This window comes from Mya arenaria, chromosome 7 (assembly GCF_026914265.1).
Source record: "Mya arenaria isolate MELC-2E11 chromosome 7, ASM2691426v1".
Lineage (NCBI taxonomy): Eukaryota > Metazoa > Mollusca > Bivalvia > Myida > Myidae > Mya > Mya arenaria.
In genome coordinates this window covers 43,155,859-43,404,676 of record NC_069128.1, presented here as the reverse complement: position 1 = coordinate 43,404,676, position 248,818 = coordinate 43,155,859, and the positions used below count along the sequence as shown (strand labels likewise).

Sequence of the window (248,818 nt, the reverse complement as noted above, 5' to 3'; positions counted from 1 at the left end):
GTCATTTTTATCACAACTTCGGATGTATGCCGGTACGTCAGTTGAAGTAGTTCGTAAAATTTGGAACTAAATCATTACATAAATGAACTGTTTTAGAGTTGTATTTATTGATCTAAGTTTAAATTGATTGCAAATGAGTGTATTATTGCAAACATAATTAAGATTCCCAAGAGGTAAGTCATAAAGTTTAGCTGCTAAATGAAATTACTACGCGATCTACTTGCAGCGGACTTAAACGTACCACTTTTTGAGTATGTAAACCGTCCAAATACATCCGAGGTTGTTTTCTAAAAAAAATGGCCGAGGAGTTCCGAATGTATTGAAACATGTCAGCGAAACGTTACGTTTATTAAGGTTATCAAAAACATGTAAATCATAACTTACAAGAAGTCAGCCCATCATCTACACAATAGCCGACTTCAGTGGAATCAAATTCCAGCACGTTGTTCAGGACAATGGTCACTGATGCCGTTCCTGTTTTAGTGTTGTCACTATCTTCGGTTGCACTGAAATGAGGTATTGTTAACACTCATAAATTAACGTCTTGTCTGAGCGCCTTTTTACGGTGGCATATGGAGTTGACATAAATGTTATTGTTTTATCTCGTTAAAACGACTTACCTATCTCGTTAAAACGAACAAGCAGCTCGTTTAAACGACTAACGTATTATTGGCCAATCAGAATAGCCTAATACGTACGCATAAACATAATCTCTTGTCTCAGCCATGTTTACTATGACCCGAATTCAAGTACATGTAAAATTATTATAATTTTGACGAGATACGTAAGTCGTTGTAACGAGATAAAAAAAACACGTACTTCACGTCACCTCTTTGCCATCGTTAGTTTCTCTTTGACCCTAGATGGAGATTGCTTAGTCAGCTCAAATAAAGGATACATTAATGAAATGTTGCCGGATGGTAAGGTACAAAGCAAACTTCTAACATGGGAGATTCATCAATAGTTACGATTATATTTAAATGAAATCATATGTTAAATACAACCATGAAAAACTACATTGACAAGCCCAATACCTTAAAATTGGCACCAATATTATATGTAAAGACAGGCGTATCGTGACCAAAGAGACACTAAACGAGAATATACATGCATTTATCTCATACAAACAGGGAGGTATATTTCTATTCATGAATGGTATTATGGAAAATTGCTTGTTTTAGTGTTAGAGCGCAATGTATTGCACAGAGTGAGCACCAATGTTTTCAGTTCACGAGTGGCGTAACCGCGAGTGAAATATTTGTTTTTGGTGTACATTGTAACAGTGTGTCTATACCACGTGATAAATTGCGTCATAAATGCTACGTCGAAAGGCAATATTTTGATTTGAAGAAAGACTTTAAACAAAGATAACTTCACTATTTCTTTACCATTTTAATTGAAAGATAGCGCAATCTACGCCGCTTACAGAGCCCCGCCTTCGATCTTTCACCAGAGTTTGATTGGGATTTTAGTTTCTTTAAACACTTCGTCAGTGACGGAGCACTGTCAAAACATGATTTTGGAAACAGGTTTGTCGAAGTGTTTGATAAAACTAATGACTTATCAAATTTCGGTGATAAAACAAATGCGGGGCTCTTTAAGAGGCATAGACTGCCCTTTGTTTGATTTAGAAAGATGTTGTACAAGAAAAGTTATCTTTGATTTAAGTCTTCATTTTAAGTAAAATATTGCCTTCCGACGTAGCTTATATGACGTAATTTATCACGTGGTATACACACACTTATGATTCCGTGTGTCCAAATTTTGACTAACTTGAGTCTGATATGGTCCATATTAGTTAATATTGTATTTTTCTTTGATATTGACATACCGTTAAAAAGTTATAAGGACCTTTTTATTGGACAAAATTTTCTATCCGCTATTATGTTCCTTTAAAAATCGGCAAATACAGTATTTCCTCAAAAAACTGATTAACGTGGAAAACAACCCTTGTAAATTTCGAATTGGAAAACTGCGCAAAAACTGCGAAAGATGCATGTGTAGTAATCGATGTGATACATCAGTAATCAAGGTTCATTGCGTTGTACACATAGATGTCAATTTTATGTAACATTTGACAATTTTCATCAATTTTCTTGCAATGGTATCATCTGGTGTATAGCCCCGTTAAGAGCTCAAAGGAAGCAAATGTATTATCATACATTTATAGCTAACGTTAATTCACAATGTATTTACTTCAAGAAAAAGATAGATAAAGGAAATGAATATGCTCATCTTTTTATGAGTTTTTTCATATTAGAACTTTAGTAGTTTATTTATTTCTAGGTGGAATAAGTTAAAAACATTTTGGATGGGGTGATTCTTCCGAAGTAGAAACTGCATCCGAAATATGAATATAGCAGTTTCAGTTCGATTTTTACTGTTTATAGACAGCAATTAAATGTGCAACACCGCCAACGTCCCATAGTACGGACTTTAACGATACACTATTTCCAAGTGTCAACTATTTAATGAAATATAATTTTCTACGTTTTAAATAACGAATAAGAAAAAAAAAATTCCTTGAATTGATGTAATGTCCAGTTGGTGGCGTATTGTTTGTTCTGAAGGGGCGATTTTAGGTATTTTAGAGTCATTCATCTTCTCGGCGTTGGACTGAATGAACGGATTGAAACTTATAAAATATTTTTATAAACTATATTATTGTTGTAATTTGGATTAAGTTATTTGTTTGGATCAGCAAAAAATATTATTTAAGATTATCGATTTTGTCAATGTTGTTTTGTGTAAGCAAATATTATTGCTCCTTGAATTGATCATATCAAAGAATATGTTTCTGGACGAACATGTAGATGTTTATCACCTTTATTATTGATTTGATATGTTTTAATGTTTTATATGATATTCAGTATTGATAATCCGCATGTATGTTTTAAGTCAACGTCCGAGTTCTATAAAGTACTCAATTTAATTATTTTTGAAAGTGCTGTTGTGTTTGTTTTATTAAGAGAGATGGGTCCTTAGAGAAAAAAAAACGTTTATCTTACACAATGACCAGCACATGACTCGTGGCAGTCTCATAGTCAAGAGTGGCTCCGCTTGCTAGATCTACAAGACCAGTTGATATAGCAGCCGCATCCGCAATGTTATCCGGATTACCGTTCGTGTCAAAGACGTATGCCACTGTACCAGACGTTGGTGTTGCCACTAAGGTTGCCAGGGTACCCGTCGACAGCTCGTCCACTGTTACTGTACCAGAAACGTCTGCACCATCAGCAGAAGTCAAGGTCAACCCAGTCCAGCCCGTTATCTGGCCGTCTGAAATCAATGTTGATCCATTTATCCGACATATGTTTATTTCAATATCGTTAAATTGAGTTAATGTGTGTTTGATTTATAATTATAAATAATTCTACGAATAAACTTGTATATATTTATTTCAACAGCAATTCGCAGATCAGAGCATTAAATGTTTCAGATTCAAATACCGTAACTTGCACTATTCGGAAAAATGGAGCATTTGAATCAAATTGCGGAGGTAAACAAAGTGCTGTTTTTTATTTCTTATTTGAACTTTTAGTGACGACAAATCCTTGTTTCTAGCAATGTTTTCACAGTACAAAGAAGAATTTAGAAAGTTCGTTGATTTATGTAACATAAGAAAATCACTTTAATGGGATTTTTTTATCACTTTATTCAAGAATGGAGAAAAATATTTCGGACTTATATTGATTTACGATCAAATAAAACGTTAGACAAAATCCCCTAGTTCAATTTAAAAAACAAGAAAAAACGGCGTTATACCTACGGATTATGCATATTATACAAAAATGGTGAAAACGTTTAAGGAACTGAACGTTGGATGTAACTTGGTAAGGTGAGCAAAACATATATTACTCTGTATTTTATATGTTTAATACATGTGTTATAAATTAATATATCTAAATTTCAGATAATAATTTTAGGTAAATAAATACTTTAACAGAGAACACATATTTAGAAGGTACTTTTAACATGTCCCGTAAAGCATAAATCATACAATTAGGAAAACAAATAGACAAGACGGTAATATTAACATGTCCCGTAAAGCAGGAATCCTACGGTAAGGCTAACATATAGACAAGAAGGTAATATTAACATGTCCCGTAAAGCAGGAATCCTACGATAAGGCTAACATATAGACAAGAAGGTTATATTAACATGTCCCGTAAAGCAGGAATCCTACGATAAGGCAAACATATAGACAAGACGGTAATATTAACATGTCCCGTAAAGCAGGAATCCTACGATAAGGCTAACATATAGACAAGAAGGTTATATTAACATGTCCCGTAAAGCAGGAATCCTACGATAAGGCAAACATATAGACAAGAAGGTTATATTAACATGTCCCGTAAAGCAGGAATCCTACGGTAAGGCTAACATATAGACAAGAAGGTAATATTAACATGTCCCGTAAAGCAGGAATCCTACGATAAGGCTAACATATAGACAAGAAGGTAATATTAACATGTCCCGTAAAGGAGGAATCCTACGATAAGGCAAACATATAGACAAGAAGGTTATATTAACATGTCCCGTTAAAGGAGGAATCCTACGGTAAGGCTAACATATAGACAAGAAGGTAATATTAACATGTCCCGTAAAGGAGGAATCCTACGATAAGGCTAACATATAGACAAGACGGTTATATTAACATATTCCGTAAAGCAGGAATCCTACGGTAAGGCTAACATATAGACAAGAAGGTTAAATTAACATGTCCCATCCTGCTACGATAAGGCTAACATATAGACAAGAAGGTTATATTAACGTGTCCCGTAAAGCAGGAATCCTACGATAAGGCTAACATATAGACAAGAAGGTCATAGTAACATGTCCCGTTAAGGAGGAATCCTACGATAAGGCAAACATATAGACAAGACGGTTATATTTACATGTCCCGTAAAGCAGGAATCCTACGATAAGGCTAACATATAGACAAGAAGGTAATATTAACATGTCCCGTAAAGCAGGAATCCTACGATAAGGCAAACATATAGACAAGAAGGTTATATTAACATGTCCCGTAAAGGAGGAATCCTACGATAAGGCAAACATATAGACAAGACGGTTATATTTACATGTCCCGTAAAGCAGGAATCCTACGATAAGGCTAACATATAGACAAGAAGGTTATATTTACATGTCCCGTAAAGGAGGAATCCTACGATAAGGCAAACATATAGACAAGACGGTTATATTTACATGTCCCGTAAAGCAGGAATCCTACGATAAGGCTAACATATAGACAAGAAGGTTATATTTACATGTCCCGTAAAGGAGGAATCCTACGATAAGGCAAACATATAGACAAGACGGTTATATTTACATGTCCCGTAAAGCAGGAATCCTACGATAAGGCAAACATATAGACAAGACGGTTATATTTACATGTCCCGCAAAGCAGGAATCCTACGATAAGGCTAACATATAGACAAGAAGGTCATAGTAACATGTCCCGTTAAGGAGGAATCCTACGATAAGGCAAACATATAGACAAGAAGGTTATATTAACATGTCCCGTAAAAGGAGGAATCCTACGATAAGGCTAATATATAGACAAGAAGGTTATATTAACATGTCCCGTAAAAGGAGGAATCCTACGATAAGGCAAACATATAGACAAGAAGGTTATATTAACATGTCCCGTAAAAGGAGGAATCCTACGATAAGGCATACATATAGACAAGAAGGTTATATTAACATGTCCCGTAAAAGGAGGAATCCTACGATAAGGCTAATATATAGACAAGAAGGTTATATGAACATGTCCCATAAAGGAGGAATCCTACGATAAGGCAAACATATAGACAAGAAGGTTATATTAACATGTCCCGTAAAAGGAGGAATCCTACGATAAGGCAAACATATAGACAAGAAGGTTATATTAACATGTCCCGTAAAGCAGGAATCCTACGATAAGGCTAACATATAGACAAGAAGGTTATATTAACATGTCCCGTAAAGCAGGAATCCTACGATAAGGCTAACATAGACAAGACGGTAATATTAACATGTCCCGTAAAGCAGGAATCCTACGATAAGGCTAACATATAGACAAGAAGGTTATATTAACATGTCCCGTAAAGCAGGAATCCTACGATAAGGCTAACATATAGACAAGAAGGTTATATTAACATGTCCCGTAAAGCAGGAATCCTACGGTAAGGCTAACATATAGACAAGAAGGTTATATTAACATGTCCCGTAAAAGCAGGAATCCTACGATAAGGCTAACATATAGACAAGAGGGTTATATTAACATGTCCCGTAAAAGGAGGAATCCTACGGTAAGGCTAACATATAGACTAGAAGGTTATATTAACATGTCCCGTAAAAGCAGGAATCCTACGATAAGGCTAACATATAGACTAGAAGGTTATATTAACATGTCCCGTAAAAGCAGGAATCCTACGATAAGGCTAACATATAGACAAGATGGTAATATTAACATGTCCCGTAAAAGGAGGAATCCTACGGTAAGGCTAACATATAGACAAGAAGGTAATATTAACATGTCCCGTAAAGCAGGAATCCTACGATAAGGCTAACATATAGACAAGACGGTAATATTAACATGTCCCGTAAAGCAGGAATCCTACGATAAGGCTAACATATAGACAAGAAGGTTAAATTAACATGTCCCATCCTGCTACGATAAGGCTAACATATAGACAAGAAGGTTATATTAACATGTCCCGTAAAGCAGGAATCCTACGATAAGGCTAACATATAGACAAGACGGTAATATTAGCATGTCCCGTAAAGCAGGAATCCTACGATAAGGCTAACATATAGACAAGAAGGTTATATTAACATGTCCCGTAAAGCAGGAATCCTACGATAAGGCTAACATATAGACAAGAAGGTTATATTAACATGTCCCAAAAGGCAGGAATCCTACGATAAGGCTAATATATAGACAAGACGGTTATATTAACATGTCCCAAAAAGCAGGAATCCTACGGTAAGGCTAACATATAGACAAGAAGGTTATATTTACATGTCCCAAAAAGCAGGAATCCTACGATAAGGCAAACATATAGACAAGACGGTAATATTAACATGTCCCGTAAAGCAGGAATCCTACGATAAGGCTAACATATAGACTAGAAGGTTATATTAACATGTCCCATAAAGGAGGAATCCTACGATAAGGCAAACATATAGACAAGAAGTTAATATTAACATGTCCCGTAAAAGGAGGAATCCTACGGTAAGGCTAACATATAGACAAGAAGGTTATATTAACATGTCCCGTAAAGGAGGAATCCTACGATTAGTCAAACATATAGACTAGAAGGTTATATAAACATGTCCCGTAAATTCGGCACACTAGGCTAACAAATAAGCGAAAATGTAATATTTACATGTTCCGTGGAGCAGGCATCCTACGATAAGGCATAAATTTAATATTCCCGCACCCATTTTACAAAATTGACTTCTGACACCAGCAACGTCTTAATTATCGCCGTGGCCCTTAGAAGAGGAGTGCTCTTTATATACAAACTAGTTTCCATGGCTGTATGTAGTGACAACAAACAGACACGAAAACAAACAAATACGAACATTAGTATGAAATGGGTCCATGTACGAACATAATTAAATTTAATTTCTTGAATTTTGAAAATTGAGGCCACTTGAATAAATTGTTCTGCGCTCACTGGTAAAAATGTAATATCGAATTCTATGCATTGTGTTTTCCCAAAAAAATGTTTTCATGACTGTGATGTTATAGTTTTACAAATTGTTTTCGTATCTATTAAGTCAGATTGTAACATTGATCAAAATACATGTAAAACACATTATATACAATTTTAAAACATAGATTAAACTGTACTTTGAAATAATACACGAAACAGCAAGTCTAAAATGAATGTTATACCTAAAACTTTTTTTTACTATTGCAATACATATCGTAAGTTTTTGGACATCATGGTGATAAAGCATACATACACATAACTGTTAAATTGATTGGCCTTTCGATTATTATTATCAGTAAATGAAATGTCATATTCATCTTCTTTTCAACGAAAACAAAATTAAAGGTACATGTTGTAAATCAGTTTACTTACCACATAGTTTTATATCGCGCGGTATTTTGAAACTGACAGGCAATTACGGATGCAAGTGTTTTACCCCACTGGCGACCGGTAGACTATTCAAGGTAAATGTACAAGTATTCACGCCATTTACAAATGACATTCAAATTATGATAACAATATATTTCGTGGTTATTTTGATTGAACTTCATGGATAAATATTAGGAATCGTAAGATGCGTTGATTTGAGAGACTTTTTAAAAATTAATGTTTAGCCACTAATATAAACCCACGTATACTCCAAAAGTGGCATAACGAAATATTCTTGCATACCGGACGTGTGTTTCCGGTCATGTGACCAGTGCTGGAAAAAAACGTCTTACACCCCCACGTAAGATGAGTCACGTGCAACAACGCGCCACTACTCTTTTTTTATTGTATGGTTTATGAAAAGTATATTATGCCATTTCAATAAAGCGCAATCAGATATATAAGTATGAAAGACTTTTAGTTAAAATTAAAAATAAATAATCGTAAAAACGTGTTTTTTAAAGGAACTATTTGACGTCAATAGTTAATTAAATTTACTGCGCTTTATGACGTCACTGGTCAACAACGTCGCACGCGCTTTTTGGTGAATTGTACAAAAGTGCGTTTTCTATGTCAATTTTTCCACAAATTGATAATTGTAAATATGCAAGAAAAAAATATCAATCATGTTTTTCCGGTCCGGATCGAAATTTCCTACCCTCGGGCACGCTGCGTGGCCGGTAACATGGCAAGCCTCGTTACCGGCTTACGCGCGTGCCCTCGGGTCGGATTTTTGTATCCGTACCGGAAACACATGATAGATACTTATATTATATCACGGCAATTCCTTTATTAGAAAAATAAACAGGGTAAGATGCGTTTTCGTTGATCTGATATGCTCAATCATGAATATTGATGATATACCATACGATTGTTTTGGATCGAGCATCTGCAGCAGCAAATCTATTCAATTGTTGTTTGTGATTTGATTTTCCAGAAGTTGATCTTCCATGATCCTTCCTGTCTGAATTATTCAGCGATCAGTATGAGACCGGATGCAACCAGGCTTTACCAATACTTAAAGTGACCATTTTTTTGCCGGTATATGATTGGCCTGACACATTTGAAGTACGTGCCGGCACTTAGCAAAGATGGAGGGGGATTTCCCAAATAGTTGTACTTCCGTTTCAAGCTGGCTGATTTTAAAGATTTTTTAACTAATTGCTTTTTTTAAGTAAACCTTATGAATATAAATAGAGAATCAATAGTTTAATTGAAAGCGTTGTAATAAAAAAGTATCGACTTAATATTGATATACTTCATTTACGCAGCAATTTTGAATATAAAAAAAAATATGAAGCTTTCAGAATATTATGTACTAGACGCTATTTATACATCAATATATTATAAAATGTCGGTGAAGTTAAAAAGTCTATGCCGTTTTATTCGATAAAAATCAAGGTTTGCAAGAAAAATGATCACCCAAGTGTTTCCGGTCCTAATGGAAAAATTAGACCTCGGAACACTTTTGAGCCTAGTTTAATTTCTAAATCTTCCATTTGTTTTATTAGTTTGCCATCTTTTTTTCTACGCGATTTTTAACTGTGATAAAATAGTCCTATTTCCACTTGCTTAAATGAGCTGTCGTGTCCCTTTAACATTCACGAATTAAGTTTTATCAATAGCTTAAAAATCAAGGATAATACGAACATAATTAAAATAATATTTTTGAGTTAAGTTTTTACAAACTCAACCACATGAGACTTTGTAATGGTCATTTAGAAGTAAATAAATTTAAAATATTGCTAAATTAACGCGTTCACTCATCAGTCCGAAACGATAATGAAAGTTGAAGAAACGATAAAATAACAAACGACGTCTTTGAGATTTACTGAGGCTCGGCGCATAAACTTTTAATGGTACTTATAAAGGCGGTTTAGCTATATGCCATAAACGTTAATGATTTGTCTGTTTAACACTTGCATGGATATAACACAGTCATTATAAGTCAAGCCATATATGATTTTATTCTAAATAAACCCTTTGAGTTCCTCAAGCTTAATTTTGTATTTCTTTATTCCAAATATCGGGCCCCAATATCATATAAAGTTGATGTCATTTTCAATCTCATTCTAAAATTATTTTAACAATTAATAGCATGATTAAAAGTTCTTATTCATTCTTTTTTTAAAACGCAGTATCTCCGAGATATTGCGATAAGTGTTTGCAACGACTATAGTATTAAATAAGTGATAACACCATTTTATTAATTACTCTCATTGGCACGATGATTTATGAGAGTGTGGTCTTGTGCTGTGGGGAAAACAACACCCCGGGGGACATGGTCCATTTATATTCGTTAATTCTGACTATGGCCTTTAATAATTTTAGTGTTCTGCACCAGTCAGTTGTAACCACGGCCCCCCAGGTCCGAGGAATAGCGAGGACTTTGACTTTCGGTCCAGCCAACCCCGGCTAAAATCCCCGCCCTGCAGGGATGAACTGATGGTAAAATCACCGCCAAATGTCCCCGCACCCAATGCACCTTAGGTTAGGCCCATTCCCCGCTATATTTTTCGCGAAGACAAAACCACCGCATTCACCCAGCACTGCGCGGCTACCTGAAAGGTAAAAACACGGCCCATTCCCCTGCTATTCCCGGTATACCCCCGGACCTGGGGGGAGGGGGCGTGGTTACAATTGACTGGTGCATTAGCACTTTTACACACTTAAATTGTTGAAATCTCCAGTCACAGACCACGTGTCTTGATCCCCATTTGCACATGCGCATAAGTACCTTATTATATAACCGACTTACCAGTTTAAAAGCATATTGAACAATCAATTCCGAATAACCGAAAAAACATGTCACAATCATTTGAAAAATACTGCTCTCCAATTGGACAGAACAATATTTTGAACACTGATTTTGGTGAATACATTGTTAATAATCTATAACCTCAAACACACGCACGAATTAAAAACTTCCACATGAAACATTACCTATGCATATACGAATATAAGAAAAGCTTACATAGATAAATATAATTAAACAAGACCTTATATGGTTAAATTTATAGAATTATTCACCTCTCAAAATATTAATGTAAATAGAAAATTATCGACGTTTGTATCCAAAGCTTTCAAACTGAGAAATGCCTACTATGGTTATCACGGATAATATGTATTTATTCCTCTCGCTGTGTTCATGTTGTTCTATGGAACTGTGATTGTTAAACCAATTTGTAATTGTATGATTTAAAGATTGATTGACCATTGACTATCTTATATACATAAACGTATTTTGTTGATTGTGTACGCATGGACGTATTGCCTATTTTATTCTGCAAACACTTATAAAGAATCATCGTCGTAAAAAAATAAATAAGATCGTATCGATAATTTCGGTAACATTGGGGCATACACTTATGGAACAATACAATGATTCTACTTGTACCCTGGTTCAAACAATGGTCCAATGACACGTTCAAAAACACGACATGAACCATACATACAAAAACCAAATCATCTGTTTGGACATAAAGCATAACACTATTTGAAATGTTTTATTTTTCACAGACTTTTCAACTAAGTTAAAAGTTACTTATGTTTGTCACTGAAACACTCGACTATAATGGGGGGGGGGGTTATTATGTACATATATAGTAATTCAATAATTATCAAATGTGCGTCTGTCTTCAAAGAAAAAGTAACATTATGTTTGCTTTTATAAAATGTTAATTTATGATATACATGTACCGTAGTTTTTAAAAAGGGTTAATTCTTCGTTTGTTGTTAACTGGTTTAAATTTCAAAGACTAATGAAAAAAATCTTTGACGGTGATTTAAAAATCGCTCCGCAAAACTTTAGCCTAACCAGTACGTAAAAAACTAAAACGTCTTGAAGAGGAACATTTACTGCAGCAGAGCATTCAGTTGGAACAGACGACACAAGGTAACTCCCGTCCATGCACGTAAGGCGGACAAGCAAGCCCTCCATTACTGCAGTGTGCTTCGACAAAATACAGGCTGTTTTCACCCTGATATTTGCCGTCATCAAGAAGAACTTCGGGGCGTCTATCCAGACAAACGATTTCAGCGGAATCGCCATAGCCGGGGTATCCGCCAACAATGTAGCCTGAATACTCTTTCGTCCATCCGGGGTAGCAGTCTTTTCGGCCCGGTATCATGACGGATGCTCCTCTGACTACTTTGCATACAGCACACGGAGCTTCGCCTCCTGCAATGTTGTTACCGAAAAACTGGGACAGAGAAACCGTGTTTTGGTGAGGAGTAAAAACATATTCCACTCCAGACAAATAAATATCGTTGCCTTGGCCTTCTTGATAGTGGTCCCAGATCGGATCATCACTTAGGCACACGTAGTTTGAACCTTCACCAGTATGGGCGTCCAAAGACACTCCTGCCATGTACCCTGAAACGTTAAACAATGCATCGTGTAAAGAAGTAGGTTGCTGAAGTGAAACTGAAGAACAAGGTCTTGGATGTGTTCTTAAGGTGACCAATTATCTTCTTTTGGGCCACACGAAAATAAAGAAAGCATTTTATGCATGGATTTTATATAGTTATGAAACATGATTGCTTGAAAGAATTATTTTAAATAACTAAAGTAAGTCATGAGTCCATGGTCAGCGTTGATGTATGGCATACATATAATCAGTTTCAGTTACAGTTTCAGTTTATTGGCAATATCAGAAAATACATACCTTTGGCCAAAACCAAACAATATCATATATACCCAAATGGCCACACAGAAGGTCAGTAATAAAGCCACACGAAAGGGAAGCAAAGAATTATAAAGGTTAGGACAACCAGTATCAGTAAGTCTACACATAGACCAGTTTACTCTTCCGTTCGTCCATATTGGCTATCAACTCTATGCTACACAAACGTTCAACCATATTATAGATGTATGCACTATAGGTTTCGATGGTGTCTATATAACATCCGATAGATGGCGAAAATTGCACGCCTTCTAATATAAATATTAAAAGTAGGCGGCGGTTGCAGTGTGTGTAGACCACATTAGAAGCAAAATATTGCCTTCCGACGGAGCATTTATGACTCAATTTCACGTGGTATACACACACTGGGCTATGTGCTGCTATGTTTTTAAAACTTACCCTCAGCCTAACCCGCATGGCGTGTATAATAAGCCACACCTACGTCCTACCTCCGTTCAGTACTGGATGTTATTTAGACTTTACGAATAGCTGTATAGTAAACCTAACGCAGTGTTTATGTCAAACCTGTGTAGACCACCGATGATCCGTTTCCCGGACAGACCGTGCGTGAATAGCTGTTTAGTAAACCTAACGCTGTGTTTATGTCAAACCTGTGTATACCACCGATGATCCGTTTCCCGGACAGACCGTGCGTGAATAGCTGTTTAGTAAACCTAACGCTGTGTTTATGTCAAACCTGTGTATACCACCGATGATCCGTTTCCCGGACAGACCGTGCGTCCCCATCGTGTGTATGTTGAACTGCCTACTGCAATGAGAGAAAACGTTACACCGAACATGTATTTTTAAGTGTGGCGTGTTCTTTGTATATACTAAAAAGCAATATTATTTTGGGGTACGACCTGACGTCATAAGCACTTTTTGTTCAAGAAATACGAATTTAACAATACACGGTACGTTAAAAAAGGTAATAGTTATCGATTCAGCAGTGGACACGTATACTAGTTAGTTATATGTACATGTTACATGGTAAGCAGACATATGTTACCAAAACGCAGTGTCCGCGAGTACTTAAGAATCTTATCAGGGATAGTATCGAGGCACTAATGCTTATATCCTAGAGCTGAAGCGATCTTAACTATAAAACATATAGAGTCAAAACTACCCCTAAGCGTTATCCATCCTTGTGTTAAAATAACTTTATAATTATTCACGGTCAAACTTTAAACGTCTATGATAAAAACGTGTTGACATGTTTGTATTGTGTCTTATGTTCTTTATTGGAAATAGATACACCGATTTTTTGTTCGTGGGTTACCTTGGGCACTTAGCACAGATATTTCCTTGTCCTTGGCGTCAAGGCGTCGTGTCAGGTTCTCCACGCCGGATGTCAATGCCTCAATAACAGTATCTTTTTCTTTCAGACGTTGCGTGTTAGCAGCAGCTGTGTTTTGCAGCGTTTGGATTTCAGCTGTGATCCTGTTCAATTCGTTTATGATATCAACGTCATTGTGAAGAAGAACGCGTTTTTCAGCGTCCCTCTCTGACGCATAAATTCCTAAAAAAAGAACACCTAAAGCCAAAGAAATTATAATAGTATCCATTATTTCAGACCTGATTTAATAATGTTTTGCTCTAAATGAAGGACCACTTATTTCAGTGCATTTGCGTTTGCTTATCAAATGACCCTCTCTGTACTAGCTAGTACATCGTTGCTACATCAGGCGACGAATAGCAATATGAAACTTGTGTTCAATTTTACCTAACTACATCCTATAAATATTTCTCATGGCAAAACAAGGTTATGGGTTGGGTCAAAAAGTGCTTTCTGCTATATAATAAGTCTTTGAATCCCGACAAAGTTATAAGCCAACACCATTTAAGTTAGAATTCAATTTGGCGATTTACAGAAAATGCTGCGAGCTTTCTCGGCTTGCGGCCTCGCGGCACTCGCTCCATTTTCTGTAGATCTCCAAAATGAACTCTTACATATACGTACAACATACATCATTTTGAAGCATACTATGCCCTTGTGAAGTAAAATGAGTTGAGAGTGAGATTGGACTTGTCAGTACTTTTGTGATATTAAAGGCCTAGTTAAAGGAATGTTTGGCATGATAATTCCCTGCTGTGCATCTCCTGCTAATTGCACTAGTGTCACAGTAGGGGCTAATTTCCTGTGTATTCGTTTATTGGCTCATGGCAGTTTAGGGTCAATTTCTATAATAAGGATACGCAGATCGGAGATCTGATAAGACAATTAGGCAATGACATTAAGGTCAATTAACCGAGGTTGTTTAAAAATACACGTTTTTTTTTGTTTTTTTTGTGGGGGGGGGGGGGGGGTTGGAGGGGGGATCACTTATAGAAGGCTTAAACTAGGCCTTTAAGGCCTGGCGTTTAGTCCTATCTGCCCGTAAAGATTGCTACACCGGCTAGATAAAATAGTATTTCGGCTCTATACTCACCATAGCCGAATAGCCGAGGTATCCGCCAACGATATAGCATGAATAATCCTCGTCCATGCGGGATCGCATTCTTATATACCCGGTGTCATGACACATGATCCACTGATGCCCCTGCATGTGTCGACTTAACTAACGTCGGTACCGAACCAACTGAGACGTCGGTACCGAACAAAACTGAGAACACGAAATATAAAAATGGGGATTTTAGTCGTGTTCGACTTCAGCCAAGTTATTCCGGTTTCAGGGTCTACCTTGTGATAGTATACCACGTGATAAATTGCGTCATAAATGCTACGTCGGAAGGCAATATTTTGCTTCAAATGAAGACTTAAAACAAAAATAGCATCACTATTTCTTCACCATTTTAGATGAAACATAGCGCAGTCTACGCCTCTGACGGAGCCCCGCCTTCGGTCTTTTACCAGAGTTTGATTGAGAGTTTAATTTCTTCAAACACATTGACAAACCTATTCTCAATACGGCCGTCCGACGGAGCACTGTCAAAACATTATTTTGGAAACAGTTCTGTTGTGGAAGTGTTTGATGAAACTAATGACCTTATCAAACTTCGGTAATAAAACGAAGGCGGGGCTCTTTAAGCGGCATAGACTTGTCTTCGTTTTAATTAAAATGGTGTAGTGAAAGAAAAGATATCTTTGATTTAAGTGTTCATTTTAAGCAAAATATTGCCTTCCGATGTAGCATATATGACGCAATTTATCACGTGGTATACACACACACTGCATACGGGATCGTCACTAAGACAAGTTAGTTTGAATCTTCTCCACCATGGTAACGGTCGTCTAGTGGAACTCCTGCCATATGACATAAACTAATAGGACAATGCACATTACATGTTAATAGGTTATTAAGTATGAGAACACTTACATTACTGTAGATATAACTTAAAACGGAATTCCTCGGCCGTTTTCCATCGAAAACAACATCAAATGTGTATGGACGGTTTACAATGCCAGAATTCTTTTTGTTTTTTTCTTTCAATTTAACAGATAAATGTAAGGACTTATAATTAAAATGTAAGGAGTAATAATTATATATGCAATAAAACACTTAACTTGGGATCAGTTTTAACTTATGCACCAGTCAATTGTAACCACGCCCCACCCAGGTCTGGGGGTATACCGGGGATAGCCGGGGAAATGGGCCGTGTTTTTACCATTCAGGTGGCCCTGCAAGGCCGGGTGAATGCGGTGGTTTTGTCTTTGCGCAAAATATAGCGGGGAATTTGCCTTACTTAGGCTCCCTGGGGTGCGGGGGCATTTACGGGGATTTGACAATCAGTTGGTTCCCGCAGGGCGGTGATTTTACCCGGGGTTGGCTGGACCGAAAGTCAAAGTCCCCGCTATTCACCGGACCTGGAGGGGAGCGTGGTTACAATTGACTGGTGCATTAGTAAAACAAATTACACGTTAAAGCACTACAATTAATTAGTATTATATAAATGTTTTTGCAGACTACTTCTACTGATGTACCGGCAAACACCCGCGAGGCTGTTTTCGATGGAAAATGGCCGAAGAGTTTCGATTGAATTACTTTCCAGTCGACAGTATGGTCGACAGTGCTTGTAGAGGGACTGGACACGCTGTTTTCTTTCATTTGAATCTTATTTCAAGTGTCTCCACAGCGTTATAAAGACACGAATCGAATGGGTTTCGTTGACGTAATGATAATGGACTAAATCGCAGGCGGCATCAACACATTTTAGTTAATCTTGAATCCTATTTACGAGGTATATTCACGGATCACTTTAACATGTGATTAATTAAAAGGGACTGGATTAAGTGGTCGTATTACTGAATAACGGGGTGCCCGTTTTTTTCGGGGTTTACGACCATCAATTATAAAGGAAAAATCCGGTCTGAAAAAAATCGGTCTCATTAGCGGGTTGGTCGTGAAAACGGAGTGGTCGCATATAGGGATCTTTACTGTATATTCCATAGCTTGCCGGAGATAGCCGAGTTGAAACAATTGGTACCGAAATGCGCGCGTCTGAATTTAACCGAAACAACGGCGTGTGTGTGGTTATATTTTGAACAAAACTCTGAGGAAAAGAACCGCATGTACAATTACATCTTAGTTGATTACTTCACGTACATTCTTGTTCTACTGACTTTGAGATAATACAATGCGTTCAGTTCTGAAATTGATGAAAAATATTGAAAGCAAAGAAGCATATTTTACCCGCAAACGTTAGCATTAAAGCCCTATTTAAAGTTACAACATCTATTTTCACAGTCGTATTTTTTTTATATATCGCGCTGCCCTTCTGCGCATGTGCGATCTATGATTGACAGTTAAGACTGCGGTTGCCGTCTGGCGGTTGTTGAAGCTTACGTCATGAACCAAAATTTAAACTAGATTTCACGGTTAACACATTTAGAACTGTACTTTGCTGACATACCTAGTTGTTTTTTTAATATCTAAATATCAACAATATTAATTATAAACGTCTAACGGTTTAAATTATTTTTCTATTTTTGGTACAAACATCAATCCATTTTATCCGCTTTTATAACACATTCTCAAAGCCGCGACAATTTACCACCGTCCGACATTCATTGAATGAAACTAACGCCTGGGCGGGTTTACTTTCTCTCAAAAATACCACATGACCACACGAAGGGCTGAGAACGTGGGTCAAATAAATGTCAAAACCAAAATATGTAAGTTAAGAATATATTTATTGCGAAAAAAAAACTGCAATTATTCTCGGCCGGCGTTAAATGTACATGTATTTGTCTATCTGAATATCTTTTGAGTAAAGAAGTCAGTGTATCGTAAAGGTAAGTAACTCTGAAAAGGTACTTCTGTTAATTGACGCACTTCTCCTATTAGGAATGTTACCGCTAGTGGTATAAAATCGGATCATTCTTGTACACTAGCAAATCCGAGGGGTGGGGACGCACCAGGCGCCCCACTCCCAGGTCCGAAAATAGTTTACTTTAAGAATATTCAATATAGGAAGAAGAAACAAAGTACGCCTAACATGTCCAAAATGCATCATTTCGGACTAGAAATAATCCAAATAAATTTCGGTTTTCGAAGGGAGGTGCGCAAGTCTAAAGGTTACCCCCACCCCCTATTGTTGTGTTGTTGGTTTAGTTCTTACAACAACATGCGGAATGGGTTAGATTCATAAGATCTCAAATGGAGTCACATGTTTATTCATTCATACCCAAGCATCTAGTGAAATACAATACTACAGGCATAGCTATATACATGTATGAAACATAGTATTCAGTAGATACATTAAGATTAAGAATGCAACACCTATATCTACAATATAATGTGCGATCAGGGATACTTTTTTTATTATTTTGACATTTCTTATGTATCCCGCACGAGTCACGAGTCTGCCATAGTAAAACAAAATCGTCAAAAGACTCGTTGACGGCCATTTAGGTGGACTACCCCACCCCCACTAGTTACGCCCCCTCTAACGTCTTACCCTGGATCAGCCCATGTTATACATAACAGTCAATCATGTATATATGATAAACATATTAATGCATAAATAATGTATTTTTCTTTAAAGAATCTTAAAACTAATACTTATTGATATTAGGAATATGACTGAGGCATGGGAAGTGACAAAGTTTTCCTATAAAACATATCATTAACACTTTGTTATAAAGTCAATACGATATAGGAAGCCAAGTTAGTAAACAAATATACTGATCACTTCACATAGTAGTGTTTAACCAGTCGTGTAGGCGATCGTTCGATTCCGGACGTTATCGTTTACGATATGATTGGCTGACAGTGTTCGTAGACTTAGCCGATCATTGACGGATATTAACGAGGTTAAGGCCAGTGGGTTTGTGGAAAAAACCCGAGGCAATTAGATCTATTTTTAGATCTTCTATTAACCATGGAATAATCATATTGAGTAATGTGCACACTCTCATCAAACACATCACTGTGGTTTTTATAACCTTATAAATGTAAAAAAAACTCGATTGTTTCGGATACATTATTAAAAAGGTATGTTGTTAATCATTGTATATAAGCTAAAACAAACAGCAACTGAATTGTGTTACGTAGGTTTATTTACAAAATATCTACCTCTTTAAACTACAACAGGTACGTACATTCTACTTTTACTACGTACATATCATGATGCCTACAGTACGAGGAATGTTTATGAATCGTTTATGTTATTTACTCGCATTCCTAGACTCTATCCATATTATTGTCTTCTATTTTGTTTGTTTACGTTTATTTATTTACTTATTTATATTCATTCATCCATTCATTCACCCACCCATCCATCGTTCGTTCGTTCATGCGTACGTGCGTGCGTTCGTTCTTTCGTTCATTCAGTCAGTCAGTCAGTCATGCATACATTCGTTCGTTCGTTCGTTCGTTCGTTCGTTCGTTCATTCATTCATTCATTCATTCATTCATCAGATATAAGTTAAGTAGTATTAAACTGATTTTTATTAATGTTTATTAAAGCAAAACCCTTTCTCTGTTAAGCATTAATAACTCTGGAAACCTTCGTATCTAATATAAATGTGGGTTTAACTAAAAACCTACTTTTATCTGTTCGTATATAAAAGCTACTACTTTTTGTTCTCTATATAAGTAGTTACAATACTACTATTACAGCTACTACTGTAGTGTTTGAAATAGCTCAAGAGCTATGTAAGGGTACAGCACCCTGTCCTTTTTGGGTAACACCCTTCTGCCCCTATGGAGACAAGCATGAGCTCCATCCTGCCTATATAGAGTAAATTAAATGCTTCCGACTAAATATTAGTCTCGAAATTTACTTAAAACCTATAATAATATTATAATACGTACTCATTTTACATACTTGGTGATTTAAACCTAAAATGACTTCATCTAAACACATAGTCCATATAAACAGCCGCTTCAGAGTCTTTGACATTTTTTGTGTTGGCGTTATAGGGAACACAATAAATATCCAAATGTTAAAAAACGTTCCCTAAATGCGCATTATTGTGGCTTCTAAACACAGTTCTTATCATTTTTGATGGAATTCATAATATTCAAGTTCTTTATAGCCCGATACATTGCGCCCTTTTCTCCCTTAGCACCCTAGCTGCCCCTCTTCTCCCTAAGCACCCTAGCTGCCCCTCTTCTCCCTTAGCACCCTAGCTGCCCCTCTTCTCTCTTAGCACCCTAGCTGCCCCTCTTATCCCTTAGCACCCTAGCTGCCCCTCTTCTCCCATAGCACCCTATCTGCCTAGTCCAAATAATTGTACGTTGACGGATTTTTATTAGATTTTTGATATGGCAAATCCTTAGGGATTGGAAGAATCCCATATAACACGTCTATTATTTTAGACTACCTATCTGCCCCTCTTCTCCCTTAGCACCCTAGCTGCCCCTCTTCTCCCTTAGCACCCTAGCTGCCCCTCTTCTCCCTTAGCACCCTAGCTGCCCCTCTTCTGTAGCACCCTAGCTGCCCCTCTTCTCCCTTAGCACCCTAGCTGCCCCTCTTCTCCCTTAGCACCCTAGCTGCCCCTCTTCTCCCTTAGCACCCTAGCTGCCCCTCTTCTGTAGCACCCTAGCTGCCCCTCTTCTGTAGCACCCTGTCCTTTTTAAAACCTGGCTTAAACCCTTTACTTCTACTAAGGCTGCTGCTGCTTCTACTGCTGCTGCTTCTGCTGCTGCTATTACAAGAAATTCTACTATTGAAACTGCTGTTGCTGCTGCTACTACTATTACTACTACTACTTCTACTAATTCATTTACTATTACTACTACTGCTACTGCTGCTGCTATTGTAGTAGTAGCAGTAGCAGCAGCAGTAGCAGTAGTAGTAGCTGCAGTAGTGGCAGTTGCATTTGCAGCAGTAACAGTATCAGAAGCAGTAGCAGTAGTATTTGTAGTAGTAGTAGCAGCAGCAGTAGCAAAAGCAGTAGCAGTAGCAGCAGCGACATTTATTTTGGTATTGATTATATCAACAGTCAATTGTTATTGGTTCTAATCAATTCATTCTGAACTGTTTTTCTTAATTTGGATGAAAATGTAGAGACAAACTTATATCAATCAAATTACCAAGTTATGTTGACATTATCATCCCATCTTGCGCCTATATATGTGTAAGCGTTTCGTTTCAGTAATTATTTACTTCCGTAATAAAAAGAAAACCCATTCATAAAACCCTTAACACTAGCCTGCCGGTAAGTTTCCATTGATAGCTATCTATCTTGAGATCAGTTGAAATGAGTTAAATAATTGAAAGACATAAAAATAAAGCGTCTTTTTCTAAATGTTCTATCACAACGGTAACTGATTTGATGGGTGTGGATTTCGCTGATCTGATTGATTTAATACATTGATAAAGTTAACTACAGGTTCAAAAAGTCTTTTGGAAGATTAGTGGCATGTACCGTTATGTATACTAGTTATTATATACGAAGATAACTGGTTTAAGCAATTGCTTTACAAAACATGTATAAGTATTGCGGATGCATAATTATACTATAATTAATTTTGATCCTTTGTCGACAACTTATCTTCCATTTAGAAGGTCGATTAACTTCTTCAAGAAACGTATACGCTACAATTATAGACCGTACATAATTCTTTCTTTCTTATATTTTCAGAATTTCAATAAGAAGAGGGTCCATGCGTATAAAAATGCCGAAACCTGAGGCTAAATTTGAGAGATTCTTTTAAACTCGTCTTCCATGGGAATTGAAGACAAATTAACATTGATTCAAGTAAGGACATTAAAAGTGATACGCTGTGAAAATCCTTTTGTGTCTTCTATTTATTGACACTCGTTTAAAAGGACAGAATAGTTTTATATAACGTCAATATATTTGTTGACAAGCCCTGTCGTTTAAAATGGCGGCATTTGATTCGCTAAGCTTCGCACTTTTAATCCCATTTACAATATGTTTCGTTCTCCTCTTCATCGTGTGTTGCTTTGCCGATGAGATAAAAGATATTTGCCGACTACCTAGCCCGCTTCCAACTAGTTATATCGGCATGGATCGACCGCCGCGACGTCACTCAAGTAGGTCACGTGGTCGACATGGTCGTCATGGTAGCGCAAATGTTAGTGAGTCACAATCTACGTCACATGGAGACGACGCGCGCAACCTTATTCTGAATGAGGAGGGGAGGAGTCGAAACGTGTCAGAGAGTTCTACGGAATATTCTGGGCGTCAATTTGCGGTATCAAATTACGTCATAGTTGACGTCATCAACGAGCAGCCATCAACTTCGACAGAAAGTGACGCCATGCAGACGTCAGGTGAACAATTAAATTGTGACAAAACGAACAAAATGTCGTGTAATCCAACATTTTCTGCATCAATGAGTGATAACGCTATAAGTAGTTCGAGTAATTTTCATAACAATATTACCATGGTAAGCAGCTCGGCTTGCCAAGATAAACGTAATAAAGTGCCATGTGAAAGGTGTTTCTCAAAACAGACATGTGATGAATTAGCATCACAAAATTGTGCAATTTCTAGTTCCAGTAGAAATATGTCTGTTCCTACGGAGCTTAATTCAGTGTTATCGGCCACATTGCAACATTCGTTATCAAATGATGGCTTGTTAAACATGCCTTCGTCAGAAATAAGCAACAGACAAAATATCTCCGAAAGGGACAAATGTTCATAATGTACGAGTATATACATGTATATATATATCAATGGTGTTCATCATGCGCATTTATCAAATTAGTTATGATAAGAAATACGTCGAGTTATTGAGGCCGGATAGCAGCAGGATTTATCATAAGGCTGTAGATTTATTTGTGTTTTATCATTATATATATATCGTATGCACTAATTCACTTATAACTTACACATTGTGTGTATTTCAGGTGATAAATTACGTCATAAATGCTAATCACAGTCACTGTTAGGTCTATAGAGACCCCCAATGCATGTCCTGTATATGAACACATTTATTTGTCCCAAGTTATTTTTACATGTAGTAATTTTGATAGAGGAAAATCATACCCTTACCAAATACATATGAATATACATTATTATCATTGAGGGCCAATGTACTTATTCTAAAAAATGTTCAGTGTAGATATATACATGTATGTTTATGTGTTCTTTTATAGTTATAATACACACATTTTGTCTTTAAAGCTGCACTCTCACAGATTGACGGTTTTGTCTTTTCTTTTCGTCTCAGAATCAGCAGATTTTGTCATCAATGCCTTCTATTTATTCATATAAGATCTTTCACAATAAAACAGATCTCAAGTATTTGATCGTAAGTAACACTTTTAGCCATGAAACATCAATGTTTCAAACGTTAATATGAAAAAATGTGATCTGATCTTTTGTCAGCAGTGTTATATCTCTGGTTTTCAAACATTTACGCAAAAATTTGGCTCATTCCAAGTCAAAAAAATAAAAAAAGTTATCAAGTCAGTCAATCTGTGAGAGTGCAGCTTTAACTTTCGGATCTGAACATGGTACTATAAATATATTTATATATAATGCACCAGTGAATTGTTACCACGGCCCCCCGGGACAGAGGGTATTCCGGGGATAGCCGGGGAAATGAGCTGTGTTTTTACCTTTCAGGTAGCCCCGCACTGCCGGGTGAATGCGGTGGTTTTGTCTTCGCACCAAAAATAGAGGGGAATGGGCCTTACCTAGAGTCCCTGGGGTGCAGGGGCATTTGGTCAGGACTTTACCAGCATTTCTTACCCGTAGGGTGGGGATTTTACCCGGGCTTGGCTAAACCGAAAGTGAAAGTCCCCACTATTCCCTAGACCTGGGGGTGGGCGTGGTTACAATTGACAGATACATAAATGCACGTAGAATCAATGCAATAAAGTGTGCTTAACTTTTTAAAATTATGTATGTACTTACTTGCCTTGTGCATTGTTGTCTTTTTTCAGTCACAGTGTGTGCTATTTTTATGTTTTGTTTTGTATGGTATGTGTCTTGACCTTGACCTTGTGCCTTTAATCAAGGTCATTGTTAATTGGTTTTGCAACTGGGCTTGTCCCTGTAGTTTTCATCGTTTAGTTATGATTACACTTATCATTTCGGTCCAGTTCCAAAGATTTTTACGGGCTTTATATTATGCTTAAAAATCATAAATGCAGAGCCTTTAGATGTAGTTGTTTGTGTTGCGCTCTGAATAACTGAATTCCAGCTGTTCAAAATTGTAGAAGCTTGAGGATTTATTTATACACATTCAGAACATTTTGATATTGTACTTATATATTTTGCATTATGAACAAAGGAATTTCAGTTGAACAAAATTGCAGTAGATTTAAGTATTTATACACAGAACATTTTTATAGTACTTTGTATTGTGCTTTCAAGAAATGAATTCCAGTGGAACAAAATTGCAGGAGATTTAAGGATTTATACACCAAACATTTTGACAATTTTGTTTTGTGCTTTGAACAAATGTTTTCAGCCGAACAAAATTGTGGAAGCTTTAAGTATTTATACACAGAACATTTTGATTTTGTACTTAATTTTAAGAATGTTTTGCTCTCTCAATAACTGAATTCCAGCCAAACAAAATTGCAATAGCTTCAAGGATTTACACAGAATATTTCAATATTATACTTTGTGTTTTGATTTCTTAACAAATGAATTCCAACTGAACGAAATTGCATTAGCTCTATTTCAAAGTGTGAAAGTGAAAAGGTTCTATCTTTTTCTTCATTCAATGTCTCTTACAACCTTTTCGCTTTCACATCTCGATTTATAATGTCTCTAAGTATCAGTTACACTCGGTGAATATCTTTCATTTTATACTTGTATTTACATTCATAAATTATGCTCATATACATTCAACTGAAATTAATCTAACACCTTAAAGATATTTTATGAGATTATTGCTCTTGTAAACTGACCTTTTTTCGATCCATCTTAGGCCTAAAAAAAAAATTGTTTGGTTAGGGTTACATCCTTAAAAAAAATAGGTAGGGTAGGTAGGCTTTATATTTATTTATTTTATTTTTTTTTATTAGGTTTTATATAAGAATATAATTTTCATCATTGGAGAATGGTGTTAAAGCTATCTTCTGTACAAGCATTTAAGGTTTAAACTTAATATTAAAAAGCAATTAAAAAAAAAACGAATTTTTTTTTTTTTTTTTTTTTTTTTTTTTTTAGTTTTTCATTTTTTTTTCAAACTGACTATAAAAACGGTAGGGTCGGCGCCTATTCCGTAGGTAGGGTCGGGTAACCCGAACCAAATGTATTTTTTTTAGGCCTTATGTGTATAAGCCAAACTGCTTATAAATGTGTACTTGAGATTTTATTTAAAGAAGGTGCTGATATATTTACTTTGCATTTATTATTTATTTTAAAAGGACTTGTTTACATCTTTTCGAGTGATACAGACAACGAAAAAATTGTTTGCGTGAAATTTAAAGATGATGCTTCTTTCAATGATAAAACAGCTTGAAAAGTTCAAATTATTGTACCATTGTTATTAATTATTTAAAAATTGATAGAACATGCTCTTTTTGAATAATTTTGCTCAACGGCATTAGTTATGCTATTGAAAATTGAATCACTATAGGCTTGGACTAACAAAATTATGTTTAAACTATTATTAGTGCCATGCAGTTTGAGATGCTGTTTGATATTCATTTATATAAGTCAATAAAATAACTCAATTTCAAAAATGTTTAAAGAATATTGTTGCCAATATCAATCTGTGAGCCAGCCCCTTTAATGTTAGGTACACATTGATTGTTTTTAATAAATAGTACCCATGTTCTTATATTTTATACATACATGTAAGATGAAGAATTTGTATGCATTTAGGACATGTCTTTTTTATCTAAAACTAACTGTTCCTATATGTACATGTATATGTATACCAACAACATATTCTTGCAGTTACAAGAAAACATCATTTTATAATAACCTTTACAAATTTTAAACAATATTTATGTGATAATTAATAAGAAATGTTTGACAATGCCTTAAATGGCCCATCCACGGTTAGTGAATTTAAAGTGACACTCTTATTCAAAATCAATACATACACATGTAAAACAAACATCAATTTTGACTGATAAACCTTTAACTACTTACTTAATAATGCATTTATGGAAAGTATTAATTACTGATAACTAGATTGTAACCGTGAATTCAATACCAGAATTAGGGCAAAAATATTAAACGATTGGTGACTGCTAAAAGATTTATTGTGGTCTACTATAGTCTCATTACGTAGAAATACTGTGTGTTATGTTCATTTCTTTAAAATTAAACTCGGTATCCTTCGTAAGAACCATTGTTTTCGACATTAATTCATCGTTTTTGAAATATTAAACAATACTATTAATTGTGGTAAATCTTACTTGGGAGTAAGAGTGCATCTTTAAAAATACACAATAAAACTGATTCAATAAAATTGACCAATTTTCTTTTTCCACCAGCTGCACAATCAATTTACTAAAAAGTTTTATCCATTTTTACTTCAGCAGCCATTCTCCATCAGTTGGATACTAATAATATTGTAAAAAAAAAATCGCTCTCTGATTTGGTCAATAGATTGAAGTCTTTCATATTGCCAAGTTAAGTTCAAAATATTGGTCAATTTATTGAGCATAGATGGGCTCCTTAAGTCTCTTAAATAATAATTATGTAGTATATCTGTTTTCTGAAACATCAAATAGCAAAAAGATGTTGATAAGACGCTATACTATAATACATGTTCTAGGTACTATTCAATTCTTGTTTCTTTTAGTACACTGTATTCTTGTGATAATATTTGACCAAAGTTTGATATTTAATAAATACTGAAATGTTCATGTGTATTTTGTCATTACTGATATATTACATTATTTGATCTTTTTTTCATCAAAAGTTTAGTGTTTAAAGGTACTCTTTCATGTTTTTAGACCAAAAATTAGTTTTCCCAGGCTTTTTTTTTATAGTATAAAAAAAGTATGTTGGTTTTAGTAGGGTGCAGACCTAGTCCATATAAACAGCCGCTTCAGAGTCTTTGATGATTTTTGTGTTGGCGACTCTCCAAATGTTAAAAAACGTTCCCTATACGCGCATTATTGTGGCTAGGTGCAGACCCATGCCAGCAAAGAAAAACAGAAAAGAGCATGCTCAGCTTGACCCTTGTACAGGACTTTAAGACTGATCAAGAAATTATCCTGGTCGAGCCCGGTAGTCTTCACTCATTTCTATTTACAAAATAATGTCAACTCTGTCAAGAAAACCAGGTAAAAAGGAGGGACTGTACACGTCACGATACCTTGAAGCCATAGACATGCTGTAAAAGAAAAAGAGAAAAGAGTGTGCTCAGCTTAATCCTTGTATATAAGACATGCCTGTAAGATTAATCAAGAAATCATCCTTGATAAGCCTCCGTCAACCTCGGACATTTTTATTTAAAATGTCCGAGGTTGATGTCTTAGACATTCCATGTTTATCTTTATTCTTTAAAATACTCACTTAATAAAATAATTATCATTTCTTTCTTTAAATGATCCTTGTGTGGCATTATTAAAATACTTTTTTGCACACCGACAATGACATCAGGGCTATCCTAAAGGCCTAGTTTAAGGAATGTTTGGCATGACAATCCCCTGCTGTGCATATCATGCTAATTGCACTGGTGTCACAGTAGGGGCCAATTTCCTGTGTATTGGCTCAGAGCCATTAAGGGTCCATTTCCTTAATAAAACCTCGAAAAATGCACAGCAGGTTACTCAAATCAGAGATCTGATAAGACAATTATGCAATTAGATTAAGATCAATACACAGAATTTGTGTACTATACACGATAATTGGAGGGGGGGGGGGTCACTTATAAAAGGATTAAACTAGACTTTTTTTATTTCGAAATAAAAACAAGTTAATATTATGATCATATAATTTATTATCAGTCAAAGACTTACAACAAGCAAGGACAACTATAGTTTTGCATCTAGTACAATTTTCAAGTAAATACAGTTCTAAAAAGGAATGAAAATATAACTATGACATATAATTAAGGTTCCTTATATTAATCAATGACTGGATTTCTACGTAACTTGATTTCATAACTTAATGATTATAAACGTTACTTGCTCCTTGATACGACGCATTTTTACTGATAACGAATAAAATGGACGGCAGCAGTTTTGAACAATTCACACAAATACAAGTCTCTCAGCAATATGTATTCTAAATATAAAATGTAAACACTGATATATTCACAGTAACTGTTAACTGCAATAAATTGAATATACTGTAAAACATATCACAGACATAGTGTAAAATAAATACTTTTTTCTATGGAAATGCTCAGAAGCAAGTTTATACATGTAAGTATATTGATAAAACAAGTGAATGAAAATCAGTGAACAAAATTAATATTTTTTTTTCAATATTTCGTAGTAAAAAACAACAATAGATGTATAATGCAATGAGTAGATTCCAGTTTAGCGGTCCCCTTTTGTAACAAAATGATAGAAAACTATTTTGCATGAATAAACTTGGTTTTGTGGATGGCGGTGGGGCAGGGGTCCCAGGGGCAGTAGCCTCCAATACCGCCCCCACCCAAATTAATGTTTAAGCTATATATTCCATTTCAATATATATTTGATAAATTACTATTTTGGGTGTTTGAACTTGGTGGTTTTGAAGGACCCGCTAGACTGAAAGTGCACCGATTATAACAACTATCAACAGCAAATGATATTCAAAGACAAGCTAGAAATGTTGTATTTAAATGCATGAAGCAACATTTAGATAATAAATATGCAGGCAAATATACACCTGATATTTATTCCAATACTTTAGACCAACATTTTTAAAAGTTTTGATAACGCAATTTTACCCATGTCATTGAGTTTGCCCACATAACATGTATATATTGTTTTTTTCGTTCCAATTTTTGAAAAATATTGGGTAAATAATGATTGTTCTGTTTTATCATTGGTAACAAAAATAACTACTTTTTTTTACAATGTCATACATTTTTTGAAATTTAAATAAAAAATCTCGAAAAATACAAACATTTCCTATCAAAGTAGTGTTAAATACATTTAACATTGTTGTTTTTTTGTCAATATATTGACAATATTTACCATAATGATTGATATATTCTCACCCTAACTATTATGATCAGTTTTCACATATTCCACGACTCCTTCACAGGTCCACACTTTTATTCAACAAAAATAACAAAAGTCAACAAATTAAAAAAAAACATGAAATTCTCACAAAACCAGTAAACCAGTCTATTTTAGGTAACACAGTCAGCCTCACTTGCATGCCTTCCCAGAATTCCCTGCAAGCTTACTGGAGGAGGATCCATTTCGTTTTGGGAGGGCAATGAATCTAGGTCTGGATGTAATATTGAACTCTCCCTCTAAGGCTTCTGTTAGGACGTTCAGCAGTGTGTTTTCTATTACGCTTTCAACCGTGTTTCCGAATTCTGGTAGTCTGAAAATGAACAAGAAATATATAATCAATACAGTAAAATTTAAATTAGCTATTCCATGTAGCTTCTGCATATTAAAGCAAGGTTGTCTGGTTTGCGCATTGCTTCTAACCAAGGCGACCTGGGTTTGATTCCCGGCCTGGGCAAATGTGAGTTTGGTCAGTGGTTACCAAGCTGGACAAGTGGGTTTCCTCCAGGTAATCGAGATTCCCCCAAAAACCCAAGACCACACTCTCTCGGAACTCTGTGCCAACAAGAGTGTCTTAGCATAAGTTATCACTTTTTTTTCAATCGTATATGAAGACAGAGTATAATATTTAAATATATATATAGTGTTTAGACTAAACAAACAAAGGGACAGTGAAAAACCTTTGGGAACATGGTGTTTCAGTGAATCTGAAGCAAAATAACTCTACCATTAGCTAGAAAGTATTAAAAGCACAAATCATTTGTATCATCATTCTATTAATAGAAGGTCCTGATTTTCTTTTAGAACAAAAGTTATGGCTTCATTTTAAAAGACTGCTGTGTAGTTAGTTGTCTGCCCCTTAGTTTCTTGAAAATTCTCAAGTTCGTTCTCAACTACAGTATACTATTAAAGTCATGTGCATACCATTACCCGGTACAATTAAGAAATAAAAATCAATTCTCATTCTTTAATATTTTTTATTTCTTTGATTTCTTAATATTTAAAACAATTCTTTGTGTTTTATCTTTCTTTATTTAAGTCATAAAATATGCAAAAAAAAACTAAGTACATTTTTTTAGCAATTACTCGAGCACTAAAATAACTTTTGTATCAACACTTTTATGGAAAAATCAATATTAATATAATCTTTAACCAATTTACAGAGTAAACACCAACTTGAATTTGAATCATGCTGAGCTGTCAAGTGGTAAAATAAGTCGATTTAGTTAATGAGTTAATATAAGTATTTTCAAGAAACTGAGGACAGAGTAACTGGAGGTGTACATACTTTTTCATCTCCTGCTTCTGTTTCAGCTTCTGTTCCTCATCCTTCACACGCCGTATCTCCGACAGTGAGTGACGAGGGGTGCTCGTTTTTGACACTCTGGTCTCAGGGGTGCTAGCCTGCTATGGAAAAATAAACATGTGTTAAGCATGAATACTAGGTTTATTATATTTATTTTAAACATAATAATTAAGCTATTATAAGCCTTGCTCAACTATATTAGGAATAAGCTGCTACCTGTATAAGCCACTAACAGTAAATACTGCCTAGAACCACCCATATTCCTAAATCACTTCCATTAAAAATAGGTTTCTCAAACCAACAATATAGGGTCAGACGTCAAGATAGTCCATTTTGCTAGATGATCCTACAATTATTTTTGTTGGAAATTTTGTATGCATCTCTGGGGGACGGTTTCGATAAAGATGGTAATGATTAATTTACAATTGTAACTTACTAGGGGGAACCTTGTTTTTGGGGTAAGCTGTGGTTCAATAAAAATATCATTAGGACTAAATGTCATACATTCTGCCGATAACTTTATGGGTGTCCCCCAGCACTCTTAAACAGCACAAGGTTACAACTAAGACATCTTATTGAAATAGGGCCCTCTATAATATAATTTTTTTAGAGCCATATGGACTTCAGTTCACAACAGTGGCCGAAATTAGCACAAGCCTTGCACTGGTAAAATGCTTTTCGGGCTTGCTCAAATTCTGGGTTTTATACAGCAGGGCTTGTTCAAAAATGTAATGCCAAGCAGTAATATATGAATTCGGGCTTGTTCATCCAAAAGACTAATTTCGATGACTGTCACAAATGAACTATCTTGCTAGTAACTGAGTTTGACCAAGTTATATTTCCTGAACTTAAATGACAATGCGCAGGCTGTTGCCGAAGAAAGGCTTTGGCATTAATTCAACTTATTATTGAAAAAGGTCAAAAGCCATTGCTCCTAACCTTGCTCCTTTCTGAAGCAGCTGATGACTTGTTACTCCTTGGTTTACGCCGGGATGACGATGATGACGCTGATGACACAGGTGAGGGTGGTGTCGGGCGATGAATTTCTCCAAAGGTAGTCTCAACTGGGGACCCAGGGGATGAGGGGCTGGATTGACCCCCTTCTGGGGCCCTACGTTCACCGATCTGGGCAAAGTAGGGCACTGGATCCTTCATGACCTTGACAACACTCTCAAAGAAGGCAGAGTCATCCAGTAAACCTCTGAAATGGCAGAACAACACCATTAATAATGAAAAAAATGTACACAACACAAAAATACACAACTCAACCGCATGTCATAAGAGCATTTATTTATATGAATGGGTAAAACCCGCCTTTGACAGTTCACTTTGATTAAGTCAGCCATGGTAGACATAGGGTTCTCCATAAATTGTAGTTGAACCGTCTCAAAAAGTAAAGTAGCTGACCAACGACTACTTATTCTTCTTTAAATTAACTTGTTTTCCTAAATTTGAATCTGCCTATGGAATTGCCATTTGAACGGTTTTTATTGAAAACACTGAGAAAATTCTTTAAAATGGATAAGCATTTACATATGAGCTTTTTATTAAAGTTGAGGACTTCATTATATGATGACAGTTACTCACCTTAGAACGTTTGCCATGACCCCAGACACGACATCAGCTTCGGACTGTTTACACTCGACTGCATCTGTCTGTGCTGGTTTTGGCTTTTCTGCTTCATTCTTTTTTGCCTGCTCACTCAAGCACCTGTAGATTGTAACAAAAGTCTGATACAGCATGGACATAACACACAAATCAGAAAATCTACTTGTAAGCTGCAAATTTTGAGAGCTCCAAAAGAAGACATTAGAAAAATTCAACTGTTTGACACTAAAGTTATAATATTGGTCACACTTTTAGTAACGTGTAAGTACTGAATGCTTAAGATGTAGACGAAATTAAGACAAAACAAGGTCTATTGTACACACCTATCAACATAGAACTTCTTGTATTCATCAGGAAAGTTGATCTGGAATGCTCTGATGTCATGGGTGCGAGCTGTAAGCCCGAGATGAAGCAGGAATGGGGTCGGGGGCTCTGGTTTCTCCCAGAGAATATCCTCATTTCTTCGACGACGCTCACATTGTTGTTTTTCTTCATCAGGGGAGAGCTTGCTGATTGGTGGCAGTGTCTGTGGGAGGGAGTTTATATAATCATAATGAGTCAATGAAACATTGGACCAATTGTTCAGTACTTTGTTAAAGTAAATACGGTTGTTAACGTTATCATTGTTAACTTTCTAAACGTTAATACTCTGGAAGTTTAATGGATACTCGTGAGATCTACTGTATTTTAAACAAGACTTTAGACAAGTGGTTTAGCTGTACTTTTTATATTTAAATATCAAGCTCATCTTCAAATATTTCACGTTTAAAAGTTATCAATGATGTCGTTAATCATGTTGTTAACTTTAACAAAGGTTCTAAACATTTGGGCCATTGTGTATATAGTGGCATTTATTTTGTCTTGTTATTGAGCTAGCTTTCATAGTGACGTGATACTTTCCTACAGGGCGAGGGGTTGAAGGTTTGATTCCTGCCAGTTGCACAGAGCATAATCTGGCATTTCATTACACCAATTGAACCTAAGCTGGATGTGAAGTTCAAAACTTAACAATCTGTTCAGAGTGGATGACAAAGAACTGAATAAACTATATTACAATAAACAGCTGCAGTAATAGGAAATTCCTATTCAGTTAGACCACAATTTATAAATATACCCTTCAGCTAAAAATGTAGGTAAAGGATGGCCAAGCAAATTGTAAATGTTTTTATTGAGGGATTGTCATAAAAAACAAATCTAACTCACCCTATACTTGACAAAGTCGGATTCACTGGCCCTCAGATCCTCGTCCATTGTCTTAGGTCTAGATGGTGGACGCTCCTGTATGCAACATTAAAGAAGTTAAGCAAAGGACTATCACAAATAAAACCAAGTATATTAAGAACATTTTCTAAAAGCAGTTTTCTTGAGCTTTAAAGTAAATAATGTTTTAGCATAAATTAAAAAACAACAGTACCAGTAATGCAAGCTGATATCCATAAGTTTCTGTCGATTTTGGCCAATATTAATGTCACAAGACTATTACAGTACATTGACATTAGCTTAAGATTTAAGCTAAACTGATGTTAAATGATGATTTGCATAACTACAGAAGGCATCTAAGCATTCAATTTCCTAAGATTTTTAGACTCATGACATTTGTGAATATAACCCTCGAGTCTTGTGTTGTAATTAGACAAGAGAACTGCAAGAGATACCATCACTAGCCTGTTGTTCTTGTTTTTTTTAAATCAAAATTGACTACTTAAGGGACATAACTCAATAAGTATGAAAGCCAGAGTCAGTGGCCTTACTACACATGTGAGTAACATCTCTGCCAACATTTGTACCAAGATTCATGAGAATACATTGAATGTTTATTACAGTGTAACCTATTGGCTTGTTCTCCCAGGGACCTCGAGCCTCAGAAAATTTGTACCAAGCATGCATGCTTCCCTTCATTATCATCTTGTTTGAGTCAATGAGGAATTCGAGCCAAGCAAGTTTGAGCTAACTGGTTTGACTGCAGGTATGGCTAAGATTAAGTATTTGCAATGACGCCCCTAAAGGGCTATCACAATTCCCCAACATTTCTTCTTTTTGAAATACAGACAATCAAATAATGAATCACTTACAGTGACCTCAGGACTGCCGATGCGCTTATCAGCATCCAGATCTTCTTCCGTGATGGTGAACTCGTACTTCTGTCTCATCCTCTCAGCTTCCCACTCTGTGAGCCTGTCCTTGTATTGATTGAATTCTACCTGATCAGTCACCTGTTATAGATTAAATATTAAGTTAATGTAACATTGCCAACAGCAAAACAATAAACACACTATTTTTTTATCCGTCTCTTTGCATTCCGCTAGTCTGGGATAGCACTCATTTTATTTCATCCCAAGCCATATTCAATAAACAAGTTAGATTTAACTTTAATTTAAGAGTAAAATCCGAGTATTATTATTGGACTGTAGAGTTAAGTGACAAATAAACAAAATAGAATCATTTAGTCTTGTCTAATAAATGTAACCCATTGTACAAAGAAAGGAAATGCTAACTTTTGTCTACATTAATTTTTTCCAAAGTTATATAACAAAGTTTGTCCAGTGGCAATCAAATTAACCTAGCTCATCTTTGAAAATCGAAAGTTCAATTATTTGTGTATCTTCCTTTAATTACTAATAAGAAAGTAATCAAACTTCACACAAACATTCTTACCTCACACACAAGGTCAAGGTCATAGAACGAGGGTTGACCTGTGGCTATAAAGTTGACCCGACACATCTTAGACTCCCCAGGGTTCAGATAGCCACGCACTGGACCAATGGACAGGAACTGAAAAGAAATCATAAAGGTTACAAACACACCATCTGAATAAATTTGGGGAGGATTGCCAGAGTTTTATTATTTTTGCTTGCAGGCCACTACAAACAATGATTTCAAAACAAAACACATAATGGACTCATAACGGATTTGAGGGCCAAAATATGGAATTATTTAAGATCATATGCCCAAAAATATTGGGCACCAGTATGGATTTCATATTCGTTTCAAACTAAATCATTATTTTTTTCCACTAAACATGAATGTAATGAGTACCTGTATATTTAAACAAACACCACATTTTACATAGTGTAATATTAGGCTCCACCTACCTGGCTGTCTGATGGACAGGTGACATGCCATTCAAATGTGACAGGGCGGGTCTTGGACCTGTTCGAAACAAACACCATCCGGCGTCCCCGACAGAACAGCGGTAAGTTGCCGAATGAGATTCTCTCTTGGGATAGGAATGCAAGCTGTAATATACAGTCAAAACATACTTGAGACAATGGCGACATTCGAGCCCGTTGAAAGAGCCTATGACACAGACATAATGCTCTTTCATGCAATTGGAACACAGAATAACATGGAGTTGAACAATATGTGAAACCTATGCCACTTCTTCTCATCATAGTAAACCTTCATGACAAGTTTTTCTGGAATCCTACAATGCATGGTAATGATACAGCCAAGCTAAGGTTCAATCCAGATGGACACACAGTTGCATGCACACACTTACAAAAAACAACGTCGTTCACTCTTCCACTAAACATAGGAGAAATAAACAAAAGTTTAAAAAAAGAAAATAATCATTCTGAATTTAATTTGGAATTATTACATGGACCTTTAGTTTAATTAACGAAATAAATAAACTTAGTTGAATTGCCAAAAAAAAAAGGGGAAAGGGCTAATGATTTATAAATACAAGATGGTAATGCAAGTCAGGTTCTGTTGCTCGATTATCAGACGCTGTGTCCATAAACTGTTCACACTGGTTGTAAACTACCTTAAAGCTTTAACTATCTTATTAATTGAATATAAAACTGACCTGTCCTGGGACTGGGACACTCTGAACTCCCGGCACTCCTGTCAGATCCTGTTGGTCCGTCATCGGCATCGTATCTCCCATGATCCTCTTGTCATAGCCCACGCCGGTGAATGTGACGATTGCAGTGTCACCGTTGTGGACATGAATTGGAACATCAACCTGGGAAACAAAACAAACATGAGTTTTTTCAGTAATACTTTTAAATAGTTTTTTTTTTCATACATAGGCAGGTAAAAATGTACATGTAGTAAGGCTATATTTTTCATATATTTATTATTTTTGCTGGGCTAAAAAGAAAATTGACTTTATTCATCAAGGCCAGAATTGTTAATGGTCTTATAAATACCGCTAGTTGAGGCCCTGAGAGAGGGGCAAGAAAAAAATTCAATTTCATTATAACCCTCTGACCATATGTGTTTTTGCTTCAATCGGAGAAATATCCATTTAACGTTAAGGATTTTCCCCACTCCGAATGAGGCTGGTCAAAATTATCTGCCAAAAGACTACCGGTAATTCATATGACTTGCAAACAGAGAAAACCTCCATTCAATATTGAATGCCCTCTCTTGAGGGATTTCCTCACTGTGATTAAAGTTGGTCATACTTTCTGCCAAAGATTAATTCATATGACTTACCATGTACGTTTTTGCCTCAATCGGAGAAAACCTCCATTCAATATTTAGAGTCCTCCCTGGAGGGATTTCCCCGCTGGGATTGATGCACTCAAAGATGGGCTGGTCAAAGTTCTCCTGGCGTATCAGGTCAAGGGAAGTCAAGTCAAACTGGTACTGGACGGGCACTGCTCCTCCGTTATAAAGCTCATACACCTAGAAGGGAATAAATAAAAGTTATGATGATTGTATGCAATTGTTATTCATATAGTATTGGCATCAAGTATTGTTATAGCTATATATCAGCAACTCCATAAAACATCTCATGATAACAATACAATTTTTCAAATAATTGGTTGAATTAACTAGTTTAAAAGATAGATTTTTAACTCTCATTTTTTCAGACCTTCAATTAAAATGTATTTATATTCACCTATTTACCTCAGAAGTTAAATTTCTCACATGAAATTTGACATCAAAAGTGCAGACACACTACCACCTACATGTATTTAGGGCTATTATGTATAGCTTTTCCCAATAGACATGGAGTTTAGTATGAATAATTGAAAAGCTTGGGATAAGACAGATGTTCAAAGCCTACACTTAAGGTTTCAGCTAAAGAGTTATGGAAGGGTGCTGCACCCTGTCCTTTTTTGGTAGCACCAATCAAAATTGGTACAGGGGTAAACATGAGTTTTAATAAGAGTTCTCCCCCTTTGTAATAATTTGGTCATGGGTGATGGTTGAATGTCTTAAATAAAGTGTTTATCCAAAAGTGGTGTTTGCATCTAAAATCACCTGTTTAGGACATGTGTTTTCATGAGAGTTCTCCCCCTAAAACATGTGATTTCATGAGAGCTCTCCCCCTTTGTTATAATATGGACATTGATGAAGGTAACTGTTTTGAATAAAGTGCCTATCTCTCTTGTTGTGTTTGCATCTGACATCACCTGTTTAGGGCTGATCTTCTCTCCCACAGGCACAGGGGTAAACATGTGTTTACTGGACGGGAAGTGGATGTATCGCCTGTCTGCGTCCACTGTCACTCCAATGAAGTTTAGTAATATTTCCCTCCCTCTAGCCAGCTTCAGCAGCACCGGCAGTCTATCAGTGCCAGCTATTGAGTGTTTGTAGCTGAAGGTCACGTTCCCACACTCTCCGGGCTCCAAGCGACCCTTCTTTGGTTCGATTGTGAACAGGTTATTGTCCATCACCTTCATCTGTAGAAAATAAATTTATCATGAAAACTTCATTTTAAACTACCAGTATTATAATTTTGTATTTCTTAAAAGAACATAATCTATATGATCTGCTGTTGTCTTTTGATCCCTTTGAAACCTACATTGGTTATAGTTTTCATCAGAGAACATACCGGTATATCATATGTATTATATATCCATCAGAAATCCACACCAAATAATAATTGCATATTATTTATCGGTAATTCATTTCTAAATATTGCCTTGTAACAGTCTGTTGAAGTCACGTCATAACAAGTATTACTGCGAGATATGAAAAAAGACGTCATATAACAAAATAGTATGTAATCAAATTGACATTTATTATGAAATGATTTGTCTATTTCGTTATTCAAACCTGTTACAAATAAAATAATAGAGTTCTCATAACTGCGTTTTGATCAGGAGTGTTGTATTTCGATTTCACAAGGCAATCAATCTAAAATCGTCTTGAGATTTCACTTAAAAAAGCTTTACAACTGAAGAGTGCATAAAAAAGTTTGTTCTTGACTGTTGTTTTTTTTCCCCCGTAAAATGTATACACCCCAAAACACATCATTTCAACTAGGGTCATTAGGCAATTATGAAGCTAAGGGGTGCAGGCAGGCCTGTATAAAAGCTTTTAATATTAAACAAAGAATAACACAAAGGTACTCTAACGTTACCTCATGTAGTTCATCCTCATCAAACTCCCCGGTCTCAGCCCAGTATTCCAGCTCCATGTGAAGGTCTGATGGGAACAGGAATGACCTGAAATAGCACAATATACAAACTGATATAACACAACACCAAAAAAAATTGCATATCGCCTGGCCCTGATTTCTCAAAACTTCTTAATTCTGTTATAACAGGATTAAGCTATTAAAAGGTACTATTTTCGTTTTTCTATGATTTATGTACTATTTACTTCTATAGGAGTTTTTTTACTTAAATATTGAAATATCTTTATGATTATCACAATAAACTATTTTTCATTTATTAAAATCACAGTTATGTTGGTATCCTGGCTAATTTAATGTTGTTGTTGCTTTCAGCCATATTGTTAACTATAACAACTGAACACTTCCGAATATATAAACGAAATCAAAGACGAAAATTGGTGGCAATTAACCAAACACAAATAACAAGAGGATAGAAGAATAACAACTGGCCAGTGGAATTGATAATCAATTTTGACAAAGTACATGTGATTTACGCCAATTTCAGACCAAACCAATCAATTTTCAATTAAAATTGAACATCGGAACATCACTAATATAGAACTATACACTTCTGCATTCAATTTGGAAGGAAACCAAATCTCAACAGAGAGTTTTCTTTCAACAAATTCTTACCATTCAGTTGCCACAGTTCCAGTATTCTCAAACATGAGGTTGACGAAGCAAGCCTCACTACCTAGAGGTGCAGCGCTGAAGTTAAAGTCCATGATGGCTCGCGTGTAGACCGGTGGTCTACGTTTGTGGCTGTGTCGCGTCTGTACACTGTACATCAACTCACGGGCTGACGGGTCAGAGTCCAAGCAGACATTGAAGCTGAAATTGAACGTAAAATATATGTAGTTAAGCTGTTATTAAGTTTAAGTCCAAGATTGTTTGTGTAGTCTGAAGCCATGATACGAGGAGTCTTAAGTCTCAGTTCAGACTCAAGTTGCAAAACTGCAAATCTTCATTTCTTTGTAATTTTCTTTGTAGTTGAGTTATGAGGATAAAGTTTGCTGAATTTTATCCCAATTTGAAATTGCACAATTATTCACTTTTATTTTTGTAAAGCAAATGAAAAATAGATATGATTCATGAAATTTTGTGACACATACTTGTCCAGGGAAAAGAGGGCCCACAGCTGTTTCTTGCTGATACCAACAGAGCTTCCAAAACATCTGGCATCCGTGACAGACATAGTTGGGAAAACTCCAGTCGTCAAAACATGACATAGATGCTGGGGCTCTTGACGGGAGGCATTTGACTCATCTGAAGAATATGAGTTAATAGAAATACTTATTTAATATATTTAAACACCTTTATTTCAAACACCGTTTATCCGAATTTAAAACTTATTTATCCGAAATATCGTTAATCCAAAATTTATATCTGAGTCCCGCTGAAATTGAATTAACGATGTTAAAATGCACTCTGGATTCATTTTTCTTTTTTTCTCATCTGGAATTCATTGATGAAGTCAAATCATACATCATTTATGCAATATTAATGTTTACAAGAGTGAAATTGAGTAACATATATAAAATAAATAAATACATGTATTTTCATTTTACATTCATATTCACGTCATATCATAAAAATATTAAGACACTCACCTTCAGGAGTAATAAGCTGGTATGAAATAGCAAACTGGTAGGTAAGTCTACGTATGGGTCTGACCATGGCGGAGATGACTTGGCGTGACCTTGCTGGTATCACACCTTCCATCTGGTCCAGCTCAAGACCTGAAAGGGCGGAGGAACATTTTACAGATATTTATACTAATGTCTTTATGATAGATAGCAAATTGGTAGGTAAGTCTACATATAAGTTTGACCATGGCCAAAATTATCTGCGGAGATCTTAGTGGTATCACACATTCCTTTTAATCAAGCTTTAAACCTGGTAGGTAAAGAAGAGCACTTTTTCACCATACAAAATATGATAGTCTTGATTTACAAATTATCTTCATACCTTATTTTATTTAGACTGTGATATGACACAATTGTGTGTATGAACATATTGAACATACTTGCATGTATATGGTAACTGTGTTTACAAAATTAATTACAAATAAAGAAGAAAAAAAAGGATGCTCAAAAAATTTTGGGATGAAAGATACATTTATATTGGCATACACATGGCGCCAAACTGCGGTGTTGATTGTCTTGCAGCTGCAAGTGTTTAAAGCTTTCAAGATGTATTATTATTATTCCTGCTCTGAAATTGTTAAAATGAGACATGTACAGTTATGAAGTCACTATTATCTTGGTTCTGAGTTATATGTATCACCCTAACTTCTTTATAATTGACCAGTCGCTAAAGCAATTACTGAAACATGCCAAGATTATTTGGCAGGGGTTGTTCAATTAATCCCTTGGGCAATGCAACCATGTGCTTTTATTTATTTACAAAATATAATTCATTATTAGTGAACTGATTGTTTGATTGAAAACTGGCGACTGGTAAGTTACGTATGAAACATCTTTCAAAACAGGAACAAAATTTAAAACTATCAGTTGTCAGCTATTGAAATAAGCATTCGTAAAACTCGACATTAAAGCCCAAAATTATGTCAAGTCCCTCAAAACCGTACCTATGTCATCTGTTCTCGTCATCTCCTCTGGGTAGGGTCCATCCAGTGTTTGGTCAATAGACAGCCTGTAGTGAAGGCTACATGAGCTGTTGTTGAACAGTGTGATGTGCTTGGAGCCTGTGCTTCCAACAATAACGTCTCCAAAGTCTAGGTAACTCTCTTCAGCCTGTAGGGAGGAGATATACAAAGTTATTTCCCTTTGTATTGTACAGTTTTATTAATTGCCAAGGAGAAATCACTCATTAATATGAAGGAGAAATCACTAATTAATATGATTTCAATGTTAAGGTTTTAATTATTGAAATAAAGCCTTAACATTGAAATCATATTGAATGGTGTTTTCAGAAATACAGAGCTATTTCCCTTTGTATTGTACATATTGCCAAGGAGAAAACACACCATTCAATAATTGTGACCTCACTGTTAAGGCTTTATTTGGATTAATAAAGTTACAATGATTACAAAATGGTGTGATTCATATGTGATTTTTTCAACTACCGGTAAACTGCAATCTTGACCCGGATGACAAATACACCAGTCAAATAGATCTGACAATGTGGAAAACAGAAGCACTTGATAACTTGACTTATATGGAAAATTGTTAAGAAAGGACTTCGAGAAGTTTTTTTAATGTTATATTTCTTTGTGAAAGATGACCACAGTTTAATAAGAATGTCAACGAAGTATACCTTATCGCGTCGGAATATAGCTCATTGAGCTAATATTTTGTTGTAAACATATACTCTACTTTAAATAAAGATTCTTGTATCTTCTTGTATCTTGTACCTTGATATCACCAATAGATCCTTCCCCTATGGCCCGCACATCAAACTGTTTCTTCTTGCCCCCAGATGAAGTAGAGCTGAATCCCTGACCCCATACAACCAGAGCTGGCTTCATAAGATACTTCTGCTCTTGTTTGGGGATAAACGACCATATTTGGGACTGAAAAAAATACAGACAATATTACACTTTTTTTGTCATAGACTCGTTTCGTAAACCAAAAACGTATTTCTGTAGTTTGTTTTGATCTTTGAAACACAATATTTTCCCCATAAATATGTTTTAGATGAAGGGCATTTTAATGTTCATGTTTTGTAATAAATGGTTTTATATTTCAGCATGTATTGTTTTATCTTTAAATTCTCATATATTTTTTACTCTTCGGCAGCAGAGGACGGTGTAATGTTAATACAGTTAATCCATTAGTTCTAAATACCAGGCTTTCATTTGGTTGTATAATGCCAGATTCAGGGGTGACAGACAACAGGTTTTTGTCGGCAAACCGTAGTTTCCACTCAAACCTGAAAAATAAATGACAACTTAGTATACACAGATTTAAACAGCCGTAATTAAAGAATTTATTCCACAGTCAAGTTCAAACTTTCAGAGAGCAATCAGGCTTCAGTTTGTTCAGTAGATAACAGTACTTAGCATCAACTTACACAGTCAAGATGGCACACTGCCCAGCATTGAACCTGTGACCTTGTGAAGTGGGCAGTTGACACATATACCATCATACAAACTCAGAATCACACAGATTATTTTAAATATGCATGCTTACTCCCACAATTAATACAATTGTTTTAATTTAGCAAAAATGATGAATAAATATTGAAAACAATGGTTGTTATGAAGGATACCGTGTTTAATTTGAAAGAAAGGTGCAGAAAATATAGTTACTGTACTTCTACCTAATGTGATGATAGCTTACCACTGTAAATTTTAGGAGCCACTAGTCATTTAATATTTGTGTGTTTTCAGCTATTAAATACCTGGTTCCAATCAAGTAATCAGTAATAAATATTTTCCATAAATGCATTATTGAGTAAAGGGTTAGTAATTTAAGGTTTATCACTCAAAGTTTATGTTTGTTATACCTATGTACCTGGCCCCAATTCCTCGAAACTTCTTAAGTCCTTTATAACAGGATTAAGCTAATCTTACTATTTTTGTTGTTCTATGAAATGTGTTCTATTCACTTCTTAAAGAATTTTTAGAAATTATGTAGGAATAATCTGTATGATTATCAGAATAAATCAATTTTCATTTATCAAAATTCATTTTCAGTATGTATTTTGGCTAATTGAAATAAGCGACTTAAGCCTGTTAAGCTTAAGAAGTTTCGAGAAATTGGGGCCAGATATGTATTGATCTTAAAAACGAGTGTCCCTTTAAGGAGTCCAACTACATCCTACAGTTCTATTTCGTAACTGATGCATTACCTGGTAAGTACAAAAGGTTTTGCCATAATAAACAAAATAATTTACTTGCAAAATATTTATATGCCTATCAAGAATTCGCAAAATGCATACCTCAATGGAATTCTAGAGACATTCTTGATGGCATAAGTCCGTTTGGATGAGGTTCCAATGCAGGTTGGCTTAAAGAACATTTCACCCTGTGTGTCTAACAATACTTGCGGGGCCTCCGCCGAACCCACCAATTGCAACTCCTGTGAATGGTGTAAATAGTTGTCAAAATTTCAATTTTCAAAAGTTTGAGCAGAATTCATCTCCTATTTTAAATGTTAGATAAAACATATCCACACCACATACTATTGAACTACCATTTAACTTCCCTTTGTTTCTTTGCAACATTAAATGGGATCAAACTGTAATAAAACATGTCTGTTATTAAAGGGATGAGACACCAGATGATACCATTGCTGCTTTGCGAGAAAAAAAATTTTGACCAAAACTTACATAAACATTATATTGTTGTGCACACTGCATTCAATCCTACTTATGTATCACATTGCTTATTACACATGTATCTTTCCCTGATTTTGCATATTTTTGCAATTTGAAATTTACTGGGTTTGTCTACCACATAAATCCCAGGAAATTTAAAAATAGCATCTGTATGTATCTAAATATATACACAGTGACTATAATCTGGGAAAACATTATGCCCTATTCTTAAATGGGTAAACTCAGCTGAGACAGTGACGAAATATTCTTTCAATCATGTAAAATGATGTATTATCAGTCTCATTCTACTTTGTATTGATAATTCTAATCCTGTTTTAAGGAAATACTGTATTTGTCCATTTTGGAACAATTTGGTGTCCTGTCCCTTTAAACATATGCAGACTAAACTAACACCAAACATGTCTTATACCATGCGATAGATAGTTGTATTAAATTGTGGACTTTTCTAGTCAAAATGTCCCATATACCTTATCATATTTAGTGTTGTCGTTAAGCCTCATCTTGAGTTTGTGTTTGTAGGTCTTCACTTCCTTGGGCAGAAACTTGACCACAAAAATCTGCTGGCCGCCCTTCAACAATGCTTTGGCCGGCTTCACAGTATATGTGCTGAAATTAGAACAGAAATACATGAGTGTGTAAGATTGATTGATATTATATTTGAAGAAAGATCACACTGATCAATGATCAGGCTGCCCAATTACATTTCTACATATTTACTAGGAAGCCTTTCTGTGTTTATACCGTATAAACAGACAATATAATGCCGGACAAAATGATGCAATCATTCCTTTTATTGACATTTTAAATCATTATTCATCACGATTAAAACATTCTTCTTCAGCTGTGCATCTATTGTTCAAACAATTTAAATCTGCTTCTGCATGATAAGTGACATTTTATTTTTCCTAAGTGTATTTTATATTTTTTAGTAATTTCAATAATTACGTCAGAATGATAGAATATTTGATCATTTCATGTTTTAAGTACCTTGATGGGTCTTTCTGCAGATCAAAAAGTATGGGTGTGGTGCCGTTGTTGGTCATCAACAGTGTGCGATAGGTCGACTCCTTGGTGTTCACCGCGGGAAACACGAGCTGAGCGGAGTCCAGAGTGTATCGCGGCAGGAATGTCTCGTTGTTTGGCATGAATGTGTGACCTGGAAGAGATATGACGAAAATGAGACTATATTTAACAAGATTTGTCGAAAGGATTTTTAAGGCAAAGACATACCCATACTTATATTGTTACCTAGAGAATAACGAGAAACCCAAGTGTACATAAATGTTTGTACATTTTTCATAGATGATGATCATCATCATTCACAGTAGACAAAACTAGAACTAAGAAATTATTTCAGACACAGTTGTTTGACTAGCTTATTATGAAAATAGACATTGTTACTGGTACTGTGCATATATACATTTGTTGTTTCCTACAGAAACACTAGAAACCCAAGCGTAACCAATGCTATAGTTGTATTTTTTTCGTAGTTGATTTGGGCAAGGCTAAAGAATTGAAGAATTTAAAGAAGAGCGGACTTCGTTTGCTAATCATGGGAAGTAATAAATCGAGTACAAAGTTCATGTGAATTTTTTTTAAGTCATTACCAACAACAAAGCCATTAAAACACAGGATTCTGACAATCCCTTGATTTTTATCATTGATAAAACAGAGGAGCTACAGATGCCAAGGTCTTACCAGTACAGTTGAGTGTTAGACACCAGGGTGGGGAATGGGTGCTGTCTTCTACAAGTTTGTAGTCCCGCAGGCTCTTGTAATATGCATAACACTCGAGCTCAGCTCCAAAGAACTGGTTGGGGGCATTCTGAAATAGCAAATCAATGGTTTACTTGAGGTAAAATTCAATGGCAGTGACTTACACATTAACACTTATATTTTTTTTTTCTAATGATATTCTTTTTTACCATTTCTTCTGAAAACATTTAAGGTTAGGAATATAATATCTAGAGAATAAAAGAGCTTGCATAAAACTGTACAACTATAACAACTCCAGTTAACAAAATTTGGTCATTCGATGCGTTAGCTATGATAACTTTATAAGTTATACAATGACAGGTGCAGTGATTTTTTTTTTCATACACCGCCATTAAGAACGTGAATGAAAATAACCATATAACTTACTGGTCTAAATTTCACTTGGAAGGCACAGGATTTCAGTGGCGGGATGTCAATTACTTCCGGGGTCACTGAAAAGGTCTTCTCTGAACCTGAAAACACACAATACAATCATGTCTTGAACATTTATTGCACTTAATCTTGACTGTTGATAATATTAATAACTTGGATTATAATTTTCAGCGCAGTTTTGAAGTTATAAATTTCTGTTTTGACTCGATTCTGTACTTGTGTCACCTTGTATAAATGTATTGATGTGCACTAGTAGCTCATAACATTCAACGGCAAACCAACCACAGTGTAAGGTCATCATCAAATTTAATTTTTCTATGTAAAACATTGTGTAATCAGTGAATGTGAACGAAGTTGGAACTCTTTATAAACATGTTCATGAAAAACACTGTAATGTAACATAATCTCAGTGATCGAAATTAACACAAGCTCATAAGCCCTGCACTGGTAAAATGTCCATGGGGTTTGCTCAAATTCTGAATTTTATATAGCAGGGCTTGTTAAAAAATTTGATGCCAAGCAATAGTATTAGAATTCAGACTTGTTCATCCAAAAGTCTTAAGTTTGATGACTGTTATCTATATAATTACTATTTATATTATTATTATTTAAAATTTAATCCAATAGTACCTGCTCCCCACTGTATAGTGATCTTGCCCTTTGTGTGGTTTGTCACATTTATAACCCGGTCCTCAATCACTCTCAGGTTCTGACAGTTGCCAAAGTCCACAACATGGATGTCCGTGCTCACATGAGGCACAAAGTTCTGGAATGAGAGAATACTTTAATATCTGTTACATCTTATACTACACGTAGCTGGATTATGACCGTAAATTATAGCTCATAAAATCCTGCCCTATTTCTATTTCTAGGTAGACCCTGGAGTTTTGTATGAAAAGTGATGAGAATACATAATGTATTTCCACAGCAGGGCTCTACCCCGTGCCTAGGGCGTGAGACACCTGGCAGGCACTTATACAACCATGTTCACCACCTCAACGCCACGTGCAGAAATAATAATGCGAAGAGTTAGGTAAGAATTGTAATAAATCTAAGTCAATCTGAATGAGCTACGATATTTGTCCAATAGTTGCAATTTTGATCTACTAACATCATAAGTCAACCCATTATGTTATATGTGGGCTATTTATGAAACATCATCCATATGTCAGTAGTCAGTACTCACCACAACATCAGAGTGGTACCCATCATTGAAGTACTCGTCCATGGGCGGGTAGTGATGGAGGGCGTGCTCTGTAGGGTTCTCCACGGTGCCGATCTGAAATCATTCATTGGGAATGTTAGCTTTTTGATTTGTGCATGTGTCTGTGAACTGTTTGGTTAAACTACTCACTAGGCTAAAACACATATTGTCTGTAAAGATTGTTCTAAAGCATCTAGAAAGAAACATATAAATGGATATTGAATACCAGCAGAATATTATCTAAGAAATGTTAAATGAAGACTATATTTATCAAAGAGTGTGATGAAGCAAAATCATAAGTGTGACAATGGGATATGCTTCTCCAGCATGGAAATTAGAAGGTGTGAAAATGGGATATGCTTCTCCAGCATGCAAAACGGAAGGTGTGAAAATGGGAAATGCTTCTCCAGCATGCAAAATGAAAGGTGTGAAAATGTGAAATGCTTCTCCAGCATGCATAATGGAAGGTGTGAAAATGGGAAATGCTTCTCCAGCATGCAAAATGAAAGGTGTGAAAATGTGAAATGCTTCTCCAGCATGCATAATGGAAGGTGTAAAAATGGGAAATGCTTCTCCAGCATGCAAAACGGAAGGTGTGAAAATGGGAAATGCTTCTCCAGCATGCATAATGGAAGGTGTGAAAATGGGAAATGCTTCTCCAGCATGCAAAATGAAAGGTGTGAAAATGGGATATGTCACTCAGGAATGCAAAATGGAAGGTGTAAAATTTGGAAATGCTTCTCCAGCATGCAAAAATGGAAAGTGTGAAAGGGAGATATGCTATGTACTCCACAATGCAAGACCTAGGATGTGAAAGTGGATATACTTTTCCACCATATCTACTGTATGAGTGTCAATTTCCCAACAAAAAAAATCTTATTGCACATATCCAGCAACTAGTTACTATATTTACTTAGTATTTATCCAACCCCAAATAGTAGTTGGTGCTTTAAATAAAAATCAAAGGATGGTCTTGATCAATCAATCAGTGGCAATGTATTCTAGGTGTAATATCCACAACAAAGTGCACTTGACCCCACCATATCAAATGAAATTCATGGCTTCTAATAGCAATCAAAGTGTGACATCGCAAAACTGCCGGTGTGAAAATGGTTTGAAACCCAAGTCATGAACAGGAGGTGTTAAAATCATGTGCACCACCAACAACAGTTTGAACTCACCAATACCCCTGAGGGGGGTGGGGCCTTTTTATAGCAATCAAAGTGTGACATAGCAAAACTGCCGGTGTGATAATGGTGTCAAAATGGTTTGAAACCCAACTCATGAACAGGAGGTGTTAAAATCATGTGCACCACCAACAACAGTTTGAACTCACCAATACCCCTGAGGGGGGCGGGGCCCTTTTATAGCTGTTCTCAAAGCGAAGCATTTCTATTGGCTCTACCTCATAATCCTCTTTCTGTTTACCATAATTTTATATATTTATTTGTCCATTTCATTTGAAAACAAAGTGTTTTCTATGACAGTTTTTAGAATAGCATGCACATTTGACCTTTTATTCTACAGAAACATATATGAAAACAAATCCAAACTGTGAAACATGGATTAATTACTGAAACATACATCTACATAATCAAAGCAAATCTAGAAACAAAGCAAACCATTAGGTTACGTATATTTACAAATAAAATCCTGAGCAGTTCTACTGGTAAATATTTATCATTGACTCGATCATAATGCAGCAATACAAAGCACCATATTTAAAATGTAACATAATTTAGAACTGCTATAAACACATTCAACAGAAATTAGCCTACCACAGGGGCCATCAGTGCACCAGCATCATCAAGCTCCAGTCGACCCTGTTGTCGGAGTTCGTTGAGTTGTTCTGGTGGGAAAACGGAGAACCCTCGCTCTACATGTGTACGATAATTGTCTAGGTGGTGGCTCTGTATAACTGCTGGTTTTATAAGTTCTGAGTGGGCTGTGCCCAGTAGGTCAAGGAAAAGTGGGCCCTGGAAATAATAAAATGGATACATCAAATCGTTGTATTAAAATGGTGGAAAACAGAAACTATTCCTTTTCATGCGTTAATTACGATGCTTTTGTTTCACAATCTAAAATGAGCTGTGATTATGAGGTCAAAAAACTTTAAGCCTAAGAAATAACAGAGTTATTTTCTAATCTACTTACATTGTAACATCAAGTTGATTTACCTTGAAAAAGAGAGATACTGCCAAGTCTGTTTCATGTTAAAAAATGGCCATGCGTTCAATAAATGTGTTTGTAGCAAATGTTTGCTGTTTTTCTCCCTCACTTGCAGTGTATGTGCTGCATTGCAACAGGGATTTTTTGAGACTTTTGTAAATGCTTGCCCTACTGGATGCATTGCTGAGCACATATTCACACTAACATCTTGAGTCTGAGTTTGTTAGTTCAGGACTAAAGCTGTTAGTGAATATGGAACCCAGGTAACTTTTAATATCACCTTTAAGTAACTCTAACAATTGTAAATGATAAATGCATTCAAGCGACTGGACTGCAGGTAAACCCTTAAATGGTTGCTTATGTTTCTCTCTTAAACCAGAGATACATACCCTATTATGTATCATACATGTTACACGTCGGTGGTAGTTGATGGGGTGGGTGGGGGCAAAGTTGAGGATTATTGTTCGGGTTGAGTTGGCCTTCAGTGTGCCTGTCAAGTGCTGGAACTTGAATACGCTTTCCTCACAGTCAATCTCAAACTGAAAATGGAAGGATGTCTGGCGTTCTCAACATGAATAATAATGACAAAAAAAAACAGCTATAAAGGGATATTCCAGTAAAACATATAACCCATGGGGGGAATACAGTTATTTAAATAGAATATGTGGTGGTCTTTTTTTGCTAATTTGCAATCTGAAAGGGTAAATTTGCTTCTGTAGAGGGGTGGTATATATTTAAAGTGTCTTCCCCTATGGGGTTATATGTTTAAATGGAATAGCCCTAAACTAAATAATACTACCAGTTAGACAAATTTTACTGTAGCAAAATCATTCGGGTTTCACATGGTAAATAACAGAATAGTTTCAATTGGTATTTTTGTAATTCCTTTACCCAAAAACAATAATATTCTTAAATTTAAGAAGCTAAATGGATGAATCCAGATTGTTACCATTCTTCAAAATCATTTTCAGGAAATGAAAGCATAATGTTAAAAGATACACTATTTACTAAAAAAATCCTTTATGCTCAGCTATATATTACCTGAAAGACCGCATCAATATCTGAGTTGTTGACAATATCAATGGTCCTTGTAGCTTTCTCCCCGACGTTTATCTGCATGAAGTTTACCACTCTTGCGCCTAGCTGGACCTCAGGGCCTGAGAGAGATGAAATTTATTAATTAATTCGTAAGATATTGACATATTTGATGTTAACGCTGACGTCTAAAATAAACCAATTTCTTTGTATTCCTTGTAAAAATAACATCAACACTTTTGTTCTTGTTGTTTGTTGTGTTCTGATAAATTTTATCAACATTTTATTGACCATGATTTGGTGGTGCCCAAAATGGAAGTTCATTAAGTACAGAAAAAGTTCACATATCAAATTACAAATGACATGATGCTAGATCTTTAAATAAAAAAAATCACAAGTTGATGGCAAAGCTTTAAAAGCTTTAATTAACCCTCCATGGTAGCTGATTAAAGAGAAAATCTTTGAAGGTACCACCAACAAGTTACTTGTGACAGTAAAACGTTACACAAGCTTTAAGTTTAAACTTTAATGTATTTTACAATGATTGTAAAACAAATAATGATAATACAACATTATATTTATCACTCTTGTTAGCACGATGTTACGCAAGAGTGTAATTCAATGGTGTTTGGGAAACTGTAGAACTTGGAGGAAAACCCAGTTGTCCTGCTTCATGACAACCAACCAAACTCACATATGCCCAGGCCAGGAATCGAACCCGGGTAGTCTTGGTCAGAAGTGAGTGCGCTTACCACTGATCTTACCACTACGCTTATAAGACTATCTTACCCACCTTTAGAAGAGGCGACACATTTGATGACACTCTTGCTCACTTTGCCGATGGCCGTGATGTTGAAGTAATCCACACTTGTGACCTCTACCATGTTAGGGTTGTAAGTTATCTAAAAATATAAGAAATGAAACATAAAATATGAAAATAAAATGAAATCACCATTTGCATGGAATCGTATAGTGCACTGAACTTTGGTACACATGCAAATTAAACTCAATATTTATACCGTACTAAAATCTAAGTAAAACAATGTTGTTGTTTTTAAAAATCTTTCTCGTCTTAAAAATTTAAGAAGAAAAACGTTCCATAAGAAATATGAAGATTAAAAATCCTTGTTAAAGCACAATTTTTAAGGACTGATAATTGATAATAGAAGATGTACAACAAATAATATTTTGCTATAGTATAAACTGTACTTTGGCAACTGAAGACTAATTAAATGGTTATACTCACAGGTATTTTCACTGACGACATAGGTGGGACAATGCCGGACATTTTAGGACACTGAAATACTGTATCAATTCTGCTAAGAGCAGAGGGGTGTTCCACCTTGTACGGGGCTCGTACCTGCAATAGTAGAAATGACGATAATAAAAAATTGAAAAAAGTTTTTCAATCAATGCTTATACCTATTGCAAAACAACTACTTTCTCTTAAAACAGAACACAGTGGTCGAAATTTTCACATGCCCGCAAGCCCTGCACTGGTAAAATATCTTCCGGGCTTGCTCAAATTCTGAATTTTATATAGCAGGGCTTGTTAAAAAATTTGATGTCAAGCAATAGTATAGGAACTCGGGCTTGTTCATCCAAAAGTCCAGTCATTGAAATTAGACTTTCTGATGAACAAGCCCGAATTCTTATACTATTGCATGGAATCATATTTTTGAACAAGCCCTGCTATATAAAATTCAGAATTTGAACAAGCCCGGAAGACATTTTACCAGTGCAGGGCTTGCAGGCTTGTGCTAATTTCGACCACTGAAAGTCTAATTTCAATGATTGAGAATAGTCATTGAAAAGACTAGGTTCTATCTAAGCTACATGTGTATGTTCTTTTATAGCATGCCAGGTCATTTAAAAGAATAATGAAACCATTTGAACATCCACAACTTAATACACTAACCAACAATCATCCAATTTTCAGCTTATCAAAATGTATATTTAAAAAATAAATATATCCTCATCACCCAAAAAGGCCATAAATGTATATACAAATCATTTATATTTCTCCAAACTAACTTACGGGTGCAAGGTTATGCAGCTCCACCATCTTCTGTACCGTCGTACCAACAGCTGTCGGTCCAAACTCCACGACGGCTTCTAAGGTGTCTCTGTTCAATGTCGTGGCTGGCCGGCCCACGGCAGAGACAATAATGTGTGGGTACTTTCCTGCAAACAAAAACAACAATACCCTTGTTCTTATGACGTAGAATTAATCAATTATTAAAGAATATTGAAATCGAGAAGTCGATAATATAATGACATCACGATTCTGAATAATTATGGAATATTCATAACCCTTACAAGATTGAAGTCCCCAAAACGAAAGTGTACAGCTTTTATCAGGGAAATACTTGGTAAGCAGGCTGGTGATCTAAATATACTTTAAAATCATGTTTGGACAATACCAATACATAACATACATGTAGCATCCAGATGGTGAAGTATATGTATTAAGTGTATGCCTTTGTTTATAAAATATCGGTACACATACATGTGCATTTGAAATAAACATGTATCACATACTTTTTAAATTCTTAGGCTGAGCACAACTTCAAGGTGATATTAAAATAGAAGGACTTGCATTTGTCTTGCGCTAACCCTTCCAAGTTATTATTATCATCATCAGTTTAATTCAACCTACCAATGCCGACCAGTGTTGATATCTTGGATAATTCTCCCTCTTGTCCATACTTGCAGACTGCTGTGGCTTCATACACAGTTGCAGACTGTAATGTACAAATAAGTCAATTATCATCATTGCTTGTTATAAAGGGTCTATGAATAAATTATGCAGGGTTAGAGTGGTATAGTGGTTAAGGCGTTTGCCTCTCACCCAAGATTTTGTGAGTTTGAGTACTTTCTCAAGACTTCTCAATCTGATCACCAGTGCTGGTTTGTACCCAGCAAACAGACTGGACAGTGATGCTACAAGTATCAGCTTGCATCACAATCCAGTTAAAAGAAATGTTTATAAACTAATTTATATCTATGAACATTTACATACTAAGTTTTTTGCTAAACCTATAACACATCATCTTAGTACATTATAACTCAATAACTTCATATCAAAATAGAAGCAGAATTTGATTGATTGCATTACGGTGATGAAAATAAATAATCATTATTACTGCACAACTTTTACCATTAGTTGGTTTACAGCCAGCCAAATCTATAAAACAATCCTTTAATGAGATCAATTTATTGCTTAACAGAGTTTAATACGAAGTCAGAGCATTTCTTTATTACAGTCCAGTGATCACAGCTTAGTTCCATCAGGGTGAGAGTTTTTTATACAAAATATGCCCCCCAAAATAAATAATGAGCTAAATAGTTTGATCCTATTATATATACTCAATCTTGTTAAGAGAAATTGGGGCCACTTCTGGTTTCTCCCCAGGACCTCAGATTGTTTAATACCAACTTTCTTTACAAATTAGCTAGAATAAACCAAATTCCATCTCAGAATATTCAATGCTTTAAATTTATTAACAAAAGGAAACATACCCCAGGTTTAAATGTGGCCTTGAATGTTTTGACCTCTCCAGGTTGTAGTTTTGTGACCTCAGGTTGAATGGTAAACGGTTCTGTTATTTCCCATTCTAGCTCAGAATTCAGGTCTCTGAAACATAATCAAGGCACAATTAACCTTTGGAAAACCGTGAGCAAAACAAAAAATTTTAAAGCCAGCAAGACTGAATCAAATATACAGGTAGGCTTGTTAAAACATTTGGGTCGGTTATATCAAGTCTAAGTTGAAAAATTTGGGATTGCCTAAGAAAAAAAATGTATGTACACTGTTGTCGAAATTAACAAACGCCCGCAAGCCCTGCACTGGTAAAATGTCTTCGGGGCTTGCTCATATTCTAAATTTTATATCGCCAAGGTTTTTCAAACATTTCATGCCAAGCAATTGTATAAGAATTACAGCTAGTTCATTCAAAAGTCTAATTTCGATGACTGTTAGTATTCCGGCTGGTTCAAATAAAATATATATTTGATAATTCAAAAATTCTTAAATGGCTCCCACTCAGGAAGTACATACAGTATGAAAAACATCCAAATCACTTCAATCACAATGGCAGGGGGTGTAATAACTGTTGTGAACCATACTGTCAAGGAGACTGATATAGTTTACTGACTTTTAAAATTAAGTAAAAGAACTCAAGCCTATTATAATTAATTAGAAGCTTGAATTTTGAAGCTATGAAGGTTTGTTCATATGAACGCACCCTGAATTTTTCACTTCAAATGTTGCCTCCACATGGTCCTGGGCAGCACACATGTTAAAGTTAAGACGCTCCGGAACCTCAATGTCATATTCGGGCAGGACAGCTTTGATGATGATCTCAAACACACCCTCCTGCAAATTGAACAAAAATGCTGATAAAGTACATATGCATGTGTATTCTTTAAAGACGTAGAAAAATAATACCAGTATGTGATGCCCAAAATAATCTGAGTTCATCAGCAGGTTGAGGCATCATTGAAAATATATATGTTCTTATCTCCTTGGTTTTATAACTAACTAAAAATGCATCAATAAAACACCACATGTACAGGTTTACCTACTAACGAGGACCAAAGCACAGAAATCAGTCAAAAATATGGTTATTTGATATATAATTGTATTATTTGTTGTCAAATGACTTTTCATTTCCCACGTTAAATACAACCTTAACATGTTTCTTTATATTACACTCCTAGTGTAACATAACTTGACATTGAAGTTATTTCGCCATACTATTTTAAAGTCAACCTTTATTAACTGAAAAATGAATTTGTCACATGATAAACAGAATATATTACATTTGATGACATTTTATACTTTTATAAAACTCACTGAAGATTTTTTTGTTATAAGCTCAACAAAGACTTGTTTTCGATCATATAGTTTGGATTAAATGGTTACTCATTTAATGTCTTTGGCTAAGACATAGATAACAGCTCACCTTTGTATGGAAGATGATTTTGTCTTCGTACAAGGATTTTTCCAGTGGTCTAAAGGTGACAGGCAGAGAGAAACTTGTCCCGGCACTCAACACAACTGGCTTTGGGTACAAGGTTGTGAAGAATCGTGTGTTTGGAACACTGAAAACCAGCAAGCACATGGGTTAACAAAGACCAATTATTGATGATTTTTTCCGTAATTGTGTAAGATATTTTAATAAATCTGCTGAATTCTATTCTGATAATCCCTTTGTAATGTCAGGTTACCTTCCTTATTACTTAGAACTTATTTAAGGTGAACTTACGGTAAATTTCATATGATCTGCCATTTCCAATATTCAAATTTCTTCTGTGAATTTTTTTTACTCAAAATAATACATGCTATTGATAGTATGAAATCAAGTAAACATATAATACTTCAAGGCAATATATATTCTTACTTGTATTTGATTTTCTGTGTCTTCACTTTAACATTCTTCAGCACAATATTTTTAGTATACTCCCGGCCAGGCTGCCAGTTTTGCCACACAAGTTTATCAACAACTTCAATTCCAAGATCTCCAGGATTACACATAGACTTTTCCACGACTTCAATGCTGACTTGTTTGGATTTTTGCACAGATTTCATTGCAGGCATCTGTTTTATTGTCTGCCCACCGATTGGGTGGGAGACTGGCTGGCTTACTTGCATCATTGTTGTAGGCATTACTTAATCATATCTGTAAAAAGACAGCATACAAGTAAAACTGGACTGCAACTGCATGTATTATAAAAGTTTTGCTCCGAAATAAAATTATTATGACAACATTTTTTGACACTCGCACCTAATCATAATGGAAATTTTGATCGGATATTTTTGGCAATGTGTATTTTTTGGACAGGACTGTCACAGTACCGATTTCGGAATCGAATAACATGTTCCAAACAGTAAGATTTTTATTTGGAAGATTTGGAATTATTCTTTAAAACATTTCAATGTTCATTACAAAAGTTGATCAACATAATGTCACCACACACACGATAATATACATTATCTTATAATGTATTGTAAAGGGAGGCAAATGCTGCATGGTGTTGGACTAGTGCTATACCCATTCCGACATCTACATTACCGAATACGACATCGGATTCGTAAAAAATGTTTATTTTACACTATCACTGATAAAACGCAATTTTCTATTTAATTAAATATATAGTCCTTACTTTTAAGTGTTGTTTGATAATTGATAAAGATTAAATTTTCATTATTTTTTACATCTGGACGTGAAAACTGTCGGTCAGATGGACGGACACCTTTCAAATTGAGTCAGACCAAATCAATATTTACTGCTTTGGACAGTCGGACTGTCTGATTCGCGATGGCGGAGACAATAATCAAACGCAAATATATGCATCATGTGTCACAGGATATTGTTTACAATGTAGCTGTCACACGGTTTAAGTGCTAAGAATAACATGGATTTTGTAACGCCTTCAGTCTGTGTACCAAACAGCTAATTTTTTCCAAAACTGGAGTTTGTTTCGACTGATGACTCAATTCAAGTAATTTATTAATACAAACGCTTCAAAACGTATGATTTAAATACTTCATACTTTTGACACAAAGTAGTCCTGGGAAGAAAAGTTCTCCCAGTAAAGTGCTCAAACCCACACCGCTGGAACACTAGCATGGCACTCTAACCTAATAGGGCTGGTTCTTACCAAATCACACCACACAACATTTAGAAAAAAGATAATGTAGATTGAATATTTAATGCGATAGCCTGACGATAATCACAAAGCTCGTAAATGTATAAATCACAATAAAAACAAATAAAACAGCTCCTGCACTGGAACTTGGAAATGAAAGCAACTGAAATATTCTAAGTTTTCCAATATCAGGATGATTAAAAAGAAAGAGATTCGGAAAGACAAAACTATACCATTTCAACAGGAAAATATATCACTTCTTTCCTACATGAATTGTTAAAGAAAACGGGACAGAAATATCCGGAAGAAAATGTTGTCAATCCGCCATTGTAAACAAAATGGCGCCGTTGCTATGCAGTGGAAACAATTAGTGATGTTTAACCTCAATGTGCATACACTAGTAGCACTCGTTACAAAATAAACACTGACGCAGTTCAATTTAATTAACACTACACTATTGTTAACCATCACCAATCCGCGAATTCAAGTCAATAAACAAAACTGAATACTAACTTTTTTCTAAATCTTATCACTGTATACACGTTTACGGCTTTAACAAATATTCTGTCAGGCGCATAAGTACAGCTCTAGAAATACATGTATACGCAAAATACGTAGCTGGGTCATTATACAGAAAAGGTAAATTATCTGATTCTCCTTGGTATAAAACTTGGTAAAAATATATTAAATTATTAATATTTTAGCACATGGTTACGTTAAGGGTATATCATTGATTTATTTGTTAATTTTGACGGTTTAAACTAAGAAATATGTACTAATGATACGATATGATACGATGATACCATCGGGATCATTTCAGGCGCTCATAACAGCAGTAGAATGCAGTCAGTACCGTACGCTGAAACGATTTTCTGTAATTTTTTGATCTGTCAACTTGCGTATTGTTGTGAATGTGCTTAAACAAATAAATAAACAAACGTTTTTCATCTGAATCATACAAAAGCTTGAACTTGTTTGAATGACACTACCGTCAAGAGTCATAACCCTCACATGGTGAAAAGAGACTGTAGTGATCTGTATGTGGCGGTAACGTAACTGTTTACAGAACAGAACAAAGTTTATTTCGTATAAAACAGTTCACATAACAAAGACATTGATATAAGTCATACATTAATACATTGATTTTGTTAAAGTGATGTTATACAAAAAGAAACGAGTACATTAATATAAAATTTAATAATATTAATACAGATATGAATTAATTTCAAATAATAAATGGCAATGCCTATAAGACATATAGAAAACTATTCATAAGTTTTACACTTTAATTACTTTCGCAAAATAGAATTGTAGCCAATTCATTTTAACATACTTTTTTCATACAGAAAAAGTCAGGCTATTGCGATAGCGTTGGCGTCTCCAGTAACATCATGCAAAATGTAACCCTGCCTATAATCAAAACAGCATTCAATGTAGTCTTGCACTAATGTTGGTGTAGACAAAACACACAGACCAGCAAGTCACATAACTCCGTCATAAATATTTAGTGAGTTATGACTTTTTATCGATTTTGAAGTAACAGGCGAGGGGTAGCATTCACTCTCCGGCGCTCTTGATTATATCAAGAGCACATTAAAACGGGTTAGTGCTTAATTATTTGAATTGCGTGTTAAATTTTTGAAAACACGCCTTATTATTTCAGAAGAAAACGAAAAGCATTTTTCATATTGAAAAAAAATGTTAAGATAATCTTGCCTGTGTCAGATATCTACCCACCGAGACGAAATGCCCGAATTGTTAAAGAAGTATGTGAAGTAAGGGATACACTTACTTTTAAAATGGACAGTTTGAAGTTGATACAGACGAGCATTCATCAGAGAGTTATACAGAATGCCATTGGCTCTCACTCTAGCGGAATGTTTAAGTATCTACTGCTAGATCCTAAAACAAAACCCTGATTAGTATGCGTACTACATACATGAAGAACATGAGCGGTGTGAATGGCGAAAGGAAAGTGATAGTATAAAATTAGTTGGGAGTTTGTTTGATCCCGAGAAACGTCATGCAAAAAAAAACTGGTATCTAGATGTAACGCCACCTGGAACACCAGTAGGATGAAAGAGGTGAAGAGAATTAGAGAGAGAGGGAGGGAGGGAGGGAGAGAGAGAGAGAGGGTTTATTTTTTTTAGAAATCTATTCAATCTATTTTACTGTCACAGTGGTAATGTTTTGCCAAAAAATAATTGCATCTAATAAGTGAACGTTTTTGAGCGAAACTGTTTGTGCACCCGGCTTAAATACACAAACACTTAGCAAAACCATACAAATGCAGCCAAGTGCACACAGTAAGGACAAAACATGCAAAGTTTTTCAGGCACCGCCTATTTTGCGTAACAGTAGCTACGCGCTTGCACCTATTTTCAACATAAATTTGTTTGTGTTTTGTTATTTGTAGATAAAACTTTTCTTTAAAAGTATGTTTGAAAGTAACATGCGATTATTTAAATTTTCCTGCAGTCAATGATAAATTTAATTTTAAGACTGTCTTTTCTTATATGTTAACTTAGTTTTTAGTACCATATGCACCGTGTTTTCAGATTAGTAGGATGCAAACATAGGACTTCAACATATAGAAGGAATATCGTGGAATCAGTTGAATCAGTTGACCATTGTTTTCTTACGTCTCGCGACTATTAATAGCGTTTCAGCGCGAGCATATCTCCATATGGTGTGTGAAGTCGTGACAGAGTAACGATGAAACGGGTCCTACCGATGATACAGCTCATCATAGAACAATCTCATATGGCCGTTTATATATCAAATTTACTCAAAGAAATGTCGAAAAGGATCCGCCATAACTCCGCAAACTATTTCTAAGTCGTATGTCTTTATATATATACATATCACGCCTCTTACATGAACGACGCAATGCCTTTGGTCCAGGACTGGTCACGCGGTGGCCCTATATTTTTTCCATATTGGGTCACCAATTTTATATGGTACCGAAATGGCGTCTATTTTCCGAGTCCGATGAAGAAATGAAACATTTAAACATGTAAACAGGTTGTCGACGTTACGGGGTTAGTAGGTGGTTCAATATGGGATATACGGGGCGCAGGAAACCATATTCAAGTTCGAGCTTCGCTCTCACCTGCTATGGTTGCCTTTGTCCCGTATTTCTTATATCGGGTCACCTACTAACCCCGTAACTTATAATATATATATATATATTTATTAAGTAAACACGAGTTGTTGATATCTGGAGGTTTCTTTGTGTCCTATATCGTTTGTCATTATCTTCGCCTTTATGCATTTAGTTATCAAAATATATTGCGGTAGAGAAATCATTCGAAAGGCCAAAGCACACCCAAAGTAAAAAAATAAAAATTTGAGCTAAGCTTGACTGAAACTTATCAGAACATATCTGCCAAAGCGATAGAGAATCACGTAAGCAAACAATATCTCTGTTCAATCATAATAATTGATAACAATAAGTTATGTAAGGGCATATATACAATATCTAAAGACATGTGTTACGATGTTAATTTAGGGTCTTATCACCGAAACCGGTGGAATAATTTGATATGAGCTTGTTAAGTACACTTGAAAAGTATTTAGTGTAAACAAACGCTGTCAAACGCCCTAGCCTTACTTTGTGGTAAGACTCCTGCGTCCGCAAATGGGATCGCCGGACTAATTCACATTTAATCTTTAAGAAGAGCTGTGGTGTTCCAAAATCCATTTAGCAAATTGCAACCGCCAATGTTTCGATTAAGTAAAGTAAACAGCCGCTAAATCTACATTTAGTAATGAGCTGGGTTTATTTAATTAGGGAATAAGAAGCTCGTGCATGTGCATTGCAAGGCTTATATATATATAAAAAAAAACATTTCCGGGGCATTTTTGCTGGGCACTCAAAAAGTTAGCATATGTTTTTGGTCTTCTACACTTTAAGTCAGCGCTGATTTGCGCCCGTCTTGCCGACTTAATTGTTAAGAAGGCCAAACATAAATACTTACCATTACTTAGGCACACACACATACATAGGAATACATAGGTTCAATTATAATAAATCATGGGGATTGGATTTTAACCAATGTAAATGCATATATAGGAATTATTATGAATACGTGTGTATAATCAATATCTAACCCGTATTTTGTAAGTTTTATTAGAAATGAGGAAGACAAATACACATACTTTCCATTTTAACAAATAACTGCCTTGCTGCTATTTATATTTATTATGATTTAAAACTAAATAAAGTTTACTGCCTTTATACAATGTACTTTTCCAATCATACTGCATTCGTATATTGATCCACACAGTCATCTGGCGTTGAACTTGGAAATTTGCCAGGATCAAGTCGGTGTTCCTTTCAATAATTATAAAAGAACAACCTTTGTTTTTGTTTCATAATTGCTATGATATGTTATTCACTCTCCATTTATTCATTTATGTATGTGAGAAGAATTTAACCAAATTGATAACACTGGCAGTTAAATATTTATGAAATACACTGTCATACAATTGTAATCTAAGACATCAATCCTATATATGTATGCATTTCACTCGTTTGCCTTTGTGATATTTATCATGATATTACCTCATTTTTCCATGTTTGTATTAGAATGAGTGAAATATAGGAAACTTGACGTGTGCAACATCCTTGTTTAAAACTTGAATGTTGAACTTGCATGATCTTTGGCGCATACTTCTGTGTTACAAATAAAACCATATCAATAAAAAAAATGTCAGGTCTACGTCACTTTTACACAAACGAATATCAATCTATTTAATAGTTTATCATACCTGACATTAAGGTTTTATTTTTAATCACGAAACGATTGTGTGATTAAACAAATTAATTTAAACAATCACATACTCCACATGATGATTCAATATGTATCCGTTTTTATGGCATGGTGGATCTCCCGGGAGGACCCACGTGTCAACATTGGATTATTTTAATACAATGTTTATTGTTCTAATCTTATTGTTTATCTTTAAATTGATATTTGTATTTCAAACCTTACCGTAATGATTCATATGTTTTTAAAATGTTTTATATATAAAGTCTTCAAAACTGAAGATAATGAGCCTTTAAACCAATATATAACATTAATATCATGTCTCCTCTGTTTATTTAATTATTTACGTTGTTCATGTCCTGGGAGTGTTTTGATTGGGTTGTATTTATAAAGACAACTGAACTGCGTGTCATGCTTGATAACTTACCCATATAGTTATGATAATTATATCAAATGATCGGGTGTTACAAGTTGAAGCCAGAGCTATTTAACACCGAATAACAAACTTGAAGTGTCGACTAAAGTAATCGAGATAATATTAAGAAATCATTAGATTGGATTAAAACTGATATTTTCTGTAATTGTGAAAGCGATAAAGTAATTCTGAAAATCAATTGTGTGTGTGTGTGTTTAAAGATTAATTTAGAAATACAGACTTAAGTTATTTTATTTATCAAAATGGCGGTGAAGGACAACTCTACTATGCCTGATAGTAAAATCGACAATCTGGACCCGTTTCTGTTGCTGTTTCTTGGATATTATCTTGATCTCTCCCGTTTCAAGATCTCAAAGCTCGTGAAGGACACCGTCTGCTGGCTCCGACCAAGCATCGTTTCTAACATTTAGTAAAAAAGTGAAACAGATAAAGTAAAATTGAATATGATTTTAATGTAACTTGTTAAAACAACATACGTTATATTACTGTGTATTTATTACTTTTCAATAATGTTTACTTTATTCATTCAAGTCCTGCTTTGTTACAAACTGTGCAAACGTGTTTTTAAGCAATGTCATAATACTAGAGCAGCACGTGCACTTAATGGGAGTTGTCAAAGAAGACCAGGTGATATTGTCTCACAATTTGCTATCCTTAACGAGGTCAGCGTCGGACTTGCAGCAATGGTGGAAATAAACGAGGCCGATCATGCTTATACGAGTATACATGACGAGACGATGATGCGGATGAAAAAACTGTTTAAAGAAGGAATATTATTTCTAAAGGCACACGGGGATGTCTCTGATTTTGAGAATGAATGGATGGAGATTGTCCATGGGCCGGTAACAGCTGAAAGGTTGTTTGTTTATAATGAAGTGATATCCCACTGGTTCCAGTTGGAATGGAATGTTGTCAGATTGCGTGGCAGAACATTGCATACTGAGGCCGAAGGTATAATATCCTTAGAAGACTATACTTACAAAACTGCAAATTCATAATGCGCTTAACATGCTTGAAACGTTGTTTTTCTCTGCCATTTTGTCATTACCATCCGTAGCAATTTGTAGTTTTACTCATTACTTACAATGCTACAGCATAATATCTACATGCATCAAATTGGAAGTTTTTATTATGTTTGTAAAACGAGTATTTTATAGTTTAACCTAGTATATTTTCAATGTAAACTTCAACAATTTTTACCTTACTCATTTTTTGTTATAATGCATATCATTAACTAAATGTTTATTTATGGGTGTACATCATTGAGCCTTTTTTTAAATCTCAAGTAACTAATAAAGTGCCAAAAAGAGAAACAGCTCATAATATAACGCAATTGTTACGGGTAAATGCAATTATAGCTTTAATATATATTCTTTCAATTGTACCGAATTATCGGTATTCAACGCGAGACAGATTCATTGAAGAGCGTAAACCCTGTTGAATAATTGATACCAGAATGTTTTTGTTTAAATTGATGAAGAGACAAGATCAAGTTTCAATTTTCAAGTTTTATTTTCAAACAACTCAGTTCATATAACATGACAGCATGAGCATGTGAAAAAGAAATACATAATATCAACGAGGCTGTTGTAAAAAGAAAACATTCAATATACAAAGGTACAAAGCAAATAAAACGGGAGAGACATATGTTATACAATGCTTTATATGAATATGTCGAGAGTTATAGAGTATCGGATACATGTGTTGTTGTACAAATATATTAAACTTTTAAAACGGTTTTACTATTTCCTTCACAAATTGACACAACTTTTTATATTTCGACATTTGAGTGTTACACATACACATTAGAGATTTAATTTTGATGACATTCAGATTAACACAGTATTTTTTATCAATAAATCGCTTTCTACTATTGTTTAAAGCTTTACATTCAATTAGATAGTACATAGATCAAATTGTCATATTAAATTATTCAGTTTAATGACGACAGACAGAATAACGGACGTCTCCTTGTTAGGTGGCTAGTCCTTGGCAAACGTTTAGTTGTTGAATGTCATGTTATCGAAAAAAGAAAGTTATTAAAATTACATTTTTTCGAGTGGTGGTATTCAATATTGGTCTTTATTAGATCTAAAAATTATGTAGATTATGTAATTGCCTTATATAAATAATGGCCCTAAACAGTGGAATAAGAATGATGTAAGAGTTAGACCATATGAATTCAATTGCAAATTTGAAAACCAACCCAGAGCTTTGAATGGAAACGTTTAGTGAAATAATATTCACAATTTCTTTCAGGCAGTTTGGGTGCTTTTATAAGTTTACGAGAGAAGCGGAAAACGATCATTCAAATAAGGGAAGATTACGACAGCGGAAATACGGAAACGACAGCGGGTGCGGACGGCATCGCGGAGACGGGCGACGGTCTTTGGGATAACAGCGGAAGCGTCCGAAAGGAAAGGAAATAAGTAACATGAACAAGTTAGGTTATATCGGGTGATGAAAACTGTGAGTTTATGAACACACACATTTGCATTGTGTATTAGTCTGTTGGCTTTACGGAAACGACATATAGTGTTTGACATATCGTTGGAATTACTGGACAGTATAGGAGATTAGTTACTTAATTTCGAGTGAAAGCCTATGATCTTAAACGCATGTATTTTGAACAGCAGTGAACAGTTTTATTTTTTGACTGTGATAAATTGTACATACGTGTTGCTTTACTGGTTTTATTTATAATTGCAGAGTACATAACAAATTTATTTCAAATGCTAAAACTGCTATTAAAGGCCTTTAACCATACAAACAGGGGATAACCAAATATTTGCATGCATTCATCTTTTTCTAATTTTGAGGCGCAATTTTGTTGAAATTCCGTTTTATTTTTCGTTTTTTTGTTGTTAAGATAAGTATTTCGACAATATGAATATGTGTTTGCCTCAAAAGCTTGTTCAACATTTGTTGTGTGTGTTTTTTAATATTATATAGTATATATTATGCACGTTGTTGTTTGTGGAGTTTTGGGCTGTTGTTACATGTTTCTGGTTTGTGATTGTTTGTTTTTGTGCTCTATGTCTCTGGCGTTTACCCTGTGCTACTAAACGGGGTTTATTTTTTTAAACTTTAGAAATTCTTAATGTTATATTTTTAATATTTTGAGACATTGAATAAAACAGTGTCTGACATAAACTTACTTCCTGATTAATAAACAGCAAAAACATTTGTAACACAATGCCACAAGACAGTTTTGAGTGGATAAAGTCAAACATTTCGCTTAACTTGTTTAAATAAATTCCTTTTGAACCACACTTTGATTGAGGGACTGGGGGCTCATTATGTAACGAAGATACGAATGTCTTGGTTTGCATAATACCCAATATACTTCTAGTGTGCTTCTGTTTTTTTTTTTTTGTGTTCGGTATGCATTACATTGTTAGAATGTTCTTGAGTGAACTCCTTGTGTGTGACGCCTACCTTTTACATCGAATACACCATTCTAAGGGTGTCAATTTAGGGTATATATTTCAAAGATGACTGTTGTTTTTTTTGCTATATGGCCTTTTTCTAACGACATTCATAGTGCCATATACGTGTTAAGAAATACCGGGATCAGTAAATTGATAATTAAGGATGCACTCTTACTCACATATATGATATACCAAAAAGGATGGATACATTTCGGAAACAATAATTCTTATAAAGGATAACTAGTTAAATTTGAACGAAAGATGCAGAAACCTCGGCATTTCTACCTTATGAGACAATGTTAGATCACAGTTGACATTTTAGCACTCAGCATCAATCTTTTAATACTATTGCGTTTTTAGCTATATAAAATACACGGTTACAATCTTGTTACAAGTAATTGATATTTTCCATAAGTTCATTATTTAGGAAGTAGTTAAAGGTATTATCACTCAAGATTTATGTTTGTTATATATGTGTATGTATTGATTTTGAACAAGAGTGTCCCTTAAATAAGTTTGTTTTGTTTGTAAACCAAGTTTGTAATTTTTGTGAGTTGTTAGTTGATAGCGAGTGTGTTTTGTTAAATTCCTTATCATGCTAAAGGTGTGCAATGTCCGTCTTTTTATTTTATTTTTTTAGATTAACTTTGTTTGTTTATTGTAAACATTTCTAGATGTTTCCATTTTTTTTGCTTTTGTGAAAATTATAGGCCACATTTTTCATATAATAGTGCGGTCGGAAGCTTTCCATAAAAAATAAAAAAGTTAAGCATTGGGTTCAACAAATGATTTTTTAAGAATATCGACAGCTTTACGTTTACGTCAAACTATATTGTATTTTTTAGTTTAACAAATAAGATTGTGCTTTTATAAGCAGTTACTATTACCGTTTTAATAATAATAATAATAATAATAATAATAATAATAATAATAATAGTTATTATAATAATAATAATAATAATAATAATAATAATAATAATAATAATAATAATAAAATAATAATAATAATTAATTATATTATTATTATTATTATTATTATTATTATTTATTATTATTATTATTATTATTATTATTATTATTATTATTATTATTATTATTAATGATAATGATTAACGTACCTTATTGTGCATTTTATAATTTCCGTATCTGATTTTTTGTTGCCTGGAGACCTTATATTATTTTGAAACCATTTGACAGTGATTTACGCGTAGACAACGAATGTATAAACAATTTAAAGAACATATTACTGCAAGCTATTTTGGTGTTGAAAGATTTCCGATTTCAGTTGAATTCATGAAAAAACTAGTAACAGAAATGAATTTATCTATAGTATATTTCCCGTCTTTTATGTTACATTTAAGTAAACAGCAAACACAATCCTTCAACGCGCCTACGCACAGGGTACAGAAGGTAGAAAATTCAGCTCTCTATGAGCTTATCAAATAATGCTCACACTGAGCCAATTTGTGACAACTGTGCGCAAGAATGTCAAATGATACTAAATATGTGGTCACCAAGGATTTAATGTTACCGCAAATGGCACGATAAGATGACAAGCTTATTCTTTACCTTAGGTACTTGAAGTGTGTTTTCCCCATCATTGCTTAATGTTTGTTCCTATTAAAATTTACAAAATATATCTTTTGTGTTTCGGTTTTTGAATTTCAATAAATGGTAAAGGGTTTTGCTTTTGTTGTCGTAAATAGTTTTTTTTTATCAAGTACAATTCCTTGATAGTTGCCTTAAGTTGTAAACAGTGAAACCATGTGAAGGGTATTCGTCTGGAGATACAGGTTATTAAATATATTAAGCTCACACGTGAGTTTTAAAACCCACTTGAGTACTGAAAGGTTTGAGCAAACTAAATACATTCTGAGATTCTTCGGCAGCACACCTTGAAAATACTGGACAATTTGGCCATAAGATGGCTTCACAAGGGCTTAGACACCCTATGAACCATAACCTGAGTTAGAATTGAAATTCTTTGTCATATGCATGTTGAGCAGGAGCGGTATTAAGTTCTTAAGTCATTTCCTAACTTAAGTCATTTTCTCAACTTAATTATTTCACTAATTATATGAAACAATAACTTCTTGATATCTGATATATTTTATCATTATTCGTAAACATACATACTTCCATATCAAAAACACTTATACCTTTTTATTTGACTATGATAGGTCTACGAAATTGACTTAAGTTAAGAAATGACTTAAGATGTGTTATGAATACCGACCCTGACCTAACTGCATCATCGGTGAGTCGTTTGAAAGCAACGATATGACCGTTAGCAGTTAGCGAGGTTTGGAGCCAAAGGCAACAATTGAGAACATTTAAAGTGGTTGTGAAACAACAATAAATGTCTTTTAAATCATTAATTAGAATACAGGTACCGGCCTCGGATTTATACAATATAAACTATGAAACAATGTACAATCTAGACCCATTTTTGCCGAAATATGTTTGTTAAAGCTTAAAGTTATAGTGCTTATGCAAATAGTGTTTTAATTTAAAGAACCCCAATTAGAAAGATCATTTTATAATTGAATAACGCAAATCCAATGCATGAATACGTTAAATTATATTTACTGCACCAACTACCTTGTTATTGAATGTATACACGAGCTCGAAACTTGAGTTTGTCCTACTGACGACTAGCGAACCAAGTTTACATTATTTAAACGCAAAGGCAAAGGGGTAATATGATACCTCATTCATTCATAAATTTTATAGATACATGGGAAACATTTATTCGATGCACGACATAACCTTGATAAAGAATGAGATAATGACGATGACAATTTATCATACGATACCAAATAGTTTTACCAGATGTTTGAAATGAGTAATCAGTTTATTGTAATGCGTAGTTCATGAACTAAATGGGATAATGTTAGTATTATTACCAAGAATAGTTTTTCTCTAACATGGTTAGTTCTGTCTTGGTTTACTTTTGTGATATATGCTTTAGTTTATATAAAAAAACGCCAATAGTCATCTTTCACTACTGTGTCTTTGCCCCATAAAAAAACTATGTCAACTTTTCTAGTATTACCCTGCATGGCTCCTGATTTCAATTCATTTCCGATATATAATCTGATGACAATGTTGTTATGAAATGATAAAGGACAAGTATATAAAGACCATAGCAAATAACTGAGAAAGAGCAAAAGGAATAACATACGTTTGGATTAAAGCGTCTAAAGACATGTCAGCAGTGTAAATGTAATCTTTGAAAATATTGCTTGAGATGAGTTTCATAAAACATACGGTTGGATTGAAAGGTCCAAATAATAATTCATAAGTGTGAAAATGATATTTGAAAACTTTGTGCGACACAAGTTTCTTTAAACATACGTTTGGACTAAAGCGTATAAATACATGCCATCAGTTTAAAAGCAATTATTAAAAATATTGCGTAAGATGAGTTTCATAAAACATACGGTTGGATTGAAAGGTCCAAATAATAATTCATAAGCGTAAAAATGACTTTTGAAAGCGTTGTGTGACACAGGTTTCATAAAATATACGTTTGAATTAAAGCGTCTCAATACATGCCATCAGTGTAAAAATGATCTTTGAAAACATTACGTAACATTACTTTCATAAAACATAAGTGTATATTAAAGAGTCCCAAATGCATGCCATCAGTGTAAAAATGATCTTTGAAAACATTGCGTGTCAATATTTTCATGAAATTGAAACTTTTGTAATTCTGAAAATAATGACAAGTGCCTTGGGATCCCAATCTCAATTTATTCAGTTTGTACCAAATGACTGTATATAGTTTAACAACGAACAATCAAGAAACATGTTTGTTGCTGTGTCTGACCCCTTTCCTTTTGCTGGTCTTTTATGATGAAGTAATACTCCAATTGCATTAGTAAGACTGACATGTTTTCAGCTGGGTGCATGGAAGTAAACACTGCTGGTTTTTGTGTTCTCAATAAACCTTTATAAATTTAAATTGAGTGCATGTGAACTATTAAACAGATAAAAAAGTTTTATTATTAGAGAGGTAACTTTATTTTGTAATCGATATGATTTGTCAACAGGGCATATGGTTAAGGGGAACTTAAACGTAAGTGCCAGCATTTTTTATCTTTTAGTGCGAAGCCAATATTCTGAATATCTGAAACGCAAATATCAAATATGATTCATCATAATCAATAGGTCTGTTCAAAAATTGAAAAACGAAGTGCGCTCAGAAATATGATACATTGTAAGACCATTCCCAAAATATTATATGTTTAGCATCGGTTCCATTTTAATCTTCAAAAACCAAAGTACCTGGGACAATTGATCGTTGTAAGTTTCTTAGACACCAAGCAGCCAATTTCGTCATTAATTTTTATTAATAATGTTATAGAAATGTGCGCAAATAATTTACATTGAAGTTTGACCCTGTGTTCAAAGACTCATTTTATAATTATCAGATCATTTGATTTGATTAATTTTGCTTGATTTTGAGTATTATTAATATTCTGTTTTTACGATGCAAATACAAATAAAATCCCGATGACACTAGATATAGACTAAAATTGACAACGCCTAATTGTAAACACACCTTAGAGTTGTATATATATATATATTGATCTTAAATAGATTGTGAATAATGATAATGATACAGACTTTACCACTTTATTTACCGCGTGTGTGGAAGGATATGCACATTAATTTTACCAAAATATATTTAGACTCATTTAAGGAGGACAACATACCTGTCATAAATCGCCCACTTACAGCCGGCAACTTATAACCTACCCTCCCGGCTCCAGTCCCCGGTGTTGCAAAACATTAAAGTTTCATAATAATAAATACCACCATTCAATATTGGGTTCGCATTATCTATTTATTTAGACATGACTCCGGTATTCAGTTTGGCGAATGTAACCGAATTGGAAACAAGTCATTTTGTTGACGACACTGGCATAGAAAGGAACAACTTGAACATGAATCATAACGTCACTGAAATCACCTACAGTTCTAGTGCCTCTGTATTTGAAGAACGCGAGGCAATAGCGAGTGCCAATGATGTTTGATGTTCAGAGAACTCGCATAGTTCCCCAAGCAGTTTTAGCGATCCGGAATTTGTTCACGGATGCATCGGTCCCAAGCATAAGGGTACTATTCGGTCTACTACGAAGAAGTCTATTCAGATATGAGAAACAACTGAATTACAAATATATTGCAACATTTTCTGAAGATCCGAGCTTTTCCATTACCAATAAACAGTTAATTTCTAACTTGAAAAGCTGGCATGACCTGTCGCATGCAGTTCTTTAATTTTCTAATTCTACTATGGAATACCAAAGTTTCTCAGAATATCTTGATGCCTTTTCAAATGATGCTAAAAATAAACACCTGGTATCTACAGAACTGACCATCATGTTTTAAAATGGCACTGTCACTGAATCTCAATTGTCTGACGCTGCACCTGCGTTTAAATATTATTACGGGAGGAAATTCGGTCTGTCAAACAAAACTGTTCTACCTATAGGCACCGATAGGTAAACTATTGAAATCGGTTCCAGAACCCAACTAATGAATGGTTGGACAAATTGTTAGGAGTGTCGTATTGACATATTTCATTATGTGAGAACTTATGCTAAATCAAAACACACATCGGGTACTGATGAACTTGCTGGAAATGCAATGGATAATCACCAAAACGAATTGAAATCAGACAATAATGGACACCACTTGAAGTAGTACTGTGGTAGCAATCGATATTTTAGATGAGACAGAAGGTGTCAATTTTGATTCTAGATCAAGACAGAGATTGAAATTGAATCAAAGTTATGACAACCCGTGGCATACATTGTACTGTTGAATACAATCAAAATTAGAAATCAATTTAAAAGTGTAAATATGCTATACATAGTGATTGAAAATATTGCCTGGCGATGTATAGGCACTTTTTCCATATACAATTATGTGTTCTGTATTTGCTCTTTGTTTATTGATTTTCTTTTTATGATCCAGCTACGATATCCGAAATATAAAAACATACTCTAAGTATAAGGAGTTTTACTGACATAAAAATGGGTTTTTATAATGATGAATTTATTTTAACTATGTTATTAGAACTATTATATGGTTTTAAATAAATGTGTGATTATACAACATGTAACATCCTTTTGATTATACAACTTCATCGTTTAATCAATTAAATAAGGATTGGTTGATATGCCATAGTATTTGCAATAACTGTTGCAATACATTTTGTTAAATTTCTGTTGCGATGTTTGGGAGTCTTTTGATTATTTTAATTCATCACTTCACCTCATCGCATAAACGCTTTTATCATGTATCAAATTTAATTTGAATTCAGTTAACATCAGGTTTTATCACATTACAGTAGATCCCCAATACAAGATTTACCAGGGGACACAAATCCTGATATGTTTTAATAATTCTACGTAGTATTTATTATTCTTACTTAATGCACAAACATATTTCATGCATATTGTGTTTGCTACCTCTTAAAGTTTGCACTTCATTATCAGCCAATCACGGGTGCCTGCTCTTTAAAATGTGTAGTATCTTATTTGTGAAGAATCGTTACTAATTGCTAAAGGCTACTCATCATTATAAAGTAAATTGCTATAACCGCATATGCGCGAATAGCCACGCCTACTGTTTACATATGTAAAGGCGCAATTTAAGCGTGAGCGCTGATATAAAATATGTCACAGTATCTTGCTGTGATTGACAGCTCTTTTTGATAGACGCACGGCCATATTTTAATGCCATTTTGGAGTAGCTAGCACAAAGTCGGTTAGTATTTATTTAGTCATTTCTTCGTTAACAAGAAACCACAGTCGCTTCGCTGCGCTGCGCTGCGATTCTTTTGTTACTTTTACACGAATAAACTACTTAATAAACTCTTACATATACTTGGTTTTGATGATTTAAAATCGAAATAATATCGGTTTAAATAGGAGTTGAGTAGCGTTATGGGTTTGGGGGTAAGGTAATGGTTTAACTAATACAGCGCTTAATATGAGAGTTGGAGATCATTGGTTTCAAGAGTCATATAGGGTTGACGATTAGATTATGTTTTGATATAACTGATTCCGCGCTTGACAATAAATGTTGTAGAACATCTGTTTTAAGAGTCATATAGGGTAAACGAATAGGTTTGTGGGTGGAACTGATAACGCGATTGACAATGAATATTAGAATGCATTGGTTTTAAGAGTATTATAGGGTGAACGCGTAGGTTTGTGGGTGGAACTGATAACGTGATTGACAATGAATATTAGAATGCATTGGTTTTAAGAGTATTATAGGGTGAACGCGTAGGTTTGTGGGTGGAACTTATAACGCGATTGACAATGCCTATTTGGTTTATTCATTGGTTTTGAAGTGTGACAACCAAAACCGCGCTTGGCAATGAATATTGGAGATAATTTGTTTTAAAAGTCGTATAGGGTAAGCGATTAGGTTTTGGGGTGAGATAGCTGATACCGCGCATGACAATGAATCTGTCATTTTCTCGTCAAACAAATAATTAAACGGCATATGCTATCTTTGACAAATTTTAAATTACGCACATAGTTCAAAACAGTGTATTAAGGTAGTGGCATTTTTCAAGTATTTTATTTCTTAAGTTTCTTTGCATAATAAACTATTTGATGTTTAACATGAAACATGATTTTTTGACAATGTAAAGCGGATTGAGTTACTTCCTTTAAGCAAGCTATTCCTAAACTTAAGACAATTTATTATAATATAATCAAATACAAACCATCTCTGACAAAGAAGTTCCATCTGGAGCCTTATTCTTTTTTAAGACAAACTCATAACCATGTTTGCAAGTTCTGTGGTTGCTGCTTCATTATAATATTAAGCGGATCTATTATCACGCAAAAGTTCAGATATCAATGTTTTCCATAACTTTTACAAATGTTTCAATTATCGACATTCTCAATAACTTGAACTGCGTTTTACATAACATAAATCGGCATATCATTAAACATGATATTTTATTAGGTAGTTGCATTCAGAAATAGGTAGTTGCATACATAATTCTTCACGATGTCACTTCAGGAAACAAATTAAATGAATGCAGTAGGCGCTGCAAGCATACATTCTTGTAATAGGATCATGATACCCAACGAATCTATAATGTCATGTTGCATGATTTAAAGACACCAGAAAGGAGGCTCATATTACAAAAACGTTTTCGATGATACAAGCAAACGTCTTTTAAACCAGTTCGTTCGTATAAAGCAAACTGAATCCTTGCATATGTTCGTTGTCTCTGTTGATGACAAGTGTGTACGCGATTTTAAGTAAAATGCATTTCACGGATATCATAAAGATTTTACTGATTTGTCAACTGTTAAAACGTGTGTTGAAGCAATGTCTTGATATTCTGGCAAATAATCCAAGAGAATCAGATCAAATGATTGGAAAAGTGATTTCGTCAGGATTAACGATGACGAAGGATATTACCATTGGACTGAGAGACGTGTTTAGAGCCAATGGCAGCTTATGTGAAGGTCAATATCAAGAAATTAGAGCAACGATGGCTGGTTTATTCGAACGTTGCATAGTATTTTTAAAAGCTCACGGAGATGACTCCAGTTTTGAAAACGAATGGATTGAAATCGACCAAGGACCTATCGCTCCTGAAAGAAGAGCAGTTTACATTAACATAATTAGAGACTGGTTTATGGTTGAATACAGCTGCTCACACGAGACATACGGTACGTTGGAAGATAATGTCACACATTATAAAATGTATTGTGATTGTGTCGTGAAAAAGTTGAAAACCAAAAACTCAATGGGAAAATAATTTACTTTAATTAAAAAAAAAACTCGACACACATTTCAAAAATTCAAAAATGCGTACGAAAAAGGTACTAATACATTATTTATGTAAATTATTGGTGAACAATAATTACACAGAAAACAGTTATACATTTTTACTCAAATACTGGACGTTTCCTGTAATTGTTAAAATATTAATTTAAACTATCTTATTACTTACTTTTCAGATGTAGTAAGTTTGCGAGAGAATCCTAGACCGGAAATTAACATACGGAGTGACGGCGACAACCCGGTGGCGTCGGATGTCGTTGATGGTGCGGAGTGTTGTATAAGTTTGCAAGATCACAACCGACCAGAAATCGTATTGAGGATATAACTATAAAGTTGAAAAACACACAGACAGATTGGCTATCAATTGAAATTGATACCTTGTAAATAGTGATGAGTGAAATGTGACATTTTTTATAGAACTGAAGTGGTATAACATGTAAATAAACAAAAGCGGGAAATCGCCAATAATTTACCATATGCATGACTGCAATTTTGTATTTCGTATTTATTATTTGTTATGAATAGTAATAAAAACATTATTTGAATTGAATTAAAATAAAAACTGTTGCTCGCAAATGATTAAAGTTAATCAGTTATGTTGTGGTGAATAAGTCATGTAATTGCCAATGAGCAGCTTATAAACGGAGTTCATAACCTGATGTAAATAAAAAACGCTACATAGAAAAACGTTTATATCATACGTATCATATTCCGATTGGAGTATGTCTTGCATGTATCTTAAACGTGAACAAACAAATTTACGCTCTAGTACACATTTTGGCACGTGCAACTGTACCATGTAGTCTTAACTCTTAAATATCACATGTATATCACGTAATTGACTCACAGAACGAATATTGGACAAAAGTTGTGCTTCTTTGAATATTGTATATTGATTTTGGCAATGCAAGAGTGTGCACGTACACAATAGGCCGTCGCTTGACGTTTTAATGTGTCTCGTTCGACAATATCACGCTCAATACAGCGAGTAAAAAAACAGGCAGTGTGTCAGACATGCCAAGATTAGGTGTGTCACGCGGTATTATATTATAGGTATTATTATAATTGATTCCTGACTTTCTACATAATTGGATTACCATATGATTGTTATTTGATACCTTATTTTTGTTGTTGGTAATTAAAAACAGTTTTATAAATAAGACCATTGTAGCGTTATTTTTGACATCGGTTTAACTGAATAACTAATAACCGGTTGCTCAGATGGTATAGAAATGGCTTGAAAACAGATGGGTGAAACACTACGCCGTTGAAATTGTATCCCACTTATCCAGGCTTAAACTGTTGATGTTATCTGCGTTTAAAATACATTAAAGAGGAATATGCTATTTAAGTTAATTTATAGTTTCTCGTCATGCGTAAATGAATTAATGCAACGTTAGTCAGATCGTAATTCTTTTAATTGAATATATATAGTAATATTCTCATATAATGTAAAATTAAAAACAATTGCTTTCATAATCATATAAAATGAGACATCTTACTTCGTAAACTGATATGCGCATATGCCATTTGAGATGGTATACATCGTTAATATCAACATGGTCGGGTGCACGATTTGACGTATAAAGGGGTGGAGATTGCAATGTTCTCCGACTCAGAATTTAAAGTACAATTCGACTTCCAAAGTTTGCTGGGCAAAATATAAAAATGTTTTTGTTAAAATTAGATATGCTTAAATACTTCACATTTAATTTGTATTAACCGTCATTTAAAGCCTTATATACCGTTGAGCCCGTGTTAATTACCCTGGTGTAATTAAATCTTGTTACCTTGAGATAAACGACACTATCAACAAGTAATTCATACCGTTACTATAATTTAAATAAGGAAAACATTTTATCGCATAATATAGAGTATAAGCTAAAGAAAAATGTAAGCGTGTTCCTCTCTGTCCTTTTTTGTTAGCTTACTTCTTCATTATTGAGACCAGCATGGACATAATTCTGCTATCATCGAGACCAGCATGGGCACACTTTTGCCCTCATCGTGACCAGCATGGGTACACTTCTGCTCTCATTGAAACCAGCATGGGCACACTTTTGCCCTCATCGTGACCAGCATGGGCACACTTTTGCTCTCATTGAAGCCAGCATGGGCAGAATTCTGCCCTCATCGGGACCAGCATGGGCACACTTTAACACTCATTGAAACCAGTATGGGCACAATTCTGCCCTCTTCGGGATCAGTATGCAGGGGCGTAGCTGGGCCTATTTGGAAGTATAGGCCCACTTGGTAAGGGGGGTTTGGGGGCCCTCCCCCTAGAGTTTTTTAAACTATAGATCCGATATGGTGCGATTTGGCGTATATCTGGAGCCTTTTAAGTCTTCAAAATAGTTTCAGTTTTGTCTTACGTATGATTCACAAAAGCAGAACTGAAATACAAAGGTTGATACTAACTTGTCAAAAAAGCTTCAAAATAGAAAATATGTTTGTAATGCTGAATGGTTAAACAAGCGTGTCCAGTTGGTATATCGAGTGTCTTCAAATGAAATCCAAGTTCATGCATTTGACTGAAGCAAATGTCTTTATGATTTTATTTATGTCTATCGCAACATCGCGATGAATATGGAGGACGCCAAGTGAGGATAGCCTCTCGCCGGTCTTTGTAGAACAAAGGTATGTCTTGATGCGACTCATGGAACTGAAGGAGCGCTCACTTGAGGCGGATGTGGCAGGCATGGTCAGCAGTATCTGCAGTATAGTGTATATGCAGGGATAAGCTGCCTCCGATGTCTTGTTGAGTGTCGCCAGCAGTGTCGAAGGCTTTGTATCTTTCAGCTGTCATCGCAGATTCCACCTTCTTACTTCCTCGCTGAACTCTTGTCGAGTCTTGGGCATGTCCGGTTCATATGCCTCGTAGATCCTGTCCACATTGGCCGGCTGGAGACCTTCAAATTTGGTCGGATTTAAACACTGAGTCTGGAAGTGCTCTTCATTCTTTAGGATACAAGTATCCATTTCTTGAAGCAGGTGGTCAACAAAAACGTAGAAGAGGGAAACCGTCCAATACCGACCGGGGTCCTGTACATCATAGTTCACCCTGTTTCTCTCTCTGGCTGCTTGTCTTGGCACTGCTGGGTCAATCTAGGTAAAACAAAAATAAAACATTCAATCGATATTAAAAGACAGCCGAAACGATTAAACTGTTCTAGGTAGAAGAATGCAAAATACCTTATAGAAGTTTACCTCGTATATCTGAATACGGATCTCGATGCATTTCGAACTGTTACAAAAACGTTTTTTTATCATTTATTTGTGTTCCGTTGAATTGTAAATTATTGCGTTAAGACGATTTGCTAAATGCACCAGTGGATCAATGCATGTATTTATTGGCAACCACATAAAATCAACATGCAAATACAGATGGTGGTGTTAGTAGTTTATACTCCGGGTCCCGGCGTGAGCACATTGAAGGGTCCAAGAGTGACAGTTCAACCACCGCACACCTATCCTGGGCAGGCTATCAGGCGGTTAACCAGTACTAGGTGCCTTCACATTTGCAGGGAACTGACAACTTCTGTTCATGCCAGGGGCAGTGGTACAGTGCGAATGGTCGTAGAAAGGAGTTCATAACAAATCACAACATAAGTGACCTGGTCCGCCTGGGAATCTAACCCGGGTTATCCGATTCACAGTCCAACGCTCTACCGATTGAGCTAACCGGGCGGATTGCAAATACAGGTTATATGTTTACACATGTACATGGAATTCGTCAGCTAAAATCGCAGCTTCCTGATAAAGGGCAATCCATACAAGGAGGGTACCCTCTCAGCTCGATATATCTGCATGACCATCTGCGTTTGCTCGATTGCCTCCAACAGATCCATGTCCATCTAGATGTATATGAGATATGTATGTATTATGTTCATGCATAAATTCACTCTTTCATCGTGTATGAAAAATAAAAGAAAGCAGACAGATACTTTTTAACTGATGATTTACTTTTAATTATAAAATAGCATACATAAGTCTCTAGATGGAACACGTTTTGTTCTGAGAATAATTTTCAAATTTTTGAAGTTATTATCTATGTTTTTGCTGTGTTTTTTTTCCATTTTTGTTCAATTGGTAACTGAAGTCGCATGTAGTAATAAGCACAAACTATTACCGCTAAGTTCTGCTGTAAAACCTACTCGATTGCTCAAAATGTGCTCTGTTGTCACAAGAGAAACAATAAACTGGAACTACAGTAAAGCGTTGAGGTGATCGCGGGCTTTGACGTCACCATTTTCCTGAAGATCTTCGAGCGCATTGTCGACAACGCGGTAGGCATTCTTGAATGTACGAAGCGCATCTGCCCTGCTCATCCAACTTGTTTCACACAAGGTCTTAAACTTTTATCAGCTTTCCATCGCTTGCTTTGTAGCAACGTCTTCTGCCAGTTCATCTGCAAATGCTGTGAGGCGTTTTGCAGAGTAGTCAAACGCAATTGCGATATCCTACACTGTAGACATCGTGGTCCTGACGCATGGAAGTTTGGAGCTTTGGACAAATGACAGGTTTAGGCAAAGCGACTTACAATGGATGTAGTTAGCAAGTGGTAATCATTCACGGATGAGCGCCTGAACACCATAGTACTTGTCCGCCATGTTTCTTGCGCCATCATAGCACTGGCCCCGAATCTTCAAAATATCTAAGCCGGTGCCTTGCAGATATTCGCCTTGTGCAAAATATACTCCCTTTATTGACTTGCAAGTGACAAACCCTAAAGACTGTTCACGAACGACATGCCTCTCCTCTACCTTGGAAACAAAACGAACGCAAACAGATTTTTTTCCTTGATGTCTCCCACACGTACCTCGATGGAAATTTGAAAAACACTGCCTAACTCCCACATCTGTGATAAAAGTCTGAGTTTGAATTCATCATTCCACGATCCATCGGAATCCCAGGATCGGGGTAAGGGGGAAACATGTTGAATGACTTTCAAAATATACTCCCGCTTCGCAACTTATACTTGTAAAGCCGAGTGAAACAGACGCTCATTGAAATTATACGCTTGCCGGTTGCTGTATAAATATTATAGAATCTATTTGTTAAACGGTTCGACTGTCTTCAAAAAAGGCACTAAACTTTAAAAAAAATATACTTAGTTAACCTTGAGAGTTAACTTGAATATAAAGTAGGCATCAGCTGTCACCCCCTTACCTTTCAGCTTTTATAGCAGATTTGGACGTTTTGTATTTTTCATTTTTGGAAACGAAGTGTAGGCCCGGGCCTACCGTGCCTATTGGAGCTACGCCGATGGTATGGGCTTACTTCTGCTCTCATTGAAGCCAGCATGGGCACAATTCTGCCCTCATCAGGACCAGCATGAGCACACTTCAACACTCAATAAAACCAGCATGGGCACACTTCTGCCCTCATCGGGACCAGCATGGGCACACTTCTGCCCTCATCGGGACCAGCATGGGCACACTTCTACACTCAATAAAACCAGCATAGGCACACTTCTGCCCTCATCGGGACCAGCATGGGCACACTTCTGCCCTCATCGAGACCAGCATGGGCACACTTCTGCTCTCATTGAAACCAGCATGGTCACACTTCTGCCCACATCGCGACCATCATGAGCACACTTCTGCCATCATCGCGACCGGCATGAGCACACTTCTGCCCCCATCGCGACCGGCATGGGCACACTTCTGCCCCCATCGCGACCGGCATGAGCACACTTCTGCCCCCATCGCGACCAGCATGAGCACACTTCTGCCCCCATCGCGACCAGCATGAGCACACTTCTGCCCCCATCGCGACCGGCATGAGCACACTTCTGCCCCCATCGCGACCAGCATGGGCACACTTCTGCTCTCATCGATACCAGCATGGGCACACTTCTGCCCCCATCGAGACCAGCATGGGCAAACTTCTGCCCTCATCGAGACCAGCATGGGCACACTTTTGCTCTCATTGAAACCAGCATGGGCACACTTCTGCCTCCATCGCGACCAGCATGAGCACACTTCTGCTCTCATTGAAACCAGCATGGGCACACTTCTGCCCCCATCGCGACCAGCATGAGCACACTTCTGCTCTCATTGAAACCAGCATGGGCACACTTCTGCCCCCATCGCGACCAGCATAAGCACACTTCTGCTCTCATTGAAACCTGCATAGGCACACTTCTGCCCCAATCGCGACCAGCATGAGCACACTTCTGCTGTCATTGAAACCAGCATGGGCACACTTCTGCCCCCATCGCGACCAGCATGAGCACACTTTTGCCATCATTGCCATCGAGTGAATCTCCCAAGAACCTTGCACACTATCGAGTGAATCTCCCTAGAGCCTTGCACACCATCGAGTGAATCTCCCACATATCATGCACACCATCGGGTGAAACTCCCGAGAACCGAGTATACCATCGAGTTTATCTCCCAAGAACCTTGCACACCATCGAGTGAATCTCCCGAGAACCGAGTATACCATCGAGTTTATCTCCCAAGAACCTTGCACACCATCGAGAGAATCCCCCACATATCATGCACACCATCGAGTGAAACTCCCGAGGACCATGTACAACATAGAGTGAATCTCCCAAGAACCTAGCACACCTTCGAGTGAATCTCCCACATATCATGCACACCATCAAGTAAAACTCACAAGGACCCTGAACAACATCGTGTAAATCTCCCAATGACCATGCACACAATCGTGTGAGTCTCCCAACGACCATGCACACTATCGAATGAGACTCCCACTGATCATGCACACCATCGTGTGAAACTCTCGAGGACTGAGTATACCATAGAGTTAATCTCCCAAGAACCTTGCACAACATCGAGTGAATCTCCCACATATCATGCACACCATCGAGTGAAACTCCCGAGAACCATGTACAACATAGAGTGAATCTCCCAAGAACCTAGCACACCTTCGAGTGAATCACCCACATATCATGCACACCATCGAGTGAAACTCCCGAGGACCGAGTACACCATCGAGTGCATCTCCCATTGATCATGCACATCATCGAGTAAAACTCACAAGGACCCTGCACAACATCGTGTAAATCTCACAATGACCATGCACACAATCGTGTGAGTCTCCCAATGACCATGCATACTATCGAGTGAGACTCCTACTGATCATGCACACCATCGAGTGAAACTCTCGAGGACCATGTACAACATAGAGTGAATCTCCCAGGAACCTTGCACACCATCGAGTAAATCTCCCACATATTATGCACACAATCGAGTGAAACTCCCGATGACCATGTACAACATAGAGTGAATCTCCCAGGAACCTTGCTCACCTTCGAGTGAATCTCCAACATATCATACGCACCATCGTGTGAAACTCCTGAGGACCATCCACACCATCGTGTGAAACTCCCAATGACCATGCACACCATCGTGTGAATCTCCCAAGGACCAAACAAACCATAGTGTAAATATCCAATGGACCATGCACACCATTGAGTGAAACTCCCAAGACCTTGACACCATCTAGTAAATCTCCCAAGAACCATGCACTCCATCGTGTGAAACTCCCAAGGACCATGCACACCATCGTGTGAATCTCACTAAAAACCATGCACACCATTGTGTGAATCCCCCAATGACCATGCACTCCATCGTGTGAAACTCCCAAGAACCATGCACACCATCGTGTGAATCTCCCATTGACCATGCACACCATCGTGTGAATCTCCCATTGACCATGCACACCCTCGAGGACATTGCACGCAATCGATTGAATCTCCAAATGATCATGCACACCATCGTGTGAATCTCTCAAGGACCATGCGCTCCATCGAGTGAAACCCCCAAGGACCTTGCACACATCGTGTGAATCTCCTAAGTAGTAGACACACCATCCGCCCATAGTTTAAAGACATCAATTAGCTGAAAACTTATTGTCTGAATGTGATCTACTTTTACAAGCTGTATATATTAAATCCGTAATAAATAAATGGGGAAAATATAAAAACGTAGCATTAATTTATAAACTCAATATTATACTCTGCTCGAGTTTTTTCTTGAGATCTGAGGCAATGCAGATTTAAAGTAAATACTCAAACTAATAGTAATACATTATGACTATAAACAGTGATACGCCACCTTTTCTACATAATGGGCTAATTAAACGTCCTTGCGAAAAGCGAAAAGAAAAACGAACATTCTTAAACCTGGCTAATAATTGTCGTAACTACAAATATTATATTTCGTAAATTTTTATTATTGCAATGCCCAATGTCTATTTAAGACGCGCTTGCGAAACTCTCAAGTGCAATGCAAACGATGCATTGTCGATATAATCAAATAAAGCTGTTATCACAAGTGTTATCATGATACATGTGAGACATGAGAAGGCAAAGCTCAACATTTTTATCTGTTTTTGCCTCTTAACAATATAAATTAAAATTTAAAATCGATTGCAAATCACAAATTGATAGTAAGCAATATTCCGGTCTAAAGCTTGAGAAAATAACATGAAACTAAAACTTTCATGTCTCTGTTGTATACGAAGATGTGTCCAATTTTGTTAACGAATGGATAATTTATATTATCCATGGCGCTATTTCCGATGAGATATGTTTGCTATACATTTTTGATCGACACAAGAAGGAGTAAAACGTTTCATGAATCAAGGCGGTATTTAATATAAGATAAGCCTCTGTGCCATCCCACTTCACCCTCCCCACCTCAGCCAATAAACCCATTAATTGACCAAGTGAACCTTTGTATGTGCATATCGAAGAACAAACCACTTTTTTAATGCACAATAATTGACCATTTCAGACTAAAAATAATCAACCTTTTCTAGGAGAAGACCCCATCCAAGCCCTCTCGTACCATTTCAACTATATTTTATTCAGTTCTCGGGGATGGGCACACTTTCTAATGTTCATCCCGATGTTGCGCTCACTCTAACGCCAAATTCTGATGTCGCCCCTGATATAGTTTATGGATGCATAGTTTCCCAAGATATAATTATTATTGTATTACTAAATTTTATTTCTGTGTCGCATGAATTCCAAACACTAGAAACCAAAAGTGACGGCGGACAAATGGCGGGTTTGAAGTATTCTGAGGATGCGACCTTCATTAGGTTGCGAGAGCGCTACAAAACGGAAATAATAATAATAATGTTACTATATAGTCCAACAACCCGAGAAAGGGGGTGTTACATTGACTTCAGAGATAAAAGGTGTTAACGCGCGTACACGCTTGCAAATAGCGTGTGTTGAAAGGTGGTATGTTGTATTGTATTATTAACTAATAAACTATAACGCTATGCACCAGATCTTTTAACTGCTAAGACTTGGAAATCGGCTTCTCTATTTTATCAGTTTAATGATTAGTATCTTCATAGTTGTTGTGATATCTTGCCGGTACTATATCATAATGAACTGTCACTGTACAAACTAAATAATCACTTCACTTCTTTTAAGTGTGTGCTTTCACAGATATTTTGATATTCGAAATTGATTCAAACCACTTGATTAGTACTGCCATAACCAAATACATTAATGTTTATTTAAAATTTTCGACGACTTGAAAGTTTTGTTTTAGCAATGTGAAGTTATGATATGCAAACAGTTGTCTTTCAATATCTAAATTATAGCTCAATAAATCAAGACAAACGGTACCTTATAATATAAAGTATGTTTGCTTTTGATGAACAGATGTTGAAAGTATTTGAAACACTACAATGTTTTTTTCATCGGTACATCTGTTTGCTGACATACGTTGAGAGATATCGGATTCGCGTTACTTGGGCCTTCTTATGGGAATGTTTGTTAATAGTTATTGCTTTAGATGTTGAACAACCAGACATCAGCTAGGCATTGTGTCAACGAGCCATGCGTTGGAAATTTAGAAAGTTGTAATTAAAGCTAATATAGTTTGGATATGTCGTGAATATTATTACAGGACTTACTGAATTAAAACACTTTGTTTGGATATAAAGAACACCATATTTTGGCCTGATCCACGCTTGAATAAAGTACTTCAAGTTATGAACCAACGGACAAATGGGGAAGCGTCTGAAGGTAAATTTACAGTACAAAAACTGTCAAAATTGTTTGATGGTTAACTCTTATAATTTGCTTTTCGATATGTTTGTATTTGTTGTCAATATGAATGAACACCTAAACTTTTTTCTTTTTTTTCAGTTTTCTAAAACAAATGATTACATAGACCACATTTAAGTACTGAAATATCAATGCTATTATCACTAATGAGATCGTTTCTGCAACCTGTTAATCGGACGTTGTAATTATTATTTTCTAATTGCATTATCTTTCCGTATGCGTGACGTATTTCTGGCTTGAATTTTTATATATCATAAGAGCTTCCATTTATAAAAATAAAACAGCAGATGCTCTTAATATAAATTTTCGTATTCAAATGTTCGGAAATTCTTGTATAATTGGACAATTTCATTTCAAGTCTCTTGAGCCAGCATAACATATACTACATGTTTGGAAAACCATAATTGACACAAAGAGATAACAAATAAATAAAATATTCCAAAGTTTTATGTCAGTCAAAACTAAAGAGTAATGTTGCCATACAGGACATAAATTTTTAGTAATTTAAGCTTAAGCGTCTTGTTGTTTATGTTCAATGATGAAGCTTTTTTAATTACTTACTCTTTGTAAAAGCGTGCTTTCGTTATTTAAGGGGAACAGGGGAAATACATGAGCTTGCAAGTGCGTCACGGACCGGACATTAGAAGTAAGAGATATCGAGATGTCCAAAATACGTCGATGTCAGAGGACTTTGAAGATGCGAACGACTTTATAAGCTTGCGAGAAGTCCACAAACCTGAGATCAGAATTAGAGATGGTTGTGCTATCACAATACAGGATTTTTCAGAGGATAATGAAGCTACAGCTGCAATAAGTTTGCGAGAGAATAAACGCTTAAAAATTAGAATATATTAGTAACGACATTCTCCCTTATGTCGAAGATATCGGAGTCGGACATGAAAACTCGGTGCTCAGTTATGCCTATCTACTGTTGTGAAATAAAATTCATTTGAGTTTAACTTGTTTCAATATGATAATAAATAAGATTTGTTATAGCAATAAGTATTTATATTAAACTGATATGTGTGTCTGACCGAATGGTTGTAATTTGCTGTCATGAGTTGTTAACATCGAACGTTCTTTGCTTATTATACTATAAAATCAGCGTGTTTGTAGTTTTTTTTTGAAGAAAAAAACTCATATAGCCAAATTAAAATTAAATGCATAAGACCAATCATTATTAAGTCAAATTCGATAATGGCTTGTTTAAATATATGTTTCACTACAAATCATTTATTGCTGGATCAATAGACATTGGTTATCAAGGTTTCACATTATCATCAAAACATGTTACAGTTTTAAAATATATATATATTAATAACGCCCTTGATTTTCTAAGTACTTGGAAATGATAGAATACACATTCTACAATATTTGATTCAATAATTTATAAATATTAATACAAATGTAACGGTCCATTATTTGAAAATGATTCAATGACCGTACTGAAGAATTAAATACGTTATGAACTTGTTTGTCAGTATTGAATAAAACGTTATTTTGAAAATGTCAAAAAGCTTAGTGATGGAATTGATAATTTCCACATTGTGCTCATTTGTGAACGGCAATAGCATAGGGGCATACAGAGTGAAACTATTTTAAATAAAAACAGCTTTAAATGCAGACGCTGTATTACTAGGTCGTTTAATTGCAAACCAGTTCATTAACAAACATCTATTTTGTTGTGAAGATATATATCAGATGATAAATGAATGGATATAAAAGCCGCAATTCTCTCTATACAAAACATATATGCATTATCGATACTTAAACTTCTTGCCTTCCTATAGGTAAAACCCCGAGTGTGGGAGTTGACTTGCGATAAGCGTCGATACATAAGAGTCTTATTGGTCGGTACGAAAACATACCTATGTATCAGTATGAGAAAATGTCAACAGTGAAAACAAACAGTATGCGTTTACAACAACCTAACTTGCACCATCCCCTCAATTGATATTGCTTATAAATGTCGAATCAGTTGTACCAGCATTAAATGTACCAGAATTGACAATGATACTAGCTCAATTACATTTTAAGATATACTTTAGCTAAACGAAATACCAAAAAACAACATGTCTTTTATTCAATACAACTTAATCACGATACGGATCAAACTTACAGATATATATTATCAGATGATGAATTAACGAACATTAAAACCGCTATTCTACTATCACATAACATGTATGCTTGATCATGCCTTCATATTGGTTAAAACTCGAGTGTGGGAGTTTACTTGCGATCAGCGCCGATTTTGTTACACTCTTTGTTCTCACAGCATACTGGTCTTATTGGTCGGGTTCTAATGCGAAATTCTTGTATCCTTGTGTCAATATAAGGTTACATTTATTATGAAAACAAGAACAACGCCTAGAAGGATGGCTTTCTTGCGCCATCAGCATCTCGTATATATGCTGACTATTTAAAGTGTAAATATGAATTTAACGTAATTTGCTTACTTTTGTCGAATATTTAAGCTCTATGAACTATCAAGAAAGTTCACATTTGCCATAAGTATCGGGTCAAAATGGTACTTACCGTGAAAGGACAAAGCTTACCTCTTATAAGCAAAGCCTACGTACTTCAGTTGGAAACAAATCATTTTAAAAGGTAAATCATAGTTTTAAGTTACTTTGATCGTATCTTATTTAAAACGATAATTTAGGGACTATAGCAATATGCTGGCCATGTTACGAACATAACCATCTATCAAACTTAATGTCCGTCCGTTCTCCTTAACTGTCCTTTTGTCAGAAATAACAAATGAATGATAATATTCAAATATTTTTAAATCAAGTAAGAACAACAGCAAATGACCGGAAATCATTTCAAATCGGAATACAATGCGATTTTAAAGGGCCCTGAGAAGGTCAACTCACAGTTGTGCCGCAATTACAAAGGCATGGACTATCAAAAGAAAATGGCCATGTGAGCGAATTTGATTTAAAAACATTCGATGACTTTTTAGAAGTGAAAATTCATATTAAATTATTCAATTTTATAACAATACTAGGATAGCAAAAAAAACACGTTACTTATTATTTACAGCGAACTGACCTTAGAATATTTAATGAAACACAAAAGCAAAAACATCAACAACTGTTAATATATTGTCGGGATTATGTCTCCACAGTATGACAAAACTCGCAGAATAAAAAAATTTGACGGTATTAAATAAAAAATTTTTTTTTTATTCATATGAGAAATATTGTTATAGAGATTTATAATGTTGACGAAGACATTGAAAATGCATTCATTATATATAAATAATTCAACTTCTTCAAAGTAACCAATACACAGTTTTTTTTGTGGCTTGTCAATACTTACACCTGTTACAAAATTTGCCAAACGGTTAGAGTATCAAACCAAATTTCGCCCATATTTTAAGGACATATTGCAAACGGTCATTTTTACGACCATCCTGTTACAATAAATGGAGAATTACATATAACAAAATCCTCACCAAAATATAATGATTATGAATGCATAAACCCAAAACGATACTTCACTTTTTGTGATTTCAGGTTTTGCAGATTTAAAATGAATACTGCAAACTCGTTTTAGTTTTTTTATCAATTCAGTACAGGCGTAAAATCTGAAAAGGAAACTTTAAGTAAATCCTGGATCTTAAAACATTTTCTTGAAGTCAGCATTTGATGTCTTCTATTCGTGTAAATGCGCAATATTTGATTATATATTCCCGTCATCTTTTACTTCTAACAGTTTGATTAGTAATATGACTAATGTCAATTATATACCCTCATGCAAAAAATCCCACGCACAATGGAAATAATACATTATCGTTATCATCAAGTATTGAGTGTCCTTATTGCGTAATATTATTTCTCACTGAAAAAAATACGTCTGAAAAATGGATGCGAAAGTTGCAGCAATTTAACTTGTTCTCGACTTACTAAAAGCAAACATAAAAGTTGCATGGTAAAGTAAACATCGTGTTTATTATCTCTAAAATGCATTTCACAGATAATATTAAAGATTTATTATCTTGTTGCGTCGGTAAACGTTTGTTTGAGCGATTCATTGCTCTTGGGATGACAAATCGGAGGATATCTGAAGTTTCACAAGGACATCTAAAAAAAATCATCTCTTTGATAAAGATAGTGGACGATACTACCGTAAAACTTAGATGTGTGTTTAAAGGAAATAGCACATTATGTAGGGATATGTGTCAAGAAATACTTGTAAAGATGGTCGATATGTTTCAAGGATGCGTATTACTTTTTGATGATTACGAAGATGCCTCAAGTTTTGCAATGGAATGGATGGAAATAATAGACGGACCTATTTCCGATAAGAGAAGAGTAATTTACAATGGATGGATAAGTAACTGGTTCAGAAATTAATATGGCGGTACAGGCATAGAGGAAACTGGTGGGACATTAGAAGGTAAAGCCTAACAATAAAATATGTGATTTTGCTTTAATCAATATCCATCGATATTTATAGATGAGGTTTCAAATTATGTTTACAATACATTATCGATCGTCATAGAGATGGGTAAGTTTGATGAACGCTTTCATGAAACATTGCGGAATCGAAAGAACAAAAAACAAACAATTATAATCCCCCAAAAATCGCCATTTTAGACTAAACAATAACCAATATTTTGTAAATCCTCTTATCTCTTTCATATATCATTTAGTTCTGGCTCTTTCCAAGTTGCATCCTGATGTTGCACCCCTCCAAAACCAAATCTTTTAGCCGCTCCAATGCAGTTTTCAGATGTGTTGTTTCCAAACAGATCCTTATACTTTCTTTACTATATTATACTTCCTAGATGTGTTGGACGACTACATAGATTTGCGAGAATACCACAGACCGGTCATCAGAAGTGACGGCGAACAAACGACGGAGTCATAGGGTGATGACGGTGCGGCCTTCAGAAGCTTGCAAGACCACTACAGACTGGACATCAGAATAATGATATAACAATAAAGTCAAACAATCCCTGATAGTGGTGTATATTTACACGATGTGATATGGACGTATGCAAATACCTAAGGTTATGCCTATTCTGTATAGTATTTCGCCAGCGGTATGATCTATTAATGAACGAACGCCATAATTCGTCAAAATATAATTTATGGTATGCATGACTATAATTGTTGACTTGTTTTTGGCTGTTTATGTTTTGAAATGAAATAAAAAAAACTATTACTAGTAAAGGATTTAAGTCAGTCACCCATGTTGCGAGAACCAAATATTTGCCTATGCGCAGCAAATTAGCACAGCATCCTTTCACCGTGATAAAAAATAAATATGTTTTGGTCTGTTTCTGAGGGACACTGTATATTATATATGTTAGATTCACCTAGGTCACACATAGGCATCCTTTCCGAAGGTGCAGTACATGCAGAACATCAAAACGTTACGTTAAATCTGTATTTTTAGTATAAAATCATCTGTTTTCCTCTCTCAAAGACTTCAAATTTTAAAAGTAAAAAACCGGTATGTTTGTTTCATACGGAAGTTCATCACGGTAATCAGCTGATCGCAAATATAAGCGTGTAATAACAGTGGTTAAAGAAGAACATATTATTCATCATACTGGTCATACCGTTAAGCCCGTGTTAACCCCGGTTTAATTCCAAACCCTGTCAATTAGAGATATAGCGTATGATGAAACACGAATTCATGATAAAAAATGAAGCTGACGAATTAAGGTTTTCAAAGGGATCGCAGAAAGTGGTAATATTTGTTGAAACATCGCAATGAATTCGAAATGAAATACATTGTGTCGGATAGAGAATAAAATCACGACTTGTTTTAATTTTTTTCATTATAAACATCAGTGAAATGCCTTTGTATTATAAGGTACTTATGAGTTGCCTTACTCCTCTTTAGCTAGCCTATACTAATTATGAAACGAACCAAGTGTGGGTATTTTCAAAAGACCTGATAAACAAGTATATAAAACATACAGATGAGCACAAATAAACCAAATCCCTTCTTTTTCAATTTTATTTAAATGCAGAAAATATTGTTAACTTCCAACAACGCGGTTATTGCATATTTCGCGCATCGCCGCGAGTTTTCCTTATCGCGGACGTTATCTTTTTAATCTAAATTTCACTACACGGCGTTGCGAAGTATTAATTAACGGTTATTAAGGTAGCTTTTTCTTTTTTCACGTCCTATACATAAAGTTCTAGTCAGTTTTATTAAACTCATAAAACTCGACCCGTAATCTACAAGTCTTGGTTCGTACACAAAATGTTTGATTCTGCGACACGGTTCAATATACATATTTCTATTTGAACAACCTTTACCTGCTAAATACCTGCATCACCAAATGGGCTTTCGAACGTTTAACTTGCTTCTGACTTTTGTGTGGGTTGTAGTGTTCCTATAATTACGACGGTTGTAACAGGTAAATACAACCCGAGTTGTTATTTCAGTATTTTTTCTAAAGATAATTAAACAATTTGTGCTTTGTTCCATTTTTTACGTTTCGTTAACTTATTTACCACGCTAATAATTCACTTTGTACGCGTACGCTTTTCAAAATATGAAAATCTTCATTTAAAAACTTTAAACTAATAATTGGTAAACCAAAACGTTTTTTTAGAATACCGCTTATGAACATGCATTAACATGAATCGATCCACGGGGTTATTCATATGTCATATATTAACATGGTTTGATCTACTGAGTGCCATATTTATCATATATAAGCATAATTAGATCCGCTGAGTGATGAAGTAGTATGTGTTAAATAAGATGTTTTGATATATTTTCTGTATAAACAAATCAATGCAGAACCTTTTTTAAAACCTTACTCACAATAAAAGCGAAAGCAGACCTCCTTCATTCACTTCGACCTTTTTATATGCACTCATGGAAACGAAGAAACAAGATGACAAAAAAGCCGTTGATACCACTACAGCACTTTCAGCATCTGCATACATGTTTGGCCACATAACACGATGCTGGGTTCGACCCTGGTTGAAGCGCAAAACCTTTTACGGGCGGTACGACACCCTCATAGTTAAGCCTAGACTGGAACATTATGGGGGCGTAAAGGCCATCCTCAGAATGGAAGCCCAGATGTTTAACAGACTCCTCCATTGTCTGGGCATGAGTATCTAAAATAGTACTGAAGTAATATTTGCAGTGTCTGACAACCCTTGTCAGCAGACAAGTTAGCAATCATCCTCCGCTTCATGGCAACAGGAAACTCAATCCTGGCGTTTGCGTTCCGTGTCGCATACAACATCATTCCCCTATAGAGCCATAGTCGACGAGTACCACCAAGAAGTGTTCAACATCCATTCTACCCTGAACCAGTGTGGCGGTAAGTGGCCAACGGGTTTCAACATCGGTTAAACTTCCCGAATTCTTGCGGGGCCATAGATGGCAAGCACGTAGCCGGTTGGGAAATTATTATCTTAAAATGTGTTTCCCATTTGGGCATACACGCAGCGTCCGAAGTCATTCGAAAAACTGTATGAGTCTTATATTATATCACGAATCGGTTTGGTTTTGCCCATCTGTCAGAAATTAGCGCTACCGTAACGGGATGCTCCTTTAATATCGTAATCGATACCCACCGCGAGCGCAATCCTTGAGTGTATTCAATTTTAATAACCTCTCGTACACGTGTAGCAAAATTTACAATCAAGCTAGAATAAATCAGTATGAACTTAATATGCATGCGAATATATTTTGATATCCTTGTTTAAAAAAGGGATTCTCACCCGTACTACTTATACGCTTGGGTAATTAAGGCTGTATATATTTCCGTTTTTACACGGCTGTTAATGCTAGATCAAACTAGATAATTAGAACACACGGTAATATAAAGTAAGAGTATATTAATCTTAGTTTAGTAAACATATTTTGATATGCGACAAATGATTTTATTACAATAATGCGATAAGATTTTGTTACATGTTTGTGTCTGGTGTATAAAATACCATTTCAATATGGGCAAAACGTGGAATTGCTTAAGAATTTATGCGTATTAGACAAATTAGTATTAATTTTCACAAAAGCATAGCATGGAAGGTCAAAAATGAAATAAATATAACTTAATAAAATAACGCTCTTTTGATCTTAGGAAATAATCTCTGTCCAGTCGTGACAAAGACGATTTTCAAATGATACGGATCAAATTGCTACATATGGCGCACCGAAAAAAACGTTTTGCCCTATACGCACGAGTTCGTCCTTTATTTACACGATGAAACTTAGACTAAACCAACAACCTTAGTAGTTTCAACGCTATCCTAATAAATAATATGGAAAAATAAACATGAATATATGAACTAAAAACGATACTTTACTTGTGTGTTTTTAAAATTTGAGGCGATGCAGATTTAAAAAAAATGGTGCGCTTATTATGTCATTATCTTGAAGTACAAGTTTAATGTCTGACATTTGCGTAATTTTTAACATATCTTTCCGTCAACTTTTGTTTTGCTTAAGCTCGCTATATGGTGAGATATTTCTATTTTTCACGCGCTTGCGAACATCCCATTCACAATGCAAACAATGAATAATCGTTATAAGCATTTTTACAAAGAATATATCACAATCATCATTTGTATACGTAAGCTATTGAATTCGATGAATTTGATCACGGGTCATGTTGGCCTATTTCAAATGTATATTGTGTGTTATATTTCCTTGAATAAAATTTCTTTTGCTTTTTTTCCCCATAAAGTGACTACTACAACCACGGAATAAAAAGAAGATAAAAGAATCCCCCTCTCTGCCTAAACAAGGATCGGATTGCCAAGCATGTCAATCGCCAAATCAAACTTGTCTTTAACTCATTGTCTCCTTGAGCTAAAAATGCATTTCATAGCTTGCGAGAGCGGTCCGGATAGTTAAACATATCAACGATGTCGTTTATTATTTTTTTAAAGACGCATATCAACTTTCATAATGATGATCATAATGTCAGATTAAATCTTCTGATAGTGGCTTTCAGTAAGGCTTATGACACCCTTAACGCATAGATTGAGTTATTCAGTATATTTGTTATTATCACTTTGACAGTGCGAGTTTAAAATGTGTAGATAGGATACATCCCATTAATTCATTTAGTACGCCTTGTTAAGTACATACAAAATCATACAATGCGCATAACATTGGCGGATGGATGTTATAAGCTTTGAGAATGATATATAGCTGTCATTAAATAAACTATGGCAACAAAAATAAACTATACTTATAATGAGCGTAATCACACATCTAATACATTCGTTGTCATCAGGTTTTACGGAAAATGTTCGTAGATAACGCATATCATAAACGTGTGCCAAAGAGGAACATTAACAAAATATAATGTGAATGTAAAGTAATAATCGGATTATATCTTCAATTCTTTTTTAATCCTTTAACAAACGAGTAATATATATCTACTTGTTTACTATACTATCGTTCCAAGATTTGTCGGGCGCCATAATTAAATTGCGAAGCACCACAGTCCCAAAATCTAAAAAAGTAGTGAACATTATGACTATACAGTCAGATGGCGCTGAGAGAGCGGCCTTTATAAAGTTACGTGAGTGCCAACGTATGTTAAAGCTGCACTCTCACAGATTGAACATTTTGACAACTTTTTATTTTTTGTCTCGGAACGAGTAAATGTTTGCAAAAATCCATGGAAACGAGCTAAATAAGACTGCTGTCAAAAATAAGATCGCAGAATTTAATATAACAGTTCAAAAATTGATATTTAATGCATTTTTCATAAACTTTTATTAACGGTTTAGGCCATAAAACGTTATTTTCGAACAGAAATATGAAAATCTACGATCTGATTTTTTGTCAGCAATCTTATATTATTGGTTTGCAGATATTTACGCAAAACTTTGCTTTTTTCCAAGACAAAAAAAGTTGTTAAAGTGTTCAATCTGTGAGAGTGCAGCTTTAACAATTATACGAAGTAACCTTAATGAAGATGAAACGATGGCGTCAGAAGGATTTTTATTGCGTGGGCTTCATAGCATATTGCGTGAGCATCGACACGGGCAAATGACACGATTGCTTCAGAGGGTACTGATTGTTCACCTATAATAAGCTTGCGAGAGCGGCATTGAGAGCAATCGGAATACGAAGAATTCTTATGACAATAACACGGTTGCGTCAGACGGAGCGGAATGGATGACCTTCAAAAGCTTGCGTAAACATCAATGCAGACAAGTTAGAATACGAGGTGACCATGCTGAAGATAATACGGTGGCATCAGAGGGTTCTGATGTTGCGGCCTTTGTAGGCTTGCGAGAGTGACGCGGGCAAATCAGATTACGAGCTGACAATGAAAACGATACCAAAGTTACAGATGGAACTGGCGATCAGGTTATGAGATTGTGACATCGCCCAAGACCCCAAACGGTAATGATGACTCATGTGCATGTCTCATTTTGAATTTGTTGAGCTAGAAAAACTGCAGTAGCTGACTGCCTTTGAAGAGATAACTCATGGTCGCCTGAGGATTTGACATATACCTAGGCAGACACAATGTTAAACAAATTGTTTATATACCTGCTCCACGCACGGAACAAACTGCCACGGGAGGCATAAGAATGGTGTGCAGTGAGCGTATTTTAACCGTGTGTATGCCTGGTGTTAACTATCGAATGCGCTACATGCACATGCCCTAATGCGCCCGTGGAATTCCTCCCGCCTCTGCAACTTTTTGAGATCAATTGTCATTTGTTTTTCATAAGACCACAAGACACCCACACGGTAAACGCAGGGTCATCGTATGCTAGACGTATGGTCGCAGTGGAACCGCTCTACGACATGGCCAAGGCGTTTCTATTGCTACGGTGCTGTTAGAATGAAACAAAGATGTTTATCTGCTCTAACCAAAAAGCATTACACTTTTGGACTATAAGAAGTCAATAACTTAAACAATAAACTATATAAATTCACAAAAAGTACATAAACATTTTATGAATGGATAATTCAATAATGTGTGAATTTATTTTAAGTTTTTAACCAATGTGTTTTTTCCAGTAGGTTTCATTGTATTATTTAGAAATATATCAAAGTTTAAAATAAATGAACGATTTTGAGTTCATTAACAAAACAGTTATCGAATACCAATAACGCAAGTTTCAAGCCATTAAAAACAGTTATCACCTTCCAATAGAACAAGTAATTAACAAACAGTTGCCTTGTAGTACTATGATATACATGCTTTAAAGGGACTGTACAACAGATTGGCACCAAAAAAGTTTTTTCTGTAACGAATCTCAGGACAATTTTCTAATAGAATGTGTTACCATTTGATATTATAATTGTAAAAAAAAGTACCAAAATGTAAAAAAAAACGTGTCGGAGACCGGGTTCGAACCCGTGTCGCCTAAATTGCAGTCCAGCCTCGTATCCACTGAGCTACAACTGTTTAGTCTATTTGGGTGACATAATTAAGCTATACACCTACCTCGGTAATATCACGTGATAACACCGACTAGCCAATTACGCATAAGGAATGAATTCTACCTGGTAGACATACCCAGTAATCTTTTTTAATGGAAAAATACGAAATAACTGCTTCAGCTAAATAAATTGTAAACTATGTGGTACTTCAGTTAGTAAGTTTCAATGCATTGTACACATCGATACCAAGTTTATATCATTTTTGGACAATTTTCTCTTTTTTTCGCTGTTTTATTATACGGACTACAGTCAATTTAAAGGCCGCGATTCCATCTACATTAAACATATGTATTTTCGAAGTTTTTACTTCTTGCCTTTATCTTATTAAAACCTCGAGTGTGGGCATTGACTTGCGATAATAGATAAGCGCCGATGCATTGGAGTTTCTTTTGTTGGTATAAAAACACCATAGTATATTTGTTTATCAGTATAAGGGGATGTAAACAGTGAAGACAAATAATACGCTTATCAAGCATCCCTACTTGCACCATCCCCCAAATGACCCTTGCTTATGAAGAATCAGTTATGATGCTATGCGACATCTTTACTCAATAAATCTAATGTTTGGTTAATTTTGCATTGTGCACACCAACCTATCGATTTACTCAAAGAAAAAAACGTATTTTTGTACAATTCATCAATGCGGAACGGTAGGTGCGAAAAAAGCCAATGTACTCGAGTTTCTCGTGCACGTCATGGTAGTTGTCGAATATGGTAGGAATGAACTCTTCGTGGATTGCCTTTCTGAAAAACATTAAATTTGGCGAGAAAGAGCATTGCAGAATGCGCTCAAGCCGTCGGAATGATTCGTGCCGGCTCCCCCATCAGACAGGATGTTACGCGTCTTTATAAAAGTTGCAATATGTGTTATTATTTGTTAATAAGTGCAAAAAAATGACAGAAACGTGTTTCTTTATATTATTTACGTACAAACAGTCGTAAACAATAATACGGGTGGTCAACAATGCAATACCTGTGTCATATCGGACTGACCAATCATACAATGAAATACATTGAATCTTATTAACATTCACCTTTACATAAACTGTAAGTGGATTTTATTATTTTTCAGGTTGCATGGCTTTTTAATAGGAGACATCTCAGTTTTGAAAGTCTGTGTGCGAAATTCGTACAAACCGGAAGTGTAGCAGGAAACAAATCATCTAGAAAGGTAAAGATCATTTTAAGTCACTTTGATTGGATTTGATAAAAAAATATTGTTTATTGTCTCCCAAGCACAATAAAAACAACGCATTATCGTTACTGCATATCATAAACATGACAATTATACTGAAAAAAGTCAATACCTTTACAGAAATGGCCAATGCGCGTGGGAAAATCCCAATAACAATGCAATAACATTTCGCCTTTTATTACCATCAATAAGATACCATCAAAAATACATTTGGCAAACGTTTGAAGTACTTCTTGCAACTGCACTATGTTTTTTGTTCTCAAATAAGTATCGGAAAGTATCGGATAACTTATGAAATATTGTACTAGTATAACATCAATCCTGACCATCAAACTTGTTCTCGACTAAATTAAGGCAGACCATTGAGGAAATAATTTCAAACGCTGCATGTCTCTCTCAAAGTCAACATCGTGTTGATTATTTGTAAATTAAAATGCATTTAGCAGATAATATTAAAGTTTTACTTTGTTGTTGCCTCGGCAGACGTATGTTGGTGCGATGTATTGCCCTTGTGATGGCAAATCGGAGAGAATCTGAAGTTTCACAAGAACATTTAGAAAAAATCAACTCTTTGAAAACGATGGTGAATGATGCTACCGTACAACTTAAATGTATGTTTAGAGAAAATAGCATACTATGCGGAGAGATATGTCAAGAAATACTTGTAAAGATGGTCGATATGTTTCAAGGATGCGAGCTAATTTTGAATGATTACGGGTATGCCTCAAGTTTTGCAAAGGAATGGATAGAAATAATACAAGGACCTATTACCGATGAGAGAATAGTAATTTACATTGAAAGGATATGGGACTGGTTCAGAAATGAATATGGCAGTACATGCATAAAGGAACCTGGAGAGACATTAGAAGGTAAAGCTAAATACTAACACTCATTTATTTGTATCTGATTTTGCCTGAATCTATATGCATCAATACTTTAAAGATCCGATACAAAACTATGGGCCGATTGTTCAGAACGTTGTTAAAGTTAACAACGGGTTTAACAACATTGTTGTTAACTTTTAAAGGTGAAACATTTTATGATGGGCTCATATATTTAAATAAAACAAGTACAGCTGAAAGAGTTGTCTCACCTCTTGTTAGGAATACTGAAGATCATAAGTGTGTCTGTGAAATTTACAGAGCAATATTGATTTGAAAGTTAACAACGATGACGTTAATAACGATATTAACTTTAACAAAGTTCTGAACAATCGGCCCTATGTTTCCTAGGCATTATCGGTCGTCATAGGAATTGGTTAATTTGTAGAAACGATCACGGCATTTGTCCAAGATAGCTTTTATATGTTAATATCGGAAAACAAAAATCACCATTTAAGGCTAAATATCATCAACATAACCCCTCCTTTATACGTCCATTGAACTATATGTCATTCAGTTCTCGGAAACCGGGCGCTCGTTAAATGTTGCATCCCGATGTTGAGCCCCTCCCCACTTGCCCCCTATTACAAAATCATTGAAAACCCCTGATGCAGTTTTCAATTGTTTTGTTTCCAAAAAGATACTTATAATTTTTTATTATATTAACTTCCTAGATGTGTCGGACGATTTGCGAGAGAACTGCAGACCGGACATCAGAAGTGACGGCGAACAAACGACTGCGTCAGAGGGCGATGACGGTGCAGCCTTCATAAGTTTGCGAGAGTACTACAGACCGGACATCAGAAGTGACGCTGAACAAACGACTGTGTCAGAGGGTGATGACGGTGCGGCCTTCATAAGTTTGCGAGAGTACTACAGACCGGACATCAGTGATGGCGAACAAACGACGGCGTCAGAGGGTGATGACGGTGCGGCCTTCATAAGTTTGCGAGAGTACTACAGACCGGACATCAGAAGTGACGCTGAACAAACGACTGTGTTAGAGGGTGATGACGGTGCGGCCTTCATAAGTTTGCGAGAGTACTACAGACCGGACATCAGAAGTGACGCTGAACAAACGACTGTGTCAGAGGGTGATGACGGTGCGGCCTTCATAAGTTTGCGAGAGTACTACAGACCGGACATCAGAAGTGACGCTGAACAAACGACTGCGTCGGATGGTGATGACGGTGCGGCCTTCATAAGTTTGCGAGAGTACAACAGACTGGACATCAGAATAATGATATAACAATAAAGTCAAACAAATCGAGAGAGAAAGTGTTTAACTGACATCAGATGGAAATGTGATATATTGTATTGTATTCCTACCCTTTAAAACATAACGTTATGTGACACAATCTTTAAATGGTCGAACGAGTATATTTCGAATATTACAGTTTTATGATGCACATGACTATTTGTTTTCTCCTTATTGTTAACATTTCTTGTCAGTGAATGTGAACAATCGTTCCATGATAATACTACGGCGTTGTTGTAAAGCTAGTGTCATCCTTAACGCATTTTTACAGTGAAATTATTAATCCACTTCTTCTCAAAAGCATGTCCTTTGAAATCTTAAGAGAGTGGCGTGATTTTAAAGAGTTCGCTATTTAAACTAGTTTTGCCTTCCACAAATATTGTGTGTGTTTATATTTATACTTCAGAATATTTGCAGTACATGCGTAAACTGTTATACTAGATTTTCTGATGATTATTTTAACGCTGTAGGTTTAAATATTTTAGTCATAATACAATCGTAGATAATATATACTAACGTTTTGTATGCACTTGATAATGATAATGAGCAACATAAATTACTGAGAGTGATTCCTGTTGAATAACAAATAATATCAACATTTTTTATTTGGCTCTAAATTTTAACAAACGGTTAAACGGCTTTTGTTTTTCTTTTCGTAAATAGTTGAATTATTCTCGAGTTTACATGAACATTTGTACCCACAATATTGATAGTGACTACAGTTTTAAAAATGCCAAGTTATGACATCAAACATTAGTTTGTAATGATAAAAGATTGTTTGAATGAATATTCAAAATTAATGGTTTGATGCGACACATTCGCATTGCAATTTATTTTGTGTAAGTACATATTTACAATAATTACTTTTTATAATGATTTAGATAATATTTTGTACACTTCCCACTTTCAAGGCTAATCACTATTTATATATTCCGCTTCACCTGATAAAAATCAATAGCGCATGGCCGCTGATTTACTGAAATAAATGTATTGCAAACTTTAGAATAACTGCCTTCTCATTGGACAATTATTATGTTGACCACTTAAATAAGATGAACGATTTCAGCTGTAATTTAAGGTGTTGTGTCGAGACAGCGGCCTCCACAGGCACAGGAAACGCGGGGCAATATGTTACATGCGGCTTAAGGTCCGCAGGCAAAGGGAACTTGGCGGGTCAATATGTTACATGCAGCCTCGGGTCCGCAGGTACAGGGCACTTCGCAGGGCAATAGGAAACAAGCAGGCTCGGTTCCAAAGGCACAGGGCATTTCACGTTGCAATAGGTCACATGTAGCCCCGGCTCCGCACGTACAAGAAATTTCACAGAGCAAAATGAAACTTGCAGACTCGGTTTCGCACGCACATGGTACTTCGTGGAGCAATAGGTCACATGCACCATCGACTGGCACAGGGCACTTTGCGGGGAAAAAAATCAGCTTCGGCATTGTATACCATGGGCTCTTCGCGATACAAAATGACACATGCAACCTCGGCTTCGCAGGCACAGGGTATTTTGCCTGGAAGTAGGTCACATGAGGCGTCTGCTCCACAGGTAAAGGGCACTTCGCGGGGAAAGGTGTTAACTTTCAGCTTCGACTTCGTATGCATAGGGGATATCACGTGCAACCTATGCTCCACAGGCACATGGCACTTCGCGGGGAAATAAGTTCATTTGCAGCCTCGAGTTCCTATGCACAGGGCATTTCGCGTGGCATTAGGTCGTATGCAGGCTCGGCTCCGCGGAAACAGGGCACTTCGTTGGCGCGGGGAAATAGGTTACCTGCAGCCTTGGCTCAGCAGGGCAACACATCTTCCAAGACGTCTTAATGGTTACGCCATTTCTTAGGCTTCGGCTGCTCAAAAAAGGACATTTGCCATCTCGTTGGGCAATAGGTTATCTTACATCCTGGCTACATAGGGTACTTCAAGAGGCAATAATTCACTTGGCTCCGCACGGAAACAGGTCATCCGCGACCTCAACAGGTCAAGACAATTGGTTTCCACCAGCCGCGGCTCAACAGGGAACTTGTTTTCAGATTAGTCCCTTTGATTAATTGATTTACTGGATAAGTAAAATCGGATCAAAGGCAGCTATTTTATGAAACGAAAAGGTAATCGAAATAGACTAATAGAAATGGTTTCGAAAATAATCGGTCAAAATATAATTTACAATACCAGTCAAAACGAAACGCTAAAGTAACGTTACCAAAGCATGATCAAATTGATGACAATGTAACCATGATAACGAAAACGGTGGCTTCGTAGGGTGCTGATGGTGCGGCCTTCATAAGCTTGCGAGAGCACCAACGTAGGTAATTCAGATATGATGTAAACATGATAACGAAAACGGTGGCTTCGTAGGGTGCTGATGGTGCGGCCTTCATAAGCTTGCGAGAGCACCAACGTAGGCAATTCAGATATGATGTAACCATGATAACGAAAACGGTGGCTTCGTAGGGTGCTGATGGTGCGGCCTTCATAAGCTTACGAGAGCGCCAACGTAGGCAATTCAGATATGATGTAACCATGATAACGAAAACGGTGGCTTCGTAGGGTGCTGATGGTGCGGCCTTCATAAGCTTACGAGAGCGCCAACGTAGGCAATTCAGATATGATGTAACCATGATAACGAAAACGGTGGCTTCGTAGGGTGCTGATGGTGCGGCCTTCATAAGCTTGCGAGAGCGCCAACGTAGGCAATTCAGATATGATGTAACCATGATAACGAAAACGGTGGCTTCGTAGGGTGCTGATGGTGCGGCCTTCATAAGCTTACGAGAGCGCCAACGTAGGCAATTCAGATATGATGTAACCATGATAACGAAAACGGTGGCTTCGTAGGGTGCTGATGGTGCGGCCTTCATAAGCTTGCGAGAGCGCCAACGTAGGCAATTCAGATATGATGTAACCATGATAACGAAAACGGTGGCTTCGTAGGGTGCTGATGGTGCGGCCTTCATAAGCTTACGAGAGCGCCAACGTAGGCAATTCAGATATGATGTAACCATGATAACGAAAACGGTGGCTTTGTAGGTTGCTGATGGTGCGGCCTTCATAAGCTTGCGAGAGCGCCAACGTAGGCAATTCAGATATGATGTAACCATGATGACGAAAACGGTGGCTTTGTAGGTTGCTGATGGTGCGGCCTTCATAAGCTTGCGAGAGCGCCAACGTAGGCAATTCAGATATGATGTAACCATGATAACGAAAACGGTGGCTTTGTAGGTTGCTGATGGTGCGGCCTTCATAAGCTTGCGAGAGCGCCAACGTAGGCAATTCAGATATGATGTAACCATGATAACGAAAACGGTGGCTTTGTAGGTTGCTGATGGTGCGGCCTTCATAAGCTTGCGAGAGCGCCAACGTAGGCAATTCAGATATGATGTAACCATGATGACGAAAACGGTGGCTTCGTAGGGTGCTGATGGTGCGGCCTTCATAAGCTTGCGAGAGCGCCAACGTAGGCAATTCAGATATGATGTAACCATGATGACGAAAACGGTGGCTTCGTAGGGTGCTGATGGTGCGGCCTTCATAAGCTTGCGAGAGCGCCAACGTAGGCAATTCAGATATGATGTAACCATGATGACGAAAACGGTGGCTTCGTAGGGTGCTGATGGTGCGGCCTTCATAAGCTTGCGAGAGCGCCAACGTAGGCAATTCAGATATGATGTAACCATGATGACGAAAACGGTGGCTTCGTAGGTTGCTGATGGTGCGGCCTTCATAAGCTTGCGAGAGCGCCAACGTAGGCAATTCAGATATGATGTAACCATGATAACGGAAACGGTGGCTTTGTAGGTTGCTGATGGGGCGGCCTTCATAAGCTTACGAGAGCGCCAACGTAGGCAATTCAGATATGATGTAACCATGATAACGGAAACGGTGGCTTTGTAGGTTGCTGATGGGGCGGCCTTCATAAGCTTGCGAGAGCGCCAACGTAAGCAATTCAGATATGATACAACCATGATGACGAAAACGGTGGCTTCGTAGGGTGCTGATGGTGCGGCCTTCATAAGCTTGCGAGAGCGCCAACGTAAGCAATTCAGAAGTGACCTTGATGTGATTTTGGCAATGATAATGTAAATGATACTGATACGTTTGTTTGGATGAATATAAGTATATTGCTATGTTTCGTTATCACTGTTAGCTTAATTAACATAAGCGTCTTGGAGCTATTTCAATATACAATAGTTTTGTTTACAGTGTTTACTCGATATTCTGGTAAACACGTTTGCCAAATTGGAATTAAATTATTAAGACCTATGAAATCAAGACGGTTTTAACAAACGCTTATTTAAACCTTCTATAAAAATGTTTCACTGCAAAATTATCCAATTCTTTTTAATATTGGACCATCATTCATAATAGCAAAATGTTATTGAGAGTTCATCATGAATCATAATCACGCGTGTGCTTTTCGACAGTTTGAATACAACTAATATATAATTACACAAATTATCCAATTCTTTTTAATATTGGACCATCATTCATAATAGCAAAATGTTATTGAGAGTTCATCATGAATCATAATCACGCGTGTGCTTTTCGACAGTTTGAATACAACTAATATATAATTACACTACTCATTTAAAACCTCACCCTATTATCTGTCACAAATGTGTCCAATATCAATGTTTAAATCAATCCTACGAGCCTTTATGCTTCAACAGCAGTCATACGCACACGACTCGGGAATGTTTTTCATTCCAAATGGAAAAGACAGCAGTAATCAATTGCATAGGCAAATGCCATTATTTTATCGGCATACAAAGTTTAGAATAAAACGTTATTTTTATAAAAGCTTAACTGTCATTCGATCTAAACATATCTCGGTTTCTACTTCCTCCGTTCTCATTGGTACTAATCGATTGTGGGAGTAGCCATTGGAGTATCGCCGATATAACGTTACACCCATTTGCGCAGCAGCGCGGTCTTATTGGGCCGAACTTATACGCATTGTTTTATCCTTGTGGATTATTCTTTTATTATAAACAAACTGCAAAAATAACGATACCGCCTATAAAGCAACTCTACTCCCAGAATACATCTATATATCTCGTATTGTGCAGTTATTTTCTATCTTAAGGTGTGTCGTTTTCGCTAGGCGTTTAAAAGTCCCTATCAGATCCACAGTGTCGTCCTATCGTATGCTATGTTTGTTATATGAATACTCAAAACATTCCATTTGTGTAATACATGACGCTTAATTGAAACATTCTTTATATATTATTTTCGGTCATATTTAGTTATGGCTAATGCATTTGTTCAACGTGTATGTAAAAAGACAAATGACCCAAAATCAACATTGCATGCGGGTTAATTTCGTTACACCATCACCACCCACGTCACTGCTTCGGAGAAACCGAGGTTTGCGTCTGCCGATAGATTAGGTGAGCTTGCTTTGCGTTTTCCAATGCTGTGCCTTAGGACAAAATTAAATGTCGGTGTTGTCATTTTCAATACGTTCATACATTTTATCCATGTTCCCAATCAGGTAGCTGGTAGTTATGTCCTAAACCGAAGATTATTTTAAAGAAAGCCGAGTTTCATTTTGTTCGCAAATGAAGACCACGAAACAGATGCGGGCACCGACTCGAAGCCTCTAAGAAATTAAAACATCGACCATCTTCACCCCCACCCCTCCAAGATTTATTCGTGCATGTATGATTGTTTATTCATAAGACATTTAACACTTATAGTGATCTCGAATATATTCATCATTGAATATTAATAAAACATACCATCTACAAACATGTTGAAGCTACTAAGTAAAACTGTCTTGAATTTTATTTCAAACGCTCTCTACATACAGCGAGGTCTTTTAAAACTATATTTACGTCATTCGTTGACACAAAAGGCTAAATGGTTTTGAACATGTTTGGACGTTGAAAAATACTATCTAGGCAAGTATCTTATGTCTATTTTTTAAATACATTCAAAAATCAAGTGAAACTTATCTGTTCAAATATAAGATGTAAAATATGATGGAGGTTTTTCATTGACAAAGGTCCATACGTGTTAATTTCTACGATCTACTTCTAAAACATACTAAATATCTCTTACATTTGTCAATGTAGACGTGCTTCGTCTTTTTTGCCTAATGCTAACGTATTTATTTGACAATGTACATATGCCACATCTTCATTGCATACAATCACTGGAACACCAAACGTTTAAACAATTTGATGATGTAATCAAGGAAGTTAAATCATGCATACATGTATACAATCGCAATCGTTAAGGTTCTACGTTTTTACTTAGGCAAGTTTCATGTTCATAAATAACAGAAAGGACGCTTTTGCCAATACATTATATGCATAAACGAAGATGAATGGGGGAGTCTTACGAATCGGAACTTCTCACCTCAAGACATTTCAATCCATGACCAACACGTACCAGACACTTCGGAAAATGCTCAGGGACACCTCGGACCATCATTTAGGTTTAAGTCTAATTTGTGTTTAACCCTACTCTTTAGCATTTAAGTAATTTTTATTAATACTTCTTTATAAATACTCGTTATGATGTACGAGTTAAATAAAGTTGTAATCTTTAATTATTTTTTTTTTAATATTCATGCGATATACCTAGAAATAAACTTATATTCTCAACAAGTTGAACAACCTGTTTGCATGATATTGACGTCAAAAGAATATTGTTTTGATTTTTACAAAATAATTAATATCAAAATAAATATAGACATTCATACCAGTTGATTTTTTTCACAAACCTGTTAAACAATACCAAAAACAATGATTTAAATGTAATGTGGATGTGGAGGTGGTATTCGGGATAAGGGAATATATTTAGTGCTAACTGTAGTATAAAGAGGAACATTCAATATACGGGCTCCACATATAGGGTACAAGTCTGGAATCGTCTCTCGGCCCCACAGAACTTCTCCAATGGAGGACGGCGGCTGCTTTCACAGCCACACTATATTGGTTCTTTAGTTTTATTCAGAACACTACTAAATACCTGCCAAATACACGAATTCCAAATTCATTCATCGCGATGTTTGTGTGTCATGATGTCATGGTCACTTTAATTTAATGACAACTTGCATCCACATTAACAACATATGTGAATGGACAAGGGATACAGGCTCATGTACACAAAAATATCGATATTATCATGAAGTCATGTGACTTTGACAGTCAGCGTGCGACGTTATTATTATCCAAGGACCTTTTTACAAATCAGAGAAGAGTAGCTTACATAGAACGGATAAGGAACTGGTTTATGAATAGGTTTGGTGGCTTACAAGGCGCAAGTGGATCATCTGAAGGTAATAATGCAACACTTATTTCGTATCTCGTCTTGAGTATATAATTACTCCAATGAAAACCACAAAGATACGTGCAGTAGGCAAAACTTGAAGCAAATATATAAGTATATTGAATCAGTGTTAGAGAAGCTGTGCTGGACACGTAATGTTTGCTATGGATCATTGATCGTCACAGAAACAATAATTCACAACAAGGCTTATCATTTAAAGATGTATTAATATTACTTACATAACGCTAATTATGTAATTACAATAACTGATACTATGACATTCCTTTTTCGCTATTTCTGTTGTACGTTCAATATTTTTAAAAAGTTTAGTTCGCGAGACCGCGATAGCCTTGAGACAAGAATAAGGAACAACTTGAACAGCAAACGTTTCTTTTTTAGAGGACGGTGATACTACGGCCTTCATAAGCTTGCGAGAGAGCCCACGACTTCAAATTCGGATTCGGAGAGAGTATGGTGGTGGAAACACGGAAGCGTCAGAGGACCCTGATGATGCGGCCTTCATAAGCTTGCGAGAGTGCCCGCGACGTCAAATTCTGATTCGGAGTGAGTATGGTGGTGGAAACACGGAAGCGTCAGAGGACCCTGATGATGTGGCCTTCATAAGCTTGCGAGAGATCCCACGACGTCAAATTCTGATTCGGAGTGACTATGGTGGCAAATACACGGAGGCGTCGGAGGACGCTGATTGCACAGATGACATATTTAGCTTGCGAGAGCATCGTAGATAAGAAATTAATATATGGGATGACTACGATGTCAAAATTATCATATCTGCCTCAAATAGATTATATTAACATTTGCCTGATAAGCGCCTAAACGAGGGTAAAATTGGGATCAATTCTTAAATATCTTCAGTTTGCAGTGCCGTAAGGGCCTTTGAAAGAAAATGTTAAAGATATGTTAGAAAAAAATTAGTACGACAGAGCGCGATCATTGTGCTGAACAAGAATCTACGCTGTTGATGGTTTGATGTATATTGTGTTGATTATTAGTATTGATTTAAGCGATATCTAATTTCTTAAAGTATTTCTTTGTGCCTGTCAAACGCAACAAAAAAAGAAATTAAAAGGTAAACAAGAAACGCTGCAATGTGGACAAAACCAGGTTTTTAACAATTGACAGAAGCACTTCAGCCTTTGTTGTACGATTCAGTATGGGGCCCCAAACGCAGTTGCATGAAAGATCTTCATAAACTAATCCAATATACCAAGTTTGGTCACTATATATCATACCTAACTAAAATAATATGATACAATAGGTGAGTTTGACGCCGCTCTCCCCGTTGGCACGCCACAGCAATGACGTTCGACATTCGCTTTGGGAAAACCTGGTTAAAATATAAAAAATCAAAAATCAAAAGCAATTACAGGGGGAGTAGAGAAAGACATACAAGGGTCAGAATTTGTATGTATGCTTAATTTGAAGGTATTTAATCTAATTTTCAGATGATCGTCAATAATCTTGTTAAGTCAATTGAATGAAGGGTATAGAAGTTATAAATAAAAAGATGCCAAAGCTGGGGCGCGTAGTTAAGCCTCCTTATTCTTCGAAGAATCGAGCTTATAATGTAATCATAGTTTAATTGTAAATATTAAATAGGAATCTCGCTTTGAACTGTTTATTGAAAGTACAAATCTGAAACTGTCAACGCTGCTTAAAACCGGCCTAGGTGGAAACTCAAGATCAACACAGTTCCCTTATTGTTCGCTTCAAATTAAATGGCCACCTGGTAGAAAAAACAGTGGTGGTTTCCTTAAGTGCTTTTTTTCATTGTTTTTTTACGCTTTTGACTATTTCAAATAAACGTTATTAAAGAAACGTTTGAAATAGGAGTATTTTTCATGAATTAATTCAAATACAGGTTGACTTAAAACAAGCAATCTTCGTATTTCATTGAATGTCATTGACATATTGTTGATAAATTTAAGAATATAGCTCAATACCATTGACAAGTATTTGAAGATTAACGAGTTGATAAAATACATATCATCCCAGGATGATAAAAAAGAATAAATAGCGTGTTAATGTGCTTATATGTAAAACTAGCAATAGCAATGACCTAAAGACCCGAACATATATAAGAATACAGTGGACTACGATCGGCGCTAATTCAAAGGACCAGAAAACAGATCACTCAACTGTGCACGGTGTACGGCGCGAAATGTAAGGACCAGAAAATAGATACATGTATATACAATACGGACGAAGTACGGCGCGATATATAAGGGCAAGAAAATACATTTATACACTGTGGACAAAATAGGGAGTAAAAATTATAAGGACCAGAAAATAGATTTATACGCTGTGGGCAAAGCACGCCGCGAAATATAAGGACCATGAAATAACTTTATACACAGTGGACGAAGTTCTGCGCGAAATATAAGGACCATGAAATAACTTTGTACACAGTGGACGAAGTTCTGCGCGAAATATAAGGACCAGAATATAACTACGCTTTGGATGAATAGCGGCTTGACCTTTACAGCAACACAGTACTCTATGCTACCTTAAGTCAATAAATTACTGATAAAATGTGTAAGCAAATATGAAAGCCAGTGTTTTATGAACATTTATTAGTTCATATATAGTATAAAGATACACATAAGAGAGAGTTGATAACATTCCTAATTCCAATACTAACATAACTATTCAAAGCATAATGAGGAGCATGTTGAGATGTAAATGCAGGGTTTATATTCTGTATGTCAACATGTTAATGTAGGGCGTATATTCTGCGTTGCCAAGGAAACATTTTATTAAAATATGTATACTTGCAAATGTTATGTTTGTATTGACCGTTAATAACAAAGAATCTTTTCCATATTGATTAATACAGATAAATTACTGTATTAAGTTTGTCGTCTGCGTGATAACCAAGTGTTATTTAGATATTTTAATAAAATGGTATTTAAGTGAAATGGTATATCATCCTTCATTATCACCTGAGTTTAAAGTACTTTGCATTTCATGCTGAGTTATCCTTGATGTAAATTTAGGAGTTATATTTCAATTTGTAGGTTCACGAATTGAACTCTTTTGGTGATTGAAATATCTGACTGTAAAGAAGTTTGCTTTAAAACATCTGATGTTGATGGAATTCTTCATTGAAATCGTATGTATTCCAGGTGAACATTGTGCTTTGTTTTCCTTTAGAAAATTATCAACATGCCTTTGCCATCCTTTAAGAAGAACTATTTAAAGGCAGTCATGTACGAAGTATGAAATTATGACAAGCAAAATATGTAATACTGACATCATCCGGTAACAAGAGACACCTATCTTGATACCAGTTAAAGATATTAGATTACGAACATGGGGGTTTGAAAGTACCGGACATATATAAACTTGTAAATTCAATTAAAGCGTCATGGGTAAAGAGAATATTAGACCGCTCTAACAAAAGCCAATATAAAACATTTTATTCAAATCTTATTGAGAGATACGGTGGAAACCTGGTTTTTGAGTGTAATTTAAACGATACTTTGATTAACAAAATTTGTCGCGGAAATAAGTTCTTATTTGACATTATTCATTCTTGGACAGAAGTAAATCAGTTCTACCCAAAGATACCGACACAAAAAATCATAATATGGAACAACAAACACATTAATAACAACGGTAACACTTTTTATTACAGAGATTGGTATGATAAAGGTGTACAATTCATACAACACATATTTGATTACCGTTTAAAAGACTTTTACAAATTTGAAGATATTAAATATTTATACAATATAAAAAAATAACGATTACCTTAAATATTATCAACTAATAGCCTGTTTGCCACAATCAATAAGAGATCAAATGAGAGCTGCAATACCAATAAACGACTCTCAAGACACGCTAAAACACAAAATCGAAACAAGCAAAGTAAAACCAAACACATTACTATACTCAATCCAGTTTTATAAAGAAACTTACAGTCAAATAGATGAAAAATGGAAACGGGTCATACCAGACGAACATATAGATAACACTCTATGGAAATTAATCTTGACATCTTACTATAGATACACCAATGATGTTACCCTGAGAAGTTTTCAATACAAATTTATAAACAGAATTATACCTACTAACAAATACTTATACAAGTGTGGAATCTCAAATTCAAGTTTATGTGACTTTTGCGGGGAATACATCGAAACACAGGAACATTTATTCTGGGAATGTAGAATTACACAAAATCTGTGGTCTCAATTAAAAAGAATAATTGATCACAACCCAAACTCGATCAATTTAAACTTAAAAACCATAAGCTTTGGTATCTTTGAACAATTACAACATAAGACAATAATTAACTTTTTAATACTGCTAATGAAGTTTTTTATATTTAGCATGAAAAACAGAAACACTATACCAACCTTTACATCCTTTCTGAACTATGTAAAACTTAGAGAAAAAATAGAGCGCGAAACAGCTCTAGTCAACAACAAAATGAACTTCCATGAAAACAAATGGCATCTTTTGAATAACTACATAAATGCATAAATACCTCCTATCTATTCTATCTATCTATTCTATCTATTCTATCTATTCTGTCTATTCCAACTATTTTATTCTATTCTTTCTATCCTTTCTACCTATCCTACCATCCTTCATTATTATCTTCTTACTTTTTATTTCAACACTTAAATATTGAAAGATTAAAAGATTGCTTCCTGCATTGGCAGTGACCTATATTGACCTTTATGTACAATATATTTTGCATGTGATATCACTCACACACCAATACTTAAAAAACAAATATTATGTAATACAAATAACAAGTACGCTATATATAAATGTCTCATTGATATGTATGTATATATGTTTGCAACGTGTTGTGTTGTATAATATTTGTCAATATTGAATAGTAAAAAAAAAAAAAAAAAAAAAAAAAAAAAAGATATTAGTTTATGATTTCCGAACGCATGTTTCATGTTTAATGATGTAAGGTCATGTTAATAACCCTGTAACTCCTATTTTAAAAGATAACAAAGGCACCAGGTATCATAAATTTGTTGTAATCGGATATACGGTTTAAACGTGTGTTTTTTAAAACTGAGCTCGAACTGCTATATATGGAGACTACTACGCGATCTTGTCCATTAAAATAAAAAAAATGTATATTTGTAAGTTTTCATTTCAATTACATGCACAAATATTGCTTTTCATATACGTCAACCGTAATAGCTCAGATGAGAGAATGATGATCTAAAGGTCCCCGGTTTAATACCGGATTCCGGCACCAACGGAACAGTTCGGCGGCTGATAAACGTTTAATTCCCAATACGTTGTCGAGTTTGCCTCAAGAATATATATGTATTATACACAAAAATGTATTGCACAGATGACATATTTAGCTTGCGAGAGCATCGTAGATAAGAAATTAATATATGAAATGACGACGATGTCGACAACTCTTGAACTTCATACGCCTGATTGTGTTGTCCTGCAGTTTTCTTGTTTGTGTATTTGTGAACTTTTTGTTATTTCAACATTTGTGAAATTTAATAAGATACTACGCTGAGATACTTACGCCCGGTTTTACGCTCTAGTGATTTTTATAGAGCTATGATTCCACTTACCAATGGAGTAAGCCAATCATTCATTGATTAACAAATTTCCATAATTGTCTTCATGTCTTCTTCTCCGTTGTTTATCCGAGTGTCCTCGGATTTCTTAACATGTGCTCTTTTACGCGACAATTCAAATTGTTCTAAACGACTGTGCTTCTTGTTTGTTTATTCGTGTGAATTACTTTTATACGTTGATTTATTAAGATAAAATAAAAGGTACTAATTAGTGTGCCGTTTTCATTATAGGGATTGTCTCAGTTGTAGCCTTAAATGTATTGTATTTACAAATATTATACTTGGGGTTCTCATTTAAAAAATTGGCAGGGAGCTATGACGTCATTGTTTATTTCAATATTGTGGAAACCATTTTTCAGCTTTATTTCACCGCATAAAAATAAATAATATTTACTTGAATGTCACCGCGACCGTGATCTTTGAACTACTGAGCTTAAAATTGGTAGGGGTCATCTACTACTCAAGACCAACCTGCATACCTAGTATGATAATCTTGGGTCGTAGCGTTCTCATTTTATTGAGCGAAAACAAAAAGTGACTGACTGACTGAGCGACCGACCGACCGATCGACTGACTGTCGGACGGACGAACGGACGGACATGGGAAAAATGTGTATTCCTATTCATTGGGGACACATAATATCCGAAGTAACATGAGCGACATCGATTTTGGACGACCACTATCGATTGTCGCCGACATGACATTGTCAGCGACGATTTATTGATTGTTCTGTATAAGTGTTCCTTCACTAGTATTATCCTTCATTATTTCCTAATGTTACACTACTGTACATAGGTTATAAGGACATCATTTTTTGTTTGTTTTTTGCTTTCCGTCTGCTAAAAACACGATGCTATCAATCATTTTATAAAACCATAATATGACGACGCCTGTAGAATCGGGTACAAAGTCTGCAATTTCAATTTCGAAAAACGTGCTGATTTTTAAGTTTATTTCACTGACTCTTACTATTATGAGCCGCCATATTTCGCTTTATTTATCAAACTTGAAGTGAAACAATTGTTTAAACTCATAAAAATTTCAATCATGTCCGACAACGATATATACAAACGGATAGCGACGAGCTATACAAACAATTGTGTTATCTCCATTTACCATAAATGTAGCCGGTAAACTCATCAATGTACTATGCATGTGTAATGTTGACAAATGGGAACAAACGTATTTATTTATTTATATCATTATTATATTTTTTCTTTACAATTATTAATATTATGTATTATTATTAATATTATTAATATTATTATTATTATTATTATTATTATTATTATTATTATTATTATTATTATTATTACATAATCATTATTATTATTATTATTATTATTATTATTATTATAAAATTTGTACCACGGCCGAGTTATCGCAATTAAACCTAATGCGCTTATTCCTAAGGCGTGGGCCCCAGATACATTTAGCTACTAAAATAGGAAATATTTCCAGGACTGTGATGTCTTTTGTTATACCCTCGTTATGCCATTCTTCAGGCCAAGCCGTTGATAACCACTGACCCTGAAAAAAAACCCGAAACCACGCCCTGGCCCTCCTGCGCTATCAGAGAAAAACTGTACGTCCTCATTCGACAACCAAAAACGGTCGTGAAAAACCGATACGCCGTTAAATCTCTCAAAGAACCAGAGCCACACCGCCAGATCTAACCACACTGCTTTTTTAATTCGGACATAATAAAATGGATTGGAGAAACCACAGATCGCGTTAATGAGACGTCTGCAAAAAGGGCGCCCCGGCCACAATGGCCCTGCAACAAAAATAGAGAGAGCCAATGAGGGATTGAATTTCCTTCACCTTTGCCTTATTTTTCTGTAGTATAGCCTGGATTTTGGATATGACCTCCCAGACTTTATCCCCTGGGATCCTAACCACCATTTGCCTAGTGTCTAATTCCAGACCCAGAAAAAACAGAACTTCCGCTGGGCCTTCCGTCTTATCAGAAGCCATGGGTACATTAAGTTGATGAATGATGTTTTCAAATGTGTTCATCACCTGCGAACAAGCGGATCTTGACCTATCACCACCCAGGAAATCATCTAGGTAGTGTATCAACGAACCCGATGACAAACGACATTTAACACAATGTTCTAAAAACGTTGCGAAACGTTCAAATGTTGCACAGCTGATCGACGCACCAAAAGGCAAAGTTTTATCAAAATAAAAGAAGTCCTGAAAATGAAAACCTAATCGGAAAATCTTGAGGTTCTATTGGAATGAGTTTGAATGCGTTTTTTTATGTCCATCTAAAACAAGTGACAACCTTGGCCAAGCTCTTGTATTAGATCCACCGCTTTATCAAAATTGTTATAATGCACAGATGTCAGATTAGGAACTATGAAATCATTAACCGAGGTGCCATGAGGTTGAGATAAATGGTAGATCATTCTGAACTCATTCGGGGCTTTTTTGGGAACCAAACCGATAGGCGACACTATAAAGTTCGGCAGTGGCTGATATGTAAACGGTCCCGCGACTCGTCCTTCCGTGATTTCCTTGTTAATTTTTTGCTGTATTATATGCGGATTTGATATTATTGATTTTAGATTTTTTGACATGCGCTCCTTTCTAGGGCCTTGATAATGTAGGCTTAACCCTTGTGTGAAACCTTTTAACAAATATTCGGCCTCAGACTCCTTGTAATTTAAAAGAAGTTTTGACAGCGTGTTAAGGTTGATGGGGGATGGGGCAATTTCAGTCGCATTCAAATTACATGGAAGAATACCGAATCTGGTGTCGACCACCGTAATATTGGACCTGATCTGGTCGCCTCGGTCGGAGGGCACGAAATGTCGCTCCCGCAGGGTAACGGGAGATATTTTGTATCGTGTGTGGCCTAGGGCAATGGGCTGCCGGGTGACCCTCCCCGCATTTAGCACATGAGTGTAAGTATTTGCAGTTCGCTCAGTGAAAATGACCCGCATTAAAATAATTGCACACAAGAGTTTTGTGGGTGGGATTTGTTGGATTTGTGGTATCGCGGACAAACAGACAACGCCACCAGAGATCGTTGTTGATACGTGCCCAAGAGGCTGGTTCGATTGCTTGCCGTATCCGTAATTGCTCATCGTACGCGCGCCACGCGAAGCCGCCTTGGCGTGCGGCGCATTCTCTTATGTCGCGCATATATTGGAACAAACCCTGTGTTGCATCTTTATGGGCCGATATGTACACTGCACTATATATGATGAACGCGTTAGTCCATTTCTCGATATTCGTTACCTTATCCTTACATTCTTTCGGACGCGTCTCAAGCCGGCCGTCATTAGAAAGATGTAAAGTGGCTCCGCCACAAAGGTCAGAAAGCTCGACAGAGCCTTTCAACAGAAGCGCAAGGTTTACATAGTCGCCGTTGATAATTTGGCGTTTAAGTGATTCTGGCACTTGCGCGGCGACATCGTCGCCAGCCAGGCGTATGATAGTAGGGACGTTCGTTTGCTGTGCTAATTGCGCGACGCTACTGGTAATGTTAGACACAGTGTCCTGTAATGGTTGTACGTTACAACCTGCCTCACCACACCCATTTATTATGTTAGATTCCCTTATAATGGATTCAAAATCAATGATCATTGGGGCGGTTACATTGATATCTTTACCTCCGTCATCGCGTTGTTCAGGCACGTCAGCTGTCCTGTCCGGGTCGACCAGGTGCCGTCTTCTCTTCACTCCTCTTCCGCGTCCCGGCATCGCTGAATGCTTGTCAAAATACTTCGATTAATTGAGATATTGTTAAGAGCTTTTGAATTGTAGCGGTCGCTACAGTATCGCCAAAGGGAAAGAACTTTCGCGAGATCTCGTCACGTGATGAATAAAATCTCGTGGCCATGATAACGGTGACATGCAAATGTATCCGAATGCCTTAGAAACGGCATCATGTAGCCAAGTAGAACTATTTCTTAGCAAATAATTTGAATTATATTTATGCAAACATAATTGCTATTATTATTATTATTATTACTATTACTATTATTATATAATATTTACACCTCAACTACCATTCCTTAAATGAACTGCCTTTCGGAAACATCTTCGGATTTGTTCGGATTGCAATTCATTGCATAACAATATACATGAAAACTATTAATCTTGTTATTTTTTGTATTGTTTCAACAGGTCCTGTTAAATATAAATCAACATTTTAGAAAGTGTTAATTTAATATATTTCAAATGTATTGTTGCCATAAGGTTTTCAACTTTACGTTTAAAGTCATTTCAAGTGGTTGATCTTTTCCCGCATTATTGTGACGTCATTTGAAAAAAATGTTTCCGGTTACTGTCGTGTCGTTCTATTTACAGAATGGGTAAGAAAGGATTACTGAAAGATTTTCTTAACTGAAATGAAATGGTTTTTTTTTAATAATTCTTAAATGAAATAAAGAACTATTGGTGTAAAAATAAGTAATGAATTGCGGGGTTGATGTCATTAAAGGCGATATGAACGCAATTGGGCTGGTCAAAGTACGCATGGAGTCCTTCGGACTCAACACACTTTGACCAGCCCAACTGCGTTCATTCCCCGATAATGACATCAACCCCGCAATTCATTCCTTAAATAATAATAATTATAATTATTATTATAATAATTATTATTATTATTATTATTATTATTATTATTTATTATTATTATTATTATTATTATTATTATTATTATTATTATGATTATTATTATTATTATTATTATTATTATTATTGTAACTTTATCACAATATAATTAAAAAAAACAAAGCTGCTTGTAACATTTTTTGCATCGATAACAACATTTAAGTTTAACGATTTTAGACCATAGGGCCTTGTTTTTTTACACTGTGACACAGTGCAGTTTCGCGCGATTTTCCGCGATAATTTTAAGACAATAAAAATGTTATTTAACGGATTTTAGAAAATCAAAACAAAACGTTTTGTGCAAACTTGTCATTATTTCGTTTATTTACTAACATGATAAAGAATCAAATTTATAGTGCTGTTCATACCTGCGTCCCTATGGTGTTTCGCGCGAATAGCAATGATGCCTTTTAGGCAATTTTACTTATTACGCGAGTAGTAAATTGTTGTTGTTTCTTCTTTGCAAAGATATTTAAAAGTATTAAATTGATAAAGAATTTAAAACGTTAAATCCTATGGCCTTGTTTTTCATGCATGCGTCTCTGTGCAATATTACGCGATTTTCAACAAGGACTTTAAGGCATAAGTAGTCGTTTTTACTCAAGACCTAATGTCTTACACTTTAGTGAAGTTTTAAATTGTAAGAACTCGGATACCGTAAGGAAAACAGCATTTTTTGTTAAAATCTTAGTTAATCACTTTAAACGATCTGATCATGTATTTTATAGTTTTTCATTTGATATCTCATAACTATATCGATTATATTGTATCTTAATTCAAAGAAATGAATTTGTTTTGTTATAAAAAAAATAATAATACTATTTAAACTAACCACATTCCCCTTACTTACTAATTATATTTGTTTTGTATAATGATAAACTCTAAACCTGTTGTGAAGCCGCCATTAACCCACATATTTATACCTGTGTTAACATATATATATATATTGCGTTTTCACATGCTTTTACTTAAATGTAAACTGTGATATATTAAAAGAATTTTGAGTTGAGTTGAGTTGGCAATATTAGCATAATTTTTCAAGTCAGGAATAAAAAGCTACAACATTTTCTAACAAAAATGACTGTCTTTACTTTACAACGATACACACTTTTAAAACAATGGTAGAGAAATAAAAGAGTTAGACCCTATGGCCGTATTTTAATACTTGTTTCTCTGTGTAATACTATGGGAATTTCAACGATGACTTTAAGCCAAAAGAATTCTTTGGTATGCACTTTGGAGGAAAAATTATTGGTAAAAATTTTAGCATTCCTTTATCTTATTTGTAAATATTTATTCCAAGTTGTGTAATCAACCAGTTCGACGTTGTCTGTTTTGATACATGTACATAAACCATTATATATATTGGTGAATATAGAACATTACTGGTAGAAATAAAAGTGTTATGATATTAGTGAGAAAAAACAATTTAAAATACAGTACATTACTTTAGATCTTTAATTTTAAGGGCAATGTACTAATATTTTAATCAATATGCACTGGTATCTGTTGTAGGACTGAACTTTCTATGAGAGCGGGACGTTTAAAGATCCACTGGGATTGTCCTATGTGGTACACTAGTTTGTATTTTTTGTCGAAATGGCAACATGTTTGACTTATGTTTCTTACGTAGATCGTTACTTTACTAAATTTTGAAACCTTTTGAAATTATATGTATGATAAACATAAATACAAAATGCATGGTTACAAGCCAATACCTGTTAATCGACCTTTTGTACTTATTATGAATATTTTAATTAATTAAGAGAGTTTTTTGCACTGATCCACTTTGGACTTAAATCAACATATCAACGAAGGCTTTTATAATTCTTACTCTTGTTTCTTTTTTTTTCAACAGTGTATTTGTAAGGTGGCTGCATATATTTTTACGTTATTTAAAAAGATCTTTAGAAGCTGTACGTTTGATCCCTAATATGTAACATACATGTATTGACTTTGTATGCATTGTATTGCGGTTAACATGGTAACATTTTATTTGCCATTGATACTAATTTTCGCCAAAATGTTTCTTATGGAGTCCTCTTTCAATAACTTCCTAAAACTGCAAATGTCAGTTTGCACCTTTGTACCACTTTACATTCTAATTATTGGGAAACCAGCGTTTCAATACATGTAGCCAAAAAATAGAACGGTGTACATAGCTGTTCTTAAATTTTGTAGACATGAACAATTTCATTCTACAAAATATCAATCATTATCACAAAGCCTGTCATTCAATTCAATGTTGTGAGGAAATATTGAAGATTTCATTTATGATTAAAACGCAATTTATTTCAAACATTTTATATTTGTTCATACCTTTGTTATTCTTGATCTTTTCTTTGTTTGCTTCATCATTTTATATGAAGCTTGAAGGATCAGTTAATTGTAGTTAACATATCCTATTTGTTGTTGTTTTCTGTTTGACCCATGTCTTCTATCAGTCATGCTTATAAATACCCTCTAAGGCGCGTAACAGTTTCAAGGTCAATCATATTTCATATATAGTTAGACTTGGATTAGTTTACACCTCATATGGAGAAAAGGTTTGCATTCAAATGTAACAATGTGTAAGGGGTAAGTGTTAAATATAAACAGCAAGCTAGTTCAAGACAAGGATCCATGTTTAACGCCAATATCAAGGTTATTTTCGAGAATGTGCTTCTCGATCCAATGAATTTATTTTTACATTTAAGATAACATTTAAATTATGTTTAATGTATTCGGCCTATCAAATTTTGTTGTGATATGTTTCCTATTTATTTCATAACCGTATACATTTTTAAAGTGCTACGCTTTCTTTACCAATGCGTTCCTGCACAATATTTACTAGAATACGACATGGTCATATGTACACAGTCTGTTTCTTAATGTGACACTCTTATTTAAAATCAATACACATACATGTATTTTGACTGATAAACTTTTAACTATTTACTAAATAATGCATTTATGGAAAATATTAATTACTGATAACAAGATTGTAACCGTGTATTTTATAGCAGAAAGTGCACAACTATTAAATAATTGGTGAATGCTAAAATATTTACTGTTGTCTTCTATAGTTTTTAACGCAGAAATACCGTGTTTTATGCTCATTTCTTTCAAATTCAACTCGGTATCCTTCATAAGAACCATTGTTTTCGACATTTATTTATCATTTTTTGAATCAATATTATTTATTGTGGTAAATCTTTTTTGGGAGTAGGAGTAAGAGTGAACCTTTAAATGTTGTAAAATAGCAAATGTTTTAGAAAGTTTACCTCGGCCCTATACTGTACTGGCTAAGGTCACAAATCCGAACACTTTTTGAGGTTTTTCACAATTATCTTGAAGAGTTTTTGTTGTAGTAAGTTAAAATTGCGTATGAAACATCTTTTGTTAACGTGACAACATCTGTCAAGGTACAGATTCACGATCTCGTCAATTTTATGTCGAAAATCGTTCATTTTATGGACAGTAAATCACCCTTAAATTTATGGTTTGGAGGGCACAAATAGCGAACACTTGCATTTGCGAAAATACATGGTCATACAAAATTATAATTAATAAGTATGCTATATTAAATAAACACTTAGCTGTAAAGTTATTAATTGTTTCCGATGTTTTTCGAAACATGCAATTCAAATGTAAAGATTGATTTCTATTTATAAATATCTTGAATGTAGGTCAACATAACTGCAAAACCTAAGGATGCGCGTGGGCCCTCTGACGTCATTCCATAATGTGCTACATTTTGATCTTTAAGCGTATAAACATTGAATGGCATTTATTTAGACAAATACTTAACAAAACAAAATGAAACTTCACAAGTGTGAAGCCTCTGTATTGATCTAGATCATCGAATAATCGATCACGGTAAACAAACGCGTGTTTTAGTCGGTGTTCGGGATTTGTGTCCTGTTCGCAAATGTACCGTCAACCAGTACGGTTTATACCTTGACGAACAGCGCTCGCATAATTATAAAATTATACGTCTTCGTTTGCTCACTTGCAAACTACATTACACTAACTTTGTGTCGGAAGACATCATTTACATCGAACTATATAAAAATATGTTTTAGTGTAAATACACACAGTGAGCAAAAGCTAACAGCCGGCAATTTAATCCAAACTGTAATAAAAATCATTATCTACTATTGTATTGTTTATCAGAAATAATGTTCACTGATATCATTAAAACATTACTTTCTTCTCAAACGTGCGAGCAAGTTATAAAACAATGCCGTGAAATTGTGAACTATGAACCTAGAGAAACTAAAGATAAGGAAATAATGATCTCCTCTGGACTTGCGACGGTGAACGATATTACCGTGGAACTTCGAGACATCTTCAGAGACAACGGAAACGAAAACAGATATCAAGAAATGATGGCAAGGATGGTCGATTTATTTCAAAGATGCGTGATGTGGTTTACCGATAGCGAAATAGGGCTTAGTTTTGAAATCGAATGGACGGAAATTGTCCAAGGACCTATTTCCATTCAGAGAAAATTTGATTACATCAAACGGATAAGGAAATGCTATAAGAATATGTTTGGTGGCGAACAAGGCGCAAGTGGATCATAGTCTGAAGGTAATAATACCATACTCATTTTGTTTCGTATCGGGTCCTCAGTATAGGATTTCAATTATAAAAAAAATACTACAGGGATAAGTGCAGTAGGCAAAACTTGAAGCAAATATATAAGTGCATTGAACCAGTGTTAGAGAAGCTGTGATGGGCACGTTGTGTTTGCTATGGATCATTGATCGTCACAGAAAAATGTTCACAACACCGCTTATCATTTAAAGATGTATCAAATTCTGATTAGGAATGACTATGGTGGCGAAAACACGGAAGAATCAGAGGATGCTGATGGTGCGGCCTTCATACGCTTGCGAGGGAGCCCAAGACGTCAAATTCTGATTAGGAGTGACTATGGTGGTGGAAACACAGAGGCGTCGGGGGACGCTGATTGCACAGATGACACCATTACCTTGCTAGAGCATCGTAGATAAGAAATCGATATATATGAGATAATTACGATGTCGAAAACTCTGGAACTTCATACGCCTGATTGTGTTGTCCTGCAATTTTCTTGTTTGTGTATTTGTTTGATTTTTGTTTTGTTTCAACAGTTGTGAAATTAAAGAAAATACTACGCTGAGAATCGGGCGCCCAGTTTAAGGCTCAACTGATTTTTTTTATAGAACTGTCTCCACTGACCATTCCAATGTATATAATTCAAACATTCCTGTATAAACACTTTGTTGAAGATGAATATAACTGCTACAACATTAGCGTCTTCTAGGCTCTCCGTTGTTTATCCGGATGTCCTTGGATTTCTCAACATGTGCTCTTGAACGAAACGATAATATTAACGGGATTTGGTTACTGAATGCGTCTCTAATTTCAGGTCCAATCATATATTCGATATCAGAATGCCTCGTTTAAATCACAGTTGACAATCTCTGTGTTGTAGGCGAGATCATATTCATTTATAAACGTCTTTATGAAATCGACGTTTTTTTATATGGATGTGCCTTATATTTGTTTGTTCGAGTAAATGATTACTTTTATACGTTGATTTTTTTATTTATTCATTATTGGGATAATCCCAGTTGTTGCCTTAAAATTATCATATCTGCCTCAAATGGATTATATGAACATTTGCCTGATAAGCGCCTAAACGAGGGTAAAATTGGGATCAATTCTTAAATATCTTCAGCTTGCAGTGCCGTAAGTGCTTGTGAAAAAAAATGTTAAAGATATGTTAGAAAACAGACAGAGCGCGATCACTGTGCTGAACAAGAAGCTACGCTGTTGATGGTTTGATGTATATTGTGTTGATTATCAGTAATGATTTAAGCGATATCTAATTTCTTAAAAGTATTTCTTGTATTATTATTATTTCTTAGAAGAGCTGTCGTTGGTCAGCGTGCTCGATTTTACGCCACTTTGTCTAAACATTGAGTACGGAATATAAGGAACATGAAACTACTTTATACACAGTGGGCGAAGTCTTGCGCGAACTATAAGGACCAAGCCTCAATTTCTCGAAACATCTTAAGTCTCTAATAACAGGATTAAGCTAAACTCACTATTTTGTTTTTCAATAGTTTGCGTTTTATATACTTCTTTAAATGGTTTAATACTTAAGATAGGAATTATCGTTACGATTATCACAATAAACCATATTTCATTTATACAATTTCACTATAAGTATGTATTTTGGCTAATTGAAATAAGCGACTTAAGCCTGTTAAGCTTAAAAAATTTCGAGAAATTGGGGCCAGAATATTACTACGCTTTGGATTCAAAATGGCGCGACCTTTACAGCAACACAGTACTCTATGCTACCTTAAGTCAATAAATTACTGATAATATGTGTAGGCAAAAATGAAAGCCAGTGTTTTATGAACATTTATTAGTTCATATATAGTATAAAGATACACATAAGAGAGAGTTGATAACATTCCTAATTCCAATACTAACATAACTATTCAAAGCATAATGAGGAGCATGTTGAGATGTAAATGCAGGGTTTATATTCTGTATGTCAACATGTTAAATGTAGGGCGTATATTTTGCGTTGCCAAGGAAACATTTTATTAAAATATTTATACTTGCAAATGTTATGTTTTTATTGACCGTTAATAACAAAGAATCATTTTCCATATTGATTAATACAGATGAATTACTGTATTAAGTTTGTCGTCTGCGTGATAACCAAGTGTTATTTAGATATTTTAATAAAATAGTATTTAAGTGAAATGGTATATCATCCTTCGTTATCACCTGAGTTTAATGTACTTTGCATTTTATGCTGAGTTATCCTTGATGTTAATTTAGGAGTTATATTTCAATTTGTAGGTTCACGAATTGAACTCTTTTGGTGATTGAAATATCTGACTGTAAAGAAGTTTGCTTTAAAACATCTGATGTTGATGGAATTCTTCATTGAAATCGTATATATATTCCAGGTGAACATTATCAACATGCCTTTGTCATCCTTTAAGAAGAACTAATTTAAGGCAGTCATGTACAAAGTATGAAATTATGACAAGCAAAATATGTGAATATTTGAAGCAAGAATTAACAATATTTAAGGCATACAAATATAACAATTTATGAGTTGAAAGAAATAAACCATTTTTGAATATTTTGCTGTTAAAAAGAATTCAACAAATCAAATTGAAAGTTACGTTTATCGTTTAAAAAAATAAAAAGTTTTTAAATGTCAGATCATTTTCATGTAATATCACCATGGTTGTCATTATTTTTCACATTTTTTTTTTATTTAATTGTGATTTCAAAATATTAACAAAATGATTTTGGACAAATGAATAAAAAAGCCATTTTTCAGAGAATGAAACATGATTTTGAGAGATGAGTTTCTAAACGTACAAAATACAACAAAATATATCTATAATAATAATAAATAATATCATTGGCAAATTAGTTTCAAAATGAATGAGCCATTAATTTATTTAATTTTTTTTACAAATTTAAAATTGAACCATGTTTAAATTTGATAATTACGAAAAAATGTATGCACATGTTGTTGTTTTATAGTCGCTTTCAATCATTAAAATGAAGGAAAACTCAATTAAATTCCAAGCATTAACAGAATCAGGAAGAGAGGATTCCTTTTGTAACAGGAATATTTCAACGAAAGGGAGGCGAGGGGTCAAAACATCAACGTGATAATATTAAAAGCACAAAATGTTCTCTAATGCATTAATAATATAATATTTAACATAACAACATTCAACATGAAAGAAATTAAATAAGATACCATGTAATAATATAAACACATTTACAGAGGTAAAAAGCTGTAAATTATAAACAACATTCATATCATACAAAAACAGTTGTGTAAAGCATTTACATTTATAATTATATTTCAAGTTTTCAAAATTGCAATAAATTTAAGCCTCTTTACAATAATTCTAATTGACTTTGTAAAAAATTTGATAATTTATGTCATTGTTAATAGACTCTGGGTCACACATAGCTTTTTCTGTGGACTGCTTCTTAAACACAACACAGGATACATTTGAAATATTTGTGTACATTTTGTATTTCTTCACATGCAATCATTCAAGCAGTATATTATAGCAGCATCTCAGACATAGTCTACATGAATATCAGCATGACCTTTACCAAACTAGTGTGTTCATATCTGGATAAATAACAAACTTGTTTGGATGGCTTGCATTCTGTTATTAACACATGGAACCTAAATACCAACTCTCAAATATTGATTTAATATATTTTACTTTTAATGCCAATTCATTACTCTATTTAATAATGACAATTTTAAATATATTTATAATGTAAAAAAATACTGCATTTAATTTCAAAGTTTTGCCAAACAGGCATCATGTCCTTGCAACAGTTTCATAACAGCTCTTCAATTTGATTCTATGTATGTGCCATACTTACAATACCATGCTTTAATTATACATTACACAGAAAGCTATACATCATAGCTTTAACAATCAACCTTTGTACATAGTTATACCCATTTAACACAGCATACATTTACAATATACAAGAAAACTACTATAAAAGGTAACATGTGCAAAAATTATAGCACCATAGTCAAAACATTTAAAACAACACTATTTAGTTCGCAGCTCAAATATTTGTCTACTTTAACATTCAGCTAAAATCTATATACAAGTCTGTACAGATGCATAACACAAGTGCATCAGTTTTTCAAACCTTATCTTTCATTCAAAATTCACAATTTTTATGCAGCTTATAAATCCATTTTGTGTAATAAATTTACTCCAGGAAAGTATTCCTTGTAGTATGGTGCAATGAAGACTAAGACTGTTTTTCATTAAAAGTAAAACATCTAATTATAATAAATATGTAAGTCAATGCACTAACATGTCCTAAAATTAAAACCTTATAAATACAATCTTAAAACCAAGTCACAACACTTAAATAACATCACATGGTTAAAAAAACAACCATTCAAACACTTGAACACAACATTACATTGAATAAAAGTGAACTACCCTTACAACTTCAACAGTAATCAAACTTTTTCAAGCTATTCATCTTCTACACAAGTATCAACCAATCAAATTCCTTCCTTTTATTCACTTCTGAACCTATCAGCACCATCTTGAAATTCCATCCAATGAAAAGTCTCGTTACAGTTCAACAATGTTTAGCTTTTAAGCCAATCTGTTAATCAGCTATGACTTGACTTTGCTGTGGCCAATCATAACCTTTGTAACAAAGTTAACTATGGCGCTAGCTGGCTGGGTTGGGTCAAGTTCACAGAAAAGATGGCACTGGTTATCAGAAACGGCTCCTTGCTTTCTGGCTACAAATCCAAACACCCTGAAATTATAATTGCACAAACATGAGAAATTAGCAACAAATGACTGATATAAACACAATCCTCAAACAGACAAACACAGCAGTTTAAAATGTACCACATGCTAAAAACTAAAGGGCCATCTTATAAATGTTGCAGGTATAAGATGACTTCTTTCCAGAATGATATTTTTAGGAGTAATGCTATTTATTTCTATAAGTGCTAATTGGTCTGTAAATGCAACTTTATTTGATTTTGCATATAAAACTTTCAATTTGATTTGTGGCACTAACTTAATATTTGTGATCAATAATACTTATATATCAATATGTTTATGTCTATATTACATTTCTATCAAGTCATTAGTTTTACCACTTACCAATATGACATCATTAACCAGTGTATGACTTTGAAGTCACTTGCTTTCTATAATTGTTTATCACTTAACTAAACACATTACGACAAAACATTTCAGTATTAATGTTTTTAAAAAACCATAATATGTTTCTGTTTTAATACTTTTATTTCATTTATTACTGATGTTTATCCGAAGATGACCCAACATACTTTATTATGTAAAACATTTTCTTTCATGTCATACCTGTATATTTGTGTTGATATTTTATACAACAAAAGGCACAAAATACAATGGATTCATTACAGGTACAGACACTATACTAAATATATTTATTGACCTGCTTGAAAACAGACCTGATTTAAATGATTATCAGTTGATTATTGATTATTAATCAACTGATAATCGTTTAAAACAGATAGGTCTATTTTCAAGCAGGTCAATAACACATATATTCAGAAACATGTCAGGAACATAACTCGGTGTTAATTCAACAGGTTCATTGAAATGGTATGATACCTTGTTATTTACTGATTTTAAATTGTTTATAAGGTTATCATTGTTTACCTTGCTTCTGTCGGCACTCCAGGGACATCAGAGTCATATCTCCATCTGCAAATACATGGATTCATTATCAATCAATTCATTACACCATTGAAGAATATATATCAGAATTCAATAAGACAAGGTTCATACAGCCAGCATGGCAAAAAGTCAAGGAGTTTTCAAGGATGTTCCAAAGACCTTTGTTCAATTTTCAATGACTATCTTAAATAAGAATGTATGAAAATAACACATATTTTCAAAAAATTCAATAAAAGCAAGCTATGAATGAAAATATTAATTTATAGTGAAGCGTCCACTAAGATCGAACATTTTTTTTTTGTACAGATGGACCATTTTTACTACAGGCACTTCATTTGAAACAGGACAACGACATTTAAGGATTTTTTCTGAAAATAAAAGCAATTTTCAAGGCCAAATGAATATTCCAGTAAGTTAAAGGAGTTGTTTGCAAATTTATGGACTTTTCATCCAGCAGCCTTAAATTTAAATACTTTACTAGTCTGTGCAAACCCTGTAAGATAATGATCATTACTTGCCTTTGAATATCAATGTAATGGCATATATTAAATCATCACAAATATAAATTTAATTAAGGACAAAAACATATTTTCGTACATTATAAGACAAGTCAATGTTTGGACCCAAGTTTTTTTTTTGATTGACAGGTTCTTTAAGCTCTGCTGTGTTTTTAAAAAAAATAATTATGATATGTGAGTATTTTCTTTGTTTTCTTCCATTCATAGGTTCTCATTACAGAATGGTAACCAATAGGCAGATCTCTTATGCAGATTACCATGCAATAAGCGTGTATGGATAGTTACAATGATATGTCAATATATCCACTCTACTTATTGAATGCTTATCTTGACATATAATACCAAACAGTAAAAGCACCCACTGCACCCTCGTGATTGAAATGCATGTAATACATAAGTAAATTCAATAACTTGGGAATTGGGAAGTGGGGTGCAATAACTGTTACAAAGCTATAAAAAAAGTCCAGTAACTAATGACAGTATTATGGCAAAGTTATAAATATAACTTTCACTGGTGACTTTAATGTCATTACTTCTACATAAAAACGGAAAATACTTACTTCCTGTCATCCGGATCAGTACCACAGAAGGTCACAGTGGCGACCGGGTAGTGGCGACGGAAAAACAGTCTGGAAGTTATAGAATATTCATTTGTATCATGGTCAATAAATGATAATTTAGAATGTTTATTATCATTTTAAAAATGAACTTATAAAGGGTTTTTTCAGTTTCTTAAAAATCCCGTTGCTGTGTTTACAGTTGATAATTATTTCTGTTGTAAAACATTTACTACAAAATGAATTTACAAAGTTTAAAATTACTCTGACATGTTGTAAGTGAAGAAAGAAGCTTACTTTTATTGATTTCTCTTTATAATGTTAAATATTTTTCCAAAAAAAAAGTTATATTAACCAATTAGACATCAAGTTATATTGATCGAAACTGCTGAGTTTAAGTTTTACACCCAAAAGAGGTATGCAGAAGGTTATGTAGGTGGATATTGCTTTTAAAATGGTTTGTTTAGAATTGCAGAATCTATCAACACTTATTTTTAACAGAGGTACTCACTTTCTTTGGTTATCTGTGAGAGTGATGCCATGATTTGACACCTTGAAATGAACTTGGGTCGTCTTTGGCGGAGGGTTGTCAATCGTCTGTTTGACAGCCTTCTGGATTGCCTGAGGGCCTGTCAGTGACTCCATGTCCACAGAGCTCAGGTAGACAACATTGCACGCTGGAATAAGGGACAAGGAATTTATGAGACATCTACAAACTGTCGCAATAATGAACCAGGCATATATGAAACATCTGCAAACTGCTGGAATAATGGACAAGGCTTATATGAAACATCTGCAAACTGCTGGAATAATGGACAAGGCTTATATGAAACATCTGCAAACTGCTGGAATAATGGACAAGGCATATATGAAACATCTGCAAACTGCTGGAATAATGGACAAGGCTTATATGAAACATCTGCAAACTGCTGGAATAATGGACAAGGCTTATATGAAACATCTGCAAACTGCTGGAATAATGGACAAGCTAATTATGAAACATCTGCAAACATCAAGTGATTTTTGTTCATCTCAAGCCTTTAAGGAAATCAATCATATCATTGACCAAGTAAGAGGATCGTTTTCTGAGTATTAAACAGATATGTAAGAAATATAATGTCAATGTCTAGCACTTAAGTTATTATGATATATGTATAGAATGATACTAAAACAATTATAAGGCCTGAAGTTAATGGACCTGTTAAAAATTTCAAAACAAAAAAAAAAAGATTCAGATTAAGAAACCCACAGTAACTGGAAACCTATAGAAAAGGCTAGAGATAACATTATAACTCTTATAACAACAAGAATACAGTACTTAAAATATAACTCTTGTTTATTGTTTTTGGTCCTAACTAAGCAATTATGGAGATTGAATTATGGGCCTTGCTGTACATGTGAAAATAGTCTACTGCAACATGTCTATCAGGGTTTATTTGAATATCCTGCTGAACAGTTAATCCCACAGTTCAAGTTTATACATGCTGACATTATGGAGTCAGGGTTATATTAATACGTATTCTACCTATTCTCGATAAAAAGAAAACCTAATAAAAATAGTTTTAAAAGAGTTGTACCTGCACCCTGGGCCAGAAGCTGAGTAGCAGAACTAGGCATCTCGGCGGTTGGAGAGACATCGCTCAAGGTGTGCGACTGGTCAACTGACCCGCCTGTAATAACCACATAATCAAAAATATACCACTATATTATGATACCATAACATTTTCGTCACATACAGGTACTGTAGCTATATCAATTCTAAACCAAGAAAGATGTTTTGCTGGTCAATTGAGAGAATTTCAGCATGTTATTGATTAACCAACAATCTGATATCACTATGATAAATTTCAAAAGTTTAACCTTATGTTATTTTACAATGATTGTGAAAAGTTATTAACAACATCACTTTATTATTAACAACTCTTGTTGGCACCATTTTACATGACAGTGTGGACTTGTGTTGTGGGGAAAACCGGAGTACCCGGAGGAAACCCACTTGTCCGGCTTAGTGACCACAATCAAACTCATATGAGCCCAGGCCGGGAATCAAACCCGGGTTGCCTGGTAGAGAAGCGAGTACGCTAACCAATGCGCTAACCGGACAACCACAATTTCAATTAATTTCAATAAAGTGAACACTGTCTCAAAATCATACCATCAGATCTCTAAATTGATTCTGAATAAGAAAGAGTATGTTAAATCATGATTCCAAGGTAACTAAATTTTTATTCATTTTGTATGAATCAACTTACCCCCCTCTGGCAACACGAGTTTACATGGCAGAGCAAGTGGTGTAAGCGAGTGCTGGTACACAAGGGATGCCAGGGACCCTGAAATAATGAAATAGGTTTTTTAAATATCAAATAAAATATGAAATGGAATCATTGATTTCGCTCAGAGAGCACTAGTTTACATGGCAGGGCTACTAGTGTGATTGACAGATGCCAGGGATGCCAAAATTAATAACTTAATGAATCAACTATTTAAACTAAAAACTTATCATTAGGATTCACCAAAAAATAATATTTTTAAAAAGCAAGCACTGTTGTCTGCAAGCACTGTTGTCTAGTGAAATTTGAAATATAATGAGCAACGGCCAATCAAACAAACTGTTTTAAATGATCATTGGGACTCAAACAAAAACAAGAGCCAGTAACTCTTGACATCATGCTACGTTAAATAATGACAATTAAATACCAGGAATGTTCTTTTCCACTTCAATAACTGATTATCATAATTTGATAATTAATATTTTTCTGAAATAGAAACAACATAATCACAAGCCCTTACCAAACACTGGCTCATTAGAGCAGCCTCGCAGCCTGACTCCTTTGCTGGTGGGTTCAATGAGAAAGTGGCGCACCAAATCTGCCTGGGGATCACCGCTAGACTTAATCTGCACATTTGGAGGCAAGGTTGCGACCTTCAGGGCGAGGCCAAACGCTCCGGGGAAGGAGTTTGAGTCACGGACGACAAATGTCCCCGGGGCCTTGTCCTTTAAGATCATTATGGCTGGAAAGAAGAAAGGAGATTTCAGTGTTGTGTGTGCTAGACATGTACATATACTCCCCTCCACTTACAATGCTCCCAGGAAGTCTAAGACAAATCCATAGTGAAACTCAAACAGCCATGTGTTTGATTTTTATTCAGACACTAACTTTTCTAATTTATTGTAAAGTATTACTTTTTTAAACTTAATTTCATGTTGGACCAATACGGTACCTTACCTTCAAAACCAATAGGTTTTTATAACCGTTAACATCAATCTTTACCTCTAAGTTTCAAAAAGTTTCGAATAGGTATCGATATCTGCCATATCAGTAATCATTTATGCCAATCATAGAGCATCTTAGTGAAAAAAATCAACTCTGACAGTGAATATTTGTTTAAATTTAAGATTATTTTAAATTGTATTTTTACTTAATATTGTTTTTTTGTAAGCCAATTTGATTAACGAATGCTGTCCTTTCTGTTTTTTTCCCATCTAATTAACAAATCTTTCATCTTGCCCAGTCATACCTTCCTCCCTCGTGATGCTGGGTTTGTACCAGTACTTGGATGTGTCCTTCACAAACCGAGGGGTCGTATGCGTCGCCTCAGAATCTAAAAACACAAAAATCATTATTTTCAGTTTTATAAATTTATACAACACACTTGAATGTTAATCAACCTTACATCATCCGAAGAGCTTTTTTAATCTGACTTTAATAACGTATATATCAGATCTTTATACACAGCTTATTTGAGAAATTGATATTATCTAACCAGGCTTCACTTTATACACCTGCCTGAAGGTCGCGTCTATATAGATACATTTTACAATTTCCAATGAAGTGTGTCATGATGGATAACTTTTAGATTTAAAGAAAAGTGATTACTTAGTAATAACACATTTCTTTCAATGTCTTAAACTATATTGTAAAAAAAAAACATTTCAATATCTGTAAATAAATAAAACACCAAAATAAGACATGTTTTTATAAAGAAATGATAGTCAGACGGTTGTAATGAAAATCAAATAGTTTATTCACTTCCTATCCATTGTGACTGGTAGCCTGTCAGCTGCAGTGATTATTTCCCTTTGTCCAGTGAAAGCACCTTGCTTGAAATCACTCCATGCTCACGCACATACTTGTCGTAAGTTAAAGCACAGACAACTTGAGTATGCCATTCTTATATGCATATGTTTAGTTACTTCCCTTGTTACTATATACCTGTATATATCTGCATTATATAACAGTATTATTCTAAGATTACAGAAAGAGGCAGACATTATGCAGTTTGTGCCTGATATCAACCTTATAGGTATGGAACATTTTCCACATTTCTCCTAAATTGCCGCTTATTTCGATCACTTATTAGAACCTTTTAACCTCATGTATACTTTCATTCAAAATATGATAAAAAATATAGATTCGCATCTAAACATATTCAGCAATCTCTTTGATGTCTTACATCAAAATTTGTTGTCCAGCAGGACTTGCCTATTGAAGTGATCAAATTCTAGTTGCAAACATGAACTCAAGATGTAACTAAAATATGCACACCTGCAAGTGATGTGAGACTTCCACGCCTTGACAGGCCAAAGTAAACACTAGGCGAGGACTGGCCCGTAGCAGAGTGCGGCCCAGGTGAAACTGCGCTGTTCGACATCGAATGGGCTGTGTGCAGTTGATGTCTTAGGGTGTTCAGATTTCCAGGGGATGGCGGGCTGTAATATAAATGATTTAAACATTTTTACTTGAGTTAAACACTGCTTTAACTACAATTTTCTTTTCAGTTTAATCTTTTTTATCTAGCTAAAGAAGAAGAAGATGATTGAATTGATATTGTGAGTGAGCATTTTTTCCCTAACGATGCTACCACAGTCACACTGGGTTAAAGATTTATTGAAAATGCCATCATTAGAGGCATGTTTATTGCCCCTTCTATACAGAGCAATCAACTTATCTTTGTGCAGCAGTCAATACTTTCTCGGCAGTCAATACTTTCTAAGGCAAACAAACAAGGAAGTCCCTTTACATGTACCTACCAGGAAAAGTCCTATGACACAGATTTGACATGATGCTGAATCAGATTATAAAACCCTTCTTAATAATTGCCTACCAAAGACACAAGAATATACTAAATACAAGGCAACATGGAATTGCTTGTTCAAGGATATCATGACAATTACAAGATACATGTATCTGTTGATACCTGTTGACAGCATCTAAAGTGTGTGCAGAAGTCAACACATATGTTCACAGTTCATAAGGGTATTTGTAAGCAACATACTCCCAGGGAATAACACAACAGCGTACCTTACTGAGTGCAAATATCAATATTTCACCATCTTGTGATGACTGTTGATTGCTGCATGTGTGTTTGTAGCAGTCAACACTTACTATTTAATTTCATAACTGCATCCTAACAGGAGAATATACATTTGATGACCAACCAGGATACGTCATACTACAATCATGTGATGACTGTTGATCGCTACACTGCGATTAAGTGATGACCATTGAATGCTACCTGTCTGTTTGTAGCAGTCAACATTTACTGTTTAATTTATTAACTGCATCCCAATCTAACATACCTGCCAGGAGAAGATGCCCCTGGTGACCTAGCGGGCTGTGTCATCAACATTCTGGGGTTGGTGTCCACATGTAGACTGCCGTCATGTGAGGACTGTTGATTGCTACTCGAGTACTGCTGGGTGCTGTAGCTACTAGACTGCTGGTATTGCTGTTTCTGCTGATGTTGCTGTGGACAAAAAACATGTTGAACATTTGTCATGGATAGTGTAAAATATTTAATTTATCTGCCGTACCAAGAAGTTGGTTCATTAACTCTGATGATCTCGTTATAAAAACTATAGCAATAGCATTGTTTGTATCTTGTTATAATGAAAAAAAGAAAAGATTTTCTCTAAATTTGCAATGGTAATTGATGATAAGTAATCAAGACTGATTCTGTATCCAATATTTTTTGGTAAAATAATGAAAATACTGTGAAATCATTAATGTTCGTGGATTTCGTGGGTTTGGTGATCCACGAATGCAAGATCCCACAAAATATAGACCCTTTATTCCCTTTTTCAATTGCCTTGTTATGTGCATATAAATAACTCTAGTATATACAGCGGTATACAGCGTAAATACCAAACTCACTGTATATCTTACTATTATAGTTATGTTAATATATTACATCTACCTTTCACAAATAACATCTACCTTTCACAAATCAATTCATTGTGTTATTTATGAACCAAATGACAGAAACACGTGCTTTAACGTGTTCATGAAAATCTTCAGCTTTAAAAGATGTGCGTGTTGATTGTCGGTACTCTATTTATTTATTTGATGAAATATTAAATCGATAACATTGATTGTTTACTCAAATATAGGCACCTTCTCGGTGTTTTCAGTTTGCAAATTCTTAATTGGCATTCAATGGCTTCGTCTATCTATATCTTTGATCAGGATGCATCTTCTTTTATGACCTTAATTTTTAAATTTGTCAATAACTGACATGGGTATAATAGGCACTCATTGGTAAGCTGTTCCACTATAGCGAGTGTCATAAACTTTGTGACGTAGAAGATCACGTGCCCAGCGCGTGGAGGTTATGCAGACGACTTACGACAATCCCATTTCAAGTCCCCATGAAAATGACAATTTTCAGAAAACCTCGAAATTTCATGCCGACAAATATAAATGATTTTACAGCATGCGAAATAAAATAACAAATATACTGACAATCTACATTCTTTTACTTTCTATTCACACAAACAAAACATAAAGCTACCTGAAAGCCAGACTGGTGTGGCAGAGTGCTAGTCTGGTACCCAGCGCTCATCTGAGGCTGCATATTGTGTGGCAGAGTGCTACTCTGGTACCCAGCGCTCATCTGAGGCTGCACATTATGCGGCAGAGTGCTACTTTGGTACCCAGCACTCATCTGTTGCTGACCATTGTGGGGCAGGGTGTTAGTCTGGTAGTTCTGCTGGTACTGGGTCTGATATTGCATCCTATCTGACTGCAGGGTACCGGTAGGACTTGTCACATGACTCCCACCTGCAAATGGCATTTTTGTGATGAAAATGGCGTTTTGGTAAGGTAAATGGCATTTTGGTAATGTAAATGGCACATTAAAAGGGTAAATATGAAAGGTTTTTTAAAGTGTAAATGCAATTTAAGGATTAAAACTAGGCAGTTTAAAGAAAATGGCACTTGAATAACTTGCAAAAATGATTTTTTTTAGCTTGAGCCTTTTTTTGCAAATGGCAATCTTTATTGATCAGATTCATTTATAAAACATGAAACAATGCTAAACTTTATTTGGATTCAATGAAAAGCTAATGATATTTTTACGCCATGATCTTTTTTATTTTACCTTCCTTTTTATAATGGAAGGTAAAATAAAGGAGATCAAATCTGTTTTCATAATGGGCAAGTTTGTTCGATACCAAACTAAAAAAGGCTAAGCGAAACATGTATATCCCTCAAACTGGTCTCACTAGCATCTATTTTAATTACTAAATACGTTTATGGTAATGGTCTCTTGATGGTATTTTAACTAAGATTTTATAAACTTGATAATTAAATAATCTTAAATATGGTGCCAATGTGCAATTAATAAAGACACTAACACGGCAAATGCTAATAAAAGTGTATTGCAGTAAATTAAGACAAAAACACAAAACCCTTATTTTTTCAAACAAAAAAGTGCACGCAAATTAATTTAAAATATTGAAAAGTACATGGAAATAATAATAATCTTTCTAAATTATCTGTAAAAGATGATTGTAGAGAAGTTGTTTTAAATTTAAATAAGCCTATTTCTGTATTATCAGGAATGAACATGAATAACAAATTGATATACATATATGTATATATACGATACGAAGGAATAATATGGGAACACAAATTAGAAATGTTAATCTTTTGGAAATGTCATTTTCTGGTGATAATTATACTACTTGAAGTGTACTTTTACCAATTATATCACCAGAAAAGTATACATTTCAAGCACAGTTAATCAAAACCACAACAAGTTGATAAAAACAAAAACAAACTGAATGTGAACAAACTATATATTGTCCATCACCTAAATAATGTAAAACCCATTTCAGTTTTGAAAAAAAATAAAACAAACGATCCTTCGACCTTGTTAATCTATACTTAATGTTTTGATGTATGTGATGAATGATTAGACTTCACAAACAATTATGTCTGCCATGCTGTTAAAGCTTATTCCTCGCAAGTACACAACCATTATTACAAATAATTACAATTTACTCACAAAATCCACAAGAAATAATGTTTTTAAATACCGTAAAGCTTATTGATTAGAACATAAAAACATTAAGGCATATATTTCAAGCAAATACACCTTTCAACACAAACATAATAGTGCTATTCCTACAACCAAAGATTTTTGCACAAAACATGATATTCAGTAAAGCGTTAAGATACTATGCCAAAAGCGACTACATTTAATTGCAGTTGGATACCTCTCTGATTTCGCACATCCGAGTCATTTATAGAAGCATACGTTGGGTCATTCGTGCTATGCATAAGCTGACGAGATAATATCGTATTGTAATCTTTAGCTGGTTGCGGTTGGGGCTCTTCTCTTTCGAAAACGCTATTCAACGATTGTTGCGAGCTGTAGTGTGGTACAGAACTAGGGGGTCCATAAATTCCAGAAACAGAGCCCGTATGACTGTAGCCCGAGCTCGGGGGCCCATAAACTGAGCTCTGTTGCCCGTAAGGTGAGCTCTGTAGCCCGTAATTGAAGCTCTGGGCAGACCTTGAGCCTTGCTGATAGTTGTACGATGTGTTCGCTATAGCAATAAAAGCAAAAAAATTGTGACGCTAATTTGCTAGACACACACCAGAACCTTTTACCCTCTAGCTACAAACAGGTTATCGATTATAATTTGTGTGATAGTTTAGAATTTATTCTCTGTATCCTTATACATAACACTATTTTGACTATATTAGAAGCACCATTTCACCATAAGCCTGTATTATTATTCTTTCCCCACAACCCAAAGATAGAGGAAAGAATGTGCTAGTGGCTTAGAAGCAAAAAAGGGAAGTAACTGTTTTGTAACTAGTAGGGAAAGATAACTCATAACTGTGCAAACGTTAAGCAAAAACACAAAACAAACATTAACTGAAAAAATGTGTGTATGATAATTTTTTAAATTTAGCTATTCAAAATAATTTTGATAACTTTCTTTTCAATTATTAAATATATTACTTCTAAAAATATTTTCATACACTCATTTTGTACATAATCAGTTGTTTTCATTCTAAACATGCATTGAAATTCCCACAATTCAGAAAAGAAAGAAGAATCGATGTGCATTAATAAACAACTAATTATGAAAAAATCATCACAAGCCTTAAATATTATGACCTAAATCATAATTCAATTTCACATACATGCATTTAAAACAGGTTGTATTGTGATGACATTTTCAAAATACTGTGTAACAGTTTAAGGATAAGTGTAACTAACAACATGCATTTCTATCTCTCAGCACCAAACTTAACACCCCTCAACCATTTGTAGATAAAACAAGGTTCTTGGATAATGAATTATCTCCCTTTCTAAATGCTTTGTAAAAGATATCCAAGGGAAGCAACCCAGTTTTATAGATAATAAAGGGAGGTAATTGAATGTATAATATGTATATGAATAACCTCTCTTGATATAACTTAAACTAAGCCAAGGGAAACAACCCACATTTAGAGAAAATTATGAAAGGGAGGTAACTCAATGTACAATGCATAACTGTATGAACAGTGTTGCATTAGCTCCTGAAGTTCTTCTGAACACACATAGGACGATTATATAATGGTAACATCTATGAAATCTATGGAAAATAAAATAAAACTAATACCTGATGACGTGTTGGCATACGGAGTTCTAGGCGTCAAGGGGAAAGGAGGGGTGACTACAAAGTAACAACATCATACAACATTAATGCACAGAAAAGTCTAAAATGCAAAACTATAGTACTCCAGGGCCCTGATTTAAAAAGGTATCAAAGTTGTAAACACTGCTCAGGTTAACAACAATAAAACTAACGCAATAACTGTCTTAATGATTTTTTATGATTGAAATGTAGTTTACGCCAAAAACAAGGTTACGCCTGGAAATTTATGAACATTGAGTGTTTTTCTTCTTCAACCAAAATTTATCCAACATGAAAACGTCACTGACAGAATACCATTATTTTTGCAATAAAATGATTTAGGGATGGGTGCAAAAATCGGACAGATCAGGTATGATTACATCAGATTGCAGAAATTGTATTTATTGAATAATTTGGCAACGGCTCTGTAACAGATGGTGTAGGTAACTCGGGGGGAAAAAGGGGGTTGTTTTTTTTAAATGTAAAATTTTAACTTAAACCAACGATAAATTTGTGTTAACACCTGAATGGGGGCCCTGGTTACTCTATTTTTTCATAGCAACAGATTACAAGATAAACTCTAAACTTCGAACAACTATAGATTTGTAAGTAACACTGTATTCAATATTCATCACTTGCTATTTTTACTCATAATACAAGAATACCATTCAGTTTATACTATTTAACATCATACAAATCATTAAAAGAAGAAGCAGATCACAAGACAATAACTGAAATTGACACAACAATATCAATTATATTGATAAAATCAAACCCAAAAATATTTCATCGCAACATTTACAAAGTAAAGATGAAAAGCAGAAATAGAATGATAAATTGTAATCACAGAGCGTGAAGTGGAAAGTGCTGATGGGAGTAATTTCACATCATTTTATACAATTACATTGAAGATGAAATATAATTTATAACTCATTATATGGATAAGGTAAATACACAGTTTATAATACATGCAGGATTTAAGATAGATGTATATTTGACATTTCTCATTCTTTGTAATAATATTTTACTTTTTCAGCAATTGTTCAATAATTGTTACAAAAGATGTTAAATTATTTGGACAGTGTCATGTCTATTTACAAAAGAACATGCTGAACATTTTGAAATGTCATCTTGTTTAAAACTGTTCAGTAAAAATAAAAAAAAAACTGATCTTTAAACAGTCAAAAAGATATGTTATCTTAAGTATGAATGACCAGTGGTGACATTTCAAATTCACAAATGCATGATTTTAACTTAACAAATTTATCATTTCATGATTTCATGAATTCAACGATTCCATGATTTTTTAAATGCACAATTTTATGATTTTAACTCCACGATTTCACAAGTTCATGAATGATATGTATTTGTTAAGTTGAAATCACAAATTTGTGAAGTTGAAATCATGAATCTGTAAAAAGGAAATCATGAAATATTGAACTTTAAATGTCACCACCATTTTTTCGTACCTAAGTAACATTATTGATATGATGCTGAACCTCCCTGATATAAATTTTCATAAATGTTTAACCACATACCATACTTGGGATATTCAATATATTCTTTTGTTCAACAAAGGAAGTAAAGACCAAGGGCGGTCGAAATGTCATGTCAAACTACAGGCTATCAAAGTTGTTGTTGTATCACTCGTAAAGGAAACAAGAAACTAGAAGGAATCTAAGTTCATTAATAGCTGTTCACATTTAGTTCACTACCATACAGGAGTTTCATATTTACGTTAACATTTCCTAATATTAAATTTTAACACTCCACATTTTTATATCCTCAATCATAGGAGGTAAAGGCAGCTTCAATATTAATAACTAATCAAATATTATATCCATTATAGGTTAAAGGCTGTTTTTACAATATCATCCAGGGTCTAATTCCCAATGGGTACAGGTGAATGGAAAACAAACAACAGTAAGGCTTGGTAAAGGTCAACAAGGATATTTAACTTAAAAAGGACAAGGTCAAGGTTACAACAGAAAAATGAGATAAGGCTAGTCTGTTTAATTGTGGCAAACATAACTAAGGAAGATGCATAAACATATAATCATGCTCTCAAAATGCACATCAACGACAAAACACTGGAATACATAAAGGCTAAAAGGGTATCCATGGAAACTAAAATCAAATTCACATTACCAAGGCAACCAACACTATTTAGTGATTGGTTAGAGCCAATGGACATCCGACGAACTTTCTCATGCACAGCTTGAATGTACTGTTCTGTTCAAAAATGGCAAAATAAAATTACAAAGGTCACAAACTAGGTCAAACCAATGGTTACTATGGTAACAAGGTCATCACAAGGTCACATATTGAAAGAGAGGCTGTTACCGTGACAATATCATGACAAACATATTCACAAGGCAAGGTCATCACTTTGGTTACAAAACTTTGGATATTAATAGCTGATGCAGCAAGAAATGCAGGACACAGACAGAATGAAGAATGACAGATGATAGGTTATGGTAGATTTGGATTGTGAGAGTAATTTCTAACCTGTTGGGGTATGATTATAGTTTCAAAATAATCTGATTAAATAATTTGATTGCCCAAAACCCCTTTTTAGATATGAAATATAAAGTCAGATAACCAATTTGGCAAAAACAAATTACCGTATCGAAATGTAAGATTTAAATGATCCAATTTTCAAGACCCTTTCATAAAGTATATTACTTGATAGATTTAAATTTTCGAGACTCGCTGCATGTATATAAAATATAAAATCAAAAGGTTCTGTTCAATCATTCAAAATTTTGTTATAATACTCCAACATGTTAGACATCTGATGAAATTACATGATCTGTATTTTACTTTGATTTACATAGCGCATAAAATTGCTGTCACTGCAGTGCTTTTTTGGTTAATAAAACATGACTTTGAATGAGCAAGTATTATACAAGAGTATGTGGCAATGCATATTATACAAGTACATGAGGTTTGTAATAAGTATATGTTCTATCATTGAATATAAGACACATATAAAAACAATAAGAACTATTTACATAATTGTTATTTCCTTAATAGAATAGAAAAATAGATAAAAGACCCAGAAACATATTAAACTAAGAAAGATGCCTAGTATATAATTCCTGATTTTTAGATAAAATTCAGAAATAAAATTAAAATTTCAACACCATTGGTTTAACATAAATGTCTGTTGAACATTTCCAAATCTTAAGGTGTTTTTCCCCGAATGTCTTAAAAGCTGTCAAAAGAGGAAAGAGATTTAATTCCCACAATCGTAACTTTAAGTCTAATAAAACTTGTCTTCCTAACTTTAATATACATAAAAAAATACATTTGCAAGTTTGAAATTAATAAATTCATAATTTCTGCCACATCAAATACACCAGTCTATAAAATTTGGCAAACATTTACATAAAAGGGGATCAAAGTAAACAGGAAAAACAATGAAATAAAGTCATCCAAAAAATGTACAAACCATTCAGAAAGACATTTCAAGTCTGAATTATCTGAATAATATATTTTGATTTACAAAAGCATTGATGACCTTGATGGAAAAATAGGACAGTTTCAAAGTTTGTACTAAATTTACAGCAGAAGTAAAACTTTTAGGCAGGATATCATAAAATATCCTTAACAAATTCAAATGTTTCCTTATAACTTACTAAACAATGTCTTTAAGGGTCTGTACATTTTCAGGAAGACTTTTAAGACATGATGATGATTGAAAAATAAAATGAGACATTTAACAAAACTAATTCTAGACCCCATATAGAAATATTTATAAACCACAAACTAACCTGCAGAAGCCTGTGGGCTTGTGGGGAAACTGGGTGTAGTTGCCCGCCCCAGGGTAGAGTCACGCCCAAGGGTGCTAGTTGAGTGCACAGAGCCCTCGGGCTCAAGTTGCTGTATGCCTGGGCCTATTGGCTTCAGGGTTATCCTGTCCACCTCAGTCACTTCTAGCTTGTGGGGCTGTTGGTTCGCTTGATTCTGTTGAATCTGCAGGGGTAAGGAACATAAATTGCAAAAATGTTTCAAATACAACTATATTAAAATCACATCAATAAGTAAAAAATATAGGGTATAATTTTAATCTGTCTTTGATCCCATTTCTGCAACTGACACAATCAAATGTCAAGCTTATATTTCATTTCATTTCTGCAAATGACACAATCAATATTCAAGCTATAAATAGAGCCCATTTCTGCAACTGACACAATCTGATTTCAAGCTATAATTAGATCCCATTCCTGCAACTGACAAAATCTCATTTCAAGCTGCTATTACATTTCATTTCTGCAACTGACACAATCAAAATTCAAGCTATAATTAGATCCCATTCCTGCAACTGACAAAATCTCATTTCAAGCTGCTATTACATTTCATTTCTGCAACTGACACAATTAAAATTCAAGCTATAATTAGATCCCATTCCTGCAACTGACAAAATCTCATTTCAAGCTGCTATTACATTTCATTTCTGCAACTGACACAATCAAAATTCAAGCTATAATTAGATCCCATTCCTGCAACTGACAAATCTCATTTCAAGCTGCTATTACATTTCATTTCTGCAACTGACACAATTAATTTTCAAATCTCATTTCTGCAAATGACACAATCAAATTTCAAGCTATTATTGTTGAATTAGTATTTAAAAATTATGTCAAAATTTTTGGAATAATTTTCATGGCTATATTTTTTTTTAAAACAGCATTTAGTAATTTAATTCACTAGTATTGTATATTATGTAACAAAAATTCATTTTTATTCAAAATAACAATTAAGAAAGCGAAACAGTTAAAGAACGGGTATTAGCAAACATCATGCATTTTAATTACTTGTGTTCTTGACCTACTTTTATGACCATATTTTTTTCACGCTTTGTTTTATCCATCCATTCATTCAGTTCATACACAAGCAATCTGTTAGTTTAAGGTATGTGTTAATAGAGTATTTTGATTGACAAATGCAGTTCAACACAAGTAAGCATAAACTGCTCAATCATGAAAAAAAGTTTCACAAACCTTGCAAACTAGACTTTTAACTATTCCACAAATGTTTGAAAAAGCCAAACCAATAATCAATTTGAATTCTCACATTTTTACCTTTCGTGTGTGATATGTACGTAAATCCATTCAAAATGTTGAATAATCATGAATTTATCACAAGTTTCGCACAACATTTTGACTCAATAATCCACAAGTTTTGGACTTTTGCCACCATGATAAAGTTTATTTTGGTCTGAAATTGGGTTCACATGACTCAACTATAGAAAATGCAATAAGCATCGTAAGAAACAATGTTAACCCTTAAAAGTGCATGTTTTCAAATCCAAAAGTGCATGGTTTGACTTTTTCAAATCCAAGCGTAGTAACAATGATAGGACTTGTTAATAAAGGTTTAAAGAATCCGCTCAAATATTCAAGCGTAAATGTTGCATCCTAATGCTAAATAGGTATATGATAGACAGAACAAGACATCCTTGAACTAACATTAGACAGTGGAGTTATTCATGTACATCGCTACACCCCATGACTTTAAACCCATCATTATCCACTTTCAGTCAATTGATATGTCATGCATGGTACGTTGTATTATTTGTCCCAGATTACAGTATGAAACTAAAAATTGGATGAATATGCATGGCACTTTTACAAAAACATGCCAGGAACTTTGTAGTAAAAATATTTCTCAGAATAAGTGAATGAATGGTTCAATCTTATAATGTCTATAGTTATTTACTATTTACAATTTGCGTATCATACTATTAAATATTTTCCATTTTTCCAGCAATTTATTGTATATATTTTTTTTATTTGAAACAACAAATACCTTTTGAATGTCAAGAAGATTTCCGATTTCACAAAGGTTGTATTTTTTTCTGTCAGAACTCTTTTTTTTGAAGCAGCATCAAATAATCCAAAACACATGTTACAATTACAAAACTTTTAATTAAAACACTTGTGTCTTATGTAAAAAAAACACACCTTTAATGAACCTATTTCACATGCAAAACATCAAACAATACAAGTCAAATTTGGGAGTATTTTTGAAGACAGTAAATTGCCCATAGGGGACAGCTATGAAATATACGCACAATGTCACTGTACAGAAGTGTTTGGGTGAAATTTGATCTACATTAAAATGGCTATGAAAATATAATAATTAACTATAAAGCTTCCTTTTAATATTGTCCATGTTGCCTAAACAAAATCATGTTTTGCAGTCAATCCAAAAGTTTAATTTTGATTACTGAATGTAGACACTATTATTAAGTATTTATTTGAAATATAATTATATGTATATGTGAAGATAGACTTTTAATTATTCAGCCAAAATGTATTCTTACATGTATTTTGAAACAAAAACATTGTAATAGTGTAACTCAGACTCTTACCTTTTCAATTCCTAGTTATTTCATAAATATATTTTTTTAATCCAACTGCCAAAATAAACATAAGGAAAGACAGCTTAAGTTCACTCACTTTAAACTCCAAACCTTATAACATGAACTATTTGAATACAATTCAGTCACATTGTATGCAAGTCGGTAACCACAAGTCAGCTTTAATCATATTAAAGTGACATACTGTGATATAGCATTGCCTTTCAAAAGCAATGAATCATGAACTCATTATGAATTTCTATTATCTATACATACAACAATAAAAGATCACTATCACTTTCATTAGTGTGTCTCATTGGACTATACAAACATTCATCTTGTAATAAAATAGCAATATTATCCCTGATAATATTGTCTGACTATTTTGCTTGGGGTCAATAAGTTTAAAGTGACCAAAATGTTTCAAATATTTCTTATCTTACAGCTGTATACTATACAATTCTTTGCATGGGGTCACTTCAAAAGTTTAAATTAAATCAATTTACATTTCAGTAGTAAAATTGTGTATCAATGACCATTCATAATTAGTCTGACAAATACAAGAAGAAACCCTTTGGTCTGGTTAATGCTCCATCCACATTCAACAGAATACTGTATTACAATTTCATCTTGTAAATATAACCATTTAGTCTGGCAAATATACCAGTATATTAGTTTGTCAAAGAACTATTTAGTCTGGCAAATGTACCAGCATAATAGTTTGATGTAGAACCATTTAGTCTGGCAAATGTACCAGCATAATAGTTTGATGTAGAACTTCTAGTCGGGCAAATGTACCAGTATATTACTACAACCATTTTGTCTGGCAAATGGAACAGCATACTAGTTTGATCATCAAACTTTGATGTAGAACCATTTAATCTGGAAAATGTAGAATAATTTAGTCTAACAAATGTTCCAGCATAATAGCTTGATGTAGCACCATTTATTCTGGCGAGTGTACCAGCATAATAGCTTGTAGAGCTAATAAGCAAATGAACAAGCATAGAAGTTTAAGTTTGTTAACTTAAGTGGAGCAAATGTTAAATTTCATTCAAAACTGTTTTGATTTCAGTAATTTTGACATTAAATGTATCAAATGAGCAAACAGAATTGACTGCAACACTGCATTAAATAATTTGTATTCATTCAGATATGTGATACAGTCTTGCATCAACTTTTTACACCTACACTATTGGTTTACTTTAATTGTAGCTTTTGTAGACAACACCTGTAAATTAGATTCCCTTTGAAGTGAGTTAAACATATCCATGAAGCTTGGGCATGCCTTACTTCAATGCTCTATGAGCAGTAATTAAAACACCTACTTTAGGTTTAAATAAGATCTGATATAAAGTGCATAATGATTTGAAGTTTCTTTAGGATTGAAGAGTAAATCTTTAAACCTGAACCTGGTTTCACATGTGAGAAAAAAAATCCAGATTTTTTATACAGATAAGGTTGAAGTAAACCTTTAAGGTACATGGCTTTTACTTTTTGTTGAATGTTATGCATTTAGAAAAGTAGTGTTTTAATTATGGATCAATTCAAAATTAGTTTAATTTGCATGCTGTGATAGTATTCTAACGTTTACATTTCATCATAAAACTGTTGTTGTTTTAGTTATTACATAAAAATTGACATTTTATGAACATTATAAAGGATTATTGATAGTTACAGTGTAAGAACGCAATATATTTCACGTTGTGAGCACCAAACTATATGTACTTTTGGTGTTCACAAGGTGAAATAAATTGCGATTTTATGCCTAAAAATTTAAGGATATGAAAATGACAGTTGATTATTGTTTTTCATGGCAGCACACAACATTATAGGCGAACATAACATGCTTTAAGAAATTAAGTCTTTGAAATTGCATGCCACCAATGAGCGCGCTGAAGCTCGATTTAAAAGTGAGAGCAAGGTAAAATTTCAAATCAGTGAAAAATATCAATTTGTTATTTCACTGTTTGATACAGTGTAATGTTGTTTTTACTTCACTGATAAATCTGTTTAAATCCCGGAAAGCATCCTTAAATGATTATGAGGGTTTTGTTTTGTAAATTTCGTTAAATTTAAAAACTTATTTTCATCAGATAAATATGAATTCATCATCATTTTAAAATACTTTATTTTACTCACCTAAAAATGAAAAGGTCAAACATATCCAAAGATAATTATCATTCCAGTCATAATTTGTCATTTAAAGGACAAGCGAAAGAGAGTTGTTACAATTCAAAACAAAATGTCAATTTATATTATAAATAAAAAATCACTACATGATCATAAACTGCAATAAATAACTTTTGTCCTCAGTTTGTGCCCTAAGTTTATGATAATCTTTATTCCCAACTGCTTGCTTTTCCCTTTTGACACAACTTATAAATCATGTATGTTAATTTATTAACTTCACTAACACACTTTTATAAACACAAAATAATTACCATTTGAATACATGTTCCACTATACTAGCTAACTTTATGGCAGTTACAAATACCATCCCTATTTAAGCTAAGATTCTAGTTGACCTAGTTCCTCCCTCATTTTTTCATGCCGTTTATAAACCTACCTGGTAACAATGTATATCAAACTTTTATTCACTCCAAAATATACATTGAAATATAAATTTACTCCTTTAAAGCCTTTATCCAAAGTCAGGTACACTATTTAGCTAGCATACACACTAAGACACAAAAATGGTTGGTTATCGACACACAATTTTCCTGTTTTAAGTTTAGATTGGCTGTGATATTTATTGTAACCTGAGGGTACTTAAGTGTATATTAGCTCCACAAGGCCATTTAGATGTTAACCTGCCATGATTTCACTGTTCAGTGTGTTTACTTTGCAATCATCACAAAACTGAAATTTTATAGTTCACCTGAACTACGGTTACAATAGACTATTATTCTTCCATTAGATTTAATCCATATTAGTCTTTGTTTTTTCCTGTTACATAACAAATTAGTTTTAAATGTTTTCAATAAACATTCCAATTAATCTTGATAGTAAATTTTCAATAATGTAATGTTTACCTTTTACGCAAAATTTACAGTATACAATAAAACCATAGAGCTTTGGGTAAACATACCTCGCAAAACCAAAATCCAATAAAATTTTAATGATCCTTTAACATTGAATTCTCATTACAATTTGCAACATTTTTGCAATATTTCATTGCATTAAGTAAATAATATTGAGCTTTTTTTCGATACTTTTCCTGAAAAATTCAGCGGCAAATAACAATGAATCAAGCCCAAACCTTTAAATGTATATAACCATGTACACCATCTGACCTTTTTAAAGGCCAGCGGCTCAAATTTATAAACAATTTACAACATAAACACAGCATTCGGCCCAACTAAAGACAGCCCTGTTTATCTTACATCTTATTTTGTATATATACACCATTATTAAATTCTTCTTCGCTCTCTGCCCCATTTCCCTCCTGCACATCTATATTGCCTTAATTAACAACTACATGTAGATGGTTCGAGGATTCCCTACACTAGGTGTACACACATTTTAAGGAGTAGGTAGGTATATATATATTTTTTTTCATTTTACTTCCTAACTGCTTAATTTCATAATGAAAACACAAAAAGACCATTGATGAAGCTTAAAGATGCCCTATTACTCCCAAATATGATTAAACATATTTGATACATTTGTTTTAATATACAAAAAAGGATGAATAAATGTCAAAAACAATGATGCTTATGAAGGTTACCAACTTGAATTGAAAAGAAATGTTCAGAAAACATGGTATTGCATTTCTACCTTATGAGACCAAAGTAGATCGCAGTAAATCTTTTAGCATTCAACAATCATTTAATATTTTTTGGTTTTCAGCTATTAAATACACGGTTATAATATTGTTAATAGTAATTAATATTTTCCATAAATGCATTATTTAGTAAGTAGTTGAGGGTGTATCACTCAAAATTAATGTTTGTTTAACATGTGTATGTATTGATTTTGAATAAGAGTGTCACTTTAAAAAAACTTTCAGACCTTGGGTATTTGGTGTGAGTTGCATGGGAAACACCAACAAACTTTTATTATTTTTGGCCTTATGGGAGGTTTATGTGATGGTATGCCTTAACAATTCATTTATGGCACAGTATGTTTATCAAAAGCTGCTATGAATAAGTTTGTAATGCTAACCATCCAAGTTTGTAGTAAATTAAGAAAATGTGGTTGATCAATTGGGCAAACTAGTTAATTTATATGACAATTAAGTAACTTTAAACTTATGCTGTTTACTTAAGGGAAGTAAATCTTGTAGTATCAATTTAAATCATCAAGGGAGATAATCATTATCATTACTCTTGAAAAGGAGATGATGAAATTTCCTGGTGTTTAACTTTTCGCATCACAGGACTATTTTTATAAAGCCAAATTTGCCATAATTGGGTGTATCATTTATATTTATTAATCAGTTTAGACCAATTGTAAAATATATTTTCCAAATGCAACATATTTTATTTAGAAAGCAATCTAAATATTTGTTCAATAGAAGAAAGAACAAGTTATTTTTTTAAATCATAGCCTTAGAATTATTGTGCAATTTAATTTGAAAAATATATTTTGATTTTATTAATATTATCAAGTTTTATATAGGAGGTTATGCATGCTATTTGCTTGGAGACATCTTTTACACATACATGTATTTTCCATCTTAAACACAAGGAATTTAATTAACAAAGCAACCATCACAATATTGCATGGATATATTATAAATTATTGACACAAGTTTCATAGCAAAGTTAAAGAAATAGCCTGATATATGGAACAGCAACTTAAAATTTTAGAAAACCAAGCAGGTTTTTCCCCATTTGTTTAAGGGAGGCAACTACATAGAACAATTCAATTTGTTTTTGCAGCAGTTACTTCCCTTAGACCACAATAAAGTTATGGGAGTATTGCAGATTGTCAGCATACCAGAGGATGAGAATTTAATCAACTAAACATCAAGGCAAAGAAAACAAAAACTAAGAGTAAAGTTACCTATTAAAGTATTAATCAAACAAGCAGAGTATAATTCAGACTGATTCTCAGGTATACTTCTTCCATTATACATTTACCATTCAGTTTGTATCAGAATTCATATCAAAGAACAAAATTCCAAAATAAGACTTGAGAATCAGTCTATGAGTTCTGAGAGCAAAGTATTAATCTGTGAAGGAATTGGGCCAACAGATTACACACAACTTTATCAATATATTTTGCAGATGAACCATTTTGCCTATCTTGACATTTCAGGGGTGGCATTATTTCTTAGTTGACATTTCAGGGGTGGCATTATTTCTTAGTTGACATTTCAGGGGTGGTAATATTTCAGGTGGCATGATATTTCAGAGGTGGCATTCAGTTCATTTTTTAGGTCAAATTTTTTGGTATGGCCTCTTCGTTGGTTTGATCACTCTCCTTATCAATATCACTACTATATAGTTATTCTTAATTCAAGGGTGACGATGACAGACAGCAGAATCCGTGAACTTTACAGCGCCGGTACAGCGAGAGGTGTTGGGCCCTTTAGCCGGTACAGAGCAGCACCTTGGTGGGGGGTGATAGTAGGCAAAGCCCATTATAAGCAACTGGGTTTGAAGAATTTAAGGGACCTTAGATTGGATATAAACATATCTATGACTGAATGTGAAAAAATTCCCGTAAATCTGCATTAGATAAACACCAATATTAGTTTCATCGAAAAATAGCACGAGGATTAAACTTTGCTCTCATAACTTCATTAGTACATTAGTGAGAGGGACTGCTTACATGCTCAACTGGGAAATTATCCCACACGGGGGACATGCTGCGAGGGTAGCCACCGTTACTCACGGTCTGCTGTTCCGTTTTATGTTCACGCCTTTGCTGTTCGCTTCGTGTTTCATATGTACGCGTTTCGTACTGACGCGTTTCTTGCCTGACAACATTCTGTTGTTGTTGTTGTTGCCAAGTAGGTTGATTCTGTATTATGGAGTGTGACGCAGCTTGTAGAGATTTTTCAAGGGCGTCCAATCGGTTATCAGTTTCGCGATCCAACTCGGCACTTCTGTTCAAAGTGCTGTTCTTTGAATCTGTACCGAACGTAAGCAATGAAAATTCATGTTATAATAATAAGTATGTTACCAGCCTATTGACAATCATACATTACCTGTATCGAAGAACACTATGCAAGTCGATATGAATCAACATTGGGTTTGTTTCCTTTACAGATTATACTAGTTCAACAAAATTAGAACATGTTTATCTCTATAAGTTTATAACAGCATTCATAATTTATAAAACAAATCTGAACAAGTCTTTAGCTAAGACTTTAGTGCACTTAACTATGTTTGCTTTAAAAATGCATGTTCACCATCTTTTTAAGAAACTTTTGCAAATACTACAACAAAATATTTCAACTCACCAGCACCACCTGTTCTCTGCACAATGACCTCTGTGATGTAGTGGGGCTTATTTGAATCATGCTGCTGCTGTTGCTGTTGCTGTTGATGCATGTGTTGTTCTTTCTGGATTTGTTTCTCCATTTTCACTTCCATCTGAGGCTGCGAAAAATCGGGTTCATCTTCATCTTTGTGGTGTATGGTTTTATACACAGTTTTGTATGACTGAAAAGTATGGGGCGACACTGAACGTGGTGAAATCGGGGGAGTTACGAATTGCTTGTTAGTCTGCTGGCGTTCAAAATGATCTCTGTCATATGCTGACTCAGAGTTATGTCTCTGAACAACCCTCGGTTGAGCGTGAGTCTCACTTTTCCACGCATTTGACGACTGCTGTTGGTACGCCCCGCCACTGTAGGAGCGGTTTCGCGTATGCTGTTGTTGCTGATGCTGTTGTTGTTGCATGTAGTCACGACTGCTCGTTCGCTGTGGTGGAGGAACCGGAGGAGGTGAATGCATCGACGGAGCTACAGACCGTTGCAAACTGGGGGATGGTGGAGGTTTGTTTGAAACTTTTGATGTCGTAGATGATTGTTGTTCTGTGATGTATGTTGTGTGAGAATGGGCCATGGGTATACTGTCATGGGGAGGAAAAGCTCGCTCGTTTGGAGACTTATCTGTATCGTATGTGTGAGTGCGTGAAACGGTGTAACTGTAGGGACTAGTCGGTCCATTTTGTAACGAAGAAGACGAAACTTTAGACATTGAATCGTCCTCACTTTTTTTCTGAAAGTATTTGTTCTGTGTCTGAGATTTTTTCAGTTCCTCAATAAGCATTTGTTCATTTCTTTCCCGTCTTGGGTCACGTTCTACACTCTTCTCGCGTAATTTCGCCTGTTGCTGCTGAAGCCATGACAACGAGTGTTCACCATCACTAAGGGAGGAAGGTCCATTAGCTTGGTAGTTATAAGACTCCTTTTTATAGTTGTTGTCATAGTCCACTTTGTATGGAGCCTTAGGGCTCGTTGGGCTTCGAACTCCATCAAACGACCTTGACATCTCAGGCGAAGAAGGCGTATACGTAAATGCATTCACTGGCTTGTACTTATCTTCCATAACTGTCCTACTTTCAGTTTTCACAGAATATTGCTTCTCGCTCCTCACTTCCGGGATTTTATACGTAACATCCCCGCGCTGAACAACAATATTTCCCTCAGGATTCGTATGCTCCTCCACAGTCCTAAAACTCCGCGTTCCAGGAGAAGATTTCTGACTCACAAACGCCTGATCACTCAGTAAGTCACTCAAAATCTGATCGAGTTGTGTCTGCTCGTCAAGCGCGACCTTGCCGGATCGAGGGCTCGCAGACGAGCTGTACGATTTACTCATGCTCGAGTAAGATGATACTGGCTGCTTATTCATCTCCTCCTTCCTGTACGACCAATTCTCGCTGCTCGTGGTTTTGTGTGTGGTGGAGCCAACAGGCACTGAAAGTAGATGAGAACGTGGAGTTAGAACATTACCAATGGTGCAAACAGAGTTTTCCTTTTGCTTCTATTTAAAATTACAATCTAATTTTACACCTAGACCTAAAATTCTTTCTTTGTTGACATAGGCCTCTCAGAGGATACCTAACTATGCCCGATTTTGCACTGAATTGCTTGAATGTCTAAAAATTCATGTGAGATTTTTCATTTACTTCATATTAAAATAAATCAAGGCAATGCAGAAAAATGCAGCGTAGAATTCTGCAAAATGGACTATAAGCAAGTCATGAGGAAGATTGCTTTAGAAGGATAATTTTGATGTAAATTAAGGAATACCTTACATATCAGTTTTGGCATAGGGAAAAATAAAAATCTGAATAATGGAAAAGGGAGGCAATTAATTTTGTTATTACATTTTGATAAACTTTTCAAGGGAGGTAATTTTAAATTCCGAATATAATAAAACATACTAAGGGATAGAACATGAATTGGAAGATATACATTCTATAGATGGCAGAAAAATATGTGTATAGGACAAAGAAAAACATTTTGACCGAAGAAAGGGAGGTAATTCAACTGAAGTAAAATATTTTCAACATAATTTGTAAAACAATTGATATTAAAAAAAACAACAACTCATTTTTGCTTCTTCTTCAAAACCAACTAGACAAATGAGTTTAGAAAATATAAAATCTCATCTTATGTCAAATCACTACTTCATGAAAAAATTATCAAAAACTTTAACCCAACTCAATTTTAAAGAATTGCATTTTTGATTTTATCGTGAAATCTTGAACCATGACATACAGCTGAGCAATTATAAGGAATTTCCATCATAAATCAACAATGTTCATGCATTTCAACTTTTATTAATGTTTTACCACAATCTGCCTATATGTTCATGCCGTACAGTTAACCACAACACTGTCAACCAGTAAACAGCCGCCCATTAATTGTGTATAAAATCTGATGTTGCCATAAAAGGTAAACTTTATACAACATTATATGAATGTAGATAATATTCGTTGAAAGAAGTAGTGCATACCAGTCCTTGAGTTATAACAAAATTTTGTAAACAACGTAGCTTACTAGTAGAAAATTTAAGTATATGTAGTATATTTAAGGAATGTGGCAAAAATTTGAAAACATTCTATATCATCAAGGAAAAATCACAACAAATACAGACAACATGATATGGAATCTCTTACTAGCAGAGAGGTAATTAAAATACACAGGAACATGTCACAAAATACAGATCAGACAATTCTATGTCAAGTTAACCAGACTTTGATTTTTCTCAGTATTCCTAATTTATACTTTAAAAGCTGCACTCTCACAGATTGACATTTTTTGACATTTTTGTCTCAGAATCAGTCAATTTTTATATCAATGCAATTAATTCAGTCATGTAGGATAACTTTCAGTGTAACAGATCTGAAATGTTGAAAAACTGTCGAAAATTTATTAAAGCTATAAAACATCAATTTATGAACGTAAAGATGAAACACTGCGATCTTAAATGTCAGCAGGCATGTATCACGAAATATTGGCTCATTCCTTGATAATCAAATAAAAAAAGTTTTCAAAACGGTCAATCTGTGAGAGCGCAGCTTTAATAACGACACGGCCAAAGTTTTAAAATAGCATGAGTTGTCGTCATTCTTTTTTAGCAGCCTACAGATATGGTCAAGAAAAATCTTGACAAAATCATGCAACTCCAAAAACAATATTACAGCAAGCACAGGCTATAACAAAATGTCTCATCTTGTCTGCCTCACCAATTTTATTACAATCTTTTTTATTTTACACTTTTTAAAAAAAGAAGGTTTAACCACTGTTCTGCTTTTTTGTACTTTCAAAGAAATTGCATTATCACATGTTTACCAGTTTACATAAAGACATAAAATTCCAACATAATAAGATTGAGACCAAACAAGGGCACCTAACCTCTTATTAAATTAACCTGACTTTAATACTGTAGTAAAGACAAAAACTTATGTTTTTTAATCAAAATATTTATAGCCACTGAAATTGTTAAGGCCGTTGAATCAAAAATGCTATTACAACATCAGTATCGTACCACAGGACATGTGACCCAAAATCGGATCTTTCCATTTTTTTTATTTTTAATCATTTATAATTGCACTCAGAATAAATTGATCTACAATATATGAGAGTTAGAGCAAGATGGATGTAATTCACCATAAAAAATAAATTGGAGATACTTGTGTCTTGCGTTGAGTCTAATTTAGGGCCAAACATCCTGTGATTTGACACATTTCAACAACAATAGAACAAAAGGTGACAATACCAGAGAATGCAGAAATACCGGAATCTAGACTCGAGGTGTACGAGCCGCCATTTTGTTGCCTGGTGCTGGTCCCGTTCGTAATAATTTGCGACTCAAGTTTCCGCTTGTTTACTTGCGCGTATAAACCCCCGTCAACCGGACCTTGTGTATGATCTGGTTGCGTTACTCGAAAACTGTCGACCCCATATTGTGTAGAACTTTGTAAACCATTGGCATTCACATCTGAAATCAAATAAATTCATAATTTTAAATCTGCAATTGATTTGTAATAAATTTTCAGTAACAACAAATAAAATCCGAATTGGGCAAGGTTTTTTTGTGTGTAGAAAACAGAAAGTGTGTCAATAAAAGGTGCACACAGGCTGATGCAATTATTTTTTAATTATAATGCAAAATCATGTTTAACTCATTTGACTTAAGAGATGAAATAAAAAAAAGCTATGACATAGTTAAAGATAAAAAGGATTAGCCTTTATAAATGTTTTTTTTTAATAAATAGCTACGTGCCCCAAATCCCAAGTTTAAAAAAGCGCCAAAAAATCACTAATAATTTTTTTATCTGTACCTCAATCATTTGCAAATTTTTGTTTTGATAATTAAATTCAAATGAGTTTAACACTATAATGCATTAAAATAAAAACATTTTTAGCATGAAACTATATTGTGCGCCTTTTTAACGCTGCTCCCTATGCCTTCAGGAAGCAGAGAACTTTTCTGTGAGCCACGGATGTCGATAACTAATAATCACTAAACCATTCCACTCCATACAAGCTAAGGTTATCCGGTATGAACATTGGTAAGCACACTCACTTCTCACTAAGGAGTCATAGGTTCAATTCCCAGCCTGGGCATATGTGAGTTTGGTTTGTGGTCATCAAGTCTGATGAGTGGGTTTACACCAGGTACTTCCCATTTCCCCCACAACACAAGACCACACTCTCATGCAACATGGTGCCGAGGAGAGTGACTTGACATAAGTTCATTTAACTTTTTCCACAATCTTTAGATGTATTAAAGTGCTGAATCAGCTGATGCTTGAATTGCCAAATGCATTACCTAACATAATAGAAATATGCTTCAAGTTTTTGCAACCTAAATTTATTGTAATGCCAAGCTCCTAAATCATGCTAAATATACCTGCTTTATCTGACAACTTTATCACCTTATCTTCAAGACAATGAGCAATTTTACAGGCTACCCCACCCACACAAAAACTTGTTTACCCCACCCACACAAAAACTTGTTTACCCCACCCACACAAAATGCTGTTATAATTTTTGTTCTTTCAAGTTAATATATTCCTACCGTCACACCCAATTACAAACCATGGCACAAGCAGTGTACAATTTCTTTGTCAAGAACATACATCAATTAAGTACTACCTTAGTCAAGAGCCTGTGTAATACTTCATCAAAGACATATAGTCTCATCTACCTGGGAAAACTATGTGAATATATGTCGAAAACCATCTCAAAACTGCTGATGAGCAACTGGCTGTATTTTTGGAATGCCAGCAGCAAAAAATAATGAGTTATTCAAAGCTAGAGCAGGAACGACTTCCAGGCTTATGTTATAATTGGATTCTTTATGGGTGGCTATGATGGTAATATAAATATTTACATAAAATCCCAGGTCTTTTAAAATAACCTCCACAACTCTTTTGGATTTCTCTGAAATTCTACAATTCATTATAAAACAAACTTAATGCTTAGTCACCAAATGACTAAATGTCTGATGATTTTAAGTAAAATAATTTCCCACAGAATAAGACTGGTACAACCCAAATTACTCATTTGATTTGTTTTCATGACATTGCAACTTCTTCCTGTCCATCAAGGGGCACAACTCTTGGTGTATTGTGAATCTAGAATGAGTTTCTGTATGTATACACTTGTGGGAAGTTGAGTGTGAACAGCACAAAACACTCTGACAACACTAACCCATGCCTGAAAGCTGCATGAACATCACAACTATATCCATTAAAAAATTGACATTTCTTCAAAAATAAATTGTAGAGAAGCAAAAATCAACTTCAAAGGCTGTAGCACCCAGCAGGAATCTCCCTGCACATAAACCACCTCTGAAGCACCTGTCATAGTTGTTTAAAATAGCACAAACCAGATACACAACATTCTAAAATCAATTGCAGAGTGCAGAGTTCAAATTCCAAACTTTCAAATCTGAGGAACCTGGGAAATGAATGCAATCTGCACGAAAAAACGACAACTCTGAATAAATGCTGGTGCTCTCAGCTTTACCATTCGTTTATATGTACCTTATAATATTTTATCCTTTGCATTATTTTTGCAATAAAATTCTTAAAATTCAGAGTCATTCAACTCTTTGAGAAATCATACTGTTACAAGTGGGCTGTGGAAAGTACACCAATGTTGATCAGTTGTTTTTCAAAGCCGGTATAACTAAACCATCAATAATGTCAGAGTTATGGGCCTTGCAGTACTGTGGGGACATGAGTGTCAGAGTTAAGGGCCTTGCAGTACTGTGGGGACATGAGTGTCAGAGTTATGGGCCTTGCAGTACTGTGAGGACATGAGGGTCAGAGTTATGGGCCTTGCAGTACTGTGGGGACATGAGTGTCAGAGTTATGGGCCTTGCAGTACTGTGGGGACATAAGTGTCAGAGTTATGCGCCTTGCAGTACTGTGGGGACATAAGTGTCAGAGTTATGGGCCTTGCAGTACTGTGGGGACATGAGTGTCAGAGTTATGGGCCTTGCAGTACCGTGGGGACATGAGTGTCAGAGTTATGGGCCTTGCAGTACCGTGGGGACATGAGTGTCAGAGTTATGGGCCTTGCAGTACTGTGGGGACATGAGTGTCAGAGTTATGGGCCTTGCAGTACTGTGGGGACATGAGTGTCAGAGTTATGGGACTTGCAGTACTGTGGGGACATGAGTGTCAGAGTTATGCGCCTTGCAGTACTGTGGGGACATGAGTGTCAGAGTTATGGGCCTTGCAGTACTGTGGGGACATGAGTGTCAGAGTTATGCGCCTTGCTGTACTGTGGGGAAATAAGTGTCAGAGTTATGGGCCTTGCAGTACTGTGGGGACATGAGTGTATGTTCTATGGCATCTATGTGTACAATTGTTTCATTCGAATATCTAAAACAGTGATTTAGCTATGGCCAAAAATAAAAAGGTTTTGCAAGCCTACAAACTCGGGACGAAAACAATAAAGGCAAGGCTACAAAAAAAACGTATTAGCTAAAAATAGATCTGTAGGATGATTAAATGACGAAATGCTAAAAAAGCTGGAAAAATCCTAGGTATAAGAAGTTGCAAAAAAAACCCAGAAACTGAGACTTCTGTTTATCTTTCTACAAATTTTGTTTGTGATAAGGGAATTATTCCAAGTCTTTGAGAATACAGAAACAGGTGCACATCTCTAAATACAAGAGCTAAGCAACCACTTATAATTCAACCTTGAATGATTTGTTCTCAGAAAACTAAATTCCACCATGAATATTTACTCAAAGAAAAAACTGAAGCATTCGAAAACTTTGGAACTATTATTTTAACTGGAGGAGATGACATTAATTTTGTTTTGGAATACTGGAGTTGCAGCTGCTGTTTTAAACATCTCATTCTACTGTAGAGTGCATATTTTTTTTAAACAAATTAACATGCACTTTAACAACAGTTCAAACAATTTTGTACGGGAATTTATGTCAAGGTTTCTCTAAAATTCTGTCAGGTACTGCCAGACTGGAGAACCACAGTCTGACACATAACAATGACAATAATAAAATTAAGACACATATTGTTGAATGTCCAAGAATGTGACAAGTCTACTAACCTCAATGCATACTGAAGCTGAACAAAACATCAAACTAAGTATTCCAAATAAAAGTGTAAAAGAACCCGCTGTTTTGTTGTCCCAGGCTTGTCAAAGCAGGTTTAGTTTATCAAATGACAAAGGAAGTTCCAAAGCACCTTGCACAATTAGTAACTGTTAATGTGTTCTAGCAAGTTAACTATTCAAAGAAGTGGCACAAATTTCACCAAAGGGTCCATAAGCACCTTACCCAGTTTGTAACAGTAAATATGTTCTATCAAGTTGATTATACTTAGAAATGGTATAAAATTCACCATGACAGTCTGAAAGAGTCAAAGCATCAAGAACAATTATTGGGAGTCATTGCTGCGTCCAAACAAATCTATGATAGTACATATTACAAAAGAATTAACCTGCTGAACAAAAAATAAAACAGGAGAACACAGCAAGCAGCTGATACTTAGAAAAATGGTTCAAGACAAATCTGGTCAGCCTGTCCAAACTATGTTAATAATGTTTGTCTAAGAAATTCCCATCTGTTTATTGTCCCACGAGATGACTCTGTCTAAAGACAAGTACACAAAAGTACACATAAGTGAACAAAACATAAAACAAGATAAAAAATGAAATCAAAGTATCTGGCTAAGTCATTGTCACCATTATATTCTAGCAAGAAATTGAATATAATTTTACAAAGAAACCAAGGAGATGAGTGGAATCACCTGGCACACATGAAATGGTCCATGACAAACAGAGGGCTCTGTTCCGGTCAGACTGTCCAAACTCTGTTAATTATGTTTGTTTGAGGCATTCCTGCACCTGGCTTGTCATATAGACTTAGAGGCTGTTTTTGTGTTTCCAGGACTTGATTGATCGCATCTGGGGGAGAGGGGGTTGATCTGATGCATTTCGGGTTGAAGTTTTGTATATCCATAGTTCAGTGTCACACTACCTGCATCGTTAATATACAATAGGTACATTGCTTACTGCTACTTTAAATATAAATGATACTTGACATGCCCTATGCATCAGAAGTTGCATCTGGAGTCTGTATCAATTAAAGGTACTATGAGAGAATAGCAAAGTTTGGTAGGCAGTTCATCAAGACACAGGAGTCTTCATGCAATTAATAGAATCATGTCTAACAACTTCTGTCAACTCACAGCAAAAAATTCTCTGATACCATGGCAAAACCTACATTGTTACAACATATGCATTTTGTAACTGTGTTCACCTGCCTCTATCACCTGATAAACTCATAGAAAATGGAAACCTGAATAAAGAAAGAACCTGGTAAAAGAAAGAGCAGGTGAAGATTAATTAGAAAACAAGGTGGATTTCAAAATAACTTTTTCTTTAACTTAAGGATAAAAATTGTCTGTGAAAGTGTTAACAGATTGGTTTGTACTCACATAGAAGTTTAAAATCCCTATCATTGGACAAATAAGCACCATTATTTCATCATTCATTGATTATTAAAATTAAAATGAATGCAGACATTTCTTTTTAATTTTGGTAAAATGAGTGACACTGTTCTTCCAAATGCAATATTGATGGCCTTTTTATTTTTTAGTTCTGCAACATGGGTACTTATGACCTTAATATCCTAACTGTGCAGTTAATTGAAAGATCAAACATCATTATTACAATACAAACATAAGGTTTGTTTCACTTACATCTCTGATATCTTCATCAATATCTGCCCTATCAAATTTCACATCTGCAGCCAGACTATCAATGATTTCTTTATCTGTTTCCTGTGCAAAATCTGATGTATCTGAACCCAAGAATTAACTGTTTTGTACCAGTCGAACCTCAGATTGTTCAGGTTCAATGCAACATCACTATAACTACCTCTTTGCATAAAGTAAGTTACCTGATTATTGCATATCTAGTTTGGTCTATGTTTGATGTACACCTACACAATCATAACTCAATTAATATTACAGAAACCTGGCTTAAAAGCTAGAAATATCTTGACGTTAATCTTAAGACTAAGAAATCATATTATCTGTGGCAATAATACATTTGTGGTTTAAGCCATCTTCCGGTGCTCTGAGTAATTCTAAATGAATTCATTGATGTGATCCATGAGCTTTATAAAGCATCTGCAAGTAATTAGGGATGATAATAGAGCAAACATTCTCATCCTGAACACTTAGTTTGAGTCTGAGGAATTCAGGCCAAGAGCTGGTTAAGGGTCTTAGATGAATGTTGAAATTGTTTTCAAATTATTGTATCCAAATATTTGTATTTCATGAAATATTTTCAATACAAATTTCCAACAAAAATATAAAATAAAAGAACGAAAATAATTGCATGAGTTCAATAAGAAGCTACAGGAGACATGACTTAAAACTTTTATTTGAACAATAGCTCTTTTGACATAAATTTCTTGCTTCTAGGCCTTAGTCCTTGAAATACTATTTGAATTAAACTTCATTTATTAATTAAACTTCATTTATTAATTAAACTTCATTTATTTTACAACGATTGTGAGGAAGAGTTATATTAACTTATATATAGTATTCTTGTTGGCACAATATGTTTCCAAAGAGTGTGGTCTTGTATGGTGGGGGGAAAGGGATAGCCCGAAAAAAAACATTTTATCCGAAAAAACCCATTTTATCCGGCTTAGTGATTTGTGATTTGTATCCAACAAAACTCACATACGCCCCCGGCCAGGTATCAACCTGGGATGTTTCAGTAAGAAATGAGTGAGCAAACAAATGCACTAACTGGAAACCAAATATTATTTGACTTAGATTTGTTTTTCCTTGTGAGAACAGAGTATTTCTTATGTATTTTAATATTGCCTGTGCTATCAGCTGTGGTTTAATTTATGGCCATGTTATTTAGCCTTGAGTGATGTATGTACAAAGCAATTTAAAAAAGATTTTGTTACATCAAGAATGTTTCCGACTCATTTCACATGTCTTGATTAAGTTAAGACTGCTTTCACCCTTTCTAGCTCACTATACATACACAATCTTAATTTGTAACAGTAGCCAACAGCTTAAATCAAAAGCATTTCAGATGCATTAGATAAAATACTTGAAGACAGGCCAACTCTTTGCCTCTTTCCAGCACTGGGATGTCATAATGTTTTTTATATAAAATGTGGAGAAAACTTTTCTAAGACTTTGAGCAATTGGAGAAAACTTTGCTAAGATTTTGAGCTATCGCCAAGAGTTTGTCATTAGTGTATATGTCTGCATCCTTTACCCATTTTTATTATAAATAACCTGTTGTTACACTCAAGCTGACAAAGTACAATGCACTTAATCAGGCTTAGTTGCCATTGCATAATCAAAGAAATTCAATTTAAGCTTATGATCAGAAGTTGTTGAATCTCCGCCAATCTTAACCAGCTACTTTGACCACTCGCCTGCAGAAACAACTGAAAGTACAGGGTTATTGAAGAGTATTTAATTCCAACATGTGATTTGATTGGAAGAAGAGTTGTCTCCCATGCCTTATGCATATTTATATAAATTTTGTCAGTCAATTTTCCCACGGTACTATTTAACTGTAGGTAGCTGCAACTAACAATATTTCCTTAAAAAATAAATGTATGATTTGTCACTGTGACAGATAGATTTTCCAGGCCATTGCATAATAATAACATGTTATGCAATTTTGCAAACTCCTCTACCATTAAAGTATAACCTGAAAATCTAATTCTTGAAACATCAGGTGATATGAAAATAAATTAGAACAAAAAAAAATGTATTATCACTTTATGTTAACAAAAGTATAACACACAAAACCTCAGGTAAGTTTGGCAGTCTGAAACATTATATTAAGCTTAAAGTACATTAGAACATTAAAAACGAGAGAATGAACAGAAATAAACACGCAAAATGCATAAGTTAGCAGTAAACACAAGTGAATCTACTGAACAAATTATCCTGTCTCCAACACCAGCCAAAAGTGGCATTCCGACTGTGAATACAAACAACTCGTCACCTTAGTGCAAGAACTCAATTTCTGCTTCTATTTATATATGCCGTTATTGACTTGTTGCACTAAGGAGACAAACTATTGCAAGATAATTCATCAGTATAGCTAATATTATACAAGAAAACCAGAATTCCAAGTAAAAATGACAAAACACTAAGTTTCTTGGCAAGTCATTTCGCAGCTTCTGATGTCTGCTACACTTTACTTACATGTTCCATGCGCAGAAAACAAATACAATTTACAAAAAAAAGCTGATTTGCAAGTCAAGAAGTTGTGAAACTAATGTGTTACATATTCACTTGGTAAAATACATGTTCTGAAAGAGACAATTTTCTTCAGAGAAATATTATGTCAAACTAAAGAAACACCTGACCTAAAGTTGTACCCATGATTATGTATCCATCCACACATATCCAATTTAATTCCTAAAGAGTATCAAGTAACCATCTGACACAAGCTGAGTTTGCTTTATTTACTGCATATCATGAACTAATCTTTTATCTTTTTAAACAATTGTCATAGTAATTTTATCAAGTTATATCTTCAAACTATGTGACTTGCCTCTTTTATCAATGGGAATAAGTGACTAACTGTCATCAAAAGACATAATAAAGATAAAGCAATATCAATGTCATCCAATTCTCACATTTCCTTAATTTTACAAAAGCCTTTGACAGAGTTCACTGAATAAGAAAAGTGGATACAAATGTAATATAACTGTTCAAAGGTAACACATTAGCTCACTAGCAATATGTTTTAAATCTAGTGTCTTGAACAGTTACAACAGTTTATACATTACATTAAACACCTCTTGAGGTCTAGGTCAGGGGGACCCAGGTGTCCCTCTCTTATACACACATGTTGGCAGGAAAAACACTGCTGTTCTGCAACTATACGAGTTTAATTTTCATTTGTTCCCTGTTAATTCATTATGTCAATATAAGTTGCTATCAAAATCTGAATAAGTTAAACAATTTTCCCTATAAGTATGGCTAGTGTAATAATATCTGGACATGAATGGAAGCAGTAGCCAGACATGAACCAGATGGTAATATGTTATGTTAATCCTGGTATAATCAAACACAACAGGTTAACATGATTAGCTAATCTTCATCAGATTATCACCCCCAATACACACAGCCTTGAATATACCAGCTATTTTGTTCAAGTATGTTATTTGGTTAATTTCTGACACACACTTCTAATGCCATATGCTTTTAGAAATTGTAGTAGTTATAGGTCCCATTATTTTCAATTGTACATTATGTGTGTTATGTTGTTTGTATTTTACTAGTATTAGTAGTGTTAGCTTTCAGAATATCTGGTTATCTGTAACTATAAAACTGCCTTGAATTATTTTGGCATTTTTATTCTGATGTCACTTCAGAAATGTGGAATATGTTAGATTTTCTAGTTCATTAGCACTGAAAAATGGATGATTTTAAAGAATATGAGTATATACCTGGTATATACCAGTGTCAAAAAAAATTAAAGTATTTCTAAGATCATATTAGCACTGGGTTTCACTTTGCAAGTTACCATTCAAGTATATATTTTTTTTAAACATGTGAACAATTCAAGACTGAAAAAAATCAAGAATTCCAAGAGAACAATCAAGATTGCTTTGAGTGTTTGGTCCTGTCAATCATTCAATTAGACCATATTACAAACATCATCAACTGGCTACAAGCCAGCCATGGCAAATGATCATCTCTCTCATCAGCTGGTTCATTACAATAGCATCATGGTAGAAGCTGCTCAGAAATATGATTATTAAACGTTATGTTATATATTGCCATGTTTTGTGTTTTTTATTCACCCTCATATTTGTAATTGTACGCAAACTGAACATAAACATGTTTTAAGTGGAGATAATCTTTTTCCTATTTATCATTGTTCAACATAATGAAGTCTATAATTTCTTTGCCATTTCCATCATTAACTTTGTTTATTTCCTCATTATAGCAGACAAAAGTCAGGTGTTTTTCCCTCAAGTGTTGATAAAAGGCTTGTACATCCTAACACCATCTCCAACATCAGCTGTAGTGTTTCATTTAGTTTGATTATCATCTCATAATAGTAGACAAAAGTGATGTCTTTTTCCCAAGTGTATATCATTTGCTTTTATTTTGTTCTTACATTATTTCATTTTTATCTCAAAAATTGGCTGTGTTGTAGTTAGCTTGATTATTATTTCATCAGGGTAGCTTGCTGAGGTTATTTTTATTGTACATAATAATGTATCTATACAATTTGTTTCCTTAATCTACATTAGGTAGAAACCATTGGTTTCTTGCTCTCCTCAGGAATGTCATTTATTGTTTTAAACTTAACATTACCTTCAGGATTGTTTGAAAATGACTCAATCTGGATGTTTCGCAATCAACGTTATGATAGAGTAATTGGAAGACTCATTACAACTTTTGCTACCTTTGCCAAGACATGTAAAAAGAAAGCATTTTCCCTGAAAATTATTCACCTGTAGATTCTAAAAGAATAGGGTTGTTAGGTTAGTAGAGTCATGGAGCCATTTCCAAACCCTATTTTAAGAATTATTAAGTCTAGATTAGCGTTTCCTGTTTCTGTAAGAGCATTATCATTGCACCTGTTGTTCGCTTTGAAGTACCAAACATAATAATTGAATTGCATCAAACACTTTCTAATCTTTAACATAATAATTGAATTGCATCAAACACTTTCTAATCTTAAGTGTTTACAGCATCTTAAAGTAGTTTTTTTGTTTTTACTTTATTAAATTATAAGTGCAGCATCAGGATAAACCATGGGAAAACAAGCTCATTTTGTAAATAATTTCAATAACTTACATCCAAAATCAAGTGCATATCAAGCATTCACCATATGTAAGAAGTGCTTACTGAGTTCCCAAAATGAATTCCAAGCCTATTAACAAGCCATCTTAATCTCTTTACTTTTCCAATAGATCTTGAAGCTGATAGTGGTGGCTCTATTTGTTCACCAATAATGTCTACACTAGTTTCTATTGACCTATCTATATCTTCATCAAAATCAGCTGTATCACTGTCTACTTTTATTGAAGATTCTAATTAAGATGATTTACAGCTTCGTGGTTGTCATAATTGAAACAATATTAGAAGAAATGTAACATTTTTATTTCTCCAAATAATTTTTCAACTTTTGAAAGCATTATTCAATTACAATTTCTCTCTTTATATATAAATATATAAATATATTTTTAAATTTTAAATACCAAGGTACACAAAAGGTATATCTATTTACTACATCAACTTACTAAGCATATTCCCTTTATGTTGAAGACATTTTGAAGTATAATAAGTCATGGTACTATAAGACATTGTGAAAAGTAAATACATCAACTTACCGAAAGTGATTTAATTTCATTAACTAAAGTTATAACAAAAACTTACTAAAGTTATTGCATTAATTTACTGAAGTTATTACATAAACATACTGAAGATATTGCATTAATTTACTAAACTTACTATATAAACTTACTAATGTTATTGCATTTATTTAACTAAAGTTATTACATAAACTTACTGAAGTTATTGCATTTAAACTTACTTTCTTCACACTTCTTACATCCAGCAATTTTCTTTGATTTCATTTTCACTTCCTACTACATCCAGTCAAAATCACAAGTCACAAAATCTTGAAATCAACAGTGTAAAATCTCTCACAACAACCTACTCCAATGTCACAACCTTGAAGGAAACCACTTTTGTCTCATAAAAATCACAAACTGGGGTACCAAATGTCATCTACAATTCCCTACCTATTTATATCTCATTTGAATATTCTACCATTCCTCACGATTGTTCAGCACAAGCATTGTACAAACCAGAGTTGTCCCAGGAAATACCTACACACACAATCAAATACACCCCGAAAATCCGAAAATGTAAACCAGTCATAAGTTCCTCACTTCTGAGACTGGTTTCACCATATAATTTGCTGATAAGCCCAGCAGACTTCCTCCCCGTGGAGTGCCGAGATTCCAAGCTAGCTACCTGTACAAGAGGATAGAATGGATCGCTCCTGTTATCTTGTTTTATCTTTAATACTGCATCATTCTAGACTTGCAGCCCAACAATTTTTGACAGTCAATATCCGGAATATAAACTTCTATCAGACATGTACATTTATGTCATTGACTTACACATTCTAACTAAAAAGCTAAAAAATAATTTCTGCAAACTGATGGCACTTCTTTGGCATGTGATGGATTTCCCCAAGGTGTAGAGATGACACCTTTACATTTTCAGTAAAATATTAAATTTGTTGTGTTTTACCTAGAATAACCTCAGCAATTCATTCATACACATCTGGACATACTTAACATTACCATCCCTGCAAATGCATTAAACCAAGCAATCCATGATTTATAGCCATAATCAAGCCCAGTAACTCTTCCCCTCCATCCCTTGCCTAGGGTCACTGGCATCAAGCCTAAGTGGAAAGTAAACGCAAAAACGTTCTACTTGACAATATGAATAGAAACAGAAAAAGCCTTCTGGCTTTTAGCCCAAAAAGTATAAAAATGAGAGTCAAACAGTTCTAAAATACTTTTTAAGTGAGAATGAGATAAACTACTTTTGCTATAAACCTTTCATTTTAGTGGGCCAGTTTGATGTTTCACCTATGTCATTTGTCTTGTCTAGACAGCTCTCCACAACATAATCATTACCATTACATCTGTGGGCATACACTGCAGTGTCAGGTCCCTGATTTATGAGGTGCCTTTGACCCATTGCTGTTGAGTCAGCACCACTTGCCTGTTTATCAATGTCTTTGAAAATGGTCCTTGTTGTGTTTGTGTCTGGGTTAATTCTGGTTATTTTCAATATTCATAGGCCATCCTATGTTATTACACACTTAACTTTGATGCAAGTTTCCATCTAATGTTTCCAATTTCCTAGACAACAAATGCATTGAATCTCTTGTCATCATTTAAATATCATGCCTGTATAGTGGATTTTAGCTTTTTGTGATAAGTTTCTGTTGTGATAAGTTTCTGTGTTGTTTTTTCAACAAATCTTAAAATGGTCAGAAAAATAAAACATAAGAATCACAAGAGGACCAAGACAGGGGTAATGAGACTCTGGGTTTATCTTTTCAATGAAAGAACCACACATAACAATGTGCAACTAATATCATGTAAAATTGTTGAAGCTTGAAAATATATTTGCAAACTTAAAGTAACAAGTCCAAAAAAGCCTCAGTGTCTTCTCTGAGTCCTAACATGACACTCTTCGATTTCTTTAAAGTCTTAGCTGCGAGTCCCAGGACAGTAAAGACAGTTTCAACACTGAAACACAAGGGTGAAATTTAAAATTAATATGATCATGAATGAAAGGAACCAGTCTAAAAGTTTAAAGCCATGTTCATCTTCTACCATGATGTTCTGAGAGTGCCGCCACTTCTAGAAGACTCTGAGAGGCACCCACTGTCAGGTGAATGACTCATGATGCAGGAATCTCAACCACCTTACACATTATCCCCATCTTCCAGTGTGTATTGAAAAGATGGATGCAGAAAGGCTCTACATGCCATAAGAACATCAAACCACTTAGAACTTGTTTGCTTCAATAGAGGGAGGACAAATTTTAAGAATGGAAAAGCAAAAGGGTTGTAAATGGCATAACAATATTAAAGAAGATAAAACCTTTTGGCTATCACCTTTAGGCATATATCCTCTATAGCCTCCCGGGAAGCTCCAGGAGACTGTTATCTCACTTACATCAGGGCCATCCTGTCTTACCTCATCTGTTTTGTGATGATTTATAATGTCATCATCTGTTGCCCATACATTATGTTGTATGAAATGTTTCATGGATTGGTGAGTAACTATTGCATGCTGTTTTGAAACAGTTAAAATCAAAACTTGCAGGGAGGTGCAACAGTCTTGCTGACCAAAAAAAGAACATTAATGACTTATAAGATAATGTATTTGACTATTTATGTTGATCGATATTTAGGCTAAGTGATGATTTATAATGCCACCATGTGTGGTACTCTTGTTTAACTTAGTATCTCTATGCAATCATTGATCAGATCTTACATTAACTGCTAAATTGTAATATGCCGTAATTTATTAATATTATGTTTTTTTCTTCATCAACATTTTAAAGATTATAATGTCATTATATGTTTCAGACAAGCTGTTTCAGGAGGCTTGGGAGTTCCATGAAACTCCTTTATATGCAATTTGTAAACTTTGATGACATCTTAGATACGAAACATATCAATTATTTCTTTTAAATATTATATCACAGAATTACTGTGAAGATAGGAATCTGAAGGGAAAAAAAGTTGAGAAAATGATTTTCCAATTCACAATCCTGAAACAGATTGTGACAAGTAAAATCCATGGTTAAATGTGGTGTTCATCAGAAAGTTTGTAACATTGCAAAAGCCACAACAAACAACTATTTCATGATAAAATTAAAATTGTACACCATCAACATGTGTTTTCAAACTGCGATTTGCATGAAAAATGGTCACATCCAAACTTTTAGTTACAGTTCGGAATAAGTAAATGACATTACACTTTAAAAAGAACTAAATTAAAGAGGTACATTTTTCATGTCAATTAAACATATCATTAAATTACAAGTAAACAGACATGATGGATCTAACCTCCGGCAAACAGTTTTGTTAGAAATGTAACCACTTAAGGTTGAAAGTGAGCCAAGAATGATGTTTATTATGTAAATTGCCTGCCCACACTTTTGCATCTCTTTGGGGGAAGTCTTGATAAATATAATGGATGACTAAATAACAAGAGTATGTGAGGAAAAAAAACATCTTGTTCATACTTAAAAACATTTTTTTTTTAATTAGAAAGGTATTCAATTTGTCATGTTGTTGCAAATTATACAAGACAAAATTTAATGAGACATCTGACGTGCCTTGACCCTTTCCAATATATGATAAATACTATATAAAGTTAAACATAAAATCATGTCAGATATACTTATGATACAAAATTGCATATGCTCATAATAACAATCACAGATAAAATCGTGTCAAAGACTGAAATTTTAACAGCAGTATTGACTTATACTGTCAAAAGCTTTTCAAAGATCAACAAAATTATATCGAGGGCTTAGTGCAAGGCCTTCTGTTATATATTGAGTTACAACAATTCTAAAGTAAACCTGTGATATATAATGCATGAACATAATTTAAGACAAGATGAACCTCTTTTGGCCTGATTCTGTAGGCCATCAAGAAACCCCACCGGTTGTCTATGACAGAATTTATAAAAGAATTCATAAATCAATCAACCCTTTGGCACTGTAAGGGCATAATATGACCAATTGAGAGACTGCTGATGTCATGTTCTTGTGACAAAGAGTAGAATCATAAGTACTTAAATTAGACATTTTTGCTAAGAAAGGGTTAAGAACAAAATAGTGTACCTGACTACCTGTACTTCAACCAGCTCAGTATGGTTCATATTCTCACATTGTTTATACAATAAAAAAACTGGCATGTCAGAAATTATTTGCTGTTGGGTGTATCCACAAAATCTAGCTTTTTGTTTTTTCCTGACCTTACCACTTGACGTGTTGATGAATATGTGCAATATTGCAAAAGTATATAAAAGTTCTAACAGGTGCAAATTTATTTTCAAATTAAGAAAATAAATATTTGCTGTCAAAACTACTTACACTATGTTTTCTTATAATATTCATAAACAATTGCTTTTAGATGATACAAAATTACTCATCAATTACTCGACCCCATCATTTAAATCATTTCATTATTATCTTAAATACTGAAGCGACCATTAAAAGTCATTTACCGATGTATAATTCGCCTAGGTAACCATCCATTTTCACATCAAATTTTTATCTGATCTTGCATTCCTATAACATGCTATCCATTTTCAAAATGTTGTAACTTAAAAATGACAAACGCATAGGGTGTAAAATTGAAATGTACATGGAATAAATCACCAGAATAAATTGATGAGTATACAAACAAATTTTACACCTCTCAGTCACCCAGGCGTTTCGAAAAACCACCATAAAGGCTTAGGTTTTATGACGAAAACCTGACTACCATGTAAGAAAAAACAAATATAAAATGTAAATCAGAATGAAACATGAGCTCATGTGAGTTGATTTCTTTTCCTTTTAACAAGAATTCACTGTTTTACAAAAATCTGAAAGTAAACAATGGTGTTCAACTGTAAACAACTGACATATACTCTTCATGATGCAACAACAATAACAACAGCAGCCGCAGCAACAACCACAGCAACCTTTCAACCACAGCAACCTTTATGAATTAAACACAATATTTATTAACAAAAGTATAATCAGCATCAATGATGAGGAGCTGAAAAATGAATCATGAATCCCTAAATGGGGGAAATTACCCTCACCAGTGGAGACGAGGCGTATAACTGAACCTGTGCTTGTCTGACAATTATGCATGACAACTCAAATGTTCAACAAATGAAGGACAAGAAGAAAGAGGGGCAGTCATGGTGAATGGAGGCCAGCAAAACTCTTGGAATGTTTCCTTAGCAGGCGGAGTCCAAATCTGAGCTCTGGAAAGCAGCAGAGTTGCCTTAAATCCAAATTTTTTCTCTCTTGAAAGTTCGCTTTGTATTATTTCAAGCTTGCAGTAAAAAAAGTTAAGGAAGGTTGCTGTACCATGTCCTTTTTGGTAGCACCCTTCTGCTAGGTTTTAAGCTAAAGAGATATGTATGGAATGGTGCTGCACCCTGTCCTGTTTTAGTAGGATCCTTCTGGTTTGGTTTTTGCTAAAGAGTTATTGAAGGGTTCTGCACCCTGTCTTTTTTGGTAGCACTCTAATGCTCTCATGGAGACCAACATGTCTGCCTTCATAGCATAATTAAATGTTAAAATAATCAAATATATATTCTTTGATAAAAAATGGTTATAAATACATACAAACTATTCATATCTAGCAGTTACAACCTAACATTACTTTTAATGAGGCACAATTCCTATCATTTCTATGAAATTTTTGATGTTCAAATTCTAAACAACCTGACACCATGTGCCCTTTTCTCCCTTAACACCATGTCCCTCTTTTCTCCCTTACCACCCTGTCCCACTTTTCTGCAGCACTCTGTCCCTCTTTTCTCCCTTAGCACCCTGTCCCTCTTTTCTGCAGCGCCATGTCCCTCTTTTCTCCCTTAGCACCCTGTCCCTCTTTTCTGCAGCACCCTGTCCCTCTTTTCTCCCTTAGCACCCTGTCCCTCTTTTCTCCCTTAGAACCCTGTCCCTCTTCTCTCTCCTAGCACCCTGTATCTCTTTTCTCCCTTAGCACCCTGTCCCTCTTTTCTCCCTTAGCACCCTGTCCCTCTTTTCTCCCTTAGCACCCTGTCCCTCTTTTCTCCCTTAGCACCCTGTCCCTCTTTTCTCCCTTAGCACCCTGTCCCTCTTTTCTCCCTTAGCACCCTGTCCCTCTTTTCTGCAGCACTATGTCCCTCTTTTCTACAGCACAATGCCCTTTTTAAAACCTGGTTAAAACCCTAAATTTACTCAACATTGCATTGCTTAAAGTAGAAAGAAAATAAAAAGCACACATACTAATATGATCCTTGTTTTATGCAGTAAAACAGTACTGAAAGGCAATACAGCAATTCATTTCATGGTGGGTGTTTCTCATAATAAAACTTAGTCACTATGACTTTCTTACATGCTTTTGATTACATTTCCTGACAACCTACCTCAGAACAACTCATATACACCATGTACACAATTATATGAGAGTAATACCATCAAAACACTCACAAAAAAGATATGAAAGTAGTACCGTCAAAACATTTACATAAAATATATATGAAAGTAGTACCATCAAAACACTCATAAAACCTATATGAGAGTAGAACCATCAGAACACTCAGAAAACATAAATAAGAAAAGGTAACCATCAAAACTCTCACTAAACATAATGTAAAGAAGGAGCACAATAATTAAATACTACCTGAAACATACTTGGAAGCATCTGTTTATTCTGATGACTTTAAAGCGCACTCTGAGAATCACGGCATCCTAATTATTCATGTACACAATCATATGACCTCTAGAAGAAACTATCACATATAGATTAAGCAAACATGCATTAACAGTCCCCAGAACATCCACACACCTTACCTACCTAGTTCAAAACTTTAATCCAAATCCAAAACTCCAATGGGATTAGAGGGTGTGAAAATGTGAAATAAATCCGAAAAAGAAAGAAAGCAACAAAAAAAAACGATGGAAAAAATCCCAATCACAAGTGTGTTCACAATTGGAACAGAAATGGACCATAAAAAGTTGATGGGTATGCCTACATTTACCAGGTAGACTTCTATTGCTGGATCTAATTACAAACAGGGGGAAGATTTGTGGCTGTTGCTGTACAGCTGGCAATGTTTGTGCATATGATGATAAGATCAGCATGCAGGTAGTTGATTCCAGATCAAAGCATCCTCCAATATGGCCATAATGACATGGTGATGAAGCAAACAAAGTTTGAAATTTGGCTATTTATGGAGGAAAATGTCAGAGTGGAACTTTTGTATGACTGTTATGTACAATTTTCCACTGAAGAAAAACAGTTTAACATCCCAGAAGCAACTGTAACAATAGAAAGAACATCTTCCAAGAAAACAAATCCTTGACTAAATCAATGGCTTTTATCATGTGTTCAATAATCCAAATATAGAATTCCAAATCATTTAGACAGAAATAGAAATAGGCATATTTCTTTCACTTAAAAATCTCAATACAACAATAAGTCCATCAGTGGAGGATCATAATTAATGTATAAAAAAATCATTGGTAACAATAATTTTATATAAAAAAAACTGTATCAAAAGCTCATCTTGCAAAAAATAATACTGTTCATGAATATGTAATGTAACTACAGAGAAATTATGATCTCCAAAACAATTCCTCACAAACATGCAATACCATATAGTACGACCAGGAAACCATGCCAACTCACAGCCCTACAGCAGGAGAAACCCAGGTGAGCGCTGATATACCTGGCAACCATACCTGCTTATAAGCGCAGCCACACAACAGACTCATAGACAATTATATCTTTTAGAACATGATTTTAATTTTTTGTTATATTATCTTTATAAAAATATATTTTTAAATCAAGTCGACACTGTGATATTGCATTCCTGGCAATAAATGTCTTGCTTATAAGCATAGCCACATAGCAGAGTTTATATACACAGAGATGAATATATCTTTCAGAATATAATTTTAAGTGTATTTTTAAATATTTGTCTATATATATAATTAAAACATTGGCATCCAAGGGCCTCACTGATCCTAATAGTATGTATCGTGTTGTTGTTCTACTACATAGTTTAGTTTTAACTTATCTTACAACAATTCTGAAATGAGTTATTACAACATTATGTTAATCACTCTCGTTGGCACAATATTACGTAACAGTGTGGTCTTATGCTGTGGGGGGGGAACCAAAGTACCCAGAGGACACCAACTTTTTAGGCTTGGTTGACCACAAACCATCTACTACATAGGGACGGAGCCTAAATCCAGACTCCAGTAGATGCTGTAAGTGATTATTTAGTCTCTCTAAGGTGTGTACATGTTTCTAATAGTTACAAGCCCACTCATAATTACTGATCTTCTATCTTACTTCAGTTGTATTATCAATATTCATCCTACAATTCTATGTATATACTTCTGGTTTATGAGCCTTGCCTGAGGTTAATTCAAACATAACCACATCAGAGAATTGATGAAATCTCCATTACAACTGTACTTTTTAATTTTAACATACCACAACATTCATTATTATGCCCATACTTGGGCTGTTTCTCTTAATATTACGCCAAGTTAGAACCTTCTTTTTTTCGTCCGCATTTTTCACTGACATAATGGTAAAATGCTTCATAGATCTTTTTAAGCAATATGACAATTTCATTTTTCAAGAAAGAGACAAGAAAATAAATGACAACAAAAGTAACTGTATATTCAAAGAAATCAAGCAAATAGAAATGAGTGTTCATGTACAACAGATAACTAATACATTCTTTGCAAAACTTAAAACCAACACAGAAATTTAGCTTTTCATACAGTTTTCTCTGAAGCCTTAGAACTTCACAGATTAAGGAAAAAAATGGCAAAGGCTCAACAATTTCACACCAATTATCTATACTTCCATCTTGAAAGACAAGAAATGCCAAAAATAACCCTTACAGTAAATATATGTAACAATTTTATCTGGCGGTGCTTATCAGTCATTCAGAAAAAATGAAAAGCAGGAATACATTACTGAAGAGATTAGTTACCTAGGTGTCTGGCAAATGTTGCCAATATTAAACCAATGATATCAAGAAGAAGGCTTTGTAAGACTAAAAAAACTTTATGTATACAAAAATGATACTGATCTTTGCTTTTACCAAGGTTGCTAACCCAGGTCATGTGAGTCACCATTATTCTACTTAACCATAAAAAACCTTTAACACGAAGAATGTTGTTTTTGTTTTTTTTATAAAAAAGTCATTTTAGAGCTGCATGCTAATTATGAGATTAAGGTGATTTGTTTTTGGTATCAGTTTTGTGTAAACAACTGTAGTGTAATAAAGAAGTAGGTTATAACTTGTTAATGTATCAGTTTTGTGTAACCTTCTGCAGTTTAATAGGGCAGTGGATTATAACTTACTTATGATATCAGTTTAGTGCAACCTTACTGCAGTGCAAAAGGGAAAAACAACATCATCAAGTGCTCTGTAAACAAAGGCTGGATTTGTTTTACAGTTTTCAGTCAGGTCAATCATTTTTAAACTACATGGTAAAGTCCCTGAATCGGAGAAATGAAATACCCACAAATAATAAGCCCAACACAGGACATACACATGTACACATTATGAAGCCTTATTTTCCCCTTGATTTTTTGTCAGTATGGTACACATACCTCTTATGATCCGAATCCTGAGAATTAATTGCAAACCCATGAACCCATCAGAGAAAAAGATAAACTTTAATTTACAAGGAAAATAAATTATCCCAGGAACAGGTGCCAAATTGTTCAAGAACATCAAAAGATTAAGTTACACTCAATTAAAATCATAATGTTATCTTTTGCCAAAAAAATCTCAAGATAAGCAAGATAGATGTGCAATTACAGCTTGGTTAATTATGACAAAAAAGTAGTGCTTTGGGCTTTCCTTTTCTTTCAAGTGTACCATCACATACATGATGTATTTATTCCATAATATGCTTCAATGCCTAGCAACAAAGGGAATAGTGTTATTAACTGTTCGTGCTGAACCAACTGTTCATGCGAACTCTAGATGCAAATTGTTCCCTAGCAATAGTGCAAAAGATATGCTTGTTGATTGTTTGTGCATCACCGAAATACAAGTTGTTTTTATGCGTCAAATTATGACATTCAATTTAATCAACAATAGCTATGCATTTGGTCAATTCAGCCATCTTATCATGTCAGTCAGATTTCATCAATCCAAAGTAAAAGATCGGGGACCTCTTCGGTAAGAGTTTGTCAATGTTTAAAGTAGAGATACACATCATGTATGTTTAGTCTAAACTGATATAATTCACCATTTGAAAAACATGCTGAAATTAACCTATGACCTATTTTTACCTGTGAGTTTGCCTTCAGTTTTTCCAAAGTTCTCGTAGGAGTCCCAGCGTGTCATTGCTTCTGTGGAGTCGTCAACTGGAACCGTGACGTCAGACTTGAAGTCCGCCACTGAAAAATAAAGTTAAGGTACAGTGTCATAGATTATAACTGGTGACATTTATTTCTATTATCATGAACATATTTCCATTACCATGAATATTTTTCCATTTCCATGAACATATTCCCATTACCATGAATATTTTTCCATTTCCATGAACATATTCCCATTACCATGAATGTTTTTTTCCATTTCCATGAACATATTCCCATTACCATGACTATTTTCCCCATTGATATATTTTCATTATTATGAACATATTTCCATTACCACTGAAATATTTCCAGTACCATTGACATATTTCCATTACCATGAACATTTTCCACACTCCCATGAACATTTATCCATTTACCATGAACATTTTTTACAGAAAACCATTAAACATTTTCCCGCTACAATGAACACATTTAGTATCACTATGAACATGAAGCGTAATGTAGCAATACTTTTAACAAGCATATGAAAAATATTGCGAGATCATGATTTTCACGTAAATTTAAGTTCTTATTCTAAAATCAAATGATGTAAGTTTTAACTTATACTTAATATGAAAAAAATCCTGGAAATGCATACCTTGAACCAAGCCTTCTGAGTTATTGCCAAAAACAAACTCGACTTTGCCTGGGTCGGGAAAACGCGGATCTGAAATAAAAACATGCATAAGTTTAGATGGTTATCGCCATGACAATTGTTCAAATATCAAAATCTTGTGTGCATTATATTTTGGATGAAATGTAGAGCATAAACAATAGTTAATGAAGGCAAAAATAAAATTGTTTTCACAGCTCCCCGAAAAAAATAAATGGAAATCTATGTTAACTAGAGCGCTCTATGAATAAACACAATTAGGCATTTTTTTAAGCCTGATTGTAACAAATGTCTAAAAATACAACAGCAGTTTGTCAGCAAAACAATCTAAGCTTTGCTTCTGTTAAAAACATCAATTGCGGCCTGGTATGTTTTAATAGTATACTTGTGCAAATAGGAAGGAAAGTTCCAAGGAAATATTACATACCGTTTATCGCGTCATCGAGTTCATTTTTGCTGAATACCAAGGAATTGTGGGAAATTGCACATGTATGGAACTGGCATCCCCAAATAATGTCCCTCTGGCCTGCATTGTTCTTTTTATGGTAACACTTTATGAGGATATCCCCTCTGAGGGGAATCCCCGGTGAAATGGAGATGCACACTTTCTGCATGTTGTCTGTAACATTGCTGAAAATAGAAAATAGTTATTTTTAGAAAGGGGACTGCATGCATTGTTCTAGTTATTGTTTCACTTTATGAGGATATCCCCTCTTAAGGGTATCCCCAGTTAAATGGAGATGCACAATTTTTGCATGTTGTCTGCAAAATACAAATGTAGCTTAAAACAGAAAATTATTACTTCAAGAAAGCATTTTTCCTATTGTTTGGTGGGGGGAGGGCGGGGTATTAGGTAACACCCCTTAGTATATCCCTTACAGGGAATCCCCAGCCACATGGAGATGCACATTGCTAAAAATAGAAAATTGTTATTTTTAGAAAGAAATATTCCTCTTATGTTCTTTTTATGGTAACCCTGCTCAAGGATATCCCCATTGCTACCATCAAAGAGGAAGAATGTTTACTGAAGTTTGAAAACCCATCACAAATGTTTCAAGCAGGTAATATGCATTCATTGAAACAAACTTTAGCTGACAAGATCTTGATAGAATTAAATTGGTTGGAAATAAACTCACTGTCTCCTCATTTCACCTTTGGGCATCAACTTGCTTAGACAGCATCTACTAGCATGACCCATTCACTTCAGCATAGTAAATCTACTTCCACAACAAACAGAACTGTTAAATGTCAGCAAAAATCAGCCACCTACCAGAGAGATATTGACCTTTGCCATCAAAGCCACTTGTTACAATGGTGTTCTTTTTTATCTTGGTGGTTTTCTTGGTGGTAACATATCAATGAACAAAACACCATTTAGCTAATAGGTAACAAACAGTCTGAGCAATAACAACAGTGTAACTACTTTGGAAACCATGCCAAGAACATGGGGAAAGAAAGAAACTGTCAACAATATCCCAATCAAAAGGTGACGTCTGAAGGTCAAACACTTTGTAATGAGAAGTGGCTATTTGGGGTATGATCAAGAGGACACGTGGGTCTATGATCTTCTGGTAAATAAATGTTCTGTTCTGTTCTGTTCATGATGGCTAAAATCAACTACCATGAATGGTGATTAACATGAATAAATTGTAGAAATAATAACATGACAAGCGTTGGAAAATATAGTGGAAATGATACAACGGAAACTACATGGACAAGCCTAGAAATCTAAATTAGCAAAGATCCAGGCCCCAATTTCTCGAAACTTCTTAAGCCTAACAGGTTTAAGTCGCTTATTTCAATAAGCCAAAATACATACTAAAAATGGATTTTGATTAATGAAAAATAGTTTTTCTGATAATCATACAGATTATTCCTACATAATTTCTAAAAATTCTTCAAGAAGTTAATATAACACATTTTATAGAACAACAAAAATAGTGAGATTAGCTTAATCCTGTTATAAGGGACTTAAGAAGTTTCGAGAAATTGGGGCCTGTTTAATAGTACAATTAAAGTCTTAAGCATAACAAGAACGGTTCAATAGAGAAACCATAATTATTTATCCTGACCAGAGCACCATACTGTTAAACACACACACACACACTGGCAGGGACTGTTTATAAATATAATAGGCTATCATTTCAGTTTTGAACCAAATGGTTTACCATAAATACTGTTACGGGGACTATGGATAGGGTTAAGGAATATCATTACAATGATCACAATAGCTTAAATAAGGCGCTCAATTTCTAAGATGGTCTGACATTTGCCCGCACTTTCACACCACCATCATGTTTGATAAACACATTAATCTACAAAATGTCCAAATTAGCTTGGAGGGCAGGGGTAGGACTGGTATGCATTTATCAGAATGCAGTTAATTAAATGCTGTATTGTTTCAGTAGGTGATTCTGTAGATAGCCTAGGTCATCTAAGGGCAGTAGCTTCTGTGACCTGTAGCCAGAATGTTGATGATGATTGTCATCCGATGATTGCTACCATATAGCCCTGTTCTATGTTTAATAAACAACATGCATGACTTTGAATAAGTTGTTTTTAAAGGTTGATATACAGGGGAGTGAACCAACATATTAAAACAAGAGTGCCACTGAGCTAATGCTCATCTGTTTTTGTTGTTGTTGTTTTCAGTCAAAGAAGGGCCATAACTGAACATTTTTAAAGGCAGTATTATGGGCCTTGATCAACAGGCGCAAATTGGCCATGGCATTGCATGTAAAAAGTTTCATTTGAATATATTTAGCCTTATTTTAGTAAAAGCTTTTGTGCACTACATTTTTAGTTCTTCTTGAAAGTACAATCTCAGCTTATTTTAGAAGTACAAGGGATATAAATCACCACTATTTAAGCTGCAGTGATAGAACCTGGTATACATGATGTGCATTGTCATTGTAAATACATGTAGGTGAAACAAGATTAATGCGAATTTCATCAGTGGTTTCCCAGGTACGGCCAACAGTCACATGAATGCATGATGCTGATGACTACAGCTACAACAATGGTATTGTCAATACCATACTTCAGCTACCAACATTCCTGAAACTATGTGATTTTATCAACAACAATGCACATTATCTGAACAAGGTTCACTTCATTAGAAGCATGTTTCAGGACAATCACCCTGGCATTATCTGGCCATCCCACATTGGCAGAGTGTGAAATAAATCATGCCTACTCTCCTGGTTGGACATACCTCATTAGTTATCCACTATAAGCAACATTACCAGATAGTATATGGCTATATAATGTTACATGGCTATAAAATATACCTGTCAAAAACATTTTTAAATTACCAAAAAAACATGGACAGCTTGATTTATATGTTTTGTTCAAAGTTTACATGGGTGCATGAAAACAAAGCATTGAAGCATACTGACTTTCACCTTGCAATTTCGATTCTTGCTTGGCTCTTAGTAAGATCATAGATGTTTACCAGATTCCATGCAATTTTTAAGCTACTTGTTGTTCAGAATGCTCACAAAACACGTAAATGTTATATCTAATATAAATATGTCTTATAATAACTTACTATATGCCAGAGGAAAATACAGGGTGCATTCCTAGGTAGACTTTGATGAAGGTGACACTCTCTTCTGGTGTTAAATTAGGGCATTAAGCCATGACCTTGACCTTACAGACAAACACACAAATTAATACAGTTACTAGACGCCATGGGTAGAGATGGGATGTATTTCTTGGTAGACTTTAATGAATGGGCGATACCCGCCGTTGATGTCAAACATGGGCAATATGCCATGACCTTGACCTTACCGACAATTAAACAAATTATTACACTTACTAAACACCAGAGGTAAAGATGGGATGCATTCCTTGGTAGACTTTGATGAAGGGGCGACACCCGCCGTTGGTGTCGAAGTTGGGCACACCGTGGATCAAGATATGGTGAAGGTAGAGGGCACTGCTGTTGATCTGTATTGCACCGGAGAGTAGACCCGCAAAGTAGTGAACATATCTGCCAAAATAAACAGAATAAATGATATAATGAGATAAATAGGACTATTGAGGGTTGAATGTGCACCAATTGCGCACTCTCCCAGCTAGAATTGTCCAAGCAAAATTTTCGTGTCAATGCAGAAGAGAAATTATTCATAAAGTACTCAAAATGTACCAATTTAAGACAAATATAGGCCATTTTTTCATTGAGGAAGTCCCACAACCCTGTGCTATGCTTAGACCCTAGTTTGAGGCTTTCTGTGGAAGAAGGCCCAGGCTTCAAGATGCACCCCTGTAGTATGCCCCTCAAACGTCAAATCCTGGATGAGCCCACATAGTACATTATAAAATATACCCTTGCTAGGGATCAAACTCGACATCTCTTATATGGTTTACATGAAAACCACATTACCCCAGCCTTTAATGCTCTTGTATAGTAAAGAGTTTTACACAGATCTGTCCCTCAAGAGATATTGACATTTTCTTCAAAATATAATTTACTATTACATTAACAGACTTAATTACAAATAAAGGTATTAAAAGAGCTGCACTCAAACCTGACACTAGACCATAAATGGTATCTGATATTTTGTATTGACTACCTCATGTTTTGTATTGACTACCTGATGTTTTGTATTGACAACCTGATGTTTTGTATTGACTACCTGAATTTTTGTATTGACTATCTGATATTTTGTATTGACTACCTGATGTTTTGTATTGACTACCTGATCTTTTGTATTGACTACCTGATGTTTTGTATTGACTACCTGATATTTTGTATTGACTACCTGATGTTTTGTATTGACTACCTGATGTTTTGTATTGACTACCTGATGTTTTGTATTGACTACCTGATGTTTTGTATTGACTATCTGATGTTTTGTATTGACTACCTGATGTTTTGTATTGACTACCTGATGTTTTGTATTGACTACCTGATGTTTTGTATTGACTACCTGATGTTTTGTATTGACTACCTGATATTTTGTATTGACTACCTGATGTTTTGTATTGACTACCTGATATTTTGTATTGACTACCTGATGTTTTGTATTGACTACCTGATATTTTGTATTGACTACCTGATGTTTTGTATTGACTACCTGATATTTTGTATTGACTACCTGATGTTTTGTATTGACTACCTGATATTTTGTTTTGACTACCTGATATTTTGTATTGACTACCTGATGTTTTGTATTGACTACCTGATATTTTGTATTGACTACCTGATGTTTTGTATTGACTACCTGATATTTTGTATTGACTACCTGATGTTTTGTATTGACTACCTGATGTTTTGTATTGACTACCTGATATTTTGTATTGACTACCTGATGTTTTGTATTGACTATCTGATGTTTTGTATTGACTACCTGATGTTTTGTATTGACTATCTGATGTTTTGTATTGACTACCTGATATTTTGTATTGACTACCTGATGTTTTGTATTGACTACCTGATATTTTGTATTGACTACCTGATGTTTTGTATTGACTACCTGATATTTTGTATTGACTACCTGATGTTTTGTATTGACTACCTGATATTTTGTATTGACTACCTGATGTTTTGTATTGACTACCTGATATTTTGTATTGACTACCTGATATTTTGTATTGACTACCTGATGTTTTGTATTGACTACCTGATATTTTGTATTGACTACCTGATATTTTGTATTGACTACCTGATATTTTGTATTGACTACCTGATGTTTTGTATTGACTACCTGATATTTTGTATTGACTACCTGATGTTTTGTATTGACTACCTGATATTTTGTATTGACTACCTGATGTTTTGTATTGACTACCTGATATTTTGTATTGACTACCTGATGTTTTGTATTGACTACCTGATATTTTGTATTGACTACCTGATGTTTTGTATTGACTACCTAATGTATTGTTTTGACTATCTGATATTTTGTATTGACTACCTGATATTTTGTATTGACTACCTGATATTTTGTATTGACTACCTGATATTTTGTATTGACTACCTGATATTTTGTATTGACTACCTGATGTTTACAACCTGATGTTTTGTATTGACTACCTGATGTTTACTACCTGATGTTTTGTATTGACTACCTGATATTTTGTATTGACTACCTGATGTTTTGTATTGACTACCTGATGTTTACTACCTGATGTTTTGTATTGACTACCTGATGTTTTGTATTGACTACCTGATATTTTGTATTGACTACCTGATATTTTGTATTGACTACCTGATATTTTGTATTGACTACCTGATGTTTTGTATTGACTACCTGATGTTTTGTATTGACTACCTGATATTTTGTATTGACTACCTGATGTTTTGTTTTGACTACCTGATATTTTGTATTGACTACCTGATATTTTGTATTGACTACCTGATATTTTGTATTGACTACCTGATGTTTTGTATTGACTACCTGATATTTTGTATTGACTACCTGATGTTTTGTATTGACTACCTGATGTTTTGTTTTGACTACCTGATATTTTGTATTGACTACCTGATGTTTTGTATTGACTACCTGATATTTTGTTTTGACTACCTGATGTTTTGTATTGACTACCTGATATTTTGTATTGACTACCTGATATTTTGTATTGACTACCTGATATTTTGTATTGACTACCTGATGTTTTGTTTTGACTACCTGATGTTTTGTATTGACTACCTGATATTTTGTATTGACTACCTGATGTTTTGTATTGACTACCTGATATTTTGTATTGACTACCTGATATTTTGTATTGACTACCTGATGTTTTGTATTGACTACCTGATGTTTTGTTTTGACTACCTGATATTTTGTATTGACTACCTGATGTTTTGTATTGACTACCTGATATTTTGTTTTGACTACCTGATGTTTTGTATTGACTACCTGATGTTTTGTTTTGACTACCTGATGTTTTGTATTGACTACCTGATATTTTGTATTGACTACCTGATGTTTTGTATTGACTACCTGATATTTTGTATTGACTACCTGATGTTTTGTATTGACTACCTGATATTTTGTATTGACTACCTGATATTTTGTATTGACTACCTGATGTTTTGTATTGACTACCTTATATTTTGTATTGACTACCTGATATTTTGTATTGACTACCTGATGTTTTGTATTGACTACCTGATATTTTGTATTGACTACCTGATGTTTTGTATTGACTACCTGATGTTTTGTATTGACTACCTGATGTTTTGTATTGACTACCTGATATTTTGTATTGACTACCTGATATTTTGTATTGACTACCTGATATTTTGTATTGACTACCTGATGTTTTGTTTTGACTACCTGATGTTTTGTATTGACTACCTGATGTTTTGTATTGACTACCTGATGTTTTGTATTGACTACCTGATATTTTGTATTGACTACCTGATATTTTGTATTGACTACCTGATGTTTTGTATTGACTACCTGATGTTTTGTTTTGACTACCTGATATTTTGTATTGACTACCTGATGTTTTGTATTGACTACCTGATGTTTTGTTTTGACTACCTGATGTTTTGTATTGACTACCTGATATTTTGTTTTGACTACCTGATGTTTTGTATTGACTACCTGATATTTTGTATTGACTACCTGATGTTTTGTATTGACTACCTGATATTTTGTATTGACTACCTGATGTTTTGTATTGACTACCTGATATTTTGTATTGACTACCTGATATTTTGTATTGACTACCTGATGTTTTGTATTGACTACCTGATATTTTGTATTGACTACCTGATATTTTGTATTGACTACCTGATATTTTGTATTGACTACCTGATATTTTGTATTGACTACCTGATGTTTTGTATTGACTACCTGATATTTTGTATTGACTACCTGATATTTTGTATTGACTACCTGATATTTTGTATTGACTACCTGATGTTTTGTATTGACTACCTGATGTTTTGTATTGACTACCTGATGTTTTGTATTGACTACCTGATGTTTTGTATTGACTACCTGATATTTTGTATTGACTACCTGATGTTTTGTATTGACTACCTGATATTTTGTATTGACTACCTGATGTTTTGTATTGACTACCTGATATTTTGTATTGACTACCTGATGTTTTGTATTGACTACCTGATATTTTGTATTGACTACCTGATATTTTGTATTGACTACCTGATATTTTGTATTGACTACCTGATGTTTTGTATTGACTACCTGATGTTTTGTATTGACTACCTGATGTTTTGTATTGACTACCTGATGTTTTGTATTGACTACCTGATGTTTTGTATTGACTACCTGATATTTTGTATTGACTACCTGATGTTTTGTATTGACTACCTGATATTTTGTATTGACTACCTGATGTTTTGTATTGACTACCTGATATTTTGTATTGACTACCTGATGTTTTGTATTGACTACCTGATATTTTGTATTGACTACCTGATGTTTTGTATTGACTACCTGATATTTTGTATTGACTACCTGATGTTTTGTATTGACTACCTGATATTTTGTTTTGACTACCTGATGTTTTGTATTGACTACCTGATATTTTGTATTGACTACCTGATATTTTGTATTGACTACCTGATATTTTGTATTGACTACCTGATGTTTTGTTTTGACTACCTGATATTTTGTATTGACTACCTGATGTTTTGTATTGACTACCTGATGTTTACAACCTGATGTTTTGTATTGACTACCTGATGTTTTGTATTGACTACCTGATGTTTTGTTTTGACTACCTGATGTTTTGTATTGACTACCTGATGTTTTGTATTGACTACCTGATATTTTGTATTGACTACCTGATGTTTTGTATTGACTACCTGATATTTTGTATTGACTACCTGATATTTTGTATTGACTACCTGATGTTTTGTATTGACTACCTGATGTTTTGTATTGACTACCTGATGTTTTGTATTGACTACCTGATGTTTTGTATTGACTACCTGATGTTTTGTATTGACTACCTGATGTTTTGTATTGACTATCTGATATTTTGTATTGACTACCTGATGTTTTGTATTGACTACCTGATATTTTGTATTGACTACCTGATGTTTTGTATTGACTACCTGATGTTTTGTATTGACTACCTGATGTTTTGTATTGACTACCTGATATTTTGTATTGACTACCTGATGTTTTGTATTGACTACCTGATGTTTTGTATTGACTACCTGATGTTTTGTATTGACTACCTGATATTTTGTATTGACTACCTGATATTTTGTATTGACTACCTGATGTTTTGTATTGACTACCTGATGTTTTGTTTTGACTACCTGATATTTTGTATTGACTACCTGATGTTTTGTATTGACTACCTGATATTTTGTATTGACTACCTGATATTTTGTATTGACTACCTGATGTTTTGTTTTGACTACCTGATATTTTGTATTGACTACCTGATGTTTTGTATTGACTACCTGATATTTTGTATTGACTACCTGATATTTTGTATTGACTACCTGATGTTTTGTATTGACTACCTGATGTTTTGTATTGACTACCTGATAATTTGTATTGACTACCTGATAGTTTGTATTGACTACCTGATGTTTTGTATTGACTATTGGATATTTTGTATTGACTATAACTTGCGTAGTCCAGTTCAATGCTCTGTTATAAGGAAAATATTTTCAGCAATGATCTTTATCACAGTAACAGACTCTTGAAATGTTCCAAGGGAGATAATCACTACCCACCTTCTCTGGGAGGGCTGTGGTAGTCCTCCCAACTTGTCGTCATAGAAACGCTTCATGGCGAATCTGTCTAGAGCTTGGTCGGCACTGAAAATAAGATTACATTATCAAAATTAATGTTTCCTTCTGTTTATTTAACAACAAAGAGATATTAGTATCAAATTAAAATAAACTCAGGGTAAGTAGGTTTATTTTTGTCATATTTATCATTATTATGCTGCAAAACCCTACTTCCTATGCAATAAACTGATTGACAAACTTCAACAAATGGCACTTAACCAAAATAAAAATCAACTTGATCTATTGCAATGCCGTGAACAGAAATTCATTTTACTGAATAGATTTGAATTAGCTACATCTTCATTTGCAAAATCTTTCATTTCATTAATTCTGAAAACTACCATTAGTTATTAATGTAAACTAAAGCAAATCAAATCAATATGCATCGCGTTTTTTCTTAATGCGTAAAAACAATTGCAAACAAATTATCGTTAATCATCAAATCAAAGCATTACCTTCAAAATCTCATTTTTAACAAAAAAATCATACTTAACATGTTTGATTATACAACTATCATTGCATTCAGACTCAAAAACAACAGTTTAAAACAGAACTAAACTTAATCACCATAAAATTATTTAAATGAATTATATAAATGGCATTAAGATGAAAAATGATTTCTCTTTTCCCATTATAATAAAAATAATTCATTCATTAAATTTGCAATTCAAAGCCAATTTTTACCAATTCTATGAAATTTAATGCAACTCATCACTTACACATGTATTTGCAATTTTTATCAATTTTGTGTAAAAATTCAAAACATTCCGAGAAATTACCATCAAACACAAAGAAGCCGATTTATATCCAACACAGGCAACACTTAATGCAGACATTTGAATGAAATCATCAACATTAGCATATCAATGAGTAAGTAACTTCCTTGACAGTCCTGAAGCGTGTTTTAAGTAAAACTTTTGTTTCCTTATGTATTTAATTACATTCAACAAGTTTGAATTAAACCAACAACTTCTGCAGTTATGTTTTGTTTCAAGTGGTAATGTCGGGTTAACGCCAAAAGGCAACAAACAACATCCAAATATAGATGGTTTTGGTACCATTTGGCATTTACACCATGTTAATTTCTTGATTTCTTTTCTTAAAGCTGCACCCTCACAGATTGTCTGTTTTGACAACTTTTCTTCTTTTTTTTTGCCTTGGAATGAGCCAATGTTTAGGTAAATGTCAGGAAAACCAGTGATTTAAGAATGCTGATCAGATCCACGTTTTTCAAATTTATGTTCGAAAATTTGATGTTTGATGGCTAAAAGTGTTTCTAACGCTTTAAGAAAAAGGAATTTTTCAGCAGTTTTATATACAATTGAGATATGTTTTATTGCAAGTTACATTACATTTCATGACTGAAGTGAAGGCATTGATACCAAAATCGGCTGATTTTGAGTCAATAACTAGAAAAATTGTCAATACTGTCAACCTGTGAGAGTGCAGCTTTAAAGCCATAAGAAACGAATGGACATTCAAATATAGATGGTTTTGGTATCTTTCATGTAACCCCACATTACTTTCTTGAATTATCTTCTTCAAACACCCACCTGGCACATATATTGCTGTATCTCATGTACGCCGCTATGACGACCGCTATCCTGCCACGCCCCCCTTTACAATGCACGACCATCACATGGTTTATATCAGAGGCCATCCACTGGTCAATTGCCTTGCAGATACTGCACAATCTCTCAAGGGGCGGGGCCAAGTTATCCGGCCAACCAAATTCGAGCACTTGTGGGCAATGTTTTGCTAAGTCTGACTTCTTTTCTGATATATTTATCACCTGAAAAATATTGAAAATTTATTACATAATAATTATTATATTCAAAACAATCATAAACTTTTTGATGGCACAAAGTTAATTTATCACTACCAAACCACAGTAAATCATGCAAAAAAATAACTAATGAAAATGAATGATTTCATTCGTTGGCTATAATGATATGATTCATTTTTTGAGAAAAGACGAAAATAAAAAACAGGCAGTTATTAAAACTTTTAAAGGATATTTGAACGCTTTGTCATTTTTAACAACGCATATAATGAGTTATTCTTTAGATTTGCTACCAGCATAAAAAATTAGTCTTTCAAGTGTGTGACATCATTTTTATGATACAAAAAAACATGGACATATGCATTCTAGCCTAGTAAAGCTGTGTATGATTGATACTGTTATCCCATTAATGTGACGACAAATACAAATACATGGTGAGAAACCATGTGACATAAAGGGGTTCTCACACTGGTCAACACGGGTCACAACCGGTGTAAACAAACTATTCAGCGACTTGAATTTCTAACTAACTTTTTTGACAGAAAAGATATGAAAATATTTCTTTGCCTATAAAATACTATGCTTTTTTTTGCTTCTACACACATGAAATATTTTAGATTTTCTTGTATTTTAATAAGGCAATCCTTGGCCAAAAATTCAGTGTTGCATCATTCTACAAAACCCCTTTAAGTCACATGATTCCTCACCCTGAAAGAACTACCGGTACTTCAAATTCTTTTAAGGTTTGATATAGAAATGCACATGTTCTAAAGCCCATGAATTTTTCATAAATCAACTTTTTTTTACAAAACATGCATTGCATCACATACACACACAATTACAATCCAACAATCCCATAATGGATTAGCACTTCAATGATAGCCGCTTCTATTCAGGAGCGATGATTGAAGTCTTGGAGTTTCCCCTTGAACACATTGATTTCAGAGATAACTAGAAATTGTCATCCCACATTAAGTGTGGGGGAGATTGTTGACGATCCTTTGACAACTGAACTTGAACTAATAAAGCCAAAGTATGAACTGCGTTTAAGACTTTTTTAAATATTGCCATAAGGCCGAAACCAAAAAACTTTGGCGCCAACCGTACTGCTTTTACAGTCTGTTGGTAAAAATAAATAAATAAAAAAATGCTGCCGGTATAAATATGGAGTTTAAAAACCTTGAGCTTTATAGCGAAGATAACTTTTATGCCATTACCCAATGATGATGATAACTTTCTTACATTAAGCCTAATAGAAAAAGAATAAAACAGCCTACCTACCCTACCTGGTTTTGGACGGGCTGTAACCCTAACAACTCATTTTGTTTTTCAATTATGGCCTAACCAGCTTGTCAATATATGGATTGTTAAAAGCGAAAAAAAAAATCTGAATCTCATATTATACCCATACACATTCTGACTAAATTTGGTGATAAATGGACAAGGGCTTCTAAAGGTGTTGATCAGAAAAGATCAATTTTAGGTGATGTCTGTAATTAAAGGGTGATAACTCTTCTATTGACTCTTGCAATATGGCTAGTTGTTGAACTTGTTCGAGATTTTATGCCCTTACACATTCTGTCCAAGTATCAGACACATTCTGTCCAAGTATCGTACACATTCTGTCCAAGTATGGTGATGATTGGATTTATTCTAAATTTATTGATCTGGCTCAAACTGCACACCAAAACCAGCCACCCGCCTGCCTGCCCCCACAGATGTTATTGTTGAATACTTCTATTTCTTATGGAGTTACATCTATCTTGCACTGAACCCTCTGAGATGGAGGCAATGTAACTAAGCTAAATTGTATCATGACCAAACTGTGACAAATAACCTTCTACAAAGCTTGTTGAAATTTTGCTGACTCATAGGATGAAGAATGCATAGTGGTTACATAGAACTATTACTTCGATCAAACTATTTTACACCTACATTATGTGTGGTTACAGGTATGATGACATTTATTGTTTTGTTTAACATGTATCTCCTTACATAAAAAGGTGGTTAACCTCACAAGCTATGTGTTAGGTATGATCGGTTTTGCCCACGATTGCACTTATTTGAATGATGGTCTCAAAGTTATCCATGACCATGCAGGGATCATGTCGAAATTGTCAGTGTTTCCATTTTTTTCAAGTTTCAAGTAAAAATTGGTGAAAATTATTGATTCTCAGTCACTAAATCACAGCCATACTAGCCTAACACACTCTATACAAAGCTTAAAATTGTTCTAAACCAGATAAATATTTCGATGATTATATGGAAACAGTAACCATGGTGACCAGGACATTAGACAAGATGGAGGCAGGACAGAGGCTGGAGACAAGATGGAAACGACCCGGAGGCAGGATGGAGGCAAGACATAGGCTGAAGACAAGACGGAAATGACCTGGAGGCAAGATGGAGGCAAGACAGAGGCTGGGGACAAGACGGAGGCAAGACAGAGGCAAGACAGAGGCTGGAGACAAGACAGAAATGACACAGAGGCAAGATGGAGGCAAGACAGAGGCTGAAGACAAGACGGAGGCAAGACAGAGGCTGGAGACAAAACGGAAACGACCCAGAGGCAAGATGGAGGCAAGACAGAGGCTGAAGATAAGACGGAGGCAAGACAGAGGCAAGATGGAGGCAAGACAGAGGCTGGAGATAAGACTGAGGCAAGATGCAGTCAAGACAGAGGCAAGACAGAGGCTGGAGACAAGACAGAAACGACCCAGAGGCAAGATTGAGGCAAGACAGAGGCTGGAGACAAGACGGAGGCAAGACAGAGGCTGGAGACAAAAAGGAAACGACCCGGAGGCAAGATGGAGGCAAGACAGAGGCTAGAGACAAGACAGAAACAACCAAGAGGCAAGATGGAGGCAAGACAGAGGCTGGAAACAAGACAGAAATGACCCAGAGGCAAGATGGAGGTAAGACAGTGGCTAGAGACAAGATGGAAACGACCTGGAGGCAAGATGGTCACAAGACAGAGGCTGGAGACAAGATGGAGGCAAGGCAGAGGCTGGAGACAAGAGGGAAACAACCCTGAGGCAAGATGGAGGCAAGACAGAGGCTGGAGACATAACAGAGGTATGGCAGGGGCAAGAAGAACGTTAACTCCATACAGAAATAGAAAGAGTTAAGTCTGTCAACTGGTGAAGCCTTGATCTCTCAAATTAAAAACATGCAATGCTCGTTTCTTACCAGGTAGTTTTCCCCGTGTTTGGTCTTCAACATCCGCGTGACTTCCTTCAGGTTATACTTGTATGTGTTCTCGTGTTCCTCCGAGGCAAATGACATCGCTGGAAATAACAGAGAAATAAGTAGAACGATTCATTAAGCAATACATAACTAACATATTATCTTTGTTATAGAAAAGAAAGAGATGGAATAAATGTTTTTAACAAATCATACTGAACAAGTAGTTCTCTTCCATCATTACATGAAAGTCAAAATCTAAGTATTAATGTACTTAGAACCACCCAGACCATGAATTTACTGATGATTTACACGATGATGTTGACCAAATAGATCTTATATCTTATATGTCCTTAAATTAAATATACCCCTTATCAAAAGAAGTATGAACACAAGTTCCTCCCCTTCGAATGAGACATATTTCCTTACATGATTCTCTACCTCTGTCTATGAGGAATTTAATTATCTCCCTTATTTACATCATAAGAACAAGTTACTCTCCTTAGAACCAATGCCTCCATTTACTTACTTATGATGCAAACAAAGTATTCAACTGTCTCTGTTAATTTATTATCTCCCTTCATACAAGTAGGAACTAGTTACTTCCCTTAAAATCAACCTCTCCCTTCATACGCGTAAGAACTAGTTACTTCCCTTAAAATCAATCCTGCCACTAACTTACAGATGATTCTCTCTGTGATGTACACGAGGTCCAGAATACAGCTATCGCCATCCGTCCGATCATGTTCCATCTCATTCATGTTGGAAGACATCGTGGTGGACGGTGATTTCACCTGACTTATGCCAGGTACCACTTGCTGAAAGACAAAGGGAAATTATAATGACATATTAAAGGAAAATAATTAAAGAAAACAAAAACTAGTGTGATCATTTTGATTTAGTAAGAACACACAATGTGGTATATGTTGATTTTACCTGACTTTTACTTGGTACAACTTAGGGAGGTAATTTTGCTTTAAATTAAAACCTGAAATTACTCCACTGGGGGATAACTCTTGCTTGAGCACAAGGATATCGACTTGCTTCATGTCTTGTCATCTCATGCTCATTTTGAGGACAAGTGAGTATAGTAGCAGTGTTTATTCCTTTGTAGTCATAAGTCAGTATTGCCTTCAAAAGGAATAAAAAACTGCCATTGCCTCAAAAATTGAATGAAATTACTCAAATGGGGGATAACTCTTGCTTAAGTACAAGGCTATTGACTTGCTTGACAAATTAGTCTGGCTTGTCTCAAGGATTGAATCCAAGACCTTGTATAATTTGTTTCAACATTTGAGCAAACTATTTTGTATTTGGGGAACTTAAAATTTGAAGTTCTTATATATATACTTACAACTTTTGGGTAGCCTGAATAATTGTGGTTCAGGGTGTCTTCATGATTCTGAAAATATACAATATAATACATTCTTGAAAATAGTTTTATGGCAATGCAAAACTAAAAGTGTTTCGGGTAGAAAAGTTTTTTTTGATGGAAATGATCCAAAATGCTAGATAGCATCGAGGAATGCAGAAAATTAATAGCACAGAATTTAATGGTAGAAAATGATAGGTTAAAACAATTCCGCATATCAGATGTATCCTGCGGGGAAATATTGAGTGCCCATTTTTTTTTTAATTTAAGGGCTGTAACTCTCAAGTTTCTACATTGGTGTGATTGGTAATCGAAATTAGTTACTATGTCAATAAGCATTGATGCCAAGTTTTGTAAAGATTGGAGTAGAATTGTTTTCAGTTAGAGAGCTGCATACATGAAAAGTTTGATTCTGTGAGCACCAAAGGCAGACAACATGTCCATGTATATATTTCCGCCCTGCTACACAGCAGACACAAAAAAAACTGAATATTGCAATGAAATGCTAAATATTTTATGAAAAAAGCATATCCTATGTTTGTGATTAATGTCTCATAAAAAATAAACTTGGAAACAGTAACAAGAGCTCAAAATTCTTTTTAATCATTAAATTTCAATAAATTTCTAAGCTACTGTTTTTTTTATTGCAAGCATCGCCTTGACTTGTTTACACAAGTGGATGATTTTATAGGCGTTCTGATTTTAAATTACTGAAACGAGTGGGTGATTTATAGCTATACTTGTAATAAACAAGTAATATCATTTACATTCAACAAAAGGTAATTGAAGTTTGTAATAAAATAAAAGGATCCAAGTTATATTCTCCACGCATCAAGCTTTTATTCATTTTCGTCTAATTTTTCTCCCTTTAAAGCTTTGGCAAATAAAACCGTGAACGATTTCACTAAAATCAGATAAAATTTCTGTACAGATGCCATTTATTTAAATAAGCACTTATAGAAATAGTTGCGTTACTATACTATGTCGCATTACTTGATATTCAGATATCGTACCCGTTTTAATACTGTGTTTGCGTGACAGGGGACATCTCAAACTATTTTGTTATTGTCCAATAATTTCATCAGGCTGTCATTAATGAATTGCTTAATTGTGTGAAAGACAATGATTATTATCCTCTGTTTTGGTAAGGATTGTTAAACTGATAATAATTACATTACTCAACTTAAGCTGTGTTCTAAAGGTCTTTTAATAAGGTAAATTGTACAACAAAAGTAATTTTGTCAACATAATTTTTATTCCATATTTATCTTGTTAAAAATATTTCTTTTTCATTATCAATAAAAATATTAGATACTGTGATTTTTGTATAAAATTAAAGACAAATAATACGAATATAATATTCCAAAGATTAATCAATCAAGTTTTGACTGTTTATATTCAGAATAAATTAAGTGTGTCACACATAGAAATATCCTTTAACCTGCATGCAGTCATCTGTAATATGGTGCGTGTTACAACATACAATAGGAATACTCCGCAAAACAACCTCAAAAAGACAAAAACTCATTTTCTGTGCCAAAAAACAGCTGAAACTTGAGACTTGCAAAGATTGTATCTAACTGAAGGCCACTGGAGACACCTAATTTTTTGACAGTTAGTTTGGTACCTGATAACCTTACAGTTAACTAAAAAGTTTAAGTAGCATGATATTAATGGGTCGTTTTGACATTTTTCACAAAGGTCATTGGGATGAAGCAGAAGTATGAGTATTACCTCCCTTGTTTCTCATTTTCTTATTTAATATCCCTATCATCTCTAAGAATGACAGAATTATGTCTAAAATGATAGTTGTAAATTCCACACCATTTAACACCTTCTAAAATATAGGATATTATAGCAAAGGGAGATAATATCATTTTACCATTTTGCGTTGACTATACACAAAGCAGTGCAATAGTATTATGAACTACTTTATTTTATTTGTTACTTGTGACAGATGGTTTCAACATCATTTACTGAGCTTTGTGGGTAATTTTCGGTCTAAGTGAGGGCAGCGCAGTTCCCAAACATTTATTTTGCTCCACTTCAAAGGAATATTTCATCAAGGGAAACGAGCCATTATGCATCGATTATCTATGTGTGCAAGCCCTCTGTCTCACTTTATGACAGCCTCCGTATTTGATCCAGTGAGATATGTATCAAATAGTGTGTGTGTTCATGTGCATTAACAATAAAAGCTATTTTAAAAATTAAAATGCATGCATGTACATTTGAAGTACTCTGACTGCGTGAAGTCTACAGTGAAATCTGTCTCATATGCAGTAAACTCATTTCAAATGTTTGTTGATTACATTTCACTTCAGAAAAGAAAGCAGAAATTAGGATTGATATAATCTGTAACAACCACTTCAAAAAACACAGAATTTAGGATTGATATAATCTATAACAACCAAAGCAGGAAAAAGGTAAAATTAGGATTGAACAGGGCTTCTAAAACTTTGGAACCTTAATTGGTCTGGGCGCTTGTCTACACTTTTTTTACACCAAACTTTACTGATATTTAAATTATTCCACTGAAAACTCAGTTATGTCTTATAAACAATATTATTTTATACCTAATTCGTACGTCCAATCGTAGACTCTCATTTTCAATTTACCACCATTTACCACCATACAATATATTTCCAAATTAAGACACATGCGCATACAAAAATTGTAGTTTTTTCTGTATTCAACGGTAAGATTCACACCTCCCACGTTAAACCTATGATAATGACCGAAACGCAGCAAAAGGTTCCAATGAAAATCGGGATCAACAGACGCTCATAAGTTATAGTGCCATAAATCCTCTTTACTAACAATGTTCAATTCTTGTTTGTTAGCAAACGAAACGTCAAAATGTTGTTAAAATCTGATATCAATGCCTTTATAAAATATAACATAATTAAAATATTTGGAATAATGAAGGTATATAGAATAAATAAGTTAATTAACATTGTTTTGTACAATACGTGATATTTTATATTTGGACTCGTACACAGCTGTAAAAATCATATTGGGCTCGCCTGTACTGGTCCAAATACATCTCCGTATACAGAACAATATTAAATAACCTATAAATATTCTTTAGAGATGAACCATAAAATAAGCACACAAAAATTAAAAGGCCGAGCGTCACTAAGTGACTTATCATTCCACTTTATCTCCCCATGCAATTAAGAGTTACTTACATACTTTAATCTACCTTGACATATATCAAACTCAATAAAGCCTAACAATATTACAATACATCAAAGACCAACAGAAATGAAAAATGTACAGATTATTCAAACAAAAATTAAGTCAACATTTGCTTTTTTCATATTCATTTAACAGTAGTTGAACTTATAATATGAATCAATACAATCTGGGCCAAACAAGATCACCATATAAATATGATCAAAAGCTTTTCACATGGAATTATAGTATGTTTTGGAAATGGTTCTATATAGGAGCAAAGGGTTAATGCTGGAACAGCATTTAAGCCGGATTTTCATTTTGACAAATGCGATTTTTCAGCATGATGTATGTTTATAAACGAAAAAATTTAAATACTGCTGACCCATATTTACACTTGTTTGACCCCAGATCACCCATATTTACACTGGTTTGACCCTAAATGACCCAAATTCACACTAGTTTGACCCCAGATCACTCATATTTACACTGGTTTGGCCCTAAATGACCCAAATTCACACTAGTTTGACCCCAGATCACCCATATTTACACTGGTTTGACCCTAAATGACCCAAATTCACACTAGTTTGTCCCCAGATGACCAATATTCACACTAGTTTGACCCTAAATGACCCAAATTCACACTAGTTTGACCCCAGATGACCCATATTCACACTAATTTGACCCTAGATGACCAATATTCAAACTGGTTTGACCAAAAAGACCCATATTCACACTGGTTTGACCCAAGATGACTCATATTCACACTAGTTTGACCCCAGATGACCCATATTCAAACTGGTTAACAAAGGGCAATAACTCTGTAATTGGCTGAAATAGAATTGCGGTTCCTGTACACTACACTTCCTCTCATCATGATCTATCACTGTATGAAGATTTATTAAATTCCATCCAATAGTTTTCAAGTTATGCTATGGACAAGAAAAAAATAAGAAAGGGCAGTAACTCTGTAATTAGCTGAAATAGAATTACAGTTCCTGTACACTGCACTCTCTTTCATTATGATCTATCACTGTATGAAGTATTATTAAATTCCATCCAATAGTTTTCAAGTTATGTTCCAGACAAAAAAAGTAACAAAGGGCAGTAACTTTGTAATGAGCTAAAATAGAATTGCGGTTCCTGTACACTGCACTCCCTCTCATTGTGATCTATCACTGTATGAAGTTTTATTAAATTCCATCCAATAGTTTTCAAGTTTTGTCCCGGACAAGAAAAAGTAACAAATGGCAGTAACTCTGTAATTAGCTGAAATAGAATTACAGTTCCTGTACACTGCACTCCCTCTCATTATGATCTATCACTGTATGAAGTTTCATTAAATTCCATCCAATAGTTTTCAAGTTATGCTCCGGACAAGAAAAAGAAACAAAGGGCAGTAACTCTGTAATTAGCTGAAATAGAATTGCAGTTCCTGTACACTGCACTCCCTCTCATTATGATCTATCACTGTATGAAGTTTTATTAAATTCCATCCAATAGTTTTAAAGTTATGCTCCAGACAAGAAAAAAGGAAAAAAGAGCAGTAACTCTGTAATTAGCTGAAATAGAATACACTGCACTCCCTCTAAGTATGATCTATCACTGTATGAAGTTTTACTAAATTCCATCCAATAGTTTTCAAGTTATGCTCCGGACAAGAAAAAGTAACAAAGGGCACTAACACTGTAATAAGCTGAAATAGAGTTATGGTTCTTGTGCATTGCACTTCCTCTCATTGTGCTTTACCATTGTATGAAGTTTTAATAAATTCCATCTAGTAGTTTGCAAGTTAATGTCTGGAAAAAAAATTTGACAGCAAAAAAAACAAATAAAGGGCAATTACTCAGTAATAAGCTAAAGTAGAGTTATGGTTCTTTGAACACTGCACTTCTTCTCATTGTGCTTTACTATTGTATGAAGTTTCAATGAATTCCATCCAGTTCTTTTCAAGTTATACTCCGGACAAAAAAGTAACAAAGGGCAATAATTCAGTAATAAGCAAGAATAGAGTTATGGTTATTGTACACTGCACTTCCTCTCATTATGCTCTATCACTGTATGAAGTTTAATCCAATTCCATCCAGTAGCTTTTAAGTTATGCTCCGGACAAGGTAAATTGCAACGGACCGCCTGACAAAAAGACGGACTGACCAACCGACCAACCGACCGACCGACCGACTGACCGACCGACCACAGAGTGACTCCAATATACCCCCTTCAAACTTCGTTTGTCGGGGGGTATAATAAGAAACTGGATGAAAAAAGTTGGATTTGTAAAAGAAATAAGAAACTTTACCACTTTAACTGTTGGTATTTGACCAAGTGTCCTATTTTTTTGACAGATTACTCATTATAGTTCGAATTGTTCTTAAATATCTTGCTGACTAACATTCTAAGTTTTATAAAGATAGGCTAAGAACTGTTGTATTTTTGACACAAAAAAACGCTAAGAACTGTTGTATTTTTGAAACAAAAAACAACTTATTGCACAACTTGAATTAAATGACATCAGAACACCCCCCCCCCCATATTATTTACCCTATAACAATAACTCAACCTTTTATCTTCAAAATGCAGTTAAGCTCTGGGCACATCACTTGATTTCAGTCCAAGTGTTCTAAATGCATCCATGGCCTTCAACATGATCAACATCGCAGTTGCAATAATCAGCAATCATGCCAATAAAAAATAACGTAAATTGTCATTCATATCACGACTTCAAACAGCAGTTACTGTAACCATGACATTTCACATTTATATGTAACGATATATTTCCCTCTCATTTTGGTCACATCACACACTCATTTTCTTTTACATATATACCCATTAAGGCGGACAAAAAAATTCAAATAATGTACCTACATGTACCTAGTGGGTTGGTTAAAGTGCATTTATGCAAGAACATGAAATAGAGATTGTTTTGAACGGAAGGGTGGGTTTCAGATGTCTCCAAACATTTTTGGACATATTTTATTATTATTTGGTTCATGGTCAAATTTATAAAGATGAATAAAACTAAGTATTAAGATTTGTTTTCATCTGATGCTGTCCATAAAAATGACAAAATATGTGTCAGTTTACACACTTTGATGCCTCTAAATTAATGACCCATGTGGAAAAAATGTCTGATAAAGTTGATTCATGAAATTTGACCTTGGGATTATTCTGGCTGTTTAATGAAGGAGCTAATAGTTTTTTGGGGCATAAAATAGCATTAATAGCCACAATAAATAAATACTTTATTTTGAATTTCACCATCAACTAACAAAATATCCCACAAACAAGAACATTCCTGACCCACAAGATTGTTTAGTCTTTATTTTTTTAAGATGGTAAAAAATATGCAAAACTACTTAAATGACCTACCCACACCAAACATATGGCTTAAACAAACTATTCATTCATTGTGGCCCTTTGAATCAACATTGAGAATACATTTTTTTTATTTGACCAAAATCTAGCAATTTAGTAATTATCTCCCTTTTCTTTTAGTGTTCTTGTTCAATGGTGTAAAATTTAAATACTGCATGTATTACTACTACCCTTATTGACAACATTGTGTGAATTTGGATGTTCACCATTAAACTTAATAAACCTTAATTTTCTTTAAACAAACAACAATATTTTAAAGTTTTTATCTCCCTTGCTTTTAAAATGGTTCTTGCTTTACTGGGTTAAGACCCAAACCATATCAAATCAAACTTTGAAGTAAATTTTATTTAGATATTTTCTTTTTATTTCAAGGCTGCTGAAATAATTTATAAGTGAATCGCTTTTCAAATTGCTTTTGCTTTTTAATTCAGTGGTTGAAATATCACACGATATTCACAGGCATGTCATCATGAATCATATGGCATGTTGATTTTTTTATCAATTTAATCACATAAACATGAATAAACTGTACACAAACTGTTTCCATAAATGGCATAACTAAATATATATTTTCAGCTAAGGCAGCCTTTGTACAAGGTTTAATCTACATTGGATTCTTTTTTGACAAAATGCCATGAACGTCTTGTGTAAATACAATTCTACATAATCAACATCAATACTTGCCGATACATTCACGATCTTAACATTTCAATGTTCAGCTACTCTATCTATGAATGGCATTAATATTCTGAAGCAAATACGCTTCAATTGACAAGATAAATATCAAGTTTAAAAAGTGTCGCGCCCTAGAAGTAATCGCCGGATCTTTCCATGGCGTACGATAAGATTTCAGATAAATCATCGCAGTTGAACTGAAGTTGTTTTTTGTAGAAGTTTATCAGCCCAATGACGTTTAAAACAAACAATATCCTGGTGCATTTTTCTTGACAAGCAATGTTATCATTTCCGCATTGACCACATACAAAGATTTCTGCATAAAAGAACGCCATAGAAAGATCAGGCTAAACTGAAGATGGTAGTTTTTCTGCGTACCAGCGTAATACTTAAATTGTGGTACTTCTTGTCCTTATTTAGCATTGAGCTACTTAGAAATCAGAAATCATACTGTTTTGAATGAAGACTTTGTCGCGATAATGACGGTGTAACAAGGCGCTCCTTCTTGGTACATGTACATGGTATTTAGGAACATTTTAAGCAGATATGTTCATACTTAGGAACAGAAAAGGCCTGATTTTACACAGAAGCTCATAGCTTAGTATTTTTCAGTATTCAGGATCTCCAAATTTGGCATATTTCGGTTCACAGGATCTCCAAATTTGGCATATTTCGGTTCACAGGAACCCAAAATTTGTTATTTTTCGGTATTCAAACTCTAAAAATTGATAAATATTATTTATACAGGATTCAGGTAAAAAATGGTGGAGTGACATTCTGGCAGAAGGACTCTCAATAATACAAGAATATCTCATTACAGTGTTTTTTTCTTCACCTATTTTCAGTTAAATATATCACAAACAATGAATCAGTTATTGTATAACCTTTTAGGCAACAAAGAAAAAAAAAGGCAGAATTTGTAACATAAACAACATGTTTTTGCCTGTTGAACTTAAAACAGTGTTTATTTTTTTGACTGACTTTGAAACTTTAAAACAAACAGTTATTGTTAACCCTATCTTGTTTTTTTAAATAATTTGTTTGTGTATTTGCATACAAAAATTATTTCAGCATTGATGTTGCCAAGTGTGCCATAGTCTATGACTGTTTTAGTGTAATGATAAATTTAACCAAGGCTATGACAATACTTTAAAAGTCATTTGAGATATTTTCTAATTACATTAAGAGACAAACAAACTACAACAAAAGAGAAAGCAATATCATATAATCCTGCTCATTTATCAAAAGTACTATGCTCAAACAAACTTTTTGTTTGAACACTGAAGCACAAAACAGCTGTTGCAGTAATTAACAAATTTGCAGTTTTAACAACATAAATATATTTTATCACTCACCATTTCATGGTTGATCTGTGGAACACAAGATGACACCACCTGAAATGAGACACACATGAAACTCATTAATTGTAAATACTAATCATTGTAACCCAACAATTATGCAAAAGAAATATTTTGATCAGATGCTGTTTGACCGGGGCCATATTGAGGCAACTGAGACAACTTGCCTGATTTGGGCATTTGTGTATCATTTGTTGCCTGATTCTAGCTTATTTTGGGCTAGTATTACCTGACTAAAAACTGTAGCAAACTATCTCCCATACTAATTAAGGCATATTGCTTAAATCTACCGTGGGGGTGGGGGTACAATGTTTCTTTGTCAAACACAATTGTCCTACAGGTATACTTCCCTCATCAATACACAATTTGCCTGATAATGGTTGTTTAAATTTGCCATTTCTTTTCTTCATATAAGTTAAGGTATCCTACATGTACTCACGGTCCTCTAACCAACTAGTTGCTTATTCATTTACAATGGCATACTTTCCTGATTTGGACACATTGCCTGATTGAACACAATTAATCTGATTCTAGCAAGTGTCGATTTGCCCGATTTGGACAACTTGCCTAATTGCATACACTTTATCCGATTCTAGCAATGGTCTATTGCCTTATTTGGACAGCTTGCCTGATTGCATACACTATCTGATTGTAGCAATTGTCTATTGCCTTATTAGGACAACTTGCCTGATTGCATACACTATCTGATTGTAGCAATTGTCTATTGCCTGATTCAAACAACTTGCCTGATTGCATACACTTTATCCGATTCTAGCAATTGTTATCAATTTCAGGCAGCCATAGCATACAAACTGTTCATTTCCACCATCTTATTATACATATCACTGACTATATTAGTTGTATGTTCTTACCAATAATCCTAAATGTAAACAAGTTTATCAGACAACAGAGTCAAGAATCCATGTTTTACTTATCCATTCTGTTGAGGACCTCTTGTTTTACTTATCCATTTTTTTCAAAAACCACTTGTACATAAGATAATATATAAATATTTTTGAATGTAAAACCTCTATTTTACTTATCCAATTGTTCAAGAACCACTTGTTAATAAGAAAATACATAAATATGTTTGCCTGTAAGAAGTCTATACATCATGTTGTCCTACAGTTGAATATATACCCTTTACTGAAGTAGCACTTATCTCAACTTTAAAGTGTAGTACCTTGATTACAAAATAATTGCTAAATAAATTCAGGAGATAAAATTGTAACATTGCTAAGTTTGTTGAAAGTGTACAATGTCTCCATTCCGTTTGAAGCTTGACCTTTTTATAGCCTCTTATTCAATTTATGTCATTTGTATCAATTAATTATTTGGGCTTTAATGTCAAGTTTAAGGTAATATACGCAATTATTTGTAATCAGTGTAACACAATGTATTGTCCTAGTGTTGAAATGGAGACAGGTACTGGGATTACGTTCTGAAATTCCTTAACACTTTGGAATAATAACTTTTGCGTCTTATATTTCATGCATTATGACCTGGGCTGAACTCTATTTGTCTATGTAGTAAGGTTATAGTAGTTTCAATAAACTTACAATGATATAAATTACAACAAATGAAACTAACTTTACAAAAATATTTGATCTAGAACCCCATAAACTGATACATTTGTAATTATTAAATGAATCTTATTGCATATACTGCATTTCAGAAAAGATTTAAATAAATTAATCTTATGCTTCAGATTTTATTATCTCCCTTGGAATTAATTTAAAAGAGCATCATTTACTTCTATTTTAAAATCCAAACTTGGTTTCTGTATTGAATTCAGACACGAAATATTGACCAATTTCCATCATAACTGCAATAGTTATAATTTCATTTCCCTTTATAGTCTCATAAAAGCATCAAAACATAGCAATTCTTGAGTAATTCTGGAGCCATGTGAAACCATTCAAGAATTACCTCCCATGCAATTATTAAGTCCCTTTTTATATAATACTGACAGCCAACTTTCATATAAACAAACAGCTGAGTCAAAGCGCTTTTACAATATATTCGGTCTTCAATAAAAAACAAGAGCATTATTAATGACGTAGAAACATTATTCTCCTGCACCGTCATTCCACATATTACCTCCCTTTGCAATAATTAAGTCTCTGAATCTGCAGTCAAGTTTATTTAAAGAACTGCAGCCAACTGTTTACATCTTTGATAAGTTGTCCACGGGTTATCTTTTGGCTTGTGGACTGGTTAAAACAATTTGATTGGTTAGTAATTATTAGAGGATAAATATTGACCAATCAATAAACATTTTGGATAACTATGGCAAAACCAAAATCTTGACTGGTTTTATACTGACTGCAGATCATACAAAAATGTTAAGTCTTCAAAACTGAACACACAAACAACTAAAGCAGGGTTCATACAGCACGGAGTTTTTCACAGAGACTTCAAGGACACTTATTCCATTTTCAAGGACAATCTAACAAATAACAAATATAATCACATGCATATTTTCAAAGTCAATCATTAAAAGCAAACAATGAAAATAACACATATTTGTGACATAGTAACCTGTCAAATATTTAGTTGTCCTTCAACTTTGTTTCAACTTAAGATGGGATTTCAGGGCAGACTTGTCCATTGAATTGAAGTCAATAACTTTTATGCAATGTTTACACATTGCTTTGTGCTTATTTTCGTGGTCAACTAGCAATGGATAAACAAACCAACACTTTTTGTTGAAAACACAAGACATTAACAGCGAAATGAAACAGAAAATTAAATAGACTGAACAGATTCTCATGAAACTTGTACCATTGGAGTTTGAATAGCAAAGAGTTACTAACCAAGCATCCACTAAGACCAAACTTTTTTGTAATGAAATACTGATGGACCTTCATTTGGAGCAGAACAAAAAAAATTAAGGACTGTTTCCGAAAAAAATCTTTTTCAAGTAGTTCTCGAGGTAAAATAAAATTCAAGTAGTTTTACAGAGTTTTTTGCAACTTTAAGGACTTTTCATCCAGCAGCTTTAAGTTCAAGTACTTAATTTTCAAGTCTGTTTGAACCCTCTCAAGAACTATATGTGCAATTTCAAATATTATCTCCCTTGCTAATATAAAGTCTCTTTAATAATCTAATTTACTTGTTTTACATTTTAATTTCAGCTGAATCACTGCTTACACAAATTCCATCTTGGAGTTTCCCCACCCACCGAAGGATAAATAAATATCATCAACAACCCACTTGAAAATTGAAAACAAATTCAACTTCCCATCGTAAATAGGGCATTTTAAGTGCCTTGCAATAAAACTGAAGATGGTAAATGTCTTCCAAGGCATGGTAGCTGTCTGAAGTCACCAACCCATGTGTTGGTAAAATAATACACACGGGGCAGGGGTCTGGGGGGTAGGAGACTGAAAATGACACAGAGGTTATGCAAATATGAAGCTGATCCCCACCCCCCTTCCCCTTTCCCCCCTTTAAAGTATGGGGTATTTACTTGATCATGCTTCAAGAGCCTTTCAGGAGACTCAAAATTTGGCAATTTTGAAAACACAATCTCGAAACAATTGATGTATTTCGTTACTTAGGAGAATATAAAGGAGTATTCAGGAGTGATCAGGGCAATCTGCTGGATTTTCATTATCAATTACTTGGACATACTTATTTCAACTGCAACATCTATAGCCTGTCCATCCACTCACACATCAAAAAAAGCTGATTGCCACCATCAGCGATTAACGAATTATTTTACATATACCCACATTGAACTTCTAAAGGGCAGGTTCATACACCCGCTAATGATCAATACATGTACAGTTTGAATTGGTTTAACAGCAATTATGTTTAAACAATAAATTACCCTCTTTAGAGTCCCGAAAACTTTTTCTTTGAAATTCCTGTTAAAAGGTTGGGGGGGGGGAGGGGTCAAATTGACTGTATCTTCATTGCAAAAAGGCATTATATGATAATGCTCTTTGTAACTGCTTGAAGAGTATGCTTTGCTAAGCCAATTTGCAAACAATTTGTATCTACATGTAGGTGTCTACCACTCAAGAGATCAAGTTGGCTCTATACCTATGTGGGTTCATATTGATAATATAAAAAATAATAAATTTATATATACAGACGTAAGGACATGATTTACACCAGCTTTTAACAGCTGTCGTCTTATATGATAAAGCAAAAATAAATCAGAAACTAACATTGCTACTTTCAATATAACCATTTGTCAACTCCATAATTACAATGATTTAAACAGCTGATTGCTTAATTAATGCTTAAATAAATAATGCTGTGATTAAAATCTGTGTCCACAATCATCATGAAATATTTCTGGACAAACATTGTGGCTGGTTTTGCAGGATCAGGTGAACATGTACGTTTATAGGGCTGTCAGAATGATCGATGTTTTATTGATTGAGCCAGGAAATGCCTACTTGACTGTACTGGAAAATATTATTAACTCCAGATTCCTGAATCAACCCAATTTGAGAAATTGATTACAAAAGTATGTAGAGCTAGATAAAAAAATTCAGTACATGTAGCGTGCTTATATACGTACAGCACAGTAAAACTCTATACTGAAATTGAAAGAGTTTACTTAATATGATAGTATTGTGCTAAGCACTCGAAATATGACCTTTTACCCTGTCAACTCTGTATTTTCAAGATCGTTTAACAACCCCATCCAACAACAGTTTCAGCTGTACTTATTTTATGCAAATATATTATATAGTTCACATTTTAAAGTTAACAATTATGCCATTAACAATATTGTTAACTTTAACAAAGTTCTGAACAATCGGCCCATTGATAATTACGATAAGACAGCAAAGGATCAAACCTGGCTCTTGGGTGAAACGAGCTCATTTAAATTTTGTAGGATCAAATTTTGAGCGAGTTCCTTTAAAAACGCATAATATACACCTGTAGAATTTGAGGCTTTGTTTCATCCAAAAGCCCAGGCCAGGAAAGAATTTAAACATTGCACTTTTACTGCTAAAACACATCTGCCAAGTGCAATGTCATCCAAGTATGTAGCTGTGACATTATGGAGATAATTTCTCCATTTGCAACAATTCTATAACTACTTAGTTTGCTTTTTTAGAAAGACAAATTACATGCCACAAAAAAATAGTCTGGAGGTGTTATTATACGCGCAATGAATCATTTCTACATTGGTCGGGACATGTCCCTCAATAGCGCACACTTTTAGTACACTGTGTGGGCTGGTTAAGCACTGAAAGCCGTTTTTTATTTATATCTTGTGGTATAACATATTGTTTGTTATATCTTAGTTTCTTGTCCACATAACAGTTTAAGTCTATCCCAAAACAGAATGCACTTATTCAGTCCTCAGATTATTTAAAGTTTTGAATGTACTTTAAGACTTAAAGTTACGAGTTGTTTTCAACATTCTTGATTACCAAGTTTTCAGCATTTGCATTTTAACAATTTCATATTTACATACAAAAAATTACTAGACCTGAACAATCACTAACCGCAAATGATTTTAGTTACGGCATCTGCGCGTTGTAATAGGTTATCATTTTTCAATTCCATAAAAGGCAAGACTTGTTTTGCAATAAATTTTCACTCAACCGAAACAGGTGTTTAACTTAATTGCTTAAACTTATAAAATGTTATCAAAGATAAAAAAAATCTCACAAACTAGGCATTCATTCATATCTCCATTGACAAGTTTTATTTTTCTCCATAACATTTCACATTTATCTTTTACAAAAACTTCATTATAGTATAACCATATAGAACGTAAATGAACTGAACATTTTATTGAACAGTGAAGTTCATTCTAACTTTCGAACAATGACTTATTATGACCGCAAATTCCATAACAAAGCATGAAACGAAATATGGTCATAATCAACACACATCGAAGAAATGATTAATTTTAACCTTTCCGTTTATTTATTCAATTACCGGTACACAGAAACATTGGATATGATCCAATTCAATTAATTTATTGATTTCATCACTCGATTTAACGCCTAAATGCTAATGTGGCATAATTTATATACAAAAATACTGTAAACTGTCCGAGACCATGTGAAACGTTCAAACGCGGTTATTCAACTTCCAAAACCTATTGATCATGTAGTCACAAAGGGATATGAATTCACTTGTTCTTGCTGGTTTGGTTTTATACCTACATGTATATACTAAAGCTGTTGATTATAAACAATGCAATAGTTATGCACCATTATAAACAATGCAATAGTTATGCACCATTATAAACAATGCAATAGTTATGCACCATTATAAACAATGCAATAGTTATGCACCATTATAAAAAATGCAATAGTTATGCACCATTATAAACAATGCAATAGTTATGCACCATTATAAACAATGCAAAAGTTATGCACCAGTCAAATGTAACTAAGGCCCTCCCAGGTCCCGGGGTGTGTGTGTGGGGGGGGGGTATATCGTGGATAGCGGGGGGGGGGGGAAATGGGCAGTGTTTTTACCTTCCAGGTGGCCATGCAGTGCCAAGTGAATGCGGTGTTTTGTTTTCGGCCCAAAGATAGCGGGGAATGGGCCTTACCTAGGATGTCCCTGGGGTGTTGGGGGGGGGGGGGGAATTCACCAGCAGTGTGACGCCTCAGGGCAGGAATTTTACCTGGGATTGGCTGAAACAAAAGTCAAAGTCCCCGCTGGGGAGGCCATGATTACAATTGACTGGTGCATTATATATAAAAGAGACATAAATGTACATTTAAACACCACATACACACATGTAAACCACCACAAACAGAGCACACTGGCATCAAAATAGCTTTACCAATAAATGATGGGATTACCGCCTTTGAAATAGTCAGTGAAATAAGAGTTTATTGAAAGGAGATTTGAACTTTATACGGCAATATTAAACCAGTCACTTGCCCCAACTAAGACTCAAAGTTTAACATAACATAGTGTCATTTTAGTTCTGGAATTTTAATGATTCACTTAAATGTCATTTAAGGAATGACACAGTCATTCTCCCATCACTTGCACTGGTGTCACGCACCAGCTCCAACTGTGTGAAATATAACCTGCAGTTTTGCATCTTTTGGAAATACTAATATCGTTCGCTATTGCAACTGATGTTATGCAGGTAGGTATGATAGCACCAACATCTCGGATTATTGGGTTTTACTGACAGGGTTAGGGGCTTTTTTTGTACATTTTCCTTAACACTCATAAAATTGTTTGCTTATAAGATTTTCTTTTAGAAGGAAACACCTCTTAAACAATCAATGTTCATCCATATTGCTAGTCCAAATAATTGGACAGATTTTTTTTACGATTTTTTTATATGGCAAATCCATAGGGATAGAAGAATGGCGTATAACACGTCTATTGTTTTAGACTACCATAATGCTAGTTATGCCCTGAACTCAGACTCAGACCATATGAAGTGGACAGTGTAGTGTGTGTGGGTTAGAACCAGCTGCCCGGTTAGCTCAGTTGGTCAGAGCTCTGTGCTAGTGTTCCGACGGTTGTGGGTTCGAGCCCCACACAGGGCGCACTTTTCCTCCCAGGTTTACTTTAACTGTATGAATAGAAGTCCTGACATGATCATCCAAAAGGCCTTCGGTTTGTTTCTACCTAGATATGTGTGTGAATGTTACAAGTTTTTACGTCAAGAAACCGTTCACCTATACATATGTGGTCAGGGAGAAGTTGTGTAAGCAGCATGATAGCTCAGTTGGTTGAGCACTTGCCTTCTCAGCTAAGGGTAATGGGTCTGAGCCCCCAGTCGCGCTGTTGTACAGAGTTAAAATAATTAAAGCCATGACTAAGGTTCTTCAATGGAACAGACTCCATACTTCCCATATTGAATATAGTTATCTTACAGCGGCATAAAGTTGCATAAATTACCCTTGCCTAATATTTATGATTAGAAACACAAGCCATTTATTTATTATTTCTGTTTACAAATTATCTTACATTTATCAATATATGGATCCTATTTCCAGATATTATTAGCCGTTCAGCTGTTACATACATATACATAACTCATAAATCACCTACACCAGGTTGATGAGGAAATAGCTCAGAATAAAGGAGAAAATTATTCCAAAAAAAAGAAGAGAATTTCGAAGTTCAACATATCTCGGTCATAGTCTAAAATAATAGGCGTTCAATACGGGATTCTTCTTATAACTTCAAGATTTACCATATAAAAAAATCGTAAAAAAAATTCCATCCATGTACAATTATTTGGACAAACCTTGAACATTTATAATTTTGTTTACTTTAAGATATGAATATTTTCAGTTTTTTTGTTTTTTTTTACAAAATATATTTTTTTAAATCTCTGCTAGCAAATGTATATTTTACTCTTCTTTTCAATTTCACCATTTTGCTATTTTAAACATTATTAAATAAAAGATTTTTTTTTTCAGAATTCATGTACATCATAGAATAGTCTAAAATAATAGATCCTTCAAATCCCTTTTGCCATATCAAAAATTGTAAAAAAATGCGTCAATGTACAATTATTTGGACTACATCATAGAAAAATACCAAATTAGCACAACTAGACATAACTATAGAGCCTTTGAACTATAAAATAGTAATTTTTGTCACCTTCCAACCTTTATCATGTTTTTTATACAATCACATTATTATAAGATATCAATTATCATACAAACGCTGATAAACTAAAAACCAAAATACCCCACCTGTTAAAGTAAATCTCTTTGAACAATAAATCCAGTTCACAAACTGCTGACAAACTTATCCAAATATAAAATCCACAAATGAAATAACAATAAACACAACTTATTCCAATTTAAGTCACCGAACAAATGCAAATGACATAAACTTAAGTTATAAAAGTTATCAAACTTGAAGTTTCACTAAGAAAACAGATCTACTTAAAACGCTTTACGATACTGAAATACACATGACGATTTAGGCTGTGTCCTAAACCAGAATTGCTATACTTGACTGCTTTAATTCACCTGAGGGGGCTTCTCAAACGTAGAGATTAAGTGATCGACAATACAATTAGTACATTATGCATCTAACATAAGTATGGTGAAATAAAAGGACTATAGATTGTAATTTCCATCTAATGTAACTAAAATGACACATTATAACTTTTTTTAGTGTTTTTTTTTTAGAAATACTTTATTTTTATTGCCTTTATTGAAAACAGGCATTTTAATGTTAAAAACATGAACACTGCTTTAAATTTGATTTTTTTTTTGAGAATTTTAGGAAATTGACTTAAGTTAAAAAAGGTTTAAGATGATTTATGAATAACGGGCCTTCGCATTAAGCAGTTTCTCAGTAATTCCACATGTCAATTTATAATTAAGATCACCATAGCGCATTTATAATAAAATGCCAAAAGGACAGATTATCAGACAGGTAGACAACTTGACACTCAAATCTTTAATAAAATATTGTTAGAGAGACCTCAAAGTTAATGCACCACTTCTGCACAGAAACTAATAGTTAAACACTACCAGTTTAAATACATTACCACTTCTTATGCGCAAATATTCAACATTACACTGGACAGAGACATTATCCTTAAACATTTGTGCACAGCAGATAATGGCCTAAAATAGGCAGCTTATAAAGCATTAACACCAATGGCATGCAAGAGTTTGTAAGAATTACAAGTTTTATTGTGCGAATAGAGTACTTAAATTTATGACCTCGACCATATAATGGAGAAATTTGCACAATCAACTGATATTGGGTTAAATGATATGAATTTTTTTTTTAAGAGTAAAACATGTGAATTAGATTAAATAATCAATAAATTAAGGTTTAAAAACTACACACCAATTTTTTTCTCACTTCATAGCAAATGTAAACATCCATTATTGTTCAAAATATGATAAAGTTTAAAGAAGTAGCATTATATATATGATTTACAACAAGTTTATCATTGAAAAAAAAATGCCAAAAAAAAAATGCCAAAAAACTGACCCTGATATAAAACTATTTTTTGGGTGTTACCATTGTTATAAATTTTGAAACTGTAGGCAAACGTATGCTATGTTTTTTGGAAAAATATGTCAAGTGAAAATCATTCATTGATGCTCTATATATGACTGAACTGACAACTTTGTCAGAAACTTTCAACTCTTTCTGACCTCAACAGTATCTCCCATTGTGTGCATGTTTATGCCCCAAATCAGTTAAATACCCAGTGCATTCAGTATTTAAAGTGATACCCCCTATTGTACTGTCCAAAATAAATAGACACCAAAAGGTCATTTAAATAAAGTGTTCAACTTAAATCGGGTATCAAATTGCTGGACAAACCATATGGTGGTAGTTTGTTCAGCCCTGAGAGTTTTAAATACAACAAAGATAAATGTTAACACTGACAACATAAGAATGTAGATGTTGTAAATTAGGAACATATGGAAACTCAACAATGGAAATAATGACTTGAAATTACCTCCCTTTACAAAACAAAATATTTTATTATCTCCCTTTTGCATCAAAATAATTATGCCTTTCAGAGGTTTAAATAAGGAATGGTTCCTAATTGTTTAACTTTTCTTTTAAAATGAACTTATTTTAAGTCACTCTTAAGTCATTCAATAAAGAAAACACTGAAATAAAAAGATTTACCATGTATTTATTTCCCTTGAAACTTTCAACAATTATAAGCTCCCTTTTATTGTAAATACCAATAAGATATTGCACATCACAAAAAAGCTTTTCCTTAAAATAATGAAACACTCTGTCTTGTATAAATGTCAAAATGAATCAGATATTAAATAAATAGTCAAGTACAAGCTTTGAACAGCTGACAACTTCATCTTAGTTCTAAGATCCACCTACATATACTAAGTCTCTAAGTCTTGAGAATCCAAGTAAATTCCCACTGATTGATTCTGCTGTGTTTACTTTTCGCACCCCAGATCATGTTACAGAAATGGTTCCAATGATAAATGGCCTTATCTTGTGATAAATTATTCCCATGTTACATATTATGAAACCTGGGAGATGCGTTTTTCACTTGAAGTGTGCAAGTTTATTGGGCAAAATAATCCTCTAATATAATCAATTTAAAACACAGATAGACTTTTATGCTTTAAATTAATATTATTAAATTTTCATCATTATTAACATTGAGAAAAAGATCATTGATTATTACCTCCCTTTAAAAACAATATAAATGATAAACTCGCTAAGACACACGTAACATCTTTTTATTCAACCTGTTTCAATTTTGGATTTCAAATTGACTCTATGTGTTTCTAAAGAGGCATCTTATGATAAATAATTTCAGCATATTCCTTGAATAAAAATTGTTACCATAACTACCTCCCTTTAAACTTCCAATTTGGTTGTTCGGTTAGCACAGTGGTAAGCACACTTGCTTCACACCTAGGAGTCCCAGGCTCAATTCACGGCCTTGGCCCATGTGACATTGGTCAGGGGTAACTTAACCAGACAACTTGTTGCACAATTGTTGTAAAATAAATCAGTGTAAACTTAACTTTTAACTGCCCAAACATTGTCAATCACACTCAAGGTTTTGCCAATGGAAACTAATCCTATGCCTCTCCCCCTGACAAAATTAAGTATGTGCATATTTAATGACATAAATTTGCAAATCTGTATGTGGGTTAAAGAATCATTCTACACCTTCACATGTTGCAATATTGCACCCCCCCCCCCCATTACTGTCAACAAAATATATTAAATCTATTCAACAGGGGGTATTGCATTTCAGGTCTATCATCACTAGTACTTCGTATTAATTCACAGTCCTGTTATGAAAGATATTTATTAGCGCACATATGGTGCAAATATCTCCCCGTTTGGAAATAATTTGCGATAAAAAAACAAGACTGCGCAGCGACACAATATGCAATCTTCATTAATCAGGCTTCGATGACAGGGAATCATTGGATATATGGCTTTGAAATTGTCTTGTCGGCAATGTGAATGAATATAATATCCATATTGAATAATGAAAATGTGCAAATTACTAACACAGCAGGGAGTCACTTTAATATAGATGAAGCCAACGTGCCGGAATGTAATGAAATCCTAGCGGACATTTTTGTAAGCTGTTCATTTTGCCAAAGAGATGACAAATAACAAGAACTAAGTATTTTCAACTAAAGAATCTTGATTTGTTTATGGTTGCCACGTACAAATAATTATTTTTTATAAACAATTGTTTGTGTGGTTTTTTTTTAAATTGTGCCAATGGCCGTTATGTTAGAATTTGACCCAATATAAATACATCCAGGGCCTTTTCTGCCCATTTGGGGAAAAAGACTAGACATTTTGGGAAATTTGCGTTGCAAAAATATGCCCCAATTGGGATATTTCACATTTAAAAGAACAAGCTTTTCAGTCTCTTACTAATGAGGAAATTATTAAATATTAGTTTCTTTACCCTTTCAAAAGACCTGAAACAGCTGAAATATCAATCCTTGGGTAGTAAATATCTATTGCAATAAATCATGACAAATAATATATCATTTAGATCTCAACAAATCAACAATTTTTGAATTCAATTATCCCCCAAACTTTACATAACATTATATATTAGGATTTTAAATGAACCAGTACAGGCAAAAAAAAGAGTTTTCATAAAAAAACAACACACTTTTGAATGGGATTTTTTTCTAATATTGGAGAAATTTTCATATATTTTGCATTAGGAACTGGTCCGATAGTCTGACTCGTGGACACTATAGAAAAAGCTCTGATATCAAACCCTTTCAAATAATATAGGTTCACCAGGCATTCAGAATTCTAAATGATCAGACTTGGGATACCTTATTTGTTGACTTTTTATCACCAATAAGTTCACAAAACCATTTTAAAAGTTTTATTAAACACCACCTTAAACCCGACCAATTACCTGATAAACAGACCTGTTATTTTTAACAACATATTCCGACACATCTTCCATAATTATATCTTAATATTAAGCAAGATTGCAATTACACTCCAATAAACATAAAATAAGACCAAACTTGTTATCATTCAAACTTGTATCCAACATATATCTTCATTTAACAAGCACTTGAGCCGCAATTGGAGATTTCAATATGTAATAAATTACTTGTTCAACAATTATCCAAACATCATAAAACTGTTAAAGTTGTAGACAAACAAAAAAATATATATTGCAGGACCTGAGATAAGTATAGGACTTAAACCACAAACTTAGAGAAACTGTTATTTTTAACATGATACAACAAAGTACAAACTGATTGAAAATGGCAAATTCCCAAACAAGGGAAGTAACTGGCCACACAAAATTAAAGTCAGAGTAAGTGACCAAATCATAAACAAGGGAAATGACAAACATACAAAATCTTATCTAAGGGAAGTAATTGTGTAAACCCATCCAATGCAAGCTCATCAAAGGGAAGTTATTTTGAAAACCTATTCAAAGGAAGCTCATCTAAGGGATGAAATTCAAAAAACAAAGCTTATCTAAGGGAAGTAATTGTGAAAACCCATCCAGGGGAAGCTAAACAGAGGGAAGTATTTTGTGAAAAACTGATCTAAGGGAAGTTATTGTGAAACTCATCCAAGGGAAGCTAATCAAGGGCAGGTTACTGTGTGAACCCATCCAGGTATGGTAATCTAAGGGAAATAATTTTTGAACCCATCCAAAGGAATCTAATCTACGAGAAATAGTCAATATGTAAACTTGACCAAGAATTCAATTAATCTTATCTAAGGGAAGCAATTACATACAAATCAACCAAGGGCAGTAATGAACATACACAATCTATTCTAAGGGAAATAAACGTGTTATAAAGAGTGTAGAGGATTGAAATGCATGTATCATACAGTTTAACATCATGTAAATGTCAATTTAGATCTGCAAACACTGAACTGCATTGGTAAAAAGATCAGAAACATGTTATTATGTTAATAGGTTTCTTTCAACTTTTATCACCTAATATCTGAATACATTAAACAACTTCATTACAAAAACATTAGAATACTGATAATGCTCAGTCGTTAATAAAACTTAATTGTAATAAATCATTTGACTTATAATTTATTGTAGAAGGCACCCCTTTTTTGTTTTCCACCTTAAGTATCATGGTAAGGCCATTCCAAATTGTTACTATGTTTAACATCCACGGGCCGATAGATTATTGGCATCCCGATCATTTTGTTTTCTTTTTCAATATGATCGTCACGACCATGTTACCAACATGCTTCATACTTTGTACTAATATTCTTGGCATATTATATCAGAAAATGATTGATACATTCTGTGTGATTCCAATGATCAACATTCTTAAATACAAGTATCTATTTGAACTCATTTTGCAGTGGAAATCTATATAACTATTAAGAATGGTCCAGAATGGACTAAGGTACGGAATGCTGTTAGGGCCATCGCCTATGAATGAATGTGTTGATGAAAACACGACAGCAGGATAACAAAAACACGATAATAAGACACTACGATGATGATAATGCGATAAACTATCGCGTTTTGTTATCATGCTATCGTTCATCATCCTACTGTGGCGTTTTCACCGTCATAGTTTCGTGATTTCGCGTTTTCATCATCGTACTATCGAGTATCGCGTTTCAGATCAACACATTCATAGGCGATGGCCCTAACGGCATACCATACTAAGGAGGCTCTCATCATGACTGTCTGTTTTCAAGGAATTGTCACTCATTAATATTTGTTTTTTAGTTAGTTTGTTTGTGTTTTCAGGAAAGCAAGATATGTTGTTCGTAATAGGGTTTGACTCTAAACATAGTTATAATTTGTTATAGCCTAAACACAGATAATCAGGGGTATCAACTTCTAATGGAGACATTTTTTTTGCCAAAATACATTAAAGAACCTTGTCATATTACCCAAATTCAGAAGACATATTTGAACATGTACAATGAAAATGCATATTGTTTACTGAAAACAAAGCTCAAAAAAAGTGAGCTAAAAAACTTTGATATCAACATCAAGACAGAAAAACATTGTTATTTTTGCAGAATGAAATAAATCACCTTTAAACAGTCATCTTCTTGTGATGGTGCATTAACATCAATGTATCTTTTATGTGGTTTCATACGTGAATGCTTTATTAGATACAAACTGTCTTCTTGATTATCTATAAAGCTGCACTCTCACAGATTGAACGATTTTACAACTTTTTCATTTTTTGTCTTGGAAAGAGCAAATTTTTTTATTAAATATCTGCAAACCAATGATATAAGGTTGCTGACAAAAAATCAGATCGTAGATTTTCATATTTCCGTTCGAAAATTAATGTTTTATGGGTTAAACCGTTACAAAAGCTTTAAAATATGCATAAATCATCATTTTTTTTAACTGAAATATAATAATCTGCGATCTATTCTAGTCTTATATAACTGGTTTCCATGGATTTTTGCAAAAATTGGCTCGTTCCAAGCTAAAAAATAAAAAAAACTTTGAATCTGTGAGGTTGCAGTTTAACATCAATGTCACTTTTTTGTGGTTTCATACTTGAATGCTTTATAAGATACAAACTGACTTCTTGTTTACTATGTAACAACAACTAAGACCTTGAAATAAAATGTGGTGCCCGTAACAACTTGTTTTGCATCTATGATAATATTTATTGAAGTGTGAGCGTTCAGATGATTGAGTGGTGTAAAGTTTTTGATTTTGACAGGCATTTTCATACACTTAATGATATGTCGCCAAAAATCTGAAACAATAACAATAAAAAGTAAAAATAGTCTATCATCTAAGCTGTTTTGATGTATTCAAAATAATACCGTAGCTATCACAAAACTGCTTATCGCATGCTGACAACACAATGTCATAGGTAATTAATTATCATGCCGATCAAACAGCCGTCATGTATACAATGTGTTACCTACTCACACGATACGCATATTGTTAGCTAGCTAAATGTCATTCATCCCGTAAAACATATCATTAATATTCACTAATTAACAAATATACCATTTTTATCAAATTGGACTGTCATGATTATTGACATGTTTTCACACATCACTGATCTGAGAATTAATCACATATTGTCACTAGCAAAGAGACAGAATCAATGTTCAATGAAGGGAAGTAATCATACAAAAGTATCTTTTGTTCAATAACCTCCCTTGAGTTTTAATATCAAGGGGAGTATCCCTTTGAAGAGTGGTTTGGGATACCAATTACTTCCCTTTGATTTCTCATAACACTATTTTTTATTTTTTATACAAATACCAACTGTTGTTTTTTCCTCACAATTATTGTTTTATAATACTACTATTACGGTACTTAAAGGATTTATTAAGGCACTTAAAGCACGGTACTTTCTTTGAAGTAAAGTTTCCATAACATACATCACAAACAAATATAAATGTACCATACATAAATATGTCATAATCATTTTGAATGATTTATATTACCCTTTTATCTTTTGGCGCTCTGTCGACATCAGGAGACTCCGCATGGACAAAGCATCCACCGCAAAGTTTTCCAAAGTCCTTCATTTTGTTTAGAGATTAAACAATAATGAACAGTTTTTCAAGGTTTTTCATCTCTTTAGAGATCAAACTATAAATCTGATTTCCACTACAAGAACAGTTTTCCCATTTTGTTTGGAGATTATATCCTGTTTCTATTTATAGAATGTCACATTACTCCCATTTTTGAATGACAATGCATTTTATTTTATTATCCACATCGTACACAACTGCTTCACATACACTTCTTTTTTATCCCAGTTCACAACCTTTGTAACTTTTGTGATCTAAATTAAAGCTAAAAAATAATCAAATTACACAATAATGATGCAACGGAATTCGCAGCCTTGATGCAAATTATTATAAAGTTTCATTGATGTGCAAATTACATCAATTTGAGTTTATTATTTTGCAATAAAACCTGCATGCATTTGTAATCAAATATCAGCAGGGTTTTTTACTTTTTTAATTGACATCCTCTTTGTCACAAATCTCATAATTGTTTAAACCTGTTTACCATTTTACAGATTTAAAATTAAATAAGTGAAATTAAGTCATCATTGACTTTCCTTGATAGATTATATGAATTGAAATAAGTAAGTTGAAACACCCCTTTATAAATCCAGATTTTAACGAGAGACGATGGTTAGTTCACACTTACTAAAGTCTTACAAAAACTACCATTGTAGCCATGCCATAATAAATTGTTGGTTTTAATGGTCCGTTTATTCAAATTGTTGAAATTTATGCCAAATTCACCCACTGATGATATTATAAATGATTCAAATATCACAAAACAAATTTGATGTGAGAAACTTTATAAAAACAACCGCTGACATTTGAACTACTCTTCCCTCACTTGGTCCATGAAATGACTCGTAATTTGTCCTTAACTGGTCACCATTATGTTTCTCGATTGTAATAAACTGCGTAATAGAACATGTTCATTATATTCAATTACTGTCATGATTTATTTAGAAGTGTTAAGTTTTTCGTTGTTTATTTGGCACATATTGTAACCAAAGTGATGCAAAAAACTTTTTCAATTTACAAGCTTAGGACACATGAAATTGATCTTTCATTTCCATTGATAACCTTTCCCTTATTTTCCAAAGATTCAAATATTAAAGTTTTTCACCTAACAAGGATCGAAAAAAATACAGGAAAACAAAATCTTGTAAAGCCATTAAATTGCATCTGACAGCTCCCATAAACACTGAAACAGTATGCAAATGATGTATATAATAAAAATATCACTATGAAACAGAAAGAAAAAAGAATTTATGTATTATCTTAATCCTAAGAAGTTGCAGCTTTCAGTCCTGTTTTTAAAAAAAATAAAAATGTATTCCTAATTTTTGTTGCTTACTGTGAATTTTTCTGGCCTAAAAACGTAAAAGGTAAAACATCAATTGGTGTAGCCTTACTGTAGGATGCTAGCTAACATGACTGTGCATAAAATTGACTGAGATAAAATGTGTTTTTTTTATATATAATTTTCGACAATATGATCTGCGTAAGGTTATGTGGGCCAAACTTTACCAGTATTTCTCACTAAAGAAACTTCTTTTCATTTTAAATTCACAATAATCAAATGTTTAATTCAGCATCTGTAACGCTTAAACTTGTGAACATTTCATAATCTATACACTGTTTAACAAGTCGAGCTTCAAAGATTATTGTTCAAAACGTTGAATAATTTAATCCATCACTATTTTCCGAAGTCGCGTTCCACTTGCGTTTGACACTGTTGACATATTCATTACGCAAATTATTAGATATTTATGATTCCAGTCAATAACTTTCCAATTTTCCAATTACGGAATATGACTCTATTGAGCAGTCGGGAACCGGAATCAACCGCAAATATGGCATCCAGTGTCGCGCTGTGGTTGGAAATTAAATGGAATTTTAAAATACTGAGGTGCCATCATTGTTCAATAAACATGTCATAATAAAAAGGATGAATTTATTTCTGCTATAAAATCCTTAAATAATCAGTATAAATAAACAGTTAACGCTATTTTATGTCACGTTGAGAGAAAACATCAATTTCAAAATGAAGTAAACTAATTGAAAATAAATTTAGAATTATCAAATGAAAAATGTGATTTCTAATAAAAATGCATGTTTTTTGATCATATGAAATAATATTATGATTTTTTTCTAGACAAAATGAATGGCATAATGTCAGAGTAATTAATATCAACTGCTACTTATTTTGATGGGGAAATCATTTTAAAAAATCACATTTTTGCAAGATTTTTTATTTTTTTTAAGGCCACCAATATCCTTTAAGAAAATATAAAAAAATACCCATACAATGGAAATGAAAAAAATACAACAAAAATCTGATTCAAAACCTGCCAAATCTACTGAATTCCAAGTTAATGCAGATTTCAATTTTCCATCTAAGATTATATTATCTATTTTAAGACATATTTGGTACTAGTGCATACAGTTTATGAAGTATTCCCATTCTAAAAATAGCACTTAAGACTTATGCATTTTATACCGATTGTTTTTTTCATATTTGAAGCTTTATTTTGCAATTTATCTTTGATTTCATAATCAAATATAATTGTACAAGAATTGTATTACTATTTTATACTTTATTGGTTTTATCAAAGAATTTGCACTTTGCTGCCTTTAAGATAATGTCATTTCTAACTTAATGGTACAACACTTTAATGTTACAGACAAACATAATTTTTCCACAGGCATTGAATTTCTCTTATATAATGCTTCAAAATTAGGCAAATCACCGGTATAAACTTTTACGCATCTAAATGTTAATTAAGCAAAACGAATATCCAACACTCCGTTTATCCATTATATCATATGCACTGGTTGAAATCCACATTTTCACACAATTATTTGCTTTCAATTTTCGTTTCAACCCTCTCTTTTCCCTGCAGCCGACAATCACAACCATTACTGCAGTTTACTACATCCAGTTGTCAGCCAAACCTGTCGGCAATGACAAAGATTAATTCCTGTGTTTTGTGTTAAAAGTTTGTTACTTTTCGCAAAAATACGGACAATACAACACCTTAAGCACACTTAGCGCATCAAAACAATGTTTCATCAAATGTTAGACCACAAGATAAACCTTAGCTTTCATACTTTTTCTCTCAATTTAAATTTCAGTTGGTGTTTTTTAATTAAATGTTGACCTCAGCTTCTGTCTTTTCGTGTATTTGCAATTATAAATAGACTCGGTACATGACATTCATTAATGAACTTGTAATTAAATAGGTGAAAGGGTCTTTGTTTTCATTTTAACTTAATTAAGAAAAAAGACTGTAAGGTAGGTTCTATAAAACAAACATTATTTTAAACAAAGGAATTTTGCAGCTCAATTATTTATATTTCTTTTCTAATTAATTTGGTGTTGGTTATACTTTAAACAAAGGAGTATAAATTAAGATTAATTAAAAAAGGATAAAGGTATCAAAATTAACTTCAAAATTAACTTATTGTCTCCCTTACTTGCTCCATATAATTATTTCCCTTTTGTTTAATGTCCCCCATCCCATATTATTACCTCCTTTTAATGATAATTTCCCATATTATAACCCCCCTTTTATGTAACATTCCAATATAATAACCTTCCTTTAATGTTAAACTCCCATACCATAACCGCTCTTTAGTGTTTAACTCCCATATTATTACTTCCCTTTCATGTTAAAGTCCCATATTGTTACTTCCCTTTTATGTTTAACTCCCATATTATTACATTCCTTTAATGTTACACTCCCATATTATTACCTCCCTTTTATGTTAAACTCCCATATTATTACATTCCTTTAATGTTACACTCCCATATTATAACCCCCCTTTTATGTAACATTCCAATATAATAACCTTCCTTTAATGTTAAACTCCCATACCATAACCGCTCTTTAGTGTTTAACTCCCATAATATTACTTCCCTTTCATGTTAAACTCCCATATTAGTACATTCCTTTAATGTTACACTCCCATATCATTACCTCCCTTTTATGTTAAACTCCCAAATTATTACATTCCTTTAATGTTACACTCCCATATTATTACCTCCCTTTTATGTCAAACTCCCATATCATGACCTTCCTTTAATGTTCAACCACCATATTATTACGTCTCTTTAATGTAAAACTCCCATAGTTTTACCTCCCTTTAATGTTAAACTCCAAAATTATTACCTCCCTTTAATGTTAAACTCCCATAGTATTACCTCCCTTTAATGTTAAACTCCAAAATTATTACCTCCCTTTAATGTAAAACTCCCATAGTTTTACCTCCCTTTAATGTTAAACTCCAAAATTATTACCTCCCTTAAATGTTAACCTCCCATAGTATTACCTCCCTTTAATGTAAAACTCCCATAGTTTTACCTCCCTTTAATGTTAAACTCCAAAATTATTACCTCCCTTTAATGTTAAACTCCCATAGTATTACCTCCCTTTATTGTTTTAGCTTCTAAATCATTATTTACCATTAACATTAAGTCCCAATTTTATTATCTTAATTAGTATTGTACTATCATTCCCCTTAAAGTTTCCCTTTCTAATTAAGCTCCAATAGCATTAATATATTCAATAAAATTATCTTCTTTGTATGTAAAGCTCAGCCTGTATGAAATTACTTCAAAGTTAAGCTTTAACTTAAGGTCCTATATTATCTCCCTTTTCTAATAGGGTATAAAATATATTAACTTTCAAACTGAATTTTTTTGTCATCAACTTTAAATTCAATGAGATAATAGTAGTTTACTTCAACTCAGAAGCCCTCTTTCAATTCTTTACTGAAAAAATAAAAAACATACATCAACTTCTACCAAGGTTAGTCTCATGTATTTTTTAAAATGGTCAATTTTTATATATTGTGCTAACTCTGACATTTTTTCCTTAAATCTTGTTTTACAATGCATTGATATATTTTTGTATAAAAAAACTCCTCTGACCACAAAAACACCAATAAATCCAAGACATATTCCACCCTCATGTACAACAAGAAATATCCCTCATTACTTCCATCAGTAACCTGTATCTGGTTAAAGATAGTTCCAGAGAATGAAGTATGAACTAAAAGACATAAAAACATGTAGATTTAACCAGGGAACCTCCCCATTAGCATTTTGATTCCAGTTGCTAGATGCCACTTGACTGGCTATCACCTGTGCATGGCTGGTTTTGTTCCATGTCTGTGGGTTTATTTTTAGATAAGGGCATATCATTGTACAATGTGTCATTCTTTGAAAATAGGTAACAGGCATGGCACAGTTTCTTGTCAAAGTCAGTGTTGAGCAAATTTCTAGTTTTGTCTTGTTAATTGATCGAGGTAATATGATAACTTTATGCCAAACTATATTTTCAAAAGTCCTTTAGCTGTACTTAAGGATTTTGGGAGAACAACGAGGAACACTGAGGAGTGAGTGCCGAAGCATATCTTAATATGTTTTTCGAGAAAGGGACACAACTCAACAATAATTAAGCCAGAGTTATGGGCTATTCATGAGCATATAGTTGCAGATAACAAGTGTACAATGTTTAATTAGATTTTTTCTAAAGACTTTTAAGAACAAAAAGGTCAATTTTAGGAAAAAAGTGTTACTTATACAGACCATGAAGGGGCATAACTCTACAATTAATAACGCAAATGTTCTGTGCCTTGTTTGTGCACTACTATCACATTCTAAAAATAGACGCTCTGAAATTCAACAAATTTATCAACTCGAAAGAATGTCAGTAATTTTTGTGTTTTTGATTGTTGTTTTTTTCAAATAGTCTGCTCATAAGCATGTGGGCAATTTGAAGTTCCCTGGAAGTCTATGAATCATTAAACCTGAGCCAGAACAATTAATATTACAGAAGCTGCACCTAAAATACAAGATGCTAACCTGACATTTATGTTATATTAATTAATAAAGCAGTTAAACCCTGCATAATTTCATTGGTGCAGCTCAGCTGGAAAAACAATTCTGGGTTTTTAAGAACAGATGGAAAGGGGAGATTATAAGTATCTTCCATGGCTGCGTGTGTAAGATAGATTCAAGGGAACTCGAGCTTAGGGTATTTTGTGGAAACAATGTTAACCGAATTTCTGCAGAACATACAGTGCGAAGGTTGGGATGAACTTATCTTACATGAGCAGCCATGGTAGATGCCTGTTCTTCCACCTCAAACAAAATATAGTTAAATGTATTTTTATTCATTTGACATAAAGGTTGTTATTTATCTTTGCACATTGGCCTAAGGGTTTTTGTCTGTTGTTTGTTGACCTTGTTATATTTGTTACAAGTTTTTCACCTACAAAGAAATTATCTTTTATTCTATCATGAAGATTATATCATTCCAAAGATGCAATAAATTTTATTCAAATCTATAAAAACCTTTCTTGTAATCTCAACTAACTTCCTGACATCTGACTGGGCAACTTCCTCTTAAAGTAAGTTTCCATGGAAACCAAACTGATTCAAATAAAATTTCAAAATAAAAAAACAAGATCCTTGTATATTTATTTCATCTTGTAACATAACCTAGATCTTATATCTTACACACAACCGTTGAAAAGAACTGATAACTTTGATGATAATCTTCAAGACCATCTTTCAAACAGGTAATTTTCAGGCTATTCTTACCGTGCCAGGCTTATCAGTGATTTTTGTGCTTTGATTTCACATGATTACAAGCAATTTCTAGGATATATTTTTAATGATTGGAGCAAAAATAACAGGCTCAGAATGATATGATAAACAAAATGCAATACAATATTTTTTTGCTTAACTTTTTTGCTTAACCAATAATTGAATCATTTATGCATGTTTCAAATAAGCTCCCCTTTTAAAAATTGCATCATGTATACTTTTGACAGTTACAAAACATTATATCACTCATATAATTAAACTAATTTAATAACATTGCTTCATGAAATTACACATTCTCATATCTTGTATGAACAGTCAAAAACTCCTAAATGAAATTCAACCCAGGATTATTATTACCTCCTTTACTTAATGCTTATTATTACCTCCCTTACCTATTGTTACTATTATCTCCCTTACGTATTGTTATTATTACTTCCCTTACATATTGTTATCATTACCTCCCTTACTTTTTGTTTATTATTATCTCCCTTGCATATTATTAAGTTATTAATGATGTAACAATCAGTGCAATAGAATGTTCAACGATATAGCAATTTGAATAATATCTAAATATTAATATTAGTAGAAAAATGATATTATAAATAATATGAGCTAAAATATCTTTATTAATAATCTAAACTATTTTTACTATTGACTTCCATGAACATATAAAATGAGGAATAATTATGAACATTTGCATAACAGATGACTTTCTGAACCTTAAACATACACTTCTTTTATATATATATAGATTGAAAGTTATATCACACATTAAATGGTGAATACTTCACTATATTTGCCAAATTTCCGACTTCTTTCACCAACCATTTCTAAATAACCTTAATTTGGATCAACCATTGTACAAAAACAGAATTATGACCATTAAAGACCTTTTTACAACAATTTGAACTGTATCCAACTAAGGAACTCTTCTTCATAATTAGCTTAAAACTAAACCCCTCTCTTCGACACAGTTAACATTGCAAATAGCTTCATATAACCATTATAAAAATAATTTATAATTCCAGTAAATCCCAAAATATTATCCCTGCACCATAATGCATATATATGAATCCTGAAAATGCATTCGGCTTTGATCAAACAAGCAGTAAAACGCCAAAATGCCAAAATGTTATCAATAAACGCTGATAAATTTTACACCTGTCAATATTATCCTGGGAAAATCAATGAATTTTCCAGGCACATTTTTATATAAAATTCATATCAAGAAACATCATCACGAAAAATCCACCAGTGTTTTTTTATTTATAAAATCCCCATCGAGCTTTTATCGAAACGCCGAAACTTCTCCATGTAACGCCTGTTTACATCGTTCACATTATTCCCTTCCATACTCTTAATAATTATTGAAATACGGGCAATCATCCAATTTTCTCGAGCTTGGCATATGTTTAGTAACATTTTTAAGCAAATTTTCGAGCTCATGCATTTTTCAAGTGTTCCCATAAAAAAATGAGCCATTTTTTGAGTATCTGGCACATGAGTGGTTTTCAATTCCAGGCCAAGGGATGCCCTGGGGTCACGCAAAAAGAACAAAGCCTATAATGCAATTGAATAGCTTTTTTGCATGTTCCAATGAGGCGAGTCTTTGTTTTTTGCCAGTGGTTCAATCTGCAGGTCTAGCTCTGCAGAGTGATCAAACTTCCAGAAATCAGATTTGCAGCTCATTAGCATGAAACAGAAACAGTAAACGGTTGTTCAAAAGCAGTTTTTATCTCAGAGATGCATGATGATGAGAAGAATAAACAGTTTTTGTGATACTTCATTCTTTTTTATGTACTGATGAGCACGGCCTTTAATTACAAAGAGAGAATCACAAGGGGAGTCAAACAAGTTATTTCTTTGGGCCAGTCTTAAACAGAATCATTTGGAGATGCTCATTGAACAAGGGGCCTTACTCAAACAAAATCATATAGAGATGTTCATTGAACAAGGGGCCTTACTCAAACAAAATCATATAGAGATGCTCATTGAACAAGGGGCCTTACTCAAACAAAATCATATAGAGATGCTCATTGAACAAGGGGCCTTACTCAAACAAAATCATATAGAGATGCTCATTGAACAAGGGGCCTTATTCAAACAGAATCATTTGGAGATGCTCATTGAACAAGGGGTCTTACTCAAACAAAATCATACAGAGATGTTCATTGAACAAGGGGTCTTACTCAAACAAAAATCATACAGAGATGTTCATTGAACAAGGGGCCTTACTCAAACAAAAATCATATAGAGATGCTCGTTGAACAAGGGGCCTTACTAAAACAAAATCATATAGAGATGCTCATTGAACAAGGGGCCTTACTCAAACAAAAATCATATAGAGATGCTCACTGAACAAGGGGCCTTACTCAAACAAAATCATACGCAGATGCTCATTGAACAAGGGGCCTTACTCAAACAAAATCATATAGAGATGTTCATTGAACAAGGGGCCTTATTCAAACAAAATCATATGGAGATACTCATTGAACAAGGGGCCTTACTCAAACAAAATCATTTGGAGATGCTCATTGAACAAGGGGCCTTACTCAAACAAAATCATATAGAGATGTTCATTGAACAAGGGGCCTTATTCAAACAGAATCATTTGGAGATGCTCATTGAACAAGAGGCCTTACTCAAACAAAAATCATTTGGAGATGCTCACTGAACAAGGGGCCTTATTCAAACAAAATCATATAGAGATGTTCATTGAACAAGAGGCCTTATTCAAACAAAATCATATAGAGATGCTCATTGAACAAGGGGTCTTACTCAAACAAAAATCATACAGAGATGTTCATTGAACAAGGGGCCTTACTCAAACAAAAATCATATAGAGATGCTCGTTGAACAAGGGGCCTTACTAAAACAAAATCATATAGAGATGCTCATTGAACAAGGGGCCTTACTCAAACAAAAATCATATAGAGATGCTCACTGAACAAGGGGCCTTACTCAAACAAAATCATACGCAGATGCTCATTGAACAAGGGGCCTTACTCAAACAAAATCATATAGAGATGTTCATTGAACAAGGGGCCTTATTCAAACAAAATCATATGGAGATACTCATTGAACAAGGGGCCTTACTCAAACAAAATCATTTGGAGATGCTCATTGAACAAGGGGCCTTACTCAAACAAAATCATATAGAGATGTTCATTGAACAAGGGGCCTTATTCAAACAGAATCATTTGGAGATGCTCATTGAACAAGAGGCCTTACTCAAACAAAAATCATTTGGAGATGCTCATTGAACAAGGGGCCTGACTCAAACAAAATCATATAGAGATGCTCACTGAACAAGGGGCCTTACTCAAACAAAATCATATAGAGATGCTCATTGAACAAGGGGCCTTATTCAAACAAAAATCATATGGAGATGCTCACTGAACAAGGGGCCTTACTCAAACAAAATCATATAGAGATGCTCATTGAACAAGGGGCCTTATTCAAACAAAATCATATAGAGATGTTCATTGAACAAGGGGCCTTATTCAAACAAAAATCATATGGAGATGCTCATTGAACAAGGGGCCTTACTCAAACAAAAATCATATAGAGATGCTCGTTGAACAAGGGGCCTTACTAAAACAAAATCATATAGAGATGCTCATTAAACAAGGGGCCTTACTCAAACAAAAATCATATAGAGATGCTCACTGAACAAGGGGCCTTACTCAAACAAAATCATACGCAGATGCTCATTGAACAAGGGGCCTTATTCAAACAAAATCATATGGAGATACTCATTGAACAAGGGGCCTTACTCAAACAAAATCATATAGAGATGTTCATTAAACAAGGGGCCTTATTCAAACAAAATCATATAGAGATGTTCATTAAACAAGGGGCCTTACTCAAACAAAATCATATGGAGATACTCATTGAACAAGGGGCCTTACTCAAACAAAATCATTTGGAGATGTTCATTGAACAAGGGGTCTTACTCAAACAAAATCATATAGAGATGTTCATTGAACAAGGGGCCTTATTCAAACAGAATCATTTGGAGATGCTCATTGAACAAGAGGCCTTACTCAAACAAAAATCATTTGGAGATACTCATTGAACAAGGGGCCTTATTCAAACAAAAATCATATGGAGATGCTCATTGAACAAGGGGCCTTACTCAAACAAAATCATATAGAGATGTTCATTGAACAAGGGGCCTTATTCAAACAGAATCATTTGGAGATGCTCATTGAACAAGAGGCCTTACTCAAACAAAAATCATTTGGAGATGCTCATTGAACAAGGGGCCTTATTCAAACAAAATCATATAGAGATGCTCATTGAACAAGAGGCCTTACTCAAACAAAAATCATATAGAGATGCTCATTGAACAAGGGGCCTTACTCAAACAAAATCATATAGAGATGCTCATTGAACAAGGGGCCTTACTCAAACAAAAATCATATGGAGATACTCATTGAACAAGGGGCCTTACTCAAACAAAATCATATAGAGATGCTCACTGAACAAGGGGCCTTACTCAAACAAAATCATATAGAGATGCTCATTGAACAAGGGGCCTTACTCAAACAAAATCATATAGAGATGCTCATTGAACAAGGGGCCTTACTCAAACAAAATCATATAGAGATGCTCACTGAACAAGGGGCCTTACTCAAACAAAATCATATAGAGATGTTCATTGAACAAGGGGCCTTACTCAAACAAAATCATATAGAGATGCTCACTGAACAAGGGGCCTTACTCAAACAAAATCATATAGAGATGCTCATTGAACAAGGGGCCTTACTCAAACAAAATCATATAGAGATGCTCATTGAACAAGGGGCCTTATTCAAACAAAATCATATAGAGATGTTCATTGAACAAGGGGCCTTACTCAAACAAAATCATATAGAGATGCTCATTGAACAAGGGGCCTTATTCAAACAAAATCATATAGAGATGCTCATTGAACAAGGGGCCTTATTCAAACAAAATCATATAGAGATGTTCATTGAACAAGAGGCCTTACTCAAACAAAATCATATAGAGATGCTCACTGAACAAGGGGCCTTATTCAAACAAAATCATATAGAGATGTTCATTGAACAAGAGGCCTTATTCAAACAAAATCATATAGAGATGCTCATTGAACAAGGGGCCTTATTCAAACAAAATCATATAGAGATGTTCATTGAACAAGAGGCCTTACTCAAACAAAAATCATATAGAGATGCTCACTGAACAAGGGGCCTTACTCAAACAAAATCATATAGAGATGTTCATTGAACAAGGGGCCTTATTCAAACAGAATCATTTGGAGATGCTCATTGAACAAGGGGTCTTATTCAAACAGAATCATTTGGAGATGCTCATTGAACAAGGGGCCTTATTCAAACAAAATCATATAGAGATGCTCATTGAACAAGGGGCCTTATTCAAACAAAATCATATAGAGATGTTCATTGAACAAGAGGCCTTACTCAAACAAAAATCATACAGAGATGTTCATTGAACAAGGGGCCTTACTCAAACAAAATCATAAGCAGATGCTCATTGAACAAGGGCCATAACAAAATGCAGATGCTAGCTGAACAAGGGATATCACTCAAACAGAATTATACACATATCTTCATACAATTTCTCATTCAAGGGACATGACTCAAGTTTAAGCTTATTTGGTGTCATGGGACTTGTTAACATGCGGGATTATTAACATTATAAGGAATATAGCCTGGTCTAAAGTAAAAAATGCATGAAAACTACACAGTAGTATGCTGAAAACTCAAAAAACAATGATGGGAATGATGCTGATGACATAAAGCATTGGTAATCAGTGGCTGATCCATAATCTCTTAACAAGCATACCATGGAGCATGCACCACTTCCCCATGAACTCGTTAAATAGACTCTGCAAATTTGAAATGGGGGTTTTAGTGACCTTCCCCATTTTGGCCAATTTTAATTTAAAATGGTGCATTTATGTAATTTGTGCATAATTTCTCTACCTTATTGACATGAAATGTTCACTTAGACAATTTTAGAGGAGGGGTTGAGGGGCTGGTCTGGACCTGCTCCTGGTAATTACCAGTATTTATTTTCTTAGAAAGCAGTTTGATGTTGTATATGCATATTTTTTTTATCTAATAAATAACGTTCTTTTTTCTCCACTAAATCTAAATCAACAAACAAATCTGTCTGGCCAAAGTTCCACCCCAAGGCACCAAATCACCAAAGCCTATGGCTTATCAGTAAGCTTCTACGAAAACACTTTATTTCTCCAGGATAATAAAACCCACTGATAACTACTGATTACTTTTATGTTCTTGAGGTGTTTGGTTTATAGCAAAGAACAAGAAAAAATCAGAGAGTTTTTTAGAGCCATACATTATTATAATGAAAGTACTCTTATATACAGGGTAGTATGACAAAATTACTTGCATATATATCTATTGTAGCTCTTAAATACACAGTTTTAATATGCAAAGTGCAGAAATTAATTTAAATCATTTTGACTTGGTATTTACTCAAGTCTTTGCATTCATGCATCTTATTTTAAGACGATAAAATGTCCTGATTCCACTTTGAACTTCCAAATCAAAATCAAAACTAAGGGTCTTTAAAATAAAAATGGAGTAAATTAATTAATGTCAGCTTACCATTGTTTTGTATTTAGGAAACTCATTCCGAAACCTATTGTGGTTATACCAACGATATCTGTCATTATAGTTGTTGTAATTTTCCACCCGCAACATTTTGATGAAGTCTGTGGTGAATCCACTCTTCTACAAAATGTGTTATTTCAATATTAAATCCCAACTTTGCTTGTCGTTGCTATGTCAGGTAGGTAACTATTTGACAAAACTGTACATGATTCAACAAAATCCGCTTTCGACTGTCAATAGTATTTCTTCCTCAATAGATCAATAGTCAATCTCAATATTTACTAATTTGATTCATTTATTATTTTATTTTTACAATAAAATTCCTCACACTGATTTTTTTTTTTTTTTGGTCAATATATTTTTCTTGTTAAACTACTATGTTCATTTATAATCATTCACAATTATCCAACAAATAGGGTAAACAATAATTAATGTTTATTAAAAACACCCAACTTTATATATTATCAATTAAACATCCACAAATCAAAAGCACGAAGAAGGAATACAAATTTATTGCAAATGCACTATTAAAACCATAAAATTCAACTTGCACATAAATATTTTCTCAAAATGCAATGTAGATAACACTTTTCCAAAAATCTGGTGCCAAAAACATGGAACTAATTTCAGAATTAAATCACAGTTGTGATAAAAACTGTCAAATTATTCTACACACTTATTACGCAATCTGCTCGACCGATCTATGAAATAATTTGTACACATATTTATAAGTTTAAATACCTACTAGCTAGCGAGATGTTTCTTATGTGACTTACTTATTTCATATTAAAGGCTGTCTCCTCCGCATAAATCTAGACACATTTTCGTGCCAAATTTTGTAACTTATAATTTATGTAAAAAGTCCAAATTACGTGGGTGAAAATATGTATGTATCTCTAGTGTGATTTATCTAGAGCCTAATTATGCAGAACAGAAAAACAATTACCAGCTTCAAACCATTATGATGACAAAATCCTGTTTCCTTATTCAGCAGAAAGCAATATTATTTTGCTTGGTTAATTTGCTTGCAAATGATCTCCTTTTAGAAAAGAAATTAAAGTTTAGCATTTATTTGAGAATACAAACTTAAAACATTGAAAATATGAAAAACCCTTTAATCCAAAAACAAACCTTGGTGGTAATTCTTGCAATAACTGCATCAAACACTTATTTCAAACATCAACTTAACTGATATTGTGTTGTATTTCATTACATTGACTTATTTTTATTTTTTCAACATGAAATTGGAAAAGTCACTTTAAAGATGTCAATTTTTAACTTTATTTGTCTTCATTAATTTCTGTACAGCACTTCATTTTGATTTATCATTTCCAACATCAGAATTTTAAATGAGGCTAAAAGATTCTTTTCAAAGCTGAAATTACAAAATGAATAGGAAACTCACCAACCATGAATATGGTCTAATTTTATCACCTTAGCGTGAAAAATGAACATAATATATCAATATATGAAAAGCAGTATGTTAAATAAATTGCAAACTTGCAAAGTTTATAAAAGCGCATCAGAACTTAAAACCCACCATATGAGTAAATTACAAGTTTTATGGAAGAAATATTTACGTAGGTGTTTCAGTAAACTATGTCTGTGTGTTTTTCGAGTTGCTTTTTTCAATTTCTGTTGTTGTTTTTTCAACAAACAAGGGTTTGATATGCCTTTACAAAAATATTTAACAGTCAGCTTCTGATAACAAATAAAAAAAAATGGTGACACAAAATCATCATAATTAGAAACCTTTTCAAGAAGGCAGACATAAGTACATAATTTCAATTACCAACTGAAGTAATAAAACAAAAATTACCTTAATCATGAAGGGAGATAATATTACATTATCAAGGGAGGTAATAAACACAATTTTCCTTAAATTATGAAGGGAGGTGATATTACACTATCAAGGGTGGTAATAACTTTTTTTTTTCAATAATGAATGAAAATAGTACATAATTTCAATCACAAAGGGAGATAATACTACATTATTTCAATCATCAATGGAGGTAAATAAGGTATTGTTAAATGACAGAGTGAGATTACACTACTTAATTTCAACCAACAAGGGAGGTAATACTGCATAATTTCAATCAAAAGGGGAGATAATACTACATAATTTCAATCATAATGTGGGTTAAACTATGCTAGAAATGACATTTCCGAAGCTGAAGTGATGTCTGGTTGCATTGAATGTATAGAGAAATATATAGGGAAATTAATTAGTAGAGAATAACCTAAAGCAGCCACTTGACAGCCTGGCCCTGACCCCTGACCTCCCATGAGTTTTTGTAGTATGCTTGAAAAAATATGAAAAAAGTCTTCAAATTAGCTCTTTACTATATGTAAGTGCCAGGAAGTAATCCAATACCAGACCCTTAACTGTACATGAAGATTGTTTAAGTGTGTGTGTGTGTTTTTGTATTTCCTTGTTAGTAAGTAAAATTACATACTATAAAATTTAACCAGGGGTGATTCTGCAGAATAATTTATAGAGAGCAGCTTTTGCACTCTTGAAACAAAAAAAATGATGGTGAAAACAGCAAAGTGCTGTTATAAAGCACTTTAGACTTAAGTAGCTTACTTCAATTCACCAAAATGTGTACTTTAATTTGATTTTGAGATTTGAAAAATAGTTTATTTTCAGTATCATAATGATAATTCTTATTTAAACTCGAGAAACTCTTAAAAATGTAAATCTAGCGAAAATTATAGAAAAACAACAAAATATAACTTTTTCAAGCCTCTTTGCATATACTGGTTGGTATTTATGCATGTATAAATATTATTCAGATCCAGCAACTAATGCTAGTTCGTGAAATTAAATGGTATTATGTCCAATGGGGTCCTTTAGCTGTTGTTTAGGAGACAGCATTTCTGGGGATAGTTTGATATATCAAAGGGACAGTCCGGGTGAGTTACCAAATTTCCCAGTACTACCCTCAAGGACAAGGGCAAGGCAAAGGAGCCACTGTAACCAGTTTTAGAGCTGACTTTGTTATGAAGTGGTCAGGGAATAAACCTAGGACCTTCTGCCCCAGAAGTGGACGTCCTATTACTAAGGTTACATAAAATGAACAGACTGTCAGCCCTTTCAGCATGCAAATAAATGAGTGTTCCTAACTTTAACTTTATTAAGCATTCACCAAATAAATTTATCTTTATTCCATGAGCATGTTTGAGTGTTATTCATTATCACGCTATAAATATAGCATATCTTGCCAACTTACCTAATATTCTGCAATCAAAAATGTTCTTAAAATTTCATTAGGTGAGAAACCCTGAAATCCAGATATTCTGCATAATTAATGTGGCAGGCCACAGATATGTTAGTTTACTCAACTCTACAGTTCATAAAGTTTACACAAAATTTATTTAGACATAATAATTTTGAGGAAAGGAATATTTCAGAATATTTTACACAAAATTGGGCCTCTAATGTGAGGTTTAAACATCATTCACCGGAATTTCTTCGGAACAATCTTGAAGCCATCATTTATCTCCTCTGAGTTATCCAACAAAACTGTTGCCATGGTAACAATGTAATCATTTCAACAGGTAAGAAATGAGATTTTCAAGACCAGGGAACAGCCCAACTCTGAGCAACGGCTATATAGATAGGATCAGATTGGCTTTATCAAAACATAATAACATATTTCCAACAATACCGCCTCTTGTTGCCAACATAACACCAAATTTGTATCTAAAGGGCATGAAAGAAATCATTGAAGATTTTGTTCGAGTATTTTGTTTCATAGGTATCATTCACTTACTTTTAACTCATTTTTTTTTTTAATTAATCTTAATTCTGCATATCTTATTATTGCAAGGAACTAAATACATTATTGCGTGCTATTCTGACAATGTAAAGCTCTCTTCTTTTCATTTTTTTTGTATAAATAAGAAAAAAAGTTAAGTAATTTAAAGCATGCCTCATCTAATTATGTAACCCATCCTTTAAATGAAACAGAAGAACCATTCATTAAAATGAGGTAAAGGAACTGCATTCACACGCTGAAAATTACAAGGTTTGTATATCAAAATCAAAAAACATTCACAAAAGGTACCATCACATCAGAGTCTCGTACTTTCCAATACAAGGGGAACAACTGACATGTACAAGTTATAACTGTTATTAGCTCCCTTTGAAACAAGTACAAAAAAAAAAGTTTGGCAATTTTTAAATGTACCTGCCTAAGAAACAAGGATACCATATTGATTTGGATATTAATGTTCTAATGCAGTAAAATGTTTAAAATCATCCATGTTATGGATGAAAGTGGAATTCATCTCCAATGTAAAAGACATGGCAACAAGCACACAACATGTATGAATCATTTCGCTGCCAAAGTCTGAACAATACTTGGCATGTTATAAACAAACACAGAAACAACCTGTTAACATGTGGGATAAAACTGTAACACAAATAAACATGTACACCTGCTATTGTTTCTCATTTTCTTTGCTATGTTATTTACATTTGCTAATCATTAATAAATAATTTCCCGAAATAGTTTTGTCATCGAAAATATGATTATAATTAAAACTTAGAACATTACAAAAATTCTCATAAAAAACGAACACATAAGGGAATTGAGAAAATATCATCTCGGCAATTGTAGTAATGAGCAACAGTTACGATAAAAATCATACAACAACAACAACTAAGACGCAGATTATTATGAACAGAAAAATTTGTTATGAAGACAACATATATATGCAAATACTTGACTCCACCAGCCCCCTACCCCTCTTTAATAATCATAGACCTTAAGACAGTCCAAAAAAGACTGAATGGTATATTAACAGTTCTTCACACAGAATTAGACATTCAATCAATTAAAACAATTACTAACAATTGCAGATATACTTTAAAAACAACACTCACCTGTTTTACAATGTGATATTAACTACTTTCCGATTCCCGAAAACATCCCAGAATTCCACAAATGTTGTCTGCAAACTACATCCAATGATGCAGATCTATTAAACCAAGCACACCCTGATGATGATAAACCGGTGTAACAATCAGGCCAAATCAATCAAGTGCACCAATATTCAGTTACAAAAATCAACTCCACTAAATTTTTTCAATGCAATCTATTTTCACCAAAATCACAGCTGCACAAGTTTAAAGAACATGTAAAGTATAAGAGTTACACCATATTTCACAACTTCTACAAAGGTGAAAACTTAATCCACAGAAACCATAAACCCTCGTTTAAACTTCAGTTGAAATACCTATGAAGATTCCCCCTGTGTTCACAGCAAATGCAGACATAATCCAAAAATAAACAACAAGTAAATGATGGATTTCTCATTACACAAGATTTTCCTCAAACTTTTGCGTACACTTCAAATTTTAAGCTGCATATGCAGGAGATAAAATTGATCTATATGGTTATTTCATGCATGCGTGCATGATGCATTTTCAAGCTAGCCAGAATCTCACAGATGTTTTTCTTTCTATAATTTGCCTTGGAGACCAAACCACTTAAGTTGCCTTAGTTCAAAGACTCTATCAGTGTAATAACACAGGATAAATTATGCATTTTATGTACTTAGGCGTATTACGCTTGGATGTAGCGGTAAATATGGCATTACCACAAAATGCTCCAATTTTGTGGTTTTCTGCTTATGATTATATGATAACAACACATGCATATCATTGTAGGGAGTTGTTTTCCTGGTATTTTGGAAAATTACCTATAACCTTGGAATTTGGAATGATAGCAACATTTTCCACAAAATTTAGAATTTTGTACTGATATAATGTACATAATATGTCACTGGGTGAGACTCCCTTAATGGACGCCATTTGTCTCGATGTGTGGAAAATGTGCAGCTAGACTTTGCCTTGAACATGGACCTCCCACTAACATGGTGCGTTCTCTACCGAATAAGCTACCAAGATGCTAACGCACCTTCTCAACACCTGTTCAGGTTATGATACCTTGACATAAACAAATGCTTATTTTTAAAAAAATTGTGGGCCTTTATAACTTTTTTTCTTCTATTTTAAGAATATCAAATTTTTGGATAATATTTTGGGCATTGGGAACATAACCGAATGATCTGCAATAAACATCAAAGAGAAAAGGAACATTTATTGTCACACCTCTGTTTTCTTGCCTTGACTTTCAGCATCACAGATTTTCTCTTCTAGCTTAAAGAGGGAAGATTTGAATAAAATTCCACCCCTCAACATAGAAGTAGTGGGTTGGAGTCCTCTGGGGCTCCAATGAAATTTACATGATGCAAATGGGAACCTGAGTCCGCTTGGTCAAAATGGTTGGAGGTAATGTTTGTCAGGGATGGTTCTCCAATTCCAAACAACTATACAACCATGTGCTATCATTCACTAAATAAATATAATCCCCTTATTTGTATATTGGATGTTTGAATGATAACTAGTGTCATGTTAATTCCTCGTCTTAAGTTTTCTGAATTTTGAAGGTGCATAACTTAAGAAATGTTGAAGCAAGAGTCATGGGACTTGAAATCTATAAAATGTTACCAATGTTTCAAATACAAATTGACATGATTTTAAGTCTGCCAGGAAGAAGATCTTCAAAACCCAGACATAAAAAACCTGCAAGAAATCAGGTAAATTCTAAGAACTTGAATTTCACAGAAATGGCACATCTTCCAACCAATTTTAAAACTTTCTCCAATAAACTTCAACCAAGTAATCAAATATTTACAACAAAAAACCCATCAAACACTGGCCAAAAAAACATCAGTTGACATCATGCAGACTGAAACTAGACAGACAGATGTCTGGAAGTTTTCCAGCCTGCCATAATACTTGCACTTGTTCCTGATAATGGCATGGGAGTATATTATATAACTCACATTCTACGCATTAAAAAAGCTGTCAAATCTGTGAATCACTACTAAACTAAGGGGGGCTACTCATAATATAAAATAAGGAAATTATTCTTCATTATCAGAGTTATCTCCCTTGATTATTATAATAATCTCATTTTCAGTGATAAAAAGAAAGTTTTTGGATTTTAAAAGCAATTAACTTTGAGTGCTTTGTAGAGATAATAATTTATACATATAAAAGGTCTTTGATCATCATCATTTTGTATTTCATTATGCCATAATTGAACACAATGTCTATTCATTGGATGCCAAATCTATGATTATTTTTAAAAACATGAACAACTGCAGTTATGAACATTTATAACCCGAAAATACCTGGGAACTTACAGAGAAATCATGTGAAATTCTTGAGTTTCATTTGATCTTAAAACAGTTGCTAAATAAACTGAAATTAAAAATAAATGAAATCGATCACTTAAGAAATCATGAGTTTAAGGTAATCTATCCATGATAATAAAATACAAAAAAAATGCTACTGGTAAAGTTTCATTTTAAAGATATGAGTGCTAATATTGAATATCATTTCATTGAGAGCTTTTTTATTTAGAAATTATGTTATATATGAAAGAAATTAATAAAATTGCAATATAATCATAGGGCCTAAAAAAAAAATACATTTGGTTCGGGTTACCCGACCCTACCTACGGAATAGGCGCCGACCCTGCCGTTTTTATAGTCAGTTTGAAAAAAATAAATGAAAAACTAAAAAAAAATAATAAAAAAAAATAATATTTTTTCTTTTTTTTTAATTGCTTTTCAATGTGTAGTTTAAAACCTTAAATGCTTATACAGGAGATAACTTTAACACCATTCTCCAATGATGAAAATAACATTCTTATATAAAGCCTAATAAAAAAAAAAATAAAAAAAATAAAAAGCCTTATACCTACCCTACCTATTTTTGAAAAGGATGTAACCCTCACCAAACAATTCATTTTTTTAGGCCTAGTAAAATTTTACTCCATTACCTCCTTTGTATATATAAAATCAGAATAAAAGTGTCATTATTGCGTGATTCAAAAATATAATCAGTGCAAAATTAATATTATGGTTAATTAATGTAAATTAAAAACAGAAGTAATTTTGATGATATTTTCAAATCTTTCCATCATAATGGTGGATGGGATACCTTAATTCCATGTTTCTAAATGTCTATCCTGTGAGTAACCCTTGGTAATTTCTTATTAGAAAAAAATATTTTCCTGTTGGTAATTAAAAGGTAAAAATAAACCAGAAGCCTCAATAAATATAAAACAGATGCAAGCCGCTGCCATTCTCCATGTAATTGCTAGGAAATTTCCTGGAACTTTCATTTGAGCTTTGATTTTCAATTTTCATTTTTTTGAAAGAAACTGATCTGTGAGACTGAGATACAAAAATATGTTTATAACATTCAATTGCTATGGATACAAAAATAAAAGGATGACATGACAATTTTAAGCCAGTCTATCTTTGGCATTCTTTAATCAAAGTCAACTAAACTGTTCCAGTCTTAAAATATTCAAAGCTGTAATAAAAAAAGTGCTCAAATGTTGGATTAACCTCCTCTCCTGTCTTTTCCTCATTGAAAAATTGCAAAAAATCTAACAACTGTTCTAAGTGACTTCATAACATAAATCACTTTAAATGAGTAAAATACTTTTAAAAAAAATGTGCTTGTCAGGGAAAAGACTCTTAACCAACTAAAATGTTTTAACACTGACAGGTAGCCGAAATTCACTGAGGTGGGCCACTTCAACTGTTTGCGAAAAATCCCAATTTTCTAAATTTGCCAAAAAAAACAAAACAGTCACCTGTTTCAGTTTGTTTGCAATAAATGCAAAACTCTGTTTATAGTTTTAAAGCACAGAACTATTTTCTGAAATAGAAAATGGAACCTTGCCCAAAAGCTGTTTCGTCAAGCTTATATTCCAACATTGGAAAATCCTGTTAATGACATAAAAACAGAAAGAACATTAACTTCAAAATACACAGTAAGCCTCTAAATTTCTTTCTTTCTAGGTAGAAATTCTAAATTTAAAAAAGAAAGATAAAAAACATACATAAGATTATGAATATGTCATCTTTATATTCAAATGGGATTTTGACAATTATTATTCCATCCAGACCATTTTTATTATCCAGAAAATTACCCATCAGTCTGTTAAAGCTGCAATCTCACAGATTGACAGTTTTGACAACTTTTTATATTTTTTTTTGTCTTGAAATGAGCCATTTTTTGTGTTTATGTCAGGGAACCAGTGATATAAGACGGCTGACAAAAGATCAGATCGCAGTTTTCATATTTACTTTCCAAAATTTAAATGTTTAATGGCTGAAAGCCTTACTTACGCATTAAGAAAAATTAGTTTTACGATGTAAAACAGGATTTTTTTACATAAATATGGAAACTGCAATGATATTTTTTCAGCATTCGTTTATCACTGGTTTCCAGACATTTACGCAATAATTGGTTAATTTAATAACTTAAAAATATAAAGCTGTCAAAACAGTCAATCTGTGAGAGTGCAGCTTTAAAGCAGGCATTAATTACGGAAGCATGATAAGAGAGCTTAGGATTTACCATTGACCCAAAACCATGTTTCTTTTTACAACATATAAGAAAAATTCCACACATGAATTCTTTCTTGTACAAAATAATTACCAACAAGTGGCCTACACATCTCTTAAAATCATTGAACTGACCATTACCTGTCTGTAAATATTGGCAACATGCATCCCATGTTGGAGATTATCATGTTCTATGGGTAATGGGTTCCCCATGATTTATGCACAGCTTTATAGCATCTGGCTTCTGTATTCATTTCTTGCCTATCAATTTCCTTGTTGTCTAAAAGTACTAGCATGATTGTGTTCTTGAGTAAAAGGGAATCACCAAAAGACATGGTATGACAACGACCTACAGCATTCCTCTGTGAAGATGAATAGAGGTTGTGAATGGCACATTCAATCAGAAAAAAGTCTCTGGGACAGTCCACTACAATTTTTTTTTATTTTAAACTAACAAACTAAAAATGATAAGTTAATCAAAACCAGTCAAAATGATTCAGTTCATCAAAAACAGTCACAATGATTTAGTTCATGATAACCAGTCCAAATGATTTAGTTCAGCAAAACCAGTCAGACTGGTTTAGTTCAGCAAAACCAGTCAGAATGATTCAGTTCATCAAACACAGTCAAAATGATTTAGTTCGTTAAAACCAGTCAAAATAATTTAGTTCATCAAAACCAGTCAAAATTATTAACTTAATCAAAGCCAGTCAAAATGATTCGGTTCATCAAAACCAGTCAAATGATTTAGTTCATCAAAACCAGTCAATTTTAATTAATGATTCAGTTCATCAAAACCATTGAAAATGATTTAGTTTATCAAAACCAGTCAAAATGATCCTGTTCATCAAAACCAGTCAAAATAATTTAGTTCATCAAAACCAGTCAAAATAATTTAGTTCATCAAAACCAGTCAAAATTATTAACTTAATCAAAGCCAGTCAAAATGATTCGGTTCATCAAAACCAGTCAAATGATTTAGTTCATCAAAACCAGTCAATTTTAATTAATGATTCAGTTCATCAAAACCATTGAAAATGATTTAGTTTATCAAAACCAGTCAAAATGATCCTGTTCATCAAAACCAGTCAAAATAATTTAGTTCATCAAAACCAGTCAAAATAATTTAGTTCATCAAAACCAGTCAAAATAATTTAGTTCATCAAAACCAGCCAAAAAAATCCAGGCAAATACCAATGTAGATGGGTGGGAGAAGGAATAGGTAATATGTCTGAACAAATCACCAAGTGTTTACTGGCACCTAGGAGCCAATTTGTGGGTAGACCCTTAGTCCTCTAGACCACCATTAATCTCCACTAATTGGCTTATCTAACTCCTGAAATTGGGGAAATTTTATCTCTTTTGCTGAATGACATAGATCTTAGAATTTTAGCTGGTGTTATGCCAGTAATTTTCAATGCCTACTGTTCCAGGTGAGTAATATTTCAACACTTTGTCAATGGGGCTAATAAATTTTATACTAATGATCCTCAGGGAAACAGTCTCAGACTGAAACATAACTTTTATGGAAACAAAATTGATAGCTATTCTAATTACAGAGAATGATAGAGAATGCCATTATCAGTTTAATGATTAATGTTGTTTGTTTTTTTTCAATGTATTTTGGTAACTATGCTTTGTGCTAGTCTTCTGAGAGAGAAGTATTGATGACTTCCTTCCATATGGATAATAAATGCTTGTAGAGCTTTGTTCCTTATATATCACTTATTTTTACAAACCACATAAATGACCGTGACTTTTTGAGAACCAGCACAAGTAAAGAATTAGTCCAAATTCATTGTGTCCAAAGATTGTATTACAAAGAAACAAGAGGTCCATATAAAGGCTCTTATAATTTGCCTCACTTGAGTACCAAAGCTTTTTCCTAAATGTGAGAGTATATCTTTAAAACAATTTGACCTATATATCATTAAGGCAAGTATTCTGCTTAACTGTGATGGACATAGGTAGAAATTGTGACCTGTAGAGCATTCATTAACATTTTCTAATATTTGACCTATTGACCTATTTTTCACCCAACACAACCAATAAATGACCTTGACCTGGATTATGCATACAATTTGTGGTCATGTTTCATAAAGATTTGGTAGAGCATGACAGTGGAAGCTTAGAAGTTTTAACAAGCAAAATGTTTAAAAAGGAAACTGGACAAATACCAATCAGATGTGCTCAATATACATGTAGCTTTATGATGAACACTTTGTGCCCAGAAGAGCTAAAACCCAAAGAAACAATCAAGTACTAGTGAACGAGGAAGTAATAAAACAAGTCCTGAACACTTGAATAAATCATAATAATTAGCATGCTTATTATTCATTTTACCTGTAAAGCATGCACAAATGCCAGGAAATAGATGGTCATCTTTTAAAAGGTCAAAATCATTCTTTTCCAATTTCAAATTTCATTCAGAATGTGAAAAGCCATAAAAATACCAAAATTATAATATTTGCTTGAATCCATCCACCAGCTAGATCTTGTATTGGTTTCTACCATGGTTTCAATGAATTTTAATTGTAACTTGCAATGACTTCCTGTCCTTCAATGGGTCCCCAAAGTGGCAGAAAGGGTCATTTACAGGGGCAGATCTAGGATTTAATGTTAGAAGGGCATACCTTAGGGGCTTAACCTTTTGACTTTCTCCCCTTCCTCAGAACTGACTCCTATATTGAAATAAAAAGTAAACTTGGAAGTGTTTTTGGGAAGAGGGGGGTTGCTCTGGATGTCCCCCACCCCACCCCCTAGTCCACTACTGATTTAAGGTTTCAGATTCCTATGTTTCATATAACATAAAGGAATCATCAATCCATTTTTATCTCATACATAACTATCCCAAGGTCAAAAACCTTTCTCACAGTAAAAATTGGGATAAATTTAGTACATTACAAGAAAACAACAAATCTCTTCAGTAAACTTATCTGTCCATGTTCACCTTAATGGCAGCCAACTATCATTTTTCAATGTATGAAAAATGAGCCCCCCTCGCATCCTCAAGGTGGTTAAGGTACTTGAGTGATTTAATAGCATACCAGTCTCCACATCTGTTTTGTAGATGAGATAAGATTTCAGGCCCCAAAAAGGATATTAATGTCAGTAAAAAAACCTATTTACCATTATTATTTTTTTATTTTGAGATTTACAAATGTACATGATGCACATAAATATCAGGAAAGCTTAATGTATTTCTTAGTTATCATGCATTCATTGATGATAATTTAATAAATGTCATTTTTACATCTTGTAAATTAAAAAAAAGATAATATTTTTTTTTTTGCCATAAACAAAATGACTGTAAATTTGATCAGTCAATTCATCATATATGTTTCTCCGGCTGATTTTTTTCAACAGATATAAAAATTATGCAATATCTCTGATTTAAAACTGCATGGTGTCATAATTCTTACATCATTTTAAAGCTACACTGTCCAGATTGACTGTTTTGACAACTTTTTTTATTCATTGTCTTGAAATGAGCCAAATTTTGTGTAAATGTCTGGAATCCAGTGATACAAGCTTAAGACTGCTGAAAGAAGATCAGAATCGCAGTTTCATGTTGACGTTCAAAAATTGATGTTTTGTAGCTAAATGCATTACTATTGGTTTAAAGAAAAATAAGTTTTACGGCAGTTTTTCAAACAATTGAGATCTGTTATATCATAAGTTATCTTTTATGAATGAATTGAAGGCATTGATGCTAAATAGCAGCTGATTCTAAGACAATATTAAAAGAAAAGTCAATAACTGTCAATCTGTGAGAGTGCAGTTTTAATGCCCTGTACATGTTATACCAGGAGGGGGGAGGGGGGTGGGGGGTATCAATAACATCATCACACAATACCTTCAGTGTAGGAATTGCACCCAATAACATGAGGATATGTACATTTTTTGTGTTATCATGGATACCTTGCATTGTTTAGGAAAGTTTATATGATGTGATATGTGCTATATCAATCAACAGTTCTGGCAAATTACATTATCCAAAACTGTTACCTGCTCCCTGGCATTGAATGCAGCCACAAGACAGAAAATTACCCACAAGTATGTGAAAAAAACCCACAAGCTGTCAGGGAAGTAAAAACCACAAGATTACCACAAGAGATTTAATGATACCTGTAATTTAAAATCACAGACAATATCTATAAAGATAATCTGTTATGTTATTTGTAAACCGTATACATATTGTAGTATCTAGTAAAATTCACCAAGGTTGAATATATCTGAACATAATATTTCTGCGCGGCTGTTACGGCACATATTTTGTAAGACGGGTAACAATATAAAAATAAGTCCCTATTTATGACAGATTGCATATGAATGAACGGACATTTCTATTTCTCAGATTCCGTATTTAAAGCCTGAACGTGCGATGATCATTTTCCGATGTTTTGCAACATAATACTCCTCCATTGTCCTATAGTTCTACTTGTCAAGATGATTTAACAGTCATTACAAAATCTATTAATTACTAATTTATAATATCTCATATCTCTAAGCAACACATGGATAAACACATCACAAAACATGAGAAAGGTATTGGTAAGTTTGATAAATTTTGGTATTGTTCAAGTTAATATTCTAAACAAGGGAATGGCAAGCTGATGGCAATGTGCATTTACTTCATAGGCATAACTCAATGAATATTTCAGACCAAGTCATGGAACTTGCTACATATGTATGTATTGTCATGAACATGTACCAAGTTTCATTGAAATACTCTCTCTTTTACTGTTAGGGCAAACCTTTTTGCATCAAGATAACAACAATGGTGGTTCCAAGGCTACGCTTCTTTGACTCTCTTCAACAAACAGACATGCAAAAACATCAATGACAGCAATTAAAATATAAAGATCCAGACAACTTACTGGCTTGTGAAATGAAGACGTTCCTTCAAATTCCAGTTTTCTTCTGGCGTTTTTACCGGGCACGTCACCTTTCAAAGGGCTTAATCCAAACATTTGAAAAACATCATCATCATAGTCAGAATGTTCCCTTTCTTTAAACCTACACTGATCTTTGTATTCCATTGTTTTTACACCATCATTAGCTGTTTTTGGTGCGTTGCTTTGCACTTGTTCTTTGGAAACTTTTGAGAAATCAGATTGCACTGGCGGACTAGAAGTTGGAAAAAATGGACCAGGTGCCTCCATTAAAAACGTTGTCGGAGACAAATTCAGTTTTCCATAATTTCTATTGTCCATTTCATAAGGTCCTGTTATTTCACGATTGTATGTCGGTAAATGTTTCAAATAGTAGTCTTGTGTCTTAGACCCTGAAGTCATGTGACCAGAATGTTGCTCCGGGAAGCCAGAAGCTTTCATGCCTGGTTCCATCATGCTTGAAGTCACAGTCTGTGTTGCCATTGGCAACCTAGCCCCAGGCAGGGAGCCGGATGTATAATTCCAACTCTGGGTCACAGAAGAGCTTGGATGTCCACTTGCCACATGAAAAGCCACTACTCTACCATCTCCAGTCCTAGAGACCACATCTTTATTGTCAGAACTATGCACATTTGGTGTCTGTTGGCTAACATACTGACTGAATGCAGAAATTCCGTTTGGCACAGGTGTACTGGTTGCAAATGGCCTGCCAAGAGTAACAAACGTATCAAATGTGACATTAGAATCCGAAGGTCGACCATGTGTCACAAAAGTATCAAATGAAACCACAGTCACAGGCAATGTAGTAACTTGTTTTTCATTCAGGTATTGTGGTGTTTTTTTCTCATTTGCATACAGAGATGAAACTTTACCCTGATGTAATACATTAAGCTTGTCTGGTTCTTTACTGCTGACACTAATGAGGTTAAGATTTCGTGAAGATGTTTCACTTTCCGTAAAATTGTCATAGTCTTGGCTTTCATTTGCTTGGCCATTAATGAGAAATGGACGCACTGATCTAACTGGGCTCCGAATTCTAAACTCGCCCTCAGTGACAGGTCTGTATTTAGGTTGCGGGCTCAAAATAGAACGATCTGATCTTGAATGCACTATTGGGTGAGAAATGGAGTCTGTCTGCTGCAGAGGGTCATAGTCAGTATTTTGATCATAATATCTACCCGGAAACAGACTGTGTCCCTGATTGGCTTTTGTAATGTCCAATTTAGCAACATTGCCTTTCCTTTGATGGCTGAACTCTTGTGAATCCAGCAGGTTATCATTTATCTGATACTCATTTCTGTATCTCAAAGACGCTATCTCACTACTTGTTGTAGTTATTATAGCACTCTGGCCTGAAGCAACAGGTTCTTTACGCTTGCAGCCACTTCGACCATCAAGCAATTTCTTCAAAGTTCCACGATTATCAGTTCCTTCAGTTCGATGCCTGCTCGACTCTCGTTTTGAACTGCCCTCTTGATCTGAACTTTCATTATCACTAAAAGACATTTTTGGTAAATTTAACAAGTTCCTTAATGATGTTTTCTTTTTGCCCCTCTTTGTGGGTGGAGACTTGGGCTGCAATTCAGATAATGGAATCAATGTCTGTTTAGAACCACTGTTGACCACTCCAGGGTCCCAACGAACATGATGCCCACTTTTGACCCCTGAAGGGCTTTTCCGCAATGATGATGTCATGTGACTTTCTGATGACCCCGGCCTAGTATGGGACACCGGACCCTCGCAGATCCCGTGGGTACCCCTTCCAACATGAATATGCTTATGTTTTTGAGGTACAGGTGGTTTTACGTCAATACCTCTTCTGGTCACCTGTGGCATGTCCAGTAGCAGGTCATAATCCTGTAACTCTAACGTACTCTTCGATGACCTATCCCCAATACTTGTTCCACTCATGGAATCTATTGACATACTGGTGGTTGAATCTACACTGTAAGTGGGTTCTGATGACAAAGATAGGACTGGAAAAGGCTGATCAGATCTTTGGTATAACATCTGCCTACTAGAAATGTCTACACTAGGTTTTACCATTTCATGACCTTGACCTTGATAATAATTCCCCATTCCTTGCTCCTGATCTCTTAATTCTTGACCTCCATAGTTTGACCTTTGACCTTGACCTCTAGACAGGTCATTCAGCCCCTGCTGTCCACTATAATACTGTTGACCTCCACTTTGTCCATCAATATCATCCCTATATAGGTCAGTCATTTTCCTGTGGTCCAATGTGTTCTCTACAAATCCTGGATTGACCTCTGACCTTTGCTGGCCATTCCTTGACATTCCCACTTCCTTATTTGGAACAGGCTGGTGAACTTCCTGCCCCAAAATTCCATATTTCACATTAGGTGCCTTCCAACTTGGCCTTGCATGACCTGGACCATGACCTACGTCATTTGGTCTATGGTATTCTTTGTTGCCATGGTAACTGGAATCAGAAAATTCCGGCAAGTTTTGTGAGTAATCCAAAGTGTTGTCATAATAATCCAACATATCATCTCCATTAACCGGGTCAAATCGGGTATAATCGCCGGCCAATCGAATACTCCCACCTTCATCTCCATAGTAACGCTCATCACCTTGACCCTCACGGTATGCCCCTAAATCCCCATGTTCAAAGTGTTTATATCTTGGCGGCTTTTTTGTTGCAAATTTGAGCATGGTCACAACAAACGAAAATCCGGCAACCTCCCAATTCTAATCACACACACTGTTTGATCACTTCCTGCCTTTCTGATGAATTCTCTCTCTCTCTCTCAATCTCTCTAAGCAATGCTGCAACTTAGAACTGTAAATGAAACTTCCGTTTTCAGTTTCAATTCAGGCTAACAGCCAACAGCCTCTTTACACAACATTAAGGTTTAAGAGTTTCTTGAGAAAATCATCATTTGCTGTTCAGGTGTTATTCATAGGCATTCGGAACTCCTCGGCCATTTTTTTCAAAAACAACCTCGGATGTATATGGACGGTTTACATACTTAAAAAGTGGTACGTTTAAGTCCGCTGCAAATAGATCGCGTAGTAATCTTATTTAGTAGTTAAAATTTATGACTTAACTCTTGGGAATCGTAATTATGTTTGCAATAATACACTTCACTGGCAATCAATTTAAACTGAGAGCAATAAATACAACTCTTAAACACTACATTTAATTAATGCTTTTATTAAAAAAATACGGACTACTTCAACAGATGTACCGGCATACATCCGAGGTTGTTTTTGAAAAAATGGCCGAGGAGTTCCGAATGATTCATAGGTAGAAAACTTTAAAGCAATTGATTTTCAGAGAAAATCACTAGAATCCGTGAAACCCATACAAGAGTTTTCTGGGATAATA

General features: G+C 34.4%; 2 protein-coding genes and 1 long non-coding RNA gene across 12 annotated transcripts; 1 reads left to right on the top strand and 2 right to left on the bottom strand.

Moving 5' to 3' along the window:
• The first annotated feature begins 19,073 nt into the window (after positions 1 to 19,073).
• Positions 19,074 to 27,017, top strand: LOC128241681 (uncharacterized). The gene is made up of 2 exons (XR_008262432.1): positions 19,074 to 19,254; positions 21,852 to 27,017. It is a non-coding gene; the product is annotated as an uncharacterized LOC128241681 (long non-coding RNA).
• Positions 27,018 to 28,083: 1,066 nt separating this feature from the next.
• On the bottom strand, positions 28,084 to 57,468 carry LOC128241544 (cilia- and flagella-associated protein 65-like). Of its 3 annotated transcripts, none has more exons than XM_052958543.1 (39): positions 57,358 to 57,468; positions 55,876 to 56,154; positions 55,438 to 55,576; positions 54,718 to 54,848; positions 53,993 to 54,107; positions 53,130 to 53,214; positions 52,509 to 52,654; positions 51,717 to 51,830; positions 51,264 to 51,372; positions 50,477 to 50,592; positions 49,825 to 49,974; positions 49,045 to 49,242; positions 48,603 to 48,686; positions 47,249 to 47,341; positions 46,693 to 46,828; positions 46,057 to 46,142; positions 45,613 to 45,739; positions 44,902 to 45,070; positions 44,382 to 44,520; positions 43,516 to 43,655; positions 42,420 to 42,504; positions 41,987 to 42,145; positions 41,201 to 41,366; positions 40,221 to 40,349; positions 39,723 to 39,876; positions 39,244 to 39,441; positions 38,575 to 38,659; positions 37,622 to 37,891; positions 36,696 to 36,887; positions 36,061 to 36,219; positions 35,345 to 35,488; positions 34,908 to 35,024; positions 34,325 to 34,465; positions 33,456 to 33,530; positions 32,576 to 32,778; positions 32,232 to 32,354; positions 31,584 to 31,845; positions 30,627 to 30,745; positions 28,084 to 29,651 (listed from the first exon to the last, which is right to left on the bottom strand). In XM_052958543.1, the coding sequence occupies exons 2-39, from the start codon at positions 56,139 to 56,141 to the stop codon at positions 29,471 to 29,473; spliced, it is 5,505 nt and encodes a 1,834-aa protein (XP_052814503.1). In that variant the 5' UTR covers positions 56,142 to 56,154; positions 57,358 to 57,468; the 3' UTR covers positions 28,084 to 29,470. The 3 variants fall into 3 exon arrangements, with proteins under 3 accessions (XP_052814503.1, XP_052814504.1, XP_052814505.1); XM_052958544.1 differs by having other exon boundaries at positions 30,627 to 30,742; XM_052958545.1 differs by lacking the exon at positions 48,603 to 48,686.
• Positions 57,469 to 123,306: 65,838 nt separating this feature from the next.
• On the bottom strand, positions 123,307 to 248,269 carry LOC128240721 (tensin-1-like). 8 transcript variants are annotated; one of them, XM_052957507.1, is made up of 29 exons: positions 245,452 to 248,269; positions 201,446 to 201,484; positions 192,846 to 192,893; positions 192,174 to 192,309; positions 191,498 to 191,595; positions 188,079 to 188,317; positions 186,469 to 186,552; positions 180,610 to 180,783; positions 177,217 to 177,419; positions 176,775 to 176,843; positions 176,105 to 176,212; positions 154,743 to 154,946; positions 150,950 to 152,413; positions 150,316 to 150,617; positions 141,944 to 142,145; positions 140,316 to 140,399; positions 138,153 to 138,206; positions 136,752 to 137,084; positions 135,044 to 135,312; positions 133,833 to 133,999; positions 132,799 to 132,962; positions 131,771 to 131,854; positions 131,042 to 131,263; positions 130,504 to 130,581; positions 129,829 to 129,921; positions 128,763 to 128,928; positions 128,255 to 128,323; positions 127,159 to 127,203; positions 123,307 to 126,259 (listed from the first exon to the last, which is right to left on the bottom strand). In XM_052957507.1, the coding sequence occupies exons 1-29, from the start codon at positions 248,140 to 248,142 to the stop codon at positions 126,112 to 126,114; spliced, it is 8,037 nt and encodes a 2,678-aa protein (XP_052813467.1). In that variant the 5' UTR covers positions 248,143 to 248,269; the 3' UTR covers positions 123,307 to 126,111. The 8 variants fall into 8 exon arrangements, with proteins under 8 accessions (XP_052813467.1, XP_052813466.1, XP_052813468.1 ...); XM_052957506.1 differs by having other exon boundaries at positions 154,725 to 154,946; positions 245,452 to 248,267; XM_052957508.1 differs by having other exon boundaries at positions 150,379 to 150,617; positions 154,725 to 154,946; positions 245,452 to 248,262.
• Between the last annotated feature and the right edge of the window lie 549 nt (positions 248,270 to 248,818).

Bases quoted from the DNA above. Each gene is read 5' to 3' on its own strand.
- LOC128241544 (XM_052958543.1), bottom strand. From the start codon at position 56,141: ATGCCTACAACAATGATGCAAGTAAGCCAGCCAGTCTCCCACCCAATC. The intron at 44,521-44,901 runs GTACTTAAAACA...TTCTAATTTCAG, and splicing joins CTGCAGAAAGACCCATCAAG to CACATATACTGTGAAGCCGG. The intron at 35,025-35,344 runs GTAGGTGGAGCC...ATTTCTTTTCAG, and splicing joins CCTGTCCATCAGACAGCCAG to TTCCTGTCCATTGGTCCAGT.
- LOC128240721 (XM_052957506.1), bottom strand. From the start codon at position 248,142: ATGCTCAAATTTGCAACAAAAAAGCCGCCAAGATATAAACACTTTGAA. The intron at 176,213-176,774 runs GTATGCATTTCC...TTTATTTTTCAG, and splicing joins CTCAGAAGGCTTGGTTCAAG to TGGCGGACTTCAAGTCTGAC. The intron at 152,414-154,724 runs GTATTGTCACCT...ATCTACTTTCAG, and splicing joins CGGTATTTCTGCATTCTCTG to TGCCTGTTGGCTCCACCACA.